The sequence below is a fragment of the Macaca thibetana genome, chromosome 2, assembly GCF_024542745.1.
Source record: "Macaca thibetana thibetana isolate TM-01 chromosome 2, ASM2454274v1, whole genome shotgun sequence".
In the NCBI taxonomy this organism is placed as follows: domain Eukaryota; kingdom Metazoa; phylum Chordata; class Mammalia; order Primates; family Cercopithecidae; genus Macaca; species Macaca thibetana.
This window is the reverse complement of record NC_065579.1, coordinates 13,481,183-13,769,540: the sequence shown is the minus strand read 5'-3', so window position 1 is coordinate 13,769,540 and position 288,358 is coordinate 13,481,183. Positions and strand designations below refer to the sequence as shown.

General features: G+C 37.5%; 1 long non-coding RNA gene across 1 annotated transcript; it reads left to right on the top strand.

Annotated features, from left to right (window-relative positions):
* Window positions 1–71,956: 71,956 nt before the first annotated feature.
* Window positions 71,957–285,706, top strand: LOC126946607 (uncharacterized). Its single transcript, XR_007722721.1, has 4 exons — window positions 71,957–72,139; window positions 260,273–260,391; window positions 283,575–283,757; window positions 285,637–285,706. It is a non-coding gene; the product is annotated as an uncharacterized LOC126946607 (long non-coding RNA).
* Window positions 285,707–288,358: the final 2,652 nt, after the last annotated feature.

The window sequence follows — 288,358 nt, the reverse complement described above, 5'->3', positions numbered from 1 at the left end:
TGCAACTATTGAGATGATCATATGGCTTTCAGTCTTAATTCTGTTGATGTGATGTATCATGTTTATTGATTTGCATATGTTGAACCATCCTTGCAATCTGGTATAAATCCCATCTGATCATGGCGTATTAACTTTTGGATGTCTTGTTGAATTCAGTTTGCTAGTATTTTGTTGAGAACTTTTGCATCCATATTTATCAGAGATATTGGTCTATAGTTTTCAATTTCTGTAAATAATTTGAAGAGAATTAGTACCAGTTTTTCTTTATAAGTTTGGTAGAATTGGGCAATAAAATAATCAGTCCTGGGCTTTTTGTTTGAAAGTATTTTCATTATTATTCAATCTTGTTACTCATTATTGGTCTGTCCAGATTTTCTGTTTCTTTCTGATTCAATTTTGGTAAGTTGTAAATGTCTACAAATTTATCAATTTCCTCTAGGCTTTTCAATTTGTTAGCATATAGTTGTCAATAATACTCTTTGATAATTTTTTGTATTTTTGTGGAATCAGTTATATCTACTTTTTCATTTTTGATTTTATTTTGGCGTTCTCTGCTTTTTTCCTGCATAGTCTACCTACTGGTTTATTGATTTTGTTTATCTTTTCAAAAAACCAACTTTTTGTTTCATTGATCCTTTGTGTGTTTTTAGTCTCTATGTTTCATTCTGCTCTGATCCTTATTATTTCTTTTCTTCTACTAATTTTTGTGGTTTGTTCTTGCCTTTCTAGTTCCTGAAGTTGCATCATTAAGTTGTTTATTTGAAATCTTTACTTTTTTGATATAGGCATTTATTTCTGCAAACTTTATTCTTAGGACTGTTTTAGCAGTATCCCATAGGTTTTAGTATGCCATTTTTCAATTTTCATTTGTTTTAAGATTTTTTTTTTGATTTTTTTCTTAATTTCTTCATTGACCTGCTTGTCCTTCAGGAGCATGTTATTTGTACAGTTTTGAAAATTAATCTTGTTATTGATTTATAGTTTTATTCCATTGTGATCTGAGAAAATACTTGATATAGTGTCAATTTTTAAAAAAATTGGTTGAGGCTTGTTTTGTTATCTAACATATGGTCTTTCCTGGAGAATGTTTCATGTGAGGTTGAACAGAACAAGCATTCTGCAGTTACTGGATAAAATGTTATGTATATGTTCATAGTTCCAGTCAGTCTAAAGTGCAATTTAAATCTAATGTTTCTTTATTGATTTTTGGTCTAGATGCTCTAATGTGAGGATGGGGTATTGATGTCCTCAACTGTTACTGTATTGCAGTCTATCTCTCCATTTAGATCTAGTAATATTTGCTGCATATATCTTGGTGCTCCTGTGTTGGGTGCTTATGTATTTAAAATTATTATATTCTCTTGCTGAATTTATTTCTTTATCATCACATAATGACCATCTTTGTCTCTTTTTACTATTTTTGATTTGGAATCTGTTTTATCTGATGTAAGTACAGCTACTCCCACTCACTTTTGATTTCTGTTTGTGTGGAGTGTCTTTTCCATCCCTTTACTTTCAGTCTATGGGCCTTCAGAGTTGAAGTGAGTTTCTTGTAGGAAGCATATAGTAGAGTCATATTTTTAAATCCATTCAACCAGTCTATCTCTTTTAAGTGAAACATTTAATTCATTTACATTTAAGGTTATTGTTGACATATGAGGGCTTATTCCTGTCATTTTGTTAATTATTTTCTGGTTGTTTTATATATTCTTTTCCCTTTCTTTCTCTGTTGTTGTTTATTTTTGCAGTTTGTTGATTTTATGTAGTGTTAACATTTAAGTTCTTTCTCTCTTCCTTATTTGTGTGTTAACTCTACCAGTGAGTCCTATGCTTTCGTGTGTTTTAATGATAGTAGATACCATCCTATCACTTCCAGGTGTAGGATTTTCCTAATAAATTTTTGGAGGGCTGATTTAGTGGTGATAAATATCCTCAGTTTTTATTTGTCTCAGAAGACTATTTCTCCTTCATTTATAAAAGATAACTTTGCTGGGCATAGTATTCTTGACTGACAGTTCTTTCTTTTTAACATTTTGAATGTATTATCCTGTAAGGTTTCTGCTGAGAAATCTGCTGTTAGTCTGATGGTGTTTTCCTTGTATGTGATGAGATGCTTTTCTCTTGCTGTTTTTCAGAATAATCTCTTTGTCTTTTACTTTTGACAACTTGATTCTAATATGCAGTGAAGAAGAACGTTCTGGGCTGTTTCTACTTAGGGACCACTGAACTGCCTGTATCTGGATGTCTGAATATCCTCCTAGACTTGGGAAGTTTTCAGTGATCAGTTCATTAAATAGATTTTCTATGCCTTTCATGTCTTCACCTATTGGAACATCCAAAATTTATATTTTCCATCACTTTATGGTATCTTATATGTCACATAGGATTTGTTAATTGTTTTTTTCTTTATTTTTGTGTGACTGGTTTATTTCAAAAGACCTGTCTTCAAGTTCTAAGAGTCCTTCTTCTGCTTGTTCTGGTCTATTGTTGAAGTCCCTGATAATATTTTTACTTCATTCATTGAATCCTTCAGTTCCAGGATTTCTGCTTGGTTCTTTTTTATATATCTCTCTCTGCTGAATTTCTCACTCATATCCTAAATTATTTTTCTGGTGTCTTTGTATTTTTTATCTGTGCTCTATTGCATCTCACTGAGCTTCTTTAATATCATTATTTTGAATCCTTTTTCTGGCATCTCATAAATTTCTGTTTCATTGGAATCTATTGCTGCAAAATTATGTATTCCTTTAGATGTGTCATATTTTCTTATTTTTTTGTGTATATGTCTGTGTGTATGTGTGTCTGTGTTCTTACATTGATGCCTGGACATCTAGTATAACAGTCGCCTCTCCCATTTTTTTGGATTAGTTTTTTTTGTGGAAGATTTTTTCATGAAGATGTATCTATAGTTTTGGTTTGGTGGAACACTTTAGCTTTGATTTGTGATGTGTGCCGTAGTTTATTCTCTGTGTGATTTGTTGGACTCTAAACAGTGTCAGTTGTGTCTGTGATTTCCTTTGTGTTGTAGGCTGTGGTTGTTCGTGGAAGCTGTGGTGAGGTTTTGCTGGCCAGTCCTCAGGCCCCAGTGGTGGAAGCATGGGTCAATCTCTCCTGTTTTTGAGACCTTGGGTGTCAGTGACTCCAAATGGGTTGATTCTTGGCTTGCTTAGGTCCTGGCAGGGGCATGGTTGGACTCAGCAGGTGGGCAGGTCTTTAGTTCCCTGGATGGTGTGCATAGCCACAGTAGAGGTGGTGGGACAACTCTTTGAAGCATCACATGTTGGTGTTAATGGTAGCTGCAATGCACTTGGCAGGCCAGTTTTCGGGCTCTATTATGGCATATTCTGGTAGGTGCTTGCTTTGGTGGTAGTGACAGGCTATGTGGGTTCATCCTCAGGCCCTCAGGAGGAGTGTATAGATGTTAGCAGTGGAGTACGGGGTGAGGCAATTCCCAGACTCCTGGATGTTGTGCTTAGTCACTCAGGAGGTAGTGTCCAGCTGGGTGGGCCTGTCCTCAGGCCCTCTGGATGGTGTGCTCAGGTGCTGGCTGTGGTGATCAGTGTAGAGTGATCCCTAGACCCCCTGGTGGAGTGCTTGGGTGCCTGCAACAGTTGCAGCAGTTGAGGTAGGGAAAGCCTGAAAAGACAGGGGCATGAGCAAGTGTGCTGCAGCTCTACTGCCAGTGGGGAGATGTGGAGATGTCTTGGCTGCAGTCATAGGCAGGTAGTTCTCAGGTTCTGGGGAGTGTAAACTTCAGCCCCTGGGGCCAGTGGCTATGGCAACAGCAGTGGCAGCCATGGAAAAAGCCAGTCTTCAGGGGGCATTCAAGTGAACAGTGGCCCTGCTTCTTTGGCCCATAGCCACCTCAGCAGTGGGTGCTGTGGGCACTTGCACAGCCTGTTTTTCAGGCTTGTGTGTGGCAGTCCTGCTGCTGAGGCTGAGGGTTGCTGTTTATGCAACCCCCAAGTGGTTCTCAGGCTCTAGGGAGTGTACACTTTGGTACCTTTTGTCCTGGGGGCAGCCTCTCCAAGGTGTAAGACTCAGTTTGTGCTAGAATTCTGGGGACCCTACTACTCCACAGGGTGCCACCAGCATTGTGCCAATGCAGCCCTCCAGGTGAATGTGAGAGGATGTTAGTGGGGCTCCAGGAATATAGCAATGCAAGGGCTTTTTGTGTCCCAGGGAAGGATGCAGTATGGTGGGTGTTGGACTCTCAAAATGGCACCGTGCTGCATCTGCTTAGCGTAGCAAGGGAATAATCTCATGCATAAAATATTATTGGAGTGCCACCTGGGAGGATCTTCAATATGGCTCACTAGAAGGCATCTGGCACTTACCACAGTGGGTGTTTGGGATCCAGCATAGGCTCCCTCTGTAGAGTAAAGCCATCAGATAGTCTCCAGGCTGCTTCCTATGTTCGTCTTAGGGCCCGTGAAGATCAAGGAGTTCTCCTGTGGCTAGGGTTACAAGAGTTCATGGTAAACATATGGATTGCTGAGGATCTGTCACTTTCTTTTTTCCCATACTGGGGAGGCTTTCCAGCTCCCAGCCAATCTTGGCCAACCTGGTGCCTCACTTCCCTCTGCTTCTGTGCCTCAGGTATTTCCTCACTTCTCTGTTGAATTCCAGTGTTCTCTCTTAGGTGCTGTATTAAAGTGACATTATCTAATCGCTATTTTATTTCTTTGTAGAGGAGGTAAGTGCCAGATGTCTTCTAGTCAGCCATATTGAAGCCCCTCTCAAGTGGCACTCCAGTAATATTTTATCTGTGATATCATTCCCTTGTATTTTCACCTCTTTAGGGCAGACTTATCCATTAGGCACAGTAAGTATAGGATCAAGTGTCCGTGAAAACATTAAAATTTTAAATGCTTTTAAAATCAGAAGGAAAAGATAAATATAATAATAAATACCTAGTAATAGATCCACCATGGATTATACATCTTTATATCAATGTTAGTGGTAAAATATAATTTTTAGTTGTATTTCAGCTAGTTTGTTTCAATGGAAGAAGGGGCCCATGAAAGTCAAAGTTTCAGGGCCCATGAAACTTACAAAGCAATCCTGAATCTCCATTGCTCTGTTTTAACTTTGTTTTCCCCTAAAGCAGAGCCTAGGACAAGGCTCTACAGGCAGCTTTTTTGGGAAGTTATCTAAGAAGCAGATGTGAGGGCATAGGGTGAGACAGAGAAAGAGGAAAATCCAATAAAAGCATGTGTTCTCAAGGTCACTGATGTGGGCAACATGATTCACTTTCACCAGGACCTCCATTTCTAGAGATGCATAGAATGCCTTCTAGTATTCCTGGACATCTGAAGGATAGGCGGCCGGGATATTTATCCACTGACTTCTGTTATCCGTTTGTTGAGTATTGCTCCTAGAGGCTGTAAACTCTTTTCCGCAGGGCTTGCATAAACGCTGGGTGCCCCAACACTGGAGCAGGTCCTGAAGAGGAAAATGTAAAGTGCTTGTTAAAGGTGAGATGCGGCCGGGCTTTGGGAGGCCGAGGCGGGCGGATCACGAGGTCAGGAGATCGAGACCATCCTGGCTAACACAGTGAAACCCCGTCTCTACTAAAAAAGGCAAAAAAATTAGCTGGGCGTGGTGGTGGGCGCCTGTAGTCCCAGCTACTTGGGAGGCTGAGGCAGGAGAATGGCGTGAACTCTGGAGGCAGAGCTTGCAGTGAGCCGAGATCGCGCCACTGCACTCCAGCCTGGGCAACAGAGCGAGGCTCCGTCTCAAAAAAAAAAAAAAAAAAAAAAAAAAAAAAATGTGAGGTGCTTGTTAGCATGAGAGTGAGGTTGCATGGCTGAACAGAGTTGAAGCTGAAATGAGAGAGGGGACAAAGTGATGTGACTCAAAGTGATGTAACTCAAAACACCAAGAATCTGATTCAGTTTCCCTGGAATTAATTTCACATTATCCCCATTCTCCCGTTCTCCCATACCATTTTATTTGTATATATGCAAGAGCTCATTTTGCATTCATCCATGTTTCATGTATCACATAGTTCTTTTTGTACTTGAAATATAAATTCCTTGTGGAATTCCTCATACTTAATACATATTATTGATTTAATTTCAGTAAGGGAGTCCTGGACTAGGATTTAGGAAGACTGAATTTGGTTCCCTCTCTAAAACCAACATGCTGTATGATCTAGGGCAACTCCCTCAGTCTACTTTAGGTTTCATAACTATATCCACAAAATTAGAATCTTGGTCAATATCTTCCCCAAGGACCCTTCTGGGAGGGGTATATGATTTGATTATTCCCATCCACCTTGCTTCTGCATTACAGAGCTCCAACTACATTGCAGGCCCAGTACTAGTTGCTAGGTTTATAGAGATAAATGCAACACAGCCTTACTGTGCAGGAATCTGCATCTCTTCAAACAAAAAGACATGTGAAGAATTATAGCAGTGTGACAAAAGTAAGCACAGAGGGATAGGGACACACAATGGTATCTGTAACCAAAATTGGGGTGTCAAGAGGAATTCTTGCAGAGAACACTGCTGAGTTGATTCTTAAAGGATGTTACTTAAAGGATAAGTAATGGCAAGAATATGAGGAGGACACCTCATATAGAGCTTGTTCAAGAAAGCGGACATCTTTCTCAAGCCTAAGGACAGCTGGTTGAAGAGAAAAAATACATGTTGTTAAGGCCTTCTGAATTTTGAGCCTGTGAGGTATTTCGGTGCTGCATTTTGTCTTCTTGAGGGCAATTGTTTGGTACACTCACATAAAAGTTCTAATGCATGTGCTAGGCTCAATATTGGGAAAGAACAAGTTATATGGACAAACTATGGCACCCAAAGTAGGAGACAAGTTTTTCTGTTTGCTGGGAAAGAAGATTTACCTTAACTATTTTATATTTATTATTAGGCAGCACTGTGGAAATGGATTTTTAAAAACCTACAGTCACAGACTGATGGAGAGAAGAGGATATATTTGCCACTAGACAGGTCTTCAGCCAATTTATATATGTTAAATCAGTCCAATGTTCCTCTCCTTGATGATAATGAGTACATTTCTTTGGCGAAATCAAAGTCCCTGTTATTTTCTCCCTATTTATGGTGTTCAGATATTTGTGTTACTCCAGGTAAAGTGCCCCGGAAATAGCTTGTAGAAGCAGCCCTTCACACTAAGTGCACCGTGGGAAGAATATGTTATAGGAATCCCAATCCTCTGGATATAAATGTTGACATTTTGCCCTTCCTGTTTGGCATGAGTAATAGATCACCTGTAATTTTACTTCACAGAATCATTCTCTGCTTTAGGCAGAAATGTTCTTTGCTGATAAACATCCCACGACACATAAATGTCATCCTGAAAAGGTTCTCTTTTTGAAGAAATGGCCAAAAGCCCTTCTTTTGCAATAATTTTCTTTACTAAAGAAGAGAAACAAATGACAAAACTCGATGAAGTGGTGGCTGGAACACAGTCTTCTCAATGTTTCTTGGAAGAATGAAGCGGGAGAATGCTGGAGGGAGAATTTGTTACTTGTGGGGATGCTCATTTCTTAGAGCAAGTTTGGTTCAGAATCTGAAATTTGGTACTGACTACAGGTATGGACATGGATTCATTGTTACTGATGCCAATTCTGGGCATGTAATAACTACGCAAAACTAAACCTGGCCACCACCATTTTTTAATTGTACTGTGGATCTTTTAGTCTTAGTTTAAGCTGCCCCGTTGGCTTTATGGGAAGGGAACAGAATAAAGGAAAGAACATGCTTAATTAGACTATACTAAGTGCATTGGCCATTTCATTTGTTCTTTTACTAATGACTGGACTAAGTATTTTACACATGCTGTCAATTAAATTAACACACATTCATGAAAAACATTGAGTCAAATACTGTGAACATTAAAAATCATATCATGCAGTCTTCACCACAATTTCAAGAAGTTAGGCATTTCACCATCCAAGGTTTGTAAATGAGCAAGTAAGAGTTTAAATCAAATGTCTAAGTTTACGTTATTTGTAAGTGACGAAGCTGAGATCTGAATTCAGGTTTATCTGACTCCAAAGCTCATGTATAGGGCCTCACAGATAGCACTATAATCATCCAGTAAATGCTTGTAAAGCTAAACTTTTGTGGAAGTAATAATGGTGGACTCATTGAAGATGGCGCAGGGTACAAAGGAGTCATCCTCCTCAAAATCCCAGTCTTTCCCCATCCATTGGTTTATTTATCAAACACTTCCTGAATTTATATTCTTGTCAATATACTGTGTTATGAGACACAGATATAAACTTATCTCTGGACATCCTTAATCCTAGATGACCTAGCTGGGAAAATAGAAAGGCAAATAATTATTATGCAGTAGTCTATATACCAATCAGGAATATTTATGGTGATTTATGACTGAATAGTAATTACCCTAAACTTAGTGTCTTAAAACAGTAGTTTTATTATCTCTTATGATTCTTGAGGTATTGGACTCCGCTTGGGTTCTCTTGTGTTTTTGTAGTCCAATGGTGGTTGAGACTAAGATCATCTGAGACTTTCTTTACTTACACATCTAGTTTCTGGGATGAATGGAACCATCGTTGGATAGTCTGATAGATATCTCTTTCTTCACATGGATTCTCCACATGGCTAGCTTAAAATTCCTTATAGTATGACAGTCTCATGTAGATAAATATTTCTGGTGACTGGCTTCCCTTGAATTAAACCTTCCAAGAGACAAGGTTGGAAGCTGCAAGGCTTTTTCTTAGTAAACCTGTGAAACCACACTGTTTCACTTCCACTGCATTCTGTTTGTTACCAGTGAGTCCCAATCCTGCTCAGATTCAAGGGGTGGGGCTATAAAAGAGCACAAATACTGACAGGCATAGTTCTTTGTTGTGGTGGTCGGGGATGGGGGGTGCATCTTTGGAGACCAGCTCCTATATTTACCAAGGGCTTTGAGATCTGTATAAAGCAACAGACCAACTCTACCCTAAGGCAGAAGAAGTCCAGCCTGAGAAGACTTTTGACAAAGGTGAAGTAGGACTTAAAAGTCAAGAGGCTAGAGTTTCTTCCCCCAAGTAATTGGATTGAACAATGGTGTGTGTTTAGTGGGATGGGGTATGTGGAGAGTGGCATAGACGGTACAGAGATTACGAATAGGTGTCTCCTTCCTGGCCGTGCAAGAAATGCAGACTTTATAAAGAAGGGAATAGGAGTCACTGAAAGGTTTAAAGCAACCAAAGAGTACCAAGATGAGTGTTGCGTATTAGAAAGATAACTTTCTGGTTGCAGTGTGGACGATAGATCTAAGAAGTCAACAATGGAGTCAGGGAAACATGCAGGTGAGAGAAAACGGTGGGCAAAGGACATGGACAGACACTTTTCAAAGGAAGACATAAATGCAGCCAACAAGCATATGGAAAAATGTTCAACATTGCTAATCATTAGAGAAATACAAATCAGAGCTACAATAAGAAACCATCTGACACCAGTCAGAATGACTGTTACTAAAAAGTTAAAAAATAACAGATGCTGGTGAGATTAAATTTGTTTAGCCATTGTGGAAAGTAGTTTATTGATTTCTCCAGGAATTTAAAATAAATTACCACTAAACTCAGCAATCTCATTATTGGGTAAATACCCAAAGGAATATAAATCATTCTACCCTAAAGACACAAGCATACATTTGTTCATTGCAGCACCATTTACAATAGCAAACACATGGGATCACTTCAATGTCCATCAGCAGTAGACTAGGTAAAGAAAATATGGTACATGTATACCATGGATTACTACACAGCCATAAAAAAGAACAAGATTATGTCCTTTGCAGCAACACGGATGGAGCTAGAGGCCATTATCCTAAGCAATCCTACCACACAGACATAAAACCAGATACCACATGTTGTTACCTGTAAGTCAGAGCTAAACATTGAGTACACATGGACACAAAGAAGGGAACAATAGACACTGGGGCTTACTTGAGGCTGGAGAATGGGAGAAGAGTGAGGACTGAAAAACTACCCATGTAGTATTAGGCTTATTACTTCGGTGATGAAATAATGAGTACACAAAACTCCAGTGACATGCGATTTACCTGTACAACAAAACTGTACAGGTACCCCGAACCTAAAAAAAAAGTTAAAAATAAATAGTGTCATTGTGTAACATTGAGTTGAATTGTAGAGTAACATTTAAGAGAGGTATGAAAGTGTAGCATGTGCTAAGATGCATAAACTTTGAACTCTGGAATATGACTACTTGTTTTTAATCCCTGACATGACCTGTGTAATCTTGGGCAACTTACTTAATCATCTGTACCTCAATTTCCCTATCTATAGAATGTGAGAATAATAGCGGCTATCTAAAAACAGTTTTTGTGAAGAGTAAATGAATTATTATTACTACAGTATAAAAACACCACAAGATCAATTCTGTCCATTATATTACTGATATATTCACAGCACCTAACTAGATTCTCAATAAATATTTTTGAATGAATACATGTAAAATGATTTGGAACAAAACCTGACACAATTTTACTCCTAGAAGTTTATCCTAAAAATATACTCACAGTAATTTAAGCCAATGTAAATAAAAGATTATTAATTACATAAATAGCAATAGCTTATTTAAAGCAATAGCTTACTTGAACAAGAAAAGTTTGAGAAAGTATATATGCTTATATACATACATTTATCAAATGGAGACTGTATAAGCAAATTATGGCTTAGTCATACAATAAAATACTATGCAGTGACTAAGAAAATAAGGGAATTGATATGTACAGTTAAAGAGTGATCTCCAACATATGTGAAAAAGTAAGGTGCAGCAAAAAGCAAAGTGTAGAAAAAAATCAAGGTGCAAGTGCATATAGTATGTTATCATTTGTAGAGGAATGTATATGCAGATATGTGAATATTTATGTATATACCTATATATGCACGTGCACACACACACACAATCTCTGGTAGGGTTCACAGAAATTTGGCAAAAATGTTTGCCTCTGGGGAAGGGATATGGCTCTCTGGGCTCAGAAGTGGGAAGAAGACTAATGCTAGACTCTTGATATTTGTTTTATTTGCAAGGCAAATGAACCTTGTTTAAAATGAATCAAACAGCTTATCATCTCTAAAGGAATAATTGATATCAAACAAGAGTTGACTACATAAGGTCATATGAGAGGGTGGGTGTATTTTCAAGTGTCTAAGAGAGCCACAGGGCATCTTGCTGAAAGTATGTGTGTGGACACAGGGCTGAGAAAAATGTGGCATTTTTCTGCACAAGAGGGCATCACGCCTTTAACTGGTAAATCCCCTGTGAATTGACCTCTAAAGATTGATTACAGTTCAGCATTCCACTCCTTTGGCTTGGAAAATTAGATTGAATACCATTATTAGTTTTGATTATCAGACCTGAATTTTCTGTATGCTCACGTAGCAGGCAGACAGCCTCTAGTATTTCACAAGTAATCTCATGGAAGTTTGCTTTCTTAAGGGGATGAAGAGTGCTAAGAGTAGGCCAGTAGTGCCTACTATGTGCCAGGAACCCTGCTGGGTAGTTGACTTAAACATCACATCAGTTAACCCTCTCACTCCCTCCTTGGGTGGTCATTATTATCTCCATTTAGACAAGAAAGAGTCTTAGGTGGTTAAACTAATTGTCCATGGACATACAAGAGTATGTGACAAGAGAGAAGTCATATGACAAATGCCATTGACTATGCCTGAGCTCATGAATCATTAATATTAATCATAGCAATTTTTTTTTGAGGAGGCAAATTTTAGACTTCATCTCAACTTGGGTAGGTCACTCATATTTTATAGGTAAGGATGGTGTGGCCCATAGAGGAGAAGAGAGGTATTCATGTTACAAAAGGGATGGTGCAAGTTAGGGCCACATTCTAAGTCTTTAGATGCTTAGCCCAGGATCTCTTTGGGTTTTATTTTTTCAGTTCTCCCTAAAGTTGGATCCCAACAAAACCTTACAAAGGCTGCGTTACTCCTGGATGTAGTCTTACAGACCCTGAAATGGCTTCTCTATTTATTCTGGGATCCCTTGTTTCTGAGTCCCCATGTTCATCATTGGTGACTTGGCCTGTACCTGTAGAAGTGACCTACCAATTTTTATAAATAGCGTTTCAAGCTGTCTTTAAAATAGAAGTATCTGGTGAGAAAAGATTGGTTTTTTTATTTGCTTTGGAATTTCTGAACTTCTTTGTTTTGCGTCAGGCATGACTGTAGGTACTCATCCTGGCTTACCTAATTGAGTAATTATCTGGAATTCATTTAAAAGGACTGTACAGAACCCAGGGGCAGTGTCACCTTGATGCATGGATTACCAGTAGAACATGAGAGCTACAAGTTAGAAAGTTTTATTGCTTCTGTGATACTCAGGGTTCTAAGATGAGCCCTAAGCTTCCTACCCTTTAGTGTATGCACCACGTATAATCTCTTCCCTTTGATTGTGGGCAGGACATAAGAATATTATGTATGTCACTCTCATAATTATGTTACACTATATGGAAATGGTAATTAGATTTTATAGATGTAATTAAGGCCCCTCATAAGTTTGACTTTGAGTTAATCAAAAGGAAGATTACTTAGGTGGGCCTGACCTAACCAGGAAAGCCCCTTAAAAGGAAGGCCTAGACCTTCCCAGAGGTTAAAAAAATTGCCCTGATGGCTTTGGATTGTACAGCCACAAGGAAATGAATTCTTCTAACAATCATGTAAGTTTGGGAGAAGGCCCTAAGCTCAGATAAGACCATAGAATAGATTGACACCTTGATTACAGCCTTGTGAGACTGAGCAGAGGACCCAGCTAAGCTGTTCTCGGAATTCTGCTCTACAAAAATTGTGGGATAATAAATGGGTTTTAAGCTTCTAAGTTAGTGGAAATGTGTTAGCCTAAAACACTAATATATTCCTTGTGTTTGTGGAAAGAATTTGCACTCCACTTTTTGTGGTTGATTAACAGTCCTACACGTGGTTTCTTCCATTTTTTGTTCCTACTTAAACTTGAATTTTTTTAGGTGAGAATCTTCAAGAACACGAACCTTTAGGTGCCTTTGTGTAGTATTTGTCAAATGACTTAATTTCCTTCTGCCTTCCTTCTTTCATCTGTGAAATGTGAATGAATGGCTCTGGTTGGTGTGTCAGCTGGCTCATTACGTGGCACTCAGTAGCAAGTTGGACTGGTCAGAGGCTTTTACAAACTAAACAATAATCTGTGGGGTTTATGGGATGTTTGGGCAGCTATTGTGGATTGGCAAGAGAACTAGATTTGGAATCCAAAGAGCTGCATTTGCATTCTTATTCTCCTATTTAAGAGCTGTATGACCTCAGGCAAACCGTTGAACTTTTCTGATTCTTAGTTTTTCCATCTATAGAGTGAGGGATAATAATAGGTTAGTGGTGAGGACATTGCATGACTCATGTTGTCACCTTCAGTTTGCTTTAAAATTGTCTAAGTCAGTTCCTCTCTTGTAAACTTTGAAGGGCCCTAACTCTCTTGATCCCCTGGATTCTTGTAACTCTGAGAGGAAGCTCTGCAAATGGGAAATCATTGAGAATGGTAAATATTCAGGTGACAAACACAACGAAAAATTTCCATTTCCTTTCAAGAGCAAAATGTCACCCTATTCTGCTTCAATGAAGAATAAAGAAATTTGAATAAAATGTCAGTTTTTTTTTTTCTGAACTAATTTGGGAATCATAATGACATGCACAGTCTCAGCTGAACACATGAATATTTATAATTAAAAATGAAATTGTCCTTTTTTTCAGAGTGTGACAGTGAACGAAAATCCCCAGGGGTGTCCTGGGCCAGAAGAGCTATTTGTTTTAAGAAAATTTCTAAGATAGAGAAGCAAAACAAAACAAAAACAAACCCGGAAAACACAATGGAAGCCATCTGAGGGCTGGTAAAACACAGTAGACTCACAGTTAGACTGATGGTGTCCCTTCCGTCCCCTCCACATGGCTTACTCTTGGAGAACACAGAAACTGTCAGTCACCCTGGGAGGGAAGGAGCTTTGAGGACAAGTCCTGAGTGTTTGCTTCGCTATTCTCCTTCGCTGCCTCTGGCCAGCATTTTAATGTGCACACAAACATTTCCTTTTCCAGACATACTGGAATTCTTCAAAGTTCAATATAGTGGGGCAGACACGTATTAAATACATAAAACGAGAAAACAGGATGCTTCTACAGGGATTGAACCTTTAGTTAGTAGTTACTATATCCGTGTTATAGATGAACAAACTGAGATAGACAGATGTGTTTGCCTGTTAGTGACATGTTTGGTTATTCCTTTCATTAGAATTTTTAATTTTTATTTTTAGTTGGAGGATCTCTTCAGGATGTTTCCTTACACTCAGCACAAATAGAGACCCACTTTGATGTTGAGGAAGAAATAAACAGGCTGTAGGTCTGGGGTCTGAACTAAGTGGCCTTGGGCAAAGCTCCAGTTTCTGGATCCTTACCCTTGTTTGGACAATTTTGTAGTTGAACTCAATGACAATTAAAAAGATTCTTCTAGCTCTGAAGTCTGTGGCTGTGATTCCTCCCGCCTTCCTGTCTCAGCTTTCCAAACATTGGAAAGATGCTGTTGTTTTTTGAAAGGAAAATAAAATTGCAGAACCCTAAAAATCACTAAGCCAAAGGGAAAAGTCAAGCTAGGAACTGCACCAGGTAAACCTGCCTCCCATTTTGTTCCCAAGTAAGATAGCTACAAGGATTGAAAAAAAGTTATATACCTCCTCACAATTTGCCCACAAGAAAATTCCTTGTGGGCCTTAAGATCTTTACCCTTTACCTACCAACAGATCAAATTCTGTTGAATGTCACCCTGGCAATTTAAAGTAACAGCCTATCTTCACAGGTGTGGGACAAAGGATGGAACTTAGTCTCCCTCTGTTCACTTGAGACAAATGCATATCTGATTGCTTCCTCTTCCTCACGGTTTATGTAAAAACACAGATTCACTGAGCTAGACTAAGACATAAGTGACTATTCCTCTACCAGCCTCTTATATGTGAATTGTGTATGTACATGTGAAAGGCTGACCAAAGACCCCAAATAATACAACTTTTTGTCTTTTACCTACTTATGACCTGGAAGCCTCCCCTCACCCCCACTGCAAGTTGTCCCATCCTTCCTGATCAAATCAATGTAAATCTTACATGTATTAATTGATGTATTATGTCTCCCTAAATTGTATGAAAGCAAGCTGTACCCTGACCACCTTGGGGTGTCGTCAGGACCTTCTGAGGCTGTGTCACTGGTGCATCCTTAACCTTGGCAAAATAAACTTTCTAAATTGATTGGGACTTGTCTCAGATACGTTTGGGTTCACAGTTCTTTTCTATGGGCCGGGCAGAGGAAATAATTTTGGGGAGGAAAGCCAAGGCTTATGTCAATTAGAACTTTTCACTCTAAATAATCTTCGCTCCTTTTCCCTTAAACCCAGGAAAGCAATTATTTTTGCTCAGCCTTAGTAAAGTTGAGGAAACACTAAAGTGATCTGTTCTGGATTATTGAGCTTAATTGAGCTTAATCGAGATTCCTCTTTCTTTGCTGAAAAGGTAGAGAAGTTTGATGCTTAACAACCCAGCAGTTTCTTCTAGAAGCCTTGGAAAACATGATTTTCTTTTCTTTCTTTTTCATGTACTTGTTTCTTTGGAGTTAATGGTTTCTTCCTGTAACAGTGCCATAATCAACCTTCCTGGACACCACCCACATCCATTATCTCAGTGACAGTGCCTTAATTGAAATGACATCTTAGAATTATTTCTTTAAAATTCATTGTTTAATTCAGTAAATTTAGTATTAATTAACGCCAACTGCCCTGGTGTTTTGGTCTCCCATTTGTCACTCTCTCAGCTCATGGTGCAGTGCAAGAAATAATAGGTCTATTTCATTTTACAGGACTTATTTTACTTTACAATTCAGATTCACTAGTGTAGCAAGAATGGAAATTCAAAATGTCTTGGTATTTTGTAATGATCATACTTGGAAAAAAGAAAGCAAGGGAAGAGAAGAGAAGAATGAGAAAAAGGAGGAGGAGGAAGTAGAGGAAGAGGAGGAAGGCTGGTGGTCAGATTCTACTCATCAGTGGAGGAGCTTTGGTGCTGACGAAAGCATCAGAAGTCAAGGTGGGGGTACACAAATGTCAGTCATGGCTCCTTGGGTAATGTCAGACGTGTATATGCTTCAAAAGCCTTGTTCCATTTGCATAATATTAAAAATGAGACTCTGTGTGTGTGTGTGCATGCAAATACAGTTAAATCGATTTTTCAGCCCTGTGGGAAAACATATTGTAGTTAAATAATGTCATAACAAAGAGTTATCATGTGTCTTGTTAATATAATACAAATTTTCTAAGAATTAAATTATGTTGGGAATGTAACTATTGAGTCTTAGTGGTTAAATGTGGTCTTAGGTTGGTTTCCTCAGAAGACTCTGAGATAAGGATTTGAGAACAAGTAGTTTATTTCAGGGGTAATCAAAGGAAGCATTCAAAGATAAGACATGAAAGAGAAAAACATCCCCCAAATATATACCTTTTAGTCAGTTACAACATGGGCAGTTGGGGCTCAACCCTACTGGGGAGCTCTGGGAGATGGTGCAAAACACACCTTCAAGCATGCCACCTGAAGGCTGAGGAAGCTTGGTATTTATCCTCCAGCTTCCACCTGTTATCACTGAGGACTGCTTCCAGGGGCACCAAACCTATGGAACTTATGGCCTGCCCAATTTGTGGGTAGCAAAATAAAGTCTTTGGGCTTGTTTTAAATTGCAACATGTATGTACTAGCAAGATGAGTGCAAACAAATAGAGGTGGAACACGTATGTGTAATAATTCATGGATAGTCAGGCTCAATTATCAGCTGAGGTTAGAATTGGAGGCTGCCACACTGTGGAATAGACTACTCTGGGGTCCAGGTTACCATGAGGGGTACACATACTCATCATAATTTAATATTTCTCAGCCAGGTACAATTTATCTGTGTGTAGTGGATATGGTAGATGTTCTGCCCAGATCCCCTTTACTCAGAGCCTTGACTTAGCCCTGCATTGTGAAAGAGGGTAGCTTGTTTTATCTGTAACAGCAGTCATCTGTTTTTCCATTAAGTGGTACTAATGATCTGTCTGTGCTTCTTGGCTTCATAGACCACAGTGTTTGGCCACTGCATGAACATGCCTCTTTCCTATGTTGTAATATTTTTATGCACCTTAAGACCACCAGAAACAGCAGAGTGAGTGAATGAGTGAGTGAAATTCCTGTGTATGTATTTAGGTTAGAGTGGGTAATATGAATGCACCCCAAGCCAGAGACAGAAAGGAAATGAACCCTTTTTGACATGAGGAAGATCTTATTATCCTCATTTTAATATTATCTCCATTTATAGAAGAAAACTGAAGCCCAGATAATCTCATTAACTTGCACAGTATCACAACATGTCTATTGGTAGATTTGGGATTTGAATCAGGCCTTCCTAGACACAAGGATCACTTTTTAACTATCACATCACATTGTCCCAAATGACAAGACATCATACATAATACATCATACATCATGCATCATAAAGGTGCAACCACAACACCTTTATTTCCAAGGGTTCTGTAACATTAGAATGTTGTCAATGGCTCTGGCCAATGAAACATTGGCAGTTGGCTCTAGTTCCTTTCATTTCTATTGATAATGTGATCTTCAGTTCACATGAGCACAGGAGATCTTCCTAAACTTAGTAATGCTTTCTGATTGTCAGGCGTGACTAACACATATTAGTGCAGTGGCTCTGGAACTCTTTCCTTATAGATACTGATCACCTTGATTCTCAGGCTGAGCACAATTAAACATTCTCTTATTTATAACTTAGAAAGGTCTCACAATACCTGGGAGCCAATGTAATGCAAGCCTTAATCATCAGTATAATATCAAGAAAGATTTCTTTGCCATAGGGCCTGTTGAAAATACAAGAAACATGGTCTCCACGTGAAGTTTCCATGTGTTTGAACCTGGAGGGCTCTAACAACATGGGGTCTTCAGATTGTTTCAGGAAGTGATTGTGTTTATTTGCTCTGTACTCTTTACTTGACTTTCATTTAAATTCCACAAACATTTTCTGAACACCTACCAAGGGCCAGGCACCACACTAGACCCTGGGGAAACTACAAAGATAAAGAAGACGTTGTCCTACCTTCACTCTTGTAGAAGAGCCCAGCATATAAACAAACAAGTATTGCACTTTGCAGAAAGAATTAGGGCTAATTAGTTATTCCTGTACCTAGTGTTGGGAGCCCAGGACAAGGTGTTAATTCTGACTGCATGGGATATGGAAGTGACATTGAAGGATGAGCATAGTGTTGATAAACAAGGAAAGGAGCTAGATTTATCCTTTTGGGCACCAATACAAAACAGGGAGCAGCATTCTTCAATTGTTTTCATACATAGTTTTGTCTGTAGGTTAGCTGTAGGTTAGTACGCATAGATAATTTGTGTGTGTGCATACATGTGTGTGTGACTGTGTGTGTGTGTGTGTGTGTGTGTGTGTAGGAAATAGTCACTGAGCTGCAAAGAGGAGAACTATTTCACATCTGGCAAGACTCCAGCCATAGGATGTTTATCACTAGTTTTCCATGACTTGAGCTTAAAGGCCAACCTCTTACCTGTGTGACATAGAGAAAGCCATGACAGCATGATTATACTAATATTTCTGGTCATCTGCATAACTTATCATCTGGCAATCACCTGGACTTAAAATCTCCCATTGTGATTTGGTTGTTAGTGTAGGTGAAATAGGTTGCTGGCATTTGATTGTTTTAGTTTACTAGACCCAGGCTGTGTTTATATTGAGGAGAGAAATAATTTTTTTCCATTAAAATGATTTGCAGAAACTGTCACTCTGCACTTCTGCAGGTTCATTTTAAAAGGATTTGGTAGAATTTGTTTGTTAGCAGGAAAGGAAAAGAGCAATATTGCCCCAGTTTTCACTGCAGAGAGTAATGGGAAGTGACAGCCTAGGGCAGGCTGAAGTGGTGACAGCAGAAATAGTTCAGTGGTAAATGAGGAGGAGAATGATATTTATTGAACACCTGCTATGTTCCAGGAGCAATTCTAAGCATGTTTTATGTATTGTTTCATTAACTCTGTAAAGATAAAATGGAATTATGCGTGCAAAAATGTTTTATAACATGCTCTACAAAAGTTAGGCATAATTAATATTTTCCTACACTGTAAAGTCTTCTAAGATTCACTTGAGACCAGTCTCTTCTGTTTTCAAATGTTAATCTATGTTGAAGCAGCAGCAGGTCAGTTTTCTATTATGAATAACTTCTAAGTAAGAAAAAGGTGATGAGAGAAGCAAGTGGATTGACTTTTGAGATAGGAAAATGAAAATGTGTGCTGAAAGGGTTTATTATCTAGATTTTTGTTTTCAATTCTTCCTTTGGCTTTGACCTTATGAACTACTGCTAGAGCAGCCAATGTGGTATCAGAATTGAGTAGCCCTGTTATTCTGCTCTCCACTCCCATCACGGCTGAAGATGTATAACGATATGGAGTTGGACTGGCCCTTCTAGTAAAGGTAAATGGCTTCCTAACCCACAAGTTGTGATCCAACATTGTAGACAATTTCATTAGACATTCCAGCCCTATTAGACCTCAGTAGACCTCAGTAGACCTCAGTATATGTCAGTGTCCAGATATAAAAAGTCTGCTGGTTGAGAAATGGCCAGTGAAAAACAAACCACTCATTCCAAAGTTTAAAGGGGCTGATACTCAAGTTTCTGCCCTGCGACCAGAAACAATTGACTTCTTGTTCTACCAGGAAGGAATGGCTGATATCGCACCATTTAAACCTCCTAGTGTTGGATGTATCTCAGAGCCAGTTTATCTTTTACTGCATCCCTCCCCAGAACAAAAGCTAAAATGGTTTAATAAACTGTGCAATATATATACATACATATATATGCTATATACGTATATATGCACGTGCACACACACACACACACAATGAAGGTGCAAAAGAGAAACTGGAAGGACCAGAGGCAAATCTCATTTCCTTTTATTTCTATTTTATGTCAGCTTCTTTCACTCTGTATCTTGACTAATCTTCAGTGGCTTTCACTATTTGAAGCCAAGTCTAAATTCCTTAGTAAGATGCCTGGTCAAATGCCTTTATCAAGTCTACAATTTTATCTCTCAATAATTTCCTCTGCTTACCTTACACTGTAGACCCATTATATTTCTCCAGATTCCTAGTAGGCCCCATGTCTTCTCTCCTTCATGCTTTTGTCTTAATGTTCTTAGTGTCTATGGTATCCTCTTCATACATCTAAATCTCACTCTTCCTTTTAGTTCCCTCTCAAGTACTATCCAGCCAGGAAGCCTTTTCAGCTCCCTCCTCTCTACTCCCCTGCTAATAATGACCCTTCTTTCTCTGAAATATGTCACGCTTAGAGCACTTCACCCAAAGCACTTCACCTTTGTTATTGCAGACTTCACATAGGTGGTATTTGATTCGTATCAATATATACATCATCATCTTCTTAAAGACAGCATTTTTACTACTTACTCATTTTCCAAGACAAATCTTCACATGGCTTTTCACAATCCTGCCTTATTTGATCTGAGTTAGATCTCATGACCATTTGGAAATGCATTTGATACTATATTTTAATCTCATGATTGAGGAGAGACATAAAGAATAGGTGCCTTTGAGACAGACCTGGTTGCCAGTCCCAGCCCTTAGTGATCTTGGACAAGTTATCTAACCCTTTAAAACCTCAGTTTATGCTCTTCAGATGAATACAGTGACTCTTTGCATGGTTAGTTACTGTAGTGGATTGAACAGTAACCCTGAAAAAATATGTGTCCACATTCCAATCCCCAGAATATGTGAATATCACCTTATTTGGGAAATAAGTCTTTGTAGAAGTAATTGATTTAAGGATCTTGAGATAGACAGATCATCCTGGACGATCCAGATATGTCTTAAATCTAATGATAAGTGTTCTTATAATGCATGTGCAAAGGAGAAGTCAGACTGAGGGAAGGCAATGGGAATACATAGACAGAGACTGGAGTGATGGGCCCAAGAAGCCAGCAACCACCAGAAACCAGAAGCACCACAGAATATATTCTCCCCTAGGGCCTCTATAGAGACTGCAGCCTTGCTGACACCTTGATTGTGGAACATCTGACCTTCAAAACTGTAAGAGATTAATTTTTGTTGTTTTAAACCACCAACTGTGTGGCAATTTTTTACAGCATCAAAATACAGTTATATTATGTTTCTATCTGTCTATCTCATGAACCTGTGAGCTCCTGAAGGACAGGGACTGCTCCTTCCTTCCCTCAAACTTCCATTCCCTGGGGCTAGCTCAGTGTTTGGAGCAATAATATATGTTTGATAAATAGTACAGAACATATTTTCTGCTTAGCCCTTTAAATGACCATGTGGAATTGAGATTTTATCACTGAAAAGGAAAGGAAACTTAAAAAAAGGATTAGAGAAGGATTTAGAGGAAGAAAATCTCTTCATTTTAAGACTTTATGCTCCAAAGTGGTTTTTTTAAATCCATTTATTATCAGTCCCAAAAAACCAGGACAGTCTGAATGTATAATTTAGATCAGAGACAATGGAATTTCTCTCATTTTCCTTCAGTCGTCAGTTAGCATTTATCAGGTGCGTACTCTGTGCAGAGGCCTATACAGCATTAGGCTCTCTTAGTATCCACATTTCAGTGTCTTGAATGATGATCAACTACTTATTCCTGTCACTCACATGGAAAATGTCCATCCCCCTCTAGGAATACTCCACCCCGTTCTAGTGGAATAGAACCTTGTCCATGGTGCTGAATGGATGTGATGTGTCTATCAGAACGATCACAGCAGAGGCAGCCTAGTTGCTTTATATAAAATATACAGGCATAGCAGCAGAAGGATGGGTCATTTTAGCAAGATGTTTGCTTACATAAAGAAATATTACATAAAGAAGAATTTATAGAACTCTACAAATATCTCATTCATGCATCTTTCATCTGAATGTTTATTAAGTCAATCTTCTGTATCAGACACTCTGCTAGGTGTTGGAGAAAAACAGACCCTATGATGAAAGTGTCCTCAGTTTAGTAAGGGAGACAAACACACATAATAGAAAAGGCTGATATTAAAGCAGACAGGTATAAATTGCCAAGGACAATGGGGAATAGCCAAAGAAGCACAAAACAACTGGGATGTGTTTTGTTTTCATTCTTTTGTTCATTTCTTCACTCATTCATTCCTTCATTCAACATCACCTGCTTTGTAAAGTAGCAAGGTTTTCAGTCCTTAGGGGTGACTTGAGTCCTGGCAGCCAGATGATCTCTCATGGAATGCTTTCTCTAGTAATTGTGGGTTTGACGTTGATAGTAGTTAATTCCCTTATAGTTTAAGATTCTAGATTTTCATCACTTGGAGTGAAAGAAATAGAAGAGAACAAATGAGGGGAAGGGAATTTATATCTATTATAAAATACTAGCTCTTCTATTAATAGCATTTCATTGAATTTTTCCAAAAAGTCTATGTAATCTGATAGTATTTTCTGATTTTATAAGTAAGGCAGATGATACAGTGTGACTACATTTCCCCACCAAATCTCATGTTGAATTGTAATCCCTGATGTTGGAGGTGGGGCCTGGTGGGAGATGTTTGGGTTGTGGGGGCAAATCCTTCATGGCTTGGTGTTATCCTCATGATAGTGAGTGAATTCTTGCAAGATCTGGTTGTTGTAAAGTGTGACAGCTCTTCCTCCCCAAATCTTTCTATTGATCCTGCTTTTGCCATGTGATATGCCTGCTCCCCTTCACCTTCCACCATAACTGTAAGCTTCAGAGGCCTCCCTGAAAGCTGAGCACATGCCAGCACCATGCCTTCTGTAAAGCTTGAAGACTTGAAGAACCATGAGCCAGTTAAACCTATTTTCTTTGTAAATCGCCCAGTCTTAGGTATTTCTTTATAGCAATGCAACGAACAGCTTAACACAAGAGAAGATACTAAGATTACATAACTTTCTGAAAGTCACATAATCAGCAGATGCAGAAGTTGAGATTCCAACAATGTCTTATTGAATACAAGGCCTGAAGATACCCTGAAATTTTCTCACACATTCGCACTGGGATTTCATTTTATGTATTATGTTACAAGGGATTCCAGGGTATAATTAGGTCATTCTCACACCTTAATTACTAAGCTCCTTTGGTTTGTAAGCTGTGATGTATTGACCATTATAGATGCTGCCATATAACGTGAATATCCAAATGCTGTCAATCACAGGTATGAAGAGGAGAACTGACTGTTGTTAGTTTTTTCTCTGAAAGAGGACCTGGTATTAATCTCTAGGTAGCACTGGCTCAGTGACAGCTGTCCTAAGTTGTAACTCTTTCTGGTTTTACTGAAATAACTCATCATGATGTTCTATTTGTCACTTGTCAAGGAAATCAATATAGTCTAGACTTGTTACCTTGCCAAGATCAGTATTGGACAATTTATGGTCAAAGGCAAGTTTAGCAATGGAGTAGGAGGGGCAAAGCAGATAACAGGACCTGGATCTCTCCTGTAAATATTGAGTGGCTTGTGTGCCCCTGGGAAAACTAAGACATAGAGGACATTTGCAAAGGGAGGGAGACTGGAAAGAGGAAGTGAAAGATCTTTTTAAAAATAAGGACAATTATATTTGCTTGGTAGAGCTGTTGTGAGGATTAGAAAAGATATTATACATTGTACAGTGTTGAGTATAGTGCCTGGCACAAAGCAGATAGTGAATGAGTCATATCCATTATTAGGCACTGGAGAGGAAGAAAGATAAAAAGACCATAAGTAAAAATAACATCCACAGCAATAGTACAGAATTCTTCAGTGCCAGGAGTGAAAAGAAGTAAGTTGCCAATGTGAAAAGTAGAGATAGTATCCTTTGTTTCCATTGGTTATTAAGGTGTTTCGTTCATGTAAACATTTGTCAAGCAGGAAACACTGTGCTAGGTACTGAGGAGATGGAGAGAGGTAAGAAATGATGTTTCCCTGCAAGACTTCAAAATCTAGTTGAGGAAACAGATGTAAACACATAATCGTATTGTAGTTTGCAGAATGAGCAAGATACAGTGAAGGTGATGTACACTCCATGAGCACAGGATCCATATGTGCATTTGCTTGCAATTTTTTCCTCTTGTACCCATCACAGTGCCAGGCACGTGGAAAACCCTCAATCAGTATCAGTTGAATGAATAAATATTGAATGAAAGAATGAGGGAATATGCTAGGGTGGCAAAGGAAGGCTATGCTGAGACAAAAAGATTTGAGCTAAGATACCTGCTGTCTGAATATTGAGTATGGGGTGGATGAGGATGGTTGTGTGCATGTGTTGTGGGAGGCGGGGGTATGGAGAAAGACATGCCAAATCCATGGGGGAAACTGTAGGAAAGACACAGTGGCATGAAACAACAGGGACCACATGAGAATAGAGAACATTTGGGAGCATAGGCAGCACTGGGAATGAAGCCGAAGTGGTATATAGTAGCAGATTAAAATATGAGCAAATTCTACTGTTTTGTTCATTCCTTCACTTAAATGGTATCCACTGAGTGCTTACCATGTATTGGAGACTATTAATTGGTTTTGACAATAACACGTTGACCAAACCAGGCAAAATTTCTTATCTCATGGAGCATGCATTCTCATGAGACAGACAGCAAAAAACATTTAAAACATTTAGTATGTTGGATTGTAATTAGTAACACAGAGAAAAGTAGGTCCTGAAAGAAGGGGTATGGAGGAGGGCTGAGAAAAAGATGTATGGAAGAAGTATAGCACATGAGACCTCGTGGTTTCAAACTCTATGATTTTTTCTTTCAGGATTTGAACTTGCAAAGCCAGCTTATTTTTCTTCTCATGCACTGTGACTTTACTTGAGCTTATGGCCTCCATCTGAAGTCTGGTGCCTAGGGTTCAAAATTACACTGGTGACTTTGCAAGGCTTTTTGAACCTTTTTAGCTATCCTATATGTAATACAAACAGTTCATTTTCTCTGTTTTTAAAAAATAATCATTGATTTATTACTAGTTGTGATTTATAAACACTGTCATCAATGTTATGGAACTAGATTTCAATACTTATAAACACTTCCACTAAATCTCTCACTTCAGCTTAATTAAGGACAGATTTTTCTTATCCCTTAAAATATGAACAATATTTATTCCATTTCTTGCTTCAGGCACAGAAAAGCCTTGGTTGTGTTCTCCATACAGATTTCTGGTGACTGGTTTGAGGGTGCAATAGCTCTATGCCCTTTGCTTGCTGTAATTACTCTGGCATTAAATGCATATCTTAGGGAAGGAGTGAAATATCTGAGTAGTTTTTTTAACAAATTAATTATCTTAAATATTTTTGGGTAAAAGCAGGTATAAATAAGTGAAAGAGTCTCCTAATTAGTAGTGGGATCTTCTCAGTTCTCCGTTGTACAGTGAGAAGTGTCAGGGTATTAAATGGAAATGCAAGTTGCCTTTTATTTAGGCAGAATGCAAATAGGGCTATTTGCTCATTTTCATCATTACTGGTAGTGGTACCCTGTGATAGAAAATCAACTCTGCATGTCCTCTGAAGGGCCTTTCAGACTGAACCAGTTTGCATTGTTCTCCAGGCCCCCAAATACTGCAGGGGTGAGCCCTTCTGTCCTCTCATTTCTTCATGAGATCTCAATAAGAATGGAACTGCAAATGCTGAAACTTTGGGGTTCTCAGCTTACTCCATATCTCCTACCTGCCCATCATCCCTGTCTTCACTGTTTTGCAACACTTCTGGCACTGCCTTTTTCCCTCAGCTTGCAAACTGCTCAAATTTCTTCCATATTAAAAAAACAAACCAACAACTTTCAACCATCATCTTCCACCAATTTCCTTTCTTTTCTCTTTCACAATAAAACATATTGAAAGAGTTGCCTGTATTAACCTCCTCTTCCTCACTTTTCTTTCTTACTTGTTCGCTTTCACGCTACAATTTGTGTTCAGCAACACCATTTCCACTATACACTCTGCAGAGATTGTTCCCAGTAGAGATGCCACTGACCTCGAGTTTTTTAAGGCAGTGGGCTGTTGTCATTTTATTTTTTGATAGCATTTGACACTGCTGACAAGTTGTTTTCTCCTTTGTTGTTTTCTACACCTCCACTCTCCTTTTCTCCTGCCACCTCCCCAGTGGCTCCTTCCCCTTATGGTTTCCTCTTCTTAGGTTCTTCATTGGTCCTGTTCTCACACTACCTGCATTTATGCACTCCCTTGACTTCAGTTACCATCTGTATGCCAATAATGACTAGATGCACATCTACAACCCAAATTTGTTTTCTCATTTTGGGTTTGCTTATGTAATTGCTTGCTGGTCATCTCCACGGTGGCCTTTGCTTCATTCTGAAATCATGGAACTATGTCTACACTGGAACTGTTGCTTCTTATCCACAGTCTGAACTCCCAACTGTTCAAAGAAGTATGTGGTCTGAGCTGTACAAATCTCCCACTCCAGTCTTCTGTCTCCTCCAGAAGTCTTTTTTGTTTTTTCATACATTGATCAAAGTGTTTTTTAGTTTGAATGGCTGATTTGCTTTGCAAAAGGGGCCAGGAGTCCCTGGAACTCCATTCCTTACGCTTACCTTCTGGTTCCCTGTGTCAGAGACTGCCTAGCTCTTCAATAAATCCATTTTTTTTCTTTTTGTGGACATAGTTAAAGATTCCCCAACCTGCTTTGCAGTGACTGAATGGAAGGTGATATAAATAATTTCCAGACCTGACTCCAAAAAACCTCCTTTGAGATGTTTCATTTTTTCTCTTTATTTCCCTATGGCTGAAGGGAGAGGATTCAGACGCCCTAGGGAAGGGTGGAAACAAAAATAACTACATAGTGCAAAGCCTGCCCTGTCTGTTCTGACTCTTATTGAACTTTTCATAGTAAGAAGTAATATCGTATTAAGCTACCAACATTTGGGAGTTTGCATGTTATAAAAGTGAGCCTATATTAGCTGATACCGTCATACGTCCCTTAAGGATGGGGATACATTTTGAGAAATGTGTCACTAGGTGATTTCATCACTATGCTAATATCATAGAGTGTACTCACACAAACCTGGATGGTATAATCTAACTGCATGCCTAGGCTGTATATTTTAGCCCATTGCTCCTAAGCCACAGACCTATAAATATGTTACTGTACTGAATACTGTAGAAAATTATAACACAATGGTAAATATTTGTGTATCTAAACATATCTAAACATAGAAAAGGCATAAGAAAAATATGTATTATAATCGTATGGAACAATTTTTGTATTATGTGGTCCATCCTTGTCCAAAATGTTGTTATGCAGTACATGACTGTATACCCATATTTCCTAACACTTAACTATTATGTAGAGCTTAACATGTCCCAATTACTTTATTAACTTACTTAATAATCTCAAAAACTACACAAGGCACATATGAATTGTTAACATTCTTTTAAAGATGAGGAAATTGAGGCCGGAGAAGTTAGGTAACTAGCTTATGATCATATGGCAGGTAAAAACCTTATGTAAATGCTCTTAACCACTATAGACAGATTCAAGAGATGTGTAGTAGGCAGAATAATGGACCTCTAAAGATGTCTATATCTCAATTATTAGAACCTGAGTATATGTTACTTTATAAGGCAACAGAGACTGTGCAGATGTGATTAAATTGTAGATGTGTAGTAGGCAGAATAATGGAGCCCCTTTGGGGTCCAGAATAACGGGTCCTCCCTTTGTCTATATCCCAATCCCTAGAACTTGTGTATGTGTTACTTTATAAGGCAACAGAGACTGTGCAGATGTGACTAAATTAAGCACCATGAGATGGAGAGATTGTCCTGGGTCATTTGAATGAACTCAATTTAATCATTAGCATCCTTCAAAGTGGAAAAGGGAGGTAGAAAAGGTAAAAGTGATGCAATGTGAAAACAACTCAATCCACCAGTGCTGGCTCTGAAAATACAAGAGGACCGAGGAATACGGGAACCCTGTAGAAGCTGGAAAAGACAAGAAAACTGCATCTACAGGAACACAATCCTATTCACAATTGCTACAAAAAGAATAAAATACCTAGGAATACAGTAAACCAGGGAGGTGAAAGAGCTCTACAATAAGAATTACAAAACACTGCTCAAAGACCTCAGAGATGACACAGACAAATGAAAGAACCTTCCATGTTCACAGATAGGAAGAATCAATATCATTAAAATGACCATACTGCCCAAAGCAACTTAAAGATTAAATGCTATTCCTATCAAACTACCAATGACATTCTTCACAGATTGAGAAAAAATCTATTTTAAAATGCATGTGTAGGGAACCAAAAAAGAGCCCAAATAGCCAAGTCATCCTAAGCATAGAACAAAGCTGGAGGAGTCACATTGCCCAACTTCAAACTATACTAAAAGTCTACAGTAACCAAAACAGCATGGTACTGGTACAAAAACAGACATAGACCAAGGGAACAGGATAGAGAGCCCAGAAATAAAGCCACACACCTACCACTATCTGATCTTTGACAAAGCTGACAGAAACAAGCAGTGGAAAAAGGATTCCCTATTCAATAAATGATGCTGGGAGAACTGACTAGTCATATGCAGAAGATTGAAACTGGAGCCCTTCCTTATACCATATTTAAATATCAACTAGAGATAGATAAAGGACTTAAATGTAAAACCCAAAATTATAAAAACACTGAAATATGACCTAGGAAGTACCATTTTGGACACAGGAACTGGCAAAGATTTCAGGACAAAATCGCCAAAAGCAATTGCAACAAAAGCGAAAATTGACAAATGCAAAATAACTAAACTAAACAGCTTCTGCACAGCAAAAGAAACAATCAACAAACAGACAACCTATAGAATTGGGGAAAATTTTTGCCAACTATACATTTTACAAAGGTCTAATATCCAGAATCTACAAGGAACTTAAATGCACAAGCAAAAACCAAACAACCCCACTAAAAGTGGGCAAAGGACATGAACAGACACTTCAAAAGAAGACATACATGCAGCCAACAAGCATATGAAAAAATGCTCAATATCACTGATCATTAGAGAAATGCAAATCACACCCACAATGAGATACCATCTCACACATCTCATACCAATCAGAATGGCTATTAGTAAAAAGCCAAAAAATAACAGACGCTGGTGAGATTATAAAGAAACGGGAACACTTATACACTGTTGGTGGGAGTGTTAATTAGTTCAACCATTGTGGAAAGCAGTGTAGTGATTCCTCAAGGAGCGAAAAGTGGAATTACCATTTGACCCAGCAATCCCACTACTGAGTATATGCCCAAAGGAATATGAATCATTCTACCATAAAGACACATGCACACATGTTCACTGCAGTACTCTTCATAATAGTGGAGACATGGAATCAATTTAAATGCCCATCAGCAGTAGACTAGGTAAAGAAAATGTGGTACATATACACCATGGAATACTATGCAGCCATAAAAAGAATGAGATCATGTCCTTTGTGGGAACATGGATGGAACTGGAGGCATTAATTTTAGCAAATGAATGTAGGAACAAAAAAATACTGCATGTTCTTACTTATAAGTGAAAACTAAATGGTGAGAGCACATGGACCCACAGAGGGAAACAACAGACACTGGGGTCTACTTGAGGGAGGAGGGTTGGAGGAGGGAGAGATTCAAGAAAGAAAAAAAAAAAAAAAACAACTGTCAGGTACTATGCTTAGTACTCAGGTGATAAAATAATCTGTACATCAAACCCCTGAGTCACAAGTTTACCTACATAACAAACCTACACATGTACCTCTGAACCTAAAATAAAAATTAAAATATTAAAAGGAAAGTGGATTCTAGAGCTTTCATAAGGGAACACAGCCCTGCTGACACATTGATCTTAGCCCCATGTAGGTCAGTGTCAGGTTTCTGAACTACAAAACTGTAAAATAATAAACTTGTGTTGCTATAAGCCATTAAATGTGTGGCAATTTGTTACAGCAGCAATAATGAACTAATAGGAAATATGATGGAGAAAAATGGTCTCTCACCATGGGTAGAATTCAAGTTTTCTTCAAGTTTATGAAAAGCGAGCTTGTCATTAGATAATCCTGCTTAATTGGTAGACTATCAATACCTACTGTGCTCAATTTATTTTATTTTTTGTTCTGTTGTTTTCAGTTTAATCAAAAGGAGTGTTTTTCCATTTAATTATTCATAAAATTTACATGTTAGGAATGAGTAAGTATAAATATCTAATTTGCTTAAGAACTTTCAAATAGTGATTTTATCCTAAATAAATACACTCACTAAATAATCTTTAATATTCTCTGTTGAACGACAACAAGCTTCTTAACCAATTGTTACCTTCCATTAAAAAGTATGACATTTTATGAAAACCAGATAAAGGATGGCACATGGAGAACACCATTTTTTTAATGCTGTGTTAAGAAATACACAGTGTTAAGAAGTGCATAGAGCTAAAAATTGAACTCAAATGGAAAATACCTCTCATAATTTAAATATACAGGGCAGGATGGCTCTTCTTACCCCATTACCACCAAATGAAGGATACCAATACAAAGGATAAAGGAGGGGGATACACAAAGAAACATTCCTTTTTACCACGAGTTTTTACGCATATTTCTAGAAATCTTTTCTAATATCTCAGTGATGCTTAATGACATTGTTTTCTTTGTGAATGTGCAAAATACAGCTTTGAAAAATGAGAAGCAAATATTGATCATAATGGGAGAGATAGTGATCTACAAAGATCATGTGGTTAGTTACACCTGGTGCTGGGATCTAAAGTCAGACCGCCTGGCTCTGGTGCCTAAACCCTGACCACTGTGTGGCACTGCCTCATGGCTGCACAGTCTAGTAGGTACGACAAGCACCTGTTTCCAGAGATCAGAGTGTGTTTCATGAATTCATTTCTCATTGGAGGTAGCTGAGGCCCATATTGGGCAAAATCACTTATCCAAGACCATGTTACTACAGCCCATGGGCATCGAAGCTGAGTCTTCCTATTGTACTGAACTCGGTTGACTGGAATTTGTTTAGGAAAGCATGAAGTCAAATGGAAGCTAGTCATGACTGGATTCATCTTTTAGTAAAGAGCCAAGAGGAGACCCCCAAATCCTGGAGGTTCTTGCTTAACACTGTCCCTAATAAGACATAACTTTATGAGTCTTCTCCTTAGAGGCAGTCCTAGGGTAAGAGTGGTTATTCCTGTGAGCCTTGTAGATACTTTGGAATCAGGAAAATTAGTAGTTGATTGCTAATTAATTCAGTATTTAATGAATTTAAGTACCTAGGCAATGAGGCCACACCAGCAAATAAGACACAGACCTGTTTTCAAAAAGTAAATACAACATTTTTGTCTGCCGTGGTTGTAAGCATGACTATGGTGACAAATATTCATAGGCTTAGCTTCTAGCTCTGTTGTATGTTAACTGTGTGAACTTGGGTTAAATTATGAAAACTCTAAGAACTCTCAAAACTCCTGATCTGTTTTAACATGAAAGTAAAGGTATCTAATTGAATTGTTGTGAAACTAAAATGTAATGTGACATCCAAAGAATGTAGCCCAAAGCTGGATTTCAATAAGTGGTAAATAGAAGTATTTAAACATGGGTATAGTATGTTCTGTAACAAAAGAATGTCTATGTGCTGGGGATACCCAGAGACAGTGAAAATTCTGTCTGGTCTGGGAATTATAATAAAATGACTCTTTAAAGTCAATGAGTCTTAATATTTTCTCACATCTACTTTTCTTTTTCTTTCTTTCTTTTTTTTTTTTCAGATGGAGTCTCACTCTGTCACCCAGGCTGGAGTGCAGTGGCACAATCTGGGCTCACTGTAACCTCTGCCTCCCAGGTTCAAGCAATTCTCCCACCTCAGACTCCTAAGTAGCTGGGATTACAGGTGTATACCACCACACCTGGATAATTTTTGTATTTTCAGTAGAGACGGGGTTGTACTATGCTGGCCAGGCTGGTTGTGAACTCCTGACCTCAGTTGATCCACCCGCCTTGGCCTCCCAAAGTGCGGGGATTACAGACATGAGCCACTGCGCCCAGCCTCACATCTACTTTTTAAGATCAACTGTCAAATCTTTGCCACGTGGAATTTCTGGTTGAGTTACATTTGGTAGTGGGTATGAGAGCTAGTATGTGAGTGAAGTCTTGAGTCTAGAGACTTCTTAAACATTCATAGGCCTCTATATTTCTGTCCCACTCTTGCCCTGAAATAGGAGGAAACATCTTTCCTTGACATTAGCCTCTGGCTTACACATTGATTCAAGTTTTTCCATGCTTTTTGGCATATCTCATTTAATTTTCACAATTCTGAAAGGTAGAAATTTTACATTTTTTACAGGTATAAAAGAGTGACTTTGTAATCAGAACTCAGGGTTGTGGACTGTCCGTGAAACGAGGAGGGTAAATGCAACTCTATTTCTTCAGTTGATTTTTTTTTTTTTTTTTTTTTTTTTTTTTTGGACAGAGTCTCGCTCTGTCACCCAGGCTGAAGTGCAGTGGCACGATCTCGGCTCACTGCAACCTCCACCTCCCAGGTTCAAGTGATTCTCCTGCCTCAGCCTCCTGAGTAGCTGGGATTACAGGTGCCCACCACCACACCTGGCTAATTTTTGTATTTTTAGTAGAGATGAGGTTTCACCATACTGGCCAGGCTGGTCTCGAACTCCTGACCTCGTGATCCACCTGCCTTGGCCTCCCAAAATGTTGGGATTACAGGCGTGAGCCACTGCGCCTGGCCTCAGTTGATTTTTAATGTCACTGGGGCAGCTTTAGGTTTGTGCCTGTGACGGGAAGTCAGGTCCCATGACCAGACTCCCTCTTTGTAAGAGTAGCAGGGATGGCCATGATGGAACCTGACTTCATGTTGTGTCACTGATAATCTTGGTTTGCTACTGCACAGTCTCCTCTTGACACAGAGAAGCCCAGAGTGCCGAGTTCTGCAGCTTATGTGAATAGTGGTGTGTTCTCGTGCTTGGTGGTGTGAGGATCTCTGGGAACTGTGCAAAGTCCTTCACAACTCAGGCATCCTTTCCTTGCTTTCTTTTCAGCTGAGCATGAATAGCCTGCACATAAAATACCCTTTTATGTTAAAACGTCATACCACAACCAACATATGCAACACTTTTTGTCTCCTGGAAAGAGGACATCAAAAAAAAAAAAAAAAAAAAAAAAAGTCTGTGATGAGCTGGTATAATCAGGGATTTGGAGATGAATGAAAGTGCTATATTATGCATGTTTTCTAATATATTATTTACATTTCACTGAGTGCTTAGTGTGCCCCAGGCTCTTGGATTGTAAAGAGATGAAGAAGATACACTACTTGCCCTCAAAATCTCAGTCTATTTCTCAATAAGCAAAAAACAATTTAGGTTGAACCATATAGAAATGCTGATATCTGATGACTTTAAAAAAAAAAAAAAAGAATTTGTGTTATTTTTATGTATGGAAACCTCAACAGTATACATTTAAACAAGTTTAGCAGAAGTTCTTTAGCTTTTGCTTTTTGCAGTTTGGCAATGTGGATCACAGATTTTGGACGGGGTAAATGCCTCCCCAGTGATGATAAATCTTATACCTGTATGACTTTTGATTTCCAAAACCAAATAGACATTGCTTGAGATTCAAGGTGCTACATGTAAGAACCAAGGTAGGGAAATAATTACAGATCTGTGGTTCACAGTAGTAACACTGAGTCCTTATTATATGCTGAGAGCTTTATATAAACCACTTAATTTGTATAACAACTAGCAGAGGTGAACACTAGAGTTGTTCCCATTTCGAAGTGAGTAAGCTGAGATTTAGGAAGAGCAAGTTTGTCTAATGGCAGGTGTCAGAGCCAGAGTTTCACACACGTCTGTCTTACTGCAAATCATTTGGTCTCTCTGAGCCTCAGTCTTATTACCTGTAAAACAAGAGGAAGGACACAATTCCTCCCTTCATTATTTTGCAGTCAAATTAAACTTTATTGAGAAATAGCATTAGTTTATATAGCACATCTAAATCCTCAAAAATCTATATGTAATTAAGGCATAAGAAAAGCACACTTTTTGAGGAAAATAAATATTTCACTTGTGGGCAAAAAACCCTGAATATAAACATACAAACTCTAATTTTATTTTTGGTTGGTTAGAAGAAGAATGATTCATGGTATTAAGTAGGGGTAAAAAATTCAGAGGCCTCATGCTGTAGAGCAAGTTTGCTAACAATAGCAAATGGACTGATCGATAGCAAATCAATTTTAGAGAGCTCGCTCATGGAGAATATTGATATCTAACTTGGTCAGTTCTCCTGTGAGATAAATAGGCACCTATCTCTGCGTGATGAAAACCACACACAGAGCTGGGGTAATGTTTCTAAACAATTAATTGGCTTATTATCGAGGCTTAATGGATTGGTTCAATACATTCACACAAAGCCATCAAGAGAAGTATGCCAGCAGTTTCCTTGTAGCTGCCATCAAAATATATGACAGGATATAGGGGTTTTAAATTATTATTACCTTTTACAGCATTCTGCGTGCATCATTTACATTATAAATTGGGCCTATTTGAAAGCCATTGACTAAGTCTTTAGCTTTGTTTCAAATAACAAATGCGGTACACATTGTGGCATCTTAGTTACTAGGGAACATGATATAGCTACTTAAATTATAAATGAAGCCATCAAAACTGTTTGATTCTTACGTTCATACAAAGTATTTATAATGCAAGGGTTTATGTCAGAGGTATGAGAAAGACCCTGTGATGCAGTTTAACCTAGCCACTGGAAAAACATAGGTATTTTCTTCATGGGAAAGAAATGTTGGAAGAGAAATATAATGTTTGCAAACACTTGCTGTCAGAGAATAATCTGCTCTAGATATAGATTTTTTTAAATTGCCAAACAAAATATTTCTTTGAGAAGCCACAAACAGATGTAGAGGGAAAACACGATTCAGTGAAAATTTATTGATTACTCAGTATGTGCAGGTATTTCATACACATTATCTCATTAATCCTTAAAGCAAATGTTTGAAGCGACATATGCCATATGAAGGGTGAGGCAAGTGTTTTAAATAGTTTGTGAGGCATACCCAGGGTCATATGACGATTAGATGGGAAAAGGATATGATCAAACTTGCCTTTTGATTTCAGTTTCTTTTTTCTTCTTTCATGATTATTGTGTATATTACTGTTAATTCAGCTCATTGAAAGGGGGATGCAAACCTATGGAAAGAAGCCATTAGGTTGCCCATGTGGGAATAAGAAAATAGGAAACTTATTTTGTGTTAAGGTTAGAGTTTGTGTCAAAACCATAGTACTTTCCTCCCAGTAGAGTCCCCAGATCTAGTACTCAAATATCTAAATGACCAGGCTAGCAGGAAGTTTTACCTATCCCCATTCAAAAGCCCTGTCTTATTTTACATATCTCTGTGAGATTACTAGTGCCTTGGAATGATGGTGGTACAGGGTGGTGCTGACTCTAACTGTGGGTATCGCATTTAGATACAAACTGCTTGGCAAGTGCTAGTACCCTAGACAAGTTGAGGGAAGCCCAAAGCAGCAGGCCTCTTGGATGCAGAATCATACCCTGCTCTGAGCACTGGACTTGGTCCAGAGAGAACCACACCCAGGTCTTACTTGAAATCCCAAAGGCATAGCCCTTTTAGTCACCTTTCCTGGGTTTCAGGATATGTTCTGGGTGGGATATCTCATTTTCAAGCATGAGGCTAACAAAGTTGCCATTTTCTGTTGTAGATTTCCACTTCTGTAGAGGAAGTCTTTGATGGACATTCATCTCACTTCTTTTATATTACACACTAATTTCAAAGTTTCACCTCTATTGAATCATATTCACATGCACATTCCCAAGAAATTCAGGTCAGAACAGGTTTCTCCTTAGCCTGACTGACTTGGTAAAGGGGAAAGCCCATGGATTCTTCTGCTGTCATGGTAATAAGTAATTATGCTGATGTAATTAATCAAGATTTTTTGGCCTATGGAAAAAGAGATACAAGTAAACATAAATGAAATAAAAACTCTATGATATAAAATTTGAAGCAGAACTATCTCATGATATGCTGATCGTTTTATCTTATCTCATTCTTAACCTGTCCACTAATCTGTCTAGGCTTTTATAATGGCCTAGAATCAATGACAACCAAGTAGTAATGAGCACCCCTAGGGTGCAGATTGTGGCATCTAAGCATAATGGAAGCAGCACTCTCCAGATATGATTGATTCCAGGTTTTGGAAAGAAAATATACAAGGTGAATCTTAGCATTTTATTATAATAGAAAACTAAAAACTAACAAAGACAAATGAGATCATTTAAAACAAAATAGGTGCCAACTTAAGGGAGCTCCTACTGGCCCAAGATGAAACAATTTGATCTTCAAAACGAATAATGATTGCAATGGAATGAAGCACATAAAATATATAAAAATCTTAGTTTCTAATAATACTAAAAAATCAAAGATTAATTTTTTAAAAATCTCATCGGTCATCATAAGAGTTTTCTAAAGCACAGACTGATTACTTTTGGATTTTATTATTAAGGCAAAATAAGCGTTCCTCCAGACTCTTCTATATGAACTGTATTTCAGATTCGTGACACAGTTTATGAGGAAGACTTCCATAGAGAAGTATTGCTACTAGGACTTGCAGAAAGAATGATAGGATTAGAGAAATTAGACTTTTGCAGTTCTTTTTTTTTTTTTTACCTTTATTGGTTTATATTTGATAAATAAAACTTGTGTATATTTGAAACAAACAGTGTAACAGTTTGATATATGTAAACGTTGTTAAATAATTGACACATTGACACAATCAAGCTATTAACACATGCATCACCTTGAATAATTACCACCTTTTTGCGGTGAGGATGATTTATTCTCATCAAATTTCAAGTGTAAAATACAATATTGTCAACATACATTAAGTCCCCAGAACTTATCTTAAAGGAAGTTTGTGCCTTTTGACCACCATCTTTCTATTATGCCCCTCCAACCCCCTAGCAACCACCATTCTGCTCTCTGTTTTCATGAGTTTGAGTATTTAGATTCCACATATAAGAAAGATCATACAGTATTTGTCTTTTTGTGTCTGCTTATTAAACTTAACATAATGTCCTTCAAATTTATTTAAGTTGTTGCAAATGGCAGGATTTCCTTATTTTATTACTCAATTTTGTATCTCTATAGAAAGTTGCAGAGATACAAAATGAAATATTCTATTCTTTCTCTCTCTGAGTGTGTGTGTATGTGTGTAAACTATCAAAACTGTTTGATTCTTATATTCATGAGAATCATAGATCACTCTCTCTCTCATATTTTCTTTATTCATTTATACACTGACAGACACTTAGATTATTTCCATACCTTGGCTACAGTAAATAATGCTGCAATGAACATGACAGTACAGATACCATTTCAAGATACTGATTTCATTTCCATTGGATATATATCTGGAAGTGTGATTGTTGGATTCTATAGTAGTTATATTTTAAATTTTTGGGTCTCTCCATATGTTTTCCATATGGCTCTGTCAATTTGCATTCTCACCGACAGTGTACAAGTATTCTCTTTTTTCCCACATCCTCACCAGCCCTTGTTATATTTCATGCTTTTTAAAAGTCATGCTCAATCAAACATGTTTGAGGTGATATTTCATTATGGTTTTGATTTGCATTTCCCCGATGATTAGTGATGTTGAGAACATTTTCATATCTCTTTTGGCCATTATATGTATTCTTTGGAAAAGTGTCTGTTTATATCCTTTGGTTAGTTCTTTAATGCTGTTTGATTTTTGCTATTGAGTTGTATAAGTTCTTTATACATTTTGGTTATTAACCTCTTATTGGATTCATGGCTTGCAAATACTTTCTTCCATTCCGTAGGTTGCCTTTTCATTTTGTTGACTGTTTCCTTTGATGTGTAGAAGCTTTTTAGTTTTATGTAGTCTTATTTATTTTTGCTTTTGTTGCCTGTGCTTTTGGTATACTATCTAAAAATTTATTGCCAAGGCCACCAACAACGTATTTTCCCATAAGTTTTCTTCGATGGATTTTATGACCCTAAGTTTTATATTTAATTGTTTAATTCATTTTAAGTTGATTTTGTGTATGGTGCAAGATAAGGGCCTAATTTCATTCTTTTGCATGTAGACATATGGATTGTCTATGTATTGACAATTTCTAACACTATGTATTGACAAGACTATCTTTTCCACTTTGTGTATTATTGACACTTTTGTTGAAAATTAGTCGACCATATCTGTGTAGGTTTATTTCTGGGTTCTCTATTCTGTTCCATAGGTCTATGAGGCTGTTATGTAAGCACCATGTTTTGATTAAATAGCCTTGAAAAAGAATATAAAATCAGAAAGTATGATGTCTTTAAACTTTAACTATTTAGTTTTATTTTTTGGTTCCATACAAATTTTATGATTCTTTTTTCTATTTCCATGAAAACATCATTATAATTTTGATAGAATTTGCATTGAATCTATAGATTACTTTGGGTATTATGGACAGTTTAACAATATTAACTTATGTAATCCATGTATATGGGATATCTTTATTTTTATTTGTGTCATCTTAAATTTATTTCATGGATGATTTGTAGTTTTCAGTGTATACATCTTTCATCTCCTTGGCTAAACTTATTTCTAAATATTTTATTCTTTTGGTGCTATTACATATGGGATTGTTTTCTTAATTTATCTTTCAGTTAGTTTGTTATTGTGCATAAGAACACAACTGATTTTGGCATGTTGCTTTTGTACCCTGAAACTTTATTTAATTTGTTTATTATTTCTAACAATTTTTTGGTGGAGTCCTTAGGGTTTTCTCTCTATAAAATTATAAGCAAACAGAGAATTTTACTTATTGCTTTCCAGTTTGGATGCCTTTTTTTCTTGCCAAATTGCTTTGATTAGAGCTTTCGGTATTCTGTTGAATAAAAGTAGCAAGAGTGAGCATCCTTGTCTTGTTCCCCATCTTAGATGAAAAGCTGTCACTTTTCATCTTTGAGTATGATGTTAGCTGTGAGCTCGTATGTATGGCCTTTATTATGTTGAGGTGCATTTATTGCATACCTAGTTCATTGACATGTTTTTTTTTTTTTTTATCTTGAAAGAATATTGAATTTTGTCAAATGCTTTTTCTGCATGTAGGGAGATGATTTCATGATTTTGTCCATTATTCTGCTAATGAGATATATGATATTTAATGATTCATGTATATTGAGCCACCCTTGCATTCTAGGGAGTACTTGATCATGGAGAATGATCCTTTTAATGTGCTGTTAAATTTGGTTTGCTAGTATTTTGTCAAGCATTTTTGCATCTATGTTTGTTAGGGATACTAGCTTGTAATTTTCTCTTCTTGTAGTATCTCTGTCTGGCTTTGATATGAGGATAGTCTAGGTCTTAGAATAAGCTCAGAGTCTTCCCTCCTCTACATATATTTTAAAATAGTTTGAGAAGGATTGGTATTAATTCTTTAAATGTTTAGAATTCACCTATGAAGGCATCTGGTCCTGGTCTTTTCCTTGTTGGGAAGTTTTTGAATACTGCTTCAATTTTTTCTTCTTAACTTTTATTTTAAGTTCAGGGGGTATATGTGCAGGAGGTTCAGGTTTCTTACAGAGGTAAATGTATGTTATCAGAGTTTGTTATACAGATTATTTTATTACCCAGGTATTAAGCTTAGTATCCATTAATTATATTTCCTAGTACTTTCCCTCCTTTCACCCTCCACCTTCCAGTAGGCCTTAGTGTGTGTTGTTCCCCTCTATGTGTCCCTGTGTTCTCATAATTTAGCTCCCACATACAAGTGAGAACATGCCATATTTGTTTTTTTGGTCCTGCACTAGTTTGCTAAGGTAATGGCCTGCAGCTCTGTCCATGTCCTTGCAAAGGACATAATCTCATTTTTTATGGCTGCATAGTATTCCATGGTATACACATACCACATTTTCTTTATCTAGTCTATCATTGATGGGCATTTAAGTTGATTCCATATCTTCACTATTGTGAATAATGCAGAAATTAACATATGCATGCATATATCTTTATAATGCAATGATTTACATTCCTTTGGGTATATACCCAGTAATGGAATTGCTAGGTCAAATGGTAGTTCTGTCTTTAGTTTACTGAGGAATTGCTCCACTACCTTTCACAGTAGTTGAACTAATTTACACTCCCAATAGTGTATAAGTGTTCATTTTCCTCTACAACCTCACCAGCATCTGTTATTTTTGACCTTTTACTAGTAGCCATTCTAACTGGTATAAGGTGATATCTTCTTGTGGTTTTTATTTGCATTTCTTTAATAATCTGTGATGTTGAGCTTTTTATCATATGATTGTTAGCCACATGTATGTCTTCTCTTGAGAAGTGTCTGTTCCTGTCCTTTGTCCACTTTTTAATGGGGTGTTTGTTTTTTTCTTGTAAACTTGTTTGACTTCCTTACAGATGCTGAATATTAGACCTCTGTCAAACGTATAGTTTGCAAAAATTTTCCCCCATTTTGTAGGTTGCCTGTTTACTCTGTTGATAACTTTTTTTGCTGTGCAGAAGTTCTTTAGTTTAATTAGATCCCATTTGCCCATTTTTGCTTTTGTTGATATTGTCATGAAATCCTTGCCAGTTCCTGTGTCCAAAATGCTATTTCCTAGGTTATTTTTCGGTGTGTTTATAGTTTTGAATTTTACATTCAAGTCTTTTATTCATCTTCAGTTTATTTTTGTGTATGGTATAAGGAAGGGGCCCAGTTTCAGTTTTCTGCCTATGGTTAGCCAGTTCTCCCAGCACCACTTATTGAATAGGGAATCCTTTCCCCATTGCTTGTTTTTGTCAGGTTTGTCAAAGATCAGATAGTTGTAGGGGTATGGTCTTGTTTCTGGGTTCTCTATTCTGTTCCATTGGTCTGCATGCCTGTTCTTGTACAAGTTCCATGCTGTATTGGATTGTAGCCCTGTAGTATAGTTTGAAGTTGGGTAGCATAATGCCTTCAGCTTTGTTCTTTTTGCATAGGGTTGCTTTGGCTATTTGTGCTCTTTTTTGGTTTCATATGAATTTTAACATACTTTTCTCAAGTTCTATGAAGAATGTCATTGGTAGTTTAATGGGAATAACATTGAATCTGTACATTGCTTTGTGTAGTATGGCCATGTTTGTGATATTAATTCTTTGTATCCGTGAGCATAGAATGTTTTTTTCATTTGTTTGTGTCATCTCTTATTTCATTGAGCAGTGGTTTGTAGCTCTCCTTGTAGAGAACTTCTACCTCCCCTGCTGGCTGTATCCCTAGGTATTTTATTCTTTTTGTGGCAATTGTGAATGGGAGTTCATTCATGATTTGGTGCTCAGTTTGACTGTTGATGTACAAGAGTGCTAGTCATTTTTGCACATTGATTTTTTTATCCTGATACTTCCCTGAAGTTGCTAAGAAGCTTTTGGGCTGAGAATAGGGTTTTCTAGATATAGGATCATGTTATCTGCAAACAGGGATAGTTTGATTTCCTTTTTCCTATTTGAAAGTCCTTTATTTATTGTCTTTGTTTCATTGTCCTGGCCAGAGTTTCCAATACTATGTTATATAGGAGTGTTAAGAGAGGGCATTCTTGTCTTCTCCTGTGATATGGTTTGGCTCTGTGTCCCCACCCAAATCTCATGTCGAGTTGTAATCCTCAGGTGTTGGAGGAGGGGCCTAATGGGAGGTGACTGAAGCATGGGGCCAGACTTTCCCCTTGCTTTTCTCATGAAAGAGTTCTCATAAGATCTTGTTTGAAACTGTGTAGCATTTCTCCCTTTTCTCTCTCTTACTTCTGCTGCCATATGAAGGTGCTTGCTTCCTCTTTCCCTTCTGCCATGATTGTAAGTTTCCCAACGCCTCTCCAGAAGCAGAATCCTGTATACCCCCAGATTCAAAAGCCAATTAAGCCTCTTTCCTTCGTAAATTACCGAGTCTCAGGTACTTCTTTGCAGCAGCATGAGGACAAACTAATACATACCAGTTTTCTAACGGGAATGCTTCCAGCTTTTGTGCATTCAGTATGATGTTGCTTGAATTTGTCACATGCTACTCTTATTATTTTGAGTTACGTTCCTTCAATACCTAGTTTATTGAGAGTTCTTAACATAAAGGGAATTTGAATTTTATCAAAAGTCTTTCTATGTCTACTGAGATAATTACATGGTTTTTATCTTTAGTCCTGTTTATGTGATGAATCATGTTTATTTATTTGCATATGTTGAACCAACCTTGCATCCTGGGGATGAAGCCTACTTGATCATGGTGGATAAGTTTTTTTATGTGCTACTGGATTTAGTTTGCCAGTAGTTTATTGAGGATTTTTGTATTGATGTTCATCAAAAATATTGGCCTGAAGAGTTTTTTTTTTTTTTTGTATCTCTGCCAGGTTTTGGTATCAGGATGATGTTGGCCTCATAGAATGTGTTAGGAAGGATTCTGTCTTTTTCAATTTTTTTGAATAGTTTCAGTAGAAATGGTAGCAGCTTTTCTTTATGCATCTGGTATAATTCATCTATGAATCTGTCTAATCCTGAGCTTTTTTTTCCATTTTGTAGGCTATTTATTACTGCCTCAGTTTCAGAGCTTGTTATTGGTTTAATCAGGGATTCAATTTCTTCCTGGTTCAGTCTTAAGAGTGGGTATGTGTCCAGGATTTTATCCATTTCTTCTAGATTTTCTAGTTTATGTGCATAGAGGTGTTTGTAGTATTCTTTGATGGTTGGTTGTATTTCTGTGGGGTCAGTGGTGACATCCCCATTATCATTTCTGATTATGTCTATTTGAATCTTCTATTTTTTCTTCTTTATTAGTCTAGCTGGCAGTCTGTTTTATTATTTTTTCCAAAAATCCACTTCCTGGATTAGTTTGTCTTTTCTATCATTTTTAGTGCTCTATGTCCAGTTTCTCTCTGATGTTGGTTATTTCTTGTCTTCTGCTAGCTTTGGGATTTGATTGTTCTTGGTCCATTGGTTCTTTTACATGTGGTGTTAGGTTGCTGACTTGAGATCATTCTAACTTTTTGATGTTGGCATTCAGTGCTATGAATTTTCCTCTTAACGTTGCCTTATCTGTGTTGCAGAGACTGTGGTATGTTGTATGTTTGTTCTCATTGGTTTCAAAGAACTTCTGGATTTTTGCCTTAATTTCATTATTTACCCAAAAGTCATTCAGGAGCAGTTTATTAGGTTTTCATGTAATTGTGTGGTTTTGAGTGAATTTATTAGACTTGAGGTCTAATTTTATTGTGCTGTGGTCAGAGACAGTTTGTTATATTTTCAGATCTTTTGCATTTGCTGAGGAGTGTTTTACTTCCAATTATATGATTGATTTTAGAATAGTTGCCATGTGGCCATGAGAAGAATGTATATTCTTTTGTTTTGGGGTGGAGAGTTCTGTAGATATCTATCAGGTCCATTTGATCCAGAGCTGATTTCAGGTGTTGAATATCTTTGATAATTTTCTGTCTTGATGATCTGTCTAATATTGTCAGTGGGTTGTTATAGTTTCCCACTATTATTCTGTGGGAGTCTAAGGTTTTTTGAATGAGTCCTCTAAGAACTCATTTTATGAAACTGGGTGCTCCTGTTTTGGGTGCATATATATTTAGGATAGTTAGCTCTTCTTGTTGAATTGAACCCTTTACCATTATATAATGCCCTTCTTTGTCTTTTTTGATCTTTGTTGGTTTAAAGTCTCTTTTGTCAGAAAGCAGAATTGCAACCCTTGCTTTTTTCTGTTTTCCATTTACTTGGTAAATTTTCCTCCATCCCTTTATTTTGAGCCTATGTGTGTCATTGCATGTGAGATGGGCCTCTTGAAGACAGCATACCAATGGATCTTGGTTCTTTATCCAGCTTGTCACTCTGTCTTTTAACTGAGGCATTTAGTCCATTTACATTTAAGCTTAGTATATTGTTATATGTGGATTTGATCTTGTCAACATGGTGCTAGCTGGTTATTTTGCAGAATTGTTTATGTGGTTGCTTCATAGTGTCACTGGTCTTTGTATTTCAATGTTTTTGTAGTGGCTGGTAATGATTTTTCCTTTCCAAATGAGTGCTTTCTTCAGACAGTGCTTTTCTTTTAAGGCAGGTCTGGTGGTAATGAATTCCCTCAGCATTTGCTTGTCTAAAACAAATCTTATTTCTCCTTTGTTTATGAGGCTTAGTTGGGCCCTATATGACATTTTGGGTTGGAATTTCTTTTAAGAATGTTGAATATTGGCCTCCAATCTCTTCTGGCTTGTAGAGTTCCTGCTGGGAGGTGTGCAGTTAGTCTGATGGGATTTCCTTTGTAGGTGTCCTGGCCTTTCTCTCTGAGTGCCCTTAGCATATTTTCTTTCATTTCAACCCTGGAGAATCTAATGATGTGTCTTGGTGATTATCTTTTCATGGAGTATCTTAATGGAGTTCTCTGCATTTCCTGAATTTGAATGGTGGCTTATCTAGCTAGGTTGGGTTAGTTCTCATGGATGATATCCTGAAATATATTTTCCAAATTGTTTCCATTCTTCCCATCTGTTTCAGGTGCACCAATCAGTCATATATTCAGTCTTTTTACATGATCTCATTTTTTTGGAAGCTTTGTTTATTCTTTTTCGTTCTTTTTCTCTATTCTTGTGTGCTTGTCTCATTTCAGAAAGATTGTCTTCAAGCTCTGAGATTCTTTCCTCCACTTGGTCTATTCTGCTATTAATGCATGCAATTGCATTGTGACATTCTTGTAGTGTGTTTTTCAGCTCTATCAGGTTGGTTATGTTCTTTTCTATACTGGCTATTTTGTCTGTCAGCACCTGCAAAGTTTTATCATGGTTTTTAGCTTCCTTAGCATTTTACAATATGCTCCTTTAGCTCCACAAAGGTTGTTTTTGTCCACAAATAATTCTTCTTCTGTTATTTTAGCCATCTCAGCCTCAACCTCAGCCTCTTGCCGGAGAGGTGGATACTGTCATTTGAAGGAAAGAGGACACTCTGGCTTTTTGAGTTTTCAGTGTTCTTGCACTGATACTTCCTCATTTTTGTGGCCTCATCTACCTTCAGTCTTTGAGGTTGTTGACTTTTGGATGGGGTTTTCTTTTTCTCTTCTTAACAGTCTGGCCACTTTTCTATAGCGCTGTGGTGGTTTGGTGGTAGTCTATACTCACGTTGGGTTTTCCAATACCTGGATGTATCACCAGTGAAGGCTGCAAAGAGTGAAGACGACAGCCTGCCCCTTCCTCTAGCAGTTCCATCTCAGGGGGATACAAAGCTATTGCTGGCCTGAATGCTCCTGTAGGAGGTGGCTAGAGACCCCAGTTGGGAGGTCTCACACAATCAGGAGAAATGAGACTGGGGACATGCTTAAAGAAGCTGTCTAGCCATGCTTTCATAGAGCTACTGTGCTGTGCTGGGGTACCTCTTCTGACCCTGGTCAGGTTGGGCTCTCTAAAGCCTGGAGGCTGGAACAGTAGCAAAAAAGGCAGTACATTCCTCCCTCTAGGAACTCTGTCTCAGGAAATTTTCAAATCTTTGTTGGCCAGAGAACATAGGCAGGAATGGCTGGAGGTGCTGGTCGGGAAGTCCTGCCAAGTGAGGAGAAACAGATCAGGGTCCTGCTCAAGGAAGCAGTCTGGCCATGCTTTTGTAGAGCAGCTGTGCTGTGCTGGCGTACTGCTTCTGCCCCAGTTGGCTTGGGCTTTCCAAAGGCCGCAGACCGGAGCATCTAAGTTGCCCAAACAGCAAAGATGGTGGCTTGCCCATCCCTCTGGAAACTCTGTCCCAGGGAGAAATTAAATCTCTGTTGGGCCGGAGAAAAAGGGCAGAAGTGGCTGGAGGCTCCAGTTGGGAGGTCCCACCCAGTGAGTAGGACTGAATTGGGGACCTGCTTAATGAAGCAGTCTGGCCACGTTTTGGTAGAGCAGCTGTGCTGTACTGGGGATCCCTTCCACCCCTGGTTAGTTTGGATTCTCCAAAGCCCATAGACTGGAACTGCTCAGTTACCTAAACAGCAACAATGGCAGCCCACCCTACTCCCCAGGCTCTCCATCCAGTTCCAGGTAGGGTCAACATTGTTGATGGGGCTGGATGGACTTCCAATTCAGTGGGTCTTATCCTATGAGGTGCCATGGAAGTGGTGCCCACAGACTTGCTGATCAACCCTCTGGATTCAACTCCCTTCCTAGGGGTATGTACAGAAATCCAACCTTCCACCTTGCCTGAGTTACAGTCACCTTTGCTGGAAAGTCCAGAACCAGAGTATATAAAGCTCCTGGGTCTTCATGTGATCCTAAACAGCTGCTCTGCTGAGACTCCACACAGTTCTGTGTCAGACCACAGGCCATGGTGGATTGGGTTCACTAGGGAATCTCCTGACCCAAAGGTTGCAAAGATCTGTGGGAGAAGTATGGTTTCCCAGGGTTGCAAATTTACTCACTGCCTCCCTGGGTGGGGGTAGGTCCCCTTGGCTCTATGCTACTCCCGGGGGAGCCATCGCCCTGCCCTGCTTTTCTTCCTTCTCTGTGGGTTGAGTTGTTTCCCTGATGAGTCCCAGTGTGAGTACCTGGATGTTTCAGTTGAAGGTGCTGTATTTACTTGCTCTTTTCATTCCTCTCCATGAGAGCAATGCACTTTGGCTGCTTCTAGTTGTCCATCTTGGCTCCCTCCCCAGACATTCTTCTGCTTCAATTTCTTTACTCATTATTAGTCTGTTCTGCTTTAATCTCTTTATTCATTATTGGTCTGTTCAGATTTTCTATTTCATTATTATTCAGTCTTGACAGGTTACATTTTTAAAGAAATGTATTCTTTTCTGCTAGGTTATCTATCTTGGTGTATAATTGTTCATAGTAGCCTGTTATAATCCTTTACAATTCTGTGACATCAGTCATAATGTCTCCTCTTTCATATCTGATTTCATTTATTTAAGTTTTCTGTCTTTACTTTCATCAGTCTAGTAAAAGTTTTGTCACTTTTCTTTATTTTTTTCAAAAGACAATGCATAGTTTTATTTATTGATGCATATTTAGGGAGTATATGTGATATGTTATTACATGCATAGATTGTGTAAGAATTAAGTTAGAGAATTTAGGGTATCCATCACCTCAAATATTTTTTATTTTTATGTGTTAGGAATATTTTAAGTCCTCTTTTCTGGCTACTTTGTAACATACAATGCATTGTTGTTAACTGTAATCACCTTAATATGCTTTTGAATATTTTAACTTATTTCTTCTATCTAATTGTAGATTTGTACCCTTAACCAACCTCTTTTTATCCCCCTTTCTAACCCCAAAACTCTTCCCAGTCTCTAGTACCTACCTTTCTACTCTCTACCTCCATGAGATCAAAATTTTTAGCTTTCACAAGTGGAAATGTGATATTTTTCTCTGTTTGTCTGCCTTATTTCACTTAATATAATAACCTCCAGTTCCATCCATGTGGCTTCAAATGACAGGATTATATCCTTTTTTGCAGCTGAATAGCATTTCATTGTGTATATTTACTACATTTAAAACATTTATTCATCCGTTGAGGGATACAGGTTGATTCCTTATTTTGGGTATTGTGAACAGTGTTGCAATAAATATGGAAGTGCAGATATCTCTTTGATATACTGATTTTCTCTCTTTAGGATAAATAATACTGGAATTGCTGGATTGTATAGTAGTTCTATTTTTAGTTTTTTGAGAAATCTCAATTTACATCCCCACTAACAATGTGTAACAGATCCCTTTCCTCCATTTGATAACTAAAATTTTCTTTTCGGAAATCCAAGTAAATCCAGAAACATTTTAATGTTGACATGACTAAAAACTAATAGGAAAAATTTGAAATTCCTTTTTATCAACATGTAGAGCTGAAATTTTAATACTTGGAGAATGTGATGTGAAAATGGGATCCTAAAGGGTTTCCTTGTGTTTTCATTGCTTCTCTTTTAGAGAAAATTGAAAGCATTCACCATCACTGAATAAAAATAATTATTAAATACTATTACTAATGAAAGCCTTGAGTTCACTAATATTGTAATCTTCTGTAGGGAGAGTTATTGAGGGTATTGAAGATTTTTTTTAATGTGTCTAATCTCTGATTCAAGTGACACACATGAACTGAAAATATAAGCTTTCAGGGCACATTTTGATTGAAATGAATAATACCACTTGCTGACAGAACCAGATGTATTGAAAAAAGAAAATAAGACTACCTGCCTTCTATAGCCATTAAAGCAAAAATCATTGTTCCGTTTAAATAAGTTTGTGTTTTATTTTGCACCACCACACATCTGCATATTTAAAATAGTACATCCTTTTGTCCACTTTTTAATGGGATTGTTTTCTTAATGTTGAGTTTTTTTTTTTGAGTTTGTAAAAATGTACGCTGAATACTAATCCCTTGTCAGCAGCATAGTTTGTGAATATTTTCCCCATTCAACAGGTTGTCTCTTCACTTTGTTGATTGTTTCCTTTACTTTGCAGAAACTTTTTAGTTTAATATAGCCCCATTTATCCATTTTTGCTTTTGTTATCTGTGCTTTTGAGATATTAGTCATAAAATCTTTGCCTAGACCAAAGTCTTGAAGTGTTTCCCTTAGATTTTCTTCTAGTAGTTTAATAGTTTTGGATCTTACATTTAAGTCTTTAATCTATTTTGAATTGATTTTTGTATATAGTGAGAGATGAGAGTATAGTTTTATTCTTCGATATATGCAGATTGAGTTTTCCCACCACCACTCGTTGAAAAGGGTGTTCCTTCTCCAATGTATGTTCTTGGTGCCTTTGTCAAAAATCAGTAGACTGTAAAGACACGGATTTATTTCTGGACTCTATTCTGTTCCACTGGTCTATGTATCTGTTTTTATAACAATATCATACAGTTTTGGTTACTATAGCTTTGTAATATATTTCAAAATCAGGTAGTGTGATGCCTCTAACTTTATTCTTCTTGTTCAAAATTGCATTGGCTATTTGGGCTCTTTTTCATTGTTCCACATGAATTTTAGATTTTTTTTCTGTTTATGTGAAAAATGGCAATGGTATTTTGATAAGAATTGCATTGGATCTGTGGATTGCTTTGGGTATTATGGTAATTTTAACAACATTAATCCTTCTGATTCATAAGCATGGGATGTCTTTCCATTTGCTTGGATCCTCTTCAGTTTTTTAAATCAGTATTTTATAGTTTTCCTCATTGAGATATTTAACTTCCTTTGTTAAATTTAGTCTCAGGTGTTTCATTTTTTAGTATCTATTGTAAATGAGATTGACTTCTTTAGTTTTAGCTAGTTCATTATTAGTATATGGAAACAGTATTGATTTTTGTATGTTGATTTTGTATCCTGCAACTTTACTGAATTGTTTGTTAGTTCTAAGAGGTTTTTTTTGGTAGAGTCTTTTGGTTTTTCTAAATATAATATGATATCATGTGCAAAGAGGAACAATTTGACTTCTTCGTTTCCAATTTAGATGCCTTTTATTTCTTTATTTTGCCCAAATGCTCTGGCTAAAATTTCTGGTACTATGGTGGATAGTAGTGGTGAAAGTGAGTGTCTTGTCTTGTTCCAGGTCTTAAAGGAACGTTTCTCAGCTTTTCATCATTCAGTATCATGTTGTCCATGAGTTTGTCACATATAGCCCCTAGTATATTGAGATATGTTCCTTTATTTTATTTTACTTTGAGTTCTGGAATGCATGTACTGAATTTGTTACATAGGTATACATGTGCCATGGTGGCTTGCTGCAGCCGTCAACCCATTATCTAGGTTTTAAGCCCCATATGCATTAGGTATTTGTCTAATGCTCTCCCTTCCCTTGTCCCCCACACCCTGACAAGCCCCGGTATGTGATGTTCCTCTTCCTGTGTTCCATGTGTTCTCATTGTTCAACTCCCATGTATGAGTGAGAACATGTGGTGTTTGGTTTTCTGTTCCTGTGTTAGTTTGCTGAGAATGATGATTTCCAGCTTCATCCATGTCCCTGCAAAAGACATGAACTCATTCTTTTTTATGGCTGTATAGTATTCTATAGTGTATGTGTGCCACATTCTCTTCATCCAGTCTATCTTTGATGGGCATTTGGGTTAATTCCAAGTCTTTGCTATTGTAAGTAGTGTTGCAATAAACATACATGTGCATGTGTCTTTACAGTAGAATGATTTATAATACTTTGGGTATATACCCAGTAATGGTATTACTGGGTCAAATGGTATTTCTAGTTCTAGATCCTAGAGGAATTGCCACACTGTCTTCCACAATGGTTGAACTAATTCACACTCCCACCAACAGTGTAAAAGTGTTCATATTTCTCTGCATCCTCACCAGCATCTGTTGTTTCCAGACATTTTAACAATCATCATTCTAACTGGCACGAGATGGTATCACATTGTGGTTTTTTTGATTTGCATTTCTCTGATGACCAGTGATGATGAGCTTTTTTTCGTATGTTCGATGGCTACATCAGTGTCTTCTTTTGAGAAGTGTCTGCATATCCTTTGCCCACTTTTTGATGGGGTTGTTTGTTTTTTTCTCGTAAATTTGTTCGAGTTCCTTGTAGATTCTGGATATGTTCATTTTATGTTTAGTTTGTTGAAAGTCTTTATTATGAAGTGATGTTCAATTTTTTCAAATGCTTATCCTGCATATATTGAGATTATCATAGGATTTTGTCCTTCATTCTATTGATGTGATATATCACATTTATTGATTTATGTATGTCAAACCATTCTTGTATCTTTGCTATAAATTCTGTTTTATCATGGTGTATTGTATTTTTGATGTGCTGTTGGATTTGACTTGCTAGTATTTTCTTGAAAATACGTATGTCCATGTTCATCAGACTTATTGGTCTGTAGTTTTCATTTTTTGTTGTGTCCTTGTCTGGTTTTTGCACAGGGTAATGCTGGCCTTATAGAATGATTTTGGGAGAATTTCATCTTCTTCAGTTTTTAAGAATAGTTTGAGGAAAATTTGTGTTAGTTCATTAATTTTTAAATATTTTTTGTTGGTACATAGTAGGTGTATATATTTATGGCATACATGAAATTTTCATACAGGCATACAATGTGAAATAAGCACATCATGGAGAATAGGGTATCAATCCCCTCAAGCATTTATCCTTTGGGATACAAACAATCCAATTATATTCTTTAGGTTACTTTAAAATGTACAATTATTATTAACTATATCACCTTGTGCTATCAAATAGTAGGTCTTATTCATTCTTTCTAATTTTTTTTGTGCCCATTAACCATTCCAACTTTTCCCCCTTTTCCCTCCCCCACTATTCTTCCTAGCCTGTGGTAGCCATCCTTCTACTCTCTATGTCCATGAGTTAAATTGTTTTGATTTTTAGATGCCACAAGTAACTGGGAACATGTGATCCTTCTGTGCCTGGCTTATTTCACTTAATATAATAGTTTGGTACAATTCAGCAGTGAAGCCATCCAGTTCTGAGCTTTTTATTTTTTTCTTAATTCAATAAATTCTTAATTTTCGGGGTTTCTGTTTGGTTCTTTTTATTATGTCTATATCTTTTGTAAATTTCTCATTCATATTCTGATTGTTTTTCTGATTTCTTTCTAATATATATCTATATTCTCTTCTACCTCACTGAGTTTACTTAATATTTTTATTTTGAATTCTTTTTACAGCACTTTATAAACTTATTTTTCATTAGAATCTGTTGCTGAAGAATTTTTGTGTTCCTTGGAACTGTCAAATTCTTGGTTTTTTTTTTTTCATGTTCCTTGTGTCCTTTTGTGGATATCTGTGCATCTGGTGTAATAGATGCTTCTTCCATTTTTGAGGGGATTTGCATTCTTGAGCAGAGTACTTTTTATTGAAGAATTATCTAAGGTGTGGGTCAGATAGGGTACATTGGCTCTGATTGTGGGTACATGCAGTAGTGTTGTCTTTGTACCATTTCTTTGGCTATAAACATTGTCAGTAGTGTCTGTAATTTTTTTTAATTTTTAATTTTTATTATATATTTTTTTCGGTGGAGTAGGTTGTGGTTGTTAGTGGAGGCTGTGGTGAATTTTGCTGGAAATGGAAATGCCAGGTGAGTCAATCCTCAGGTCCCAGTGGGGGCACCAGTGGGCCAAGTGTGACTGTTAGGCCCCAGGGTGGCGTAGCAGGTTCAGATGAGCTGATTTTTTGTCCTTCAAGAAGTTTGCTTGGGTGCCAGCAGTGGCAACAATGGACTGAATATTTGGGTGGGTCCTTGGGCCTCTGGATAGTAGGCATAGTGTGGGCAATGGTAGTAGCTGTGGCATTATAACCCTCTGGCTCCCAAGTTGCCCATGCTGACGTTAGCAGAGTCTGTGATGTGCTGAGCAGGCTATTCCTCGTGCCCACAATTGGTGCATGGGAGTGGATGCCAGCTGTAATGGTAGCTGCTGGCTGGGTGGGCCCATGCTCAGGCCCCCGGGAGGAGTGTTCAGGTGCCAATAGGGGTGGATGAGGCAAAGCAATCCCCAGGCCCCCAGAGAGCATGCTCAGATTAGTGAGAATGGCGGGGCTAAGCCAGGTCAGGTGGATCTGTCACCAGGCCCCTCAGTGGTACATATAGGTGCTAACTGTGGTGTGTAAAAGGTAGGGTGATCCCCAGGCACCTGGCAGTGTGCTTGGATGAGGGAGGCTGCAGCTGGACTGCTCACCTTCTGCTGGGGACGGTGGATTTGCTTTCATTGGCCACAGCTGTTGGCAGGTAGTGGTAAGCATGTGCTTCAGTCCCCACTTCCCAACTCTTAGTTTTATTGACCATTTTATTGCTTTTCTAGTCTTAATTTAATTATTTCTGCTGTGATGTTTATTATTTTCTTTCTTATGCTGATTTTTGTCTTAGTTTGCTCTTTTATACTGGGTTTTCAAGATGTTAGTTTAGGTCGTTTACTCTTTATTTTTTTCATGTAGGTGTTTATTGCTATAAGCTTCACTCATAACTATTTTCTGCTACACCTCATAAATCTTGGTATTTTTGTTTTTACTTTACCTTTGTCTCAAGGTTGTTTTTCATTTTCCTCTAATTTCTTTTTTGACCCAGTGTTTTTATAGAAGCATGCTTAATTTCCATACATTTGTAAATGTTTTAGTTTTTTTTTTCCATTATGTATTTCTAGTTTCATACCACTGTGGCCAGAAAAGAAATTTGATACTTGGTATAATTTCAATCTTAAACTTGTTAAGACTTCATTTGTGGCCTAACATATGATCTATTCCACAGAGTGTTCCATGTGCACTTGAAAGGAATGTGTATTCTACAGCTGTGTAATAGAATGTTTTGCATATGTCTGTTAGGTTCATTTTTTAAAAAATACAGTTTAAGTCAAATATAGCCTTATTGATTGTTTGTTTGGATTATCTATTGTAGAATGTGGGATAGTGAGGTCCACTACTATTATTATATTGCTGTCTCCTTTCAGTTGTTAATATTTATTTTATATTTTTAGGAACTTGACATTGAGTTAATATATATTTACAATTGTTATGTTCTCTTGATCAATTGATCCCTTTATCATTATATAATGATCTTTATCCCTTGCAACATTTTTTTACTCAGATTCTATTTTACTTGATATAAGTGTAGTCACCACTACTCTCTTTTGGTTTTTATTTGCATAGAATATTTTTTCCATCCCTGCCTTTTCACCGTTTGTGTGTCTTTGAAACTAAGATTAGTATCTCCTAGGCAGCACATAGTTTGAACTTGGTTTTATTATTCATTCAGCCATAATTAATATGACTAATCAGTCATAATTATTAAGACAAATTAATTATGTCTTATTAATTTAATCCACTTACATTTAAAGTACTTTTTCATAGGGAAGGCATTAGAAATGCCATTTTATTGTGTTCTGACAATTTTTAAAGTTTCTTTGCTCCTTTCTTACTTTCTTGCTGTCTTTCTTCATGAGTCACTGAACCGTTTTTAATAGTATTCTCTGAATGTTTGCTTTATTTTTGTGTGTGTACTATACGTTTTTGTTTTGTGGTTACTGTGATGCTTACATAAAACTACTTATAGAAATAACAGTCTAATTTTAAGCATACAACTTAATTTGTTTTTTGCATACAAAACTCTATATTTATACTCTGTCCATCATATTACGTGCTATTTATGTCATACTTTGCATCTTTTTTATTGAGTATCAAATTACTGTAGTTTAGTTGTTTTTAACACTTTTGTTTTTTAACTTTTATTTGTGTTAAAACTGATTATACTCTGCTATTAGAAAATTAGAATATCCTGAATTGACCCTATATTTATCTTTATTTGTAGGTTTTATACTTTCATGTTTCACACTGTTACTTAGTATACTTTAATTTAAACTTAAAAAGCTCCCTTTAGCATTTCCTGTAAGGTAGGTCCAGTGGTGATAAACTCCCTTAGCTTTTCTTTGGTTTAGGAATATCTTTATCTCTCCTTAATTTCTAAGTAATAGCTTTGCTGAATATCATATTATTGGTTGACAGGCTTTTTGCTTTTTCCCCCTCTGTCAGCACTTTGAATGTATTATTTGACTTCTTCCTAGCCTGAAAGGTTTCTGCTGAGAAATCTGCTGTATGACCTTCTGTGAGTTCTCCCTTGTATGTGAAGTGTTCTTTTTCTCTCACTGCTTTCAAATTTATCTCATTTTCTTTGACTTTTTACAATTTGAATATGATATGTATAGGGCCATCTTTGAGTTGAATTTGCTTGGAAACTTTTGAGATTCATAAATCTGGATACTTACATCCCTCTCATGACGTGGGGATTTTTCATTCATTATTTCTTTAAGAAATCTCCTGTTCTTTTCTCTCTCTCTTCTCTTTCTGAGAAATTCATATTGTGTATATTCATTCATTTAATGAAATGCCATAGATCTCATACTTTCTTCACTTTTTTCATGATTTTTTTTTTTGATCCTCTAACTGGCTAATTTCCAATGACTTTTATTTGATTTTGCTGATTCTTTTGCATGATCAAGTCTACTTTTGAAGCTCTCTATTAAGTTTTTAAAGTTCCATTATTGCATTCTTTAGCTCCAGGATTTTCATTTGATTCATTTTTATGGTTTCTATTTTTTATTAAACTTTTCATTTTGTTCATGTATTAGTTTTGTGAGTTGGTCTAGTTGTCTGTCTGTATTCTCTTTCATCTCATTGAGCTACCTTAAGATAATTATTTTAAATTTTTTGTCAGAAAATTATTTGATTTTTTTTTTCTCTGTCATTGGTTACTATAGCTTTATTGTTTTTCTATGGGTCATGCTTGCCTGATTCTTCATGATCAGTGTAGGCTTGTAATGGTATATGTGCCTTTGAAGTAGAAAACATCTCTTCCAGTTTTTACTTACTATTTTTAGTAGTTAAAGATCTTTTTCTTTGGATTTCCAGGCTGATGGGATAACTTCCTCAGTTGCAATCAGGAAGGATTAGAGTTAGGTTGCATGGCTACTGCTGGGTCCACAGTAGGGTCTGTGGTTGGTAGACCTGTTACCAGGGACCTGGACATCAATGATTCTGTCTCATCCCTAGGAAAACAGGACTGCCTTTAGGACCTTGCCCAGAATGACTGGTGCTAGGACAAGGATCTATTTCATAGTCTGCAGTGGGCCCGTTACTGCATGTGCAGATGGGTGTGTTTCCTGCCAAGTTCTGGAGAGGGCTCCTTCCAGTTCAAGAAGTGGTCCTTGAGAAGACAGGACATATCATGGTCTGGGGCTTAATGGGGCTGGAATCAAGTTACTGGGCTCTTTCAAGATCTTTAGTTGGACTGAGGTTAGTAGGCCTGGCTCTGGGGGCATATGTGGACAGTGTGCTGGATTACCTACAGATGAGTGCATCTCCTGCCATGTCCTTGGATGGGTAAGACAAGCTGAGAAGGGCCAAAACTGAGTTACAGAGTTATTTCAAGTTTCAGAGTTGAACTAAGATCAACAGCCCTGCCTTTAGACATGGACAGATGTGTCCCCTTCCAGGTCCCTGGGTGGGAAGGACTGCTTATGTACTGGGGCCAAAGCCAGGTCATGGTCTACTTTAGGGTCCAGAGCTGGGATTAAGTTTGGTGGGCCTCTTACAGGATGCATGGGAAGGTGTGTCTCTTAGATCACTTGGTTAATGCTGCTGGTGATGGAATGAAGGCCAAATTGGGCTACAGCCAAGCCCTCAGTGGGATGGGGCAACTTCTGAGTTTGTAGTCAGAACTATGGTCAGTGAACCTGGGCCTGGGTGCAGGCCTGCTTTCTCAAAAAAGTTTTCCTTGGTCTTAGAATTCACCAGGGATTTGTAAACTCCTATCTAGATTCCAAAGCTCCTGGAAAGGCACTTTTATGTGGGGATGGGTGCCAAATTATTGTTGCTGTGAGGGGATACAAGCAGGAGACCTCATATGCTGTTATCTTACTGCCATTACCCAGCTTTTTTCAATTCTTAATGAATTAATGAATTTAGGCAATTAGGTGAAAAGCCATTAGTAGAAAGATTGATGGGAATTTTATAAAGATTAATGGGGAAATCAGGCTAACAACACTTGCCTATTGATCAATATTAGCATCACTAAAATTGAAAAAGACATATCATTAAGTGGCTTATTATATGTATTTAATATTACCTTTGAAGTATTCTTGCCTAAAAATATTGAAGCTAAAAGCTAATCATTCTTTTAATTATCAGTATATAGCAAATATGAGGGAAAGATGAACAGTCTAAAAGACACCAGAAAAATACAGAATTCTTTGGGATAAATGACTATTTCTCTACAAATCGATATCATAAAAAGGGTAAATATTGGTGAAGACTAAAGAAAATTTTTAAAAACTTGCTAGATAATTTGTAAAAGTGATCATGGACTTTGGGAGGCCTAGGAAGGTGGATCACGAGGTCAGGAGATCAAGACCATCCTGGCTAACACAGTGAAACCCCATCTTTACTAAAAATACAAAAAGTTAGCTGGGTGTGGTGGTGGGCACCTGTAGTTCCAGCTACTTGGGAGGCTGAGGCAGGAAAATGGCATGAACCCGGGAGGCAGAGCTTGCAGTGAGCCAAGATTGTGCCACTGCACTCTAGCCTGGGCGACAGAGCGAGACCTCGTCTCAAAAAAAAAAAAAAAAAAAAAAAAAAAAAAAAAGAGATCATGGACAGGGGAAGTGATTTTTCTTCTTATCAAAGAATAGAGTTTATTGTTTTACTCTTTGTATTTGGTTTGGCCTTGTAACTTGCCTTGACAAATAGAATCCGACAGAATTGACAGTGTGCAAGTTCTGGAGCCTACACCTGAAGAAGGCTTATAGATTATAATCTTGCACTTTTAGAGTCTTTTTATTTGTTTATTTTATTTTTTTGTGATAGGATCTTGCTCTGTCACCCAGGCTGGAGTGCAGTGGTGCAATGTTGGCTTGCTGCAGCCTCAACCTCTTGAGCTCAGGTAATCCTCCCGCCTCAGAGTCCCGAGGAGCTAGGACAACAGGTGTACTCCACTATGCCCAGCCATTTTTTTTTTTTGGAAGATAGGGTCTCACTATATTGCCCAGGCTGGTCTCTAACTCCTGGGCTCACGCTATCCTTCTAACTCAGCCTTAGAAAATGCTGGGATTATAGGCCACCATGCCTGGCTCAACTTTTGGAGTCCTGAGACTGTTTTACTTCATAAGCCCAGGCTAACTTCCTTGAGGATAAGACTATGTGTAGAGAAAGACCCATCTGACAGCTGCATCATTCACCAGATAGGTGATGAGGCCATCTTGGACCATCTGTTTTTGCTAAAGCTATCAGCCGACTGCTACCACATAAAGGACCCCAGGCAACATTTGCAGAAGAACCACTCATCTGAGCCCAGGCAAAATTGTTGACCTATAACATGCAGAGCTAATAAATTATTCTTGTTTTTAAGCCACTAAATTTAGGAATGGTCATTATTCAGTAGGAGATTGCTAAAGCAGAGTCATAATAATCAAACACAGTAAAAAGGACAATCACCTGTAACCTGACAAACACAGACAAATCACTGTAAAAAGGATCTTTGAGATAAATAAGGAAATTTGAGCATGGATTGCGTGTTAGATAATGTCAAAAAATTATTTTAATTTTATCAGTTGTTTTATAATGTAAACAAAAATGATATAGAGATGCATACTGTAGATTTATCAGGGAAATGCCCTGATATATGGTATTTGCTTTGAAATAACCAAAGAAAGAAAGACATGGGAGACATAGATAAAACAAAATTGGTAAGATGTTGATAATTATTGAAGTTGAGTGACGTGTTCACGGTTTATATGACATTCTCTCAACATCTCATTTTGTTTTTAATGTCTTTTTTGTATTAAACATTTTTTAAAGAAAATATCAATTGTTCTTAGTAGCCTCTCAGCAAGCATTCGTTTTCCACCTGTGGATCCCTTCTCTGCCTTTTCCAACCTTTTCCAGGGTTGGCTTATTTGGAAAGATCTCTGGGCGAAGCTTCTTGTGGACTCCGTTAATTGTTGTATTAATGGGGTTTAAGAACCATTAAGACTGTCACACAGTAGGAGCTGCCAGTTTTACATTAATTTCAGCAGGGGTGCTGGGGACCTTCATTTGGGACTGTCCACAATCCTGGCAGCCCCATTATTCGTGTTCTTATTTTTCAGAAAGAGGTTTTGTTTGACATCATAGAGGAAGAAATTAATGTGACCCATCTGCAGTCTAATTCGTGTAGAGAATCTAGTTGTTAGCTAGGTAACAGTCTAGCTCTTTGAGGTGACTAAAGTCCTTACACTTGCTAATTTAGCTGAGGAAGAAATAGCTTCTGTGAATTCTCCTTTAGGAGTGTCATAGATGTGAGTCTGGATCATGTCATCTTAGCAAAAGCAGGTTTGAAAATTCTGTCAAGGGCTGATTTGTATGTGTGGCCAGTTTGGAATAAAGAGGTTCTCTGGTACGGAAGAGGTGTATCTGAACATCGCTATGTCTAGGGAAAGATGAAGTGAGAAATAATCCCATTATTGAGAATAAGTCACCAAGAGATCTGGGTTTTTGTAAAATATAAAAATAGAAAGGAGTGAAACAAAGCAACCTATAAATCTCTCTACTTCCCCATCCCCCAGCTTCCTACAGATTCCAAACAGACAGCTACAACATACTTTGGGCCTGCTGCAGGCCATGTTCTATGTTAAGTACTCCACATGCCTGATCTTATTTAGTTCTTAATAAAATCTGCACAGTTTGCATTATTTGTTTCATTTACAGATTAACAATCTTGGGGCAGAGAGACTACCTAACTGTCCCAACTCTTCCTTATTCCAGTACTACCTCATAAATACAGAATGGGCTCTGAGCTGAGTCATTTTGCAGAAATCAGAGATCACATTTATTTGATTAAAGCCATAAAATCAAGAGGAGCTATTTCATTGTTTGGGCCCTCCCAACAATCAAGGAAATCATTATCAGGCTTTATGGAAGATGTTTGATTTGATTACTTTGTATAAACCCATGCTGATTATAACTAGAATATTTTGCGGTTTCATATCCCATTTGAAAAAAATGCTGCTTTTTTCAACATATATGACTCACAGGTATGTATGTAAAACATAATGCAGGGACAAAAATACATTAAAGTTTGTTGCATTTCTTCTAAACCAGTCCTAATAATAATTAAATAACACTTTGTACAAAATGCTTTTACTTTTGGCTCACCTATGGGCCAGGATATTTTAGGAGAAAGATAAGCTTTTAAATCAGAGAAAGCTGAGATTCAGTTCTAGCAATGTTCCTTTTCAATGTGGTACTTTGATGAATTAATATCTCTGAGCCTTGGCTTTTTTATTTGTCTAATAAAAATAATGATGTTTGTAACCCACGAAGGAAGAAATGACATTTTGTAGTAAAGCTTCCCACACAGCATCTGACAAAGAATTTTCCTCTCCTTGAATGGAAATATTTGATTTTGTATGTATTGAACTTTATCTCTATTCCATGATCAATGTGTTCTTGGACCATTTTGTACAACTTAGTGAACATCGGTAATAACAATGTTATTGCCAATGCTGGTAAGATTAAGGGATGTTAATAAAATAGAATTTTGTGGAACATGTTGATTCTCACATTTGATATGAGAACAAAGGCGGAAAAATAACCCAGGGTAGGCTACTCATGATGCGCCACCATGTAGTCAACTTTCACACATTAGGAAAGGGGTGTCTATCTTTTCCCAATTTAGCACTCCTTCAAGAGTGGCATGCAGACAGTGGAGCAGGTGAGTCAATGTGAATGGGCAGCTGCTGGACTTATCACTTGCACTGACTTGAGCAGAGTCTGGTGGAGAAGCACAGGCACAAATTTATGATGATGTATGTCACATTCTTCTTATTGTTGATGTGATTTAAAAAATGACAACCTTTTTCCAAACTCCTCAGAGTTTTTCTGAAGAGGAAGCCAAATAGAAGACATATGGCCATGCCTTTTTCTCTTTCTTTTTTTACACTTTATTTGCATGTGGTAATTCTTATTATAATGCCTTTTAATTTTGACTAAGACCTTTAATCCTATTTCATCAGACCTCTACTGTGTTTTTGGCTTCCTTTAGTGTTGTGGTTTAAAATAATACAAACCTTCCCACATTTCTGCATGTTTTCTAGCCTTACTTGTCTTTTTTTCTTCTATAAGTTCTGACTATTTCATTTGATACTGACCAGCAGTTTCTCTTTAACTTGAGATTTTTCCATATTCTACAAAATAGATCTTCTGATTTCTGTTTAACATTTCCTACTCAAAATTATGTGGCTAGTGTACCTTGGAAAACCCAAATTCTCATTCTCTTAAGCTGCCATTATACATCATAAAATTCTGAAAAAAGATCTTTGTAAAAGTTAGGCAACACAATGCAAAGCATAACTTTATTGTTATGCAAGGATGTGTTTTCATACCCCACTCCAGAGGTTCCAGGAGATAGGCAGGTTTTGAGGTGCTTCTCATTTTCTTTCTCCTGGGAAAAGTCAGCTGAAAACTATGACTAACATAATTCTGATTTCTGAAATATGGCTTTCTTTTTGATCCTCTTGTTACCACTTGGGCTTCGAAAGGAAGTGGGGAAACGAGGGGTGAGGGAAACAGAAGAGAATAGACTCGAAATCAAGAGACCGACTTCCTTTTATTTGGTATTTATTTATTTATTTATTTTACTCTAAGTTCTGGGGTACATGTGTAGAACGTGCATGTCTGTTACATAGGTACACACGTGCCATGGTGGTTTGCTGCACCCACCAATCCATCATCTACATTAGGTATTTCTCCAAATGCTATCCCCAAGCCCCCCACCCCCTGACAGGCCCTCGTGTGTGATGTTCCCCTCCCTGTGTCCATGTGTTCTCATTGTTCAACTCACACTTATGAGTGAGAACATGCAGTGTTTGATTTTCTGTTTTTGCATTAGTTTGCTTGCTGAGAATGATGGTTTCCAGCATCATCCATATCCCTGCAAAGGACATGAACTCATCCTTTTTTATGGCTGCATCATATTCCATGGTGTATATGTGCCACATTTTCTTTATCCAGTCTATCATTGATGGGTATTTGGGGTGGTTTCAAGTCTTTGCTATTGTGAACACAATAAACATGTGTGCATGTGTCTTCATAGTAGAATGATTTCTAATCATTTGGGTATATACCCATTAATGGGATTGTTGGCTCAAATGGTATTTCTGGTTCTAGATCCTTGAGGAATTGCCACACTGTCTTCCACAACGGTTGAACTAATTTACACTCCCATCAGCAGTGTAATTCCTCCACATCCTCTCCAGCATCTGTTGTTTCCTGACTTTTTAATGATCGCCATTCTAACTGGCATAAGATGGTATCTCATAGTGGTTTTGATTTGCATTTCTCTAATGACCAGTGATGATGAGCTTTTTTTGTTATTATTATTATTATACTTTAAGTTCTAGGGTACATGTGCCCAATGTGCAGGTTTGATACATTGGTATACATGTGCCATGTTGGTTTGCTGCACTCATCAACTCATCATTTACATTAGGTATTTCTCCAAATCCTATCCCCAAGCACCCCACCCCTGACAGGCCCTCATGTGTGATGTTCCCTACCCTGTGTCCACGTGATCTCATTGTTCAATTCCCACCTATGACTGAGAACATGTGGTGTTTGGTTTTCTGTCCTTGTGATAGTTTGCTCAAAATGATGGTTTCCAGCTGCATTCAAGTCCCTTCAAGGGACGTGAACTCATCCTTTTTTATGGTTGCATAGTATTCCATGGTGTATATGTGCCACAGTTTCTTAATCCAGTGTATCATTTTGGGTTGATTCCAAGTCTTTGCTATTGTGAATAGTGCCCCAATAAACATACATGTGCTTGTGTCTTTATAGTAGCATGATTTATAATCCTTTGGGTATATAACCAGTAATGGGATTACTGGGTCAAATGGTAATTCTAGTTCTAGATCCTTGAGGAATTGCCACACTGTCTTCCACAATAGTTGAACTAATTTACACTCCCACCAATAATGCAAAAGCGTTCTTATTTCTTTACATCCTCTCCAGCACCTGTTGTTTCCTGACCTTTTAATGATTGCCATTCTAACTGGTGTGAGATGGTATCTCACTGTGGTTTTGATTTGCATTTTTCTGATGACCAGTGATGATGAGCATTTTTTCATGTGTCTGTTGGCTGCATATATGTCTTCTTTTGAGAAATGTCTGTTCATATCTTTTGCCCACTTTTTGATGGGGTTGTTTGTTTTTTTCTTGTAAATTTGTTTGAGTTCTTTGTAGATTCTGAATATTAGCCATTTGTCAGAGGGTAGAATGCAAAAATTTTCTCCCATTCTGTAGGTTGTCTGTTCACTCTGATGGTAGTTTCTTTTGCCATGCAGAAGCTCTTTAGTTTACTTAGATCCCATTTGTCTATTTTGGCTTTTGTTGCCGTTGGTTTTGGTGTTTTAGACATGGAGTTCTTGCCCATGCCTATGTCCTGAATGGTATTGCCTAGGTTCTCTTCTAGGGTTTTTATGGTTTTAGGTCTAACATTTAAGTCTTTAATCTATCTTGAATTAATTTTTGTATAAGGTGTAAGGAAGGGATCCAATTTCAGCTTTCTACATATGGCTAGCCAGTTTTCCCAGCACCATTTATTAAATAGGGAACCCTCTCCCCATTTTTTGTTTTTGTCAGGTTTGTCAAAGATCAGATGGTTGTAGATGTGTGGTGTTATTTCTGATGCCTGTGTTCTGTTCCATTGGTCTATATCTCTGTTTTGGTACCAGTACCATGCTGTTTTGGTTACTGTAGCCTTATAGTATAGTTTGAAGTCAGGTAGCATGATGCCCCCAGCTTTGTTCTTTTTGTGTAGGATTATCTTGGCAATGCGGGCTCTTTTTTAGGTACATGTGAAATTTAAAGTAGTTTTTTTTTTTCCAATTCTGTGAAGAAAGTCAATTGGTAGCTTGATGGGGATGGCATTGAATCTATAAACTACTTTGGGCAGTACGGCCATTTTCACAATATTGATTCTTCCTATCCGTGAGCATGGAATGTTCTTCCATTTGTTTGTGTCCTCTTTTATTTCATTGAGCAGTGGTTTGTAGTTCTCCTTGAAGAGGTCCTTCACAGGCCTTGTAAGTTGGATTCCTAGGTATTTTATTCTCTTTGAAGCAATTGTGAATGGGAGTTCACTCATGATTTGGCTCTCTGTTTGTCTGTTAATGGTGTTTAGGAATGCTTGTGATTTTTGCACATTGATTTTGTATCCTGAGACTTTGCTGAAGTTGCTTATCAGCTTAAGGAGATTTTGGGCTGAGACAATGGGGTTTTCTAAATATACAATCATGTCATGTGCAAACAGGGACAATTTGACTTCCTCTTCTCCTAATTGAATACCCTTTATTTCTTTCTCTTGCCTGATTGCCCTGGCCAGAACTTCCAACAGTATGTTGAATAAGAGTGGTGAGAGAGGGCTTCCTTGTCTTGTGCCAGTTTCCAAAGGGATGCTTCCAGTTTTTTGCTCATTCTGTATGATATTGCCTGTGGGTTTATCACAAATAGCTCTTATTATTTTGAGATACATCCCATCAATACCAGTTTATTGAGAATTTTTAGCAAGGAGGGCTGTTGGATTTTGTTGAAGGCCTTTTCTGTATCTATTGAGATAATCATGTGGTTTTTGTCATTGATTCTATTTATGTGATGGGTTACATTTATTGGTTTGCATATGTTGAACCAGCCCTAGCCGACTTGATCATGGTGGATAAGCTTTTTGATGTGCTGCTGGATTCGGTTTGCCAGTGCTTCACTGAGGATTTTCGGATTGATGATCATCAGGGGTTTTGGTCCAAAATTCTCTGATTTTGTTGTGTCTCTGCCAGGCTTTGGTATCAGGATGGTGCTGGCCTCATAAAATGAGTTAGGGAGGATTCCTTCTTTTTCTATTGTTTGGAAAATTTTCAGAAGGAATGGTACCAGCTCCTCTTTGTACATCTGGTAGAATTCGGCTGTGAATCCATCTGGTCCTGGATTTTTTTTGGTTGGTATGCTGTTAATTATTGCCTCCATTTCAGAGCCTGTTATTGGTCTATTCAGAGATTCAACTTCTTCCTGGTTTAGTCTTAGGAGGGTGTATGTGTCCAGGAATTTTTCCATTTCTTCTAGGTTTTCTAGTTTATTTGCTTAGAGGTGTTTATAGTATTCCCTGATGGTAGTTTGTATTTCTGTGTAATCGGTGGTGATATCCCCTTTATGAGTTTTTATTGTGTCTATTTGATTCTTCTCTCTTTTCTTCTTTATTAGTCTTGCTAGCGGTCTATCAATTTTGTTGATCTTTTCAAAAAACCAGCTTCTGGATTCATTGATTTTTTGAAGAGTGTTTTGTGTCTCTAGCTCTTTCAGGTCTGCTCTGATCTTAGTTATTTCTTGCCTTCTGCCAGTTTGAATGTGTTTTCTCTTGCTTCTCTAGTTCTTTTAATTATGATGTTAGTGTGTCGATTTTTGATCTTTCCTGCTTTCTCTTGTGGGCATTTAGTGCTATACATTTCCTTCCACACACTGCTTTAAATTTGTCCCAGAGATTCTGGTACATTGTGTCTTTGTTCTCATTGGTTTCAAAGAATATCTTTATTTCTGCCTTCATTTAGTTATTTACCCAGTAGTCATTCAGGAGCAAGTTGTTCAGTTTCCATGTAGTAGTGTGGTTTTGAGTGAGTTTCTTAACACTGAGTTCTAATTTGATTGCACTGTGGTCTGAGAGACAGTTTGTTGTGATTTCTATTCTTTTCCATTTGCTGAGGAGTGCTTTACTTCGAATTAAGTGGTCAATTTTAGAATAAGTGCAATGTGGTGCTGAGAAGAATGTATATTCTATTGATATGGGGTGGAGAGTTCTGTAGATGTCTATTAGGTCTGCTTGTTGCAGAGCTGAGTTCAAGTCCTGCATATCCTTGTTAACCTTCTGTCTCGTTGATCTGTCTAATATTGACAGTGGGGTGTTAAAGACTCCCATTATTATTGTGTGGGAGTCTAAATCTCTTTGTAGGTCTCTGAGGACTTGCTTCATGAATCTGGGTGCTCCTGTACTGGGTGCATATATATATATTTAGGATAGTCAGCTCTCTTGTTGAATTGATCCCGTTACCATTATGTAATGGCCTTTGTCTCTTTTAATGTTTGTTGATTTAAAGTCTGTTTTATCAGACTAGGATTGCAACCCCTGCTTTTTTTTTGCTTTCCATTTGCTTGGTAGAGCTTCTTCCATCCCTTTATTTTGAGCCTATGTGCGTCTTTGCACATGAGATGGGTCTCCTGAATACAGCCCACTGATGGGTCTTGATGCTTTATCCAATTTGCCAGTCTGTGTCCTTTAATTGGGGCATTTAGCCCGTTTACATTTAAGGTTAATATTGTTATGTGTGAATTTGATCCTATCACTGTGATGTTCACTGGTTATTTTGCCTGTTAATTGATGCAGTGTCTTCATAGTATTGACGGTCTTTACAATTTGGCATGTTTATGCAGTGGCTGGTACTGGTTTTTTTCTTTCCATGTTTAGTGCTTTCTTCAGGAGTTCTTGTAAGGCAGGTCTGGTGGTGATGAAATCTCTCAGCATTTGCTTGTCTGTAAAGGATTTTATTTCTTCTTCACTTATGAAGCTTAGTTTGGCTGGATATGAAATTCTGGGTTGAAAATTCTTTTCCTTAAGAATGTTGAATATTGGCCCTCAATCTCTTCTGGCTTGTAGGGTTTCTGCCAAGAGATCTGCTGTTAGTCTGATGGGCTTCCCTTTGTGAGTAACTCGACCTTTCTCCCTGGCTGCCCTTAGCAGTTTTTCCTTCATTTCAACCTTGGTGAATCTGAAAATTATGTGTCTTGGGCTTACTCTTCTTGAGGCATATCTTTGTGGTGTTCTCTGTATTTCCTGAATTTGAGTGGCCTGCCTTGCTATGTTGTGGAAGTTCTCCTGGTTATAAGCCTGAAGAGCATTTTCCAACTTGGTTCCATTCTCCCCATCACTTTCAGGTACACAAATCAAACGTAGATTTGGTCTTTTCACATAGTACCATAGATCTTGGAGGCTTTGTTCATTTCTTTCTACTCTTTTTTCTGTAACCTTGTCTTCTTGCTTTATTTCATTAATTTGATTTTCAATTACTGATACCCTTTCTTCTGCTTGAATGAATCAGCTATTGAAGTTTGTGCATGTGTCATGAAATTCTCGGGCCATGGTTTTCAGTGCCATCTGGTCATTTAAGGTCTTCTCTACACTGTTTATTCTAGTTAGCCATTTGTCTAATATTTTTTCAAGGATTTTAGCTTCCTTGAGATGGGTTTCAACATCCTCCTTTAGCTTGGAGGTTTGTTATTACTGACCTTACTAGTACTTCTGTCAACTAGTGAAAGTCATTCTTCATCTACCTTTGTTCCATTGTTGGCGAGGAGCTGTCATCCTCTGGAGGAGAAGAGGTTTGCTGATTTTTTGAATTTTCAGCTTTTCTGCTCTGGTTTCTCCCCATGTTTGTGGTTTTATCTATCTTTGGTCTTTGATGTTGGTGACCTACAAATAGGGTTTTGGTGTAGATGACCTTTTTGTTTATGTTGATGCTATTCCTTTCTGTTTGTTAGTTTTCCTTCTAACAGTCTGGTCCCTCAGCTGCAGGTCTGTTGGAGTTTGCTGGAGGTCCATTCCAGACCCTGTTTGCCTGGGTATCACCAGCCGAGGCTACAGAACAGCAAATATTGCAGAATAGCAACTATTGCTACCTGATCCTTCCTCTGGAAGCTTTGTCCCAGAGGGGCAGCTGTCTATATGAGGTGTCTGTTGGCCCCTACTTAGAGGTGTCTCCCAGTTAGGCTACATGGGGGTCAGGGACCAACTTGAGGAGGAAGTCTGTCCATTCTCAGAGCTCAGACACCGTGCTTGGAGAGCCACTGCTCACTTCAGAGCTGACACACAGGGACGTTTAAGTCTGCAAAAGTTGTCTGCTGCCTTTGGTTCAGTGATGCCCTGCCCACAGAGGTGGAGTCTAGAGTCAGTGGGCCTTGTTGAGTTGTGATGGGTTCCGCTCAGTTCGAGCTGCCTGGCTGCTTTGTTTACCTACTCAAGCCTCTACAATTGCGGACACCCCTCCTCCAGCCAGGGTGCAGCCTCACAGTTTGATCTCAGACTGCTGTGCTAGCAGTGGGCAAGGCTCCGTGGATGTCGGACCCACTGAGCCAGGCACAGGAGAGAACCTCTTTGTCTGCCAGTTGCTAAGACCTTGAGAAAAGCGCAGTATTTTGGTGGGAATGACCTGTTTTTCCAGATAGTCTTTCACAGCTTCCCTTGGCTAGGAAATGGAAATCCCCCAACCCTTTGCACTTCCTGGGTGAGGCGATGCCCTGCCCTGCTTTGGCTTGCCCTCCATGGGCTGCACCCACTGTCCAACCATCCCAGTGAGATGAACCATGTACTTCAGTTGGAAGTGCAAAAATCACCCATCTTCTCTGTTGATCACCCTGGGAGCTGCAGACCGGAGCTCTTCCTATTTGGCCATCTTGGAACACCCCCAATGAGCTATTTTTCATGTTTGTTGGCTGCCTAAATGTCTTCTTTTGAGAAGTGCCTGTTCATACCCTTTGCCCACTTTTTGATGGGGTTGAATGTTTTTTTCTTATAAATTTGTTTAAGTTCTTTGTAGATTCTGAATATTAGCCCTTTGTCAGATGGATAGATTGCAAAATTTTTCTCCCATTCTGTAGGTTGCCTATTCACTCTGATGATAGTTTCTTTTGCTGTGCAGTAGCTCTTTAGTTTAATCAGATCCCATTTGTCTATTTTGGCTTTTGTCATCATTGCTTTTGGTGTTTTAGTCATGTGGTCTTTGACCATGCCAGTGTCCTGAATGGTATTGCCTAGGTTTTCTTCTAGGGTTTTTATGGTTTTAGGTCTAACATTTAAGTCTTTAATCTATCTTGAGTTAATTTTTGTATATGGTGTAAGGAAGGGATCCAGTTTCAGCTTTCTACGTATGGCTAGCCAGTTTTCCCAGCACCATCTGTTAGTTAGGGAATCCTTTCCCCATTGCTTGTTTTTGTCAGGTTTGTCAAAGATCAGGTGGTTATAGATGTGTGGTGTTATTTCTGATGCCTCTGTTCTATTCCATTGGTCCATGTCTCTGTTTTGGTACCAGTACCATACTGTTTTGGTTACTGTAGACCTGTAGTATAGTTCGAAGTCAGGTAGCATGATGCCTCCAGCTTTTCTCTTTCTGCTTAGGGTTGTCTTGGCTATGTGGGCTCTTTTTTGGTTCCACATGAAATTTAAAGTAGTTTTTTCCAATTCTGTGAAGAAAGTCAATGGTAGCTTGATCAGGATAGCATTAAACCTATAAATTACTTTGGGCAGTAGGCCATTTTGACAATATTGATTCTTCCTTTCCATGAACATGGACCATTTTTCCATTTGTTTCTGTCCTCTCTTATTTCCTTGAGTAGTGGTTTGTAGTTCTCCTTGAAGAGGAAAAGACCTACTTTCTTACTCTGGTCACCTGGTGCTGTGTACAATTATCTGTATGGTATTGGACATGCCATTTTATCCTCGGTAAACCTGTTGCCTCATCTGCCAAATGGATTGGACCAGAACATTTTTAAGGTACCTTCAGCTTCTACACTCCATGACTGTAAGAAAGGGAAGTAGAATGGGGGATAGAGAAGAAAGGTGGGGTGGATGGGACTTCCCTGAAGAACAGAAAAAACAATTTCTTTGTCGCCCCTTTCTTCCACCCAGATAATTTCTTGTACTTTACTGGAGAATGTGTGACTTAGAATAACCTTTTGGAAAGCACTTTGACATTATCTTGTACAGCTGAAAATTCTCATGCTCTAAGACCCGGCCATTGTCCCTCCAGGTTTATACCATGAGAAATCATTTACATGCAGAAAAGAGACATGTACAGGAATGTTTATAGCAATACTAGTGTGGAAGGAAAAATTTGGAAACCTCTCAAATGTCCATCTGAAAGACTAGAGAAATAAATTATCCCAAAGGAAACAATGCCTTCCAATTGTTATTGTAGCAAAATTGAATTTGTTCATGTGGAAAACGTATTGAGTATGTTCTCTTTGCCTGTCACCCTGTCAGCTTTGGGTGTTCAACATATCTCTACGGCTAATGCACATTTCCTGCTCTTGTAGAATCCAATATCCTTTTGCTTTTTCTCACAGTATTGACACACTAGTTCAATTTTTCCATTAGTTGTGGAAATAAGGTACTAATATATCAATAGAATCTCTGATCTTGGTGACACTTCCACTGAAACTGTGAAATGCATTATTGTTTTTCTTTTAACAGACTAAAATCATCCCTTTTTTTCTTTCCACCTACTTTTTCTCTACACATTTACCTATTTTGGATGTGTCATATAAATGGAGGCATATAATATGTGGCATTTGGTAACTAGTTTTTTCACTTAGCATAATCTTTTCAAAGTTCATCTGTGTTATACTGTATATCAGTACTTTATTTTTGTGACTAAATATTATTTTATTGTTTGGATACACCACATTTTGTCAATCCATTCATCAGTTGATGGACATTTTCATTGTTTCCACTTTCGGGGTTATTATCAATAGTGCTGCTATGAACATTTGTGCACAGGTATTATGTGGACATACATTTCCAATTCTCTTGGGTAAATAGTTAGGAGTAGAAGAGATAGGTCATACGATAACTCTATGTTTAGCTTTTTGGGGAATTTTCAAATTGTTCTGTAAAGTGGCTGCACCGTTTTACAACCCTATTGGCAATATATTAGAACTTCAATTTCTTCACATCTTTTATAACACTTATTATTGTCTGGCTGTATTTTAATCAGTATTTTGGGTGTGAACTGGTATCTTATGGTTTTGACTTGCATTTCTCCAATGTCTAACATTGTTAAACATCTTTTTGTATGAATATTGAACTTTAAGCTTTTGAAAATGTTTAATTTTATTTATTTTTTTACTTGTATTGCAAATTGACAAATTATAGTTGTATATATTTATGGAGTAAAAAGTGATGTTATGATTCATGAACACATTGTGAAATAATTAAGTCAAGATAAGTAACATATCCATCACCTAATATAAATATTCTTTTGGTGAGAAGATTTAGAATTTACTCTCTTAGTAATTCTGAAATGTATAATACACTATTAACTATATTTACCATACTGTGTAATAAATATTTTAAAAACTTTATTTCTTCTATATAACTAAGGCTTTGTATTTTTTAAATATCATATCCCCATTCCCTCCACTGCCAGCCTCTAGTAATCACCATTCTATTCCCTGCTTCTATGAGTATGATTGTTTTAGATTCCACATGTAAGTGAGAGCATGAGGTATTTGTCTTTCTGTGCCTGGCTTATTTCACTTAGGATGATGTTCTCCGATTCTACCCATGTTGTTGCAAATGACAGAATTTCTTTATTTTTAAGGTTGAATAGTATTCTATTGTGTATATATAGCACATTTTTTGATCCACTTACTGATTGGTGGACACTTAGATTGATTCTATAACTTGGCTATTGTTAATAATGCTGCCAAAAATATAGGAGTGTAAATATGACTTCGATATACTGATTTCAAAACTTTTGAGTAAATACCCCAAAGTGGGATTGTGTATCATATGACAATTCTATTTTTGGTTTTTTGAGGAACCTCCATAGAGCTTTCCATAATGGCTGTACTATTTCACATTTCCACCAGTAGCACACAAGAGTTCCCTTTCCTCTACATATTGGCCACCACTTATCTTTAATCTTTTTGTTGATAGCCATTCTAACAGGTGTGAAGTGATATCACATTGTGGTTTTAATTTGCATTTCTTTAATGGTTAGTGATGCTGAGATTTTAAAAATATATATTTTTTGGCCATTTCTATTTATTCTCTTGATAAAATGTTTATTCAAGTTCCTTACTGTCTACTTTTTTTTTTTTTTTTTTTTTTTTAAAGAGATGGTGTCTTGCTCTGTTGCCCAAGGTACAGTGCAGTAGTGCCATTATAGCTCACTGTAGCCTCAAACTCCTAGGCTTAAGTGGTCCTCCTGAGGCAGGAGAATAGAGAGTTAGAGTAACCAAAGGTTAAGGATGATGGAAAAAGAACAGCAGGTGCAGCCATTTCACGTAAGTGAAAGAAAAGCATGTGCAGACAGTTCTAGGCAAGATTAGGGAGCATATAGGCCCCGTCCTTGCTCCTGTGATAACAAGACAGAAGTTTCCACTTTAGCCTCTGATTGACTGTAGGCCAAGCCTCCACTTCAGCCTCTGATTGTTTGCAGGTCAATCCTTCATAGAGTGAAACCAACTGGAGACCTTTTAAAGGCACCTGGGGGGTGTTGCCAAGTTCTTTTGGCTTTATAAAAACCCTCGGGAGCATTGCAATGGAGAGGCTTTTGGGCTGCTTGCTGGAGCCTGCTTCTCCTCTGTGAATTATACTTTAGCTTCTTCAATGAATCTGTGTCTTTGTTACTCCGTTCTTTTGTTGCATTGTTTGTCTTTCATTGCTTTGTTCTTTCGTTGCTTTGTTTGTGCATTTTCTTCAAATTTGTTCAACACGCCAAGAATCTGGACAACTCACAGTCAAGACCTTCTAGCTGACATATTTTGGTGGGCCAGCCAGGAGGTAAGCCCAAATTTTGGAATTTATTTTTCCTTCTCTTTCTTTGTCAAAGCCATCGTTTACAGACATGGGTTGGGCAGTTAAAATCCCGTAGGGCATCTGCTGCTTGAAGTCTCCCATGATAGGATAACTTGGTTATGGAAAAGGACATTTAGGTCCTGCTGAATGCAAGACAAATCCATGCAGGTTTCTGTTTGTATGGTGAAATGTCTTTCAGAAGGTTAGAACCCTCATTTTCTGATTTCTATGTTTGTTTTTTTAAAATTTTATTTAATTTTATTTTTTGAGACAGAGTCTACCTCTGTTACCTACACTGGAGTGCAGTGGCATGATCTCGGCTCACTGCACACTTCACCTCCTGGGTTCAAGCAGTTCTCCTACCTCAGCCTACTGAGTAGCTGGGATTACGGCATGCACTACTATGCCTGGCTAATTTTTGTATTTTTAGTAGAGACAGGGTTTCGCTATGTTGGCTGGGCTGGTCTCGAACTCCTGACCTCAGGTTTTCCACCCGACTTGGCCTCCCAAACCATTGGGATTACAGGCGTGAGCCACCGCGTCCGCCCTCTGTGTTCATTTTATTGATGATTTGTGGGGAAAGTAGTAGTGCAGAATTACTTTTTTCTTAGAGTAGGGAAAGGGACTCCTGTTTTATGTATGTTTTTTTGTTTTGTTTTGTTTTTGCATGAGAACCTATAATTTTCATTTGTAGAAACAAACCCCTGACTTTGTTAGTTTTAAGCTACATTGCAAGGTCCCTTGTTTCACAAAGGTTACAGGCTGAAGCAGCTTATTTCACTTGGTAGGATGCAAAATAGCTGAGTATTGCATTCTGAGACTAAGGGAGTCATAGTAGGTCCATCACTTATGGAGGGAAAACATTCCGAGTAGTGCAATGGCCCACCTAAGTCAGAGACATCTGACACTCTAAAATCAGAGATATCTGAACTGGATAAAGACTGAAGGGGCCCGGGGTCTTCCTCACTGCCTCTGTTCAGGAACATTCATTACTACTGAGGAGCCCCAGGTAACTCTGGATGTAATGGGTACATGAATTCAGTTTCTTTTTTATACCGGAGTAATTACTCTGTCCTTACTGTTTGTGTGGGAAAATGCTCTACTAGGACCACGATTGTTGTAGGAATGGAAGAAAAAAAAATAAAGTCAGTCATTTTGCCCCTTCTTTTAACCTGACAATTTGAAAAACAAATCTTCCAGCAGGAGTTTGTAATAGTACCAAGCTGCTGTTCCCCTTGTTGGGAAGGGATATTATGGTTAAAATAGGGACACTGATACAATTTAAGCACTGCCAGGGTCCAATTTTTTTTTTTTTCCTGCATATGGATATCCAGTTTTCCCAACACTCTTTACTGAAGAGACTATTTTTTTCCCGTTGTGTATTACTGGCAACTTTGTTGAAAATTGATTGACCATACATGTGTGGGTTCCTTGCCCAGCTATCTATTTTGTTTTATTGGCCGATATGTCTGTATTTACATCAGTACTGTGCTGTTTCAATTACTATTGCTTTATAGTATACTTTGAAATCAGGTAGTGTAATGTCTCCAGCTTTGTTCTATTTGCTCATGATTGCTTTAGCTATTCAGGGTTTCTTTAGTGGTTCTATATGAATTTTAGAAGTTTTTTCTATTTCAGTGAAAAATGACAATGGACTATTTATAAGGGCTGCATTGAATCTGTAGATTGCTTTGGATAGTATGGACGTGTTAATATTAGTTCTTTAAATTTCTGAACACAAGATGTATTTTCATTTATGTCTTCTGTTTCTTTCATTAACATTTGTAGTTTTCAGTGTACAGGAATTTAACCTCCTTAATTAAATGTATTTCTAAATATTTTTGTAGGTATTGTAAATAGGGATTGTTCTCATGACTCCTTTCTCAGAATGATCCATATATATAGAAACACTAGTAATTTTTTGTGTTGATTTTTATATCCTGCAACTTTATTATTTCTAACAATTTTTGATGGAATCTTTTGGGTTTTCTGTATATAAGGTCATGTCATTAGCAAACAGCAACAATTTTACTTCTCTCATTTCTATTTGGATGATGTCTTTTATTTTTTTCTCTTGCCTAATTGCTCTGGCAAGGACCTCCAATACTACGTTGAATTTGAAGTGGTAAGAATGGATATCTTTGTTTTGTTTTTGATCTTGGATAAAAGGGTTTCAGTTTTTCACTGATTAGTATAATATTAGCTGTAGGGTCTATAAGTAGCCTTTGTTGTATTGAGATACATTTGTTTCTGTATCTAATTTCTTGAGAGTTTTTATCATGAAAGGAAGTAGAATTTGGTCAAATGCTTCTTCTGCATTTAGTGAGATGATCATGTGGTTTTTGTCCTTCATTCCATTAAAATGATGTATCACATGTATAGCTTTGTGTGTGTTGAACCATCATTACATCCCCGGAATAAATTCCACTAAGTGAAGATGAATGATCCTTTTAATGCGTTGTTGAATTTACTTTGCTAGTATTTTGTTGAAGATTTTTGCATCTTTGTTCAGCAAGCATATTGGCCTGTTATTCTTTCCTCATTGACATTTTAAAAACTTCCTTGGAAAAATGTCTATTCTAGTCCTTGTCCATATTTAATTGGCTTGTTTGTCCTTTTGTTGTTGAGTCATATGAATTGTGTACATGACAAATTCTGTATGAAAGTATATGTCTGATAAATTCTTATCTGCTGTCTGATAATGTTCTTATCAGACGTATACTTTGCAAATATTTTCTATTCTGTGGGCTGTCTTTCTACTATCTAAAGTGCCTTGAAGCACAAAATTTTTTAACATTAAGTTCAGTCTATGTTTTCTTTTGTTGCTTGTTGTTTTGGTATTATATTTAAGAAATCCATTGCCTAATCTGAGACCATGGAGATTTAATGCTAGGTCTTCTAAGAGTTTTATAATCTTAGTTGTTACATTTAGTCTATAATCCATTTTGAGTTAATTTTTACATGTGGTGTGAGGTAGAAAAACAACTTCAATCTTTTCATATTTTATTGTTGCAGCACTATTTATTACAAAGACTATTCTTTCCTCATTGAATTGTATTGGCACTCTTACTGAAAATTGGCTGTAAACACAAGGGTTTATTTCTGGACTCATTCTATTTTGTTGAATTATATGTTTATCCACATACCAGTAATACACTGTCTTGGTTACTGCTATTTTATAATAAATTTTGAAGCCAGAAAATGTAAATTCCCAACTTTGTTCCCTGTCAAGATAGTTTTGTGGTTCTGAATTTCTTGCATTTCTATGTGGATTTTAGGATAAGCTTATCAATTTCTGCAAAAAAGGAAGTTGAAATTTTGATAGGGATTGCATTGAATCTGTAGATCAAATTCAGCAGTATTGTCATGACAAAATTACGTCTTCCAATCAATGAACATGGAATGTACTACCGTCAATTTAGGTCTCCTAGTTCTTTCAACATTGCTTTGTTTACACTGTGTAACTCTTGTTATTCTTTTGTTAATTTTTTTCCTAAGCATTTTTTTTATTATGTGATGATAAAATGGAATTGCTTTCCTAATTTCATTTTGACATTGTTCACTGCTATCTTTCAACTTTGCTCAACTTATTAATTGTAATATATATGTTATATACACAGACATATATATATTTCAACCTTGTTCAGCTCGTTTGTTCTAATGTACATATTTTCTATTTTGGGATTCCTTAGTATTTTCTATATATAAGATTATGTCGTTAGCTGGGCATACTGGGATGTGCCTGCAGTCCCAGCTACATGGGAGGCTAAGAAGGGAGGATCGCTTGAGCCCAGGAGGTTGAGGCTGCAGCTAGCCCTAATGGTGCCACTGTACTCCAGCCTGACTGATATGAAACCCCATCTCAAAAAAAAAGAAAAAAAAAATCATGTCGTCTGTGAATAGACATAGTTTTTCCTCTTCATTTCTAATCTGGATGCCTTTTATTTCTTCTTGCCTAATCGCCCTGGATAGAACCTTCAGTACAAAGTTGAATGGAAGTGACAATCAATAATGGATATCTGTGTCTTGTTTTTGATCTTAGAGGAAAAAATTCAGTATTTCACTGTTAAGTATGAAACTAGCGGTGAGTTTTCCATATATATCCTATATCAGGTTAAGGAAGTTCCCCTTTATTCCCAGTTTGCTGTGTATTTTTATTATGAGAGTGTTGGATCTTGTAAATGCTTTATCTGCATTGACTGAGCTGATTATATGGTTTTTGTCTTTTATTTTGTCAACATGATATTTTACACTGATTGATTTTCATAGGTTAAACCATCATTGCACTCTTGGGATAAAATGTACTTGGTCATGGTATATAATCTTTATATATATATACACACACACACATACAAACACATATATACACACATATATGTATATACATATATATACACACACATATATATGTTTCTGGATTCTATTAGCTGGTATGTCATTAAAAATTTTTGCATCTACATTCCTAAGGGATATTGGTCAATAGTTTTCTTGTAATGTCTTTTTCTGGTTTTGTATAAGGTCAATAATGGCCTTATAAATGAGTTTAGAAGTATTACCTTCTTTCCTTTTGGAATAGAGTTTTGGAAGAGTTCTTTAAGAATTGCTGTTCTGCTTGTGGGAACTAGGAGTGAAAAAAAATTGGTGTTAATTCTTTAAACATTTGGTAGAATTTATCAGTGAAACCTTATAGGCCTTTGTTTTTATTTATCATGGAAAATTTTTGATTAGTAATAAAATCTACTTTTCGTAGATGTATTTATATTTTAATGTTTGAGTCCGTGTTGCACTTTTTTCTGATAATTTATTGTATTTACATATTTCCTTAATATAATTTAATAAAAAACTTGCTTAGGTGTACCTAACCTTCTCTGTATACCTAACCTTATTTTTTCCCTTCCTTCCTTTTCTTTCTTTCTCTTTCTCTTCTTCTTCCCTCCCGCCCACAAATATTCATTGAGGGTTTACCATATGCCAGTATGTATTTTGAGTACTGAGAGTATGATGGTAAACAAAACTGCAAACAGTTTTTACCTTAAAAAATCTGCATTCTCTGTGGAGATATAGAGGATACACAAACAAATGAACACAAATGAACACACACACAAATGAATGCCAGGCAGTGACATGTGTAATGAAGAAAACTGTCAGGTGTCAGGGTAAAGACCCAAAGAGTTAAGGAGGTGATGGTAGGAAAGCACCTAACCATAAAAATTTAATTAATAGGTGATAGCACAAAAATGGGAAGAAAGAGAGATAAACTGTTAATACATGAGTACTGATATTTGCTTGCTTGTTGGTTTTAAAGCAGAAAATTTTTTACTTTTTGGACCAATTTATTAGATTATTTAAAAAGATTTTAAACAAAGTTACTTATACACATTCTTATTGAACATAAATTCAGCTGAATTTATTTAAAAATAAAGAAAAAATTGAAACTCTCCTTAACACTAATTTAGTGTCGCCACTGTATTCTGAGATAAGAGACATGAATCTGAGATTTTAGCAATTGTCTTCAGTTCTCATGAGCATCTTAAAGTTTGACCACTTCACAAAGATGACTGGTTTTAATGTTTAGAGTTGCTGGAAAGTAGTGTTTTCAAAACTAATTCTGAAAATTTGCACCATGTGTTCTTTAGAATCTAAACTTTTCCATGTTTCTTGAAGGCACAGATTGTATCATTAATGCCATTTATGGCTTCTCAAGTTACATTGGAGACTTGTGGACCCTCTGATAGCTTCCCAATTTTATTCCTGTTATTTATACAGCTTTAGCGCTCTAAGATTAAATCCAGGTTGATGTAATCCATTGCTCAATAGAGATATCTAGCTGGGAAAAAAGGAATCTCATTTGAACTCCATTAAGTAAACAAACATACAAAATAATGAATAAGAGAGTTGATTAAATGATGGATTATGCCAGTGGTACCTAGCGGGACAATACTGGAAACAAGAAAGGTTAGTGGTTGGTTGAATGACAGCCTGTGAACTGGTTCCATATATAATTAGCTTTATGCATATTTCTGCGTATATGGTTTTACTTCAGGATGAAGATACTTAGAGTTCCATTATTTCTCAGTAAAAAACAAGAGATTCCAAAGTAACTTTTTTGATTTTTTTTGTACAGTTTATACCATAACTAATTTTGATAAATTGTTTTAGAAAGTAGCAACTGAGTACTTCCTGCCATACTGAATACTTTTTAAAAGGTTTAATCAACAATATTGGCATATTGCCAAAGGCTGTTGAATATAGTAGCTCCCTGGTGAACAGGGCTGCAACTTGAAAATAAGGTCTCTATCAAAAGCTAAAGGGTATATTTTTCTAAATTCTGTATTTCAAATGCTACATAATTCTGTAGGCTTACTGTTAAAAAAAAAAAAGAAACTCAGAGGCCCTAAACCTCATTTGCCCTGATTATTACATGAAGAAAATTAATATTTGAAAATACCACAATCACAGTCACCTTTTGTTCAGACTTGGGGTTACTCTATGCTATGTCTACCCCACTCAACAATAGTCTTGGGCATTTTGCCTGAGCCTGGAATTGCGGGATTTTGACATTAGAATACATCTAGAAAGAATTGTCTCAAAGTAAATCTTTTGCAAGATGGTATCGAGCCCATGCTTGAATAGTTTGGGTAATGAGAAACTTATTAATTACCCAACTATTTATTTCAGTTTTGCGGGGCCCTGAACAATGAACCAAAACATAACCTCAGTGCAACCTACAACCATTGGCTTATTTTTGTTCTCTAGATAAATGTCTTCCAGGTATTTAAGACAGCAGTCATTTTCCTCTAGATTCTCATTTTCATCCTGCCACTCAAGAATTTATGAAGTTTCTAACTTTCAAAGCAAAATGTTTCCCCTTATAACTGAAACCCAAATTACATTTATTCTTGTGTAAAATGTGGGACAGCTGAGTCACACCATTATGGTGCTAAAATAATCTGAAAGAAGAAATGGGTCTTCAAATAATTTAGCCAAGTCATTCTCATCCCTTGTTAATAGGTCACAGTGCCTTGTTGATTTCATTTTCTGATGTGACAGGATATGATCTCATTTCAACTGCATGATGTGGGGAGAATTGACTGTGCTTCCAGATGTGCAGAACCATTGAGAGAGAATCCTGGCTTTTGGAACCTCATTTATCATAGGGAATAGAAAGTTTCACTTTCACTTTGGCCCTACTCTAGATGTGGAGTTGTTCCTCTAAGCCTACTCCAACTTCTCACAAAAATATGATGGATCTTAGACAGACAAGCCTATACCAATGATCTATGGAGGTTAGGGGGAATAGCTGGGCCCATAAACCCTATTCTTCATTAACGACCTAAAAAAATCATGTTTCAAGTCATTTAACCTTCTAGCATGTATGCATATTTTGTAGCCACACAATTACAAGAGCTAAAGCAACATAACTATGAGGCTATATCATGGCAAAGCAACTAAGAGCTCAGTGACTCCATTAAAATTTTAAAGGAGTTAATCCTCTGGGAAGTGTTCCTATTAATTAAGCAAAGGTAAAATAAAACAGACTTTACATTTATTCTCTGCAAGGAAGAAGGAGAGCCATAGCCTGAATGCAAAGGAGCTGTGTGATCATAGGTAAATACATCACCTCCTCAAGCAGTTGAAGGGTGAAAATTTTAGATCATTTATCTGCAAAACAAACTAGGTCAATATTTGTTCATTCTTTTCTGGAAAAGTGAGGGTTTCATTCAGAAGTTTTTCAGAAGTCCATAGGAATTTCAGAATGCAACTTAGGAGACAGAAGGCCAATCCTCAGTTGATACTGAGTTCAGTAATGATGCATCATAGAATGAATTAGAGAGGAAAAAATTGTCTGGCAGAGTAGATCAATGGCCATCACAAAAACAGAGACTTTCGATCTTCTGTTCCCAATCCCCACCACATGTATATCATCTAGATACTTTGCATGGAATTTGTGAATTTATGGAGTAACAGAGGGGGTATCCAATGGAGAAATCTGGCGTGCATGGGTTTCCCAAACGTACTTGAAAAGATAACTCCTTTGCCGAGGTGTACAATACACAGACACTCTCTCTCTCTCTCTCTCTCTCTCTATATATATATATATATATATATATAATTTTTTGAGACAGAGTCTTGCTCTGTCACCCAGGCTGAAGTGCAATGGCAGGATCTAGGCTCACTGCAACCTCTGCTTCCCGGGTTCAAGCGATTCTCCTGCCTCAGCCTCCCAAGTAGCTGGGACTACAGATGCGTGCCACCACACCCGGCTACTTTTCGTATTTTTAGTAGAGACGGCATTTTGCCATATTGGCCAGGCTGGCCTCTAACTTCTGACCTCTTCTGAAATATTTCAAGGAAGAAAGACTGCAAAGAAAATGATCTATATTTTCTGTTTACCATTGGTCTTTGGAGAGAGAAAATGTGTGTTATAGCGGTCTTAAGATGAACAATTAAAAAACAAATGAAATTTAAAAGTGAAGACAAATGTTAATGAGGGAAAAATGTTGATGGACTGTGTCTTAGTTCAGGTTCCTTAAAAATAGCGTGAGGTGGCTGGGCGCAGTGGCTCATGTCCTGTAATCCCAGCACTTTGGGAGGCAGAGGTGGGTGGATCACGAGGTCAGGAGATTGAGACCATCCTGGCTAACACAGTGAAACACTGTCTCTACTGAAAGAAAAAACAAAACAAAACAATTAGCCTGGCATGGTGGCAGGTGCCTTTAGTGGCAGCTACTTAGGCGGCTGAGGCAGGAGAATCACATGAACCTGGGTGACAGAGCCAGATTCCATCTCAAAAAGAAAAAAAAAATAGTGTGAGGCAAGGATTCTTATATAGTTGATTTATTGAAGTAGAAACTTGTAAGGAAATGAGGGAAGCAGATACTACAAGGAAGAAGCAGAGATGTGGGTATAGCTGAAATGAAGCCCCAGCCTAATTCATGGGGAGGTGTGAGGCGTAAATGCCACTGCAAAATTGGCCTGTTTTAAGACAAGGACACTGGCCTTTGGCTCCTCTTTAGTGGCCAGTCTCTGACTACAGGACATCCCACAGGGAAGGCATAACCTTCCAGATATTTCTGAATGAAGCAGCCTCTGTTAGCAGAGGATAATTTTCAGAAGGGACTAATTAACAGTTAACACTCACACCAGCTGGGCGATGGGTGTGCTGACCTGCTAAAGGAGGTCTGGGTGCATCATAAGAGCAGGAGAGTCAGGCAAGCAGACAAACTTATTAGAATATAGATAGAAAAGGAAACAGTCAAAACCAAAGAGAAGAAAAAATGAATAAAAAGAAACCATAGGGATCAAAACAAAAGAGGAAGATGTGTCTTAGAAAAGTCATGATTATAGAAAGAAGGGAGTAGCAAAGTAGACAAAAATGAGAGACAAAGAAGGATATAAAGGTTTTGAGAGCAGGATCAATACCTGTACTGTTAGAGAGAAAGCGAAATGGTCATTTGGAAGAAAGTAATACTGTTTTTTGTTTTGTTTTTTCTTTTTTTTTTTTTAGTTTTTGAGATAGAGTCTTACTCTATCACCCAGGCTGGAGTGCAGTGGTGTGATCCCAGCTCACTGCAACCTCTGCCTCCCAGGTTCAAACGATTCTCCTCAGCCTCCTAAGTAGCTGGGATTACAGGTGTGTGCCACCACACCTAGCTAATTTTTGTATTTTTTGTAAAGATGGGGTTTCACCATGTTGGCCAGGCTGATCTCAAACTCCTGGCCTCAAAGTGATCTGCCCACCTCGGCGTCCCAAAGTACTGAGATTACAGGCATAAGCCACCATGCCTGGTCAATAATACTGTATTGTATACTTGAAATTTGCTAAGACAGTAGATCTTAAATGCTCTTACCACACATTCACACACATACACACATGCAGAGGTAACTATGTGAGGTGATGAATCCAGCTAAAACATAAAAAAGAAATTTGTGTGCAATCCTAGAAGGAAGAGAATTCTAGATTGAACTAACATTTATTAAGAGACAACTATCTGCCAACTGCTTTCTACAGCCACTGTCCTATTTTACGGAAGAGAAAATTGAGGCTTGAAAGAAGTTATGTAAAGGACGCAAGAAAGTGGTAGAATAAGAAAGTGATACTATGCACTTGAACTCTCAGCCCTGGACTTTTTGCAGTTTGACCATGACATGATTTAATAAGAACATATGAGCAGTGAAAGGGTTACCTTGTGTGAGTTAAGGGCAGAGTAATGTGAAGGTTGAGAGTGACCTTGGTCTACAAGGAGAAGGGAATTAGGTAGAAATCAACATGAAGCAGAGAGGCTGTAGAGGAAGAGGTGTCCATGCCACTGACGTTTTTATGGGAGGGAGGGTGACACTCTACTTCATCTGCTTTGTAATCAAACCAAAGGAAATATATTAGGGAGGGTTGTCAGAAAAGATACCTACATCAGTCATCTGTTGGATGGCATTAGTTAGGAGTTAGGTTGGAGGCCCATGCTGCTAAATTAATGAATATATCATAGTGGTTCTTATCCAGGAAAGAAACCCAAACGCTGATTTCAGTGGAAGGATCTTGCAGTAGTAGAAGATGATATCAAGTGGTGGGCCACAAAGGAATGACTGGATGCTGACATCCCTTGGAAGCATTATGGAGTAGAAGATTGATCTGTAAAGTGGGACAATTAAAGCACCAAAAGGCCAACTACTAACCTGCAAAAAGAAAGTCGTAGAAGTTCCATTTAAAATCCCTTGCAATCTAGAGCATGTAAGAAAGCACACAACCCTTTCTAGGCCGGGCGCGATGACTCATGCCTGTAATCCCAGCACTTTAGGAGGCTGAGATGGGCAGATCATGAGGTCAGGAGATCATGACCATCCTGGCTAACACGGTGAAACCCCATCTCTACTGAAAATACAAAAAATTAACCAGGCGTGGTGGCAGGCATCTGCAGTCCCAGTTATTTGGGAGGCTGAGGCAGGAGAATGGCATGAGCCCAGGAGGTGGAGCTTGCAGTGAGCCGAGATTGTGCCACTGCACTCCAGCCAGGAGGACAGAGAGAGAGAGACCCCATCTCAAATAAAATAAAATAAACCTTTCTAATAAGCACTTAATATACAGATTGAGAGAGATACCTTCATTCAGGCTGCATATCAGATAGTGAGGGCTTCTTGAGAGAAAGTGGATGGCTTACATTCATTTTCTCTCATTATGCAATGCCAGTGGATTCTTAGCTACTGTTTAGTTTTAACCAAGCCATCACTCACAAAATAGATAAATGGCTCTACAAGATTTCTGAAAAGTGTGGATTTAAAAGGATTCTAATAATATAAACATAATAAAGAATTACATAATAAGATGACATTTTTATTTTTAAAATTTTATTTTGTTTTGAATTCAGGGGGTATATGTGCATGTTTGTTACTTGGGTATATTGTGTGCTGGTAGGGATTGGACTTCTAGTATACCCATTACTTAATGAGTGAACATTGTATCCAATAGGTAATTTTTCAACCCCCTCCTCTACTTTTGGAGTGCCCAGTATCTGTTATTTCTATCTTTATGTCCATGTATATCCATTATTTGGCTTCCACTTGTAAATGTGAGCAGGCAATATTTAATTTTCTGTTTTTGAATTAGTTCACTTAGGATAATGGCCTCTAGTTCTATCCTTGTTGATGCAAAGGACATGATTTCATTCTATTTTATGGTTGTATAGTATTCCATGATATGTATAGATGTATAGATATATGCATATATGCATACATATATGCATAAATACTTAGTGTGTGTATGTGTATACACACATGTATACACACATTTTCTTTAGTCAACTGTTGATGGACACTTAGGTTGGTTCTGTGACTTTGCTATTGTGAATAGTGCTGCAATGAAGATAGAAATGCAGGTGTCTTTTTTATATAATGATTTATTTTCCTTTGGGTAGATACCCAATGGTTAGATTGCTGAGTCAATTAGTTATATTTTTAGTTCTTTGAGGAATCTCCATACTGTTTTCCATAGAAGTTGAACTGATTTATATTCCCACCAGCAGTGTATAAGCATTTCCTTTTCTCCACATCCAAACCAATATTTGTTGGTTTTTGACTTTTTAATAATAGCCATTCTGTCTGGTATAAGATGATATCTCATTGTGGTTTTAATTTGCATTTCTCTGATGACTGCTGATGTTGAACATTTTTCATATGTTTATGGACTACTCGTATTTCTTCTTTTGAAGTGTCTGTTCATATCCTTTGCCCAACAATGTAGAAGCCAGTTTTTAATGAGGTGGGTTTTTTTCTTGTTTGAGTTCCTTGTAGATTTTGGACATATCCGTGTCAGAGGCAAATTTGCAAATACATTCTCTCATTCTGTAGAGTATACGTTTACTCTATTGACTATTTCTTTTGCTGTGCAGAAGTCCTATGTGTCTTTTAAAATTGGTTGTTGCATTCGCTTTTGTGATCTTCATTATAAATTACTTTACTAGGCCAATGTTGCAGAAGAATTTTTCCTAGGTTTTCTTCTAGAACTTTTATAGTTTCAGCTTTACATTTAAGTCTAATCTAATCTATCTTGAGTTAATTTTTTTATATGGTGAGAGATAGGAGTCTAGTTTCATTCTTCTGCAGATGGCTAGCCTGTTTCCCAGTATCGTTTATTGAACACAGTCTTTGTTCTCCATTGTTTATTTTTGTCAACTTTGCTGAAGATCAGTTGTTTGTAGGCATATGGCTTTATTTCTGGCTTCTCTATTCCATTCCATTGGTCTATGTATCTATTTTTGTATCACTACCATGCTGTTTTGGTTACTCTAGCTTGTAGTGTAGTTTGAAGCCAGGCAATGTGGTGCTTCTGGATTTGTTCTTTTTGCTTAGATTGCTTTGGATATTCTGGAGACGACATGAGTTTCATTCTTTCTTCTTCACCAGTATTATGACATTTTAAAAAAACTACTCATATTTTAAAAGTGACCTAAAATAATTAGAACTTTATATATTGGGTATACAGATTATTACAGGTGTGACTAATCAGAAAAGCTGAAAAATTATTGGTAGAGCACTATTCATTATTCACTGTTTGCCTCAAGGGCAGACAAGTCTGTGGTGCTGTTTATGACCCCGAGGTTCCCTTGGATCAGACCAAGTTTGACCTTATTCTGCTTCCTTGTCTTTTACTACTTAGCTCCCTAAGCAGAAAACATTAAATAGAAAGACACCTGCACTCGTTTGCACCAGGGTCTGAGTTTCAAGTAACCTAGGACAAGTTAGAAAGCTTCTGTGTACTTCAGTTTTCTCATCTCTAAAATAAGGACAATAATCTCAGGTGTTAAAAGAGGTAAAGTTTTAAAAGCACATAGGTTGGTTCCTGGCACAACTGGTGCATAAAAATAAATTAGCTCCCTTTGTTTTCCTTTCTAGCCAGTCCAGTATTGAATTTTATCATGTTTCTGTTTCTCTAATCCAGTATTAAATAGGCAATGTAAATTAAATCCCAGGAAGATATCTGTAATTTTCTTAATTTTTTTTTTCATTTCATTTGAAACTAGAATGGGGGCCAGCAGTCATCATGAAATGCATCCTTTATACTGGAGTCTGGCATAAAGAAATGGGTTAATAAGCTTGTATCATTGAAATCAATAATTGCTAGTAGCGTGTTACCATGCTTGCTGTACTTTTTACTAATACTAATACATGCATAACATTCGACCTGTGGAAACAGACTGAAAAATTTGGGTTTCATCTGGTTTCAGATTGTGTTCTCCAAAAACAGAGCCTTACACAACGATTTTGTGCTTGTGGTTCATTTAGGGTATTTTCACAAAACAAAAACCAACCAACAAGCCGAGAAGAAAAAATTTCCATGATCATAAGGAAGGGAGCTAAGCAGAATAAGGCAGGGGAAGGGACAAAGCAAGGTAAAGTCTAAACATGGTCTGTTCCAAGGGAGGCTCTGGGTCATAAAAGCACCACAAACTTGTCTGGCCTTGAGGGATGCAGACTGGCCTTGGACAACTAAATAGATCATTGGCCATTGGCTACTTATTTTGAGGGAGGGAGGTGAGTGAGGACTGTAACTTTCCTCACCAGGTGACTGTTATCAGTCTGGGTGAATTTTTCAGAGAAGGAGGCAGCTGTGAGCTGCTAGTAGCCAAAACTCACTGCAGCTGAGGAATTAGTGCCCGGGTCTTTTAAAGAGGGTGTGGGTGGGACACACAGTGTCTTCTACCTACCATCAGATGAACAAATTTAAGTTTTCAGGAGAACTTTCTTACTGTCATATGTGTGCATCAGCAACACGATGTATTGTGTTTAGGTGCAATAGTAAGGCTCCTCTTCATAGCCCACAGTATTGCTGTCCAACAGAAATATAAAATGGAAAATAAAAGTATTTTTAAATTTTCTAGTTGCCCCATTAAAAATTAAAACAGGTGTACTTAATACATTTCATTTAAATTCAATATATGCAAACATTATCATACTAATATGTAATTAACCTAAAACTTATTAATGACATTTTTATTCTTATTTTAGCAGTAAGTGTTCAAAATCTGGGGTGATTTTTAAAATGGAGTTGATGGCTATTATATTGAACAGCACTGGACCTCAGTCTATAGGAGTGGTTGACTTCAAAGCTGTTGCTTGGTTGTCAGATCTTAAGCAATAAATTCTGATTTTACTCTTCATTGACAGCATACACTTGAGGAAGTAGGGTAAAGTGATGGGCATAAATTTTAGGAGAAGTAGGGAAAAATGGGCTTTGGAGTTAAGTAGACCTGGTTCTAAATTCTCATTCTGCTACTTCTGATCTTGGCTAATGTATTTCCCCAAATTTATTAGGATCTGTTTCCTCAAATGAAAAATAGTATAATATTTAATGGCAGAGTTGAGCATTAAAGAAAATGTGCCCTAAGTTTCCAACACACACCTGGTCTGAAAGAGGTGCTCAGTAAGCCAGCAGTTAATGCCTTCTCCTATGGCTGATGGAGTGTGTGTCTCCATGTGGAGAAGAAATGTAGAGTAATCTTTCTTCATTTTCTCTCACTTCTGTGCTCTCCATCTCTTCATTACTTTTCTTATTTCTCATTGCATATTCTCATTTTCTGCCTTCCTATTCTATATCTTTTCATTCAAAAATGAATTTATTATTTTTATGTTTACTTAGAGATAGTGTCTTGCTATGTTGCCCATGCTGAATTTGAACACCTGTGCTTTAAGTGATTGATCTTCCCACATCAGCCTCCTGAATAGCTGGGACTCTAGACACTCACCACAACACTCAACTTTCATTCACATATTTAAATAAAACGTTGTTTTGAGGCTAAATTATTTCATTACAAAGATTTTCAAAGATTAAAACTTCCTTAGAGGTCTAGTTCAAGTCCTACCTTGTTTTAGAGATGAAGACACTTGTTTGAATGCTTCTTTCCTTCCTTCCTTTCCTCTATGTGCTGGCTCTCCTCTGTAAGATCATGGTCTTCACTATGAAAATCGTCTTGGGTTTTGGGGTTGGTTATTTTTGCAAGGCAGACCACTGGAACCATAGTTTAACAAAGAAAAGATCAGCTCCTCTTACACTTTATGCCAAAACAAGCCTTGTGAGCATTACAGAAAAACAATCAACAAACATTACTTCCATGATTAATCACTATAATGAATATTAATAATATAGCTGATATGATCTCAGGTTTCTTTACTAACATTGAAGGTTCTTAAATGTTTCCAATTTAGTTCACATGCTTCTTTTTAAGTTAGTTTATTTTTTGCTTGACTAATGCTCTAGGAAAGTGCAACAGCCAAATCTCTGAGTGGTTTTGCAATTGGTAGTGGTCTTATGTAAACAGAAGCCTTCATATACATTGTAAATTTGCCCATAGTTCACACTTAAGTGTTCTCTGCGAACTATGAGCACATTTACAACACTGGGCAACACTGTCCAGTAGAAATATAATGTTGATCACATATGTAATTTAAAATTTTCTAGTAGCCACATTGAAAAGTAAAAAAAAGGCAAAAATTAATGTAAAAATATATTTTATTTAACTTAATATGACCCAATAAATAACATATTTTCTCAGTACACCTATAGCCAACCCTCCTAGGTTTTCTCTTGAAGAAAATGAAAATTGCATTCTGAATGATTTACAGAAGTGAAGCCCCATTATAGTAAGCAAACCTTGATAGACAACTTCTCCAACTCTGAACATGAGATGGTCAAAGCAAGATTAGGCCTATGATAATTAGGGTGGTCAGGTTCAGATACGTCTAACATCTGGAGTTTGTGTAGGAGGGCAGAAAGTCATGCTTAGACAAGGAATGAGCTAATTAATGATCCTATTTAAAGGTCAGCCATTTACTTTTTCAATAGCCTAGTGACATTTATCCTAAGTCACTTAAGAAATGTTATAAAATGTCACAGATTCATGTAGCATTGCCATATGGAGGGCTTGGATCCTAAAATTGGTCTGCACAGGACTGTGACTCCATATTGATAATATAATCAGGAAACTGTTTTGAGTAGAACAGGAATTGCAAGTTAGCATCAGCATTTTGCCAGCTTAATTTTATTCAGTACTCTAATTCTCTGCAGAACTTGTAGATCCTCATACTGATTTGTCAGAATGGGGGAATTTTGTCCATTAAAATGTGATTTAGGATTGGGAGCACAGAGTGGCCTTCTAAGATCTCATGCCAGAGAGTGACACAGATACAAGGGAATGGATGAATTTAGGTTGTCAAATTGTTGATGCATTCACACTTTTAATATTTTACAGGACTATAAATTTAAAACGTTTTTCTGTGTGGTAGATTAGTTCGATTACTTACTAGACAAATTCCCTTAAGTAAAGGAGATTGTGAAAAATGCTACAGAAATTCTAGAAGAGTATCAAAGTTGAGGAAGAAGTAACAGTGACCTGGCCGGGCGCGGTGGCTCACGCCTGTAATCCCAGCACTTTGGGAGGCCGAGGTGGGCGGATCACGAGGTCAGGAGATCGAGACCATCCTGGCGAACACGGTGAAACCTCGTCTATACTGAAAATACAAAAAAAAAAAAAAAAAAAAAAAAATAGCCGGGCAAGGTGGCGGGTGCCTGTAGTCCCAGCTTCTAGGGAGGCTGAGGCAGGAGAATGGCGTGAACCCGGGAGGCGGCGGAGCTTGCAGTGAGCGGAGATCGCGCCACTACACTCCAGCCTGGGCGACAGAGCGAGACTCCGTCTCAAAAAAACAAAACAAAAAACAAAAAAAAAGAAGTAACAGTGACCAGAGTTGGAAAATACAACTATTAAGGTGGAACCAAAAAACTTACAAGAGTGACAAAATGTCAGACTAGCAAATGTGGTGGCCATTTTTTGTGGCCATCCATCATCCTATTTATCTTCTTTTGGTAGTATTACCCTGAATTCCATAGGAAAAATATTTCTTCCTCATTGCGTGGTATCTGTGGTAGGACTGTCAACCAAGTGTTCTTGCGCTGCACTCCCCTAGGAAAGGATTAGACTCATGTTCCAAGCTGTGTTGATTGGTCTTTCCATCCTGACTCTCTGAGTTCTGAATGGAAAGTTTCAATGGCAGAAAAATCACTTGAAACTGATTAATTCTGGGAGCATGCTCTGAAGAGACCACAATCATTTTCTTCTTCCTAGCATCCCTGTTCTGTTCAGTTTCAATCCCAGTTTCTAAGTTTTCCTTTGATTAAGTTACACAGTATCCTTCCAAGAAATTCCCTTTTGTATATGGCAACTAGAGCTGTATTAGCTTATCACAGGAGCAAGCAAACCATAGCCCAGGGGTCGAATATGGCCCACCACTTATTTTTTTGCAAATAAAGTTTTATTAGGACCCATAAATATACATTTAAATATTATCTATGCTTATATGCCGTAACAACTGAAGTGAGTAGTTGTGATAGAAATCTTATAACCCAAGAACCTAAAATATTTAACACCTGGTCTTTTAAGAAAAAAATTGCTTACCCCTAGCTTATCAAATGTCTTAGATTTGAGTTGTCTCAGAAGCAGACCTTGAAACAAACATTTGATTGCTAGTAGTTTATAAGTTGATCCCATGAGGAGTGAGGAAGTGAGATAAGGAAGAAAAGGAAGCAATGAACACTACATTCCCAAGCAGGTTCCTGCGGTGGGCGAATAGCTCAGTACCACAGAGGCCATTGGAAAACTGTAGAAATATTTCAGAGTTTTTCCACCTGTCGACTTAGTGAGCCAGGGTATTTACATACTTACTCCTGAGGCCAGCTTGTGAAATCATTGACTCTCCTGTGCCTGCCTGGAAATTGGCAGAATGGGCTCTACCAGACAGGACAAAAGCTCTGTGGCACACAGCACCTCTTGCCCCAATTATAGAAGCCTTAGAGTTATAATGCCCAGAAATGGTGAGTGCTGAGGGCTTTATAAGCAGGGCACAAATAGTGTCTGCCACTCCAAGAGTCTTAGCTGGTAGGCAAGTTAGAAAACAAGCTTTTGGTGAGATTAATGCCCCCTCTCTTTTCCAGAGAACATAATTGTGTTAGTTCCATTACGATGAATGCAACTAACTCCTTGGGGAGGATGGAGTTGGGGAATATGTATATTAGAAAGAACATTAGCATTAGAGCCTAGGAAGTTAGAGTTTGGTCCTGCTTTGGATTCTATTATTTATTGGCTATGGTGAACTTTAACCAGTTATCTTTTTTCTCTGGGTATCTCAACATTCAGCAAACTAGTCTGGGTTTATTTCCAGAACAGTTCAGCAGGATTCCAAGAGAATGAGCAGAAGAAGATAAACTCTTAAGGCCTGGGTTCAGCTCTGGCACCCCAAAACTTCCATTGTATTCTACTGGCTAAAGCAAAACACAAAAACCAGGTCATATTCAAAGGAAGGGGGAGATAAACCACATTGCACACCACTATTTTGCAGTTATACTTAATTGCAAAGGGGTATGGACACACACACAGATGGAGAATTAGAGCTATTTTGCAGTTTGCCATACAAGCCATGGCAGACTGCACATGGATAGTTGCACCACTGCAAGCCTTAGTGCGTGAGTACAATTTCTCTTCAAGTTCCTTTTCTGCTGAACTGTTTGTTTTTGTTTTTGAGACAGAGTCCACCTCCCGGGTTCAAGCAATTCTCCTGCCTCAGTCTCCCGAGTAGCTGGGACTACAGGTGCACACCACCACACCCAATTAATTTTTGTATTTTTAGTAGAGACGAGATTTCACCATGTTGACCAGGATGGTCTTGATCTCTTGACCTCGTGATCTGCCCACCTTGGCCTCCCCAAATGCTGGTATTACAGGTGTAAGGCACTGCACCTGGCCTGCTATGAACTCTTCTATTAAATACTTTGAAAGTTTAGGAACAGGCAGCAATCAGGTTCATGATGTTCTCAATAGGGCAGACTTCTCCAACTGTCCCCTGAACCTTGTAGTTATGTGATCAAAAAGCAAATATTTTATCTTTTGACCTTCTTACAGAAATATTATATATATAAAAAACTTTCTTCTTGGGGATACCTTCCCCCTTGTTGAGTTAACAGAATATGGAAAAAATCAGAACGAATAGTTTCTCCTTACCAGGGATATAGCATTTGAGTGCCAGAGGTAAGGACCAGAAACTAGAAGTTTTCAGTTGATTGGCACAGTTATACCTAAAATAAGAAGTACTGAATTCATTATTAATGCTTCCTGGCTGTCATTTTTGATTTGGGCATCCAGTCTCAAGAGGATGGTATGGTAAGGTAGCATGGTAAGGAAGCTGGCAAACACATGGGCTGTTGAGTCAGATGGGCTATATTCCATCTACCCCTTGCTAGCTATTTACTTTGAGGAGAGAGGAACATTGCATCTTGAACCCCAGGCTGGCTGACATTTTAGAGTGTATCAAGGGGAGATAGTAGAGCAGGAACAATTCAGGCATGTCTGTAGAGAAGGTTTATCCTAGGGAAGTTGAAGTTTAAATCCACAGGGTCGGGCCCAAATTTATCCTAGGGATCCACAGGCTTGGGCCCTAGTGATGATTTCGCTGTAAGAGATAGGGGATGCTCATTGTCCGTACTTAGACTTGTTTTCCTGCCCAGCACCTATGGACTCAGAGCTAAGTTTCATGGAGAGGAGGCTTCAAGTAAAATTCTGAGGGTTGTTATCCCCTATTGGCAAGACATTGGAGTTTCTGGTAGCAATGCTGGTACTTCTCTAATAGGAGAGGCACAAAAGCAAGAAGTATGGAGAAAACCAAGGAATTGGAGAGCAATGGATACCAGCTCTTTCCTAGAAAATGGCAGCAGCAGAGTAGGGTCTGGAGACCCTGTCCAGCTAAGCTGTCAGCAGACATCACTGAGAGTATCCAGAGAGATGGAGGAGGAATAAGGCAGCACACTCTCTGGGGGCTAATTTTCAGGAAATTTTTTGTTGGACGAGGGCATCCTTCATCAGCAGCTGGTGCAACTGGTGTTAAAGTCAGAGAAATATGGATTCTGAGTAACTATGTCATGCCAGAGGAAAAAGGCATCAAGCTCATGCCAACATGTACAGCACAATGGTCGGCAAGTCATTATATCTACCTGAAAAGAGCCCAGAGTCCAGTAGGAGAGACAAGATCGTGAGAGATCTATTCATTAAGGTTGGCAGCAAGGGCAGTGGGGTGGAAAGGAGGTCAAGGCAACTCCAGTTCCTGGCTGGAACTGGGATGGTCAGGTGAAGCTTCAAAGAGCAAAGCGGGCACAGTGCTTGAAGGGTGAATAGTAGTTTTTCAAGCAGAAGAGGATCTGCGTATGTGTGCATTTGCATGTGTGCACACATGTGCATGCTCTCTTTTACATCCCTGTGCCTCAGTCTCATCTCCAACTTGGAGTTATTTATGCTCTACGTGTTGGTTATGAGAATGGAGCACAATAATATATGTAAAAATTCCTTTGCAAGTGATCAAGTATTAAAAAGGTCATTTAATGATAAAAGTAATACAGTGAAAGCCTTGTTATTACTGTATCACGCAATCAAGTCTGTGGTAATTGATAATATTACTGAAGAGTTTAATATGTCACAAGCTTTATATGAATTAATTCAAATTAGCCTTCACAATATTCCTTTGATATGGGTACGAATATTATTTCCATTTTGTAGATGAGACAACAAAGGTACAGAGAGGCTTAATCAGATCACACTGCCAGTGAATAATGGATCCAGGATTCAAGTTGGCATTTTGACCCAAGTCTGCAGCCTTAAGCATGATGATACACTGTCCCTCTACGTATTATTTCTAATGCTGCCTGATGCACGTATTCTAGCTACCACATAATACACATTCATTGATTAATACTACCTGTCTGTAATTCTAATTACTGCAGATATTGCATTGAGCAAAACAAAATTTTTCCCCTCAAGGAGCTGACTGTATCTTCTATCCTAATGAAGGATACATATAATTAGCAGGTAAATAATATATGTCCCGTTGTGAAAAATTCTAAGAAGCAAAAGCAAAGCAGGCAAAGGGCAGAGATGGAGAGAGTGTGATGTTAGCTAGAGTAGATAGAGGGGCTGTCTCTCATGTGATGCTGAAGGATAAAGAAGGGTTGAAGGAATTTATCTGTCTAGAGAAATAACATTCCAGGCAGAGGAATAGATGTTAAGACCCTAAGATGGGATGGTGTTTTTAGTGTTTAAGGCATCATATAGTGGAAAACATGGATAAAAGGGAGGGAGACCAAGGCGGGTGGATCACCTGAGGTTGGGAGTTCAAGACCAGCCTGAACAACATGGAGAAACCCTGTTTCTACTAAAAATACAAAATTAGCCAGGCATGGTGGCACATGCCTATAATCCCAGCTACTGGGAAGGCTGAGACAGGAGAATCACTTGAACCTGGGAGGCAGAGGTTACCGTGAACTAAGATCACGCCATTGCACTCCAGCCTGGGCAACAAGAGCAAAACTCTATCTCAAAAAGGAAAAAAAAAATAAAAAGAGAAAGAGCAAGGACAAGAATGATAGGAGATAAGAGAGATATAGCAGAGGCAAGATTCTGCATGGCTATATAGTTAGATTTTTATTGTTTTTTATTTTTTTATTTTTTTCGGAGTGATATGGGAAGCAATGAAAGTTACAATAACCTGGCATGGGTCCCTTTTTTTTTTCTTTTTCTTTTTTTATTTTTTGAGATGGAGTCTCACTCTGTTGCCCGGGCTGGAGTGCAGTGGTGCGATCTCAGCTCACTGCAACCTCTGCCTTCCGGGTTCAAGCGATTTCCCTGCTTCAGCCTACCGAGTAGCTGGGACCACAGGCGCCAGCCACCATGCCAGGCTAAATTTTGTATTTTGGTACAGACAGGGTTTCACCATGTTGGCCAGGGATGGTCTCGATCTACTGACCTCACGATCTGCCCGCCTTGGCCTCCCAAAGGGTTTGCTTTTTAAAGGATTATTCAGGCTGGTATTTGAAGGAAAACTACAGGAATGCTGAGGTGGAGCAGGGAGATCAGTTAAGAGACAGTGACAAAAGCCCCGGAGGGAGATGATGGCTCAAACTCAGAGTCATATTGGTGGAAATGCAGAGAAAAAAGCAGTCTAGGCCTACTCTGAAAAAATAGATAGCAAGACCAGATGAGGGATAAGTGGGGAAAAAAAGGAATTAAGGGTACCTTCAAAGTTTCGCATGAGAGAAATTCCATGAACCATGGAATTGCAATTTATTGAGAGGTACAGCTGATGGACTAGGAGTTTGATTGTGAATATAGAGTTAGGGCTTATACGTATACAATTTGAAATGTTTCTTAGTTATGGAAGTGGAGGTGGTAAGTAGGCAGCTAGAAATAAGGATCTGTACTTCAGAGGATAAATTTTAAATGTGTGTGTCATTACTTGTAGAAGGCATTGAAGTAATGAAACTAAATGAAATTACTTAAAAATTCCCATGGTTGTGAAACCTGAGGCCTGAGCTCTGAGACATTTTGGTATTCATAAATATGGAACATAAGGGGAAGCCAGCTGATGAGATTCAGAAGGAGCAGCCAAGGAAGGAAAATGAGACCAAAGGTGACACCTTGGAGACAAAAGGAAGAGCATGTTTGAAGGAGAAGAGATGATTGAACAACTGTATTAAATATTGCAGACAAAATGGGTATGATGACATCTGAGAGTTGATATCTAAAACTGGCAACATGGAGGTCGTTGGAGGCTTGATAAAATAAATTTTGTGGAGAGCATGGGAAGAAAGGTTCAGGAAGCAGCAAACTTTTGAGGAGTTTGCTGTAAAAGAAAAGAGAAAATGGGTCAGTAACTGCGGAGGATTTTGAGGTCAAGGGAGAGGTTTCTTGTAAGATGAACAACTTTAATGAGAATATTTTAATGCTGATGAGAATAGTTCATGACAGAGGGAGAGAGAAAGAGATTTCCTATATTGCAGTAGAGAGGATGAATAATTGAAAAAAGGATTCCTTGAGGAGTGAGAGGGAATGAAATCTAGAATAGAACGGAAGAAATGGAGGATGTATCTTGGATAAAGCACAAATATATTTTCTATTGTAACAGGAGGAAGAAAGAGTATATACATACAGATGTGGGTAGACTGACAGACATGTAGTAGCAAGAGGAAGTTGTATTCTTTCTATTCTGCTTGCTTCTGTTACTCAATAAAATAATCAGCCAGGTCATTGGCTGAGATTAGGGACATGGAAGGAAGTTGGAAATTTAAGAAAAAACAAAGAGTGAATGGAATTTTGGGAGCATGAATGAGTAAATTGTATAAGAAAATGTGGTAGGATCAATGGGCAGCTCACGGTCCCTAGGTTTACATGAGACCAGTCAGCGGCCATTGTGGGATTTTCTCTAGCTATATTAAGCCACTGAGATGCAGGTCCGAAGTAGTCGAAGAATTAGACTCAGCTAAGAAGAGTTCTTTATTTCTAATCAGATGAGTATAATGGAAGGAGATAGCAAAAATGTAGTTGAAAATGTAATCAAAAGAACAATCATAATCACCTATTATATTTCAGAAAGAAAATGGATAATTTCAGCTTGATGACTGCGTGATTATTACTGTGAAGATACTATTTATTGTTAATATTTTCGTCTGTTGTCTAATGGTATTTTGTCTAGCATGTGTTAGGTGAGGGGAGGCGACAGGAAGCCCTCTTTCTCACTTTTTAAAAAAATAGACAATTCATAATAATTCAATCATTTTAATGATGAATGTGGTTTAAGTTCTGTGGATATTTGTTGAATACTTATATGTGCCAGATGCTGTCCTAGGCAGTGGGAGTACAGACAGATACAATGTCTAGTGAATGAAGTCAAATGAGTGTATAAACTATAGCATGGTAAACACAATGGAGGAGGTGTGTGCAGGGGCCTTCTGGTAGAAACTGATAGAAGGGATTTAGGTATTCCTGAGGATGGAGAAGGCTTTCTGAGGGCAATGATTAGTGAGATGAAAGTTATGAAGAGGAGACAACCAAGTGGGGAATATTGGGATGGGGGAGTTAGAAAGGGCATTTCTAATTCAGGGAATGTCGTAAACCAGGGCTGAAGGTTTGTAAGAATGGAGTCCATTCAGGGAATGCAAGGTACAGAGGTTTGATGGCTGAAATGTGGAATACTGTAAGTTAGTGATGACATGTTAGGCTGAAGAATAAATGGGCCCCAGATAATGAAGGGCCTCCATATGTTATAAAGAAAAGCTTGAATTACTGTAAGGACAATGGCCAGTCACTAAAGACACTTAAGCAGGGAAGCGACATGGTCAGCCTATTTTGCATTTTAGAAGTTTCACTTTGTGCTGTGTGAAAACTACATTGAAGAGAACAGGAAGACTTCAAGCAGAAGCCAAGTTCAGAAGTTCCTAAAACATTTTAGGTAGAACATGGGCTCACCCCATGGATCTTTGAAATGGTTAGAAGGGAAGAAGCCAGCTCTACAGATGTTCAGTAGAAAAAGTCAACAGGACTTACGCATATAGTGGCAGATCTGGAGGACTGGGCAGCCAACTCTGAGTTCCTAGCTCAGGCTGACTGGGCTAGAGGTCCGTTCATCCAGGCAGAGTGTAAGAATGGGCTCCACTTTGTTAATGCTTATTGTGACATAGGCTTCCATATATTTCCCAAATTTCTTTCCTTTCCTTCCTGGATGTAGTTAGACTCTATTTTTCATTCTCTCCTGAGTTGGGTGGGGCCATGTTACAGAATTTTGGTCAGTGGAAAACTGTTGGAAGTGATATATGTCACTTCCACATCTACCCAATTAGGTATGCTCTTCCATGCACTTTCTCTTTTCCATCAGTTCAGTGGAAGCAATGGATTCAGCAGAACACTTTGAGCCTAAAGGATGGTAGAGCCACTGGAAAGAAGAAATCTTCCATTGATAAAAATTACTGTATAGAGCAGAGACCCCAGGCCCTGTTACTATCCCTAATCTGGACTGTGACATGAGTGTGAGAAAAACCTTTATAGTATTAAGAAACTGAAATTTGGGCACTATTTGTTTTAGTAAGTAGCCTAATATGACTACCATGACCAATAAACTTGGATTCACACAGTTAGAAAGTATAGTTCTGAAGATCATAAGACTGAGAATCAATAGCTTTATTTCTTTTCTACCCCCTACCTGCAACTTACCTTTGAACCCCTGTTATATATCATTTAATTACCTTTCTTGGTGGACTATACAACTTTTTATTTAGTTATTCAAGTCAAGATCCTGGCTCTAGTTCTCTACTTTTCTCTTGCCATCCACAAGGAAGTCCATGACTAATCCTGCTAGTTCTGCCTCCATCATCTCTCGTGTATCTGCTTTATTTCTTCTTTATTTCCAAGCTACTTCAGTCATATTTTTTTTTTAAAGAAAGCTACATTTCAGTTAGTTGAGGCAAAAAAGAGAGAAAGGGACTGAAGCTGCCAAGAGAGAGCCTAGCTATGAAGAAGACAAGGGGCTATAACTGGAAGAGGACAGAAGGCTAGGGGTGTATATTGATATTTATAAGTTGGAAGATATATACACATTGATTGGTTTGGGTAATATCAAAGATGTAGGCTTAAAGAGAATAATTGCTAAAGTACAACTTCAAATTAGGTAAGAAATGGGAAGGTTAGAATAGGTCTTGAATTGGAGTCAAATAGCAGGAATGTGTTAGAGATGAGTTCAATTGCATGAAGTTTTAGGTATGGATAAGAAGGTGAATGATTGAAGACTGATGCTTCAGTATGTTCTTTGAAGAACAAATCTAAACCATCTGATGTGAGTGAAGATTTAGAGTGGAGAGTGGGTCAGGATAGTTATTTATGGTGACATGAGAGAAAGAGGTGGTGGGGGGAGAAAAAATGAGCTGAAAAAGGGAGGAAATAATAAACATCTTTGTTGCGGATACCAGTATTTTTATTTGCAATATTTTATCTGCCAGTTGCTCAGGAGGCTGGGTAAAAAGGTGGGCAAAGGAGAAAATTAGGTTTATCTAGAGGTGGAGATTATTATAAAGAGGATTCTGCAAGAATGAGACCAAAGGAAATCAGTGGGTACTGGTAAGAAATACACAAATTATCCACTGTTTTTCATTTAAGTAGGAAATCGAAGGATGTTGGGAAGAGTTGATTGGCATAAAAACATAAAGGGGAGAATGAGGTAAAAGAGCAAGTGTCATGATACTAAGGGAGACAGTGCTGGGAGTAAGGAAGGTTGCAGTCAACAAGCACATACACTGACATGGATTTGGTGTGAGCTGCTGGAGTGGAATGTGGCACTAGATGTCTAGAGTTTAAGCAGTTATGGAATTTACAGGACAGACTTGGCCTTGGTAGCTATTTATTATTCCAGAAATTAAATTTATAATTACAGCAGAGTTTCTCAACAGCAGTACTATCAATATTTTAGGTCAGATAAATATTTGGTGGGGGTGGGAGAGCTATGTATACAGGATATTTAGCAGCATCACTGGCCTCACTAGATGCCGGTAGCTCATCCTCTCTTGTTGAGACAATAAATGTCTTCAGGTAGTGCCAAATGATGTCTGGGGGCATTTGCCCCCCACTTGACAACTACTGTCATAGAGACCACTGACATAGAATGAGGATGAGAGGGTCTTCATTTCTTGGGGCATTCAATAGGATTCTTAGGCTCTAGAAGCAAACACATATCAACTATAACATAAAAAGTTACCCATTTGTTTGACAATACAAACTTCATTGGAGTAGGTATAATTTTAAAGTAAACTTTTATAGGAATTATTTCTGTGGAGATAACACTTATTAGGACGTATGTGTTCAGGTATATTTGTCAAAAATATTTCTCTCTTCACTCCAGTTACACACCTGTATTTTCTGACAATCTCAGCTACAGGAAGAGCAGAGTGGCTTCAATACTGGGATAATTACCAAGTTCAGCCTAGGACAGTGGTGGCTGAGGCCTGAAATAGTAATTGTAGTCTCATGAGGTTTGCCCACATGCCTGTTGCTGGATGTCCTGTGTCTTTTCTACCTTTGAAAAATCTTATTTTCTTGTCTTTGTGCTGACCAGTGGGAAGCAGATTACATTTGGACAAGGAGAGAAGCTAAAACTCTGTAGAGCTAATTAACTAACACTGACTTCGAAGCTCAGTCTGGAGAAGTAATCCTACCCACCTCACTTCACCTGAACTGCCTTCTAGTTGTCTTGCCTGTGCTTATGATTTCCTCATTTAATTGAAGCTTGAATCAATTTTTTTCAGTGCTCCGGTTAAGAAATATTACTAGGTGTAGCTGAAAGGGATCATCGGGTTAAACCATACAGAATAATTTCTGGGATAAAATTCTGGCAAAGCTGGGGGTAGCAACTTTCTCATATTTTCAAAATGGAAAACAGAAAGAACTATTGATTGTCAAACTTACGAGGTAAGCATATGAAAGATGCCTTTAATGGTGCCCTCACTAGGTGCTGTAGGAGGCAGCCTCAGTCTTGGCCCTCAGCAACATCTCCTGGTACCACCCTTTGATTTAGTCATGCCAAGGTCCTCATATATCTTAGAATACACTGTGCCTCTTTTCATGTACCTTTTATCATGCTGTCATCATCTCTTCCCTCAACACCCATTCCTCTTATTTGCCTGGTAAATTTCAGTCTCTATTCAAAAAACTTCCTGTGCTTCTGCTCATGGAAGCATCATGGTCTTCCTTTTGTATTTGCTTTCTTCTCTGGTTTCCCACGGCACCCAACTTGGTAACACATCAACTATCTTGAAATTATTATTTGTCTGTCCATTTCTGATGCTGGATTGTACACTCTGAAAATGGCCATCACATTTTGTTTCCCTTTGTATTTCTTTTTAACATTGTATCAGCTGGTTGTGTTAATAATGGACTATATTTTCCTCAATAGAGGACACTAACAGGCCCACCAGCAAAGAGCATAGAAGAGGTTGTACATGCATCTTGAATTTTCTTCCAGAGAAGAATAATGTGGCCATATACCTCTACTAGCTCAACCACTATGTGATGCAATTAAAATTTCCACACACACAACATCAAAACTAAACTAGTTCTACCATGCACCCCATTCAGCAGGTTTGAGTTTGCCCTTTTGTCTCTGTCATTAACTTCAGCTATGCAATTGTTGCTGGAGAACACAGAAGCAGGCAGGAAAAATGAGGCATGGGCATACACCTACTTGTGAGGAAAGTTTAAGGAGACATTTTAATCTTTCACCCTTTCCTTTTTTTAAAGGTGACGCTATGAGAATTTTTATAAGAAACTAGATAGGTGAAAATGGCCTGCCTCCCTTATGACCATACTTGCATGTGGATACATGTGCACCCAGCGTCATAAATACCCACCCAAAGTTCCCTTGATTCATTCTGGCAGCTGTTTTACTTTCCCAGGCTTAGGAGTAATCCAGCCAGCTATGACAGAAAACTGCTGCTGATAAATGCAGCCTTGGGCCAGTGACCTTTACCAGGAATCATCTATCACCATGACATGGGTCAGCACATGTGGAAAAGTCTGCATATGAATGTGTTGGGGAGAATGGAACAGAACGGGGAGAAGAGAGACACCAATCAGGAACACAGTGAGGGCAAGATGTTTCCTCCATGGATCTGGAGGGTTACTGATTTCCTGGACGAGGTGAATGGGGAGAAATTAAAGAGGTCAGAAGGACAACATACCATCCTCCCACTGCCTGCTCTATCACTGGCCAGTCTCAGTTCCTAGCACACTTTTTAGCTTTTTGCTACACATGTACTGTGTGAATCATGCGCTACTCAGGAAAAAGGAGGGTTTTTTTTTTTTTTTTTTTTTTTTTTTTTTTTTGTTAGAAGCTAAATTGAGAAAAAGCTTACCCCTTTGAATTAAGGAGTAGATTTAGGCTTTGCAGGATTCGATGCTTGCACAGTTTGTGTGTGTGTGTGTGTGTGTATGTGGCTATAACACAAAACATTTTAAATATTTTAAATACAAAATTAGGCATAAAATGAATATTTACTTCTAATGAGAAAATAAATTATATAACTTATAACTTTAGAATTGCAGAAAAGTACTACAAACACACAAAACCCATAAAAACATAAATTTTATTAAAAACTAAACAATTCTTAACTAATTTTGTTGAATAACTGCCATTGGATTTATGTATATATATTTCAGTGTTTATGTAAATAATTCAATGTTTATATAAATAATTCAATGAAATTATATAAAACTATTATATTCTGAAATTCTGTAATAAATACAAATAAACATATTAAAGTTGCTGCCATATTGTATTGAGATCCATAATTATGTAATCAAATAACACTCATACTATATTAACATGCTGATAAAGATGTGTAGAAAGTTTGTCATTGAAACCTTGTTTCTTCAGGTAGCTTTGCTATGTAAGAGACCATTTTGTGTGCCTTTTTATCCAGGGTTACTAGACTTTGTCTCTTGTATCAGGTATACTAAGTTCCAATTGTTACACTGGCATATATAAAATACCCAATGAGACTGAGTGATGTGCTCACTCTCTGTTGTACTGCTTCATGTTTAAGCAGTACAATACACCTGACAGACACAGGGATTTGGTTTGATACATTCTATTTAAATGAACATAATTAATAAAGAATGCATTTATGATTGTTTAGGATATATTTTCAAGTATATTTCTGACAAGACACATTTCTCATTTTGACTTGGAATTGATTAGAAGGAAATCCTCTGCTTACAAATGTACATGTCCATTGACTCGACAAGCTTTCTACAGTCTAGCTTCTGACTCCACATATTTCAAACCTATTTAGATTCTATTGCCTACATACTTCTGTGGCAATAGCTTTGAGATATGTACATGTTATTCTTCCACCTCAAGCCCTGTGTCATGATTCCCAATGAGCTAGCACAGCAGGTGGTAAGAGCGTTCCTAGAAGTTATTCCACCTTCTTAAGCAATACTTAACCACACATGAAAGGGACTATGAGCCACATAAATATTGTCCCACTGAACCCAAATTATAAATTATGATATAAATTTATGTATATATATTCAACCTCTTCCTTAGCTGATCTAAAAATACACATAGCCACTCTAATGTCACTTCACATGAATGCAGAGACAGCAGTTTTAACCTGCTGTGATTTAAATTTCTCACTTTTGCAATTTTTTTTCAAAGTTTTAGGATCTTGTGAACACATTGCTACAGCTCCTCCCAGGGCCTTGGAAGAAACCTTGGAAGTGAAGTTTTCTGAAATTTAAGTTTCATTATTATCATTGTAGACCCTTTTGGCCTGAGCTAGAATTCTATGGATTATCTGACTTGCTGGTTATAGCTTTGGGAAAGATTTCATTCATTCATTCATTTGTCCATCCATCCATCCATTTGTCCAGGCATAATTATTCTCATTTATTCATGTATTTGATTGTCTTGCATTTATAAACTATTATGAATATATGCTAGTGCCCATGTGTCATGGAACAGACAGGTAGGTGGACAAAAACCTACACAAAAGTTCAGAGAGTCGGCTGGGTGTGGTGACTCACGTCTGTAATCGCTGCATTTTGGGAGGCTGAGGCAGGTAGATCATGAGGTCAGGAGTTTAAGATCAGCCTGGCCAACATGGTGAAACCCCATTTCTACTAAAAATACAAAAAAATTAGCCAGGCTTGTTGGAGTACACGTGTAATCCCAGCTACTTGGGAGGCTGAGGCAGGAGAATCGCTTGAACCTGGGAGGCGGAGGTTGCAGTGAGCAGAGATTGTGCCACTGCACTCCAGCCAGGGCTACAGAGCAAGACTCTGTCTCAAAAAAAAAAAAAAAAAAAAAAAATGTATTCCTGCTATCTTAGCTGATTTGTTCTATGGGGTTCAGGCACCTTGCATTTAATCATCTTCCCTTCCAGTGAGTCCTGTTTGATCAGCCCATCTTCCTCCAACCACCAAGACAATCAGAAGTTCTCATACACTGGGGAGACAATGACATTTTGACAGAAGGAAAAATAGAACCTTGTGCTCATTTGAGGATCTCCAAGTAAGAACTTGAAATCATAAATGGTGCTTCCATCTACCACTCCAGGTCGCGGATATGTGAGACTTCCCATGAGAGACATATTCCCTTCTTGAAGGCTTATAATCTCACCACTGGAAGCTTTTCCTTTTCTCCTATAACCTTGGGAAAATTACTTATCTTGATAAACCTCAGGTTCTGTATCTATAAAACCTGGGTAGAATGAGGGAAAATGATAGAGCATTTGTGGTGTGTTTGGCAAGCCGGGAGGTGTGAGTAAAGATAATTTCCTTTTCATTAAAACTTTGGATTGCAGGACAAAAGCATTCGGAAAGAAGAGAACAAGACTTCTTCACAAGGCTGTATCTTCATGCGACCTCACGTTATTTCATCTATTTCTCATAACCCCTTGAATTTAATTGGGTTGGGACTTCTATGTACAGTTGAGGAAACAGGAGAGTGGATAAAAACCAACAAACGTTGAGCATCTACCTGTAGTCAAGGTCATGAAAGCTATATATTGAAATTTCCCATCTGGCTGGTTATCTAGCATGTGACAAATCTTTTAGTAAATCTGTTCATTTAAAATATCTTTCTGGAAATTAAAAATTTTCTGAAGAAAAGGAAAGCTCAGACAAGTTGGTAAAATCATTTAGTCCATGGCCTTGTTCCTTGTACCAACCCAGGTACACGGGATTGTCTGTTTATCAGACATATAGAGAGAGCATGCTGTTATTTCCCATCTTCTTCATTGAATACTGAATCACCTACAATGCTTCTATTAGGGCAGATTGTATAATATTTGGTCCATATTGTACCAAAGAGAGGGATATTAATTTTCATTTGGGTTGGATCTGAAAACTGCTATGCACACACTGAGTGACATCTCATTTTTCCTGATAATGATGTTGATATGTCTCTGGAATACCCATATGCTCAGCATTTGCTGTCTCAAATTTGTTCTTCATTAATTATGGTTATACATAAGCTGCCAAAAATTAACTTCTATAGAGGATTTAAATTTGAGCTCAGAAAGAAGGTGGAATTTATATGTAGATGAAGAAACAGATTAAAAGAGATGAAGTTTCCATAATCAAGAAGTAGCAGATCCAGAAATGAACCATGTTGTTCTGATCTTGAAGTTTGTTTGGAGTTTCTATGATACCACACTGCTTCCCATCTCAGAGGAACTGATGAGTACAGAAAGTTTTTGAGGTTTCTGAACGAAGAAAAATCGGATAGAATTTTGCAAGTTGCAATTTCATACGCAAAAGGTTAATTTCAGCTGTTGCAGAGTTTAATCTGGGAATATAGAAAGGATTTGCTTTTAAAAATTTGTAAATATCACCATATCTACATCTTAAGCCTGAAATTATGAGCTTTTACTTTAGCTTGCCTAACATTTTGGTAAATAGATAAAAGAAAGGATTTAAGTGAAGACCAAGGAACAAATATAATATATTACTTTTTAAGGACCCTATACTTTCAGGCATTGTTTTTATATACATTATTTCAATGTTTGGTAAATGCTTTTTTTGTAAAGGGCTACATAGTAAATACTTCAGTCTTTCTGAGCCACATATAGCCTATTTTCCCTCCTTGTCTTTCTTTTTCCCCTCCCTGTGCTCTTCCTCCTCCTCCTTTGTCTTATTCCTCTTCCATTTCCTCTTTCTCTCTCCTTCCTCTTCATTTTCTCTCCTTTTCCCTACTTGCTCCTCCTCCTCCGTATTCTTTGCAACCCTTTAAAAATATAAAAACCATTCTTAGCTCAATATCTTTACAAAAACTGGCCACAGAGTGGATTTGCTGTACCGGTTATAGTTAGCTGACCCTTGCCTTACTTCATTGTTTTCTCATAATCCCTTGACATTCTACGTGTGAGATTTCTAGTTACAGTTGAGGAAACAGGAGAATGGATAAAAGCCAATAAACATTCAGTATCTACTTATTCAGTAGAGATAAACTCTGTATATGGTCTTTCTTCTTTCTGCAGAATAACCTTGAAAAGTAGGTACTTTTTCCCCCTTTAGTAGTGAAGAAATGGAGAGTGAGAAAAATTAAGTTGTTAACATACTTCCCTGTAGTTTCAGCCATTTCATGAGTGTTCATTTCCCATGAGGTCTCTGAATCCAGCTCTAATTACTGGACTTCTCAGTGGAAGTACTGAGAGCTGAAAGAAGTGTAGGAGTGGTTGTAGAGTATAGAATAGATTAGAAAATGCAAGTGGTCATGGCAAGATCAGTAAAGAGGTTATCTTACCAATATTTATGGGAGACAGTCAGAGCTTGGACTAGGTTAGTGGTCATGAGATGAAAGGAAGTAAATGAATTTGAGAGATATTTACTTGGAAGCAAACTCACAGAATTTGATGGTGAATGAATTAGATGTGAGCACTGGAGGCAGAAAGGCATTAAGGATGATTTAGTTTTCTGACTTGGACATCTGAGAGGATGTTGATATTTAGGAGGAAAAAATAAATATAATACTTGGGGAGATATATGGGTATGTAAAAAACTATTAATGGAAACTGAATAATTAAGTTAGAGGTGAGGAAAGGAGATTTACATTTTTAAAACCACTTTCCCTTTTACAAGGTTATACCAGTGTTCTTTCACAGTGCTCTGATGTAAATAAAAATATGTTGAAATATATTAAGCACTTAAAATGAGTAAGTTTGCCGCATTTTCTGTTCCTTCCTCTTCTTTCTCTTTTCCTTATAGTAGTTAACAGCATGGCCTCTGTTGAAAAATTCTGAGTTTGGTTGGGTAACATTGGGTGATGTAGTTAATTTCCCTAAGTTTCAGTGTTTTATCTAAAAAATGAAACCCACTCATAGGGTTGTTATAGAGGTTAAGTAAGTTAATGCATGAAAACTGTTTATATTCATACTTGACAGATTTTAAGCAAATATCTCTACCTCCCTACTCCTCATCTTTCTTCTCTCCTTTTCTATCTTCCTCTTCCCCTTATCTTCTCCCTTTCCTCTTTTTCTCCTCTTCCTCCTCCTCCTCTTCATTACATAAACAGTTATTCAGGTACAGTTTCTGGCTCTATTTTTTCTCAAAACCAGAGAGCTTTGTATTCTCAGAAAATTAGTTTATACCTCAGTAATGGTTTTCCAAGGGATAAATTTTCTTCCTATTGTCTCAGACATAAGTGCATATAGTTCACATGTGCATAATGTAATATGGCTGAGTGTTTGTTCGAGGTAGAAGCCTCTTAAGGGCATATCTCTTAGGGCCTTGACATAGTGCTCTGGATAGAGTCATCTTGGATGTGCTTATCTCTCAAACATCCTTTTATTCATGAACCAGTCATTCTTATCTTCTGCTGGATTTGAATTAGTTTATTAGTTCAAAAGATCTATAGCACACCTACCATTATCCTTATTCAGTAAGTTTATACAAACATGCATAGTATTACTGTATTCTCAAATGATTTATTTTATTTTATTTTTTAGTAACAGTCTTGCTGTGTCACCCAGGTTGGAGTGCAGTGGTATGATCATGACTCACTACAGCCTTCAACTCCTTGGCTTAAGCTATCCTCCTCTCTCAGCCTCCCAAGTAGCTAGGACTACTGGCATGTGCCACCATGTCTGGATAATTGTAAAATTTTTTGTAGAGATGGGGTTTTGCTATGTTTCCCAGGTTGGTCTTGAACTCCTGGCCTTAAGAGATCCTCTCACTTTGGCCTCCCAAAGCTTTGGGATTACAGACAGAAGCCACTAAATGTGGCATATCCCCAAATGATTGAGAATAGAGTTCCTTAACATTTTTTTTTTTCTTCAACAACATTGGTGGTGGTGAGGTTAGTGGTATAGTGAACATACGTGAAATGACAGGCTCAGAAAACCTTGAGTGAGAGACTGATTCCTGATAAACAGCATTGTTTGTGAAAGTTTCACCATAAACTTCCCAGGGGAAGAACACAAGATGCTGGCCAACTATACTCCTCTCAGGACAAGCCATGTCTAATCTCCACCAGTAACACATGGAAACAGAAGGTCAGGCAGACGGGAATGTTCACACACAAATAAGAGCACTGGGGAAGTTGGCAAGCTCATCTTTTCTCTCCTGCAGCTCTTGCTTCTGTCTTTAACACATTGATTGGATCAAACTTGAGTCTCTTTGATCCTCCTGACACTATTGTTTATTTAGCTTATGATTCTTCTGCCTCTAAGGTAAATCTTTATACCGCATGAATCAATAGGCTACAGGGGCCTTAATTAAAGCTGAAGAATAAAATTGATACTGGAAACTAAATTCCTCCCATGTCTAGAAGAGCAGGAAATGTTATTACCTGTGAAGGCCTTTATATAGCTTTCCATTGTCATTCCTGAATTTCAGTGAAACATTGGGTTTCCCACGGTGGATGTCTTGGACACAGATTAGATGCATAGATGCCATGTGAAGAAAAATGGGGTCTTTGAATAAGTCTTCTGAATACTTAAGTGTCTCCTTAGAGGAATCAACATCCAGTATACTGATGGGTATTAATATAAAGTCTGAATGCTTACTTGAACTGCAAAAGAAACCACAAATCAGGTTTTTAGGTCCTGTTTCAGGTACAGAAAGAGACTTGCACGACATGTGGGAGCATAGTATGCAAAGGTTTTGATTTCACGAATTTATCTCTGGAGGTTTTTGCATGTGTCTTTTGAATGAGCCACTTATCCTCTGTGCTGGCGATAGGAGCTGTCTCCAATCATGGTACTGAAAGGAAAGATGACCTTAGGGATCAGAGTAAATACGATCAGAATCACAGGACAGAAAGAGCTGTTTCTACTGAATTCTATTTAAACACACAAGAACTGGGAGTAAAGCTCATATGTACGCTCACATATTCCACATCCAACTATTCTTTTCCTTCTATCTAGAAGACATCTCATTTTTAAGACCTGGCCTGGTTCACAAAGATAAGAGTGGAGGTAAAGGTGAGATTCTACAGGATCTCATCACTTGTATCTTGATAAAATTGTGGTAGGCACATGTCATTGCAGGCCCTGAGCTTGCTATTACCTGAGATGACTTAATGCAAATCTAGTGGAAGTTGTCTTTGTGAACCAGGTTAAACTTGGTATGCATGCCTGGGTCTGTTCAGCAGGATGAATGAATGCAGACCTATTCTCTGTCTTCATTCTTTCACTTATTGGTTCATTTTACATACATTTATTTAGTTTGTACCAGTATGAGAAATTCCCTACTCTGAAAATATTAAGGAGATGTAGAGAAGAATAAGGCAGGGCCTCTTTCTTCTAAATGGTTACAATGTAGTGGAGATAGTGACTCTAAATTACTTAATTATGATGCAAGGTGAAATGATACAAGTAGAGGCACACACATCATACTCTAGAAGTGTAGAGAAGTGTATTGGAGAAATAAATGACATCCTTTGAGCATTTATTCCATGAACGATGCTCAACATTTTATTTATATTATACCTTCACAGTTATGAATAATCCTGGCAGGGAGATAAAATAGTCCTTATTTTACTGTTGAGAAGATCAAAAGTTTAAGGAAGTAAGGAGGCTCAAGGTCACATAGTGAGCTTTAAAGCTGGGCTTGTAAGCTCATCTAGGGCACACCTATGACTTATTCCCATGGGTTCCCCACAGCAGCCATTCTCCAGTGAGGAGGTGAAAACATTTGGTCTGATAGTCAATTTCAGTGAGGAGTATGAAGAAAGGGTTTATTGATTTCAGTTTTAATAGGTCAGTTGCCTCAAGTGCTTTGATTAGAATCCCAAACCTTTAGAGACACTGAATGTTTTTGGGTTAACATACAGGTTTGTTTTCAACCTTGAGTGTTTTATTTTTGGATTCTCTTGACAATGAGAATTGTCTTTAATAGGTCCCTCAAACATTTGCCCCCTCAACATGATCCTGGAGGCACTGCAAAGGAGAAAGTAAGTGAGAAAGGAGGAGAAAGGCCAGGGAAAGATGATTGATTTTTCTGGCCTCAGAGTGCTTGTTCTCCCAAAGTAGCCTATCGTTTCTGCTTGTCAAAACGTCTGAAAAATCTGGGGTGACAGGCACCAGAACACTTATCTTTCGGGATGATAGGGTCTCAGTGTCTGATCCAGATAGCAGTCCTCATCCCAGTAAGATTCCAGGATCTGCAATAGCATTCTTCCTTTATTCTCTGGTGCAGACACTAAGTGTACTTCAGGGAGAATCTTTACCTTCCATTTTCACAGTACTTTGGAAGCACATTTCTTTGTGCTTTATTCATATTGTGCACTCCTCAAAATCTCTGTCTGATTAACATGCAGGTTTGTTTTCAACCTTGAGTTTTTATTGTTGAATTCTCTTGACAATGAGAGCCCTCTTTTTTTTTTTTTTTTAAATGGGAACTGTCAGTTTAAAATATTCAAGTGACAGTGAATGCTTCCCAGGATATGATTTTAAACCTATGAGAAGAAGTGGAGATTGAGAGCTAGGAAAGGAAGTGGTTGTGACCTCTTTTAAAATTTATATCCAGTGAGATCTAGAGTTTTGTCCAGGCTAAAGCTTCCTGATAAGAGCATTCAAGTCCTATTTTATATGTTCCTTACATTAAGAAGTATTTGTTCATCATCTATTACTAGTGCTTAACTCTTCCACACTCCCTGACCTCTAAACTTGTACATCTAAATATTTGCTCAGCATCTCTCCTTGGATCTATGCATACCCTGAGTTTAATGTAAACAGAACAGAACTCTAGGCCTCACTCTTCACAGTCCCTAATACGATTCTCCTCAGTTCCTTTCACCTCAGTAAAGGGAATCTTCAGTTACTTACTTGCTCAGAAAAAAAAAAAAAATCTAGGAGTCATCTTCTTCTTATTTTTCTCATATCCCATCTATCAGATAATGGTGTCAGCTTTACCTTTAAAATATATCGCCTGTTCTTCTCTTCCCACTAGGTCTAACATATTCCACCTTAATTCCAAACACCATCACCTCTTACCAGCATAATTATCATAACCTACTAAAAATGGACTTGTATCCTTGTTGGTCTAAAATTCATTGTCTGCTAAAAAGGTCTCTGATAGTCCCCATCATTATCAGTAAAAATAGACTAAAAATCTGTAACATAGCAAAGCCCTCCCTGATCTGGCTTTTGGCTTCATCTTGAACATCATGTCCTTTCAGTGCTCTCTTTTAGCCATGCTTTTTTTTCCCCTGAATTTCTATCATACTGAACTTCTTGACCCAGCGTCTTTGCATTTCTTGTTCTTTTTGCCTGGGAAACTCTTCCACCATATTTTCACATATCTGCCTCTATGTTGTCATTCAGTCTCTGTTCTAAAGTGCCTCCTCTGAAAGCTCTTCTGTAACAAACCAAACTAGAGCATCACCTTCCTGTCCTCATCACATTCCCATTTCTCTACAACCTGAAATTATCTAGTTTATGTATTTGTTTGCATGCTTATTTTCTATTTCCTCTGTAAAAATGTGAATTTCTTGAGGAAAAAGCCATGTCACACTTGTTTATTGCTGAATTTTTGTATCTAGAACAAGCTGGAATATAGTTGGTGATTAATAAATGTTCTGGTGAGGGGGTGGGGCATGGGTTGAAAAGCCAACTATTGGATATTATACTCACTACCTGGGTGATGGGATCATTTCTACCCTAAACCTCAGTATCACCCAATATGCCCATTTAAAAAACCTGCACATGTACTTCTTAGGACTAAAATAAAAGTTGAAATTATAAAAAATTCAAAAATTCTCTTGATAAACTCTATGGCCTCATATTCATCATTTTATTTAATTCTGACAGTAATTACTTTCATTTAGCATCTAAAATATGCCAAATACTGCACTAAGATCCTCATGTAATCATCCATTTAATCTTTGAAAGATACATAATATAGTTTTTATTATCTACTTCAATAGAGTATTGTTATAGCACTAGGAGAAATTAAGCATAACTTGTTTCAGGTATCTCAGCTCATAGAAAACTTGTGTTAAAAGCCCACATTGTCTGAATTTAAGGTAGTGATCGCTTCCTTAGCAACTCTCATTGATGTCCCAGTGGTCCGAAGAGACACTAACAAGGGAGAATTGGATCCTTCTGGCTGATTTTCAGTGGGTGTAAGAATGGGGAAGGAGAGTTCAGGTCAAGTCACATGTACTGCTGAGGTGAAATTTGATTCAATTTTGATTCAGATTCAGATTTTGATTTTTGATTTTGATTCAGAAGGGGCAATAGGATTTAGTCAGAAAATAATCATCAAAGAAATATGAAAATATGGCCTACAGGTCGAAAGAAAATTTAGTCTATAGCAACAGACACAGAAGTGAACTAAGTGTATGAATTAGCAAACAAGGGCTTTAAATAAAAATCATAGTTATATTAGCTAATCTCTAGGTAAAAAAGAAAAATGGGATAAGAGTTTGGGAATTAATACAAATTAAAGCAAGGAGAAGAAGTAAGAAAAAAACCCCCAGAGTTTTATGACCTTATAGAAAGAATTAAGTACCTTATTATGTGTGTGTATAAGAGGAGAATGGAGAATGGATGGGGCAGAAAAAATATTTGATGACAAATTAGCCAAACTTTTTGAATGTAAGGAACAGAAAACCAAATACCATGTAATCTCAGTTATAAGTGGGAGCTAAACATTAAGGACACATGGACATAAAGATAGGAAAAATAGACACCAAGGACCTCTGCAGTGGGGAAGGAGGGAGGGCACAACGGCTTAAAAACTCCTATGGGTACAATGTTTACTACCTGGGAGACAGAATCCACACCCCAAGCCTCAGCAGCACCTAATATACCCATGTGGACAAACTTGCACATGTAGTCACTAAATCTAAAATAACAGGTATGGAAAAAAAGCAAGCCATAAGTGTAGGATGCTCAGTAAACCCCAATTAGGATACTGTCAAAGACATTCACACTTAGGCACATATTATTCAAAATACTGAAAACCAAAAGTGAAGCCAAAATCTTAAAAGCAATCATAAAATTAAGAGTTTACCTAAAAGAGAGAATAATTAGTTATAGATGATGTGTTAGTTTCATTTTGCTGTGTAACATATTACCAAAAACTTAAAGGCTTAAAACAATGCTCATTTATTGACTCAGTTCTGTAGGTCAGACTACATGGCATAGCATAGCTGAGTGGTTCTTTTCTTAGGCTAAAATGAAGGTGATGGCTGGCTGCATCTTCATTTGGAGCTTGAGGGTTTTCTTCCAGATTCATCATCGTTATTGGCATAACTCGGTTTCTTGTGGCTATAGGACGGATGCCCTCTTTCATTGAAGGCTGTCACCTTGGAGCTGTTCTTAGCTTCTAGGGGCTGTCTGCATTCCTTATCATGAGTCCTCCTCCATCTTTAAGTCAGCAATGGTGTGTTGAATTCTAGGGCTTCACATTTCTCTAACTTCCCCTTATGCTGCTAGCTTGAGAAAACTCTTCTAAATGGGTTCAACTCTCCAGATAATCTCCATATTTTAAGATAAACTGACTTGGGACTTTTATATCTGCAAAATTTCCTCACAGCACTGGCCCTACCAAGATTAGTGTGTGATAGAAGAAATATGAAATAATGTTAGGTGGGGGAAGTCGTTAGATATCTACCTACCATAGAGTATTTTTTATCAGAAACAACGTTCAGTCAGAAGGTAATGGGATAACATAGAGCAGCTTTGTTCATAACAGCCACAAATTATAAAAAACTCACCAAGAGAATAAATAAATTATGATCTAGTCACTATAATCTGATTCAACAATAAAAATTACCTAAATACTGAAAAGATTTAGGGTATGACAGAATGGAATAAAGTATAAGATCATTAGGTGACAGGAGGTCAAGGAACTAAATTTATTTCCAGTGAATAAACGGCTCGCCAAGGATTATGACAGGAGCAGTGGTAGAGCTAAGCACTAAAATCATCAAAGAATGGAGTGTTTGGTACTGGAGTTTATAGGTGACTGCAACAAAGCAGGTAGTTGGCACTATAGTTCTGTGTCTGGAATTTATTCCTTCTTGTGGCTTCTTGGTCTGGCTGACTTCAAGAATGAAGCCGCGGACCCTTACGGTTAGTGTTACAGCTCTTAAAGATGGTGTGTCTGGAGTTTCTTCCTTCCAATGGGTTTGTGGTCTCGCTGACTTCAGGAATGAAGTCGTAGACCCTCGCGATGAGTGTTACAGCTTATAAAGGCAGTGCAGACCCAAAGAGTGAGTGGCAGAAAGATTTATTGTGAAGAGTGAAAGAACAAAGCTTCCACAGCATGGAAGGGGACCCCAGTGGGTTGCCACTGCTGGCTTGGGTAACCAGCTTTTATTCCCTTATTTGGCCCCGCCCACATCCTGCTGATTGGTCCATTTTACAGAGCACTGATTGGTCTATTTATAAAGTGCTGATTGGTGCATTTACAATCCTTTAGCTAGACAACGTGCTGATTGGTGCGTTTTTACAGAGTACTGATTTGTGCATTTACAACCCTCTAGCTAGACACAGAGCACTGATTGGTGTGTTTTTTACAGAGTGCTGATTGGTGCATTTACAATCCTTTAGCTAGACACAGAGTGCTGATTGGTACATTTTTACAGAGTGCTGATTGGTGCATTTACAGTCCTCTAGCTAGACAGAAAAGTTCTCCAAGTCCCCACCCGACCCAGGAAGTCCAGTTGGCTTCACCTCTCAGTTCGATGAGGTAAGAATCTTCTTTCATTGCAGAATATGGATTTAAATCTTGGGTCTCTGGACTTGGCCATTTCACAGATAACTCTGGTGGAAATGCCTTGTAATTTGACAGCCTATAACTATTCTTTACATTGCTTTGTCAACTCACCTATTTTCCAGGAGAAAAAAAAAATAATTGCAACAAAATTTCTCATTTTATAAAGGGGAGAGTGAGGAACAAGATCAGTAGGAAATGGTATGTAGCAAACATCATGTTGGCTAGAGTAACAAAGACTCATGGCCTGGGTATTGGAATGAGATTTTTGATCTTTGTTTTCTTGCTCTTAGGAGGGGAAGATCTTCCTCATTCATTTCCTTCTATGGCCACATCTACGAGGGGAAAATGTGAAGACTCCTCTTCTAGGAGTGGTACTGTTTAGAAGATTCAGGTCTCTAGAGATTACTTCTCATTTTGAGCGATCCAAACTAAACATTTTTGGAAGTTAAAAAAAAACCGTAAAAACTTGGTTGAATTTCTACTTAATTCCATTAGCTTAACTTCAAGAGTTAGAAACCAAAGCTGGAGATCCCATGGAACCATCATTTTTGAGTCTGGAATAGGGCCATACCCTGTCTATCCCCCCAGCCTTCAGCCCAAAGGGTTGCATCTTGGCAAACTTCTAAAACAAAAGAATGGATAAGGAAGGCACCGTTAACCTTCTACTGGCTCTCAGACTGCAGTAGTTGTCTATTCTCCACAGTGGGAACATATATTCCTTTCCTCAGTGTGTGTCTGTACACTATAATGTACAGCGGAGGGTTCTTGATGTTTGGCCTCTCTGAATATCAATGCTCTTCTTTTGTTTTTACCTCCTTATCTTTGTAGTCACTAATCCTAGGCTCAGGCAGAGAATTTGTCTTTTCCGATTTTGCTTAGCTCCAAGTCACTAGAATCATAACCACTTGAATTACAATCATTTAGCCTAAAGAGTCTCTGATAGAAAAGCAGTCTACCTCTCCCCCACCTTATTTTTCTAGATATGCCAGTTTCAACTCAAAATGTCATAATGTGGGAATTTTATCAAAGTCTTCAAGAGGTAAGTATCACACTTCAACATTCCCAACTTTTCTTACTAAGTTCCCTAAGGCCTTCTGAGATTTACCAGGACAACCTTTAACTGACTGTTCACTCAGTCATTTTAAAGGTTACCCTCTCCTCAGACTAGATCATGTGATCTCTCTGCTCTCATTCCCCCTGAGACTTGGGATTTACTTCTCATCCACTCTACCTCTTGCATGAGTGAGTAGAAGCGTGAGTCTTAACTTCAGTTTCAAGAACTGCTATCCCATAATAGGTTTCTCCATTACTGAAAGCCCATGAATATCTCTGGCTGTCACTAGTTTTGAGGGTCTCTTTTGTCTTTCTCCACTTACCTGTCTGGACACACCACTGGGCAAGGACAATCTCTGTCCCACCACAGTCACTGCTTCTTCCTGCTGCAGATAAGTCTGTTCCCACCAAGCCTCTTTTCCTAAGGTAACCCCTGGGTGCTAGCCCTGCCTAGCCTACCCCTCTCAATTTCCTCTCTCTGGCTTTCTCAGAGCATGACAGAGGTTCTCAACATTATCTATTCCTCCAAGCCCTCCCTTTGGTCCACCCTGATCCTGCTCACCACAGCCACACTCATTTTTCTAAAGCAAAGTTTACTTCATGAATAATAAAGCATCAACAGTAAATAAGTAAAAGAAATAAATATAAAACACACCTATAACAAACGTTAAAAACAAGTAGTACATAATATGTAATTTTAAAATAAATAAAGGGACAAAGAACGACATTTGTTTCTCAATATTTCATTTGCTCTGATTTCATCTTTCTCTGTTGACAAAGTGCCTGTGTAATACTTTAGGTACAGCCTTAGTCCACACAGTTCTATTTTTTCTTTGTGGGACAGTTTCTTTTTCCACTGTATAATCATAAAAGTTCTTGTGTTTTTGTGTTTTCTGATGCTACTGTGCCTCATGCCTTTATTCTTAGCCTTCCAGAATCTCCCTTACTCAGCCCTTCCCAAAAGTTTCTTATCCTTCAGGCCTTTCTTCACTAAAGCTTTTCCCATGTGTGCATATTTCTTTCTCCTTTAACCTCAGGTTACTTCCCTTTTGCTATCTGATTTTGTCAACAAAGAATATTATTTCAGAAATTGGATTAAATAGCTATGTTTTAAGAAAACCCTCACCAAAAATTGAATTGGAAAAATGAAATTTCAGAAATAAAGTTGGACTGGAACTTTGGCTGCATCATTGCTTAAAATATCTCAGAAGAGTCAGCTTACTTATAAATAGAAACAGGGCTTTTTCTTTGCCCTGGAACACTGAGAATACACACTGACAGTCCTTTAGATACTTCCCACTTATTTCTATTTTATATATCTCAGCAGAATTCCAAAAGTCACACAGGAGAAGCAGCATCCAAAGTGGAGTTTTATTTTAGCAAACTCTCATGAAGACCTTACTGGGTCCAAATCAACACAGTAGTAAAATACCAGCAGGAAGTGTCTTGGTAGTATATTTGGAAGTCTTATCCGAAGCTGGATAATGAGATCTTGAACTTATGCCTGCCCCCTTTGTTTCATTAGGAAAGCAAAACCTCAGCCCTGCTTGTAATTAGGTGTAATTATTTTCTTACACAAATAATCAGAGTGACTTAACCAGTGATACGTTTTTGGTTTGGATAATTCGAACTGCTGTTCCTCTTATGTAATGAGGTCTGGCAAGGGGTGGGATGAGAAAGTTGCTGTGTTTAGTTTCTTAAAGCTCCTAAGTTTCTATGAATTCCATTCTTTTCTGCCGATTTAGTCCCATAACTACACCTGCACTGCAATTACAATGTAAGAACTAGGTGGTTGTAAGGTAGTTTTTCTTCAGAGGAAAAGATTCTGTCTGGCTTTTGGCTTAGTGGTTCAGCAGAGACGGGTGAGCTTAGCAGAGCCTGGCCAATCATTCCTTAATGAGGTGAGCTCAACCTAGCATCCCAGAAAAAGAAGCTAGTAACAAGGAAGTGATAGGACATTCTGGAAATGGACTGCCTACAAAACTAAGATTGCCATATATTTATGTAGTAATTAATACATGAATACTACATGTTACAGAAACAGATGGCAGGACTGACCCAAGAAAGCCTGATTTCTGTTAAAGCTCTGACCGTCCTAGTAGTGCGATCATTTGTAAATTTCTTAACCTCTCTGAGCCTCATGTTTCTACTTTTTAATTGACTTAAATAGTTTGCTTACTGTGCAGTAAAATCTGCAAATATAAGTTATTATTAATCAATGAACTTCTCAACTCAGAGCCCAATCTTAGTGGACTTACACCTGGGCAGACATGGTAAAGGTGTGCTTTGTCTTGTAACCCAGATGATAGTATTGGACTTAGGGATATTTATCAGTTCTTGCCCCCTGAAACATAGCTTCAAAGCCTTATAGAATAATGGACATTTCAAAGCCTTATAGAATATATCCCATGACAGTTCTGTCATTAATCAACTGAGATACCCATAGGGCAATGCAAATGACAAAGGAAAAAACAAGCTCATATTTATTGATAACAGTTCTAGGCTCTGGAATAGGTGTTTTACATATTTCTGATAATCCTTATAGCTACCCAGAGAGATATGTTAAAAATCCCCTCTTAATCTCTTTGTGGATCAGAGAGATAAATCATCTTGCCCAAAGCCACACAGCTAAAATGTGGTGAAGACAGAAATTTACTTGTTTGTCTGATTTAATATTATTTTTTTCCTTTTCACTAAGTCCTACTGCCATTACCTTCAAGAAACTTAATATCTCACTAATAGTGAAGTAGGAATCAATTATAAAGATTTAGTTAATAATGCTAGGCAAGAATAATTACATCGTACAAAGTAAATTGTCAATAATATGCACTTTCAATATCGGAGATATTATAGCTACCCAGAGAGCTATGTTAAAAATAGAGATAAGAGAAGAAGAGACCAAAGGAAAGCTAATACCAATAATTTGGAGGGGAGATTGAAGTAAGTAGGTAATTTTGGCTCAAACTGATTATTCTAGAAACATGGAGGTAAAGGAAGCACTTTTTTTTTTTTGACATAAAGTTGTCAGACAATACTAGGTTGTTATTTAAAAGCAAAACTATTTAGTCCACAGTTTGAATGTTTCCATGGTGAAAATTTGATTTAACATAATAAATGACTCAGTAATTACTCAGAATAAATTGTGTGCCTTGAAACAAAATTTCCATTTAAGAACAGATGGTACGTTGATTCTTGACAAACAAGAATGGTAGCCCTCTATCTCTAACCAGAGATGTTTTCATACTGCTAGTATGCCCAGCATACTGCTAGTTCTTTATTCTTAAAATTAAGACATACAATAGGAAAAATGAATGGGCAGTGAACTAACATAGTAATTTACCAGTGACTTGTTGCTTGTATTGCCATCACCATAGGAGAAAGCACAAAAAAGACAATACCCACGCACAATCCAAACATCACAAGGCTGCTGGGTGATAAATTACCATAAGCATGACTATGTATAAATGCTCTTCTTGCTCCTTTATGGCGAAAAGAATTCAAATCAGCCAAGCACTGAGTTAAATATAGAATAATGGTTTCAAATAGAGTTTTAAATCTGCAAGCCAATGTCAAAAAATAACACGAGATAATGCATAATGTAAATACATTATGATAACCTATATTCCAAAATGAAATAATAAAACTCAGGAAGCTAAGAGAAGAGGTTAGGAAAGGATTTTTGTGTTAAATTCTTCCTTTTGCATGGGTGAACTTAACAGATACTAGTTTATTCTTTAAAGATATTAGAAAATTGTAGGTTCAATTACATTTTATAAACCTTAATGGTAGTAAGGGACTGAAACCAGCTTGCACTGACTTCTGAGGGCCAGTTGTGCACAACTTTTCTTAGCTGTCTATTCTGTGACATTATGGTGGTAGCTTGAAGTCATTGGCCATGGTGCTAATATCTATAAAATCAATTTGGCAAATGCTACAAATCAGACACTTTTTAAAAGTTCAGACAGCCTGTTAAACACACTAAATCTCCCTAAAGATTACTATTAATAGAAGTGTACCTTCACAGTCACTTCCCCAATGTGACCAAAGACACAATTAAAGAAAAAAGAACATATGGAAACAGAATAAAACAGGATGACATTAGTAAATAGTAGTAAAACAAAGCCTATCAATATAATGTGAATGGAAAAGAAGAGCAAGAGGCAAATGTTCTAGGCACAGGAGATCGCCTCTAAAAGATCTGGAGACAGAGACTGAGGTGTATTTGAGACACGGAAAGCAGCCTAATGTTGAAAGAGACAGTAGTTCAGAGAGACTGACTGGGTAAACAGCCAGATCAGGATGGTCTTTTATGTCACACTGTGGAATTCAGCTTTCTTCTTAAGGGGACATGGGAAATCTCTGAATGCTTTAGACAGGGTAGAGAAATAATCAGATTTCAGTTAAATGAAGATTAAACTAGAGAATGGAAACCAGTTGAGGCAGAGAGATTGTGAAAGAGTGGTGGCAAGAGCCCTCCCCTCCCCCCAGCCACTGGTACAAAGCTGGTGTATACTGCTAAAAGAGTCAGAGTCGTAAGGTGTACTCTACTATTAGAGTCGTAAAGTGTACTCTACTATTCAGTCGACCACTGAATAGGAGACTCAGATTTGGTGATGACATGCAGGGCATCATGGCTCAGGGGTAGTTGGGGATGATACTGAAGTTTATGGTTTAGCAATTGAATGATTGCGGTGTTCCTATAAAAGGAAGAAGTGAATTGCAGTGGGCTTTGGATATGTTGAATATGACCTATCTGTGACAACCCAGTATGTATGTCCAGAAAAGAGTAAGATATACGGGTGTCAAAGTCAAGTGGGAAAATTTGGATGGGATATAGATATTTGAGAGTCATTAGCACACAGATAGTATGTAGATTGCAAAAGGAGATAGAGGTATTTGGAAGTCTTCAGTAGAGAGAGACTATGTAAATAGTTATGGAATTGGATGAGATTTCCTAGAGACCCTTGAGTAAGAGCAAAACCAGATGTAGAACAGAATCCCAAAGAACACCAAAGTTTAAAAGTTGGTTAGAGGAAGGGACTTTTACAAAAGGTCTCTGTGTATTTAATACCTAGCATAGTGTTCTGCCCAAAGTAGGCACTCAATAAACTATCTAGTAAATGAGCAGATAAGAAAGTGAGAAAAAGAAAGACGAAGACAAAGAAAGATGGGATCAGAATATAAATCACAGGAGCAGAAGTAGATTATTATACTATGAAACTGACAAAGTTGAAGCTTCAGGGCTCCTCACTACATGGGCCTCATCCAAGTCCCCTCTCTATAACTGTATTTAAATTTATAATTGCGTACTTTTAAACTTTTTCAAAAAGAGAGTCCACCAAATTGTAAAAATCAGATGTGATCTTTGAGACCTACTGCTCAGAAAAAAAGATTTCTTTCAAAATGATACTACTCACTGACAACATACCTGTCACCCAAGAGCTCTGATGGAGATGTACAAAAAGATTAATGTAGTTTTCATGTCTGCTAACACAATTTCCATTCCGGAGCCCATGAATCAAGGAGTGATGTTGACTTTGAAATCTTATTTCGGAAATACATTTTGTAAGGCTGTAGCTGCCATAGATAGTGATTCCTTTGGCAGATCTGGGCAAAATAAACTGAAAACTTTCTGAAAAGGATTTATCATTCTGGATGTCACTAAGATAATTTATGGTCCATGAGACAAGGCAAAATTTACAAGAATTTGGAAGAAGTTGATTTCAGCCCTCACGGATAACATTGAAGGGTTCAAAACTTCAGTGGAGGAAGTAACTGCGTGGAGGATGTGGTGGAGTAGTGAGAGAACTAGAATTGAAAGAGGAGCATGAAGGTGTGACTGAATTGATGCAGTCTTGTGAAGAAAAACTAACGGATGAGCAGTTGCTTCTTATGGATGACCAAAGGCCATGGTTTCTTGAGATAGAATTTACTTCTGGGGAAGATGCTGGCAACATTGTTGAAATGACAGCAACAGATTTAGAATATTACAAAAACTTAGTTGACAAAGCAGTAGCAGGGTTTGAGAGAATTCACTCTAATTTTGAAAGAAGTTCTACTGTGGATAAAATGCTATCAAACAGCATTGCATACTACAGAAAAATGTTTGGTGAAACAAAAATTCGACTGATGCAACAAGTTTCATTGTTTTCTTATTTTAAGAAATTGTCATAGCCACCACAACCTTCAGTAACCACCACCCTGATCAGTCAGCAGCCATCAACATCAAGAAAAGACCCTCCATCACAAAAAGATTATGACTCACCAAAAGCTCAGGTGATTGCTAGTGTGTTTTTTCAGTAATAAGGTGTTTTAAATTGAGGTATGTATATAGTTTTAGACATAATGCCATTATACACTTCATAGACTACAATATAGTATAAGCATAACTATTATATGCACTGGGAAGCCAAAAAAATCATGTGACTCCTTCGTTGCGATATTTGCTTTATTGCAGAGGTCTGGAACCAAGTCCACAGTATCTCTGAGATATGCCTGTATTACTTTAAAATTAAAAAAATTTCTTCAAACAATGCTCACTTTTAAGATAATAAAGACAGATATTTTAATGTACTTAAATATAATAATATGACCAATAACAATAATGCTAGTAATAATACTATGTATTAAAAGCCATATGAGACAGCCATTGCTTACATTAATAAATAAGAATAAAGGAAAATAAATATACAAACATCTATATCAAGAAGTTAGTGAAAAGAAGAGTAAGTAACTTTGAGAAAAAGCGTGAGTAAGGGAATAATCAAATTAACACAGAAATGGGTTTCTTAGAAAATAGAACACAGCTGACTTAGTAACTAAACCTAAGAGCTTATTTGGAAAACCAAGTGAAACAACATAGGTAACCCCATGCTTAGCCAGTCAACTAAATAAAAAGTGGGGTGGGTAAAGAAAGAAGTGAGAATATACACAGAATTAGAAATAAGAAATAACCATTAATACAGAGGCAAGCATGGGAATTTTAAAAGAACATTTTACAAAACTCTCTTCAGATAAATTTGAAATGGGTAATTTTCTAGGAAAATACAAAGTACTAAAATTAAACCTGGGAGATGTAGAAGACTATGCATGTGCAAACATGCAAGATATCGAGAAACTTTTAAAGACTTCTCCCTCAAAGCAGTGCCAGGCACAGATGGTTTCTCGGGTGAATTCTTTCAACCTTCAAGGAACAGAAACTTCAATACTATTTAAATTGGTCCCAAGCAGAGAGATAAAAGGAAATCTTCCAAATTATTTTTCAAAAGCCAACACAACATTGATTCCAAAACCTTAGAATAAGAGTACAGAAAACAAAACTTGAAACAAATCTCAGTTATGAATATCAGAGTTGAATTTCCAGAGAACATGAAGGAGTCCTGAGTCACTTTAGTTCAGCTTCTTAAAAATGCCAAAGGAGTTGGACACATCAGTCGTCATTCATATGAAAGAATTTGTATATAATTTTCTTATATTAATGTATAGATATAAATAATTATTTTATGGCTAAATATGATTTAATTTTTCTTTTTAAAGATTTTCTATTGCAACAACAATAATAAAATCTTAAAGTTCATTTTGCACTCATTTGTTGCTGGGCCCCAATTTAAGGTCTTTTGCAAGGATTGTCTCATTTAACTACCTCTAAAACTCTGAAAGTTATCATTATTCCTCTTTAACTATGAGAAACCTGAGCCTCAGCAAAGTTATTTTATGGCTAGGGAGTGCTACAGTTTTTAGACCAAAGCAGTCTGACTCTGGAGGCAACTTCTCATTTTTCTAATGAATTTTAGTTTGTAAAATCACTATGATGTGGCATCCTGAGGAATGTCATGTGCTGTGAAGACCCCCAAGTGCTGGAGAAAACACATTTTCATAAGGTCTAGGTATGACATTTGTGCTCCCCTATAGGAAGCAATCTGCTCTAACTGAGTAGTGAAATATACAGATTGGTAAAGGGCAAAGCTATCAACCAAAGACAAGAGAGTAGAAACCAGAAGAGGGTGAGCTGAGATTGGCAAACAGCAAGGGAATGAGACAACGACATTTGCACCGTTAGTGGAAAGATAATTGTGTGTAGATCTTTTGGGCCATGGCACAACTGATGTAGTAGACAGACTTTTGGATGCCTGTGCATATAGGCATGTCTGCAAATAATGCCTGTGACTTTCAAAAGATTCTCAAAGAGACTTATACATCCACAAAAGGTTAAATATCCCTGCTACAGATGGGAGTAAGGTATTAGAGGGTTACAGTGGGTTTGGGAAGCAGAAGAAGTGGCCTGAACAGGTGCCCATGTCCAGGCTGTGCCCACCTAGGGGAAGGGTACATGAAGCTCTAAAATATTCTCCTCACCCATACACCTCAGGGGCCCCACCTCAGGTCTCTGTCATCCTGCTCTCTGCTATCTATTCCATGGATATGGCAATGAGGCAAGGGAGTATTTTTTTCTTGTAGTTTAGCCTTTATGCCTGTGCTAGTGTGTTCGTGTACATATGTGTATCGGGGGATTTGCCAAGAGCCTGGATTATGCAAGTGTTCTGCTGGCTCCCTGCCTGGTCCTGACACCAAAGCAGATTAAGAACAGGTAATACAAGCAGCAGACATGCAGGGACTTTCTTCAGGTGGGAAGAATCAGCTTTCCAAGACTGGGTAGAGACAGATGCAGAGATAGACCTGGGATAAAGGATGAGTGTGCACTTCTTTCACCCATTTAACATCACAGAGCTTCTCCTGTTGACCTGTGTCTTGCCAGGACTAATTATTCACTTATAAGGTGCTTCCATGTTCCAACTCACTGCATTTATATAGAGCGATCCTTATTTGGGGTTAAAAGAAAATGAAGGATATGGCTGGATGCTCACAAGAGTTATCATGTAGGGTGGGTCATCGGGCAGAAAATTATCTCTTACTGAGGAAAATTTTCTTTTCAAACTTTCTCAGTGTGAAACTTGATATGCATAGCCAGAGAAGGAGTGCTGTGTTGCGAATACAGCAAAAATTAACCATTAGAGGTGGGGTGTGCAGTGTATTTATTTTAACCGATACCATATCCTACTTGGAAATAATGGAGCTGAGAGCAGGAGAGAAGGTGGTTCAAAAAGCAAAAGGAGGAAAAGAATCCAAGCAAAAGTGAAATTGCCTACACTAAGAGAATAAATAAAAAACCGTAGGAATTACTTATTGGTGTAGTCTCAAAGGCCTCATAAAAAGTAACTCTTTGATTTACCTCCTTTTTTTCATGTAGTGCTGCCAGGCAAAATTAAAAATGGGCCCATGAAACTAGCGAGACTGAGACAGACATAAAGAATGCTTCAGAGGTTCCAGTTTTTAAGTGCTTTTCACTTAATTGTCTGTGGTTGCCAGCTATGGAGAGATGGAGAAAAGGAACATGCAGGGCTGGCTTGAAATACTTGCAGAATATATCGAGACTGAGCACTGTGCATGGTGCATGCTAATGGCTAGCCTCTGCATTGTAGCTCTACTCTGACGCTGTTATTCTCCTTCCAACTGTGCTTATGCCAAGACTCAGATATTGTAGATAGTTAGAGCAGGGAACATTTTGCAGAGGTCTATTAGTGTAATTTCCTCCAGCAATATCGCTGATTCCAAACTTTTTGATATTGCCTTGGTTGGACATACTTCTGAAAGTGAGAATGGGGAATAAAATTTCTCCTCTTGGCTTCAGTGCAGCTCTTTCATATGGTGTAGTTCTCTGCCTCTTTGGTGATATAACACACTGATTCATATGCAACAAATGTTCATTGCATATCTACTATAACAATTATCTAACCACCATAATGATATAAAATGATCACAAATCATAGTGCTGTGCAAGAATAAGTGATTATTGTGTCTGGGGATCAGCTGGAACACAATTAAGTGACTCTGCTGATCTTGGCTGGGCTCACTTATGAGTCTTTAGTTGGTTTGGCTGGCTGTTGACTGATCTAGAATGGCTTTGGTTGGGACATCTGGGATGAATTGGCTCTCCTCCATGTGTCTTTTATTCTCCACTGGGATAGCCTCACCGTGTTTTTTTCATTGTGATGGCAGAGGCTCAATAAAGCGGATAGAGACACATAAAGCCTCTAGATGCAGGCCCAGAATCGGGACACTGGAACTTCTGCCACACTCTCTTGGCCAAAGCAAGACACAGATTTGTTCAAATTCAAAGGATAGGAAAGTAGACCCTCTCAGTTTAGTGAGAAAAACTGCAATGTCATATGGAACAAAACAAGGACGCAGGAGATGGCTAAAAACCAAGTCATCATTGTAATGTACCACACATAATATATGCCATTCCTGTAAGGTATTTGTAGAAATCCCAAAATTCTTTTACCTCAAGCTTCTTTTCCTTTCTAGCAAGTGATACACATTGTCACCAGCCCATCCTTGTTGTTAGGAAGAAAGAACAATCCTATTTCACTCTATGTCATGCTCATGTTTTCTGGCTCTTTGTGGAAAGCAGTAGTGATGTAAATGAATATAGCAGGAGCTCTTTTATTAAACCTTGTAACCTGGGCTTTAGGCTGAATGACACTGAACCCCACAGAGTGGGGATGCTGTTGATGCCCTGGTCAGATCCCCTTTTTCTGAGCTAGTGAACCTATTCCCCAGCTTCCCTGAGTGTTGGCTGCTAATGGCTCATACTTGCCCCCTTTTTCAGAAAATTGCCTTCATTCATACAAAGACTGCCTTGCTCCAGGGGTTATGCACATACTCCCACTTCTTACCCTAGCGGCCTTTAGCCAATGATGAAATTAAATGGCTATACAAGAAGCTACCCTTTTGCCTCAAGGGGGAGCCACCTCAGTGGTGTAGTTTGCACCAGAGCACCCCATTGGATCAGCATGAAGCTAATATTTAGCTGAAACTACATCCTTGCTCAACTCCTTCTCCTGCCCAATCCTAGTTACTGCACTCCCCTTCTCCCAAGAACACTCCATCAATAAATCATGTGCAACTCAACAGCTGTTTCAGGCTCTGCTTCTAGAAACCAAAACTAAGATAACCATCTAGCATAACATATGTCAAAGGGAAGAAGGCATTCTCCTCTTCTTTCTCAAAGACCAGCTGGTAGCTCTGGCTCTAGGGTAGCTCTGGTGTAACAAAGGCAGTTTCTAGTTAAGGGGAAGCAGTGCCCAGCAGGCCATGGAGGTGATGTCTGGACTAAAATGTTTAGAATGGTCAATCTCCCCTATGAGTCACCCTGAAGACTTTCAGACAACTGGCTGTGACTTGGAGAAAAAGGAGAAGGAAATCCTGTGTAAGTAAGAGAGAAAAGAAATCAGTAACATTTGGATGGTTTATGTTGATGTGAATCACCTATACTAACAATCCAATTCAGTAAGATCCAGTACAGCTTGAATTACATTGGTATCTTTAGTAAGCCCAGTGATTTTGTTTCACAATTTCTGGACTAAGCATGTGTCTCTGTATGATGCCTAATGGTGAAGACGTATTGGAGTACACAATATATCAAAAGAGCTGCTGACTAAATCCAAGTCTTCACAGGGTCCTCAGAAAAGTCCCTGTGCAATTAACAGTATTAGGTCAGCTATTAAGGAGTACTTAAGCTTTGATATTTCCCATCAACCTTCTACCTAGCATTCTGCCTCAGTTTTTATCCTGTAATTCATTCTCCAAACTTTGGTAGATTGATCTTGTAAAAGTTCATTCTTATCTTGCTACTGATCTGATTAAATACGTTCTACAAGTTAAAATTCAAACTACTTTATCATGTCATAAAAGGCATTTACAGACATGGTCTCCATTGTATTTCTAGTCTGCTCCTTCTTCAGTTTTGCAGGGTCTAGACTGAGCTACTGGCTGTTTGCTGAGTAGTCCAGGAGTCTTGCCCTACTGGCTCTGCACACACGATTTTCATTGAGTTGGTGTGTCCTTCACATTCTGTGGCTAGTAAACTTCTAATTATCTTTCATGATTTATCTTTACCCTCTGCTTTTTGTGCAGTATCTCCTGGTCATATTAATGTCATTTTTACCACAGGATAAATTATATGCTCATTATATTCATTCTGAGCACCCAGGGCACACTGAACCTCCATCTATTATAGAAATTCATTGATGGATGAATGAATTAGAATGCATAATTCTTCTAAAATACCATCCTAAGCTCTGAAAGCACCATAAACAAACACAAAATACACAAAATGCTTCAAGAATAGTAAGCCAAACAGACTTCAGGCCACAATGACATTTTTATTCATAAAAGATAGATGTTGTTATTACTTCCGAGGATTCTTGCCCACCTAGTATGCCTCCTTGATGTTACTTGCAATTTAATGTCTGAATTGCAGAACTTAGAAAAGGTTCATTCCTTCTATATTCACTTTTTGAGACTTTTTATCATAAAAGATGTTAAATTTAATCAAATGCTTTTTCTACATCTATTGAAATATTCATGTGATTTTTATCATTCATTTTGTTAATGTGATATATTACATTAATTGATTTGCATGTGTTAAACCAATATTGCATGCTAGGAATAAATTTATATGGAATTTCAAAACACCCTGAATAGCCAAAGCAATTTCAGCAAAAAAGACAAAGTTGAAGGTATCACATGCTCTGATTCAAATTCTACTACAGAGTTATAGTGATCAAAACAGTATGGACTTGCATAAAAACAGATAGTTAGGCCAATAGAACAGAATAGAGGGCCTAGAAATAAACCTAAACATATATGATTAACTAATTTTCAATGAGGGCACCAAGAAGATACAATGGAGAACAAAAGATCTAAACAGGCACTTCTCCAAAGGCAGGGTGGGGGGAAAGGCCAACGGGTAGACAAAAAGGTGCTTAACATCAGTAATTATCAAGGAAATCCAAATCAAAACCACAGATCTATGACCTAGCACCTGTTAGGGGTGATTACTAGGGCAAGGGAGTGGGGAAAATTAAGAGATGTTGATTAAAGGTAAAAAGTTGTTATATAGGATGAATAAGCCTAGAGATCTAATGTACAGCACAAGGACTATAGTTAATAATACTGTATTGTCAACTCAAAATTTGCTATGAGAGTCAATTTTAGGTACTCTTACCAAAGGAAAAAAGAAAATGATAGCTACGTGATAGACATAGATGATAGATATGTTGTGAGATGATAGATATGTTAATCTGCTTTACTGTAGCAGTCACTTCACTAGGTACCTGTGTATCAAAACATTTTGCATGCCTTATGTTTATACAATTAAAAATGGATTGGAAACAAAAAACATGTACAATGGTTTGAAGGCAATTGATTGTAACTAACAAAGCAGGTGAGGTCCTCACTCATTCCAGCTTTTTCACTGTGGGCAGTTTTCAATTTTTTATGTGTTGATAAAGAGCACAGAAAGAAAAAGGCAGTGGTGCCGGGCCAGTGAAGCCTATGTTGAATCTCAGAGCTTTCAAGACTGGGGCGGGGGGGGTGGGGGGACTTGAAAGGTGAAATCCCAAGGAAAATATTTTTATCTTTTCTTCTCAAAATCCCTTGACTCCATTTACCTTAAACAGCATACATGAAAGTGCACATCTTGGATGTTCTTTCAAAAAATAACTTACTGAGGAGTGCACCTAGTTCACAGATTTCAGCTGCAGCATCTTCAGGGTCTTCCTCAGTTGTCTGAGCCAAGGCTCTGCTTTTTGCAGCCAGACCTCAGACACAGACTTAGCATGGTGGGGGTAGTTAGGGACCTGGCCATTTTTGTATAGTATGAAACTACTGTGTAGGCAGTCATTTCACCACATCTCTCTGATGGGCTAACTGGGACTTTCTAAGCTGCACTGCAGTCTGAGGCTCTTACTATGTAATTCTCCTTTCTTCCCCTTCTCTTTTCATAGGTCTCAGGCCTCCATCATGGCCTGAGGGTTCTCTCTGTCTAGTTCTGCTTCCTTTCCCATTTATATGTCACAAGAGATACTCAAAATAAATCCATTTCACTTCTAACTTTATCTTAGTATCTCTTTCTGGAGACCCAATTGACATGACCCAGCAATTATTGCCTCTATTCTTTGTTCCCTTTTATAGGAAAATGTCTTGAAATAGTTATTAAAGTCACCATCTGTAAGTCCCCTCCCCCAACTGGCTTTTAATTCACTTCATTCAATCATGCTTTAACAACCCCACTACCGCTTGCTACACATACACAAATGCATATACTACTTGGAAACTGCTCTTTTTGATGTCATTACGGAGTACTTCTCCATTGCTAAATCTGAGGATCAGTTCTCAGCCATCAGCTGATTTGCCAGTTAATCACTCCCTCCACCTTGATTTGATGTGCATTTTTCACTGGACTTCCAGGACTCCATTTCTCTCTCTCTCTCTTTCTCTCTCTCTCTCTCTCTCCCCCCCCATCTCTCTCTCTCTCTGTGCCTCTCTTACTCTCCCTTCCACTCTCACCCTTTTTATTCGCATAGCTCAGTGGCAACTCCTTCTAGGTCTTCATTATGATTCTTTTTCTTAAGGTTAGAGTGCCCAGAGCTCAATCCTTGGACCTCTTTTCTTGCTTTATTGATATTTTCTAGGTGATTTGAGTCTAGTGAAATACTGGTGACTCCTAACCTACCAGCCAACTCAGCCCTTTCTTTGCTCAAACTCCACACTCATATGCCTACCCGCTGTCCACTTGGAGGTTTGAAAGATCCCTCAAACGTGAAATGTCCCATCTTCCTCCTACTCCTGAGCTTTCCCCCTCTTAGGCGATGACAATTATATCTTTCAACCTGCTCAGGCCCCATACCCTTCAAAGCCGCTTTTTCTTTTCCTTTTTCTTTTTTTTTTTTTTTTGAGACGGAGTCTCGCTCTGTCACCCAGGCTGGAGTGCAGTGGCCGGATCTCGGCTCACTGCAAGCTCCGCCTCCCGGGTTCACGCCATTCTCCTGCCTCAGCCTCCCGAGTAGCTGGGACTACAGGCGCCCGCCACCTCGCCCGGCTAGTTTTTCGTATTTTTTTGGTAGAGACGGGGTTTCACCGTGTTAGCCAGGATGGTCTCAATCTCCTGACCTCCTGATCCGCCCGTCTCGGCCTCCCAAAATGCTGGGATTACAGGCTTGACAAGCCACTTTTTCTCACAATCTGCGTCCAATCCAGTTAGCACTACCTTCAAAATATCCAGACTATATCTAGAATTAGTCCATTCTTTACTTCCTCTACTAGTACTCTTCTGGTATGAGACACTGTCATTTCTCCCCTGGATAATCACAGTAACCTTTCCTAGCCTCACTTCTTGTCCCCGTCTGTAGTCTATTCTCAATAGAAGAGCCAGTGATAGCTTCCAAAAATGCAAATTGAATCCTGTTACTTATCTATTCAAAATGTTCCACTGGCTTCTAGTTTTACTTAAAGTCAAAACCTGAGTCCCTACCAAGGCCTGTAGGTTCCCCAATACCCACCTCTTCCAACTCCTGATGTTCTCTCCTGTAATACTCTCCTTCAGCCCATTGCCTTCATGGCCATTTTCCCAATGCACCAGGAATCCTCCTGCCATAGGGCCTTCTCTTTAGCTGTTCCCTCTGACTTGACTGCTTTTCCATGAGAAAAATCCTTAATAGACTATTTATTAACACTATAAGAGCACCACTCCCGAATGCTCCCCCTTAATCTACTCAACTTATAACACTTATCAATACTTAGCCTTCCCTAAGATTATCTTACTCATTATGTTTACTCTTTATTATCTATTGGTAGTTTATTGATGGATGAATGAATCAGACTGAATGATTATTCTAGAAATTCTTCTTCAATGCTGAAAGCAAGTACTTCAGATGAAATAATGCACACAATGATTCAAGTACAGGGAGAAGCGGCATGTAAGCAGGGACATTTGGCTCTTTTTTCTCTTACATATTTAGTGTCTGGTATATAGTAGATGCTTAGTAAATATTTAGTTTAATGAATGAAAAGTTGTTAATCTAAGGGCTCTGATCAAGATGACTAAATAGCAGATGAATATGGCCAAAAGCGTCTGACCAAAGACTCTTCCACTAATGCATAGGTCATGGGCTTGTTCATTCTATTTAGCCTTGTCACCTCCTGCTAAACGTCCTCAGCAGGCGACATCTGTTGTCTCTCTAGCTTTTTCTAATATGCTTTCTAAATATATTATCAGTCTGGCATTAAACATACCTGAAGCTTCTAAATAAAGTAATATGTATTTTTGTTGTGTCTATGGGTTATTCAAGAAATAATAACCTTTCCTCATTACTGCTAGATACATAAAATTTCCCAGGAGTAAAGATATCATAAATGACAATGTAGTAGGTGCTTTTGTTTCATGTTTAAAATTGCACAACTTTCAAAGTTCAAGGGACTTTATTTAGCACAATTTTGAAATGATAATGATAATATCACATTTTTTTAGGGACAAAGTGAGGATTAGATGAGTCTACATGTGGAAGCCTTGGTCTGTTTCTTGGAGCATAGGCAGGACTTTCATACATGTTAATGTCATTTCCTTCCCATAAGAATAAAGAAAAATCTGTACTACTTCCTACCCCAACCCCCTTATCCCATGCTCTTCTTTTCAGGAAGGCTTTCTTGGGATGATAATTTATTTCATCGCACATGTCCTTCCCTTTGGCAGAACGAGTGCTTTTTTATTTGTCACTAGTAATTAAATTTCTTCCGTATTTTATCTTTGGAGTGTGCTACGAGCCACCTATGTTTTTCTTTGTTGTTTCCTTACTTTGAACTTGGTATTATAGCGGAACCCAGTTCATTTTTTTGTTTATTCATTAATTTAGTCAGCCCTAATATACATATTTATTGTGAACCTATTCTGTGTCCAGCTCTGCACTAAACTTTGGAGATAAAAATGCAAAGATACAGTTCATGTCTTCCAGAGTTTTCCAGTCTAGAGGAGGAAAAAAGGCAGACACTGTAGATATATGAGACATTAAAAACATCACAGACGAATTACAAAATGCAATAAAAGTCTTAGAGAATTCAAAAACAAAGATTGAAATTGCCTAATTCTGTCTGGGGCTGTCATGAACACTCAGAAAAAGCCTGATCTGAACAATTGGGAGAGTAAGTGATTTGCCACAGGGCTCAAGAATGGGAGTGTTGGAGAGGGGAGAGGAAAATGAAGGCAAAGGTATATTAGTATGAACAACCTGGTCAACTAGGAAATGTCCAAATAAATCAATGTGGCTAAAATTAGGGAATATGCAGTGTGGCCTGGACAGGTCATGAAAGCGCTGGAATGCCATCTACCATTTTTGTTTTTCTTCTTTGGGCATTAGAAGCCATGGACAGAAGAGTCTCTAAACTATTGCTTTGGCTATTTGTGCCAGAAACTAATTATTGATTATACCTATGTCACAATTTATATTTATCTTTCAAAAATACTATAAATATATAAGATAATACTATAAATATATACTGTACTATATAGTAAGGACAAAGACAAAGGCTCATAAATATAGGGAAAAGAAGAGCGGTAATAAGAATCTAAGAAAACAACTGTGAATCCGAGGCTTCATTTTGAGTTTTTCCCCAAAACAAAAAGGGGAAAACTAAAAGCCTGATAGGTTACTTTTTTCTAAGAAAGAGCAACTGTCTCTACTTTGGGTTGCATGCTCTCTCAAGTTTGAGTTTAGAAAGACCACTCTTTTGTGAATCTTTGCATAAAGGGTCATTGAATAATCATCAGAGGTATTGTCTTTGAATGTTTTACAGATATGCAGAGGTTTGTACTTTGAACTTCTCATTTTACATTCAGCCTTTCAGGGAAAGGCGAATATGAAGCTGACATTGTATAACGGCAAAACTTAGGGGGCCAGAGCTGTAAGACATGTTCAGAAGACAGGGATATGTGTCTTTTTTTTCCCTTGTATTGCTCATGGTGCCTAGCACAAAGTTGGAGATGTGATAGACTCTTTAATACAGGTATTCTTATATGGTTTACCATGGCAAAATCAACTTTGAATTTGGTTTGGTTTTCAGAGTACTTTTCATGATAAAAAGTTTCATTTGTTCTACTCTCAGAGCATGTCAGAATTATAAACTAAAGGAGAAAATAATGATGAGCAAATAATTGCCAAGGCTCCTATGGAGACTTCTCAGTAGAGCTTGATTTGGTAACTCGGCGAGTTGTCATTGGCAAATTTCATATTCATATGTCAGACCTAGAATAATGCTAGATGCGTATGCCTCTTGCATGGGAACAGCCAAGAAGTCAGAAGACGACCACAGACAGAACATTTGTTGGAGACAAGAGCTTTCATATCTTCAGAACTTGGCAATAAGTATTTTTAAATAATGGGGAGCATGAATTATTTGATTTCTGTGAATTTAAATTGCAAAAAGGAAATATGTGGGAGAAAATAGGTGCCTCCATCTTTAACTGGCATTGACAAAACAGCATTCACAAAGTGTCAACAATTTCCTTTGACATTTATCATTGCCCTAATGCTGTTAATCAGTGTGAGATTATTATTTTTCCTTTCACAAATGAAGAAACTGAGCTTCTCTATCTTCATCTCTATCTTCATCTTTACTTCCACCCACACTGCAATCTTCAACTCCATCTACCAATACCAGTTTTAAGCTGTGCCCCACCATCCTCAGTCATAGCAGTGCTCGATGTGATAAACTATAGAAAAATTTCAAACCAGACTGCCTAGCATTCACTGTTGTAAAGGACATGTAGAATCAGCCAACTGATAGATACAAAGTAACATTGAAGCTGGTTGAGCAATAATCACAAAGTTGGCGCTGCAACAGCTTCCTCAGTTGTACCTCTGTGTCCACCCCCCAGCTTTTTCCTGTTGCCTCCAGTTCCTCTCACTTGTACTTATTTATTAATTATTTGTTAACATAATTTTCTATGGTTTTATTTCACCTAAGACCCAAACCTCTTCTCCTGGCTTGCATTTCCACTACTCCCTGCCCAAGCCTGAGGTTGCACAAGAAACATGGCTCTAATTAATGTCCCCTGTTCCAGGAATTTGACTCATTGGGCCTGCAAAAGATTTTTGTGATAAATGAAATGTTTTTCTAAACCAAGGACTTGGGGATAACTTGAGGGTCAAGGACATCTTATCATATTTAAGGTGTGACTCTTATCTTTCTCTGTTGTGTTGTAAGGTGTCAGCATTTACTATTAATAAGAAAGTTTCTAAAAGTTATGTAGAAAATTTTAAAAAAGAATGATAAATTTTGCTGTAATGGAATCTGCTCAAGATAGAGCATTGAGATTAACTGGCAGACAAAGAGATAAAAAGATCTGCTAAGAAAGTCATTTAGTAGATAATAAATCTAACCCAAATGAGGCCTCTGGGTCCCACCCCAATGGGTACAATATCCTAATTTCAGAAATGCAAATGTTACAGGATTAAAACAAAATGGAATAGCGAAAGAAGATTAAGCATAACGTGATGCCCTATTAATCCCAACCTTCCTCTGAGAGTCATGTTTCAGAGAACATAGCAAAGAACTCCCTAATGACAGTATTTATGTCTGGGAGGCTATTCAATAGACACAAATAAGTCTTGCTTAATATGTAGATGTTGTGGAAGGGAGACTTCTATCTCCATTCTCTATGGCTTTCTGGAGGAATCATTCACCTATGCCATAGCCAGAATATATCAATGTTGTTTGTAATCACAGCTCCCACCACACTACTGACACTGCAGCACCTGTACATTGAACTTAGAAACACAAGACAAATTATGCAATTTGTGAAGTACCCAGAAAACGGCTACCATGGAAAGTTAACATTTAATAACAGCCTCATTACAAGTTTAGCTTATTCTAAGCTACACTGGATCTTGACTTTCTTACTGATTTATTATATCCTCTATTCTGTAGATTATTTAAATGCGTTAGAAAACAGTGGGCTTTTTCAATAACAAAAAGCATCAAATAAAAAAGTGAAAAGAATGGCACTTTACAGAATTCAATTATTTTTACAAATGCTTCACATCAATAAAGAATCATCAATACTAGTCAAATCTGCACTGAAATTTTCAACAACTGAAAATAAAAATTCCAGCTGTCCAATTTCAAGTCAACACAGCTTGTCTAAATTCAACCCTTTGACATTAAAAACAATTTGAAATTTATTGAACTCCTTTAAGCTGCAGTTTAGACTTGTCAGATACCCATAGAGCACAATTGAGGTGAGAAAATCCAACTTCTGTCATATATAAGGATTACAATCAACCAAATTTTCCTTTTTAGGCCTTCCAATTAGGTTCCTATTCAATGCACCGTTTGGTTCCTGACGTTGCTGAGATTCGCAGGGCACCATTTTTATGCACAGTGGGATCAATTTGTTTTTTCTAGCCCAACCTAGAATAGACTTATTTCTAGAGCTTAAGGTCTTTTGGGAGTCAGAAAATAAGATTGTTTTAATTACTATTTGCCTCCTTGAGTATAAAAATATTCTGGACAGGTTAAAATCTTTCAGGCAATATATTATCAAAAGAAATGCTGACTTTCATATTATAAAACATCAAAAAATAGGCAATATATTATCAAAATAAATTTGAATTTTCATTTATGGATCTAAAATTCAAGGCTTGCTACATGCCATGGTATCATGACTTCTAATTATTTTGATATTGTAGGTTCATGGATTTTTCTTGACCTCTGAGTCATTCTCTAGAGCAGGAATCTTTGGAAACAAAAATTTTATATTTTGTTCAGCTTAATAAACATATTCTTAATATGTATTCTGGACTAGACCTGGAGTGAGGCTCTGACAGTACAGAAATGGAGCAATCCCTGCCATCATGAAGTTCACAGTTTGGCAAAGGAGAAAAACTAAAAACCTCTATGAATATGAAGCTCCTAGGAGAGAGGGAAGAAAAGATGCTAGATAGTGGACCTGCTCCCTCCTGGCATGATACTGGTGGCTGCCCCAACTCCTTTATTTTTTAGGGCATGAAAACACCAATCATGTCTGTGTTGGTGGTGGTGGGCGGGGGATGTTTGAGGGTGGGGCAGTCAACTTCTATAGATAAGTAAATATCTCCAGATCTGATCCTGCTTAGTCAAGGCTTCTTTTCCCTCCATCTGCCTTTGCCAAGACCCTGAAATGCAAAGCAATGGCATGTATAGTTAGTCCTCTCTATTTGTGAATTTCACATGTACAGATTCAACCAACTATGGATTGAAAATATTTGGAAAATAATTAGATCTTTAGTGAACATGTGCAGACTTTTTTCTGTCATTCTCTAAACAATATAGTTTAACTGCAATTTACATAACATTTACATTTTATTAAGTATTGTGAGTAATCTAGAGATGATTTGAAGTATATGGGAGGATGTGTGTAGGCTATATGCAATTACTATGTCATTTTATATCTGAGACTTGAGCATCTGTGACTTTTGGCATATGGGGGAGGTCCTCAAACTAACTCCCTTAGAGGGACAATTCTCCTGTTAGATCTTTTCGATAACCTGCAGCTGCCATAAAGATTTCTTGTGTGTATATCATGTGCTACAGAGTGTGTACTGTGTGCAGGGCCTGGGCACTGCATTACATGTGGAGGTAGAGAAGCAAAAAAGTCTCAATCACTTCTTTTAATATCAAAACTCATAGAGCCAACTATTTGGTGGTGAAGACAGGAAAAAAACAAAGGAAGAAAATATAGTTTTTGTTGGTTCTATGAAGGAAAATAACAAGGTATAGCAATAGAAAATGGTCTATCTAAGGCAGAAACATTAAAAGTGGGATCTGACACATGAAGAGCAAGCCACGCAAAGCTGTGGAGGAGAGAATGTTTCAGACAGTGAGGATGAAGCTAGAGGGGATGAAGGAGAGTGAAAATGGAAGAGAGTAGTAAGAAATGAGGTTTGGTGTTTGGTTAGGATATGGGCAAGGCTTTGTTGGTCATGACTAAGAGTGAGGATCTTATTCAGCTCCCATAAGAAGACACTAAAAGTTTTGAAACTTCTCATATGTCACCACATATGATTTGCATGTTTAAAAACACACTTCCAGTTGCTCCATGGAGAATGGGTTTGTGTCCGTTGGATGAAAAGAATACCAGCATTTGCACTAGTTTAGGCTGCTGCAGTCATTTGGACAAATGTTGCTGGTGGCTTGGCCTAGGGCAGAGGTCACGGAAATGCTAATCCTAGGAAACTAGAATATGGGAACTTATCCTCTGTGGTCTGTTTTTCATGTCAAAATAGAATCCAGCTTTTCCAACAAAACTGTGCTTCATGAACCTGTTTATTACTTCTGCCAAAATAGGAATATGTAGTTGGCACTGCATTACATGTGGAGGTAGAGAAGCAAAAGAGTCTCAATCAGTTCTTTTAATATTAAAACTCATACTCAAATGGGGGAAGATACAGACTTACAATTTATAGTGGACTAACAAGTGCAGCTATATAAGCTTATGCAAAATAAATCAATTGCATGTAGAAGAGGATGATCTCCCATCGAGAAATGTTACTCTACATAGTGTGTGTGTGTGTGTGTGTGTGTATGGCAGGCTTTTCCACTGAGGAGGGCACCTGGGAGTCTTAAAACATCTAACATTCCAAGGAAGTTGGAAGCTGTTGGTATGTAAATGGCCTCAACCATCACCTCCTTCACTTCTTGCTCTTAGAATACAATTTGACATAACTGCTGACTAAAAGATTATAAGGCTGTACTTTATCATATAGTTACAGGAAAGAAGCAACACACTAAAATGTTTCATGGTGGAAACTCAATGAGAATGATCAGAATTTAGGATACTCTTTGCCAAATTATGTCAATAGAAAGTTTATTTTACAAGCAAGTGAAAGACAAGGAATCCAGTGATTTATCTCAAGAAGTTGCTAGTTTATCAGAGAAAGAGAAATCCCAAGAGAATATGTAACTATTAGTAAAATGGAGCTTGTGTCTGACTTAGATGCAATGTCTTCTTGTGGAGTGAGGAGAAAGAGCTGATTTGAGCCACCATTCTACACCTCCAAGATACCATGGACAGTCTCAACCCATGGGGCATCCTAATGCCTGGTAAGGGACCTTAGAGAATCATACAATTTGGGAACCTGTCACTTACCCCATATAATCCAGAGGACTAGAACCTAAAATATTTGTTAAGTGCTGGTGGCCAAAATCAGTTCTCTCATGAACCCCCTACCATGCTCTGGGTCTTTGTCCATTTCAGACTCATATGTAATTGTGACCTAATTTTTTCTCTCTTGCTACTGAATTTACTGGAGAAAGAATTATTATTGATGCTCAATTAACAAGACACAATTAGCACGGGCTTTAGAACTGGCAAGATTTTGATTTGCATCCTAGCTTTACTACTTAGTAGCTGTGTAAGTTTGACCAAATGATTCAATAATTGTCAGACTCAGCTTTTTTTTTTTTTTTTTTTTTTTAAATAAAAAAATTTTTTTTTTCTGAGACAGGGTCCTGCTCTGTTGCCCAGGCTGGAGTGCATGGTGTGATCACGGTTAACTGCAACCTCAACCTCCCAGGTTCAAGCAGTCCTCTCATTTCATCCTCCTGAGTAGCTGGCAGTACAGGCACACCACACCACGCCTGGCTAATGACATGATCTTATATATAGAAAATACTAAAGAATCCCAAAATAGAAAATATATATATTAGAATTAATAATTAATACATGAGCTGAGCAAGGATGAAAGATACATATTACAATTTTTGAATGTTTTTGTAGTGACAGGGTCTCACTATGTTGCCTAGGCTGGTCTTGAGCTCCTGGGCTCAAGTGATTTGTCTGCCTCAGGCTCCCAGCAGCCCTAGTTTTTCATATCAACAAAATGAGGATAAGGATTATGGTTTTGGGAATATTGTGAGGTTTACACTAGATGATGAATGTGAAGTGCCTAGTTAGTCTGATGCTTGGTACATGGTAACACCCAACACATATTAAAATAATGCAATCAGATTTGACTTTTTCCTAGGCACAAGCTATGGCATTCTGTAGTCTATTGCACTCCATCTCTCTGGACTTCTGGTACTCCTTGGACTTCTCTCTTACACCTTGGCCCTTTTGAAATCTATTCTAATTATCCCACAACCCAAAATGATGATTTTGAATCGTTTCAGACATAGAAAAAAGTTGCAAAATAAAATAACCATCTGTATACCATCTAGATTCAATAATTAACTAATATTTTGCCATATTTGCTTTAATTTTCTGTATATTTATGCTTTTTTGTCTAAGCATTTGACAGATACAGACACCATGAGCATTCTCCCTAAATATTTCATTCAGCTTGCATTTTCTAAGAATAAAAATATTCTCCTTCACCACTACAATAACATTATGACTCTTAGGAATATTAACACTAATTTCACATAATCACTTAACATCCAACTCAGAATCAACGTTCCTCAGCTGTCCCCAAATGTCTCTTATAGCTGCTTCTTTAATCTTTAAAGCAGCATCTAATTAAGGTGCATACTTTGCATTTGGTTATGTCTCTTTAATCTGGAACAGTTTTCCCACTTTTTTTCCATGATAATAATACTTTTTAGAGTGCAGACTAGTTTTCTTGTAGAATGCCCTAACTTCTGAATTTGTCTAATTAAAACCCATTCCTCTGACTCAAAGCCACATTTCTTACTCAGTGCCCCAGTGGTTTTTTGAGTTGCCACCTTGTTGCTATAATGCATGCTAATACCTTGAAACCTTCTTCTAGCCTGCAAGAAAATCATCAGTGGGTCTTCAGTCTTAGTATTTTCACATTAATTTGATTGAGGGAAGTTCCAAGGTGGAAAGTCAGGCTTGGAGAGGATGCTAAGGAGAGCTCTGTGCTCTTTCCACCAAGAGGACTGAAACCTGGGAGAGAGCCCCCCTTGCCTAGCATAAGGGAAATGCTGCCCTGGAGAAGGCCTAGATGGCCAAAGTGACTTCTGGAAGGCCCTTATAGGTTAAAGAGTCTGCTGAGAGGTGGCTCCTCAGCAAATGGCTCCTGGAGCACTCACCCAACAGCAGAGGATCTCTCCTTGCGGTGCCTTGACTGAGGGCTGCAGAATTTTCATAGGTCAAGAGAGGCTAGTTTGCCAAGGATTCTAATTGAATCCCTTGCGGGACTTTCATGGTTTCCAGACCACAATAAAGCCATGATCCTTGCAGAAGAAGCTAAGGAAATTTGTCTGGCTAGACACATTAAGTTTTGTTTCTGCCTCTTCCCTGTGGACCAGCAATGTGTAATGGAACTTTCTGCAGTGATTGCAATCTTCCTTTCCTTTTGCTGTGCTGTCCAATATGGATCTAGTAGCCACGTGGGACTATGAACACTTAAAATGGGCTAGTGTGACTGGGGATTAATTAATTTTACATTAAATGTAAAATATTTACATTTAATTTAATTTTAAATAATTTTCATTTAAATATAAATAGCTATGTGTGGCTAGTGGCTACTGTATTGAACAGCATTGCTGTAGATGGTGCTGCCACTGAAACCTAATTTCTAGATTTGGAGACAAGGGGCTACTTTGACTAGTTCCATTTTCTTTCTCCTCCCCCTCCTCATTGGTACTATAGGGAAACATGCATTATTTTCAACCTCCCAGGTTCTATTTTCTCCTTTCCTAGAGCAGCCACAGGATGTCTAGGAGTCAGCAGAGGGGCCAGACATGCTGTAGTTTGTGCTGTAAAAGGAAGCCTGCCGCCGTGAGTGAGTGGTGCAGTGGGAGCTCTTGCTTTGTGGTCTCAGACTTTCACCTTTCCATCTGATGACTTGCTCTGAATCTTCACTTCCTGGGCAGGTGAGCTGAGTCCTAGAAAGTACAGCTCACAGGAACTCTGATTCAGAGTTGACAGAGATTGAATTTTCAGGATTAAATTTCTCTGAGAGAAGGTTAGCAACACTCTGGCTTTGTCTTAATAAGCTGTAGTTTGTGATGCGATTGCTGGATAAGACATGAACCATATCAGAACAGAATGGCAATGAAAATGACCACAAAATGAGACGGACAGTAACAACTACGTTTTATTATGTGTGAAGTGCTTGGCACTTGCGTATTTTACATATATCTAATCTTTATAATAACTAATATGTATTATGACTTGTTATAGATGAGGAAACATGATGTTCAGAAAGGTATATGACTTGGTCAAGAACCCACAACCAGGCAATGAGAGGGATATGAGGCAAAATCCAATCTACCTGATTCCACAGGCAGATTCCACAAGCACTTTCTAGGGCTTCTGATTGTGACAGTGATTTTCTACCTTGAATCTGGTCTACCTCCATCTCTGTCTCCGTCTCTCTCACACACACATGCTCGCTCACTTTCTCTCTCTCTCTCTCTCACAAACACACACAACACACACACATACATTTGTGAATTTCTCAAGCATCAAATATTTACTCCTTCAATTTCTAAACTCTTAAATAGAAAATAATTTATCCTGACAGAGTTGTCAAATACATGTATTGACTTACCTTGTCCTACTAAAAAATTAATCCTTTCTTGGTGCACATAAATTGTTTTAGAACTGCAGTGTGATATATGCAAGTTTTAGTGAGACAAGTAGAACAGTTTGCCATACATGAACCAACTGCAGATCACTACGGTTTTTTTTTATAGTGTGCTAAACCATACATAACATTAAGTTTACCATTTTAACAATTTTTAAGTGTACAGTTTAGTGGCATTAAGTACATACACTTTGTTGTATAACCATCTCTATTACCTATCTTCAGAACCTTATCCAGCATTCCAACTGAAATTCTGCACTTATTAAATAATAACTTCCTACTGTCCTTTCCCGCAGCTCCTGGTAAGTATGATTCTACTTTCTGTCTTTGTGAATCTGACTTCTACATATGTGGGCTTGGAGCTTCCTAGTCTGCCATTTTGCTGATACTACTTCTCAAGTCACCAAGTTTTTAAGGCCAATGTACTTCTTGTCCACAAGTGGTAGAGGTGAAAGATGAATTTAGGGTGTGTGTGTGTGTGTGTGTGTACTGCACGGGGCAGGTGTAGGATCTATAAGGCAGACAGAATAAAACTGAAATTCCTTCATGGATTTAGTTCCTGTTTTTCAAAGAACAAAGTAAGAGAATAGTTGCCAACTACATATTCAAAATTACACTTTTTTTTTCCCTCCCTCCTTCCCCTCCTCCTTCCCCCCTCCCTCCTTCCCCAAAAGGTAAGTTATCGTAGTCTCAAAGAGTAGAAACCCAGATAATTCAGGAGGCAGATTATTTTTTTATAATGGAGAAAATCAAGACTTGATAATCATACGCATGAAATTTCCGATTTACTTCAATGCCAATGGGGAACTGAATTTTGAGGACACCTGGGCATATTCAAATATCAACCGGTAGAACCAGCTGGGTTCTACTTTAACTCAGACTCACTAATTCATTTGAATATTCTCTGACTTCTGTGTCCTCCCCTTCTCCCAAGAAATATAGAAGATTAAAAACAGTCTCATCCCTAAGATAAGAAGCTGAATTCATAAATTTTTGATTTGGTATATTATTTAATACTTTAGGATCTGATGCACTTTCAGTGAAAACAAGACTTTTGTAATTTAGAGATATATGAAATTCTCATCACACAAGAAATGTTGATGCCTTTGAGTTATGCAGGGAGGAATAAATATCTAACTTATTTTAACCTAATAATTGTCATTCCTTTTCATCTTCCAAAATGCTAGTCATTTCTTATTGTTCTTTTTTTTCCCCTACCCCTATTGGCTCTTTTAAAAAGTGATCCTTTTGAGTTCAGCAGGGATAAAAGAGGCTTAAAGATAAGAAATAACTGAAGTCCCTGAACTTCATGGGGATTACAAGTAGAATTAACATGGCTATATAAAATGAAGCCACAGCTCAGGGGTTGGGAATGACAAGGTTATTTATTCTCCTAAATCCTGGGCACTGGTTAAGTTGTTATTAATCACAGTGAATTCATGACTGAGCCCAGGAAACTTCATTTGTAGCTGGCAAACTATTGGGTTTTTGAGTCCCTATCAAAATATTCTTTCTAAAAGCAATGTCTAAATATGGAAAAAAATCTAGCTTTTCAAAACTGTCTAAAATGAAGTTACAAAGGTATCGATCTTCCCCCACCTCCATCACCACACCCTAGAGATAAGTACCTTTTAAACATTTTCTTTTTTCATTCTTTTTGCACTTCCCATTAGAATTTTAAATGTTTTTATTTCTGCTTCTATTTCTTAAGCTATCAACTTTAGACAGCAACAATCTACCTTATGCAATAAAAGATGAACAGAGCCAGGCACAGTGGTGCGTGCCTGCGGTCTCAGTTACTCAGGAGGCTGTGGCAAGAAATTGCTTGAGCCCAAGAGTTCAAATCTAGCCTCGGCAACATAGCAGTAAACTATTTCTAAAATAAAAAAAAAAAAAGAGATTTTAGAATTTTTTTATTATTTTACTGTATATAACATCTTTATACTTCCATGTTGTCAATTATATTACTTTAGTTCTAGTAATTCCCTTTTTAACTGTAAAAGATGTATATTCATATTTGTATTTCTTGATTTACCAATGTTAGAGACTGTTAGAAGGTAGAATAAATACATTTTTAATTGTTTCTATTTCTTCACCTATTAATTTTTGTTGTTATTTTGCTTTTTGTTTTTTATTCTTTTTTCAAATCAGAATTTCCACAAATATTTGTTTTTATTTATTAACAACATATATGTTGTCAAGGCTTATAACATTTATATTGTTCTCATTATACTTGTAATTTTTTTTGTGTTTGGTCTGTAGGCTGATTTTCAAATTGAAATTCTCCAAAATAGTATTTACAGTAGAATCATGATTATGTGACTGTTACTCATTTTGAACCAAGTAAGCAACTAACTGTTCCCACAAAGGAGGATTTTTAATTCTGTGTCATTAAATCCTGCTACCTTCACTCCCAAAATAAATACTCTAGTGTGGAGACCCAGGAGATTCTGTTTTGGAGCTTTTTTTTTTGGAGTTTTCTAGGTAGAATCCAATGCTGATGCTGCTGTTCTTGTAGTTCACATTATACATTCCCCCCCCACCCCGAGTACTCTCTTTGATGGGTTATTTTAAAAATATGATTATCTGATTTTAATGCTTTATGAGAGCTTGCGTGCCTGAAAAGTATTTTGTCCAATATTTGTTTAACGGTTTGGCTGGGTATATATTTCAAGATTGAAAAAACAAATTTGAAAAAAATTGCTACATTATCTTTCAGTGTCCATTGTTTATGATAAGAAATTTGATGTTAATTTGTGTTTCTCCAACTGTTGAAGCTTTTATAATTTTCTCTTTATTTTAGGACTTTTGAAATTGCTGGAACATTAAATGTTCGCATTAAATGTGAACATTTTTCCTCATTGATTTTGCTAGTCAATCTGAAAATACCTTATTTTTTAAATACAAGAAAACTTTCTTCGAGCTTAGTCTTGGTATTTAATGCTATCTATTCTCAGTCCAAGTACTGATTTTTTTTTTTTTTTTTGCAATAGAATGTTCATTTTTTTGAAAGTATTTTTTTCTGTTTGCTTCATTTCTCCAGAGGCCCATTTTTGGTTTTGGAAGAAAAAATTTTTTGTTCTTTCTGAAAATTACTTACTAGAATAATTTATATTCTAACAATATTATGTTCATAATATTTTATTCTGAATATGCTTATTATTTTATTCTGAATATGCTTATTAGAATAATTTAAATGTTCTTTTCCTTGATCAACTCTAATTTATCTGGGATCAGATAATTCTTTTTTTCCATTTTAGGCTTCTTTTTTCATGCTGTAAATTTTCTTCAAATGTCTCAGATCCTTTGGTTCAGTTTAATGACTAACTGTAACAGACAATTTTTGTGTCCTATGCCGTGTTCTGTGGTCTCCTTTTGGTTTTAGCTGCCACTCTGGTGGACATGACCCTTGCACTGCCAATGACCTACCTCAATTGCTTGCTAATTCTCTCCACAGTTTTGCCTTCTGGGTTTGGAAACATGCTAAGTCTTACCCAGCTCATGTCCAGAGAGCATGGACATATTCGTTGGATGACGCCTCCAGTAGCAACCCTACCCATGGTGGGACTGGCGGGGGGTCAATGGATAAATGCCTCAGCTTTCTGTTTTTCAGGAAAACAATTCCGGGGTGTGTTCTATGAGATTCCTAATGGTTCCCAGCAGGATGGAGTCCTAGTGGCCTACAATGGCAATCCTCAAATAACACATTATTGAATTTTCTTGTTCCTCTCTTTTCCCACTGTTACTGTTTTTCATACCTGCTTCCTGGGATCACCTCCCATATAAACCATGTTTTGTCTTAAGTTTGATTATGTGGGCATCTTCGTCAGGGTAATTAGGATATGTAGGAGGCCTGGAACAAGGAGTTTCTCTGGAACTCTGTAAATTTCCCTCTCCAACAACCCTTTTCCTTGGATAGAAGAACTGACTGAGTTCTGTGTGTACTATGGGGTGTTTTAACAAACAACTTCCCTGTAGAATGCCTAGATGTTTTAAGGTGTGTTTTTCTCTCTTCTATTTGCCGTGTCAATATCTTTTATCTATTTTCTGTCTGCTAGAATTTCTTCTCATTTTCTAGTCCATGAATGGCACCTTTTTTTATTCACTAATATCTAGATAGAGAAAAGGCAGTGTGGGGTACCACGATAACCCAAATAAAGAGCTCTTTACTCTGCAGGTGGGGCCCTGTGGTGTTTTCACTCCAAGAAGGAGTTCCTCATTTCTTTCTTTCTCCTGGATGCCTGAGATCTAAGTCCAGAGCTGTCTTTCTTTTTCTCTGCATCTCTCACAGTTTCCATCCAGGAGCCATGCAGATTGCCTGCTTTCTTTAGAGAAAAGTTCATCCTGGCATTATAAACTTCTGTTCTTTGCACGTGCTCTTCAAACAAGGAATGGAGCAGGATGAGAAGACTACTGCCCTTCTGTCTGAACAGCTAATTTATGACCATGATGATTAACTCAGATATATTTCCACTTTGGCATAAGTTGACTGTGCTTGAAATTTCCCTGAGGATCCATTCTGAAAGATGTCTTTTATTTGCGTTGTTTTAAGGTGTGGTTTTCTCTCTTCCATTTGCCCTATCAATATCTTTTATCTATTTTCTATCTACTAGAATTTCCTCTCATTTTCTAGTCCATGAATGGCACCTTTTTTAAATCATTTAGATAGACCATGTATTAGGTAAACATACATATGTTGAGCCTATCATCTTGAACAATTTCTCTTATTTTAGATGATGAAATTATAACTGACTTAAATGACTTGTTTGGTCACATAGACATGGAACCTCAGAATCCAGTAAAACTTCTTCAGATTCGAAATCTTGTGTCTTTCTCTTTCATAATTTTGCTTAGAGCTCTGAGTATAGATGAGGCAAACTTCACATGGAAAAGAAGCCATATTTTATAGATTCCAAAAACTATATGGAATCAAAGAGAACTAACTCATAGAAGCAAAATTTTGGAGATAAAACAAGGTATCTAAGAGCAGTAGTGACCTCAGAGTAATGGGTGGATGACCTCCTACTGTTGCTCCTTCTTTTAAATAAAATCTTACTTGCAGGAGACATACTGAATGCATTTGGCTTTGGTGGCAGCTGGAATTCAAAAATCCTGGGTTGTGTTAGTTGACTAAGACAACATTGTAGTACTAGTAGAGAATTCTGAAATTAGAAGAGCTTCAATCTCTTCTAATCTAGTTGACTCTGGAGATTCAGGCAAATCATTCTGTTTCTGAGCTGTATTTAATTTCCTTATCTGTAATGTAAGGAGAAAATCAATAACTTTAATATTATCTGATTCAAAATGTAAGCAAACAGAGGAAGGTGATTGGCAACTTAGTTAATTGGCAGGGTTATTGGTAAAGAGTGAACACTGGGCATGATCCTTATAGGTTATGACATTTGGATAACCATCTTGCATCTTGGTCCAGTAGGCCAGCTACAGTAATTGCTGTGGGTTATGCTGAGTCTAGGACTAGATTCCAATTAAGCTATGATTTTCACCAGTGCTAACTTGGGAAGGGCAGATCCATACAGAGCAGTCCTCAGCTAGCTAGTTTGAATTATTACTGGATGGATGCCTCCCACTGAAGAGCACCTGGCATTTTTACCAAGAAGAGATCTAGCCATTCCAGCAACCTCTGATTCACTCCCCCTTTTTTCATCATCTATATTTCTCCATGGCTATTCCTTCCAAAGAGAAGCTATCACTATAGCACACCTAACTAGAACAACTTTACCTCAAGGACACAGCTTTTATTATCTGCTGCGGAGCCTGATCTAATGCTGTCAGGATAGAGCCTGGTGTTCTGGGGAAAACTTCAAGTTATTAAAGCCAGTCCTGATGGCTGGCTTAGATATGGCCTCTGTCTTGATTTCCCTGCATAGAACTTCTATCTTTTATTAATTTGGTGACTCCCCAGAATTTCTATTCTGAGGAGCCTAGTACCAGTTGTATATTTTAAAGGGAGAGCTGTGGGTCTTTATTTAAACCTGTATATGCATACATTACCTTGTCTTATTAAACTACATTGTCTTGCTCTTGTCGGTTTTATCCTTAGGGGTTTGGACATGCCCCGTCTCTGTACTTGATTCTGCTGAGAATACAGAGGTTGACAGAAACATGATGGCACAATACTCTGTGTGCACCGACCTAGGGCCTGGCATGCTTCATGTAGATACCTCCTATCCCCTTTGCACCTGCATTTGTCTCAACCACAGGCCACAGGAGCTAACATTCCCAGCCTTTGACCCACTAATTTTTGGCTTTTGCCAATCCCCGTTGACTCCCATGTAGGGCCTGTGTTCACCAGAAGGATCCTCATGTCTGCAGACTACATTAAGAGGGAGGATATGCCTCTGTGAATCCAATTGATGGGTATCTCCTGTTTGCCAGGGAAAGGCAGGGCCATGGCTCTCTCAAAGCCATGCTCATAAAAAGCCTCCTCTGCATCTACTTCCAGTCCCATTTGATTCTCAAGCAAGGAGTTCCATCCAAGAAGGAAGCTGTCAGCTGTCACTCTCTTTTATGAATCCTTAAGAGAAGGACAGTGGGAGACTTGAAAGGTTGGCAATCACAGTGACAATAGGCTATTACAAGCAAATTAAGAGCCTTCTTCTTTTGCTCCTTACCCGCAACTGCTGTTCAAATAATCAAAAAAGGGTCCTCACTGAAACTGATTTAATTCTCAAGAGGAATGAAAGACATTTAAAGGGCAAGTCAACTTCATATATGACATTAAAAGGTTTTAAAATACTGTTTTGCTTCTAAAGGGTGTTTGTAAATGTCAGAGGTAACATATTGATTACAGTCCTGGCAGTTCTTGCTCAGGGCTTCTTAGCTATCTTTGGCTTAACTAATGCTATTGACTTATGCTCATGGTATGAAATATCTCAGCCATCTTACTTTGTTTGCTTAAACTTTTCCAACCCACTAGACTTTATCTACATGTGAATAAAAGATAACATCAAATTAGTGGTATTTATAATTCTCATGCTTTTTAACGTCTCGTGAATTATATAAAGTTATGAAAATGACTATAGGAATTGGCCTACAAATTCTTGAGATGTTTTATAAGTTCCTACAAAATTTTGAAAGTTGGTTGCTTTGAGGATATAATTCTGAATATTGAAACAAATTAAAAAGCCAACTTGGAAGGGGACACATGATCCCCTTTAAGTCAAGATCGGGGTATAACCTCTCCCATATATTCTGGGTCCAGTCCTCTGTATTGAAAAGAACTCTGATACTCTATTTGCTGATACTATTAATGGGAGCCAAAAACATTGTGGATAAAGGTGATATTGTCATGGTGAATCTCTCTGAACTCCTGTTCCCAATTTGTAAAGAGAGAGCACGATTGTTCTGACTACAGGATTATATTAAGTCTCTAAGGAAATGAGGATAGTGCACATATGTACTCTGATTTACAGTTTACAAAGGCCGTTCAATAATTGGTGAAGCTGAAACCAATGACTTTCCTTCTGATTTTCAGCACCATTCAGAATCTAGACATAGAATATGTTTATGGCATTTAACCTAGTCAGACAGTAGATATGGCTCTAAGTCATGGCCTACACCTGTGAGCCTACTTGTATCAGCATTTGCCAAATGTACTTGTAGCTGTGGTCCTGACCTCACAGAACTTGGCCAAACAGCAAAGACTGCCTAATTCAAGAACTACTGGTAAGTAATAGATCTATTTTGTTTACTGTTCTAAGAATTTTATACAGTGTTAGGTGGGATGGGATAGACACTTCTTATTTTTATTATGAAAGTGATAACATTTCCATGATAAACTATAACAATAATGAAATGTGTAATGTAAAAAATAAAATCCTATCCCTGATCACCCTCTCATTCTCTATTGGTAATCACTGTTAACAGTTTTTTTTTATATATATATATTCCTCCAGAACCTGTATATTTTACTAGGAATAAACACCCATTCATACCCTTCTGCTTCTTTCTCCTCCCTTCATCCCTTCCTCCCTTCCTTGCTCTCTTCTTTCCTCTCTTTTTTTCCATCTATATCATATAGGACATTTTCTTCTATCTGTACATGTATTGGCCATTCTTGCATTGCTATAAAGAAATACCTGAGACTGGATAATTTATAATGAAAGAAGTTTACTTGACTACGGTTCTTCAGGCTATACAGGAAGTATAATGCCAGCATCTGTTTCTGGTGAGGCCTCAGGAAGCTTTTACTCAATGGTGGAAGGTGAAGGAGGAATAGGCCTCTCACAGGGCAAGAGGAGCAAGAGGGAGGAGGTTGGGGGAGGTGCCACACACTTCTAAACATCCACATTTTTTGAGAACTCACTATCTCAAAAACAGCACCAAGCCATGAGGAATCCTTTCCCATGGCCCAAACACCTCCCATCAGGCCCCACCTCTAAGATTGGGGATTATATTTCAACATGAGATTTGAGCAGGGGCAAATATCCAAACTATGTCAGTACATATAGATGTACTTCCTATTTTAATGACATTACATGGATGTGACATAATTCTTCAATCATATCTCTGCCAAGGTGCATTTAGGTTTTTTTAAAGTTGTTTTTTGTTTGTTACTGAAAACAGTTCTGTAAATACCCTTAAACACAAAATTTATGTGATTTTGCAATTTGGGTAAAAGCCATACTTCCTTTTGCCCTAATTTTTTATTAAGACATTTCTAAACCTACAGTAAAGTTGAAAAAAAAAAATCAGGAATGCTCAGATTTCTGTTTTTCTAGAGTCACTAATGGTGACTCATCCTTGACCACTTTTATTTGTGCTTTATCCTTCTCTTTCTCTGCATATATATTGACAATTTTATATATTGCAGAATCATTTGAATGCAAATTGAAGATACCATGACATATCTTTCCTAAATAATTCAGCATGTATCACCTAGGAACTAGGCCACTTTCCTACATAACTATAATACCATTGGCACATGCAGGAAATATAAAATTCACCCAATAATGTTATCTAGTATATCCAAATTTTCTCATATTTTTTCAAAAATAGTTTTATAGATGTTATAACTGTTGTGAATATCAGATCCAGGCAAATACCATTCACTGCATTTGGTTGTTAAGTCTTTAATTCTAGTCTCCTTCAATCTAGTGCAATCTTGGCATTTCATGTTGTTGCTGTTGTGACATTGACTTATTTGAAATATTTGGGTCAACTATTTTACAGAGTGCCCCACATCTGGACTTGTCTTTTTGTCCCCTCATGATTAGATTCAGGTTAAAGATTTTTTGCAAAAAATATATTGCATAATGTTGTGTACTTCCCATTGCATCCCATCAGAAAGCAATGAGATTTCCGTTTGTTGGATTATGGGTGATGCTCAGATAATCACTTAGTTAAGGTTGTCTCTCTCCAGATCTCTCCATAGGAATTTCTAATTATGCATTATATTAACATGTTTATTATTAATAAGTAATGCATGATTACTTTGAAATTGTATGACTATTCTATTCCCTAACAACATTTACCCAGTTGTTTGCTCTTCTATTAATGATCACATTCTAATAGTAAAATGGTGATTTTGTAATTCTACCATTTCTTCATTGGGTACTACTCATAGATTCCCCTCCCCTATCCCAGTGTACGATAATCTATCACTATGCTCAAACTGTACTAAATTTGCTGGTGGAGGCACTGTCTTTTGTCTGTCTCCTATGCTCTGATACATTTTTCTTGCTTTCTAGAGAAGATATTCCAGGATTACTTCATGCTGTCCAGGTCCTAGACATAGAATCATTTGTTTCTTCAAAAGTCTGGATCCCTTTAAGATACGAATTGTATTTGGAAACCAAAGTATGGATGCTAGGTGTGCTCATGGCCATTGGAGTGTGTTTCTAGACCCAGGAATAAGCAAACAATGGCCTGTAAACTATATCCTGTGTGTGGCCTGTTTGTGTACAGCCTAAGAACTAACAATTATTTTAAAAATTGTAAATGGGAAAAAGTCAACAACAACAAACAAATCAACAAATAACCCCACAAAGAAACAGTTTCTTAAAGACCAGAATGACCAAGAAGTCTATGCAACAGAGACCATATACTGCCCAGAAAGTCTAAAGTATTTACTGTGTGTCCCTTTATAGAAAAACTTTATCAATCTTGGTTCTGTTTTCAGTATACAGAGCTAGGAAAATTATTTCATAAATAATATTGAGTTTATAAAGAACTTAAAAGAGAACTACCATTTGGTCCAGCAATACCATTACAGTGTATACATCCAAAAGAAAATAAATCATTTTACCAAAAAGACACCTGTGCTTGTATGTTCATCATAGCACTATTCACAATAGCAAAGACATAGAATCAATGTAGGTGTCCATCAACAGTGGATTGGATAAAGAAAATGTGGTATATATACATAATGGAATACTACACAGCCATAAGAAAGAACAAAATTATGTCCTTTGAAGCAATATGGATGCAGCTGGAGGCCATTATTCTAAACAAATTAAGGCAGGAACAGAAAACCAAATACTGCATGTTCTCAGTTATAAGTGGAAGTTAAACACTGGGTCCACATGGACATAAAAAATGGGAACAGTAAACGCTGGTGACTCCAAAAACAGGGAGGAAGGGAGGAGAGCAAGGGTTGAAAAACTATCTGTTTGGTACTATGCTCACTATCTGGGTGATGGACAGGATCATTTGTATCCCAAACCTCAGCATTCATGAAATATACTCAGGTAACAAACTCGTACACCTACCCCCTAAATCTAAAATAAAAGTTGAAATTATATTTTTAAAAACCCTATTACGTGTAAGTTTGCATACATTGCCCCCACTTTAAAAAATATTGAGTTTATAATACCTCAACTTCAATTCTAACATCACAACTTTTTCCTATCCTTCTTGCATTGTGTGTTAGTAATTTCCTTCTCCCAATTATCAGAATTTCAACAACAGCAATATATTTTCTCTTTCCTATAATGTGTTCCACTTTCAGAAATACAACATCAATACCAATTATTAGCAGAATTTCAACAACAGCAATATATTTTCTCTTTCCTGTAATGCGTTCCAAACAGTTTCAGAAATACAACATCAATACTATCACTAACAACAAATCTAATTCAAGTTCAAGATTTATTTACTTATTTGTTGTTGTTCTTATATGCCACTAAGACTGTACACTCAGGTTACTGTGTTTAAAAGTAAGTCAATTAATTATTCTTCACTGTGCTTATTTCTATCAATGTAGTATGCATTAGGTTAATTAGTTTCTTTTTGTATTCAATTTTTGGGTATTTCTTTTCTTTCTTTTTTTTCTTTTCTGAGATGGAGTCTCTCTCTCTTGCCCAGGCTGGAGTGCAGTGGCGCAATCTCGGCTCACTGCAAGCTCCACCTCCCGGGTTCGTGGCATTCTCCTGCCTCAGCCTCCCGAGTAGCTGGGTCTACAGGTGCCCACCACCACGCCCGGCTAATTTTTTGTATTTTTAGTAGAGACGGGGTTTCACCGTGTTAGCCAGGATGGTCTCGATCTCCTGACCCTGTGATCTGCCCGCCTCGGCCTCCCAAAGTACTGGGATTACAGGTGTGAGCGACCGCGCCCAGTCAGGTATTCCTTTTTCATACTTTTAAATTAATTTATATTTGAATGTTATAAAACATCTACATGATTCAAACATTGAAATAATGTATCAAGCTAAACTTAGACTAATCTTACCCATCCCTAGAACTATTCTTTCTACCCTATTATCCACCCCTACATATAACTGTTTTAATTAGATTTAGCCTTTTGTGTTTACTTTTGTAAAAATGATACATGAGAATATATATATATACACACACATATACATATATACAAACACATTGACAATATATTTCTATATTTTAAATTAATGTGCAAATTAATATATAATATATAAATAATCAGCTATGTATTTTGAATATATGTTTATTTTTCTTATGTCATCTTTCTTACACAAGATGTAACATATTATATGTACTCCTTTATACCTTAACCTTTTCACTTAAAAATATGGATAGAAATTTATAAAAAAATCTTTTTCATTTTTCATGGCTGCAAAGTACTCCACTGTTTGGATGTATCATGATTTATCCCACCTTTCTACTAAAGACAGGGTTGGATTTTTGTTTGATTCTAATATTTCACTGTTACTGTGAATAATCTTGCATATATCATTTTTTATGGTGGAGGTGAGACTTAAAGGTAAAATTTTAAGGATTGAGAAAACTGTCTCAAAGGGTAAATGCATGTGTAATTTTAGCAGATATTCCCAATTGTTCCTCCATGGGGGTTGTTCCATTTTTTTACTATCACCAGCCATGTATGAATATGCCTGTTTATCCACAGCCCCACCACCCGAGTGAATTGTGCTTGTTAATCACCTGACTTTTTGCCAATTTAATAGGTGAGAAGTGATTTCCTAACTTAGTTTTGGTTTGTATTCCTTTTTATTATAAGTTGAACATCTTTTTGTATGTTAAAGGACAGTTTGTATTAATACTTCTGTTTTATATCATGACTACTTCTGTTTTTACTTACCTTCCCACCAGATTTTAGGTAAATGACCTTATTCTTAATTAATTACATCTGTATGAGAAGCCATAATTTGAATCTGGCTTCATGCACTAAAATAAATGTATGTTGTAATTACTCTTGGTCACTGTGGCTCAGATGAAAAAGTTTCTCTACAACAAACAAATGCTTACTTCAGCGATAGTTTTGGCCCTGAGCTGATGTGCTAGGATTCATATAAATCAAGAATAATGCAGTTGACAGTGATTGCAGACTGGGTGAATCGTTGTCAAGATTTTATGAAAATCCAAAATGAGAAAATGAGAATGATCTCATGACACAAGGAAAGTGGGAGAGTAGATATTAGCTGCAGGATCAAAAACTCAACTCAGATCCTTGTAGAACAGGTTCAAAACTGCCAGGTCCCATGAGGTTTGGCAGCTGCCCATTCCTGTGAGAAATGCCTAACAACCAGAGACAAATGGCTGTTACTGATTCTAGAGAGGCCTTCATTTTACTTCACAGTGCCTGGAAAAAATACATTTATCAGACAAAGGACTCAAATCCAAGCAATAATAATGCCTATAAATCATAACAAAAAAGAACAATACATTAGAAAAGTGGGAAAAAGTCTGAAACAGAAACTTCACAAATAAAAGAATATCGGTGTTTAATACATAAACATAAGCATGTTCAATCTCTTTAGTAATGCCAAACAAAAATTGTGTCTAATGGAGTCAAACAGGCAAGGAAGACTTTATTCAAGACCATTGCAACGGGGGAGAGAGATGAAATTCAACTCCTCTGAAACTAAAGGCAGGACAGTTTTCAAGCACTGGGGTGAGCTAGTGGAAAAGTGCTGGAAGACTTTAGTGGGGAGCGTGGTCCATGTGATTAGGCCGTCTGTGTTTGCTAATTGGCACTTAGGGGAGTTAGGATCCTACCCTCCCACAGAAGCTGTAGAAGCTAAAGGCTCCATCTTTCTTGATGATTGCATTTCAAACGGATGGCTCCCAGGTCCTTGAGAAAATCACTTCCGGGTTTTAAAACTGGCCAAAGACAGGAAGAAGATGTACATCTTAAAGAAGGAGAAATGTTCTGGGGCCTAAAGAAAAAGTGGTTCTGGGGCCTAAAACCAGGAAGAAACTGGTCTAAAGTTTAATCAAGTTGAGGGGAATGTTAGTTCATCTTGATCATTTTCAAATTATTCAGTAATCTTTAGCTTCTTATGGTTATTTTACTCTAATGCTACTGATGAAGTTCTGAAGTTGGTGGTAGAAATCTAAATGAAATAATACATGTCAAAGTGCCCAACACAGTGTATTGTCTACATAGCATGTGTGTTAAATAAGTGAACAAATGATTGGGTAAGAATTGGGTTCCTGGTGAATTTGTACACACAACTTAATAGCAGGATGTGAGCTTGGATGAGTAAAGTATCAAATGAGTGCGTTGGTTAATCTGCCAAGTGTTACCAAATGTGAAATTATATCCTCCATATAAAGTGTAATTGAAGTGTAAAACTGAAGGAAGGTAATGATTTAGTTGTAACTGCCACTTCAGGTCTCAAGAATGCAGCTTCACTCACATTATAAATACTAATTGGAGTAATGGAAAGCACACACACACGACATATTTAAGAACTGACATCGTATCTATTGAAGGATAACAAAAGATACTCCCTCCCTCTTTCAACAATTACTCTACCACTGCCAAGGTGTAGTTAGGGTCATGGCCAAGATTGTTAAAATATAATATTACTTTCAAACTGTCATTAGTCTGGAAAAGAGGTGGTTTTATCCCCCTATTAAGAAAATCATTGCTCAAAATATTATTTTTCTTACTACAGATCATGTAACAAGGTTAAACATGTATATTTGAACTTATAACTGTCCGACTCCAGGCTAATATTCTTTCTTTGTAGATAGAAAAAAATCTTCAGTTCTGTTTTGCTGGGGGCATTTGCTAGGAAAATTAGGAAGTACTCTATGTCCCCTGTAATGTTATAGCTTAAAATAAAGTGGGAAAATTCAATAACCGGCCAACTCCAGCAAGTTATTTGCCTCTAATTTTAGATTGCTTACAATAAAACAACAACAGTAACAAAAGTGACTGCTGTCATCACCTTCACTGTTGGAGTGATAGTTCTACATTTGTAAAACAAGGAAATGGGATGATTATTCAAGGACTGTGCTTTTTTTATGCACAAATGGCCTGCCTGCCTGTCTGTGATAAAAATGAGCTGACAGCCTTTGGCTGTTTTCATATAACATTTGGGTCCAGAATGTCCCTAGTTACCAACAGGCCTCCCTACTTTTAGTTCACATGCATTTTTTTTTTCTCCAGTGTAGGAGTAGGAATTCCTTAAGACTCAGCAACTTCCACCAATCATTGGCAGCTCTCATACTTCTCTAGCTTCATTTTTGTGCTATCACATATATACAGAAAAGAGCACAATTCATAAGGGTAAATTTTCACAAATTGTAAACACATTTTGTGATTTTTTAAAAAGCCAGATCAAGAATAGAATATTAGAAGAACGTAACGGCCTCTCTTAGGCCCATTTTGGTCATGACCCTTCATCCTTATTAAAGTGTGTTTATTATACCATATATTAGTTTTGACTATTAACTTCAATAAATGGAATCATAGCATGTACTCTCTTGTGTCTTGCTTTATTTCATTCAATATTATGTTTAGGTAATTCACTTATTTATATTAGTGTATTATGTTTTCTTATAGAAATCCACCACAATTAATCTACTATTCAACTATTGATAAATATATAAGTTGTTTCAAGTTTTTGGCTATTATAAACAAAACCTGTTATAAACACATATATATAAAACCATATATATATATATATAACCATATATATAAAACCATATATATATAACCATATATATATAAAACCATATATATAACCATATATATAACTGTGTATAACTATATATATATATAACCATATATATGGCCAGGTGCAGTGGCTAATGCCTGTAATCCCAGCACTTTGGGAGGCTGAGGCAGGAGGATCAGAAGATTGAGACTATTCTAGCCAACATGGTGAAACCCTGTGTCTACTAAAATTACAAAAATTAACCGGGCCTGGTGGTGCATGCTTGTAACTGCAGCTACTCGGGAGGCTGAGGCAAGAGTATCGCCTTAAACCTGGGAGGCAGAGGTTGCAGTGAGCCGAGATTGTGCCATTGCACTCCAGCCTGGGGGACAAGAGCGAAACTCTGTCTCCAAAAAACTAAAAACAAACAAAAATGCTTACATACGTAAGTTACTGGAAAGGGGGTCCCACTGCAGACCTCAAGAGAGGGTTCTTGCACCTCATGCAAGAAAGAATCCAAGGTGAGCCCCTACAGTAAAGGGAAAGCAAGTGTATTAGGAAAGAAAAGGAACAAAAGAATGGCTATTCCATAGGCAGAGCAGGGCTTGGGATGCGCAACTAAGCATACTTCATAGTTATTTCATTATATGCTAAATGAGGGGTGGATTATTCATGAATTTTCTGGGAAAGGGGCAGGGATTTCCCAGCAACAAGTGCTCTTCCCCACTTTAGATGATATAAGGTAACTCCTAGACATTGCCATGACATTTGTAAACTGTCATGGTGCTGGTGGGAGTGTCTTTTAACATGCTAATGAATTATAATTAGTGTACAATGAGTAGTGAAGACAACCAGTGGTCACTTTTGTTGCCATCGTGGTTTTGGTGGGCTTTGGCCAGCTTTTTGCTGTGTCTTATTTTATCAGCAAGATCTTTGTGACCTGTATCTTGTGCTGACCTCCTATCTAATCCCGTGACTAAGAACATTTACCCTCCTGGGAATGCAGGCAAGTAGGTCTCAGCCTTATTTTACCCAGCCCCTATTCAAGATGGAATTGCTTTTGTTCAAAAGCCTCTGGCATATACGTGCATTTATTTAGTATATACTTAAAATATATTTTAAAATACACAGCTGAGTCATAGTATATAGGGATGTTCAGTTTTACTAGATACTGCCAAAACTTTCCCAAAATACTTCTGTTGTTTCATACTTCAGTCAACAGTTTTGAAGCCTTCCAGTTGCTTCATATTCTCTCTGACACTTGATGTTTCCAGCCCTTTATTAAAATAAATTTTAATATTTCTAATGAAGTAGTAATAAAATATCACTGTAGTTTTAATTTTTCATTTCCTTAATGACTGACCAAGATGGCTTTTTCACTCTCCTGAGCTGAATTAAACTTTTGACAGATTTCTTCCTGGTTTTAGGCGCCAGAACTACTTTTTCTTGGAACATTTTTCTCCCTCTTTAAGATGTACATCTTCTTCCTGTCTCTTACCAGTTTTGAAACCCAGAAATGTCTTTCTCAAGGACCTGGGAGCCATCTCTTTAAAATGTAATCATTAAGAACGATGAGGCCTCTATCTCCCAATCTCTGTGGGAAGGTAGAAGCTTAACTAAGTGCTAATTAGCAAACACAGATGACCTAATTACCTGAACCACTCTCCTCACTAATGTCCTCGAGCACTTTTCCCTTAGCTCACCTCAGTGCTTGAAAAGTGTGCAGCCTTTAGTTTCAGAGGAGTTGAATTCCATCTCTCTCCCCTATTGCAGTAGTCTTGAATAGAGTCTTCCTTTCCTGTGTGACTCCATTTGGTTCAATTTTTATTTGACATTACTCGAGATTGAATGTGTTTATGCTTACTTATTGAACAATTGGATACTCTTAGTTGTGAAGTTCCTGTTTAAGGCTTCTTCCCACTTTTCTATTGTATTTTTAATTTAAAAAAAATTATTTGTGGGTGTTATGACTACCTGAATTTGAACCTTTTTTGATATGAGTATTTCCCTCACTAAATTGCAAAGTCACATTTTTACATAAATCGTGACCATATGTATACATGATCTGGTTCTGAACTCTTCTGTATAGCTTGCTTTCTTGCCATATGCCAAAGCCATTCTATTCTTAATTATTGGAACTTTATAAGATATGATATCTGTTAGTGTAATTGTTCTAAATTTGTTCCTTCACCCCAAATGGTCTTGGCTGTTCTTGGTCTTTTGCATTTCCATGTAAATTTTAGAATCAGCATGTAAATTTATGCAAACACACATTAGCTGAAGTTTTAGTTGCGATTACATTGAATCTATAGGTCAATTTGGGAGATACATTTTTAATATTTCACCTTCCATTTCATAAATATGGCATGACTTCCCATTATTTTTAAGGTTTTGAGTTTGTCATAAAAGTTTTTAATTGTCTACAGAGAGATGTTACATGCCACTTTACAGATTGAGTCTTAGATATTTGGTGTTTTTGATAGTATAGAAAATAGTATTTTATAATTTTCATTTTCTAGTTGTCTGTTGCTAGTATGTATAAATATACACCTATGTTGACTTTGCAAACATTGACCTATGTACATGCATGTATGTATTTTTAAATTTATTTAAACATTTTCCTCTCTATATAACCATGCTGTATTAAAATAATGATGATTTCATTTCTTTCTTTTGCAATCTCTCTCTCTTGCACACACACATACTTTTTGCTTTATAGTATTGACCTGAACCTCTAGAACAATACCGAATAGCATTCCTTCTTGATCAGAAGGAATCTTTAAATATTTAACCATTAAACACGTTTTAGTTTTTAAATTTTATTTATTTGCTTTTGTATGTATTCTTTGTTATATTAAGGAATTTTCTTCTCTTGAATTGCTAATCTGTTAAGATGTTCTAATAAGGACTACTTGAAAATCCATTTTTATTTTCTTTTTTGTTTTTTTTCCTTGATAAGGGCTTGTCTCTTCTCAGTTTGCTTTTACTTTTGTGGTATAATATATTAAAGGCTCTGACTCAATTCTTTCATGTTACTTCATATTTTGAGTCCATTGAAAGCTGTACATGGTATCTTAGCCACTTAGCTGCAACTCTCTTCTGGGCTGTTTAGATTCTTGTCTTACCAGGTAGAAATCACAAAAGGGGAATTTCTAGAGGAAACACTGAAAAGAGTTTTAGGTTCATAGCAATGTAGTTCCCACCTCTGGGATCTTGACTCCTCCATATTTAACTGCCTTTGTTACTTTTCAATCCCTTTAGTAGACTTTTTAAAATTCAGCTTTTCAATAGTCTGAAGGTTTAGCGCTAGAAGCAAATTCCACCATTTTATTTAACTGAGAATTATGTATGCTTCTACTGTAAATTCACCACTGTGTTAGATACAGTGACTATTCAAAGACTAAGGAATTTTCCCCTTCTCAAGAGAGTTGTTATGCAGTAGGGGTATAAGAAATACAATAAAATGCATTATGTGCAAAATAGCATTGCAATCAGAGATTACAGGATTGAGTCCCCCTCCTGGAACACTTGTTAGGACACATGATTTTTACAATTATACTTCTTTGCATGCTGAAAAACAATGGTTGCCTAGCTCAATTGATGTCATAGGTTAGCAACACGAATACCCTGAATTTGAATCCCAAATCTCACAAAATATTCTGTGTTCACGAACAAGCCAGCCAAGTAGAATTATATTCGATGAAGGGTTGTAAGAAACTTAACAGATTATACTGTTCGGTTCTCTCACTGAAGTTTCACACAGGCTAAAGTCACATAGCCAGTAGGATAGAAGCAGGAACCAGAATCTGAGGCTTAGCCTTCTTATGCTGTGTTTTCAAAATATTTTAGGTATGTAGTAACAATGTGTAAACATCAAAGGGAAAATCACATTTATATGTGGACTGAAGTTTCATGTCTTGGGAAATATTGATTGATTTCCCAATATTGAAGTGCAAATTCAATATTATATATATTATATAAATTCAATGGTGCACTTGAAAGCTGATGATAGACTGCAAAAAGCAAAAACAAACACAAAAACACACACACACACACACACATCAAAAACTCAAAGTAAAATGATTCCTCTAGTTTAATTAGAAACAAACCAAGATAAAACTACTTTTTCAGATTCCAATATGGTAAGCACTTTGTTCCTAGTCTTCCTATCACCACACTTGTCTCTCCAATTCATTCTTTTTTCCAGTTACTATGGTTTACATTCATAAATTTTGCATCGGAGTCATTAACATGCAGGCACACACACATACACTTGTAATATGTATAGAATCAAAATTTCACAAAGTGATATTTAGTCCTCCAATATATGATCCAATTGATATAGGTGATCTATTTTATTTATTCTATTTCATTTAACAGTTATGCTGGCCTAGACCTACTCCATTGATCTGAAGGAAGTTCAGACCTGCTGTCTGGAAAACACTGCTCTATATACTAGCCAGTTGTCTTTTCCAAATGTCAAAGGGTTGATTATATCAGCTCTGAATTAAAACCTTCCATTTTTAATCTCATTCTTCCCAATCACTGCACATATTATACAGTCAGAATCATTCTATATACAAGGCTTTCTATGGTATGGCTCAATCCCCCCTGCAGTCCTTCAGTGTACCATTTCTTCCAGCCTGCCTGGTCTGTTTGATATAGTTTTCTACAAAGCCCCTTCTCTCATCAATCTCAATATGCCTTTCAGTATTTGAGTTATGCCACCTTCTTTGGGAAACCTCCCATACTATCCAATCTGATTTTAATTTTCCTCCTTGTAAACTTACCATACTATAGTGGAACATTTAATGATGTTTATGCATTAAACACATAGTTTATATCAGAGGCTGTTTATTGTGTATTGCTTTGGTATAGATACTGATATAATCCCTGTTGATTTGACGAGGGAACTAAGGCTTAGAAAAGTGATACAATTGACTCAAGTAATGCTGCTGGTGAACTGAAGATTGGTGGCTTGAGCTCAAGCACTCTGATCTCAGAGCTCTTGCTTTTAAACATCAAGGTATTTGAGGAGGCAAAGGGGTAAAACCTACATTGTGTCTTATCTGGTAGTATCAATCCAAGCCCACAATTTAAATTTCTCTCTGTAGGTTTCTTAGCCTCTGATTAGATGTGTTAGGAATTTTGTTTGTTTGTATTTTCTGAGTTCCATGGTTTCTCTCTACACTTCTCTAGTATGTTGTTTGCATATATGTGAGATGCATAGCCTGAGGGATCTGCGTAGTATTATCTGAAGAGGTATTATGTTACTCATTGGACTTGTGGCTTTTAAAGTATGGTTGGTCCCATTCCTGAGTATTCCTACTGGTGTTTGCTGTGAAAGTCTTTGCTGGAACTGGAGGTTTGCCTTCTTAGCTCAATCAGGGATCAGCAATTTTCTCTTATAAACTAATCCCCACAGCACTCTTGGATGTTGCAAAGGTCTCTGATCTTGGCTGTGTCTGTGTCTGACAGCTTGCTCTGGGCTCATCTCTAATGTCAGGTTATTTTACAAAAAAAAAAAAAGCCACTGACTTTCAGCCATGTTACTGTTTGCTTTATCAAAGGTCACACAGGAACTTCTCTAGGTATCCAAGCTACATGAAAGCCAAGAGAGGCTTGAAGACCTAACACGGCTTCTTTCTATGTGACTATGTTATCAATGTCTATTTTCTTTTTTAATCTTCTAGTGAACACTATTTGAATTCTATTTTAGAACTCTTTTCTTACCCAAGGGTTGAGAAGATATTTTCTTGTTTCATTGTAGGAGTTTATAGTTTTAGCATTTATACTGGGTCCATGATTCATTCCCTTCCTCTGTGTTTCCATAATTCTTTAATCTAGGAAGGCCAGGGTTAGGACTTCCTACTTCTTCTTCTTCAAGATATCCTTTGTCTTTACTTCAGGCACTGCTTAAATTCTTTATGATTTTATCCACCAAGATGCTCTCTGCATATGTTTACAAGACAGATAAAGGAACTTAGAAAAATTCCTTCTCCTTTGTCATAAAACCTGGCTGTTACATCTATTATCTTCCTATACATTTTTTTGCTTGTTTTAGATAACAAAAGCTATTTTAAAACTATCTTTTTAGATATGCCTCTTGTTCAGGCTGTCCCTTGCTCAGGGAGAAGGCAATGTAGACACAATTTAAAAGTCATGGGCATTTTTTTCTCCTAATTTTATTTATATATTTATACAATACGACCCCTATTACACAGAAGTTCCCCAGCATTTGTATAATGAAATAATTCTTCATAAATGAAGATATCCGAAGGAGTGTATGAGAATCTGGCTGCACATGCTAAAGGACAGTAGAATATAAAAATAGCATGACGAATAGAAACTCCGTGGTGGAAGTAGAGCTACAGCTGGAAGAATTACAGCTGGATTGGAAAGAAGGAGAACAGAAAATCAGCACTGATGGATAGTAATAGAAAAATAATTTAAGACTAGAATGGGGAGGGTAGTGTGATTGTGAGATAGAAAAAAAAAATTGGAACAAGGTAGAAGAAGCCAGGAACCTTACTTCTTCTCTAAAACCAATCTAACTGAAGTTTTCACATTTTTCTGTATATATATATATATTTCTTTATATATATTTCTATATATCACTTTTCTGATACATAAAAATAGATACTATATTTTGATTTTACCTCCAGAAAGCATTGTCGTGCTATAACACGATATAATGCTATTTATATAGTAAGAAGCTAAAATGATGGTCATGGATAATACATTTTATTATTTTCATAAAAAAAATTCAGCTTCCTTTACAAAAAATTCAGCTTCATTCATTCCAGAGATACTTGTGCATTTATTTCTCATCTTATAAGTGCTAGACCCGTGAAATACAAAGATGATTTAAAAACATTGTTTCTTAACTGAAGAAAAATTGAGGAACCCTGCAACACAACTGGGCAAAAGTCAATGACTGTACTAAGAGGTGTGATAAACACATTTATAGGCCATTCGAGCAGATTTCTGGAGTACGGTGTGATTAAATGGAGTAGTAACTAATACATGTGTATTTGTCAAGTTTCTCCCCAAGTGCATTCGGGATGCACAGCTCTCCTGTTCCTATAATCACTCAATAATTTGAATCCAGAGGTAGCTATTTGGGTGGGTTTCATCACTGGTCAAAGGGAGATGCTCTGCAGTAGAGGAGCTGGGGAAGAAGGTAATGAGAGAAAAACTTGTTTTGTTGGGGAAACAAGATACTTCATTTGGAAATGAATATTGAATAACTAAATTTTCTCACCAAAATAAGTAAAGATAGAAGCTAGGAAGTATTCATGTGATAACTCTTTGGGGCAGAAAATGTTATGTGATACACATAAAATACTATGTGTATATATAGTATTTTATATAAATCTTTTAAATATAGTCGATATATAACAAGTGTCCTAAGCCTTTGGAAGATTTGAGTCAGCAAGGGAGTCCTAAAACAATAAAAGATGTTTTTCTCTGTGTATAGATTAAAATCAGTTTGAAAATGAAATTTAGTTCTGCTTCTCTGGAATCATGACAGCAGAGTTTCTCTGTGGTTCAGAAATATTTGAAAAGAACAATAAGAAAGAATTTAATTCCCAAGTGCTTGCTTAGCAAGCATGATGCCAGTTAAGCACTGTTCTTGCGTCATTGTGCAGATCCCCAGTGGACCAGAAGAAACTTCTTAATTAGATTTAAATGGTCCTTGTTTGCCAAGGTGCACTGTTCAGGGATATCTGGTGACTGGCTGGCTAAGCATTTGTTCTAGTTTTTGCCTCTTTTCTGTAGTATTCTGCTGAGATGTGACACTCTCTTGTTACTTTGCAGTTTCCTCTGACAACAGGTTAAGTTAGTCTGCCCCTGTCATATGTGGAACCTGATGGATGTCAAGAGATGAGACCAAATTAATTCAACAGGTGGCGGAGAACCCTGGGGGAGGAGAAACCTGCTCTGCGTGAATATGCTAATACATATTTCAGTGCACGATTATTCTGCAGTTCAGGAATAATTGAATTTGCATATCCCCAATGTTTAAGAATTGATTTCCTAAATGAGGAAATCTGGGGCATAATGACCATGTGCCTATGCATCACTGCACATTATTTCAGGATCCATAGGAATCTGCAGAGAGTAAATTACTTAGTCCCCTTGGATAGATGGAATTTTCATGTTGTTTTAGGAAAGTTGTGGGCATTTTTTTCTCCTAATCAAATGGAATCATTCTCTGTTCTAAACATAGGATCAGAAGTGCCTTGGAGGCAGCTGGGAGGGTAAATAATTAGCTAACCTACTGCCTAGAGAAATAGTTTAGAGGTTTTTAGAAACTCTGCACAAATGGACTGGCATATTATGCAAAATTCATTTTGGTTAGACTTTAATTTATCTAATTTATATAATTATTGAGAAAAGCAAACTGTGGACAGTTAGGAACAAGGAATCAAGAGCTTGTGCAAAGGAGATTGGACATGACAGTTCTACTAAAGCAATAATGACAATTAAGTATGGCTGGATTTATTGCTGCCTTTTAACATAGCATATGTAAAGTTTGTTCTATATCCACCCCACTGTGTCCTCAACTGTATCTTTATTATTCATAAACTTCATCTTTATCAGGATCAAGGTCCTGTGAATGAAGGTAAATAATCATGTGATATGATCATACTTCTATAGCATTTCCACATATGAAAAAATTTGATTCTGAATCTATTTCTTTAAACTCTCTGGCCATAGGCAGAAGATAACAAAACCAGGACTCTAAAACAAGAAGATTTTATGCTTTAGAGAACATGAAGGGAACAAAAATTTTAGAAGGCTATTTCTAACCAGCCTAGTGCTCCCTCAAGTGTGGTTCAGTTGACTCAAGCAGCAATGTAAGAAAACACAATATGGTTTATTATGGGCTGCCGTAGGACATTTAGGTTCACTCAGTGCCTCTGATGACTTTCAGACTTGTTAGGGAAGTTGACTCATAGGCCTCTGTGTTGTAGGAGGCATGAAGAATAGATTTTGAATGGGATTGGAGATGGTAAAATTTGAAAGAGATGTAACATTTGATTAAGTCATAAGCTAACAGGCTCTTGAGACTAACTCATTGGGAAGTAGCTCAGGTTGGGTGGAGAGCTAATGGAGTTTAGTCATTAATATTTCAATTGAGCTTTAGTCACATCAGCACTCACATCAACCTTCTTTCTTGTGAACCACAGAAACCATTTATTAGGAGGGCCCTTGCCAAGAGAGCTATATCATCTGTTTGAGAGACTGACATTTAGTAGGTCTTTGTGGCATATTCTTTTTTAAGAAGTTCAAACTACAAGTTGAAAACTGATCATGTTGTCAGGCATAGGACCTACTGAAGAAGCTAGGAGTATTAGAAAAGGTGGGAATGGGCAGGGAGCCTCAGTAAACATGCAGAGTCCCAGAAGTCAAATTAGAAGAGTGAAATCTGGGGAGTAGGAAGAAGGCTGAAGTGCAGACAAATTATCTTTGAGGGAAACTGAGATATTCAGTCCAGATTTTTTGACTACCACACAGCTAGAAACATTAAACAGATGCACTTCTGACAAAGTTCCTAAAATCAGGCTCAAATAAGGTGCTCTCTTGTTTGTCCTTCTCAGTTCTTGACAAGCTTAATGTTAAGATCAGATGAGGAGGATGACACAAGTAAGGTGTTCCTAAAAACCTTCGTTGACCCTATCTCACTTTCTAAGCTATTTCCATCATTTTCTCTGCTTTCCTTCATAGACAAATGTCTAGAAATAAGGAGTTTCTGCCTCCAATTCTCTGATTACTCAATATGCTCATAAGCCTACCCCTTTCAGTTACCAGCTCATTCCAATTTGATGTCTTGTCACCACTCACCTGAAGCTGGTTTTGAGTTGTTTTCAAACCCAAAGCACACTTCTTGATCCATATCCTATTTGACATTTAGGTTGTAGTTAATGTAATTACCACAACTTTGTTGAAACACTTTCCTTTCTTGGGCTACACATCATACTTTCTCTCATGTGAGCTCCATTACTCCTTCGCCAATCTCCCAGTTTCAGGGCTCTCTGAGCAATCTCTCTTCAGATGATTTATTCATTCACTAGATGTGAAAACCATCTGATTGTTATGAATTCCCAAATATAGATCTCAAGGTAGAGCTGTTTGTCTCAGTTTCAGACTCATAGTCAGTTTTTAATTTTATTCACATTTGAATAGCTTACAGATATTTCAAACTTAACAAATCCAAATTTCAGGTGACGACCCCACTGTTATGACCTCATTTAAACTTAATTACCTCCCAATGACCCCACATCCAAATAACATAACATTAGGGGTTAGGGCTTCAACATATAAATTTGGGGAATGGGGGCAAAAACTTTTAGCCCGTAACAGTTGAATAGCTCAGACACAAGTACAGTATTAAATAACCCAAGAACAGGACTGTTAGTTGGAAATTAGATTCCAGACTCTTCATTAAGTTAAGGAATATTTCTTATTAGAAGTAGAGTTGGAGAAAGTTGGAAAAATTTGAAAAAAGAGACAAGTGTCTAATATTACTTTCAGACTCAGTGCAGTTGGATTGAGAAGCCACTAAAACCAGGGTAGTGCCTTTTGTGAAACATTATTTCTTTTAGAGAAATTATTCATTGTGATTTCTCAATGTCTTCTCTTCAACTTTAATTCTATTATTCATCTTTATAACTTATGTGCATAGCATAGAATATGGACATCACTCTTCCCATTTTATAGTGGAAGAAATGGATATCTAGAAAAAGGTATAACTTATCTGAGCTTTACTTTACATCAGAGACTATGTTGGGAGGATAATTGACATCCTCTTTGAAGCATGATACAGATTTTACCACTGTATGTTTCTCTCCCAAAGTCCTTGACCATAGTCACGTTTATGATCCTGTTAGTCATTCCCTCTTCAAGGCTGCTTATATTTCCAGTGTCATGACCTGGACCTGGTTTCTTCCTCACTAGGACAGGGAAAACAACTCCAGGTATCATTATAGATGTGTAATCTCGGTTAAGATATTTGACTGCTCTTAGACTTAACTTCTTTATCTGCAAATTTAATACATTCAAAATGTTATTTCTGGTGCCTGATTTTCTATGATCCTGAAAAGTGACTTGGAAAAGGAAAAGTGTGGTAAATATGGTATTGATTACATCATTAATAACATTAATGACTGCCATCAATGCCAATATTTGTGGTAATAATCATCTATATCAATAAAAATTCAATGAGTATCTACTCTATGCAGAAAACTGGGAGGGAGACAAGAGTCAGTAAAATCTAGTGTCTCTCTAAATTAGGAAAATGCAATTACTCTAACAGAGTAGCTGGCATTACAATTCTTTGAAGAAGAAATAGAACTCATTGCTAGAGATGTAGGTTTTTCTGATTAGGGATTCAGTTTGAACAGAGACATTGGCTAAGAAAGTTTCTAATATACTCAGGGCCCATAGATGAAAGAAGATGGACAGGTAGATGATTTGAGGTGGTTTCACAGTGATATGGAAGCTGGGTCTGCTTCATGGAGAGTCTTATAATAAAGAGAGCTGTGGATCTGTGCCTCTCAATCTGGACCACCAGCAATACGCCAGATAATTTGCAAAACCATGGTACATACCTGGCATATTCTCTTGAAGAAGCAATTTTATGTCATGATAAGTAATTTAAAATATTAGTTTCAAATGAAAAATATTTTGTAGAAAAATAGAATTTAAAAATGTTTTATGACAATATGTGTGAAATGTCAAAGTACTGTTGCAACTGTTGTAAGCTAATTCAAGCTTTAGCCTGAGAAATGCTAACCATAATTCCTTTCCTACCACTGGGGATATTTTTGATTAAAATTATAGGAAGCCTGCCAGGAAAACAAATGATAATGATGAATTTATAACCTGGGTTTGAAGAAAAATGAGGGCTAACATAAAGGATGGTGTGGAGGTGCAGGGGAGTTGCTGGAGACAGAAGGATGATATGTTTATACTGCACAAATCCAGGCAGACGCAGTGAGGGTTTTGATTAGGTTATTGCAATTAAGGTGGAGAAGAGAAGCTGGCAGTGTGAGACAAGGCAGAGGCGGGATCCATGGGCTGGACTGTGCAGTTGGATTTGGGGAATGAGAGTTGGTAAGATACAGGCACTGATAATGTTTCAGTTGTAGACAGCCTTTATGGTTGGAAGATCGAGTCATCTATATTGAAATAGGTTAAAGAAAAGAAAGTAGAATACTAAAATACTCTAATAATCAAAACTGTTAGAGAAGAGTTACTAAAAGATAGAGATTCAGACTGCATCTGAAGTAATACATTTGACACTATCAGTATAACAATAAGCTTGGCTCTGTTTCAACTTTTGAGCTTCTCTCTGCCTCAGTATGATCAGAAGTCCCTGGCCATATATATATATTTTTAATTCACCCTATCCTTCCAAATCAGATTTTAGCTTGACCACAAGAGAGACTAATTGTACTCACTTCATTCTGCCATGAAACCAGCATCAGGACTATGTGCTGGCAGGGAACATGTTGGCAGCTTCTTGCTCATATATATCTGTGGAATAAATAAAGACCACTCTAACATCTTCCATAAAACAATTTGTCAAGTTTCTACTGTGTATAGTAAACTATGCTAAATGGTTGGTATCTGTTAGCTCTGTTAATCCAAGTAGTGATTATCTTATCATTTTACAAAGCCAGAGATAGTAATTTACCTGATATTAAACAGTAAGTTCATTCCCCTTCATGGGACCATCATATGGGGTCAATACATATATCCTGAATAAATAAACGAAGAAAGATTACATGAATGCATATGGGCATATATATGAATGAAATAATGGTAAAATTCAAGTCTGTATAACATGAACATACTTTTCCCATGCTAATACAACTCTCCAACAATTAGTAAATGAAGGGTTTAATAAGCAAATAATATTAAAATGAACACAACATGTTTTATAGTTGCAGAAACCTTGGTCGTGAAGCTGAGTAGTTAAGTCTGGAATCACTAGTGTCATTAATTAGTTATGTGATCTTGTGCAATTTACTTTAATTCTGGGATCCTCAGTTTGACCATACATAAAGTGGGCTAATGATGCTTACTGTCTTTACTAAAATGGTGAGGATCTGTTCAGACTAAGGTTTTACCATTAAAATGAGAACTTTTCAGGACTTGAGCCTCTTAATTTGGTGGCCAAGAGTGGTCCTAGAGTAGCCAATGGTCCTGTGAACAGTCTTTCTAGACCTACATTTAGCAAAAGGAGGAAGTTCTCAGCACTAAATATTTGTAACTATCATGTGATAATTACTTCTTGCTATACTTCAATGAGTAGCCAAGTTGAAACATTCTTATTTAACACATGGAGAAAGAGAAAGTTTAAATGACTTGCCTAAATCTACATAATGCCCCGTATTTACAATAAACATACACCTGAATGTACAGTATTGTTCCAGGTTCTAGAAATTTTTGTCCTCAAATTTTGGCAGAGTGCCTCCCTGATTATAACCAGAAAAATCATAATGCTTATAATTTATGCAAGTGAAAATAAGTCATAGAAAGTATAAGAACTCACCCAAGATTAAGAAACTAATCAGTGGTAGGCACTGCATTCTAACCTAGACAGTCGGGCTCCAGGGCCAATGCTCTCAACTACACTTTACTGCTTATGCTAATATTTTACTTGATATTTTACAGAATTTAACATACTGTCTCATAAATTAACTCACAGATAACTCACTTATGTTCATAGTGATCATGCGAACTAAATATTATCCTCACTTAAATTTCATGAGGACATGAAAGCTCTGGGAGATTAAGCAATGTGTCTTAGGTCAAACTTGTGGTGACACGTGAGTCTTCTTCCTCTAAATTCCAGACTCTATCCACTAATTCATTAAGATGAGACACTCTATATGTTATTAGTCATTTATTGACAGTTATGTTGTATAAATTAGATTTCTCTCTGAACTCTAGGGTAGTAGGTTGCAAAAGGCCACAGTCCTCTACCCCTGCTTGCAGCCATGTCCTTTGCTAATGACTTTGCAGCTTCTCCCATCAGAGATGAAATCTGTTTCTCCACCTCTTGAATCTTGACTGAACATAAGACTTGCTTTGATAGATACAACACGGCAAAATGATGTGACAGTTGCAAACCCAGGCCTCAAGAGGCCTTGCATGCTTGAGATCCCTCTTCTTGGAGCTCTTCCCAGTTGCCATGTAAATGAGTATGGGATAGTCTGCTGCAGGACTTTCCATGACATCCTGCTGAGGGCATCCTAGAGCAGCTACTAACCAGTCAACCAACCATATAGCTGGTTGCATATGCGTGACTGAATCCAGTCAAGACAAGAAGAACCACGCAGATGAACTGAGCCCAAATTGAAGACCTGCAGAAATAGGAGCTAAATAAAGGGTTATATATTTAAGCCACTAAGTTTTGGGGTGGTTAATTATGCACCTTGGTTTTCTTGATACCTCTGTGTCTGATTCTTCTATCTTTTACTATGATCACTGAAGGATTTCTATTCTTTCAGAGATATCCTTTAAAATTTGATCCCACTTCAAATGTGTGTGGAAAGCATCTCACTGAAAACAATTTCGAAGCAGGGGAATGTCCAAATTTTGTCTTTTTAAGAAATTTAAAATTATTCTAAGCTAAAGGCTACATAAAGTCACTTCTCCTATTTTGATGTGCCAGCAAAGTCCAGTTATAGTGGCAAAAAGATTCCTTGATGGCAGAGAGGCCATGGAGTAAACAGTGCCTTAGGTGTCACAGAATAATGTGTTTGGTAGTGACATGTGCTCACTGTATGTTTGTGCTGGTTGCTGCCAAAGATTAGATAGATAGATAGATAGATAGATAGATAGATAGATAGATAGATAGACAGACAGACAGACAGACAGACAGACAGACAGACAGACAGACAGATAGATGACAGATAGATGGATGAAACAGTGCATTTTAATTGTGCTAGAATCATGTAGTTATACAATTATTGGCATTCTGAGTGTACCGAAATAACTTAGATTTTTATCCAACAGCAAATTACAGTGGAAGGTGATGTGATAGAAGCCTTAGCAGTGCATTTTTTTCTTTTTTTTTTTTTTTTTTTTTTTTTTTTGAGACCCAGTCTTGCCCTGTCACCCAGGCTGGAGTGCAATGGCGCGATCTCCTCTCACTGCAAACTCCGCCTCCCGGGTTCACGCCATTCTCCTGCCTCAGCCTCCCAAGTAGCTGGGACTACAGGCACCCACCACCACGCCCAGTTAATTTTTTGTATTTTTAGTAGAGAGAGGCTTTCACCGTGTTAGCCAGGATGGTCTTGATCTCTTGACCTTGTGGTCCGCGTGCCTGGGCCTCCCAAAGTGCTGGGATTACAGGCATGAGCCACTGCTCCCGGCCAGCAGTGCATTTCTATTTTTTATTTTATTCTCTAGAAGTGGGTAGTAAAATCAATGAAAGCAAGTGACTATATCCTTTACTTAATAATGCTTCTAGCATTAAGTCATGCCTGGCTTTGTAAAGAACATTTGCTAATGAAGGCAAATTTCCTATGAGGTCACTTGAAAAAATAGGGCTATCTGACTTGGTTTCATTTATTATTTATTGACTTAGTTGTTCCCTTATTCATGCCTTTATTAAATACATATTTACAGAGTATCTCTCATATTCTACTAAACGCTGGGAAATCAAAGAGAAAATATACTGCCTAATATCAAGTCATTTATAGAATGGTATAAGATATATCATATATGGTACATAAAATAAGAAGGAACGAATTATAATATTATGTGAGCAAGAGATTGGTTTGTGCAAAACAGATCTGCAAAAATAATATATTGTAATATTTTAAATTTCCATTTCTTCTTGGACTTCCTGACTCAGACTTATTTATTCTGGCATTATAAAAAAATCACCATATGTTTATCTTTAGTTCCAAATATCATTTCCTCTGTAGCAGTACCCTGAATTTACAAGGTGTTTTTTCCCAGCTGGTGTTACAAGTGACTTTTCAATAGGCCACTTTACCATTCTATGAGGCAAGCTACTTCTATAAGATGACGTACATGGAAAAAAAAAAAAAAAAAAAACCCCATTGGCATTAGTTTTTAAAATATCTATTTTATTATAAGTTTTTTGATAGAAAGCATCATTGTGCATGCTACCATATTAATGTTATAAGGATTTGAATGACATTAACAGAAATATGTTTAGCAAGTAAAGAGGATTTGAGTCCAATACAAGTGTCATTTAGAATGAGGATAAATTACTGGCTCTTCCATGATTGAAAGGATCCAGTGTAATCACTTTGCCACCAGGAGATGAACTGATGGTTTTTAGAATCTGTTACCACATTCGGGGCTCCTGGTAGGTCACTACCCTTAGTGAGTTACCACTAAGCAAGGGTAGGATTCAGATGAGAACTAGCAAAACAAAAGCAAAAATGAAACCAACCTTTTTTTTTTTTTTTCTTCAGGCAGTATAGTGGAACTAAAGAACAACCTTCTAAAAAAGCCTGTTTACAAGCACCATCTCAGTTACTATGGCCACATTTTAAGAATCTCACTGGGGGTCTGGGGAGAGGAGGACAGTTGACAGACTCAGAGAAGACCATCTTGTTATTTAACAGCCTCTTCTGCAATGGGATCCAACCTCTTCTGCAATGAGATCCTGAGGTCCATTTAAAGTGGTACCTTCACATATATTTTCCCCAAATCTCCTTGTCAGCAGTCTTCCAAACTTGCTCCTTCCAAGAACATGACCGTGTAATCTTGTCTACGTGGATCATTACTTTCAGCATATCTTGTTTTGCAATCTAAGTAGGAAATGAGTTGTAACACTTAAACTTATACCTACACCAGGGATACCTCCCTATTCTAAACTCTTTCACATCCAATCCATCTCTGAGTGTGGTTGCAATGGTCCAGCTCTACACTTTTACCTGGTGTTAGCCTATCATGCAGAATTTTTTATAAACTGATTTTTTTCTCTTTTAAACCAAGTAGTTATAAAAAGATTTCTCAGTCTCAGCACTGTTGATATTTTAAGTTTAAGAATTCTTTGTTTTGGGGGAGCTGTTTATGTACATTATAGAATGTTTGGTAGCATCTCAGACCTTTACCCACTAGATGCTCATAGCATCCCCTCTCCCAATTTGTTACAACCAAAAAATGTCTCCAGATACTGTCAAATGTTTTATGGATGGGTAAGAATCACTCCTAGTTGCAAAGTACTGAGTTATAGGTAGGGTGACAATGCCTAATGATTTGGCTAGGACAGTCCTAATTTAGGCCTGTTTTCCTGGCCTACTTTTTAGCTCAAAAATGTCCCTGTCTATGATAAATTATAGTTACTCTAGTCAGAAGGGACTCTCCATGAGATCAAAAGTGTGGGTTGATAGAGGGGAGATCGTGTGCCAAGAGAAGACATGCTGTGTGTGTGAGCCATCTGCTCATGTAACTTTCTTATGCTTTAGGAACTGCCTGGACCCAGTCTCATATACACCTCTTCCTTTTGATAAAGATGTGCTGCTGTGTGCATCTGACTTCACTGTTTGGAGTTTCTAGATAATACACAATTCATGATGTCTAGCTCAGTTTGAATGGGCACATAGATTAGCATCAACTAAGAAAATGAAGCAAGAGTATTCTTCAAAATAATAGCTACTTTGTAAGGAGTCCACAGGCTTTTTTTTTTTTTTCCTTGCACAGGATTTTAATCCATAATTCCTAAGAATTGTGATTTTTTTTCCTCTCAGGATTGTCACAGGCTCCAGGCAGCATCCCACTGCCACAGATTTCAAGCATCATAGAGTCAGCTGGGTTGTGAGAACCAAGTGGCAGAACTTCTGACACTGCAACCTGGACCAGCTAAATAACTTCCTTTACTCCTGAACTCACTCAAAGATCAAAACATTTTTGATAATCCATTAAATAGATTGGAAAAGCGTACTTAAATATGGTATAGGTTGCCTGTAAAATCCCAAAAGTCCACTTGGTATCTTCCTCAGTAATATGAAATGAAAGATTTAGGAATCTGTCTTTCACTTAAAGTATATGCCAAAATGCTCAAGATTACTGGTTACATTAAAATTGATGTCTGTATTTGCAAGGGATTCACCTCCTAACCACTATCATGCAAGTGTTTCCAAGGCATTCTTTGTGTTTGCTATTTTCAGCTCTATAGATCCACTAATATGATGACTCAGTATGTTAAGTTCTGAGATAGTGAGAAGATTAAGGTTCTTGCAAACCAAATTGTGATACAGAACACTGAAATATGCTAAGTATGAAGGGTAAAGCTGTATAGTGATTTCTGCTAGGTGAAAACAATGGGTTCTGGTAGCTCTTCTTTTCAAGATAAGAAAAAACGGTTGTTAGATTAAGAAATAGCAGCATACTGACTGTTGCAGATTAATGTTGATTTCTTCCAGCAAGCAGACCACATCTAGCAAAACAGCTTCAAATGGATTCATTACTTAAACAAGTGACCGTTCATTGTTATTCTCAAGGATCTTCATCTTCTATATTAGCCGAATTGGTGAGTTAAATAGAAATGTGAGAAGAATCAACACGTTGCATCTCTTGAGTCCTGAATGGTTCTGAGATATCCCCAGGGATGCCATTGTATTTTTGGTTCAGAATTTTGGTATATAAAGAGAGTTCTAGATCCTTTTATTCACCTTTCTACCAAAATAAACCTTGCTCCATGGGTCAGATTACAATTTTGATTATGCCAGTTGCTGAGGGTATACAGTCTAAAATATACTTGGGAATAAAGAAATATATGTGATATAGGTTCAAGAGCCAACTTGGACTGTGAGATAGACTGGAGTCACAATCTGTTGAATATTTGACCTCTATAAAGACTATTATTTTCTACACATCACAATGACATTCTGCGTCCCTAGGGATTAGCTTTCATTTAAATTCAACTTTAACTTCCAAATATCCAAATACATCTCTTTACCCAATTCCCACTTAGCTTGGTAAATGGCCACAAAGTCATCTGGGGAATGCTGGAAGGAAGATTTATGATAAGTACCCGTGATGTTATTGCAGAGTCCTCTCTCCAGGGTATCCAGCTTCCTCTTAGTTAAAAAGGGTCTGAATCTGGGAAGTAACTCAAGTGTAAAATGGTCCTTTCATGAAGGCTTAGATATTGCCTGTGCTAAGCACAAAATTTTGAGGGCTATAAATGTCAAGCAGAATTTTAGTAGACTGCTCATCCATTCCAGTCATGTAGAACCCCATTTTTAATTAGCCATAACCATATATTCCTGTGAGATGTATGTATAAAACATTTAGTATCCAAATAGTAAAATAAAACTTATGAAATAATTAGTTGTTCTCTGCATCAGCTTCCATTCTCTCTCTCTCTCTCTCTTTTTAAATTTTAGGTTCGGAAGTAAATGTGCAGGTTTGTTATATAGGTAAATTGTGTGTCCGGGGGTTGGTGTACAGATTATTTTTTCACTTAGGTAGTAAGCATAGTACCCAATAGGTAGTTTTTTTTTTTTTTTAATCCTCTCCATCCTTCTGCTCTCCACCCTCAAGTAGGCTTTGGTGTCTATTGTTCTATTCTTTGTGACCATGTGTATGCAATGTTTACATCCCACTAATAAGTGAGAACATGTGGTATTTGGTTTTCTGTTCCTGCATTAATTTGCTAGGGTAATGGCCTCCAGCTCCATCCATGTTGCTGCAAAGAACATGATCTTGTTCTTTTTTATGACTGCATAGTATTCCATAGTGTACATATAACACATTTTCTTTAAGTCTACCACTGATGGGCAATTAGGTTGATTCCATGTCTCTGCTATTGTGAACAGTACTGCAATGAATGCATGCAAGCACATGTCTTTTGGGTAGAACAGTTTATATTCCTTTGGATTATGCTTAATAATGAGATTGCTGGATCAAGTGGTAATTGTTTTAAGTTCTTTTAGGTATCCCCAAACTGCTTTCCATATGGTTGAACTAATTTACATTCACACTAGCAGTGTATAAACATTCCCTTTTCTCTACAACCTCACCTGTATCTGTTATTTTTTGACTTTTTAATAACAGCCATTCTGACTGGTGTGAGATGGTGTCTCATTGTGGTTTTATTTGTATTTCTCTAATGATTAGTGATGTTGAACATTTTTTAATATGCTTGTTGGCTGTGCTTGCATCTTCTTTTGAAAAGTGTCTGTTCATGTCCTTTGTCTACTTTCTAATGGGGTTGTCTCTTTTTTACTTATTAATTTGTTTAAGTTCCTTATAGATTCTGGATATTACACTTTTGTCAGGTGCACAGTTTTCAAATATTTTCTCTCATTCTGTAGGTTGTCTGTCTACTCTGTTGATAGTTTCTTTTTCTGTGCAGAAGCTCTTTATTAATAGTTTAGGTAGCACTTGTCAATTTTTGTTTTTGTTGCAGTCGCTTCTGGCATCTTTGTCATGAAATCTTTTCCAGGGCCTATGTCCAGAATGGTATTTTCTAGATTATCTTCCAAGGTTTTTATACTTTTAGGTTTTACGTTTAATTATGTAATCCTTCTAGAGTTGGTTTTTGTAAATAGTATAAGAAAGAGGTCCAGTTTCAATTTTCTGCATATGGCTAGCCAGCTAGAGAACAGGGAGTCCTTTCCCTATTGCTTGTTTTTGTTAACTTTGTGGAAGATCAGATGGTTGTAGGTGTGTCACATTATTTTTGTTCCATTAGTCTATGTGTTTGTTTTTGTACAAGTACTATGCTGTTTTGGTTATTGTAGCCATGTAGTATAGTTTGAAGTCAGGTAGTGTGATGCCTTCAGCTTTGTTATTTTTCTTATAATTGCCTTGGCTATTCGAGCTCTTTTTTCCTTCCATATGAATTAAAACTTTTTGTTTCTAATTTCGTGAAGAATGTTACTGGTAATTTGATAGGAATAGCATTAAATGTATAAATTCCTTGGGGCAGTATAGCCATTTTACCAATATTGATTCTCCCTAAATATGGGCATGAGGTGTTTGTGCCATCTCTGATTTCTTTCAGCAGTGTTTTGTAATTCTCATTTTAGAGATCTTTCACCTCTCTGGCTGTATTCTCAGGTAATTTATTCTTCTTGTGGCTATTATGAATGGGATTGTATTTTGATCTGGCTTTCAGCTCAGATGTTATTGATGTAGATAAATGCTATTGATTTTGGCACATTGATTTTCTATCCTTAAACTTTGCTGAAGTTGTTTATCAGAACAAGCAGCCTTTGGGTAGATACTATGGTGATTTCTAGGCACAGAATCATATCATCTGCAAACAGAGGTAGTTTGACTCCTTCTCTTCCTATTTATATGCCTTTTATTTTTCTTGCCTGATTGATCTGGCTAAGACCTCTAGTGCTATTTTGAATAGGAGTGGTGAGAGTGGGAATTCTTGCCTCTTATTTGTTTTTAGGAGGATTGCTTCCAGCTTTTGCCCATTCAATATGATGTTTGCTGTGTGTTTGTCATAAATCGCTCTTATTATTTTGAAGTATGTTCCTTCAATGCCTAGTTCATCGAGGATTTTTAACAGGAAGAGATACTGAATTTTATCTGCATCTATTGAGATAATCATGTGGCTTTTGTTTTTAGTTCTGTTTATGTGATGAATCATGTTTATTGATTTGCATATGTTGAACCAACCTGGCATCCTGGAGATAATGCCTGCTTGATTGTAGTTGATTAGCTTTTTGATATGATGCTGGATTTTGTTTGCTAGTACTTTATTAGGGATTTTTGCACATGTGTTGATCAAGTATATTTGCCTCAAGTTTTTGTTGTTGTTGTTGTTGTGTCTCTGCCAGGTTTAGGTATCAGGATGATGCTGGCCCCATAGAATGAGGTAGGGAGAATTCCCTCCTTCTCAGTTTTTAAAAATAATTTCAGTAGGAATGGTACCAGCTATTCTTTAAACATCTGGTAAAAATCAGCTGTGAATTCCCCTCGTCCTGAGCTTTTTCTGGTTGGAAGGCTTTTTATTACTGATTCAATTTTGGAACTTGTTAATGTTCTGTTCAGGGATTGAATTTCTCCCTATTTCAATCTTGGGAGGTTGTATATTTCCAGAAATTTATCCTTCTAGGTTTTCTAGCTTGTATGCAAAGAGTTGTTCATAGTTGTCTCAGGGTTTTTTGTATTTCTGTGGGGTCAGTGGTAATATCCTTTGTCATTGCTAATTGTGTTTATTTGGATCTTCTCTCTTTTTTTCTTTATTAGGTTAGCTAGTGTTCTATCTATCTTCTTTATTCTTTCAAGGAACCATTTCCTTGATTCATTGATCTTTTGTATTTGTTTTTTCAGATTATAATTTCCTTTAGTTCAGCTCTGATTTTGGTTATTTATTGTCTTCTGGTAACTTTGGGATTTGTTTGCTATTGTTTCACTAGTTCCTCTAGGTGCACTGTTAGGTTGTTAATTTGAGATCTTTCTAACTTTGTCGTGGGTGTTTAGCACTATAAACTTCCTCTCTTAACATTGCTTTAGCTGTGTCCTAGAGATTCTGGTATATTGTATCTTTGGTCTCATTAGTTTCAAAGAATTTCTTGATTCCTGCCTTAATTTTATTGTTTATCCAAAAGTCACTCAGTAGCAAGTTGTTTAATTTTCATGTGATTGTATGATTTTAAATGATTTTCTTAGTATTGATTTCAATTTTTATTGCACTGTGATCCATGAGTGTCATTGTTATAATTTTGGCTTTTTTTGAGCTTGTTGAGGATTGCTTTATGGCCAGTTGTGTGGTTGATTTTAGAGTACATACCATGTGGTGATGAGAAGAATGTATATTCTGTGGTTTTTGGGTGGAGAATTCTGTAGATATCTGTTAGGTCTATTTGGTCAATTGAGTTCAAGGCCCAAATATCTTGGTTTGTTTTGTGATAGATAGATAAGATGATCTAACTTATACTTTCAGTGGGGCATTTAAGTCTCCCACTGTTATTGTGTGGTTATCTAAGTCTCTTCATAGGTGTCTAAGAACTTGCTTTATGAATATGGGTGGTCCTATATTGGATGTATATATATTTAGGATAGCTATGTCTTTTTATGGAACTGAATACTTTACCATTATATTCCCTTCTTTGTCTTTTTTAATCATTTCTTATTTTATGTCTGTTTTGTCTGAAATTAGAACATGAACCCCTGTTTATTTCTGTTTTCCATTTGCTTGGTACATTTTTCTCCATCTCTTTAGTTTGAGCCTATGGGTATCACTGCATTTGAGATGGGTCTCTTCAAGACAGCATAATCTTGGGTCTTGCTTTTTTATTCAACTTGCCACTGTGCTTTCTAGTTGGCCCATTTTCATTCAGGGTTAGTATTGATATGTGCAGACTCGATCCTGCCATCATGTTGTTAGCTGGTTACAATGCAGACTTGATTGTGTGATTACTTTAGAGTGTCAATATTCCATATTCTTACGTGGTTTTTTTTTTGTGGTGGCTGGTAACAACCTTTCCTTTCCATATTTAACACTCACTTAAGGATATCTTATAAAGCAGGCAGGATGGTAACAAATTCCCCTAGCATTTGCTTGTCTGAAAATAATTTTATTTCCCCTTCACTTATGAAGTTTATTTTGTTTGTATATAAAATTTTTAGTTTGAATTTCTTTTCTTTAATAATGCTGAACACAGGCTTCCAATCTCTTCTGGCTTGTAGGATTTGTGCTGAAACATCTACTGTTAGCCTGATGGGGTTCCTTTTATAGGTGACCTTCTCCTTCTTTCTACCTGCCTTTAACATTTTTTTCCATTTCAACCTTGGACAATCTGATGCCTATGTATCTCGGGGATGGTCATTTTATATAATATCTCGCAAGGGTTCTCGACATCTTGAATTTGAATGTTGGCCTCTCTAGCGAGACTGGGGAAAGGTTCCTGAACTACATTTTCAAATATGTTTTCCAAGTTGCTTGCTTTCTCTTCCTCTCTTTCACAGATACCAATAAGACATAGATTTGGTCTCTTTACATAACCTTATATTTTTCAGAGGCTTTGCTCATTCTTTTAAATTGTTTTTTCTTATTTTTTTTCTGACTGAGTTATTTCAGAGAACTGGTCCTCAAGCTCTGCGATTCTTTCCTCAGCTTGGTCAATTCTGCTGTTTATACTTGCAATTATATTATGAAATTCTTGAGGTAAGTTTTTAGCTCTATCAGTTTGGATCCTTCTTAAAATGACAATTTTTGTTTTCATCTTCTGTATCATTATATTATATTTCTTAGATTCCTTGGATTGGTTTTTACTTTCTCCTGAATCTTGATCATCTTTATTCCTTTCCATATTTTGAATTCTATTTCTGCCATTTCATCCATTTCATCCTGGTTAAAAACCATTGCTGGGAAACTGGTGCAGTCATTTGGAGGTGAGATGACACTATGGCTTTTTGCATTTGTAGAGTTCTTGAACTGGTTCTTTCTCATCTGTATGGGATAATGTTCCTGCAGTCTTTGATGTTGCTATCCTTTGGATAGATTTTTTTTTCTCTTCTTTGATGCTCTTGGGGATTTGATTGTGGTGTAAGGTGGGTTTGGTCAAGTGGCTTTGTTTCTGGATGATTTTAGGCAGACAAGGCTCAGCTCAGAAATCCTGGGCTATGTGTTATAGCTCTGGGGTGCTGGTACCGGGCCCCAGGCTTTGTTCTGTGACCCCTTTAGGTTAGGAACATGCTGTACTAAAGGGGCTGTGTTGTTCCCAGTCCACTGGCCATAACACTTTGATAGGTGGTGGCAGTGAGATCCATGCTCACTCATGCATGCCAGCAGTTGTGGAAATGTGGGCAGGTGCATAAGCATTGGCTGGGGTGAGGTACTGGCTGGAGTGGGACTGCAGTGTTCCTACGTGTGCTTGTGCCAGTCATGCTCTTTAACCTTTCTCCTTTCAGGATCAGTGAGAAGGCTGGTAAAGCAGTCTTAAGAAGAAAGCTCTAGTGGCAAAGCACTATTACCATTTCCCTATTGGAACACCCTCTTTAGTAAGCCATGCTGGGGCACATACCCTTGGAGATATGTACCAGTGACAAAACCACCACAGGAATTATGGACATTGACTACATGTGCTACTGAGTTCTGCTAATCATGGATAATTGCTACCTTGTCATTTATTTGACTTTCAGTCATATAGCAGTCTAGGTGACTAATCTGTAACTCAACCTGTGCTTTTACATCCTACTCTAGAAATGCAGGGTCACAGGTTACAGCACTCAACATACCAGGTTTAGAGCATGAATCCACACGTCATGTGCTAGGGGGTGGTGAAGGAGATGTCTGCATTTCCTGAAACTTGCATCATTGGATGGAAGGACCCTGCGTGAAACCTATCTTGAAGTATTGGCTAGGTAGCAATAATTATGTGTGTTCACAGTAAGAAAGTAACTATATTTCCTTCGTCTTTTTCAGACTAGTGTAGTCAAATTCAGTTTCCCTTCTGGCCAGGTGGAAATGTGAAGAAAAATTAATAAGGGTTTATGGCTATTTGTCCCTCTCCTTTGCACTGTAGCATAAGTGTGAGCCCTGGGAGTGTATGAGGTCTTCAGCTCTGAAATCCAGGTCATGGTGCAGTCTTAGATCTAGAAGGGTGGGTTTCACCTAGTATTTGGCAAGAGCTACATATTTCCTGCCTGGAAGAAATGGATAGTACTGACTTCAAACTTAAGCCTTGAGAGGAAATGCTTTTGCTTTTACTTATCTACGTCCCCCAAAGAAAGGTGACTGGCCAGGGCAAGTCTGAGATCAATGGTCATGAACCACCTACATGGGATTTGAACATATTATTGGCCATAAACCACCTTAGTCTTACCACATAATATAGACATGCTTTTGCAGTAAATCCAGGAAGGTAAGCTGCATATGTATTGACTGTCTCCTGGCTCCTATTATACTCACCACTGAGGCATATAAAGAAACAGAAACAGCCTTAGAGTGTCTAAGGGCTGTTTGGCTTTAAACATTTTTTATTTTCCAATTGAATTAGAGTAAAAACAGTAGTTAAAATATACCCTTGGCTGTTGTCATGAAAATTCACAATAACAGATTAGCCCAAAATAGCCAATTTTCTGTAGTTTCCAAGGATACGACCATAGTTAGAAGTGTCATCTGCCATTAAAAAAAAAAAAAAAATTCAAGGGACATTAAAATAAGACAATGGAAGAAGAAGCGCCAGAGGGAAAGTTTTTTTTTTTTTTTTCCTAAATAAAATTAGAAGAAAAGGATAAAGAATAAAGAGCTCTAAAGCAGATTATTTTGATTTTCTTCAGGCTAGTTTAAGGAAAATGACTGAAATGACTCTTAAATTGACTCTGGTCCCTCAGAAGTTTCTTAATTGATAACAAAACAGGATGGGTCATGTTTCTGCTTTACAAAGTCAGGATGGCCAAGTCCTCTAATTTATCAGACCTTAAAACCCTTATCCTTCCCCTGTCTGATTTTAGCCTTCATTTATTAAGTGCTCTACTGACAGTCTCTAATTTAATCCCTGTAACAACCTTATGAGGACATAATGTTAGACACTTTTTATTTTGGTCCACTAAACATCCATTCAACTATTTTTTGGCAATATCACCTTGATGTTCTTTTACAAAATTACCTTTTTCCCATTTGATAGTGTCCAGTTAGACAGTAAGTTAAGATACCCTAGACATGGTAGAAATGTGAAACAATCAGGCCACTTAGAGTTAATCCTGAGTAGATAAATCTTGACCTGAGCTTTAAGATTACTGAATATTGTTCAACTTATTTGCTTTGTGGAAATCCTAGATGAGGCTACAGTGTTCCTACTAACTGGCCCACAATGTTGTTGTCTTGATTCCCATATTCCTTTGTTAATTCTGTAAATTACTAACATGCTTCCACCAACTGTCAATTTTTGTTTGCATTAGCAAAAACTAAAAATAATACCAAGTGTTATTATTCTCATTTTTAATTTGATAAAACTGAGGCTCAATTAAATTAAATCATTGTCCAAGGCTAGTCAGTTGATGATGTAACCTGAATGCCAATTCATACCTGCTTCCCACTCCTCTGCCTCCACTATTTCCTTTTATGTGAACAAACAAGTGACCTCACTGACTACTCCCTTTGTGACAGTGGAATCAAAACATGACTCTTTCAGAGAAAAATGTCATCATTCACACTAATCTTCTTTTTTTTTCTTTTTTCTGTGGTGAGTCTTTTCACATGTTTGGTGATTTTTCTGTTTGGTCTTTCCACCTGAGTAGGGGTAGAATGACAACTGTCATGAACTAGGATCAGAAACAGTTTATTTCAGAATATACCAGTGTCTTTTCTCTCCTCGCCTTTTCTCTCATCTCATCTCAATCTCATTTCTGTTTTTCTTCTTTTTTTTCTCCAGTGTTCTTAACTAGGATGTGAGCATAAGAATCAACAACAACAACAACAACAACAAAATTGGAGGGTGGGGTATGCTTAAAAGGAAGAATACTGGAAAGAACATGGGCTTTAAAGTCAGGTAGAGCTAAGTCTAAGTTCTAGCAGCAGAAATTTTTAGCTTGTTATTGAGGAGATTTCCTTTTCATTTATGAGAACTTCAGATTTAGTGTAATTTTTGTGTTGATGCCTTAAAGACCCAGGAAGATAGCTGCATTTACAGAGAGGCAGTTCAACTGTCTAATGGCTACCTCTGGTCTGCTTTGACATCCTAGAACTCCCTGCAGTATTACTGCCATTGCACATGCCCACTGTTACTTAGAAGAAAACAAATTCCAAAGTATAACCACTTCTTTGCACATGTAGACCTGCCTTAGGCAGGCTGTGAATAATCTTCAGTTTTATTGTGCCAGCTGAACCTGGTATCTAGATTAGAGGCTCCAAATGACTCTAGGATTTACCCCAACTACCTGCCCTGTAGTTTCAGCAGGCTAGTTTCTATGATTTGCTTCAGGGGAGAAAGAAGGATGGGAGACCGAAGAGCAGGAAGGGGATCAGGATAATCTTGCTGCTGTGATCCTTCTGCTGCTCTTCAGTTCAAAGTACTCAGCATGCCAAGGTGCCACACTTTGGGGTATTGTGTTCTGAACTCAATAGGAGGAGGAAAACTAGGAAATTAAAAATTAAACTACCACCATACTAAGCTATTTAATTCCTGTTCTTCAAATAGCACTTTGAATTTTTATTGCAGATATTTCATTGGTCAATATTAAAATTATTTTATGTAGGTGGGTAACATTTAAGGGAAGTTGCTCTCAGAGACAAACCCTAAAATCTTGATGACTTAGTATTATAGGTGTTTATTTCTTACTCATGTTAAATTCAATTGGCAAGGGGAAGCGCCAGAGGAGGTGAGCTTCACTTCTCATGGTCAGTCAGGGGGCTAGGTTGTGATACTGGTTCCGCCATCTTTAACATGCAGATTCCAAGATCACCCTGGGCCTTAGCATTCAGTAGGCAGATGGAATAAAAGAAAGAAACTACGTGTCATGCAGGAGATTTTTATGAGCTAGATCTGAAAGTGGCACACCTGGCTTTCACCCACTCCCACTCACCACATTTAGTCCTATGGCCATTACTGAAAATGAAAATGAGAAGTTAAACTGAAATGAGAAGGTAACTGAAAACGAGAGGTTAAAATTGAATCCTCTTGTATGCCTAGGAGGAAAAGGAAACAGATTTGGTGAAGAGATAACCCATCTTGTCCACAACATATCTATATTTTATGTCAGTTCACTAGCTCTGTCAGAGTTAGAGTTTTACTCATGTTTATCTGCCGCTTGGTTTAATATAGAACCTGGAGATAATAGCAATTCAATGAGTGTGCAATTTAATGGGCTTTTTGTTTTGAAACTTAATTTGGATTATTTAAATATTCTCTAGTTTTAATCATGGGAAAAGCATTTCTAGCAGGGACTTGCAATGGACAAGGTTATACTAACACAAAGAAGAGATGGCAGATTGACAAAGTGGACTAGGTATGGAACAGAGTTTTCCTGAGGCTCTATAAACTGTGACAAAGCCCTGCTTTATTTTAACTCATCATGTAAAAGGACACATGTTTAGCTAGGTTAGATCAGACAGAATATGGTCTGTCATCTGCCATGATCCCATGCAGTGTGATGGGGAATAATCGAAGATGACACTAGTATTGCCACTATATTCACGCTTAGAATAAATACTTTGAACAGATAAGGCATTGTGTGTGTGAGGAGGGTGTGGGGGGGCTGTTCAACATTAAAAAAATTGCTATTAGCATCTCTAAGTATTACATTTTTGTGATATTATCATTTAAAGTGATGTGGCATATAACACAATATGTCATTATTTTTAATGATGTACATAATCTCATCATTTAGAATAGGCCCAATTTTGGGCAACTTCATCATGATAATCTCTTACTGAGATATAAATTACCAAGTGACATGGAATTCTTGAATTTTCAAAAACTAAGAAAACATGTAGTTTAACTCTCTTAATTAGGACATCAGGAAACATGTTCATAAGTTTGAAGATCTGTAAAAGAATACATAGCACAGTGGGGACTGGGAGCAAGTTTTCTTCTTATAGCAGCCAATATTCCTGAAGGACCACATGATGTGAGAGTCTCATAAGGTTACAACCAACATGGTTCTCTTGGTGGCCTGTCCTGTGTTCTCAGTTACTCCTGATGGGGAAATCTTTAGGATTTAATCAGAAGAAGCTAGACAAAAGGGCTCCGGAATCAATGAGTCCAGATCAAGCTTCCTTGTTCCCCAAATTACTTCCTTGTTGAAAATCTATTTTCTGATTTTTTCAAAGTCAAAAAATAAGAAAAGAGAGATGAAGAGGGAGAGAAAATGAGGAGAAATTAGAAAGATTTAGACTCAACAACTATGTCTTTAGCAACTTACGTATCACTGAAACTTGTGTTAAATACTTGTGAGAAGAAAAGATCTAAAAATAGAGACACTACTTTATATTTCAACCTAATTATGGATGACCCCACACTCCAAAATAAACAAATGTACACAAAGTGTTACATTTATTAATTTGAGCATGTTAAAGACTAGCCTATTTCTAGAGAGATAAAACTATTATTTTTACTTCTTTAAATTAGCTTTGGTTATTTAGAGAAAATCCTACATCAAAAACTGGAGTTGGTACAAATCAAAATCCCAATGAGATACCATCTCACACCCATTAAGATGGCTACTATAAAAAAATCAGTAAGTAAGTTGTTAGCAAAAATGTGGAGAAATTGGAATTGGAACGGCTGTGCACTGTTGGTGGGAATGTAAAACAGGGCAGCCACTATGAAAAACAAGTATAACAGTTTCTCAAAATATTAAAAATAGAGTTACCATATGGTTTTGATTTGTGTCCCTGTCTAAACCTCATGTCAAATTGTGATCCCCGATGTTGGTGGAGGGGCCTGATAGGAGGTGATTGGATCATGGGGGTGGATTTCCCCTTTGGGTGCTGTTCTCGTAATAGAGTTCTCACGAGATCTGGTTGTTTAAAAAGTATGTGGCATCTTCCCACTCTTTCTTTTTCTCCTGCCCTGGCCATGTAAGACATGCCTGATTCCCCTCTGTTCTCCGCCATGATTCAAAGTATTCTGAGGCCTCCCTAGAAGCTGCTATGCAGCCTGCAGAACTGTGAGCCAATTAAACCGTTTTTCTTTATAAATTATCCAGTCTCATGTAGTTATTTATAGCATTGCGAGAACAGACTAATGCACTATCCATTTTTGGATATAATGCCCAAAAGAACTAAAAGCAAGGGTCTCAAAGAGATATCTGTACAGCCAAGTTCATAGCAGCATTGTTCACAATAGACAAAAGGAGAAAGCAACTTAAGTGCCCATTGACAAATAAATGTACAAAAAAGGTGGTATATATATTTAAACAAACAAACACCCTCCTGTGCACAACGGAAAATTATCTAGCCTTAAAAGGGAAGGAAATTCTGACACATGTTCCTACATCTGTAAGCCTTGAGGACATTATGCTAAGTGAAATAAGCCAGCCACAAAAAGACAAATTCTGTTATATTCCACTTCTATGAGTTATTTAAAGTAGTCAAATTCAGAGGGACAAGAAGTAGAATGGTAGTTGCCAGTGGATGGGGAAAGGGCATAATGGGGAATTGTTATTTAATGGGTATAAAATTTCAGTTTTGCAAGATGAAAATAGTTCTGGAGTTGCACAATAACTTGAATGTACTTAACACTACTGAGCTGTATACTAAAAATTGTTGAGATGGTAATTTTGATATTATGTATATTTTACCACAATTTTTTAAAGGTTGAAGTTGAAGGTCAGTATGAAGTCTCATAGGTGACTCCCATCCCCTTTTGAAATAGTTCTGAGACTTAGCTCAGAATGACTTTGTGCCTAAAACACATGAAGGTTTTTAGCATGAGCTAAAACTAAACATCAAGGAAGTAGGCAACTTGTGTGAGCTGCTGGTATTACTACCGCTGTCTGACATAATGGATTTTAGTGTATATATGCATGCATACACTAGTTAGTTTGTATTGAGCACCAGTCTTTTTTTTTTTTTTTTATACTTTAAGTTCTAGGGTACATGTGCATAACGTGCAGGTTTGTTACATATGTATACTTGTGCCATGTTGCTGTGCTGCACCCATCAACTCGTCAGCACCCATCAACTCGTCATTTATATCAGGTATAACTCCCAATGCAATCCCTCCCCCCTCCCCTCTCCCCATGATAGGCCCCGGTGTGTGATGTTCCCCTTCCCGAGTCCAGGTGATCTCATTGTTCAGTTCCCACCTATGAGTGTGAACATGCGGTGTTTGGTTTTCTGTTCTTGTGATAATTTGCTAAGAATGATGGTTTCCAGCTGCATCCATGTCCCTACAAAGCACACAAACTCATCCTTTTTTATGGCTGCATAGTATTCCATGGTGTATATGTGCCACATTTTCTTAATCCAGTCTGTCACTGCTGGACATTTGGGTTGATTCCAAGTCTTTGCTATTGTGAATACTGCCACAATAAACATACGTGTGCATGTGTCTTTATAGCAGCATGATTTATAATCCTTTGGGTATATACCCAGTAATGGGATGGCTGGGTCATATGGTACATCTAGTTCTAGATCCTTGAGGAATTGCCATACTGTTTTCCATAATGGTTGAACTAGTTTACAATCCCACCAACAGTGTAAAAGTGTTCCTATTTCTCCACATCCTCTCCAGCACCTGTTGTTTCCTGACTTTTTAATGATCGCCATTCTAACTGGTGTGAGATGGTATCTCATTGTGGTTTTGATCTGCATTTCTCTGATGGCCAGTGATGATGAGCATTTTTTCATGTGTCTGTTGGCTGTATGAATGTCTTCTTTTGAGAAATGTCTGTTCATATCCTTTGCCCACTTTTTGATGGGGTTGTTTGTTTTTTTTTTGTAAATTTGAGTTCTTTGTAGGTTCTGGATATTAGCTCTTTGTCAGATGAGTAGATTGCAAAAATTTTCTCCCATTCTGTAGGTTGCCTGTTCACTCTGATGGTAGTTTCTTTTGCTGTGCAGAAGCTCTTTAGTTTAATGAGATCCCATTTGTCAATTTTGGCTTTTGCTGCTGTTGCTTTTGGTGTTTTAGACATGAAGTCTTTGCCCATGCCTATGTCCTGAATGGTACTACCTAGGTTTTCCTCTAGGATTTTTATGGTATTAGGTCTAACATTTAAGTCTCTAATCCATCTTGAATTAATTTTCGTATAAGGAGTAAGGAAAGGATCCAGTTTCAGCTTTCTACTTATGGCTAGCCAATTTTCCCAGCACCATTTATTAAATAGGGAATCCTTTCCCCATTTCTTGTTTCTCTCAGGTTTGTCAAAGATCACGTGGCTGTAGATGTCTGGTATTATTTCTGAGGACTCTGTTCTGTTCCATTGGTCTATATCTCTGTTTTGGTACCAGTACCATGCTGTTTTGGTTACTGTAGCCTTGTAGTATAGTTTGAAGTCAGGTAGCGTGATGCCTCCAGCTTTGTTCTTTTGACTTAGGATTGTCTTGGAGATGCGGGCTCTTTTTTGGTTCCATATGAACTTTAAAGCAGTTTTTTCCAATTCTGTGAAGAAACTCATTGGTAGCTTGATGGGGATGGCATTGAATCTATAAATTACCTTGGGCAGTATGGCCATTTTCACGATATTGATTCTTCCTATCCATGAGCATGGTATGTTCTTCCATTTGTTTGTGTCCTCTTTTATTTCACTGAGCAGTGGTTTGTAGTTCTCCTTGAAGAGGTCCTTTACATCCCTTGTAAGTTGGATTCCTAGGTATTTTATTCTCTTTGAAGCAATTGTGAGTGGAAGTTCATTCATGATTTGGCTCTCTGTTTGTCTGTTACTGGTGTGTAAGAATGCTTGTGATTTTTGCACATTAATTTTTTATCCTGAGACTTTGCTGAAGTTGCTTATCAGCTTAAGGAGATTTTGGGCTGAGACAATGGGGTTTTCTAAATATACAATCATGTCATCTGCAAACAGGGACAATTTGACTTCTTCTTTCCCTAACTGAATACCCTTGATTTCTTTCTCTTGCCTGATTGCCCTAGCCAGAACTTCCAACACTATGTTGAATAGGAGTGGTGAGAGAGGGCATCCCTGTCTTGTGCCAGTTTTCAAAGGGAATTTTTCCGGTTTTTGCCCATTCAGTATGATATTGGCTGTGGGTTTGTCATAAATAGCTCTTATTATTTTGAGGTACGTTCCATCAATACCGAATTTATTGAGCGTTTTTAGCATGAAGGGCTGTTGAATTTTGTCAAAAGCCTTTTCTGCATCTATTGAGATAATCATGTGGTTCTTGTCTTTGGTTCTGTTTATATGCTGGATTCTGTTTATTGATTTGCGAATGTTGACCCAGCCTTGCATCCCAGGGATGAAGCCCACTTGATCATGGTGGATAAGCTTTTTGATGAGCACCAGTCTTTACATGCATTCTCCCAGACCTCACATTAACCCAGTGATTTGGGCACTGTTTTTATGCCAAGAAAACTTTGGAACCCGTGTCTGTCTGATTCCTAAACTCAAGCTTTTAATTATTCACTGTCTTCAGTTCTTCCATGTCAGAATTCCCAATAGATAGAAGGAGTCACAAACCACAGATAAGCCCCAAATCCTCATCTGGTCAATGTTAGTTATCATGATCCAGCATTCACGACACTTTCCTCACTTTTTCGTTCCCCATGGCTGGTTTTGCAAAACTGCACTTTTCTCCTGAAGTTTTGCTTCCCATTGTTCATACTTCCTTTCAATCTTGCCAGGATAGCCACTTCAAGGACCATATAAGAGGCATCACCCCAGAGGATGTTCATGTCCCTGCATCTCTCCTTCACCATTCATCTACATCAGTGCACATCTCTCACTCTTTTACTTCTCTCTTGAACAAAGCTTGGACAACACCTGTGATCTGAGTTACATTTTGCTTGACTCCTGATGATTTTTGTTCTGTTGATTAAAATAATTATAGTGCTTTTAAAACTGATTTATTGAGGAGTAATTGATATGCAATAAATTGGTTATGTTTGAGTTGAATAATTTAATTAGATTTAACATATGTATACACCCATGACATCATTACCACATTCAGGACAGTGAGTATATTCATAGCTCCCAAAAGTTTCCTTATGTTTTTAAATAATGTCTCCCTAAAGCTCCTCCTTAACTTCCCATCTCTGAGCAATCACTGATGTATTTTCTGTCATTATTGATTAGTTTGCTTTTTCTAAAATTTTATATAAATAGTACAGTATGAACTATCTCAGTCAATGATAAAGGGAGATATTTAATGATAAAAGGATTAATTAATGAAGAAGCACAACGGTCTTAAATGTGCATGAACCTAACAACAGAGCTTAAATAATGTAAAATAGAAACTGATTGACCTGAAAAAAGAAATAGACAAATCCTCAGTTATAGCTGAAGATTTCAACATGCTTCTCTCAATAACTGACCAAACCAGACAGAAAATCAGTAAGGATGTATGAGAACTAAAAAGCAAACTTGACCAAATTGACATTTATAGAATATTCTCCCCAAGAAGAGCAAAATATATGTTTTTCAAAAGCGAATATAGAACATTTAAGATAGGGTATATCTTCAGTCATTAAACAAACTTTAACACATTTAAAATAATTGTTGCTTATAGTATTTCCTTGTAAATGACATCTGTATGCCTGTGTTACTCAACAACCTAGCTCAAGTCCTTTAAACACACAACTTACTGAAAGTCATACATGACAAAATAGATAACCTGAGTAGCGCTATACATTTTAATGTAAATGAGCTCATAGTTCAGAATCTCCTAACAAAGAATACTGCAGATCCAGGTGGTTTCATTGGCAATTTCTACCAAATATTTAAGAAAGAAACTATATCAGTTTTACGAAATTTCTCCCAGGAAATTGAAGAAAACACTTAACTCACTTTAAGAGACTAGAATTACCTTGATAGCAAACCAGATAAATAAATATACAGAAAAAAACTATAGACTAATATTTATTGTAAACACAGATACAAAAGACCTCAGCAACATATCAAATTGAATCAAGCAATTTATGAAGGGAAAATATAGGACAATCAGGTAAGGTTTTTTGTGAAAATGAAAGCTTTGTTTAATATTTGACAACTAATATAATAAACTATATAAATTGTCTAAAAAATAACTACACAATCATATTAATAGATTTAGAAAAGGCTTTCAACAAAAGTTACACTCTTAATATGATAAAACCTCTCAACAAACTAAGAAGAGAAGGGGACATTCTTATCTATTAAAGGGCATCTACAAAAAAGCTAACATCGTATTTCATTACACTTAGCATCATACTTAATGTCTTCTGTCACCACTCCTATTCAACATGCTACTGAAAGTTCTAGCCACTGCAATAAGTCAAGAAAAAGAATTAACAATAATATATTTGTAAGTTAGTAAATAAAACTGTCTTTATTTTCAGCCATGCTTTTCTTCGTAACAAAGGTCAAAGAATCTACAGAAAAGTTTGTAGAGCTAATGATCGAGTTTAGCAAGGGCACAGGGTACATAAGCGGTACACAAAATTCAATCATATGTCTATATATTAGCAATGAACATGTGGAAACAAGTTTTTTAAAAAGTACTATTTATAATACTATAATTTTTATACTATAATTTATAATACTATAATTTTAAACTTCACAAAATATGTATGGGATCTATATGCTGAATAGTACAAAATGCGGAGGGAAAAGATCAAATAAGATGGTAAATCAATAGAAAGATATATGATATACCATGTGTTTATGAATTGTAAAATTTAATATATTCAAGATGTTAGTCCTCCTGAAATTGATTTATAGATTTAACACAATCCTTTTAAAAATTTCTGCAGGATTTCTTTTGCAGGTATTGACAAAATGACTCTAACATGTATATGGCATGTAAAAAAGTAAGAATAGCCAAAATGATTTTGTAAGAGAAGAACAAAGTTTGAGGACTCACCTTTTCGATATCAATACTGAATGCTACTTTAATTAAATCAGTATCTTATTGGTAAAATGTTAGACACATAGCTCAAGAGACCAGAATATCAAATTTAGATATTGACTGACAAGTATATGGTTCATTGATTTTTGACTAAGATGTAAAAGCAAATCAATGAAGAAAAGATAAAATTGTAACAAATAGTGCTGGAACAAGTAGATGTCCTTATACAAATTAATGATTCTTAATCTATCCCTAATATCTTATGCAAAAATTAACTCAAAATAGATCCTAGACTGAATGCAAATTCTAAAAGTATAAAACTTTTAGAAAAAACTCTTTTTTTATTTTTTATGTATTTATTTTTTTGAGACGGAGTTTCACTCTTGTTGCCCAGGCTGGAGTGCAATGGTGCAATCTCAGCTCATGGCAAACTCTACCTCCTGGGTTCAAGCGATTCTCCTGCCTCAGCCTACTGAGTAGCTGGGATGACAGGCATGTGCCACCATGCCCAGCTAATTTTTGTATTTTCAATATAGACGGGGTTTCTCTATGTTGGTCAGGCTGGTCCTGAACTCCTGACCTCAGGTGATCTGCCCACCTCAGCCTCCCAAAGTGCTGGGATTACAGGTGTGAGCCACCATGCCGGTTCTCCTTATGATCTTTGGTTAGGCAAAAAAAATTTAGATCTGATGCAAAAAACCCTTCAATCTATAGAAAAGTAATAAATGGGGCCTTATCAAAATTAAAAATAGTTCTGTGAAAGAAATTGATAAAGGGATGAAATACAAGTTATAGGTATGAAGAGAATACTCACAAGTCAGTTTTCTCTAAAAGGACATATTATGTAACCAACTCCCAAAACTCCATAATAAGAAAGTATAGAATCTAATGAAAATAACAGGAAATCATTTTTACAGACACTTCAACAAAGAGAATAGGAAGATGGCAAATAAACACATGAAAAGATATTCTTTATTGTTAGTCATTAGAAATTGCAAATTGAAACTGTAATGTGATACTGACTCATTAATGCAAAAAAGAAGCAACCAAGTAACACATAAAAACTGAAAAAATAGAGAGTTGTTGAAGATTCAGAACAACTGGAACTTTTCTACATTTCAGATGAGAATGCAAAATGAGAGAGTGACAAAAAATATTTTACAGTTTTTTAAAAGTAAAACATATTTACCATATAATCCACTAATCCCACTTTTAGGTTTTTACCATAAAAAAAATAAATATTTGTGTTTGTGCAGAAAGGTGTACATGAGTTCATATTATATAAACGAATGTTTATAACAGTATGCTTCGTAATTCCAAAGCTGAAGATAACCCATATTTCATTCAGTGGGTGAATTCTAAACACTTTGTGATACATCCATACAATGAAAAGTATTCATCTCTATGTCAGGGTAATGTATATCACAACATAAATTAACCTCAAATGTATTGTGCTAACTGAAAGTAGCTGTACTCAAAAGGTTACATGTGGTAGAATTCTACTTATATGATATCTGGAAGAGACAAAACTATCAGAGAAAACAGTCAGTAATTGCCAGAGATTGGGGTGGAGAGAGGGGGTGTGATTTCAATTGAGTGTCATGAGGGATTTTTTTTTGCTTTGAGAAAACTATTCTGTATCCTGATTGCTATGGTGGTTACATGACTCTACACATTTACTAAATCTCATAATACTGTACAACCACCACAACAAAATAAACTTTCCAGTTTGTAATTTTAAATATTAAATTTTTTTAAAAGAGATCTTGTCAAAAGATCTCTTGAAAAATAATATTGTCTTTAAAAAAAAAAAAAAAAAAAAGCAAGCCCCCAGTTTGTGAGATGTTAGAACATTTACAAGGTAAGCTGTATATTATTTTCAGAGTTATGAATGGTTACATTCTAGTTTCCTTCATATGTAGATAGAACCCATCAAGGTGATTATTAGAAAAAAATAGATGCATTTTTTAACAGAGAAGTGATACGGACAGGAGGCAGTGAAATACTAGATAGAAAAGGGCGGGGGTCCCTAGCAAGGGCTCCTCCCTCAAACCTGGACCCGCAGTCCTAAATGAGAATATGCATTTCTGTTTTCTTTCCTGAATGTTGCCTTTTCCAAAACCACCCTGGCCTGCCAGTCCCCTGACCTTGTACCGATAAAAACCCCAAGCTTGACTGGCAGAGGAGCAGAGTGGAGCAGCAAAAAAGGAGAGAAGAGAAGCAGCAGCCAGACATTGGAGGAAAGCAGCTTGACTTTAGCGGAATGGCCACAGTCCAGGGGATGATTGTCTTCCCACTCCATCCCCCTTCCAGATCCCCTTCCTGCTGAGACCCACTTCCACCACTCAGTAAAATCCTTCATATTCACCACCCTCCAATTTGTTTTCACTACCTCATTCCTCCTGGACACTGGACAAGGACCTGGGTGTGGATGCCAAAGGCTGTCACAATGACTCTCCACCAAGTTGTTTAACACTTAAGCCATCCACAGATGGCAATGCTAAAGGAGTACACTGTAACACATGCCCTCTGGGGCTCCAAGGTTTGCAGGCAACCCCTAGACGTTACCACAGGTCAGTATAGGGTTTGTGCCTGTTGGCACCCAAAGGCACTCACTCTGGCTCCTGCACCCACTTACCTATGTGCTCTCCCTCCTGCAAGGCTTTGAGCACTGCAAGCTGAGTAAGAAAGCCACTCCTCATGAGTCCTGTGAAGGGGTCAAGGGAACTAGTCTGTCTCAGAAGAACCCCCAGAATGACCATAAACTTCACTTTTAGGCTGTAAGCACAGTTTATCAGGAAGATGATAATCCATACTGACAGATCAATTAAATGATAGAGTCATGCCCTAGGCCCCCAAGAATGCCATAATCGGAGAACATTCAAAGAATATTGGTAGTAGCTGGACATTTAGGAGCTGCTGGCAGGAGAGTGTTGGGGCTATCAATTCAAGTTTTTCAGACCTGCTGGGGGCTATTAGCAATACCACTGGAGATTGCTGTATTTTTTTTTCTGAAGCTATTAGCATATTTAATCCCAAAGCTAATATATATATTATTGTGTTGCTGGATTTCAAGGCTGAGAAATTAGAGGCATTGATAATGATTAAAAGTTGTTTACCAGCTCAGGTCCCTGTGCCACGGAATAATTCTTGGCCTCCCTAATAGTAACTAGGAAGTCCAAGACTATGATTCAGATTAATTGGAATAATATGGAATGAAAAACCTGAGGGAAGCCTGGTTGCTTGAGGTGTCAAAGTAAGCTGCTATTGCCATCTTACTCTCCCACCCTCCTCTGACTCCTCTCCCTTAGAAGGGCATTCACTACAAACAGAAGTGATAAACCCTCCCTTAGACTGGCCAGTACAGGGATTATTTCCATGAATCACTACCTGTGATTCCCTGTTTATTTTTGGTGAGCAGTCCTAACAGAAGTGAAGGCTTGATAAGCTCAAACTTGTGCTGTAATTGTATCTTTGGAATGATGGCTCTGCTTCAGCCTAAAAGTATGGCAGAGACTTTGCTGCCACTAAAATTGGACCAGACCTGAAATATACTCTTTACTAATAGGGTATTCAATACAGCTGTCCTTCTCTTTCATTGGCTTCTGGTTTCCATCCATTTTGCAATGGAAATGGGGCAGAACCCCACTATGTACCTTCTGCCTTCTTCTGATGCCTAGATATCACCAGTCCTAAGCAATATGATCTCAGAATCATTTTTTGCTTGTATACAGCAAGACTTTTTCTACCCTGTTTAGATACAAGTTGTGTTTTTTCAGGAATAATGGTTTATCTGGTTGCCAGTGCAGTTAGCTTACATGAAACTGAGCAGAGGGTTTGGTTGTAGGCAGCAGGCTGTTTGGGGCAACTTGAAGAATCCATATAAATATCCTTTTGAGGATGAACAGAGAGATGAAATCTGAGTTACAGTACTAAGCTTAACATAGCTCCATATGCCATTTCATTGACCTAAGGCTTGCATTGAGAGCATTATCAGGGACTTCTGAGGCCCTTAGCAGAGGGAATTTCAACGTTTCTTATGGAAATACATCTGGGAAAGCACCAGATCCCCTAAGCAGACTGGTGCATCTGTTCTCCAGCTATGTAATGTTGGCTGCTGATAACTTACACAGCTGCCCTCCTATGGGAGAACTGCCCTTGGCTGATGCGAAACTGGTTTCCTACCAGAGGTTTTGTGCTGCTGTCCAACTTAGGGGCAGCTGGGGTTATGACTAAGTGATATCAGGGAGCATAATTCAAGCCCACTTGTCTCAAGTGGGTATGTCTCTGTATTGAGATTTATGTTGCAGAGCCCCTGTGGATGAGACTTTACCTGAGACCACAAGTGTGACAGTTAATTTTATGTGTCACCTTGACTGGGTTCTAGGATGCTCAGATATTTGGCGAAGCATTATTTCTGTATGTGTCTGTGAGAGTGTTTCCAGAACAGATTAATATTTGAGTTTGTAAACTGAGTAAAACACATGGCCCTCCCCAATGTGGATAGACATTATTCAATGCACTGAGATCCTGAATAGAAGAAAAAGGCAGAGAAAAGGTGAACCCACTCTCTCCATGACTATTGAGCTAAGATACTGATCTCTTCTTACCCTTGGCACTCCTGGTTCTCAGGCCTTCAGACTCAGACTGGAATCTATAACGTTGGCTTTCAGCTCTCAGGTCTTCCAAATACAACACTGGCTTTCCAGGATCTCCAGTTTGCAGACAGTAGATTATGGGACTCCTCAGCCTCCATGGTCACATGAGCCAATAGCATCTAAAAAAAGTCTTTATATAGATAAATCCTGTGCACCCAAATTGTTATCTCAAGCTCTGCTTTCTGAGGAGCTTTCCCTAACCACCAATTCCTTGGAGTTACTGACAACATCTATCTTACCTGGCTTTGTTGCTCACCTCTTATCTTCTGGCACAGTTTTGAACATTTCTCAGTCTCTGTCTCAGTCTCTCTCTCTCTTTCTCTCTCTCTCTCTCTGTCTCTTTCATTTGCAGAGCATCTCCTCAATTTTATTAAACACATCAACATTTATTCACTATTAAAGGGAAAAACAAACACTCAGGATGTATAAAAATAATAAAAGTGGTTAGATTGTAGATGTTAAAATTTCTTTGTGTTTTAGGTGTATATGTCCCTGTTTTCTTTGTAATGAAGAGATATTATCTTTTTAAAATTATGTATTTTTTTATACTGTCAACTTATTTTAGATTCAAGGGATACATTTGCAGGTTTGTTAAACTGATATACCGTGTGATGCTTATATTTTGGATATAAATGATCTTGTCACCCAAGTAGTGACCATAGTACCCAACAGTTAGTTTTCCAGTCCTTCCCCTCCTCTTTCCGTCCCCTGACTAGTAGTCCCCAGTGTCCATTGTTCCCATCTTTGTGTTCATGAATACCAAATATTTAGCTCCCACTTATAAGTGAGAACGTGAGGTATTTAGTTTTCTGTTCCTACATTAATTCACTTAGGGTAATGGCCTCCAGCTACAAACATGTTGTTGCAAAGAACTCAATTCATTCTTTTATTTATGGCTGTGTATTTATTATTCCATGGTATATAGGTACCACATTTTCTTTATCCAATCCACTGTTGATAGACATCTAGGTTAATTCCATTTATTGGCTATTGCAAATAGTACTATGATGAACATACACATTAATATATATTATTGGTAGAATGATTTATTTTCTTTTGCATATATACCTAGCAGTGGGATTGGAGGGTTGAGTGGTATTCCATTTTAAGTTATTTGAGAAACCTCCAAACTGCTTTCCATAGTGGCTGAACTAGTTTACATTCCCACCAACAGTGTACAAGTGTTCCCTCTTCTCTGCAGCCTCATCAGGATCTGTGGTTTTTGACTTTTGAGTAATAGTCATTCTGATTGGTGTGAGATGGTATTTCATTGTGATTTTGATTTACATTTCTCTAATGATTAATGATGTTGAGTATATTTTAATATGTTTATTGGCAGTTTGTATGTCTTCTTTTGAGAAGTGTGTCTATTCGTGTCTTTTGTCCGCTTTTTAATGGGGTTGTTTTTTGATTGTTGATTCGTTTGAATTCCTTATCGACTCTAGCTTTAGACCTTTATCAGATGTGTAGTTTGAGAATATTTTCTCCCATTTTGTTGGTTGGTTGTTTACTCTGTTGTTTGCTTCTTTTGCTCTGCAGAAGCTCTTTAATTAGGTCTCATTGTCAATTTTTGTTTTTATTGCAATTGCTTTTGAGGAGTTAGTCATAAATTCTTTTCCTAGGCCAATGCCCATAATGGTGTTTCCTAGGTTTTCTTCTAGGATTCTTATAGTTTGAGATCTTAACATTTAAATATTGAATTCAACTTGGTTAATTTTTGTATATGGTAAAATGAAGGTATCCAGTTTCATTCTTCTGCATCTATTTAGTCAGCTATCACAAGACCATTTATTGAATAGTATCTCCTTTTCTTTTGCTTATTTTTGTCAACCTCATTGAAGATCAGCTGGCTGTAGGTGTGCAACTTTATTTTTGGGTTATATATTCTGTTCTATTGGTCTATGTGTCTGATTCTTTGCTAATGCTATATTATTTTGGTTACTGTAGCCTTGTAACATAGTTTGAAGTCAGGTAGTGTGATGCCTCTAGCTTTGTGTTTTTTGCTTAGGATTTCTTTCACTATTCAGGCTTTTTTGATTCCATATGAATTTTAGGATAGTTTTTTCTAATTCTGTGAAAAATGACACTGGTAGTCTGATAAGAATAGTGTTGAATCTATAGATTGCTTTGGCCAATATGGTCATTATAACAATATTGATTCTTCTAATCCATGAGTGTGGCATGTTTTTCCATTTGTTTGTATCATCTATGATTTCTTTCAGCAATATTTTATAGTTCTTATAGATATCTTTTATCTCCTTGGTCAGATGTATTTTTTTTTGTGGCTATTGTAAATGAGATTATGTTCTCTCTCTCTCTCTCTTTTTTTTTTTTTTTTTTTTTTTTGACTGAGGGGTGGGGTGAGGACAGAATATTGCTCTGTCACCCAGGCTGGAATGCAGTGGTGCGATCTCTCAGCTCACTGCAACCTCCACCACCCAGGTTCAAATGATTCACCTGTCTCAACCTCCTGAAAAGGTGGACTACAGGTGCATGCCACCACGCCCAGATAATTGTTATATTTTTAGTAGAGACAGAGTTTCACCATGTTGGCCAGGCTGGTCTTGAACTCCTGATCTTAAGTGATCCTCCCACTTTGGCCTCCCAAAGTGCTGGGATTGCAGGTGTGAGCCACTGCACCTGGCCGGAGATTGCATTCTTGATTTAGCTTTCAGCTTGAATGTTATTGGTTAATAGGAATACAACTGATTTTTGTACGTTGATTGTGTGTCCTGAAACATTACTGAAGTCATTTAGCTGTTCCAGGAGTCTTTTTAGCAGAGTCTTTAGGGTTTTCTAGGCATACAATCATATCATCAGTGAAGAGAACATCTTATTTTCTAATTTGGATGCTTTTTATTTTTTTCTCCTGATTGTTTTAGCTAGGATTTCCAGTACTGTGTTGAATTGGAGTGATAAGAGTAGATACCCTTGCCTTGTTCAACATCTCTTTAGTCCTGGAGGTGTACTTGGAGTTGTGGTGTGTATGGCTGGGTCTTCAATTTGAGTCAGATCTAGTCCCTTTAGGAGGCATCAGACTAGCTCAAACTCACCCACAATATGATATACAGAGATCACATGGAACTGTTTAGGGAAAAGATGAAGGAGGCATTCTTCATTATGAGGGGCAAGAAAAGATAGGAAATGATATACATCTTTGTTCATAAACTAGAGAACAATCAGTGCAACTAGGAGCCATTCTGGAATGTGTCAATTCTGAGAGAACAAGAGCCCAAAATGTTTCTAGAGAAATGTTCTTTATAGGAGAGAAAGATGCATAATCTCTTACTGGTAGAATTATATGTGATATGCATTTTACATAAGGCATAGCAATGCAATAATAGGTTGTTATTTATTGTGGATCCTTCAAATCTCCACAAATCACTATAGCTCTTTCAAGCTAGACAGATATTCCCTATTATATCTTTATTGATTGCTCTCCTTCCTCTTTCGTTGCTTCAGAAAAAGATGCTGTGTTTTATCCTTTGTATTTTGGTTATTGCATTTTAATCCATTCCTAAAATATTATTTGAGTCCTACAATTCCTACCCCTGCATTTGTCCTGATTTTCCTGAATGTGTTGTATTGGCAAGTATTCAAAAGCTTTGGTGCTAATTATAGCTCGATAGTTCTTTGGAGAACTTAATTAATAAACCATACATGTGTGTAAGAGACATCAGTTAGACCAGAATTCATATACCTATTTTTATGCTACCCTTCATACTAGAAAGCAGGTGATAGAAAACGCAGGGTAAAAATGCATCAAGAAAATATGCCATTCCTGGAAGACAGTAAATGTTTGGGGTTGGGAGAAGGAAGCAGAAGTTCAGAGCCTGACAGGCCAGCAAGCAGCAAGTGTGAAGACCTAAACCATTCATTCACCAAGTAAGCAATACCCAAAAATTAAAAATAAATACATTCTGATCTGGCAGGGTGGCTCATACCTGTAATCCCACAGCACCTTGGGAGGCTGAGGTGGGTGGATCATTTGAGGTCAGGAGTTTGAGACCAGCCTGACCAACATGGTGAAACCCCGTCTCTACTAAAAAAAAAATACTAAATTAGCTGGGTATGATGGCACAAGCCTGTAATCCCAGCTACTTGGGAGGCTGAGGCAGGAGAATTGTTTGAACCAGGGAGGCGGAAGTTGCATTGAACTGAGATTGCGCCACAGCACTCCAGCCTGAGCAACAAGAGCGAAAACTCTGTCTAAAAAAAATTTAAATAAATACATTCTTTCAGGTTTTGTTTTTCTAATTGCTAACTTGGTATCTATACTACTTTTGCATTCACCCTTCAAAGGCATGAAGATTGTGGGCTTTTAGGTATGTTTTTGTGGTTGTCAACTCTTCACAGTGATTTTGAAAGAAATATTTTCTTTACGCTCCCAAGAAGATTTAGTCTAATCACATCAACTTTTTGAAGATCAATAGATATTGAGGTGATAGTCCAGAAAAACAAACTACAGAATTATTAATCATATGCCCTCATTACAGAAGCACAGAGGTGCTTAATTAAATAATATTTCTGTGTGGGTGAAGGTGGGTCAGGACCACAGATTTCTTAGACACACTAGCCTTGATAGATTAGTGAGTAAAGAAAGGAGAGCATATATAGGGAACAGTATCACACACCTCTGGGACCCTCCCTGACTCATATCCTCTCAAAATCACCTCTGATTTCAACTGTTCTCTAGTGGCTAGTTCCTTGTGGGCTTCATGGACTGCATTTGGACGTTTCACCTTCAGCACGTGCCACATGTGTTCCCCTTTAGGTCCCAGGTTTCTCTAACACGTTGGATACTCTCAGGAGCTCATTAATTTAAGTACATGTACATTAGTTTAAGTCTGGAAGTGCAGGGAGTGACCAGGACAGACCTCAACAAATATGTAATGGGATAGGAGCTGATGATTTGAAACTTCTGGTCAGCTCTCTGGTGGAAAATTCTGTGAGGCAAACTGTATGTTCCTCAAAGGCTGCAGTAGAGGATCTTGCCCACTACTCTCAGTAAGTGATCAAGAGTGTAACTTTCTATTGAAGCTTTCTTTCTCCCTTAGTCTCTCAGCTCCTTTACTCCTGTATCCAAGAATCCTTTACTCCTGCATCAGGTATATCCAAGAAATACCTGCCCACAGATCCTTGTCACTGACTGCTTTTCAGGGGAACCCAAATTAAGATAGTGTCAGGAGTGGTTTTAGAAATCAAATGCTCGCAATGAAATTGAGCCCAGCTGCCCACAGCAGTGGACTAAGGAACATGACTTTTATTGTGTTTTCTTCCTTCCTTCATTCTTTTCTGTTCTCACTCCTCCTTGGATAACCTCCTGAGTCAACGTTGGACACGAATTCTTACTCAGGGTCTGCTATTGGTGGAAACCCAAACTTAGGGACTGAGCAGGAGTGATAAGAAATGGAGCTAGCAGTTTCACATAAGTCAAAGGATAGACAAATTTCAAAAATAGTAATTAGTAACATCAAAAGCTATAGAGAGGTTAAATGAGATGAGAACTAGCCCAGGTGTGGTGGCTCATGCCTGAAATCCCAGCACTTTGAAGCAGAGAGGAGGGAGGATTGCTTTAGCGCAGGGGTTTGAGACCAGCTTGGGTAACTTGGTGAAACCCCAGCTCCACAAAATCTACAAAAATTAGCCAGGCAGGCTGGCATGCATCTGCAGTCCCAGCTACTGTGGTGGCTGAGGTGGGAGAATCACTTGAGCCTGGGAAGTCAAGGCTGCAGTGAGCCATGATTGCACCATTGCGCTCCAGCCTGGGTGACAGAGTGAGACAAGACCCTGTCTCAAACAAAACAAAAATGAGAATGGAAAAGAATCACATTTGACAATTGGAAAGTTTGCAAGCAATCTTGGAATAGAGCTGTCAATACAATAAAGAAAGTAGATTTTTTTTTCTACTGTTGAATTTTTTCAAAGTCTTCATTTCTCTGGTTTTGAGCTACAAACTTTCTCATCTTCCTGAACCTCCAGGCTATAAACTTTAACACTTCCAGTCTACACAAAGGAATAATCTATGTTGAAACATATGAGTTAACCCTATCCCTTTTGTCTCCACAAATTTATTTTGCTTTTTTTTTTTGACAGCCAAAACACCCACTTCCTTTGGAGTTGAGCCAGCCCACTTCTCTCACCTTAGCCTATGCTTTCTACCTCCTCTTTTCACTTACCTGTCACCCTCTAATTGTTTGATTCCTCTAATTTTACATGACTATGACTTGCTTCCTTCATCATCAAAATTGGTTTTCTTGCTTTTTTTTGAATATATAAATCATCCTTTTTAAAAAAATAATTACCATTAAGCCTCTCTAAATTCTGGAGTTTGCTATGCATGTTAGAAGAATATTGAAACAAAATACAGGCTGGGGGTGGTGGCTCAGGCTGGTAATCCCAGTACTTTGGGAGGCCAAGGTGGACGGATCACTTGAGGTCAGGAGTTTGAGACCAGCATGGCCAATATGGTAAAACGCTGTCTCTACTAAAATTACAAGAATTAGCCAGGTGTGGTGGTGTGTGCCTGTAATTCCAGCTACTCAGGAGGCTGAGGCAGGAGAATCACTTGAACCCAGGAGGTAGAGGTTGCAGTGAGCCAAGATCATGCCACTGCACTCTAGCCTGGGTGACAAAGTGAAACTGTGTTCCAAACAACAACAACAAAAATCCAACAAAATGCATTGGTAAAGGTTTTGACTCATTTGTGGAATCGAGTAAAGAGGATAAGGAAACTTGTTATTTACTAGAAGGATCCAGAAATGGCAGACTCAATGAATAAAAATTATTTTGCCTACGTTAAAATGCAGTTTCCTTAGAATTTTATTTTAGTCTTTAATTTGAAATAGTCTTTTCCTTCACAGTGTCTCAGACATTATTGTCAATGTCTGAATCATCTATAAATTCCTAGCATACACTCTCCTTTCTGAGCACAGTCAATTCCATTGGCAATATGGATAATTATTCTGATTATTATAAGTAAATCTGTTGGGTAAGGAATTATGCAGCATTGGAAATTTTCTAGACACTCTAAGAATGTAAAGTGTAAGAAGTTCATGTGAATGTGGTCTCAGAAGTCAAGACAGTGTTTAACCTTGGGGAAGTGGATGCTTGTGACTGAAAGAGGGTTCAAGGGGACTTCTGATGTCTTGTAAATGTTCTTTCTTGATCTGGGAACTGACTACAAGGGTATATTCAGTTTGTGAAAGTTCAGTCAGTTTTACACTTATGGTTTATATACATTTATGTATGTATTTTATACTTAAATACAAACTTAAAAACCATAAAGATTTGATACCATAAATGTATTAGATGTGAACATAGAATTATTTTAAAACTTGACATTGAAGAAGTTCTTAACTTCTACTCATAAATCAAAAGTCAATAGAAAAATAACTGACTAAATTGAGTGAAAAAAAGAAAACATACCATACAAGGTCAAAAGTTAAATGCCAAATTAGAAAAGACAGTTGCAACTTACATTACAACAAAGGGCCAAATCTCCTAGTATAGAGAGATTTCCAAGAAATCAGTAAGCAAAAGAACTACCTAGTAAAAATGCATCTAAGAGATTAAGTCTGTTTTCCACTGTTTAAATCTGGGCTACTTCTGGGACTTGCTTTGGTCAATAAGATGTAGATGGTAGGCTATGCCAGTTCCAAGTCTAGGCCAAGAGGACTTGCATGCTTCCCTTTTTTTTTTTTTTTTTTTTTTTTTGAGATGGAATCTTGCACTGTCACCCAGGCTGAAGTGCATTCTCATGGTCTCGGCTCACTGCAACCTCCGCCTCCTGGGATCAAGCAATTCTCCTGCCTCAGCCTCCTGAGTAGCTGGGACTACAGGCATGTGCCACTATGCCCAGCTAATTTTTGTATTTTTAGTAGAGATGAGGTTTCACCATGTTGGCCAGATGGTCTCGATCTCTTGACTTCGTGATCCGCCCACCTTGGCCTCCCAAAGCGCTGGCGTGAGCCACCACACCCAGCTGAGGACTTGCATGTTCACCTCCTTGGAACTCAGCTGAGCCACCATGCTAATAAGCTCAGGCTAGCCTATAAAAGGATGAAAGACCATATGAACTAGAGATGAACCCTCCCTACCCAAGCTGAGCTTGGCTTCTGCTCAACCCAGGATGTGACTGCAGACTTATGAATGGGCCCAGATTAGGTGATCTGAGCCAGGCCAAGTTCTGTAGAATTACCTAGTCACTCAACAGATAGAAGAGCACCAATAAAATGTTGTATGAAGCCATGCATTTTGGGTGCTCATTATGCAGCAAGACATAACCAATACATGAGACAAGAACTACTTTTATCTGTTGATAAGTCTCTCCCTTTCATCCCAAACACCATACACACACACACACACAACTCTGTATGTGTGCGCGGGGGTGGGGGTGGCGGGGAGGCAGAAGAATGTTTCTAACTGAGCTGCACTTAGAAACTCTACACTGCAGTTCTTAATCAAATGAATGGCAGTTCCAGCACCTTTATGAGCTTGCCAGTAACCATTAGTGCAGCTCTAGGAAGGTGATTTTTTTTTCATACATTTTATGGCTCACATTCTGACACTGCAGCCATTATTGCCATCAGAATGCCACAGTGCATGGATTCTCATCTTCAGCATACATTTCCCTTCTGAGAAAAAGGAGATTGACTTACACAATGACTCTGCTGATCTGAAGGAGAAAAAGAAGTCTGTAATTGAGACTATGCAGACAGTGCCATCCAGACTCACATTTGTATTCTCAGTCCTAATTAGCTCTTTTGGAGCAGATTGTTTGCAATGAGCTCCAAAAAATTGAGTATGATTTACTCAAGGCAAACAGGGTTCAGTTGTTAACCTTTCAGTATTTAATGAGGTAATATCTTAAGGACGAACAACAGTAAACAAAGAAGCTCGTCAGTAAGAATCAAGACTGCCAGAATTCAATTTTACACCAAAAAATGAGTCTCTGGAGAAAAATAACTTATCTGGCATGAAGTGAGTGCAGGAAGTGCTATAAAAAAATACCATCCTAACTTGAAGCTGATAATTCAATTTCAGGGTGTCCAATATTGAAAAGCAAATATAAGGAAAACAATATTTTTATTCTGCTGCAGAAGGCAATGAAAAAACGATAAATACTAAAATGTGACAAAAAAAGTTTCTGACTTCATAGAAATATGAGAGTATTATTCCAAAATTGTGAATTTTAAATGCCGTATAGTCTTAGGTATGAATTATTTCATTAATAAAACAAGTGATCAGAGTGAGGTGTGGGAGCCTACTCAGACATTTTTTAATATGGTGGGGGGATTCTTGTGCTCCACCCTAGATGAGAATGAATCTACAGCCATTCACACAACTCCTTGTACTTTTCCAGCTTAGCTTTCCACATTAAATACTCACTCTTTGCTGAGTACGCTTTGTATTGCTGCAGTTCCTTATCCTTTACCATGCTATTCTGTTTACCTGGACTACCCTTCCTGTCTTTCATGGTCTGCCAAGTTTTAGCTAATCTTTTAACTCCTAATCAAATTATCTCTTTACCAAAGAAAAATGAATCCCTTCTTCATATGTGTTTCTTGGACACATTTTACATGGAGGTTTCTGGATAGACTCTGAGCCACCAATAGGCAAAAACTGAACTATTATTTCTGTATTTTTAGCTCTAAGATCATAGCTGCTGGACTGAAAGGATTTGGAGTACTGGCACTTTCCATAAATCTCAATGTTTTTTACATAGGTGCATAGAGAAAACTTTGCACAAAGAACATGTAGATACTAAGTAAGAATAAAAAGATGCATTTTAATCATACTTCTTAGGACATCTCAGATACAGGATAGAAATTCAATTTCTGATTCTTGCTTAATTTGTAGAATGGGTTGGTGGAGTGATTGCAAAGATGGCAATAATTATTCCTTTCCTATATCAACACCTCCTTTGTAATTGTGATTTTCTAGCTTCTCTCAACAAAAGGTGACATCTATGTCCCTACTCTATGAACCTGGGATGACCTTGGAACTTGCTTCACCAATGAAATGCATAAGTCATGCTGTGCGAGTCCCAAGCCTACCCTTCAGAAGGCCTTGGATTCCTCTGCTTCCTCTCTTAGGAATTTGCCCAGCTGTCAGGTGAAATATCTTAAGCTAGCCTACTAGAAGATGTGAGACCATATAGACTAGAAACAAGTCATCTCAGCTGGGACCATCTGAGTCTAGTCAGCCTAAGCTAACCTAACAGCTGGGCAGAGATGCATGCGTGAATGCAGAGAAGACCAGAGAAACAACTCAATTGACTCCTGCCCAAATTTCTAATCCACTGAGTTGTGAACTAATGAATGGTTGTTTAAAGTATCTGTGTTTTGACAACCCCATAAAAAGTGGGCAAAGTATATGAACAGACACTTCTTTTGAGAAAGTTCTCAAAAGAAGACATTTATGCAGCCAACAAACAAATGAAAAAAAGCTAAACATCATTGACCATTGGAGAAATGCAAATCAAAACCACAATGAGATAACATCTCACGGCATCTGATAATGGTAATTGTTAAAAAGTCAAGAAACAATAGATACTGGTGAGGCTGTGGAGAAATAGGAATGATTTCATATGGTTGGTGGGAATGCAAATTAGAGCAACCAACATGGAAGACAGTGTGGCAATTCCTCAGAGATCTAGAACCAAAAATACCATTTGACCCAACAATCCCATTACTGAGTATATACCCGAAGGAATATAAATCATTCTATAGAGACACATGCACACGTATGTTTATTGCAGCACTATTTACGATAGCAAAGACATGGAACCAACCCAAATGCCCATCAATGATAGACTGGATAAAGAAAATATGGCACATATACATCATGGAATACTATGCCACCATAAAAAAGAATAAGATCATGTCCTTTTCAGGGACATGGATGAAGCTGGAAGCCATCATCCTCAGCAAACTTTTGCCCATTTTTAATAGGGGTGTGTGTGTGTGTGTGTGTGTGCGCGTGTGTGTGTGTGCATGTGCTATTGAGATGTCTGAGCTCCTTTTATAATCAGGGTGCTAATTCCTTGTCAGGAGGGTAATTTACAAATATTTTCTCCCATTCTGTGGGTTTTCTCTCCACTTTGTTGATTGTTTCCTTTGCTATATGGAAGCTTTTTGGCCTCATATAATCCCATTTGCATATTTTTGGTTTAGTTACCTGTGCTTTGAGATCTTATACAGAAAATCTTTGCCCAGACCAATGGCCTGTAATGTTTCCAAATGTTTTCTTCTAGCAGTTTGATAATTTTAGGTCTTAGATTTAAATGTCTAGACCATTTTCATGTGATTTTTTGTGTGTCTAGTAAAAGATTGTGTTTCAGCTTAATTCTCTGCATGTGGATATTCAGTTTTCCTAGTACAATTTATTAAAGAAACTGTTTTTCCCCATTGTATGTTCTTGATGGGTTTGGCAAAGATGAGTTGGCATAAATTTATATCTGGGTTCTCTATTATGTTTCATTGGTCTATGTATCTGTTTTTATGACAGTATGATGCTGATTCAGTTACTATAGCTTTGTAATAAATTCTAAAATCAGGTAGTGTGATGCCTCTAGCTTTGTTCTTTTAGCTCAGCATAGCTTTGGCTATTCTGGCCATTTCTGAACATAGGGTTATGTTAGTCTGTTTTCATGCTGCTGATAGACACCTGAAACTGGGAACAAAAAGAGGTTTAAATGGACTTACAGTTCCACATTGCTAAGGAAGCTTCAGAATCCAGATGGGAGGCAAAAGACATTTCTCATGTCAGCAGCAAGAGAAAAATGAGGAAGAAGCAAAGGTGGAAACCCCTGTTAAAACCATCAGATCTCGTGAAACTTACTCACTATCACGAGAATAGCATGGGAAAGACCAGCCCCCATGATTCAATTACATTCTCCTGGGTCCCTCCCACAACACATGGGAATTCTGGGAGATACAATTCAAATTGAGATTTGTGTGGGATCACAGCCAAAGTATATCAAGGGTGTTAAAGTCCCCTATCATTATTATATTGCAGCCTATCTCTCCTTTTAGATTTATTAATGCATGCTTTATATACTTAGGAGCGCCTATGTTGGGTGCATAGATGTTTATAATTGTTATGTTCTCTTACTGAACTGACCCTTTTATCATTATATAGTGACCTTCTTTGTTTTTATAGACTTTTATTTGTAATCATCACTTATATCTAAGTATAGCTACTCCTGCTCTTTAATGGTTCCCGGTTGCCTGGAATGTATTTTTTTGCACCCCTTCATTTTCATTTTATGTGTACCTTTATTGGTGAAGTGGATTTTGTGTAGGCAGCATATAGTTGGGTTTTCTTTCCTTATTCATTCAGCTTCTCTGTAGCTTTTTATTGGAGAATTTAGTCCATTAACATTCAGTGTTATTATTAAGAGTTACTACGGCCATTTCTGGATTGTTTTCTGGTTGTTTTGTAACGCTTTCTTACTTTCTTTTTTCTTCCTGTCTTTTGTGATTAGTGGTTTTCTCTGGTAGTATGTTTTAATTCATTGCTATTTATTTTTTTGTGAATATATTATAGGTTTTGCATTGTGGTTACCATGTGACTTATAAAAAACATCTTATAAACATAACAAGTTATCTTAAAGAGATGAGTACTTATCTTAGACCACACAGAAAGTAATAGAAAAAAGAAACATATTCTACACTTTAACATCATACCCCTACATTTTGACTCTTAGTTGTTTCAACTTATTTTTTATTATGCATCTCTTAATAGGTTTCTATAGCTATAGCAAAATGATATATTTGCATTTTGGGCTTCATACTAGAATTATAAGTGGAATACACACTACAATTCAAATATCAGACTATTTTAGCTTGTCCATGTGTTTAATTTTACCAGTGAGTTTTATACCTTTAATTTTTTTAAGTTCATTAATTTTTTTCTTTAAGATAGAAGAATTTCATTTAGCATTTAGCACTTCTTGTAAGACAAGTCTGGTGATGCTGAATTCCCTCAGCTTTTATTTGTTTGGGAAAGACTTTATATCACTTTAATATTAGCAGGATAACTGTGCTGGATACAGTATTCTTGAATGGCAGTTATTTTCTTTTAGCACTTTGTAAATGTCAAGAATATCGTTCTGTTCCCTCTTGGCCTATATGTTTTTTGTTGAAAATTCTGTTGCCAGATGAGTTGGAGCTCCTTTATATGTTTTTGCTTCTTTTCTCTTGCTGCTTTTAGTATTTTCTCTTTGCCCTTGACTTTTAAGAATTTGGTTAATTTATGGTTTGGGGCAGTTTCATTTGGGTCTAATCTGTTGGTATTCTCTGCCCTTCCTGTACCTGGATTTTTAAATCTTTATTGAATTTTGAGAATTGTACTCTTATTACTTACTTGAATAAGCTTTTCACCTCGTGCTCTTGCTCAACTCTTTCTTGAACACCACTAATTCTTATATTTGGTATTTTGATCTAATTTTCTATATCTTGTAGGTGATCTTTGTTGCTTTTCAATTTTTCTTTTTCTCCTCTGTATATTTTTAAATGGCCTGTCTTCAAGATCACTGATTCTTTCCTCTGCTTGATCCACTTTGCTGTTGAGATCCTTTAGTGAATTTTTCAGTCTAGCAAATGTATTTTCTAAGTTCCAAAATTTCTGTTTGACTTTTTAAAATACTTCAATCTCTTTGTTAAATTTCTGTGATTAATTTCAGAATTATTTTACTGTGTTATCTTGGAGATCACTGAGTTTTCTTAAAACGGCAGTTTTGAATTCTTGGTCAGAGAGACCATATATCACTGTCTCTTTAGGGTCAGTCACTGATTCTTTGCTTTGTTCATTGGGGAGATTATGATTCCCTGTTTGCTGTTGTTTCTTGTGGACATATACCTATGTCTTTTCATTGAAGGATTAATTATTTATTCCAGTCTTCTGTCTGGCTGATTTTGTTTTTTATGAAGTACATTTGCTTAGAGCTTGTTTTCCACTAGATCATTGCCTCCTTTTTGGCTCTAGGTGGCATCTTAAGCCCAGGTTCACTTCAGCTCTAGTAAAGGATAGGAGCATTGGCCTTCCTCACTGTGGAAGCTCTGAAAGGGGATACCCAGCAATGTGGGAAAACTGGAAAGGGGTTTGTGTCCAGAAGACTTGTGGAATAAATCTCCTATAGCGTGGTGATGCTGAACAGCCACTCTGATTGGGCATGTCCTTTGACTGAGTTATAGAGTTGAAGTTCTAGGACTGGGGATGGTAGTCCCACCTTCCCTTTTTGTCTCCCCTGTCCTCGGTGATGCTTAAAGGATTCACAACGCTTCCTGTGGGTTAAGGCATGAGCAGATTTCCTGCCAGCGAACTCAGGATTGTGGGACAACACCATCTTGAGGTGGCTGTCCACCTGAATTCATTTTGTCCACTTCAAAAATTTTGAGTTGGAGGAAAATTTTCCTGTTGCTTGGTGCTGGGCAGAATAGGGGGAGGGGCATCACAGATATGCAGGTTAGATTCTTTTACTGTCTACTTGGAGTTTTTTCACTTCTCTGTGGCCCTGGGAACTGTCTCATCTTCATATTTGAATTGTCCAATATTGCTAGTGATGACTTTGGTGCTGTATATTAGTTTTTGGTTTTCTGTGGTGGATAGTGAAACTAACTTGCTTTTATTTTGCCATTATGAAACCAGAAGCCAGTCTTTTCACTTTCTTGAAAATGTCCCTTTATGAAAAAAAGTTAGTAATTTTGATGCAGCCTTCAATTTATCTGTATTTTGTTTTGATGCTTGGGCTTTTGGTGTCGTATTTTAAGAATCTTAAACCAATTTAAGATTATGATGATTTAACCCTATGTTTTCTTCTAAGGGCTTATAGTTTTAACAGTCAAATTTAGGTTGTTGAATCATTTTGAGTTAATTGTTATATATGGTGTTAGATAGAAATTCAACTGTATTCTTTAATTCTGCTGTCCCAGCACAATTTGTTGAAGAGATTCTCCTTTTACCATTGAACAGTCTTGGCACTCTTGCTGAGAATCAAGTGGCTATAGATGTATGAGTTTATTTATGGACTCTTGATTTTTTCCTTTGGCCTGTATATTTCTCCTTATGCCAGTACAATGCTGTTTTGATTGATTTGAAATTGAGGAGTATGAATCTTCCAACTTTGTTCTTTTTTAAAAGATTGTTTTGGTTATTCAGGTCTCCTTTCAATTTCAAATAAATTTGAGAACTTCATTAAATCTGTAGATCATTTTGCGCAGTTTTGGCGTATTAGCAGTATTAGATTATTGAATTTGTGAACACAAAATGTCTCTTCATTTGCTCAGATCTTTAATTTCTTTCAGCAATGTTTTGCAGTTTTTAGTGTACAGATCTTTCACCTCCTTGGTTGCATTTATTCCTAGGAGTTTTTTTCTTTTGGATGCTATTGTACATGGAAATGTCCTTTCATATGTTAAGGCTAACCCCTTATATTCTTAATTTTCTGAATGTTTTGATCATGAAAGGGTGTTGAATTTTGCCAAATGCCTTTCTCTGCATCAATTGAAATGATCATGATTTTTCTTCTGCTTTGTTCTATTTTTGTGGTGCGTTGGGTTGATTATCTCATATTGAACAAACTTTGCATTCCTGGGAAAAATTCTACTTGTTCATATTCTTTCAATATGCTGTTTAATTTTGTTTTCTGGTATGTTATTGAGAAATTTTGCATGTATATTCATAAACAATGTTTATCTGTAATTTTCCTTTCTTGTGATGTCTTCATCTGGCTTTGATATTCGAGTAATGCTGACCTCATATAATGAGGTAAGCATTTTCTCTTTTTTCATTTTTTTAAAGAGTTTGAAAAGAATTGGTCTTAATTCTTTTTAAAATGTTTGTAGAATTTACTAGTGAAGACTTTGGATCCTTGACTCTTTTTGTTCAGAGTTTTATTTTATTATTATTGATTAAATTTACTTATTTGTTACAGGCCTGCCAATATTTTCAATTTCTTTTTTAGTCATTCAAATTTGTACATTTCTAGGAACATTCTCATTTCATCTAGTTTATGTAATTTGTTGGTATGTAATTGCTCGTTATTTTTTCCTCATAATTTTTTAAAATTTCTGTAAAGTCAGTAGAAATGTCCCCACTTACATTCTTATTTTATTTATTTGCATAAACTATCTCTCTTTTTCTTTTCAGTCCAGCTAGGGGTTTGTCAAATTGCTGATTTTTTTCAAAGAACCAACGTTTGCTATTATCGATTTTCTCTGTTGTTTTTCTATTACCTATTTCATTTATTTCCACTGTTACCTTATTATTATTTTTTTCCTTGCTAGCTTTGGCTTGCAGGAAAAATTTTTCAAAATTGTCAAGTTGTAAAGTCAAACTAATGAGATGATTTTTAATGTGAGCACTTATAGCTATAAATTTTTCTTTAAGGATTGCTTTCTATACATGTTACAAGTTTTGTTATGCTGTCCTTCATTTTTATTTACCTCAATTATTTCCTAATTTATCTTGAATTTCTTTAACTCATTGGGTATTTAAGGCTATGTTGTCTAATTTCCAGATATTTGTGGATTTTCCAGTTTTCCTTCTGTTAACAATTTTAACTTAAGTTCATTGTATTTGAAAAAGATGCTCTATATAATTTTAATGTTTTAAAATTTATTGAGACTTGTTTTGTGGATTAACATATAGACTATCCTGGAGAATGTTCCATATGCACTTGAGAATGTGTATTCTTCTATTGGTAAGAAGAATGTTTTAGAAATGTCTTTTAGGTATGGTGATATATATTAATAGTATAGTATACTATTTTTGATCTGTATTGACCCATCTAGATCATCTGTCTATTATTTAAGGTGGGTATATAAAATCTCTACATATTATTTTAGAAAAGTCTATCTCTTCCTCTAGTTTTGTCAACATTTGCTTCATATGTATTAGGGCTTTGTTATTTGATGTATATATATTTACAATTGTCATATCTTCTTGAAAAATTGACCCTTTTACCAACATGTAGTGTAGTTCTCTCTTGTAGAAGTTTTGCTTATGTCTGTTTTTCTGAATTGAGTATAGCTACTCTAGCTCTCTTTTGATTATAATTTGCATAAACATATTTTCTATCCTTTCACTTTCAACCTATTTGTGTCTTTGGAGCTAAAGTGAATGTCTTATAGACCTCATATAGTTGGATCCTTTTTAAAAGTCCATTCTACAAATCTCTGCCTTTTGATTAGAGTGCTTAATCCACTTCCATTTAAATTAATTACTGGTAAGGAAAAACTGCCATTTTGCAATGTATTTTCTCTGTGGTTTTTACCTTTGTTTTCCTTCATACCCTCTGTTGTTATTTTCTTTGTGTTTAGTTGATGGTAGTATTTTGAATCATTCTCTGTTCTTTTTGTGTCTGTTCTAAAATATACATTTACTATTGTAACCATTGGGGCTATCTTTAACATCCTATGTTTATAGGATGTAGTTTGAATTAATACCAACATAATTTCAATAACAGACAAAAACTCTGTTCTAATACATATTTGTTCACCCCCTAGTGTTGTAGTTGTCAAAAATTACATCTTATAGGTTGTATGCATAATAATATATATATATTATTATTTTTATGCATTTGACTTTTAAATTATTTAGGAAATAAAAAAGTTGAATTGCAAACCAAAAATATAAGAATACTAGCTTTCATATTTGCCCATTTAGTTGCTTTAATTGGAATTCTTTCTTTATTCATAAAGAATCAAATTACATTCTTAGAGTTCTTTCATTTGAACCTAAAGGTCTCATTTGCCATTTCTTCCTCAGCTCTTGTTTATCTGGGAATGTCTTCATTTCTCTCCATATGAAGCACAGTTTTGCTACATATAAAATTATTGGTTGACAGTTTTTTCTTTCTTTCTTTTAGCACCTTAAATACGCCATTCCACTGTCTCTCCCACCATGGTTTCTGTTGAGAGATGGGCTTTTAATTTTATGAAGTCTGTCTCATGTTACTTCTCTGTTGCTGCTTTCAAGAATTTCTTGTAGGTTTTGCTTTTGATTAGAGTATGTCTCAGGGTGGATCTTTTTAAGTTTATCAGAGTGGAGGGACTAAGTTTCTTGAATTTATAGATTTAAACCTTTTATCAGATTTGGGGAGTTTATGGCCATTCCTTCAAATATTGTTCATGCACATTTCTCTCTCTTTCCTTCTGGGTTTCCCATTATGCACATGTTAGTGTACTTGATAGTGTTCTATGGGTTCTGTAGGTTTTTTACTTTATTTATTCTTTTTTGCTCTTCAAATCGGATCATGTCAACTTTGCTATCTTCAAATTCATGATTCTTTCTTTCGACTCTTCAAATCTACCTGCTTAACCTCTCTTATTTTAGTTACGGTACTCTTGGAACTCTTCAGTTCCAGCATATCTATATCTATATCGGTTTTCTTATTTCCTTTGGCTTTTGTCCATATCTATCTCCAATTTAGCTCTGAATATATTGATAATTGACAAAGTCTTCATCTACTAATTCCAACGTCTAGGTTTCCTCAAGGGCAGTCTCTCTCATTTATTTTGTTCCCTTGAATGGGTCCTGTTTCTTTGTATACTTGTGATTTTTTGTTGTTGTTGTTTACAACTGGGCATTTGAGTATCATATTGTGGTAATATTGTATTATAAATATCATATTGTGTAAATCAGCTCCCTCTCCTCTAGAGTTTGCTTTGTTTGGATTGTTGATAGTTGTGGTCATCCATTTGTTTATCGACTTTCCCCAACTTTTTTTTTTGTTGTTGTTTTTTGGCTATTTGGGGTCTCTTATGCCTCTTTTATTTTAGCTTGTGTTTGGAAAGTGCTTTGACAGATATATATATAAATTTTTAAACATGATGAGCCAAGCAAGCAAAAACATCTCTCCCAGTCTTTGCATGTCTGCTCTGTATTGGAACACTCCTTCAACACTTAGTCGGTACTGCACTGAGCCTAAATATATGATAGATATGAAAGCTTAGCCTCTTTTCAGGTCTTTTTTTTAAAAATTATGAGGTCTTGCCCTGGACATGTCTGTGGCTTTCTAAATTCTCTAGTATACCTGGGTGCTTTCGAATGCCCTAACTTTCCAAATAAACTCTTCCTAGCTTTTCTTCCCATGCTTTTGATAGTCTATTGAATGTCTCGTTATCTTTTGTCCCAGGCCACTACTGGTTTTTCATTAGCCTTACAATGTTTTCAAGTATTGTTTACCAACTTTCCTTCCTGAATAAGTTTCATGTTAGGCAAAACAGAGATGACACCTTTGGTCAATCCTTCAGGTATCCTCCAGGCAAGTTAGGACAGACATATTGAATAATCTGTGAATAAGGTATTTTCTGCTTTCCCTGGAAACATAGACTAGGTTCCACGTTAGGAATTGGGCCTACAATCTTCAAGACTGCTGCTGAACTTGGGAGAGAATGAAGTAAGTTAAATGCCACAAAGCTTTTCTACCATTTAACAGTTGCCTTTACTTGATTTAGTACTTACTGAGTTGCTACAAATCTTTGTTTTCTGTAGTTCTAGCAAAGTTAGTTCTGACAGTTTCTGCTTGGTTCTCAATGTTTCTGTGGAAAGAAGGAAGCTTAAAGTTGCTTACTCTGATATTTTGTTTATTTACCATGGGAGCAGTAGTTTTCCCACGTATTTTTGAAATTACTGCCAATCTACAGAGGCAAAAAATAGTATCTCATTGTTTCTATTGTTATTTCTCTGATAATTTGTTAGGTTGTGTCTCTCTTCATAAGTTTCTTAGGCACTTTGCTGGGAATTTAGGTTTTTTGTTTCTTACTGGTTTGTAGATTTTCTTTAGATAGTCTTCAAATGAATTCTTTTGTTATATATGTTGTAATTATTTTCTTCTCCCTTCCATTTTATTTTAATATTGTTTATGATGCCTACACTAAAAAATGTTTATAATTTTTATATAGTTAAGCTCAATAATATTTTCCTTTATGGCTTTTGAGTTTTATGCCTTGCTTAATAAGGCCTTTCCTAAAAATATTTTCTAGAGTAAATCTAATTCATGTATTAGCTTATTAAATATTATTTAAATAAAAAAATTATTAAAATACTTGAATAAACATTTATTTATATTTTTGATTCCCTTATGTTGTACTCTAAATTTTTGGCAACTCTCTTTTTATTTTGATTTTTTTCCAACTGCTTTTGGCTTTGTTTCAGCATTCTTTCTGAGATTTCACTTTTCTTGCATGCTGTAGCCTGTTTCTACTAATTATAGAATGACATGGAACAAGCTTATCTGGGTCATCCTCCAGTGGCTTGTGTTTAGAGGGAGCATGATCTTGTTCCTTCTGGATGTCACTACTCACCTTGATACTTCTTGGCCTCTTTCATACAAGTTGTCACATCTCTGCCCTAAAATTTGTGTCACCAAAGTATGAAAGAAAAACTGGTGTAAACTTAGTTCCACCAAAATTCATCATGATAATTCTTAATATATATTCATTTAAATTAATTACATTTAAATTAATTTAATTACATTAAAATATATTTATTGAGAATTATGATGAATTTTGGTGGAAGTAAATTTATATATTTATATACAAATATATTTGACATAGTTATATTTTTATATACATATATTTCTCAATATATATGCTTATTGCATCTTTTACCTTTGATTTGGAGAATTTCTAATAGCGTTCCTGCCCTTGGAAGCTGTCTTTCTCTTTACATCTTTTAATCTGTGGTCCTTTTTGTCAAGCTGATTGTTTCTGCATTTTACTCTCATAGATTCTTCAACCAATTTGATTCACTGAAGAGAATCTTTTTTGTTTGTTGCTAGTATTATAATTTTGTTTGGTCTATTACATTTTTTATGTCTTCTCTAGGGAAGCAAAAGATATAAGCATTTGTTCTCAGACTAATATCTTGATCTAATTTTCTACGTATCTTTTTATTCTTACTACACATTTTTATAATAGGATTTGAGGCTCTTTGAAAGAACACATTTAGTAAAATATAATAAAAATACTTGAGGGAATGAGAAGATATGAATAAGTAAAAATGGAAAGAAAACAGCAAGAAATTAGTTTGGTACTTGTAGGAATTCAGACCTTCGGCAGGCTTGGAGCTTATTCCTGATGAGAGATAGTAAAGCTAAGTGTATACTGGGAAACTCACCTTTGACTTGTCCAGAAATAAATTTCCTAGGATTGGTTTTGCACAGTCCCTAGAACTAGTGGATAGAAAGGTGTTTAGCCAGAGTTTCCAAATTGTAAATCTTCCACTAGAATGGAAAAGTTGTAGTTCTGATTATGGTCAGAATTTTATTCCACCAAGACAGAATCATTGGCAGCCAGGCATCTCAGAACTGATTATACACTAGCTTACCCATTCTGTGAGAGAAGGTTGTATGCCAAACTTTTCTTCAAATATTCTGGACCACAATATAATAATGCCAGTACTAAGGAAGTGATAAGGAAACAACAACTGAATTTTCTTGACAGAAATGAACAGTTGATTATGTAATCTTTTGTGAGCATTATGGTAAGATTCTCCAGCTGCCTATCTTTGCCCTAGGACTTTTTGACTTGGCCTTTTTGTGAAAGCAACAGAACATAGTCGGACAGAAGCTCCAGAGAGCTGGATGATATAGAGAGAATAAAAAAAGATAGTCTATGATGAACCTCTGATTCATAGCATCCTTTTGTTAATAGTAAGGCATGATAAAATACAAGCATCACCCAAGGAATTAAAGGATTTTTTTGATCAGGAATTATAGATTCTAATTATAGATCTTTAGTTACTTCCTGAATAACCCCTGGAAATTCAATTATTCTTTTATTTATTCTTCTGTGAAAGGGAGGGAGTGAAAGGAAATTCTAATGTTTTTTTTAAATAGTATTAAAAAGAGTTAAGAGAAAAATTGGAGGCAAATGAAACTTTTGAAGTGGGAAGTAATTCAGTATAATTCTTGACGCATTCATGTTCATTTAATAGTAGCTCACTCTGTTCAAGTCTTAGACTACTTTCAAGTATGGCTCAGTGTTTTCAGGACTCAGTAGCTTTATGATTTATTATTTTTTCCAGGTCTAATCCACATCATATCCCAGAATTACTTCTGAGCAAATGTCTTTTCTGTTCTGTGCTTCAATAAATCCCACCACAGAATTGAGTTCACAGGAGAAACTGCTTGAAAGAAGAAATGAGTTTAAAACTTGAATTAAGTTTCCTCAGATAAGAACAAATTTTTTTTCCTCCCTGAAGAACCTTATGAGCATGTACTTACTCTTAAGGAAAGTAGCCTGGACTTGATAATTGACCAAGCTGTAACTTGAGGAACCATCTAACCCCCAGAGGAAAATCAATTGAAGGAAGGTTGTGATGTGCTTATTTCTCTTGTGGGGTGTGGAGGGCACTTCCTGAATCATGGTGGGAGATCAATGTTTTGTTCATTCTTTTCAGTGCAGATCCTTAAGAGTAGAATCAACACTTTTTATCCTTCCTGGGCCAAATTGATTACTCCTTCTTCTACTTCCAACCAAAATTTTGTATACTTCTTATTTTAGCCTTCCTGAGATTTACAGATACAGTAGAGTGTGGGCTTCAGAGACAGAGAGATGTGGTTTCAAGTACTGTCTCTGCCACTCATTAACCATATAACTTAAAACAAGTTGTTCATCAGTAAAGTAGGGATAATAACAACTATTTCTTTGGCTTGGTGTGAGAGTTAAATATGCTACAGAATGTAAATTCCACAGAGAAGTGTCTGGAGTGTCTGGCACCTTATAGACACGCAGTCAATCGCAGGATGGCACATGTGTGGTAAGATATGAGAGAGAGAAGTTAGATCACAACCTCCATCTATGTAACATAGAAGGCATGAACAAAAATAGATGTCCTATTGCTGTACTGGCCACCATCAAACACATAGAATGGTAGTGTTTCACGCAGCAGTCTTTAAAATGTGTAAGCCAGAGAAAGAGGAGTACAAGAATATCCAAGGCTTTGCATAGTTTGTCAATGCTCCTAATAATATTTCCACCCCATAAAGAATGCAAAAAGGAAAGTAGATGGGTGGACAAATTCTGATAAATCATGTCCATGTACTAAAGTAAGAAGTAGATTCGGTCCGGAAGATGTCAAAGAGGTTGATTATCATCAGTATTATCATTTTGAATGTCTTAGCTAGTATAGTTATATGAGAAAAAAAAGAACTATAAAAGTGAGAATGAAACACATAAAATTATTTTTATTTGCAGAGGATATGATTGTGTACTATTACAACTCAGGAGAATTGTCTGAAAACTATTAGAAATAAAGAGAGTTCAGAAAATTCCCTGTTTGCAAAATTTATATTAGAATCATTGGTTTTTCTATATGTCAACTATAAACAGAAAATTTAATAAAGAAAATATCCCATTTATAATACCAGGAAAGAAAAGATTTAAAAAGCTCGTAAGAAGAAATATTCAGGGTTTATGTGAAGGAAACTTTAAAACTCTTCTGAGAGATATAAAAGAAGACTTGGAAAATAGACATAACTTATTCTTAGAAAGCCTCAATATCAAAAAGATTGTATCTCACAAAATTAATTTATGAAGCCTATGCCACCTAAAATAGAATACCAATGAGATGTTTTAGGGAAAACTTTACAAAATATTTTCTGAGAAATATATTTATAAAGTTGCTACAGTTCTGAAAAAAAAAATAGGGTCAGTGGAATGAAGTTTAGATTCTAGAAAATATTCATCCAGAAATATATGGACATGTTATCTATGCTAAAGATGGAATTGCATTCAGTAGGAAAGACAGGTTAAATGAAAAACAGTGCTGTGAAAATTGAATTCACATTTGTGGAAAAAAATAAACTTGGATGGCTATAGTTACTTCAGTTTCAAAATGAATTTGAGATCTACTAATCACATAAATGCAAAAAATAAAACTTTAGCAATATTACAACAAAGCAATGACAAATGTCATTTAATTTATATGAAATATTAATGAAGTAGTTACTTAAAAATGAAAAACTAGAGTATGGCCACAGCATGATAGTATGAAAAATAAAAATAAAACTTCACAAAATGCTTGCAATATATACACTGGTTTTGAAAAATTATTAATAAATATTGCACCCATAAAATGGGCAATTATTTTACAGAAAATGAGACAAAATAAAAATAAACATAAAAATTCTAGTTTTCACTTACATTCAAGTGAATATAAATAAAATGAGAGTATTTATGTCTATTTAATTGGCAAAAGAGAATATAATAAATAATAGCAGTTTTAAGAAGGTCTTGGAATATGGATATTCTCCTTTGATTGAAGTCCAAACTGATGCCACTTTTGAAAGTAATTTGTCAACATCCAACACAAGTTTAAATGTGCACACCATTTCACCCAACAATTTCATTATCAGGGGTTGACCTAGGGTCACTTTTGTAAAACTACACAATAATATGGAAGATAATTTCTAATAGTTAAAAAACTATATAAATATAAGTTATGATACATTAAATAAAATATAACACTATATTCAAGCAACAAAATTCTACACAGTTTAAAAAGTATGCTACATCAGTATTTATTATTATCAATAGATCCTCAAAATATAAAACTGTAAAAGCAAGGCATAGTTACACTGGGTGATCTGGTGATCTCTTTTGCATAGGTAAACTCTGTGTATGTGTGTGTGTGTGTGCGCACACGTGCATATTATGTTACTTGCATATTTTAACTAAGAGTTAAGAAAATTTTGGTACTTTTCTGTTATGTTTCTAATGTTATTGGGGATTGGATAATGAGAAACTATTTTTTTTTAAATACAAACTTTTTTTTAGAGCAATTTTGGGTCAATAGTGAAATTAAGTGGGTAGTACAGAAATGTCCCACATACCCACTGCCCCAAAACATGACGAGCCTCCTCGCCATCATCCTCCTGTACCAGAACGTTACATCTGTCACAATCAATAAATCTACATTGACAGATCATTATCACCCAAAGTTCATAGTTTACTTTAGGATGTACTCTTTGTGTGTATGTTCTGTGGGTTTGAACAAAGTATAATGACATGTGTCCAACATTGTGGTATTATACAGAGTAGTTTCACTGCTCTGAAAAATCCTTTGTGCTTTGGCTATTCATCTCTGCCTTCCCCTTATTCCCTGGCAATCAATTTTTTTTCATTGTTTTGCCTTTTCTAGAATGTCATATAGTTGGAATAACAATATATACAAAGCCTTGAAGACTGCCTTCTTTCACTTAGTAATATGCATTTAAGGTTCCTCTATGTCTTTTTTGTCAACATCTCTTTTTTTTTTTTGCACTGAGTAATATTTCATTGTATGAAGTTCCCACAGTTTATTTATATATCCATCTATTAAAGGACAACTTGGTTGCTTCCAAATTTTGGCAATTATGAGTAAATTTGCTATAAATACCTGAGTGCAGGTTTTTGTCTGAATATAAATTTCCAACTTGTTTGGGTAAATACTAAGAAATGCAAATTGCTCAACCATATACTAAGTATATTTTTAGTTGTATAAGAAATTGCCAAACTGTATCCAATGTTAGCTATACCATTTTATATTCTTACCAGGATTGAAGAAGAGTTTTTGTTGCTCTATCTCCTTGCTAGCATTTGGTATTGTTTGTGTTTTCAATTTTAGCCATTCTAATAGGTCTATAGTAGTAACCTGTTTACGTTTACAATTTCCCAATGATGTAAAATGTTGAGCACCTTTTCCTATGTTTATTTGTCATCAACACATTTTTTTGGTGAGGTGTCTTCAGATCTTTATCCCAATTTAAAATCAGATTGTTAATTTTGTTATTGTTGAGTCTAAGAATAATTGTTTATTTCAGATATAATTTAGATAAATTCTTGTTAACTTTAGATAGTTATTTATCGTATATGTTTTTTAAAAATATTTTTTTCCCAGGATGTGGCTTGTTTTCTCATTCTCTTGGCAGTGTCTTTGACAGAGCAAAAGTTTTTAATTTTAATGAAGTTAAATTTATCAACTTTTTCTTTGATGGAACATGTATCTTTGATGTTGTTTCTGAGAAGTCATTACTAAAGTCATCTAGAATTTCTAGAATTTTTATAGTTTTGGATTTTACATTTGGGTCTATGATTTATTTTTAGTTAATTTTTGTGAAGGGTGTAATGTCTGTATCTAGATTCATTCATTTTGCATGTGGATGTCCAGTTGTTCCAGTTCTATTTGTTAGAAAGACTGTATTTTTTTTCTATTGAACTACCTTTACTTTTTTGTCAAAGATCAGTTGACTTTGTGTCTATTTTTGAGCCCTCTATTTTGTTTCATTGATCTATCTTTCTATTTTTTTCTCTAATACCACCGTGTCTTAATTACTATAGTTTTACACTATGTTTTGAAATTAGGTAATATCAGTCCTTTGATCTTTTTCTTCAATATTATGTTGGCTATTATATTGATTTGCTGGGGTTGCCATAACAAAGTACCATAGACTAGGTGGCTTAAACAAAAGAAAATTATTCTCTTACAGTTCTTGGAGGCTGGAATTCCAAAATCAAGGTGCTGGCAGGGTTGGTTTCCTCTGAGGCCTCTCTTAGGCTTGTAGATGACCACCTTCTTACTGCTTCTTCACTTGGACTTTTGTCTGCACAGACATCCCTGGTATCTCTAGTATCTTCATCTCCTCTACTTTTAATTACACTAGTCAGACTGGATTTGGACCTACTCTAAGATCTCATTTTAACTTGTCTACCTCTTTAAGGACTCTATCTACAGGTACAGTCACATTCTGAGCTATTGGAGATTATGACTCCAATATATGAATTTGGGGGGAGGACACTTCAGTTCACAACAGCTATTCTAGATCTTTCGCCTCTCCATCTAAACGTTAGAATTACAGTTGACCCTTAAACAACATGAGTTTGAACTGTGTGAGTCCACTTCTATGCAGATTTTCTTTTGCCTCTGCTACCCATGAGACAGCAAGACCATCTCCTCCTCCTCCTCTTCCTCATCCTATTCAATATGAAGATGATGAGGATGAAGACCTTTATGATGAGTCACTTCCACTTAATAAATAGAAAATATATTTTCTCTTCCTTATGAGTTTCTTAATAACATTTTCTTTTCTTTAGCTTACTTTATTGTAAAAATGCAGCATATAGTAACATACAAAATATGTGTTAATTCACTATTTATGTTATTGGTAAGGTTCCTCTGGTCAATAGTAGGCTACGAGTAGTTAAATTTTGGGACAATCAGGCAGGACATGGTGGCTCACACCTATAATCCCAGCACTTTGGGATAGTGAGGCAGGTGGATAAGTTGAGACCAGGAGTTCGAGACCAGCCTGGCCAACATGGTGAAACCCAGTCTACTGAAAATACAAAAATTAGCTAGGCATGGTGGCATGTGCCTGTAGTTCCAGCATCTCAGGAAGTTGAGGCATGAAAGTTGCTTGAACTGAGGGGGACAGAGGTTGCAGTGAGCCAAGATAGTACCACTGCATTCTAGCCTGGGGACAGAGCGAGATTCTGTCTAAAGAAAGAAAGAAATGAATGAATGAATGTTGGGAGGATCAAAAATTATACATGGATTTTCAGGTATGTGGGTGGGTAGTGCCCTGACCGCTGCGTTGCTCAAGGGTCAACAATAGTTTGTCAATATCTACAAAATAACATACTGGGTTTTAAAAATTAATGTTATGTAGAATGTATAGATCTGGTGGGAAAGGACTGACATTTTGACAATACTGAATCTTCCTATCTGTAAGCATAGAGTATTTCTCCATTATTTAGTTTTTCTTTGATTTCTATCAGAGTTTTGGAATTGCCCCCATATAGATCTTGCACTTATTTTGTTACATTTACATCTATATATTCTGTTTTGGGGTGTGTGATGTAAACGGTATTATGTTTTTAATTTCATATTCCAATTATTCATTGCTGTTCTCTAGGAAAACAACTGACATTTGTATATTAACTTTCTGTTATGGGATGAATTGTGCTCTTCACCCCCAAAATTCGTATTTTAAAACCTTCCTAGCACCTTAGAATGTGATTATATTTGGAGATAGGGCTCTTAAAGGAACAGTTAAGTTAAAATGAGGCCATTAGGGTGGGCTATAATGCAATCTGACCAGTGTCCTTATAAGAGATTTCTTTTTTAACAGTCTCACTCTGTCATCCAGGATGGAGTGGTGTGGTGCGATCTCCACTCACTGCATCATCCGCCTCCCAGGTTCAAGTGATTGTCATGCCTCTGCCTCCAGAGTAGCTGGGATTATAGGTATGCACCACTATGCCCAGCTAATTTTTGTATTTTTAGTAGAGACAGGGTTTCGCCATATTGGCCAGGCTGGTTTCAAACTCCTGGCCTCAAGCAATCCATCCGCATCAGCCTCCCAAAGTGCTGTGATTACAGGTGTGAGCCACTGTGCCTGGCCTAAGGAGATTTGGAAACATTGAGAGACACCAGGAATGTGTGTGCACAGAGGAAAGACCATGTGAGAACATGGTGAGAAGGCATCTCTATGCAAGCCAAGGAGAGAGGCAACCCTAATGACACTTCGATTTTAGACTTCTAGTCCCCAGGACTGTGAGAAAATAAATTCCTATTGAAACAGAGAAAGCTCCCTTGTCTCCCTGGCAGGCTGTGCAGTGGGGATGTGGCTCGCTTCTTCAGTGCCTGGCTACTCATATCACCAGGGGGGCAGGCAGATAGGCAGGTTGTGGGGCTCCGACTCGACGGCAGCATCTAGGAATATATGTTTACAGCTCCTGAAGCCCCAGTGGGCATGTGTTACAGTGTGCTCTTTCAGTTTTTCCATCCGTAGGCAGCTTGTGTTAGTCAGCTCAATTAGACCCTTTGCCTTATCGCAATGACAGAAGGCTTTCTGTATTCTGGGGTTTCTTGCCTTGGTGTACTGGAAGAACTGGATCAAACGTGGGCTTGGAGAATGAGTGCAAGGTTTTACTGATTAGAAGTAGCTCTCAGCAGATGGAGGAGCCAGAAGGGAGATGGAGTAGGAAGGTAGTTTTCCTTTCTGAAGTCGGACCACTTAGTGGCCTGGACTCTCCTTCGACTGCCCCAGCCAAACTCCACATCAATCCGCTGGTCGAGGGCCTGCCGGCCTGCCGGTGTCTATTGGTCTGCTCCTGCACCGGTGAGTTCCTCTCCATGTCCAGCTACTTGTGTGCCTACCTGCTACCAGGGTGGTCTTGGGAAAGACAACATATGGGCAGGAAAACAGAAATGCCTGTCCTCACCTAGGTCCGTGGGCGCAGGTTGAGTGGGTGGAGCCGTAGTCAGAGACTACACCTTTCCCAGCACTTCCCTGTTTAAGAAGCACGATCCGTGGTATTTTATTATGGAAGTACTAGCAAACTAACAGACCTTACATGCTGCAACTTTGCTCTAATTTCTTAGTTCTAGGAAGTTGTTCTGTTTTGGTTTGGTTTTTTACTTTGGGTGTTTTCTGCTTTATAACAAAGGAAAAAGCTAATGTATATTTCTGAAATATATAAATAATATACATCATTCTTCTTCCATGAATTGCAGTGATATACATACCCTCCATATAAGAATGTACCTATTTAGGGCAGCAGCATATGGTTAGGTCATAGCACAGTTCATAGAATGACATTGTGTACTCAATATTTGTTTAGTGAATAAGTTAGAGTTTAAATATACTGTTTGCTCCTATAATTTTCTAATAAGTTTTTAGGAAAAAATGATTCCTCAAAATCAGAAAGAATTGTTGAGATATGAAATAAATGAAGAGAGGAGAAAAGCTAATTGTGTAGAGGGACCTGTCTTCTGCTAACTGATCCTGGAGAGAAAATCTTCCCAGGAGCTCCATTCACAGATGAAAGAACAAGATTGTCTAGGATATAAAAAAATTGAGGCTCTACTTGATAATCTTCTAAAAATTTACTCTCCTATGCTGTTTCTCCAGTTTTTAAATGTGTTCTTGGCCAAGAGGGCACTAGCTGAAGAGTGTGCAATTCCTGCAAGATTTCCTCTATGGTCAAAGACAAAAATGAAATATATCTGGCATTTACAGAAAGAAGGTTATATTAGAGGTCTAGCTTACTATATGAATTTTTCCTATTTAAGTGAATTGTTTCCATTAGAGCTAGGCTGTATTTATCCTTATTATCAAAAGTTAATAGTTAACTGGAAAGTAGCCCAAGGTTTGACACATAGTAAGTGCTCAAAATGTATGCATACGCATGTATGTAGATGAATGACCAGTGCAGGAACAATGCATGTTAGATTTGGGCTTTTAATTTTAACTCCTTGAAAGAGATCTGTCCAGCTTTGTTGCCTCTAGGACTGAACAAAGAAGCCTGTTTTTATGGGCTGATAAAGTAGACATCCCATAGTTTGTCACAGATGACTAAAATAAATGTCTGCCTTAATAAAAAGAGAAATTATTTATATGGCTAAAAATAATCTATAAGCTACAAAATTATTTCCTGGTGAAGAAAGACCTTATAAATTATTGTTAAATTGAAGTGTCTTTACTGTATTACCCCTTCCCTGCTTTTGAGAGAGCAAGAGAGTAAAAAGAATATAGCATATTAAACAGTAGTCTTTAACTATGGTGCTAATGGTGCTTTCTAAAATATAATTCCCTGGATTTTGGAGGTAATGCAAATTAAAAATTAAGTTTGGTTGAAACTTTTCTGGCTAACGCAATTTTTAATCGTAGAAAGTCAATACATACCTGCAGAGTTTTGAAAGTGAAATCATTTGGTCACCTGGCCTCACACATCTACTTCTATGTCTTTTGTCTAAGAATCCAGGCATGACCTAACCCTTGAAGAGTTTAAAGCCTTTTCTCTGCAATCCACCCTCTTGTCTATCAGTGGGAGTAAGCATGTACTTAAAAATCTTTTATTAATTAAGCTGAGTGCTCATGAGGTGCAAGCATCTGTGCTAGATATTTCTAGGAGATGCAGAGTAGATCAAGATAGCATGAGGCCTCACCACCTAAGAAACTTGCAAGCTAGTTGGAAAGTCAGTTCATCTAACTTCTTTCTAATAGCTGGTACCAGAAGGAAAAGCTTATTACTTAGGGGATTGTAATATTCTTTAGTGGGATGTAGTAAGATAATGTTAAATTTCTATTGGTACTTATTTTTATCTACTGTCTAAAATTTCTATTATCTTTTTAAATAATGTATGTTATGTTAATATATTAGCAAATGTTGGTATAATCAACATGAATTGGGGGTATGGGCTTATTTCATGGAAAGTTTATTTTGTAGAGAGAGGTAAATGTTAAAATCATTTTGGAGAGTACTGAATATACCTGGTACTTGGTCTCACACACTTAGAAATAAAATGATCAGTATTTAGCAGAGGACCTGGGACAGTGCAGCACTCCACCAGATATATAGATGGGGAACAGCATTAGTAGAAAGAGGTTGTGTTGAGGCTCATTTCCAGAGTTACGAGATAAAACTACCAAAAAAATCTGCTAATAGAGTACTTGCAATCAAAATTTTATCTGGTAATGATGCAGGGCAGGCAAGCCCCCATACTGGGGCTTAGCATGGGAGGGTTCTTTGCTTTATCCAGGAAAGAATTCAAGGGCAAGCTGGTAGTGTTAGACAGGAATTTTGATTGAAGCAGCAATGTGCAACAGCAGCAGAGGGAGTGCTCCTTGTGGAGCACAGCTAATTCATAGGTAGTGTGCCCAGAGTAGCAGCTCAGGAGCAGTCTTGTAGTCATATTTATACCCACTTTTAACTACATGCAAAGGAGCAGATTATGTAGAAATTTCTAGAAAAAGGGTGGTATCTTCTTGGTCATTGTGTCACTGCCATGGAAAGGGGTAGTCACTTCTGGGTGTTGTCATGGCAATGGTAAACTGAAATGACACTGGTGAGCATGTCTTAGGGAGAGGTACTTTCGCCTCTTCCCTGTTTCAGATAGTCTTCAGTCTGGTCTTGAGTTTGAGTCCCCACCTCCAGAGTCAAGTCCTGCCTCCTACCTTAGTAACAGCAGAATTATATGCAAAGCAAAACACAGACATTATTTCTCTTGCTATTTAAGTTGGTAACTGGAAATTCCCTGCTCCTCTCATTCACTCGTCTTTTTTACAAAATTGTAGGAAGCTACTAGTGTGTATATAATGTTTTGCTTAGGGTTTTTGTGACTTTTATGCCAATTATCTGATTCTGAATGCAAAAGTTAACAATACATATTTTTCTTCAATAGAGATTGGGAATTACAGATACCAACATGAATACTTTATTGCTCATCTGTGACATTTCTTCAAAGAAATGTCATTACAAGCACCTTTTTGTGCTGGTAGATACCATACAACATTTAGAAAATTGTTATCAGCAATTCAACAGGAATAAAGTGGAAAAAACCACCTTGATCTAATTTTACATAATTTAAAAAATATCTATTCTCTCCTCTATGTAACTGAATCCCTGTGCCTCTTGCTTGTTCTTTCTGGAAATTCACATCCTCTTCATGAAACACAAAAGTTTGGTTGGGCTTAACTCTAAGTTTTCTTTTGCTCTAATGTGCTATGTTTCATGACAACACTTACAGATATTTGTTCCATATATATAAGGAATATTATTCTTGGCTGTATTTCAGTTGTTATCTACGACCTTTTTAAGTCAAAAATAATATTTTGCTAAGTGTTTAGGTGCTTCAAATATTTGTAGAGTAATACTCTCATTCTACTCCAGACATCATATGGCTAATGTAACCATTTTTATTTCTTTTTAATATTTCTTGATAAGTCTATTATTCCTCAGTAAGTCTTTTTTATTTTCTGGAACCCTGATTAATGCATCAAAATCTTTCTGTAAGTCAGGTAGAAGAAGAATTCATGTTGATTGTGATTATGTGGCTTTATTAGAAATATGCATATTTGATGATATCCTTATATCTGAAAAATCATATACTGTCTGATCAGCTGCTGAGAGAACATGGTCCATCATTTTTCTCTCAATGATTAATCATAATGTTGAGAAACACTAGCTTATCTGAATCAATTGTAAAGTGTGTCATAATTGACTGATGACAAAATACTTTGCGAAAAATATTAAAGCAGATTGTAGGTTTTCCTTATAATAGAATCACTTTTACTCACACACCTCCATATGCTTTCTTGAGTGGGAGAGAAAGGATTAGAATTATGGCTGTTGCTAAGATTTAAAGATACATTGCAGAAACACCTATTAGAAGACACTGGTTAGATTTTAAGCATCCTTTCTGAGTGTGTTTCCTGTATATATAGGTGGAGGGTGTGGGGAATTAAGAATTAATGTCCCATATAATATATTATCAAGCTCAAGTTTGTGTCATCAGTATTGCCATAATTGCTATGATGGCCTATTAATTTATTTCCCTGCTCCTATTCTCCTCCTTACATGTTGCTTTCTACCTAGCAACCAAGGTGATCTTTTACAAATATGTCAATTAAGCCACCTTCCTCTTTAAAATTGCCCAGAAGCTCATCATTGTGCTTAAAATAAAATCTATACTTTTTATGGCCTATGGCTCCTTAGGATTTGACCTCTTCTTTCGTCTTGGACTTAGACTTTACTAGTCTTCCCTTTGCTCACCATCTATAGTTCAACCTCAAGCACATCTCAGCAGATGCTGTCAGTGTCACATCCATACTCCCTGACACTTACATTTGTATACATCCCAGCTGGACTTCGAATTATCAGCATATGGATTTATTTGCCTAAAATCTTTCTTTGGGTACTGGAGGCTGCTAAGCCTGCAAATGGGGCAGTCGGGAAGTTGTAGGGAATTAATACCCCTACAACTTCCCTTAGAATATAACCCCTTAGAATAAAATACCCCTTATAATACCCTTAAATACCCCTTAAAATACCCCTTATAATCCCTTAGAATAAAATACCCCTTAGAAATAACCCTCAATCAAGAACTGACCAAAGTGAGTATATAAATACACCTAACTTCTTTATCCTTCAGGTGGGGTAGATGTGTATTTTACACTGCCTCCCAGAGGTGCACAGCAGGATTAAGTTGCCATTGACCACTGTAGTAACTTGCTGAGTTATAGCACCTTTACTGACATGTTTTCCTTCACTGCATTACCTCTCCATTCTCTATTTGTGTTTCCTGAGATTGTCTACAAGGTAGAGTACTTGTACTCAGTCCTTTTCTTAGGGTCTGCTTCTAGAAGGACCCAGACTAAGATAACTGAGTTAGTTTCCACAAAACTTTCTTTCTTCCCAAAGATATTGGACTTCTTCTGGTCGTTTTAATTTCATCATAAATATCATACCTTTAAAGAATGGTCTTGTCTCCTGTCTAAAGTGGCAACTTAATTATGCTTTAATATCAGTATATTTTAATCTCTACATATCATTTACTATTATGCTTTTTTCTTGCTTATGTATCTGTTTATTTTCTTACTTTCCAGTAGACAAGAGCTCTGGGGAAGGAAAGGCCTTTTTTTTTTTTTTTTTTTTTTTTTTTTTTTTTTTAATTATTATTTACTATGGAAGTACCACAGTAAATAATAAAGTCCATGGAACACTGGGGACTTAATATATGTATTGAGAATTAAGTATCAACTGTGAGTTACTCATATTTAGTCAACTTCTTTTTTTGTTTTGGTTTTTGTCAAACGGTTTTGAAAAAGAAATTGCACAAAGCGTTGGTTATTTAGAGGCATGTTTTCAAATGAATATTTTTGGTTTGCTTTTTAACTTTCAATTATGTATCTTTGAATGACTTTCCTAAAAGTGGGACACATTTGTTTGAACATACTGATATTTAGCTACCTAGAATAAAAATAATATATAAAAATTACATTTTAAAAATTACCAAATTATTTTTCTTACATATTCTTATAAAATCATGATAAAAATAATATGAAGCTTATTTCCACTTTTTAGATCAGAAAATGGAGGCTTTGCTAACAATAACAATTATCAGTAAAATCCAAAACTGCTGTTTTAAAAAGATCAATACATTTGGAAAACTGCTAGTCAGACTAATCAAGGGAAAGAGAAAGAACATGCAAATTCTTATAAAAAATGAAGAGGGCTCATCACTATTGATCCCATGGATACTAAAAGGGTAATAAAGGAATATTATGAATATTATGAACACTCTGACAACAAACTTGACAATTTAGATACAATGTACCAATTCCTGCAAGACACAAACTACTAAAACTCATATAAGGAAAAACAGGCAATCTTGATAGGCCTATATATTTATAAAAGAAATTAAATCAATAATTAGTAATCTTTTAAAAGAAGAACCAGGTCAAGATGGTTTTATTGGAGATTTCTATTAAATATTTTAAAAAGCAATGATACAAATTGTCTACAATCTCTTCTAGAAAAAGAAAGCAAAGAAGAAGAAACAGAACAACAACAAAAAACTGACAGACAGTCCTAATGTATCTATAATTACATCAAATGTGAATGGCCTAAATATGTTAATTAAAAGATAGGGATTGGCAGAAAAGTTACATGATCCTATCAGTTTATGTAGGAAAAGCATTTTATAAAATTCAGTACCAATTCATGATTAAAAACTCTTTGAAAACTATGACTAGAATGGAATTTTCTCAAACTTGTAAAAAGAACATTTACAAATACCTACAGCTAACACATTATACTTAAGGATCAAAGTAAATGTTTACTCACTGACACTAAGAACAAGGCAAGGAGGTGTACTGTCACCACTGCTCTATAATATAGTACTGAGTTCTAACTAATGCAATAAGACAAAGAAATAAAGAGATGCAAATTGGAATGAAAGAAAGGAAATTATTTCTTTGTGAAATTGGTATGATAGTCGACTTAGAAAATCCTAAGGAATCTTAAAAAATAAAAACTTCTACAAATAATAAATGATTATAGCAGAGTTGCAGGATATAAAATCAACTTACAAAATCAATTGCACTGTTAAGTATTAGTAATGAGCACCTGGAAGGAAAAATTAAAATTATATGATTTATAATATCTCAAGAAATGCACACTTAGATGTAAATTTAACAAAATAAGCACTTCATTATACCTGGGGTATTAGTTCCAGAATTCCTGAGTGGATACCCAAATCCATGAATGCTCACGTCCCTTATATAAAAGTATGTAATACTTGCATATAATCTATATACATGCTCTTTTATGCTTTTAACTATCTCTACATTATTTGTAATACCTCGTATAATTTAATGCTATGTAAATACTTGCTATAGTGTATTTTCATATTTGTATTCTATTTCATTTTTGCATTATTTTTTCAATTATTTTTGATCCACAGTTGGTTGAATCCGTGGAGTGGATGTAAAACCTGCAGATATAATGGACTGTACAGCACTTGCATAGTGAAAACTACAAAATACTAATGAAAGAAATAAAAGATGATTATCTAAATAAATGGATAACTCTACCATGTTCGTGATTGAAAACTCAATATTTTAAAAATGTCAGTTCTCCCTAAATTGATATAGAGGTGTAATGCAGGCAAAATCTCAGGAAGCCATTTTGTAGATATAGACAGATTATTGTAAAACTTATCTGAAAAGGGCAATGAAACTAGAAAAGCTAAAACAATTCTGAAAAAGACCAATGAAAATCATTCTATTCAATTTTAAGACATTATTAAATAAGTCTGGTAATCAAAATCTTATGGTGTTGCTTGAACAATAGGGAAGTAGATCAATGAAGCAGAAAAGAGAAGCCAGAAATAGCTCCAAATATATACAGTTAACTGATTTTCGACAAAGTTGCAAAGGTCATTCAATGAAGGAAGGATACTCTTTTCAACAAATGGTGCTGGAGTAATTGGATATTTAATGGCAACAACAACAACAACAAACAAACCTTGATCTAAACTTCACGTTATACAGACATTAACTAAAAATTGATCATAGACTCAAAATATAAAAGTATAACATTTTAAAAGATAATGTAGGAGGAAATCTTAAACACCTAGGCATGAGGAAGAGTTCTTATACGTAAAATCCAAGCACAGTCTATACAAGGAAAAGCTGATAAGATGGACTACATTATAATTAAAATCTTTCACTCTGAAAAAGATTTTATGAGAGGATGAAAAGACAAACTATTTAAGATTAGGATAAAAATTTGCAATTCAGATATCTGATAAAGGACTCGTATCTAGAATACATAAAGAAGTCTAATAACTCAACATTAAAAAAACAAAACAACCCATCTAGAAAACGGGCCAAATGCATGAGGAAACAATAAACTTCTAGGGATATATGGATGGCAAATTAGCACATGAAGAAATGTTCAGCATCACTAGCCATTAGGAAAATGCAAACTAAAACTATAATGAGATATTGCTATATACTTATTAAAACTAAAAGAGTAGTAACAATAGTAAATGTAAGAAAGTTGCTGAGGAAATGGATTATTCATACATTTCTGGTGGTCTTTTAAAATGAAACAGCTACTCTGAAAAATAGTTTGGAAGTTTTTTATAAAACTAAACAGCAGAAAAATAAAACACATACAAACATAAGGAAACTTTTGGAAATGACGGATATGTTTATTTCTTGGGTTGTGGTGATGGTATCGTGCATATTTGCATATGTCCAAACTTATAAAATTATATACATTAAACCTGTGTAGCTTTTTGGCATACAATTATACTTCAGTAAAGAAGATTAAAATGACAATAACCACAATAACAAAGCTAAACATGCAAACACCATGTGACCAGCACAACTGCACTTGTGGGCATTTATGCCAAAGAAATACACACTTACGCTTACATATTTATATATGTTTGTTCACATCAGCTGTATTAATAGCCCCAAACTGAAAACAATACAAACATCCCTCAATAGGTGAGTGTTTAAACAAACACTCATCTGTTCCATCTGTAACATGGAATACTGCTTAGCAATATGAAGGAATAAACTCTTGGTACACACAAAACAAATAGATCTCAAAAGGTCTCATACTGTATTGTTTGTATTATATAACATTCTTGAAATGACAAAATTTCAGAGATGGAAAAGAGATTAGGGATTATCAGCAGTTAAGGATGGTGGGGAGGTGGGCGTGGGTGTGATTATAAAGGGGAACATATGGGAGGTGTTGTTGGTGATGGGACAGTTCTGAATCTGGATTGTGGTGGTGATTACATGAATATACACATATAAAATGACATAGTACTATACACACATGCCAATGTAAAATTCCTAGTTTTTAATATTAGTATAATTATATAAGATGGAACTATTTGTAAAATGAAGGGAAGGTACATAGAGCCTCTTAACCATCTTTGCAACTGCCTGTGGATCATAACTTCAAAATAATTTTGAAGTGTTTCAGTTTGTTTACTGTAGTAATTGTTTCATAAGAGTCTTCTTCAAATAGTTAATATCAGTGTTTCAAGTAAGTTTATACTGGATATTCTAAAGATGAGTAACTAGAAAGAAACATTATTTTTAACTTTAACATTTATATGCTAACATTCAACATTTCATAGGTAAATATTTGTTTGCTGTGTTGGTGTGAACAAAATTCCTAGCCTTTTCTTTCTAAGCTTATAGTTATATCGTGTCATAAAGGTTTTTTTTTTGTTGTTTTCTGTTTTTAAATAGAGTCTTGCTCTGTCACCGAGACTGGAGTGCAGTGGCTCAACTATAGCTCACTGCAGTCTCAACATTCTGGGCTCAAGCGACCCTCCCACCTCAGCCTTCCAAGTAGCTAGGACTACAAGCATTCACCACCATGCCTGGCTAACTTTTTTATTTTTTGTAGAGACCAGGACTCACTTTGTTGCCTAGGCTGATCTCAAACTCTTGGGTTCAAGTGATTCCCGCAGTTGGTCTCCCAGAGCTTTGGGATTACAGGCATGAGTCACCACATGTGTTCTTTTATCTATTAATAGTAATGTGAGTGCCTGCAGTTTCATACACAGACATTCACATTTGCACACCTACTACAAGATGGCAATTAGATATGATATAGTACATCTATGGTTTCATTTAATTATACAAATGGAAATAAGTTTAGATACATAAAATATTCCTTCAAGAAATCTGTAAATTTTCTACAATAACCCTCACATTAAGAAGAATTAGGCCGGGCACGGTGGCTCAAGCCTGTAATCCCAGCACTTTGGGAGGCCGAGACGGGCGGATCACTAGGTCAGGAGATCGAGACCATCCTGGCTAACACGGTGAAACCCCGTCTCTACTAAAAAATACAAAAAACTAGCCGGGCGAGGTGGCGGGCGCCTGTAGTCCTAGCTACTCAGGAGGCTGAGACAGGAGAATGGCCCGAACCTGGGAGGCGGAGCTTGCAGTGAGCTGAGATCCGGCCACTGCACTCCAGCCTGGGCGACAGAGCGAGACTCCGTCTCAAAAAAAAAAAAAAAAAAAAAAAAAAAAGAATTAGTTATTTTTTATATATTCATTTTATATTTTTTATTCATATATATAAAACACAAAATGTATAATTCTAAACATTTTTAAGTTTACAGTTTGGAATTAATGCTTTTAAATTATTTTTATTTTATTGTGTTTAACATTAACCTGAAGAAGTGCCAGAAAGTATATCAGATTCAGCAATCTGAAATGGATTTCATAATATCTCTCTAGAATTAAAGAATTTTTAAAGGGGGCCCACAGGTAAAAAAGATAAAAAGAACAAGGGGAAAGATTTTTCTAGAAATAGAGCCAATTTGTTACCATACTAGAGGAATTTGCATAAATTCAAAATACAAATAGATTAGATAAGAAACAAGAGGACTCAGGAAATAAAACAGAACAATGACAATTAGAAGAAAGCTTTGACCTGCTGCTTGCTCACCCTAGCAAATTTTACGTCCTTAATCACTGTACAATTTGCAAAACAAAAACAACACTTTATTCATAAATATAATCAGTCAATCTAAAGTGTTTAAGGAGTACTATTTCACATATATAAATGTTTGCTATTTTTTAAACTATAATGACTTTTTCCCCTCATTCTTCCTTTGTTGTTGTTAAACATCACTCTTCAGATAGATTTCACTTTTGAGGGCTGGAAAAAAAACACAGGGTGGTAAGGCAATTCAATCAATCTACCAGTTTCCTTTGAAATTTGGTTCCCACATAGTTGTTTATCTCAGGGATTAACACGTTAACTTTGAATATGTGACACTAGCTTTCATCTAGATGGTGATCAAACTACAGTAATGTTCGAAGACAAAAGAAGTTGTACTCCAGGAACAGACTTCAAAGTGTCTTCCTCTGCTGGCATCCTTTGCTTATTCTAGTGCTCATTTCCTTTCTCTAACTACAGATCAACGGAGCAAAACATAATTTGGTAAGGCAGCCTGAAGGCTAATGTAAAGACAAGGAAAATAAAAACTTATAATCTGCTAAGCTTTATTTATTCAGTTTGGGAATTATGCATACTAATTACTTCCTTCCTTCTTCTATCCTTAAGATGCCTTCTGACCATTAAGAGATCTGAAGTGTAACTCAAAATGGATTTCTTTGCTTCCTATTAGTAGCTGCAAAATTATGGAATTGCTGGCTAACAAAAAATCCAAAACGTAGTGGCTTAACGTGACAAATATTTATTTAGTTTGTGATTCTGTAGGTTGGTGATTAGGAGTGGGCTCACCTGGGCAGTTCTTACAGTCTTGACTGGGCACATCTAATTTCTGCTGGACTTGTTAATAGAAATATGCTCAACAAGTCCACTGCTTTTCAATGACATCAGTTAAGATGGTTGGGATGATTGGCCTGTCTTCGTAGGTTCTTTTATCTTTCATTAGACCAGTACAGGCTTGTTCACAAGGTGGTCACAGAGTTCCAATTGCCGAAAAGAGGGCAAACCATAATGTACAAGAGACTTTCAAGTGTACCCTTCATTGGCCAAAGCAAGTTCCATGTCATACTCAGAATAAATGGAAGAGGTGAGGCACTTCTAAAGGCATGGATATGGAAGGCAGGAACAAATTAGAGTCTTTATGTTAATTGATCAATGATAGAAGCTTTGGTACATGAACTGAGAGAAGATGGAAAACATAATAACTTGGTATTGTCTGAATATTTCAGTTGAAACTGAAGATGTACCCCCTTCAAAAAAGAAGAGTTCAGCTTAAAACCACAGAAATGTTATCGATAAATTAGAAGTTAATAGCTCTGATTTCACACATAAGAATTCGATAAGCCAGATTCTTTCAGATTAGAATCTCAAGTAGGAAATCTTAAATTCTAACCTGGATTTTAGTAACCAAAGGAATGTGATTAGAGGACATCGATATTAGATGCTTTCTTAAAACTTATGAAACAGCAACTTATATTTCAAGGTTTATTTTCATTTACTAGATTGCTTCAAGTAACATTATTAAATCTTATTTTAACAGCAACTCTGGGTCATTACACATTATTACTTGTTTTCCCAAGAGAAAATTGAGCATCAGGAAAATTGATTTATCCCCAAGTCATATAACTAAAGACCTCAGCCCCTGTTGTTTTGACTCTTAATTCAGTGCTCCTTTAATTAAAATATGGTTGTCTCATAGTATTCATTCAATCAGAATATCAGTTTCCCTTTTAATAAATATGTATTGAAACCAACTTTGAGGCTGATCCATGACTTCCGCACAGCTACACAGAGTAAGGCTCAATATCCCCTTTCTTTAGGTTTTCTTAACAATTTCTTCACATAGCTATTATAGCAGATGCTTACCACTTCATTTTATTAATTTTATATATGTTTCCCTCCTTCAGTAAGGAAAGGAGCTTTGCATTGCTTATCATTGTGACAATGCCTAGCATAGTGCTTGAGCCATACCAGGTTCAAGATGAATATTTGCTGAACTTCATTTTCCGTAACTACACAGTTACCATTAAACTCAGATTGACTTATAAAGTTACCATTAATCATCAAAGACCAATGCAATTCAGAGTATAATCCTGATCAAGGCAAGGAAGTTGGATAATTTAGAATTACTTGCAGCAGCAAATATTATGGAATGCTCGCTAGTCCCCAAAATATTTGCTACTTTTAAGATTAACCTTCAATTAACTAAAACCACAAATAATCCATCTCTGGTCATTACAGTTCAGTAAGTAGGTTTTCTTATTTGGAAAGTTTAGCACATGAAAATAGATCATTTGATTGAGGAACGAAGTGAGCTTGTTAAATTGACTTTACAAGGATGAAGTTGGCCTTCTGAGTATTTCTGGCAAGAGGTCCCTAACCTTTAGAGTAAAAAACTGAAGTATGGTAAAATCCCAAATCTATGTTAATGAATCAGCACAATCAGTTTTGAGTATCTCCAACTTTAACCTCACACAAGGTTAAAAAACATTGAGAAGAAAAAGAAGTGATGATAAGGAAGGAAAGGTGATAGGAAGCAGCCAGAATCATAAAGTTATAAAAAATAAGAGAACTTGGACGGCAGCTAGTTCATCCCTACAATGTTAGGGATGTCCAGTCCTCTTTCATCTCCTTTCACCTGCAAATCCCCAACTTAGGGTCCATCAGGATGTACTGTCTATCTTCAGAGTTTAAAACTCAAGTCTCCATAACAGCTAGGAGAACTAACAAAAGGCAGTTCTGAAATTTGGAATGAATGAGGCCCCCTCTAAGAATGTGGCCCAGATGACCAGGCACAGAGATTGTGGAATAATAACAGATTGGCAACTGGCCAAAGCAGTCTGCATCTGGATTGGTGCTGGCTGGATCTTCTATTCCAGGAGCTGGAATAGGGCACAGTGCCCATTTTGGCAATTTCTGGCCTAGCTCAATCTGATGTAGAGACAGAATGGTGATGAGTTCAGGCATTATTCCTCTGCAGATGCAAAATCCAGCCTAGTTTCCTTTTTCCTAACTTCTCCCTTTCGGGTTCCGCTACCTCTACTCTTGCATACCTGATGGCAAAACATCATCTTCTTTCTTAGGACAAATGAAAAGACAAAATTATCTTATATTTATTTAAATTTTTTATTGGTTTACAATAGTTGTACATATTTTGGGGGTACAAATAATATTTAACACCTGTATACAATGTGTAATGATAAAATCAGGGTAATTAGGATTTTCATCACTTAAAACATTGATCTTTTCTTTGTGATGGAAACATTACAAATCTCTTCTAACTATTTTGAAGTATATAATAAATTGGTGTTAATTATGGTTTTCCTACTGCACTATTGAATTCAACCCTAGTTTCCCTTCTTTCAAGTTCCCCCTTTAGAGTTCCACTCTCTCTACTTTTAATAATTGATGCTAAACTATCATCTTCTTTTTCAAAAAAGAAAAAAAAAAACAAAATTACCTTTTGAAGAACTCAATATTCATGACCCCAAAAGTTTGGAGGAGGGAGATTGGTTGGTAGCTCACTTGGCATTTTCTCAGTTTCTCAGCTTAACACAGAAGTTAATTAGTTCCTATTCTCTCTCCCATGGAACTTAATTGCCTTGAAGAGGTTCTTATCAAAGAAATACCAGAGAATTTTCTAAAAATATATTTTATTTTACACTATAGCACAAAGAGAAAAATGCATAAAACATACGTATATCTATTAATGAATTATTCTATTTTAAACATTCATGTATCATGACAGAGTTCAATATAACGTAATATTTTCTGTACCCCAGAAGGCCTCTCAGTACTCTTCATAATCACAATTTTACTGTTTAAATTGCCTCTTTCAAAACTAACAAATGCCCTCAAAGGGAAGTCAGGCCCCCATCTAAAGTGAGCAATTCCTCGCTACCATGTGAAAGTGCTTAGATGTCTTCAAGGAGATGTTATTGGTCCGCTTTTTAAATTGTCTGCAATGAGAAAATCAGTTCAAATAATCTAGTGCTTCTGTTATCAAAACTCACACAAGTCTCTTCTTAGTATTTGATCTTTTTGTGTCTTACAGTTATTCTTTCTCCCAAAGATAATCAGAATGTCTCTTTGACACGTGTTTTGCTAATGCAGTAACAATAACACATGTTTTAGTCTATGACAGGGCTTTCTATCATCTGAATAAGAGAAAATTAATGTCCAGAGAGATGTGGTAGTGTTTTTACAGAAAACAGTTTTTACAGAACTCATGTTTCCTGATGCGTGTGGACCTCATATAACTCTGTAAAAATCAATCAGAATTTGAAAAGTAAGATTAAAGTTGCTGAAATAATTTAAATGGTGTTCTTTGACTTGCCCCAAATACGGCTTTGTGGAAAAGTCCAAAATTTCCCGTGTGTTACTTAATTTCAGTTGTTAGAAAATACGGCCTTGGAACCAGCAAGGTGAAAATGAGCCTCTTAGCCCTAGCAGTTCCCCGAAGCATATCCAAAATGTCTGTATGCTATTTCCGATTTGTGATAGAAATCGAGAGCAGTATTAGGATAGGATGAAAGATAAAAGGCCTTGGGTTATCTGGGGTTCTCCTGGATAAGGTTCTAAAGAGTGACGCTCTGATTATTTCGTGGGAGAAAAAAGAAAACAGTGCTTCTTCTTAGCGCTTCCACTAGTCCTAAACTTAAGGAGTTTACGAAACTAGAGATTTTTTTCTGAGTAGGCTGCTGAACTCTGTAAAGGCACCGAGCTTCACTAAGCTTAATACTGAACTCCAGGTGTAATACTGGATGCCCGTCCATCTTCTTCCTGAACTTTGAAAGGAGAGAAGAGGAAATTAGTTCCAGTTCTATTAAGAAATTTTCCGTTGCAATTTTGAGGTGAAGCAATATGTGCATGAAAAGTTGTAAAAAGTACCTTTACAATTTAAGTTTACACAGTGTTTTCTTTCTGCTTGCCCATTTTTGGATCTTCTTCTTTTTTCTTCCTTCTTTCCTCCTTCCTCTCCCCTCTTCCTCCCCCAAAGGGAAATGCTTCGGGGAACTGATAGGACTAAGAGAGTCATTTACACCTTGCTGGTTCCGAGGCCATATTTTCTAACAACTGAAATTGAGTAACCCCTGGGATAATTGGTTAATACTTTCTCAGTTTTTAATTACTTTTGTCTTATTTGTAGAGGTTTCCCTTTCATTTTTAACTTATTTATGTGTAGCTGTCATTACTCTGTATTGTTTTATGTTGTAGAGGTGAAATAGTCTTAACTATTGAAAGGGAATTTCAACAACCTGAATGTCCACGCATTCACTCGCTGATTAAATAAATTAGGATAGGTCATAAAGCAGTAACCATAAGAATTTATATACACAAATGTGATCTATTTATATATAAATCATATTCACATTAGAAATGTTCCATAGGTAAGCATATATGCATATATGTTTAGATATATGTAGATATAAATATATACATATAGCTTTTAAAGATATATCTATGTTTAAATTGTTTAAATTTTGTTCAATATATGAGAATATGCATTAAAATGTAAAAAATAATTGTCTTTGGTAACTGAAATTCTATCTAGGCTTATGTTTTCTCAGCTATATATTCTCCTTATTATGTTATTAAATGCATCAGGCTTTTATAAATAACTTTTAGAAAGTAATACATGCCTATTATAAGTACTAAAATGTTAATAACAGTCTTTTTCTCCATTCTAAACACTCTATTCCCAATCCACAGAAATTACAAAAGTCAACAAGTTATTGTGTATGGCTCTGAGCACTGTCTAAATAACACATGAGAATGTACATCAATGTTTGTATTTACACAATATATTTGATATATATACATATGTTATAAATACATATATTTGCATATAAATATGTATATGATATATACGAAAATAGGTATATGCAAGAATATATGTTTTTTATATATATATTTTATATGCATACTCACAAATATGTTTACACATACACTAAAAGCATAGATTTGATAGCTCCATTAGAGATCCTGGCTCTTTCTCATCCTATCTGATAGAAAAGTTACTTTTCTATGCCTCATTTTCCTCATTGGTAAAGTGGCACTAATAATTACCTCAGGGGTGTGTTATGATTATATAAGAAATTCACATAATAATGTACTTTGGACCCTGCTTATCACATAATAAACATTTGATAAATACAAGTTCTTGATCTCATTAGAAACAAGTCATGAGAATCTTTTACCATTTTCATCACCAACAATGTCTACAATTCAACTTTTACCCTTTGCCAACCTAACAGATGAAAATGGTATCTGTTGTTTTAATTAATTTTGCATAGGGTTGCACATTTTATGGGTATTTGTTGAATGATTTAATTTTACATAGATTACCTTTTACGATTTTTTAAACTTTACGATTTTTTAAACTTTCATTTTAGGTTCAGGGCTACATGGGTAGGTTTGTTATATAGGTAAACTTGTATCACAGAGGTGTGGGGTATAAATTATTTCATCACCCAGCATAGGACTCGATAGTGATTTTTTCTGATTCTGTCTCTTCTCCCACCCTTCTCCCTCAATTAGGCCCCAGTGTCTATTGTTCCTCCCTTTCTGTCCATGTGTTCTCATTATTTAGTTCCCACTTATAAGTGAGAACATGTGGTATTTGGTTTTCTCTTCCCGTGTTAGTTTGCTTAGGATAATGGTCTTCAGCTCCATCCTTGTTCCTGCAAAGAACGAGATCTTGTTTTTTGCTTATGGCTGCATAGTATCTCATGGTGGTGTGCATGTACCACATTTTCCTTATCTAGTTTATTGCTGATGGGTATTTAGGTTGCTTCCATGTCTTTGATATAGTGAATAGTGTTGCAATGAACACACGAGCGCATGTGTCTACGGTAGACGAATTTATATTTCTTTGGGTATATACGGAGTAACAGGATTTCTGGGTTGAATGGTAGTTCTGTTCTTTTACCATTTTTATTGCATTTTCTTTTTTATTCATAAGTTATTAGAATAGTCAATTAGACTTCTATGCTGCAAATAATATCTGGTTTTTAATTTATTCTATTATTAGTAATGTAAATTTAATTACATGCGCTATTCTTTGATGGGTTCTGAGTTTTCACTTACAGTTTAAAACACCATCCTCATTTTGCCATAAACATGTTTACCTGTGTGTCATCTTTAGTTTTGATATTTTATGTATACAGTTTTGGTCAGTGTGAATTTTATTTGCATGTAATAAATTTTGAAAAGCAATATGAGGATGTAATTTGACAATATCTAATGCATTTAAATTTTTGCATACCCTATGGCACATAGGAATGCACCATATGACACAGCAATTCCATTTCTAGGAACATCACTTATTAAGCTCCGTTTATGTACTATGAGACAAGTTTGATGATTTTTTTAAAGCATTATTTAAAAATAGAAGAAATCTAAATGTCCATATGCACAAAAGTAGTTTAATATGGTGTAGCCATAAAATTAAATATTATAAACCTGTGAAAATGAATGAATCCAAGTATTTACTCACAGATACTACTAATTTGCAACAAATCTTTAAATGTACGTTAAGTTCTCCATATGTATTTGAGTCTATTTCTGAATTTTCTACTGTATTGATCTCTTTGTTCTATTTTAGCATCAAATTCTATTACTCTTGTAGCTTCTCACTCCCATTTAATATTTATAATTTTTTTCCATAATTTCTTGGATGTTTTGAAGTGATGATTTTACCAGATAAATATTAACACTTTGTCATTTCAAAACCTTTCTGCTACATCTGAATATACAGATTAATTTTGAGTGAGAAGAGAGAAAAGAGACACGGAGAGAAAGGAAGAAAGAGTGAGGAAGGACAGGATGCCAATTGCAATACCATAGTTAAAAACATATATTGTGACGTATAGGCTGGCTAGAAAATAAGATTACTTAGGCCCAGTTCCACTTAGTCTCCACTACAGAAAAGATGACACAACTATAATGTCATGCGCATCCGTGTGAAGAGACCACCAAACAGGCTTTGTGTGAGCAATAAAGCTTTCTAATCACCTGGGTGCAGGGGGGCTGAGTCCAAAAAGAGTCAGGGAAGGGAGATAGGGTGGGTCCGTTTTATAGGATTTGGGTAGGTAAAGGAAAATTACAGTCAAAGGGGGGTTGTTCTGTGGCGGGCAGAAGTGGAGGTCACAGGGTGCTCAGTGGGGGAGCTTTTTGAGCCAGGATGAGCCAGGAAAAGGACTTTCACAAGGTAAAGTCATCGCTTAAAGGCAAGGACTGGCCATTTTCACTTCTTTTGTGGTGGAATGTCATCAGTTAAGGCGGGGGCAGGGCATTTTCACTTCTTTTGTGATTCTTCAGTTACTTCAGGCCATCTGGGCGTATACCCGCAAGTCACAGGGGATGCAATGGCTTGGCTTGGGATCAGAGGCCTGACTTTCCTGCCTTCTTATATTAATAAGAAAAATAAAAGTGTTTAAGTGTTAGGGGGTGGTGTGGAGAGAGAGAGAATGGGCAACATTTCTCAGTACTGCTTCAAGCGGAATTAAGGGCAGCGTGGGAACCTAGAGTGGGAGAGATTAAGCTGAAGGGGTGATAGTGTGGGGTTGTTAGAAGAAGCATTTGTCATATTGGTGATGGCCTGGATGCGGTTTTGTATGAATTGAAAAACTAAACGGAAGACACAAGGTCTGAATAAGAGAAGGAGAGAAAACAGGTATTAAAGGACTAAGAATTGGGAGGACCTAGGGCATCTAATTATAGAGTGCTTAAGGAGGCTCAGCATAGCCTTGCTGGCAAAGATTATTTATTTACTTTAAGAGGGAATTTAGAGTGGCGGTTTGGGATAGCACTAGGAGATATCAGCTGTGATGGCTTGGAGAAACAGTGTAAACTAGCAGTGTAAACATGAGCAGGGCATTTATGAGTAGTTGAGAACGGTGAATAGGAGTATGACTAGACAGAAGATAGTAGGGATGACAAGTTTTTTGGGGTGCAGTCCAAGTTGGTCTGGTGTCTGGAATGAGACTGCGACCTAATGAAAAGGAGTGTCCACACAGGAGCTCGAATGGGCTGGAACCTGTAGCATTTCGAGGACAGGCCTGAATTCTGAGAAGGGAAAGTGGTAAAAGTATTGTCCAGTCCTTTTTAAGTTGGTGACTGAGTTTGGTGAGTGTTTGGGTGAAGCCTAGCCAGCCATCCACTATCTCAGTAGTTGGGGTAGACGGTAAACCGTCTAACCCTCGCCAGACCCTAATGCTAAGTTACTGCCTGGACTATGCATGTTTTGCCTACTCTTTCCTCATCATGTCCTCTTGTCCCACCCCCCTCTTCGGATGAAACATCTTAACCTAACTCAAAACATCTATTCCCCTTCCCTTATCTCCAGGTGGCCAGGTTCTACTCAAGGATCAACACCCTCCTCAAATTTTCCCGCTTCCTCACCATTCTTCATCTTAACTTAACTGACTTTTCCCTCATAAACCCCATAGACACCCTCCTTCCCGACCCATCCCCCAACCAGTAGGTTTCCCAACTTTTTACTCTCATAGAAGACCTAGCTTGGCAGGGTGCCCTTTGTGATTTCGGCAATGTTGAACTTACCCTCTACACCTTTGTCATCATTATTATGGTTCACTCTAATTCCCCTAGTTACTCCTACTAATCCTAACTTTGTATGGAGATTCTAAACCTGGTCTACAGACAACCAGATACACTCAGTCATGCAGGGCACTGCAGATTGTCCCCCCCCCCCCCAACCCAGTGTTGTCACTCTGCCCTCTCCCTAAATAAAATGTGGACTCATTAGGCCAGGATGAAGGACAGATACAGGGAAGGAGAGGCTATAACCAGAAGGCAGTAGAAAGCCCAGACCTCCCCAAGGGCCTCTGCGGCACTCAGTCCCTGTTGAGTCAGAGATAGGGAGAAGCCAGGAGGTAGGGGAGTTGGTGAGGGGAGCAGCCTTAATGAGCGGGAGGTGGAGAGACAGAGACAGAGATGGAGATGGAGACAAAGAGAGAGACAGATGGAGAGAGACAGAGATAGAGACAGAGATGAGGAGAGACAGAGATAGATGGAGAGAGACAGAGAGAGAGACAGAGGTGGAGAGAGACAAAGACAGAGATGGGGAGAGACAGAGACAGAGATGAGGAGAGACAGATGAAGAGAGACAGAGAGAGATAGATGAAGAGATACAGAGATGAACAGAGACAGAGATGAAGAGAGACAGAGTGAGACAGAGATTCCTTTTTGCTACTCTACGCCAAACTCTTCATGGTGTAATTGCACATAAGCTCCCAGCAGGACCCAGACGGCCCCTGTTGGAGGCTACTTTTGGTGTAACCAAACTCTATCTAAAACTCTTAACCATACCTCCATCACCCAGTCCCTTTGCGTTCCGGTATCTTTAGTGCCTAGCTTAACCCTATATAGCGAAGGAGAATTGTCTGAACTAGCTTCCCAGCTCAGCTCCAGCAATAACATCCAAAAGCGGGCTGTTTTTCTTCCCTTAATTATCAGGGTTTCCCTAGCTTCAACAATTTAATGCCCCCTTAACCCCCGGACCACCGGTATGGCTACCGCCTGTAGTACAGCAGATGCTTCCATTCCTAATTCCCATACTAATCCTCTGCCTTATGTTATGTCTTGCTCCCATTCTAATAAAATTTTTTCCGAGCCAAGGTCCAAGAGATCACCCGAGTCACCTTCAACCAAATGCTCCTGCATCCCTACACCCGACTGCCAACCTCAGACCCTAACTACACCCCTTAACAGCAGGAAGCAGCCAGACAGACCACGACGCCCTAAATTCTTATAATCAATAAGTGGTTGGACTGTTTGGGTGAAGGAAAAGGGACAAGATGGAGGAAGGTAAACAAGATGGAGCAGTCCCTGTTGTTTCCGGGTTCTTCTTCACAGATTTTCCCGTGCCCGGGAAAAGAACCAAATCAACTGAGCATGCGCAGAATGACGTCAAGCCGAGGACACCGAAATTCAAGAAGCCACTCCTACACACACACCCCGAACTCCTCCCCTTCCAGCTCCCAGGCATAAAAGTCCACCGCCGGCCGGAGCCGGTGTGACTTCTTCGGCCCCCCACGTTCGTGGACCAGAGAACATCACCTGAGAGCGCCGGCGCGACTTCCCTGGCCCCCCACACCTGAGGACCAGAGAACCTCGTCTGAGAGTGTATGCATATTTGCAATAAAAGACTGCCACTTTCTTATGTACTTTGGCCTCATGTTTAATTACTTAGCTCTCCTAAATTAAGTTACATTAAATTAAATCAAAACAGTTGGTGCCAAATTAAATCAAAACAGTGAGGTGTGTTTTTAAAAGACCATTAGTCCATTCTACCTTTCCTGAACATTGAGGATGGTAAAGGATATAAAGGTTTCACTGAATACCAAGAGCCTGAGAAACTGCTTGGGTGATTTGACTAATAAAGGCTGGTCCCATATCAGACTGTATAGAGGTGGGAAGGCCAAACTGAGGAATTATGTCTGACAGAAGGGAAGTGAAAGGAATGAGGCACATCCCCCATATATCTCCCAACTTCCTGAGCCCAGCACAAACACATTCCTCCATATTTCTTTCAAACTTCAGAAAAACATCACCTGGGAGATCTCCGATAAGGAATGCTAAATGTATAATGTTAACCAATTGTAATGCTGTAACCGAGAGAATTACCTTGTTCCCTGTAACTTACATATCCTGTTTACATCGGGCTATAAAAAGCAAGCACTCGCATTGTTTGAGGCCCTCTTGTATGCTGTGGAAGGGAGGGACCAAGTTCGAACTTGTAGTAAAGATCCTTGCCGCTTGGCTTTGACTCTGGACTCTGGTGGTCTTCTTTGGGGAACAAACGGTCTGGGTATAACAGAAGAAATGACAGCGGTGGCCTTCTCAGACCCTGTGGGAAAGGCCTCTACCTATCCAGTGAAAGTGTCTACCTAGATCAAGAGGTATTTTAGTTTCCTGACTGGAGGCATGTGAGTAAAGTCAATTTGCCGTCCTGGGCGGGGGGGAAAACCTGGAGCTTGATGTGTAGGGAAGGGAGGGGGCCTGAGAAATTCCTGAGGAATAGTAGAATAGCAGATGGAACACTGAGAAGTGATCTTGAGGATGGATTTCCATGATGGAAAGGTTCTAAGAGGCAGGCTAGCAGCTTGTAACCTACGTGGAAGAGGTTATGAAATGACGACAGAATAAAATGGGCCTGTGAGGCTGGAAGGAGATATTTTCCTTGGTCTAAGAACCATTTGCCTTGTGTGGGAAGAGATTGACAGGTGGAAGTTTCAGCAGGGGAGTAGGTGGGAGTGGCCGATGTGAAGAAGGAAAACTGCCCTGTGGGAAAGAAGTTGGAAGCTAGCTGCTTTTTTAGCTAACTTACCAGCATAAGCATTGTCCTGAGCAATCGGATCTGATGCTTTTTGATGGTTGCTTTTCAGTTACTTTATCAGCATAAGCATTGTCTTGAGCGATGGTTGGGGGAAGAAAATAGATTTTGCAAGTTATGAGAACTGTAGAGAGTTGAGCATAGTTTGTGATTTTTATAACAGTATTAAAGCAGTGGTAGCTGCTGTACGACAGACATGAGGACTAGGCTAAAACAGTAAGGTCAAGTTGTTTGGACAGAAAGGCTATAGGACGTGGTCCTGGCTCTTGTGTAAGAAATCTGACCACACTAACCATGCCTAGGAAGGAAAGGAGTTGTTGTTTTGTAGAAGGGATTGGGGTTTGGGAGATTAGCCGGACATGATCAGCAGGGAGAGTAAGTGTGTATTTATGAGAATTATGCCGAGATAGCTAACAGATGAGGAAGAAATTTGGGCTTGACTGAAGTAATGGGGCTGTCCTTGAGGCCTTGCGGCAGTAGATCCTAGGTAATTTGCTGAGCCTGATGGGTGTCAGGGTCAGTCCAAGTGAAAGCAAAGAGAGGCTGGGATGAAGGGTGTAAAGGAATAGTTAAAAAAGTATGTTTGAGATCCAGAGCAGAATAATGGGTTGTGGAGGGAGGTATTGAGGATACGAGAGTATATGGGTTTGGCACCACAGGTGGATAAGGAAGACAATTTGTTTGATAAGGTGCAAATCTTGAACTAACCTGTAAGCCTTGTCCGGTTTTAGGATAGGTAAAATGGGGGAATTGTAAGGGGAGTTTACAGGCTTTAAAAGGTCATGCTGTAGCGGGCGAGTGATAACAGGCTTTAATCCTTTTGAAGCATGCTGTGGGATGGGATATTGGCATTGAGTGGGGTAAGGGTGATGAGATGGTGAGGAGTGCACGATCAGTCGCCAAGGAGGGAGTAGAGGTATCCTATACCTGTGGGTTAAGGTGGGGGGATACGAGGGGAGGATGTGAAGGAGGCTTTGAACTGGGAGAAAAGGCAGCAATGAGGTGTGGCTGTAGCCTAGGAATAGTCAGGGAAGCAGATAATTTAGTTAAAATTTCTTGACCTAATAAGGGAACTGGACAGGTGGAGATAAGTAAAAAGGAGTGCATAAAAGAATGTTGTCCAAGTTGGCACTAGACTTGGGGAATTTTAAGAGGTTTAGAAGCCTGGTCGTCAATACCCACAACAGTTATGGAGGCAAGGGAAACAGTCCCTTGAAAAGAAGGTAATGTGGAGTGGGTAGCCTCCATATTGATTAAGAAGGGGATAGACTTACCCTCCACTGTAAGAGTTACCCAAAGCATCTGTGATGTTCCAGGAGGCTTCCAAGCCAATGGGGCAGCGTCAGTCTTCAGCCGCTAAGCCAAGAAGATCTGGGAAGGAGTCAGACAGAGCCCTGGACCAGAGCTCTAGGGGCTCTGGGAGTGGCTGTCGGTTGAGTTGGACGGTCCAATCTCCAGTGGGGTCCCGCACAGATGGGACATGGCTTAGGAGGAATACCAGGCTGCAGGCATTCCTTGGTCCAGTGGCCAGATTTCCGGCACTTGTAGTAAGCTCCTGGGGGAGGAGGTTCTGGAGAAACCCCTGGCAGCTGCGGTTCAGGCGTTTGGAGTTGTGTGCTGGAGATGTGGCTGGGGTTTGTCTCACAGTGGAGGCAAGGAATTGCAACTCAGAAATAAGTTGCTACTTGGCTGCCTCTACTCTATTATTGTACACCTTGAAGGCGAGGTTCATTAAGTCCTGTTGTGGGGTTTAAGGGCCGGAATTTAATTTTTGGAGTTTTATTTAATGTCGGGAGCAGATTGGGTAATAAAATACAATGCATATTGAGAATAAGATGGCCTTCTGACCTTTCAGGGTCTAGGCTGAAAAGCATCTCAGGGTTGCTGCTAAACGGATCATGAACTGGGCTAGGTTTTTCATATTTGATGAAAAAGAGCCTAAATGCTAACTGATTTGGGAGAGGTCGGATAAAGAAAAAGGAACATTAACCTTGACTAAGCCTTTAGCTCTAGCCACTTTTTTAAGAGGAAATTGCTGGACAGGTCGGGGAGGGCTAGTCGTGGAACAAAACTGTGAGCCAGACCGGGTGTGAGGGGAGGTGATAAAAGGATTATAGGATGGGGGAGCAGAAACTGAGGAAAAATTGGGACCTAGCTCGGCCTGGCGAGGAGGACAGAGGTCGGATGTGTCTGTAGAAAAGGAAGACTGGAAAGATTCAGTGATGCTTGGGGTTGGGACTGAGGGGACAGGCGGGAGGGAAAGAAGGAAGACTTGGGATGAGTTGCATTGGGAACAGAGACTAGGGAGGGACCGATGTGTAAAAGAATGCCTGGACGTCAGGCACCTCAGACCATTTGCCTATTTTATCACAAGAATTATTTAGATCTTGTAGGATGGAAAAATCGAAAGTGCCGTTTTCTGGCTATTTAGAACTACGGTCGAGTTTGTATTGGGGTTAAGCGGCATTGTAGAAGAAAATAAGGCATTTAGGTTTTAGGTCTGGTGTGAGTTGAAGAGGTTTTGAGTTCTTGAGAACACAGGCTAAGGGAGAAGGAGGAGGAATGGAGGGTGAAAGGTTGCCCATAGTGAAGGAGGCAAGCCCAGAGAAAAGAGAGAGTAGAGACACGGAGAGAAGGAGTTCTGGGGTTCTTGCCCTCCAGAAAAGTGGGAAATGGGTTGGAGTGTGGAAGTAAGGGATTGGGGTGCAAAAATAACAGGTCAGCGTTCTTGCCCCTTCCCCAGAAAAGCAGAGAAGGTGTAGAGACAGGGAGAGAAGGGGGTCGGGGTGCTTGCCCCTCCCCCAGAAAAGCGGGACTTGCCGCTAAGGGTGAAGGACCAAGGCAGGCATCCCTGCAGCATGGTCAGACACCTCTGAAACATGGGTGAGTAACCAGAGAGGCGTTCCTGCAATGATTAAACACCAAGGGAAGGCTGCCTTCCCTAGTCTGTGACCGGTGCCGGCGTTTTGCGTCCACGGATAAAACGTGTCTCCTTTATCTCTACCAGAAAATGAAAGGAATTGAGATTAAGAGAAGGGAGAGATTGAAGGGTGGCACCAAGATTGAAAGAGGTTGAGGGATAGTGAGAGAGGTTGGAGAAGAGAGTAAAAAGGGGCCACTTACCTGATTTAAAATTGGTGAGATATTCCTTGGGCTGGTTGGTCTGAGGACCAGAGGTCATAGGTGGATCTTTCTCACGGAACAAAGCAGGAGGGCAGGTGATTGATTTCCCAAGGGAGGTCCCCCGATCTGAGTCACACCACCAAAATGTCATGCGCATCTGTGTGAAGAGACCACCAAACAGGCTTTGTGTGAGCAATAAAGCTTTTTAATCACCTGGGTGCAGGCGGGCTGAGTCCAAAAAGAGAGTCAGCAAAGGGAGATAAGGGTGGGGCTGTTTTGTAGGATTTGGGTAGGTAAAGGAAAATTACAGTCAAAGGAGGGTTGTTCTCTGGCGGGCAGGAGTGGGGGGTCACAAGGTGCTAAGTGGGGGAGCTTTTAGAGGCAGGATGAGCCAGGAAAAGGAGTTTCACAAGGTAATGTCATCACTTAAGGCAAGGGCAGGGCATTTTCACTTCTTTTGTGGTGGAATGTCATCGGTTAAGGCGAGGCAGGGCATTTTCACTTCTTTTGTGATTCTTCAGTTACGTGTAAGTCACAGGGGATGCGATGGCTTGGCTTGGGCTCAGAGGCCTGACATATAATGTAATGCAGGATGTGATAAATGCCATAAAAGTTATATACACGACGTTTTGAGAATACAATTTAGCAAGAATTGAAATTTTGCTTATGGGATGATAAGAGCAGGGCAGAGGTCATGGATAGAAGTTAAAGCGTTCTTTAAAATGCAGATGGACTTGGGACCTCTCTTAATTTGAAGTTAGCTACAAATATGTTCACTTAATCATTCCTTTGACAAATATTTAATGAGCATGTGCTATGCCTGATAGTAGAATAATGTAAACTCCATGGAAAGGGGGTATTTTTGTCGTTATATTCTCCCCAAGTACATAGAAAACTAAGAGAAAAACCGATAAATACCTAACAAGATGATATATTCGATGATGTGAAGAGCTAATAAGAAAAAATAGATAAAGAGGAGGGGGGATGTTGGTGCTTGTAGTGGATGGTGTGGGTCTATCACTCAACTGATCATGTTCAGTGGACACAGCACACTCCTCACACATGTTGATTCCCATGCCAATGCAGATGCCTCATCTTGCCCACAGCACCAACCTGAAATACAGAGATGTTTAATTTGTTGTAGAGAATACCACAAGGTGCTGTATAGGTTATAGGAACTATTTTGAAAGGTAGTCAGTGTTCTTTGAATGATAGTAACCTACTAAAATGGGGAACCCCTAAGCTCACTTGTACAACTGTTTTAGCTCACAGCTATAGACTATTAAAGACAGAAGGAACGTTGCCCATGACCTGATTCAAACTTCTCATCTTAGAATGACTTGTGGGATTAAGTGGCTTGCTCAAGGGTATGGAGACAGTCGGTGGCAGACCTGATGTTCAAGTCCAGATTGCCTGCCTCCAAGGCCCCTGTTGCTTCCATTAAACCAACTTTTCACTTTGTCTTAGGCAGAGAGGCCTCAGAGAGAGGAAGCATGACATGAAAAAAATAGAACCAGAACAAGAATCATGCAAGAACATTTAATAAGGGGCCAACTTGTGTCAGGCACAATTTGAGAATTCCAACTTTTATTGTCTTATATTTAAGGAATATTTTATGATTCTATCCTTCCGATTTTTTTGAAGAATGAAAATATTACATATTTTAATTGAAGACCCCTAACTACCACTCAGAAAAAACTATCATCTTGAAACCTGATACTTCTTTAGGCCTTGCATGATTTTATATTATTACACTTAATAAGTATACATTAAAACAACAAATAGCATATTTTCCATTTTTCTAATACTATATTAATTTTACTGTAATGTGGATTTTTAATTTTACTCTAATGTAGATTTCTGCAGTTTATTTTCACTTTCATTTTCAGAATTATTCAAATCCATACATGAGTTCTAGATATTCTATTATTATTTTTTCCCTTTAAATATTTTTTATAGCTGTTTTAACTTCACAGTCAAATTGAACAGAAACTAGGTTCTCATAAGCCTTTTCATCAGAATCCTGCACCAGAGTGGTACATTTTTTACAATTGATGAACCAGTGTTAATACATTATTATTAACTAAAGTCTAGTGGATTCATTAGACTTTAGTTTCATTCTTTGTGAAGAATTATATTAGATGCATTCTTTGTGATCTGCAGTTCTATGGTTTTGACAAGTGCATAATGTTATGCATCCACCATTACAGTATCATAAAGAATAGTTTCAGTGACATAAACATCCCTTATACTGAACCTGTGTATCTCTTCCTCTTCTGCTTCAAATCCCCGGCAACCATTGGTCCTTTTCCTGCCTCTATTGTTTTGTCTTTTCCAGAATGTCATATAGTGGAAATACCATAGGATGTAGGTTTTTACAACTGGCTTCTTTCACTTAGTAACATGCATTTAAGGTTTATCCATGTCTTTTCACAGCTTGATAGCTCATTTCTTTTTGGTGCTGCATAATATTTCATTTTCTGAATGCACACAGTATATCCATTCACCTCCTGAAGGACATCTTGGTTGTTTACAAATTTTGGCAATTACAAATAAAGCTGTTGTAAATATTTGTGTACAGGTGTTTGTATCAATACAAGTTCAAATCTTTTGGGTAAATACCAGTGAGCATGATTTCTGAATTTTACGGTAAGAGTATATTTAGTTTTGTAAGAAACTGCCAAACTGTCTTCAAAATTGATTTACCATATTCATGTTCACCATGGCTTAGAAATCCATTATGTAAATATTTCAAAATTTATTTATCTGTTCTTTCACTGATGGACAGTTTGGTGGTCTCAAGTCCAATTTGTAAATGATGAGTTTTTCTAAGTTGTGGCTATAGATGTGGAATTTGTGGGTTATTGCACATTTCCAACTTTATTACATGTTCTGAGAGTGATCTCCAAAGATATTGTGTCAATTTACACTTCTTCTGCCAATATATCAGAGTTCTATATTTTATAAATTATGATCCTGCACTTGGTATTTTCAGGCCTGATGTTTTAATTCAATCAAAGACTTGTGAACTTGGAATTCAGTGTTCTTTCACCTTCTATGCATCTGATTATGGAGGGTTGAGTGTATTCGTATGTGTATTTGTCATTTTGTCTATATTAAAACTGAGATTGCTTATATTTTTCTAATTGATCGGTAGGAATTTATATATTCTGGATAATAACAGTAATAGCTAACCCTTATTGAGCTTTGTTCCTGGTACTTTCTGAGCATTTTAGATATATGAGTGCAGTAAATTGTCTCAACCTTTTAAGGTAGGTAATAATTCCATTTTACAGATAAGAAAACTGAAGTACTAAAAAATTGAGCTACTTGCTCAAGCTCAGTTTTAAGTAATAAATGCACAATTTCTAACCAGCTCAGCTGGCTCCAAAAGGGTTTATACTAGAATAAACATTTGTCTTTTATTCGTGAATAGCCACAATCAGTGACTTTCCATTTCAGTTGCTTTATGGTGTTTCATATCATTCAAAAAAATAATTTAATTGAGATTAATTGTACTATTTTATTTCTTTATGATTACTTTCTGTGTTTTGTTAAAATATTCCTATAGGATGTCAAGCTCATATTGTCCTATATTCCCTTCTGAAAGTTTTAAACTTCTAAATTATGAGAAATTTAATTTCTCTGTAATTTAATTCCTTGTACTGCATGGAGTATTTTACTTTTTTTTTACTGTGGATGTAGAATTATGTAAGCACAATATACTGAAGAGTATATACTTTATCCATAATTTGTAAAGTCAGTTCTCATCTGTCTAGTTAATCACAGGACTTAGTTTGGATTTTCTGTTCTATTCCACCAATCTATTTATTTTTGTGCTTTCATTATTCTGGATTTTTATTACACTTTGCAAAACTTTGCAAAAACGTTTTATAGCTGGGATAACAAGTTGCCCCCTGCCTTATCCTTCTTCAAATACATCTTAGTTATTATTCTCTTAACACATAATAATTGAATAATACGTATTTATGGGGTACAATATGTCGTTTTGATCCATGCATACACCGTGTAATCATCAAGTCATGGTAATGAGCATACTCATCACCTTATTTTATTTTTTTGCTGTAAGGACATTCAAAATCCTCTCCTCTAGCTATTTGAAACATACAATGCATTATTGTTGGCTGTAGTCATCCTCCTATCTAGTTATCTAATATTGTACCTGTTGAGCAACCTCTAATAATGCTCCCCTCCTCTCTACCCTTCTCAGGCTGTGGTAATCACAGTTTTACTCTCAACCTTTATAAGAGCAACTGATTGGTTGATTGATTGAGACAGAGCCTCCCCTCTGTCGCCCAGGCTGGAGTGCAATAGCACGATCTTGGCTCACTGCAACCTCTACCTCCTGAGTTCAAGCAATTCTCTTGCCTCGGCCTCCCGTGAAACTGGGACTACAGGCACCCGTCATGATGCCTGGCTAATTTTGTATTTTTAATAGAGATGGAGTTTCGCCATGTTAGCCTTGAACTCCTGACCTCAGGTGATCCACCCACCTCGGCCTCCTAAACTGCTGGGATTACAGGCATGAGCCACCACGCCCGGCCAAGATCAACCTTTTTTAGATTGCACACATGAGTGAGATCATGTGATATCTTAGTTATTCTTGATGCTTTTCTTGCCTATGAATTTTAGGTGGAGTTTGTTAAGTTTCATGAAAACCCCTGTGTAATTTTGAATGGAATAATATTGAGATAATATTTAACATTTAGAAATTTTATGTTTTATCACATTGTACTGCCATCCACAAAATATATTTATTCTTTTATTCAAGTTTGCTCTAATGACATTTTGTAACTATCTCTAAATGATTTTTCATACATAGAAATATATTCAAACATATCTGATTTTATTCATCTATTTTCAGAAAGTTATGCTCTTTATTTCTATTCACTTTCTTTCCCTCTGTGCAGCAGTGGTCCCCAACCTTTTTGGCACCAGGGACTGGTTTCTTAGACATCAATTTTTTTTATGGATGGGGGATGGGGCATTGTGGGAGGTGGGGATAGTTTCAGGATGAAACTGTTCTACCTCAGATCATCAGGCATTAGGTTCTCATAAGGAGCACACCACCTAGATCCTTCGCATGCACGGTTCACAACAGAGTTTGCACTCCTATGATAACCTAATGCCCTGCTGAGCTGAGAGGCGGAGCCAGGTGGTCACGCTCTCTCATCAGCTGCTCACCTCCTGCTGTGCTGCCTGGTACCTAACAGGCCATGGACAGGTACCAGTCCATGCTCCCAGGATTGGGGATGCCTGATTTATATGATGTATCTTCTTCATTACTGTATTTTAAACTCTTCTCTTAGATTTCTTACAGATGTTTCTCCAGGAAGTAGCATATCCCTTGACTTAGTACTACTCTGGCCCATTGGTTTATTGTTTCTATCATTTATTAGGTTTTACTTGTTTTATAATATGAAAACCCCTAATTTTTATTTGGTGATTTTAATTCATTTATATGAATTACAACCACAGATATATTTGGACTTATACCATCATAACAGATGTTTTTGTTTCTTTAATTCTCCACCTTGAGTTGATTTTTGTAAAATTTTTCTCTAATGATGTGGAGTGTGTGTGTGTGTGTGTTTAATTGTTAGCCTTAAATTTAAAAAAGCATCAAATGTGTAAGTATACTTTCTCCTAACAAGAATAGAGCATTAGTTCTATCCTAAAACATTAAAGGAAAGGTGGGGCTAATATATGAGAACCCTAACCTCATATTTTTAAAGCTGTAGCATTTTAATTTACATTTACTTTATGCTTAAGGTCCGAGTGCTCTTTAGTCGGCACATGATGAACACTGCCAGGACTAGTTCCTTCCTTTCAAGGCAGCGGGTTCCCTTCTGTCCCAGGGTGTGTCTAGAAATGTCATCCAGGAGCTAGGGATTGGGATGGGGGATCTCATGACTCTCAAGAAGAGTCAAGAGGTTATGACTTTCCTTATGCTTCAGATAAGATAAATGTAAATTAAAATGCTACAGTATGATTAGTTTCCTGATGGTCAATAATATTGAGCACATTTTCATTTGTCTATTGGCCATCTATGTATCTGCTTTGGAGAAATGTTTATTCAAATCCTTTGACATTTTTAAATTGTCTTTTTGAGTTGTAATATTCTTATATAGTAGATACAAGACTCATCACATATATAATTTACAACTATTTTCATCATTCTATGATTTATCTTTTTATTTTTGATGTATCATTTGAAACAAATATTTTTAATTTTGATGAAGTCTAGTTTACCTATTTTTTTAAATTGTTGCTTGACTTTATTCTGTTTTATAAAAGTGTATGCCTAACTAAGAGTCACAAAGGTTTTCTCCTGTATTTTCTTCTGAGAGCTTTAGAGTTTTGGCTTTACATTTAGATCAATGATCATGAGTTAATATTTTTTGTTTGATGTGGAGCAGGAGTTCAGTTCATTGTTTTGAATGTGAATATAGTTTCCCAGCACTATTTGTTGAAAGATTCATGACGATCTTCCTGAAAATCAATTTAATGTAAAAATAAGGTTTATCTCTGGGCTCTGACTTCTATATCATTAATCTATATGTCTATTCTTATGCCAGCACTACGCTTTCTTAATTACTACGGGGTTGTAGTATGTTTTAACATCAGAAAGTATGAGTCTTCCAACTTTGTTCTTTTTTCAACATTATTTTGGCTATTTTGGATCTCTTAAATTTCAAAATGAATTTAGAATTAGCTTGTCTTTCCTGCAAAGAAGGCTGCTGGGATTGTAATAGATTTGCATTGAATGTGTATGTTAATTTGGGGTATTTTGCCATCTGATGCATGATTATGGAATATCTTTCTATTTATTTAGTTCACTTTAAATTATTTCAACAGATGGGAGAGGCTGAGCAAGATGGCCAAATAGAAGCCTCCATTGATCATACCCCCTGCAGGAACACCAGATTTAACAACCATCTACATAAAAAAGCACTTTCATAAGAACCAAAACTCAGGTGAGCAATCACAGTACCTGGTATTAACTTCTTCATATCACTGAAAGAAGCACTGAAGAGGATAGAAAAAACAATTTTGAATCACTAATGCTACCCCTCTTCCATCCCCACCACTATGACTATGTGGCATGGAGAATCTGTGTATTTGAGGAAGGGAAATCTCAGTGCCTGTGAGAGTGCATTCAACTCCTTACTGCCCTGTCACAGTGGAAAGCAAACCCAGCCTGAACTCAGTTGATGTCCACCCATGGAGAGAGGATTTAGACCAGCCCTAGCCAGAGTGGAACTGCCAATCCCAGCAGTCAGAACTTGAGCTCCAGCAAGCCTCACCACCATGGGCTAAAGTGCTCTGGGGTTCTAAACAAACTTGGAAGGCAGTGTAGGTCCCATGGACTACAATTAGCACTGTGCTGGGTATGAAGACAGTGGATGTTGGGCGCACACATCCTAATGAGACACTAGCTGGGGCAGTTAAGAGAGTGCTTGCACCACCCCTCCTCCAATACCAGGCAGCAGAGCTCGCAGCAAAAAAACTGACTTCTTCCTTCTTGAGGAGAGAAGAGGGAAGAGTAAAGAGGACTTTGTGTTGTATCTTGAATACTAGCTCAGTCACAGTACAATAGAGCACTGGGAAGAGCCTTAAAGTTCCCCATTCCAGCTCCTAGCTCCTGGATGACATTTCTAGACACACCCTGGGCTGGAAGGGAACCCACTGCCTTTAAGGGAAGTAGCCAGTCATGGCAGGATTCATCATTTGCTGACTAAAGAGCACTTTAACCCTGAATAACCAGCACTTATACCCAGGTAATACATACCCTAGGCTATGGGTAAGACTTAGATATGCTGGCTTCAGGTCTGACTCAGCACATTCCTAGCTGAGTTGTCTATAGGGAAAGACTCCTTTTAATTGAGGAAGGCAGAGTATAAAGTAAAGGAGGCTTTGTCTTGTACCTTAGGTACCACTCAGCCACAGTGGGGTAGAGCATCAAGCTCTTGGTGTCCCCATTTCCAGGCCTTGATTCTTGGATGGCCTTTCTGGACCTGCCCTGGGCCACAGGGGAGCACACTTCCCTGAAGGGTAAGTGTCAGGCCTAGCAATATATACCACAAGCTGACTGAAGAGATTTGGGGCCTTAAATGAACATCAGTGGTAGCCTGATAGTACTCCCTGTGGGCCTGTGGTAGTGGTAGCCACAGGGAGAGACTCCTTGGCTTGTGGAAAGGGCAGGGCAGAGTGGCCTTAGCCATGGCAATATAAAGCACCAGGTAGATTTCTAAGGTTTTTGACTGCAGTTTCTGGCTCCCAGATAGCATCTCTGGTTGCAGGAGGGCCTGGGAGGACTCACTGTCCTGAAGGAAAGAACATAAGTCTTGGTGGCTTTGCCACCGGCTGACTGTAGAGCCCTAGGCACTTAGCAAACATAGGTGGTAGGTAGGTAGTGGTTACAGCAGGCCTTGAGCAAGAACTAGTACTGTGCTGGCTTCAGGTCTGGACTCTGCAGTCCCACTGATGGTGGCCACAGTGGGGGCTTGTGTCACCCGAATCAGGACAGAGAGACAGGCATCATCTATGTGGAAAAGTAAGGAAAGAGAGTAAGAGTCTCTGCCTGGTAATGCAGATAATTCTTTTAGATCTTATGTACAACCACCAAGGTGGTATCTCTACAAGTCTGCAAGAACCACAGTGTTACTGGGCTTGGTGTGGCCCCTAATGCAGTTTGGCTTAGCTCATAATACCTAAATCACTTCAAGTGCATGGAAAGCCTTTTGAAGAAAGATGGCTGCAAACAAGCCCAGACTGTGAAGATTATGATAAATACCCAAATGTTCAATGCTTGGACACTGACAAACATCAATAACCATCAACATCATCCAGAAAACACCTCACCAAATAAACTAAGTAAGGCACCAGGAAAAAATCCTGGAGAAACAAAGATATGTGACCTTTCAGACAGAGAATTCAAAATAACTGTTTTGAAGAAACTCAGAGAAATTCAAGATAACACAGAGAAGAAATGAAGAATTCTATCAGATAAATTTAAAAAGAGTCAAGCAGAAATTCTGTAATGGAAAATGTATTTGACATACTGAGTAATGCATTAGAGTCTCTTAATAGCAGAACGGATAAAGCAGAATTAGTGAGCTTGAATACAGGCTATTTGAAAATACACAGAGGAGACAAAATGAAAAAATAATAAAAAACAATGAAGCATGACTACAGGATCTAGAAAATAGCCTCAAAAGAGCAAATCTAAGAGTTATTGGTCTTAAAGAGGAGGTAGAGGAAGAGATAAAAGTAGAAAGTTCATTTGGAGGGGTAAAAATAGAGAGCTTTCCAAACCTAGAGAAAGTACAAGAAGGTTATAGAACACCAAGCTGATTTAACCCAAAGAAGACGACCCTGAGGCATTTAATAATCACACTTCCAGCTGGGTACGGTGGCTTGCGCCTGTAATCCCAACACTTTGGGATGCTGAGGTGAGGTCAGGAGTTCAAGACCAGCCTGGCCAAGATGGTGAAACACCATCTCTACCAAAAATACAAAAATTAGCTGGGCATGGTGGTGGGTGCCTCTAATCCCAGCTACTTGGAAGGCTGAGGCGGAGAATTGTTTGAACCCAGGAGGCAGAGGTTGTAGTGAGCCAAGACCATGTCACTGCACTGCAGCCTGGGCAACAGAGTGAGACTCCACCTCGAAAAAAAGATTTTTTTTTCAAAGGTCAAGAATAAGGAAAGAATCGTAGAAGCAGCAAGAGAAAACAACAAGCAATGGGGCTCCAATACATCTGGCAGTAAAGTGCTGAAGAAAAAAAAAAAAAACTTCTACCCTTGAATAGTTTATCTGGTGAAAATATTCTTCAAACATGAAGGAGAAGTAAAGACTTTCATAGAAAGGTCTAGTGCTGATGAAATTCCTCAGCTTTTGTCTGACAATAAATGCTCAAGGGAGTACTTCAGTATGAAAGAAAAAGTTTTTAATGAACAACAAAAAAAATCATTTGAATGTACAAAACAGAAAATCACAGACTATTATAACACTGTAACTGTGGTGTTATGAAAAGATAAAAAAAAATAACTACAATAACTTTTCAAGACATAGACAGTAAAATAAGATAGAGAAAGTAAAATTATAAACCAGGGAGATGATGTTAAAGAGTGAGTTTCTATTAGTTTTATTTTTGTTTCTTTTAGTTTCTTTTTGCTTTTAGTTTTTATTATTGCTTGTTTGCTAGTTTGTTTACACAATCAGTGTTAAGGAGTCATCGGTTTAAAATAAGTTATGAGATACTATTTGGAAAGCTTCATGGTAAGCACAAATCTAAAAACAGAGTACATCACCAGAGAAAATTACCTTCTTTATATGGAAGACAGGAAGAAAGGAAAGAAGATCACAAAAACAACCAAAAAACAAATAACAAAATGACAGGAACCAGTCTTTAATTCATCAATAACATTTAATATAAATAGACTAAACTCTCTAATCAAAAGATATAGAGTGGGTGAATGGATGAGAAAATAGGACCCAATGATCTGTTGCCTAGAAGAAACATACTTCACCTATAAAAATACACATAACCTGAAAATAAAGGGATGGAAAATGATATTCCATATAAATGGAAACCAAAAGAGAATAGGAGTTGCTGTACTTATATCAGACAAAAGAGATTTCAAGACCACAACTATAAGAAGCACCCAGTGGCTCATGGCTGTAATCCCAGCACTTTGGGAGGCCAAGGTGGGCAGATCACCTGAGGTCAGGATTTCAAGACCAGCCTGGCCAACATGGCAAAACCCCATCTCTACTAAAAAATTAGCCAGGCATGGTGGTGGGTGCCTGTAATCCTAGCTACTCAGAAGGTTGAGGCAGGAGAATTGCTAGAACCTGTGAGGAAGAGGTTGCAGTGAGCCGAGATCATGCCATTGCACTCTGGCCTGGGCAAAAAGAGCAAAACTCCATCTCAAAAAAAAAATAAATAAATAAAATAATAAAATAAAAAGAGACAAAGAAGGTCATTGTAGAATGATAAAGGATATAACAATTTTAAGTATATATGCATTCTTCAATTCTGGATCATCCAGATATATAAAGCAAATACTACTAGAGTTAAAGAGAGAGACTGTAATACAAAAAGGCTGGAGACTTCAACATAACACTTTCAGCACTGGACAGATCTTTCAGACAGAAAATTAACACAGAAACATTAGACTTAATCTGCCATGTAGAACAAATGGACCTAATAGATATTTACAAAACATTTCATCCAATGGCTTCAGAATAAACAGTTTTTTCCTCAGCACATGAATAATTCTCAAGGATAGACAAAACAAGTTTCAAAACATTCAAAGTAATTGAAATAATGTCAAGTATCTTCTCTGATCACAATGGAATAAAACTAGAAGTCTATAGCAAGATGAATTTTGGAAACTAAAGAAACCCATGGAAATTAAACAATATGCTCCTAAATGACAAGTGGGTGAATGAAGAAAATAAGAAAGAAAGTGAAAAATATCTTGAAACACATCAGGGATACAGAGAAAGCAGTACTGAGAGGGCAGTTTATAGCAATAAGTACCTACATAAAACAAATTTCAAATAAATACCCCAATGATGCATTTTAAAGAACTAGAAAAGCAAGAGCAAACCAAATCCAAAATTAGTAGAAAGTAAAAATGATTGAAATGAAGAAAACAACTTGGTTTTATGAAAAGATACCAAAAAATATAAACCTTTAGCCTAACTAACCAAGAAAAATAGAAGACCCACATACATAAAATTAGAGATAAAATCAGACATTGCAACCAATACTGCAGAAAAACAAAAGATCATTACCGGCTACTACAAGCAACTATATGCCAATAAATTGGAAAATCTAGAAGAAATGGATAAATTTCTAGACACATACAACCTACCAAGATTAAATCATGAAGAAATTTAAAACCTAAACAGACTAATAACAATTAATGAGTTTGAAATCATAATGAAAAGTCTCACAGGAAAGAAAAGCCTGGGATCTTCTGGCTTTACTGCTGAATTTTACCAAACATTTAAAGGCAGACTAATACCAATCCTACTAAAAATATTCTGAAAGAGAGAGAATGGAATACATCCAAACTCATTGTATAAGGCCAATATTATCCTGATAACAAAACCAGAGGACAAATCCTAAAACAGAAAACTACAGACCAATATCCCTGATAAATATTGATTCAAAAATCCTCAATAAAACACTAGCAAACTGAATTCAACAATACATTACAAATATTATTTGTCATGACCAAGTGGGATTCATCTCACAGATGCAAACATGGTTCAACATATGCAAATCAATCAGTGTGATACATTATATACATAGAATGAAGGATAAAAAAACCATATGATTTCAGTTAATACTGAAAAAGCACTCAATAAAATTTAATATCCCTTCATAAAAAGAACCTTCCAGAAACTGGGGATAGGAGTAACATAGCTCAACATAATAAAATCCATGTATGACAGACCCACAACTAGTGTTATACTGAATGGGGAAAAACTGAGTCTTTTCTCTAAGATCTGGAACATGATAAAGATACCCAATGTCACCCCTGTTACTCAACATAGTACTGGAAGTCCTAACTAGAGCAGTCAGACAAGAGAAGGATATAAAGGGCATCCAAAATGGACAGGAAAAAGTCAAATTATCCTTATTTGCAGATGATATAATCTTGTATTTATATAAACCTAAACCTCCACAGGAAAACTATTAAAAACTGATAAGCAAATTTAGCAAAGTTGCAGCATACAAAAGCAACATGCAAAAATCAGTAGTATTTCTATATGCCAACAGTGAACAATGTGAAAAAGAAATTTAAAAAGTTAACCCATTTACAATAGCCATGCATAAAATTAAATATCTATGAATTAACCAAGTAAGTAAAAGATCTAATGTAAACTAAAACACTGCTGAAAGAAATTGAGGAAGACACCAAAAAATAGAAAAATATTCCATGTCTATGACTTCGAAGAATTAATATTGTTAAACTATCCATACTACCCAAAGCAATCTACAGATTCAGTGCAATCCCTATCAACATTTCAATGACATTCTTCATAGAAATAGAAAAAACAATTCTAAAATTTATATGGAACCACAAAAGACCCAGAATAGCCAAAGTAATCTTAAGTGAAAAGAACAAAACTGGAGGAATCACATTACCTGACTTCAAATTATACTACAGAACTATAGTAACCAAAACAGCATGGTATTTGCATAAAAAAAAAATAGACCAATAGAATTGAATAGAAAACCCAGAAACAAATCCACACACCTGCAGTAAACTCATTTTTGACAAAAGTGCCAAGAAAAATAGAAGACCCAAATAAGGAAAAGACTGTCTTTTCAATAAATGGTTCTGGAAAAACTGGGTATGTATATGCAGAAGAATAAAACTAGAATAAAAATAGAAAGACTGCTAGCTCTTGTCATATAGAAAAATCAGATCAAAATTGATTAAAGACTTAAATCCAAGACTTCAAACTATGATACTACTTCAAGAAAGCTTTTGGTAAAATCTCTAGGACATTGAGTTGGGCACAGGTTTCTTGAGAAATACCTTACCAGCACAAACAACCATAACAAAAATGGATAAATGGGATCACATCAAGTTGAAAGGCTTCTGCACAGCATAGAATACAACCAACGAAGTGAAGAGACAACCCACAGGATGGGAACAAATATTTGCAAACTACCCATCTGACAAGGGATTAATAACCAGACTATATAAGTAGCTCAAACAACTCTATAGAAAATAGTCTAGTAATCCAATCAAAAATGGGCAAAAGATTTCAGCAGACATTTCTCAAAAGAAGATATGCAAATGGCAAAGAGGCATATGAAAAATTATTCAATATCATTGATTATCAGATAATAAACTACAATAAGATGGCTGGGCACAGTGACTCACGCCTGTAATCCCAGCACTTTGGGAGGACAAGGTGGGTGGATCACGAGGTCAGGAGATTGAGACCTTCCTGGCTAACATGGTGAAACCCCATCTCTACTAAAAATACGAAGAATTAGCCAGGCATGGTGGTGGACACCTGTAGTCCCAGCTATTTGGGAGGCTGAGGCAGGAGAATGGCGTGAACCCAGGAGGCAGAGCTTGCAATGAGCTGAGATTGCACCACTCCACTGCACTCCAGCCTGGGTGACAGAGCAAGACTCTGTCTCAAAAAAAAAAAAAAAAACAACCAACCACAATACGATATCATCTTATCCCAGTTAAAATGGTTTACATCCAAAAGACAGACAATAACAAATGCTGCCAAGGATGTGGATGTGGAGAAAAGGGAACCCTTGTACACTGTTGGTGGGAATGTAAATTAATACAATCACTGTGGAGAACAGTTTGGAGGTTCCTCAACAAACTTAAAGTAGAGCTACTCTGTAATGCAGCAATTCCACTGACTGAGTATAGATCCAAAGAAAGGAAATCCATAGATGGAAGTGATATCTATGCTCCTATATTTGTCACAGCACTGTTTACAATAGCTAAGATTTAGTAGCAACCTAAGTGTCCATCAACAGATGAATGGTTAAAGAAAATATGGTACATATACACAATGGAGTACTATTCAACTATAAAAAGGAATGAGATCCTGTCATTTGCAACAACATAGATGGAACTGGAGATCATTATGTTAAGTGAAATAAGCCAACAACAGAAAGACAGACACTGTATGTTCTCACTTATTTGTGGGATCTAAAAATCAGAACATTTAAACTCACGAGTATAGAGTAAAAGGATGGTTACCAGAGTTTGGGAAGAGTAGTGGAGAGCAGAGAGGGGGATGGCTAATAGGTACCAAGAAAATAAGAAGAATGAGTAAGACCCACTATTTTATGGCACAGTAAGATAACAATAGTGAATAGTAACTTAATTGTACATTTTAAAATAACTTAAAAAGTGTAACTGGGCTGTTTATAACTCAAAGGATAAAGGCTTGAGGGGATGGATACCTCATTCCCCATGATGTGCTTATTTCACATCACATGCCTGTATCAAAACATCTCATGTATTCCATAAATATATACACCTACTGTATAGCCACAAAAATTTAAAAAAGAAAAATAAAAATGTGCATTTATACTGTCTTTAAAACTTACATTATTTTCCCCAAATCCCTACCCTTACTAGATGTTTTCTTGTGACTCAGTGGTCAATAACTGATTACATGGCCACCTTTGTCTATAAGGGAATTTAGACAAGCTGAGGGCAGGCTTAACAATATTGGCTTAGACAAGTCATGATTCGTCATCACTGGGTGCTGGGCACTTTGGTGCCAGCCATACTCTCATTCTCTCAAGTTGTAGTTCTATTAACTGGGAAGAAAAAGGGGATTGTATGTAAGGTAGGTGGAAAACAGTGCCAGACGTATTGCTCCTTAACCCTCTCCTCCCACCCCCAGCACATAAACAGCACATACTGTGTCCTATATAGTCTTGATTTCACCTAGAGAAAATCCATTTTCTAATTGTTTACTGTTCTACTCAGTAAGTGAAACTTACTTCTCTGTAACAAAAAAGCTGTTGCTCAGTTCTTAACCATAGTCAATTACTTCAGTTCCATGAATTCATAGCATACCACTGGTTTTCTCCTTCAAACCACAACTCCTGTTTGGAACTGGTATTGAAGTTATTGAGTAAAATTATAAAGAGCATGTAGAACACTTATGAACTGAGTCTACCTTTGCTAAGAGAAGAGGAGATTGCTGGTCCTGGTTGGGATGTTTTACATTAAAGGCAGGCAGAAGGGCAAAGGACTGGGGCTCTTTGAAACACAGTTGCCTTTTCTTTCTTGTGAAAGAACCAAATGTGTGACATTTCCATTCAAATGGAAAAGTGAGAACACAAGGAATGAGACTTCATTAGGCTATGAGAAGTTTTATACCTAAAATGTTGACAACAGCACACTGTGTCTCTACATACTGCCATCCCAACCCCTTTATTTTAATACCATCAGTGTTTGAACCCCAGGAGTTTGATCCTGCGGGATATTTGATTCTACACTTGCAAATACCAGCAAGGTTTATAGTTAATCAATTTCAATAATGACCCCCAATTGTTTACTTCTCATATCCGTGTCCTATGCTGTGTGATTTGCTGCTCTTACCATTAAGAGGTGAAATCTCTTTCCTCACTATTTGAACTTGACTGTGCCTGGTGAGTGACATGGAACAAAAGAATGCAGCAGAAGTGATGGTGTGCCAATTCCAGGTCTAAGCTTTAGTCTCTTGAGATTCTTGCAAACAACGATGTGGGCAAATCCAGGATGGCCTGCTGGAGGGAGACAACTGAAACATTACCCTCTTCACCCTGACCAATTGCCAGTCAATCATTAGACATGGGAGTGAGGACATCCTAGGCCAGCCACTGACCTGATGACTGCAGATCCATGAGTGAGCTCTGCTCAGATCAGCTAAATGTGGGTCGCACCAAAAGAATGACTCAGCTGACCAACAGATTCATGAGTTAAATATGTCCCTTTTGTTTTAAATCACAAATGTTATAGGGTTTAAACTATCTTGTTGTGAAGAATAGTTGAACTACTTGCTCTGAGTAGAAGTCAATGTAAGTCACATTTTCAATAAAAATACAGGTTTGTTGTTATATAACTTAAGGTAAATGTGCTGGCCTAAATTATCTTTCCACTCTACTCAAGAGAAATTACTGTATTTCAAGGTCATTCTGATCAAATCCTCAAAGCCAAAAATGTCTCAAAAGTACTTTCAAATATTAATATATTTTTATTTGATTTTATTAGTCATATCAAAAATCACTAAATACTTATGAATATTATAATTCTTGACCTATTTTCCTTTTAATTTAAAACTTCTTAGTTTTAAATATATTACATGTTCATTAAGAAAGAAAAATGCAAAACAAAGTGGGAAGAAGAAATTTTTGAAAGAAAGCCTGTAATCCCATCGAGTCACAAAGAATTGTTTGACATTTTAAGCTGACTTAGAGTTTCCCTAAATGGTTTTCCAAATACAGACAGGGTCCAACTGGCCTCCTGCAGATAGAAATATACTCTATATGCAAATGAGAAAACTTCTGAATTTAGTCTAAAATATAGATATCTATCATGTGCGTGCACACACACACTCACAAGTTCACACAATTACCTCCTCACAGAGGTTCCTCATAGACCTTTTTTTTTTTTCTTTTGGGGGAGGAGGGGTGTTTGTAGCAATAAATCAGAATAGAAAGCAGCAGCAGTAAAACGTTTTAGCACCTCCTGCCTGTGATTTCAGTGCCAAATATAATTTTCTAAGTTTTTAATCAAAATTTTGAGGTTTTCGTCACAAGCTGACCCACAAGTCCTAGAATAAAATAATGTCAATAACAATGTTATTTTTTGAGTGCTTAGTATACACTAGGTCACCTGATGTAGTCTCTACATTTGGAATTCTGTTTTTCTCTAAATAACACTCTGAGATAGGTAATGTTATTACCGTTATCTTATAAAGAAAATGAAGCTTCAGAAGGCCGAGACACCTTTGAATGTTTCATCTTAGTAAATATTGGGGCAGGGACTTTACCCATTGCAACTAATTACCAGTCTCCTTCTGTTAGCCATTCTGCTACAGGCTTTCTGGGGCTCCCAAGATTCCAGAGGGGTGTCATTGTTGAACTTTGTGTGGTTCTATTTAACAAAGAATATAGGATTGATGCAGAATATATCTTATCAATCTTAGTAAGAAAATTCTTCTATTCATGTGCCTCATACATTAAACCTGTGTGATCATAACTATAGATATAAAGTTTTATATTCATATAAAACATCATGTTTTTATGCTTCCTTTGGATAACAGTAGGCAGATCTTATTTCTACAGCCTAAGATCCAAAATGCATAGCAGAAATAATACTGGACATGAAGTTGCATGGACCTGGGTTTAATTTTTAATTCCTACCAGTTCAATGAGATTATGGGCATGTGTGTTTGTTTACTTTCATAGATATTAGTCCAACAATAGATGCAACTCTTAGAACCCTGAAGGCGGATTCTCAGATACAGTTTTGTCTCAACCAGAAATCACAAACCAGTTGACTTAAATTTGCAAAATTGCTTGGTTTCAGCGTTTAACTTTGACCCATTTGATGTTAAATAACAAAAAAGAAAATAAAAAGGAAGGTATATAAAAGGAAGGAAGGCAGGAAAGGAGAAAGGAGGGAGAGATCTTGAACATATGTGGAAGCTCTAGAGATTTCACTTAAACATCTGTGTGTCCAGGTTCTCTTGAAAAGCAGAATATCAAACAACACAAGCACACATTCCATTTGAAAAAAACAAAAAACAAAAAACAAAAAAAACAAGCGAGAGCAGTGGCCAGTTCCCTAGTTTGGGCATATGATCATTATTGTGTCACATTCTTCACTGGTTCCTTTGATCTCCCAGGCCCTAAGGCTAAGTAGTAAATGTCAGGCATTGCCAAATGTGTGCTAATGTGTGTATATGTATGTGTCTAATGCCTTTTCTGGTGTTCCAGGCCTCAGGGTTTGAGACATAAATCCTAGCTAAATCCAAAATGAGTAAGAAAAGGGTTATATTACTGTCTTATTGTAAGTACAGTACTCTCCTTTCCTTAGAATTATTATTTACCATTACTTAGAGAGGTAATTGATCTTTTTTTTGCTGCTCCCCCTCAACCCGCTCAAATAAAAATTTATTTTAAGGACTGGCCCTTAGTTTTTTTTTTTTTTTTTTTTGAGACGGAGTCTCGCTCTGTTGCCCAGGCTGGAGTGCAGTGGTGCAATCTCGGCTCACTGCAAGCTCCGCCTCCCGGGTTCACGCCATTCTCCTGCCTCAGCCTCCCGAGTAGCTGGGACTACAGGCGCCCGCCACCGCGCCCGGCTAATTTTTTGTATTTTTAGTAGAGATGGGGTTTCACCATGGTCTCGATCTCCTGACCTTGTGATCTGCCCGCCTCTGCCTCCCAAAGTGCTGGGATTACAGGCATGAGCCATCGCGCCCGGCCTCGCCCTTAGTTTTACAAAAGAAGTACTCTATTGAAGAAGGAATTAGTGAAATCAACTATAACCTAATAGTAGTAGTTAAAGAAATTTTAAAATCCTCTTAAAGTTGCTACAAAGTGTGACCCCACCCCCCCCCCGGCCCCCGACCTTACTCTCAAGTTAAAAGAGAGTATTAACAGCCTGTCTTCTCTCTGCGGACAGTGGACTTTATCTATACTCCCCAACTCCACATTCCTCAACATTGATTTCAGACCCAGTGAGTTCCTGCATGGCTGCAGGGGCACAAGACTGATAAGTGTAGGTTGCAAGACATGTTTCTCTCAAGATGTAAGAAATGTCGTAATGCTGCCTTTGTTTCTTGCTTCTGTAACTTGCGTACCACCTCACGTACCATCTCACGGGATTGGAGATGGCCAATTTTCTGTCTCCTTTGCCTGTGGGCTAGAGCCCCAGGACACAGGAGACCTGGGGTCCTTGGTGCCACCAGGAGAGCTTCAGCCTGGAAGGAGAACGTCCCTCCCTCATTCCCGAGCCCTCCCCCGACAGCACAAATGGAACCAGTAGAAAGGGTTGGAGGACAGTCACCGGGGCATTGTGCAGACATCTGAACGCAGTAAGGTTTGGACCCTAAGGCAAGACCTATCCCGTAAGGATGGAAGGGGAGCCTGGTCACCTCCCAGGGCATGAGGACTAGTCTGACCTGAGGGGGTTGGGACAATGGGAGAGGCACACTGATTTGAATGAAACTCACCCTAACTGACACCAGACGTGGGTGGGGCTCGCGAGTTGGTCAGAAAGTAAAACCATTTCAGGGATGGGAGAGATGTGTGAAAGTGAGTGAAAGAGATTGTCCTGGGAGAGACCAATGTGGGGTGGGATGTGGGGAGGCACAGATCTCTTAGTGTGTACTGTGTGCCCCAAGGCAAGTGTGGGAAAAATCAGACCTATGACACTGCATATGGTCCACGGGACCAGCTCCACAGCTGCAGTTAGCTGTGACAGGAATTAAGGCATGCTCCTAACTAAGCAGTGTCTGAACCTCCTGTAATAGGACCCAGTCTGGTCTGTCCAGGAGTGAAAGTGCATCTCAAAGGGTGGAATGGGAGGAAAAGCATCAAAGCCTACTTCACTGGAGTGGATGTTGGAAAATTTCAAGAAAGGTTTTAATGGAGATTATGGAGTTAACCCCTCAGAGATTGAGAACTCTCTGTGAAATGGCCGTGTGTTTAGGGTAATAACCAGAGTCAAACAACAGCCTGGGTACCTGGACCTGTTCCCATACATTGACTCCTGGCTGAGTGTCATTCAAACTTGCCCCAGGTGGTTACAATCCTGTTTTGAGACCTACTATAAGACCCTGGTAGCTCGTGCCAGATCTGAGGCAGCAAAAGAACTTAAAGGGATGGTGGAAAGAAAGGAAAAGCTGCAAGGAAAACAGAAAAAACCTATTCTGCAGGCTTCGCCCGAGGAGAGGGAGTTTCCACCTCTGTATGTCCCAATCTGTCCATCTCTAGCAAGGCCAAGGCAAGATGCTACACAAGCGGCCCCTGAGGAATCAAGCTCAGAGGAGAGTGAGCCTCAGGCATCACCCCACAGGGAAGAGTCAGAGCCCCCTACCTATAAAGACTGAAGAAGCACTTCAAGGTGATGAGGCAGGCCATCTCAGATCCAGCCACATCTGAGCCTTGCAGATGTTTCTCCAGGAGACACAAAGACAAATTTATCATGATAAATAGGGTCAAGTACAAGGAGGGCAATGCCTTTTTGTTTACAAGCCTTTCCACACCACTAACCTCCTAAACTGGAAACAGCATACACCCTCCTATGCAGAGAAGCCCCAGGCCCTCATAGACTTATGTGGTCCATCTTTGTGACTCTTAACCCTACCTGACCTGATTGTCAGCAACTACTTTTAACATTGTTCTGTACAGAAGAAAGCAGGAGAGTTACTCAGGCAGCCTTACAGTGGTTAGAAAGCAATGCGCCTGAAGGCACAAATTATGTCAAGTGGTATGCACAGGAGAAATTCCCAGAAGCAGATTCAAATTGGGATCCAAACCAGGCAGAATTGCAAAACCTGCAGAGGTATTGGGAGGCACTCCTTAGTGGAATAAAGGCTGGAGGGAAAAAGGCAATGAATATAGGAAAGGTTTCAGAGGTATGCCATTCACTGATGAGAGTCCCAGTGAATTTTATGAAAGACTCTGTGAAGCATTCCAGTTTTGTACACCATCTGATCTGGAGGCTGTAGGGAATCAATGCATGGTTAATGTGGCATTTGTGGGCCAGGCATTAGGTGACATTAGACGGAAGCTTCAGAAGTTGGAAGGTTTTGAGGGTATGAATATTACCCAGCTCATTCAAGTGCTACTAAGGTGTTTGTTAATCGAGAGGAGGCAACCAAGAAAGAGGTAAAGTGCAAAGCCAAGGAAAAGGCTGATTTATTGGCTGCTGCTCTGGTTGAAACAGAGACTGGTTTTGTGAGAGGATGTGGACATGGTCTTGGACGTGGTCGCAGGAGAGGACAAGCTAGGCCAGGGTTTGAAGGCTGGCCTAGGCTTGAGAGGGATCAGTGTGTGAGATGCAAACAGAAAGGGCACTGGAAGGATGAATATCCAGAAAGAGAAAAGGAAGAAAGCAGCAGCCAGGGACCTGATGCCCAGCCAAGGCCTGCAGCCTCTAGCCATTGTTCTAAAGCTGGATACTGATCTGGTCGGCTTAGCAGGAGTTGAGGAATATAAGGACTGAGACAGACCGGGCTCCATTTCTCTAGACCTCCAGGAGCCCCTGGTCTCTATGAACGTGGGAGGCCAACAGATGGACTTTATGGTAGATACAGGTGCTGAACCCTTGGTGGTAACACGGCCTGTTGGGCCACTATTTAAAAACTCTGCTACTATCATTGGGGCAACCAGAGTATCAGAGAAAAGGCCTTTCTGTCAATCCAGAAAGTGTGTCATTGAAGGACAAGAAGTTCAACATGAATTTTTATATTTGCAAAATTGTCCAGTGTCCTTGTTAGGAAGAGACTTGCTCCAGAAATTATAAGGACAAATCTTTACACCAGAAGGGGACATGACTCTAAACCTAGGTCAAAGAAAAGCCATGATAATGACCCTTACTGTCCCAACAACTGAGGACTGGAGACTCTATGAGAGACGCAACATTTGTAAAGATGCATTTTACCAGTGGGAAAATGAGGCAATGTATGAGGAATTATTTCTCAAGCTGCCAGGGGTCTGGGCGGAAGACAATCCCCTGGGGCTAGCCATAAATCAGGCACCTGTAGTGGTGGAGCTGCTGCGGGGCACTTACCCAGTGCGAATCCGTCAGTATCACATGCCAGTAGAAGCCACCCTTGGGATTATAAAGCATATAGACTGGCTCCTTAAATTTGGAATAATAGAAAGATGTGCCTCTTCTTGGAACACTCCATTGCTACTGGTGTTAAAGCCCTCTGGAGATTACCAGCCGGTACAGGATTTGCAGGCAGTAAATAAGGTTGCAGCTATATTATATGCCATTGTGCCCAACCCATATACAATGCTTGGGCAAATTCCTGCTGATGCTGCTGGGTTTACATGCTTAGACATAAAGGATGCATTTTTCTGCATCCCACTAGCTCCTGAAAGCCAGGGCATCTTTGCCTTTGAGTGGGGCTCATCACAGTATACTTGGACCAGTCTCCTCCAAGGATTTAAAAACTCCCCAACCATTTTTTGAGGAACCACTAGCCTCAGATCTGAAGGCTTTTGTGCCACCAAGTGACCACTGTGTCCTGTTGTAATACATGGATGATTGATTGTTGGCTGCACCCACAAAAGAAGAGTGATTTCAAGGCACAGAAAACCTCCTTCATGCTCAGTGGGAGGCTGGCTATAAGGTGTCTAAGGAAAAGGCACAAAGAGCAAGGTATCTTGGCTTTAACATCTTTCAAGGGCAGTGTGAGCTTGAACGTGAGCAAAAAGAGACTCTGTGTGGCAGTCTTTGACCTGACACTACACGACAAGTGTGGGAGTGTTTAGGGGCAGTTGGTTTCTGTTGCATTTGGATTCCAAATTACTCACTCTTGGCAAAACCATTGTATGAGGCTACCAAAGTGGGGGAAAAGGAACCCCTCCAGGGGAGGAAAGAGCAGGACATGGCCTTCAAAGAAATCAGGAAGGCTTTGATCCAGACCCCGGCATTAGGACTGCCAGACATGACGAAGCCTTTTTACCTGTAAGTCCATGGAAGAAAAGGAATAGCTACAGGAGTCTTGGTACAAACACTAGGGTCATGGTATCAGCCTGTGGCATATTTGTCCAAGCGACTAGACTTAGTGGCTACGGGATGGCCACCCTGTTTCAAGGCATTGGCAGCCACTGCCCTGTTAGTGGAAGATGCTAAAAAGCTCACATTTAAACAAAGGTTAATAATTCGGGTGCCCCACGCAGTTGTCACCCTGATGGAGCAGAGGGGGCATGGCTGGCTTTCCAACATTAGGATGTTAAGATATCAAGGGCTTTTGTGTGAAAACCTGTATATAACCTTGGAGACTCTGAATACTCTAAATCCAGGCACACTGCTGCCAATAGAATGGGCGGAGCATGGAAGCCCCCATTGTGTGGCCCAGGGTATGACTATTGTGTGGAAACAGTGGATGAAGCCGAAAAGACTTGAAGAACCAGCCCTTAAAGGACCCAGATGTTGAATACTTTACTGATGGAAGCAGCTTCATATCTGAAGGAAGACCGGCTGGATATGCAGTGGTAACAGTGAATTCAGTAGCCGGGAACTTTGGCCCAAAGAGCTGAGCTAATAGCCCTCAATAGAGCATTGCTCTTGGCCAAAGGAAAGTCAGTACACATCTATACTGACTCAAGGTATGCTTTTGCCACTCTGCATGCCCATGGAGCTATCTATAAGGAAAGAGGATTATTAACAACTGAAGGAAAGGAAGTCAAAAATAAATAGAAAATAGAGCAGCTCTTAGAAGCTATATGGGCTCCAAAAGAAGTATTTTTTTGATGCCATTGCAAAGGGCATCAAACAGGAGGAGGTAATGACGCTAGAGGAAAGAGAAAGGTGGACAGAGAAGCCAAAAGAGCTGCAATGACTGATGTAACTAAGAAGGAAGAGGAAACCCTTACCATGCCCTTACTGGAGTTTCCCCTTACAGAACCCCCTAACTACTCCTCTAATGAAAAGGCTTGGTTTGAGCAGGAGAGTGGAAGTTACCAGAAAGGAGGTTTAGTGGAAGTTCTCAGATGGGAGGCTTGCCATCCAAGAAGCAATAGCTCCCCAGTTCATAAAGCTATGTCATCAAGAAATGCATGTGGGAAAAACTGCATGAGAAACTTGTGTAAGACGGCATTTCTATGTGTTGTGCCTAACTGCCATCCCTCGAACCGTTTGTGATCAATGTTTAACTTGTGCCCAGAACAATCCACAGCAGGGGCCAACATGGCCCCCAGGGATTCAAGAAACTGGAGCTACACCCTGTGAAAACCTGCTTGTGGACTTTACCTAGCTGCCTCGAGCCGGAGGCTACCGGTACATGCTCGGTACAGAGAAAGGTCGGGAAGTAATCGGAATCTTATTAATGGACATTATTCCTAGATTTGGACTGCCTCTAACTTTAGGAGCAGACAATGGCCCAGCATTTGTGGCAAAAATAATACAACAGCTAACGCAGATGTAAACAATCAAATGGAAACCGCAAACAGCTTTTCGCCCGCAGAGTTCTGGAAAAGTTGAAAGAATGAACCGGACACTCAAACCGCTGTTAAAGAAGTTTTGCCAAGAAACTCATCTAAGGTGGGATCAGGTGCTGACCATGGTCCTTCTCCGAGTTAGGTGCACCCCTACTAAATTAACTGGGCATTCACCCTATGAGATAATGTTCAGCCGACCACCCCCGATCATAACTCAGATGAAAGGGGACTTAAAAGAAATTGGAGAATTAACCTTAATAAGGCAAATACAAGCCTTAGGTGAGGCTATGCAGGAAATACAAGGGTGGGTAAGAGAAAGAATACCTGTTAGCCTCACAGATGCTTCCAACCTGGAGCATCTCACTTCCAACCTGGAGACTCTATCTGGGTCAAATGATGGAACCCAACCACTTTAGGGCCTTTATGGGATGGTCCCCATATTGTGATCTTGTCTACCCCCACTGCTGTTAAAGTTTCAGATATCACACCTTAGGTTCATCATAGCTGGCTGAAACCAGCAGCAGCCACCACCCAGGACCAGCAGACCAGTCAACAAAACGCAGACCACCTGACACGGCTGATCCTGCAGTGAAACCAAGCCAGTGCTGACAAGGACAACTGCCCTGCTCTGACCACTCTAGAGGCTGGTCAGTCCATGCATGACTGAAGCTTGAGGAAACATCGAGCCCTGCTCTGGTCACACAACTGGAAGCTGACTTGTCTATGCACAGCCTAAGCCTGAGGAAGTCAATGATAGATAAGTAAATGTGGATTAAATTTACAAACATAGTTATATTCTTACTTGTACTGATTATTTTGCTGTCATGTTATCTTTGCAAATGCTGCCAAGCTTGTTATCCAGAAGGGTTCCCATGCATAGTATAAGTTTAATCATATTAGTAATACTGAAGCCACTGACACTTTCACCTATGGTCATAAAAGGGGACCAGGATGCCTGTCATCACTGTATGATGGAAGCCTGGTCTGGAAAAGGTGTGACTAAAACTCTGTTATACCAGACCTACTATGAGTGTACAGGGACTCATACAGGAACTTGTGTCTATAACCAGACTAGTTACTTGGTCTGTGATCCTGGAAACGGGAAGCCCCAAGTGTGTTATAACCCAGAGTTCTTGCCCTATGACTTCTGGTTTGAAGTCCAAATTGGTGAACCCCTAATGTCATCACATACAAACCCCACAGAAACCGGGGGGTTTGTTCATTGTAAACAAAATGAACATATTCCCTTACTCACATAAAGGACCTGTCTCCATATATTTTGATGCCTGCCAAGCTGTACATCTCAGTAAACTAAATAATATTGGGACCATCTGTAAAAATCTAGGACAAGAAACAGTCAGCATCAGAGCCGCCAAGGACAGGCATACCACCACCCAAACAATGGCTCTGCAGAAGTACCAACCGGTATCCCAAGATGAGTATGTACCCACTCAAGAAGAAATAGCTATCTGTGGTGCTCTTTACTAATTTGCATTTGTGTTGAGCACCAAAAGGGGGAAGTGAAGAAAGTATTAATGAAATCAACTATAACCTAATAGTAGTAGTAATAGAAATTTTAAAATCCTCTTAAAGTTGCTGCAAAGTGTGACCACCCCCCCGCCCCCAACTGCCTTACTCTCAAGTTAAAAGAGAGTATTAACAGCCTGTCTTCTCTCTGTGGACAGTGGACCTTATCTATACTCCCCAACTCCACAATCCTCAATGTTTATTACAGGCCCAGCGAGTTCCTGCACAGCTGCAAGTCACAAGACAGATTTTTAGGTTGCAAGACATGTTTCTCTCAAGATGTAAGAAATGTTGTAATGCTGCGTTTGTTTCTTGCTTCTGTATCTTGCTTCTTGCCTCACATGGTTCCCGCCTTAAGATATTTAAAAGTAGGAAAAGCACTTTGTTTGGGGCTCAGACTTTCTGGATGTATGTCCGGCTGTCAGTGATCAGCTTAATTTAATGAACTCTCCTGAACGTTTTTTGGTCTCTCCGGTCTTTGATTGTCCCACAACACTGTATTCTAATAAAAATCCTCATTTAAATTATAATTTTATAGTTGGGTGTGGTGGCATGTGCCTGCAGTCTCAGCTATTTGGGAGGCTGAGGCAAGAGGATCCCTTGAGCTCAGGATTTCAAGGCCAGTCTGGACAATATACTGAGAGCCAATCTAAAAAAATTGTTATACTTTTCTCTGATTTGATTCAATCTATATTACAAACCCACACTTTTTAGGGCACAAGGAATACTATATTTTAGTTGAACCCATTGAGCTGAGTTAGATGCAATAGGTCAAATATGTTAATGTTCATGCCTTCAAAATTAAAATTCTTTCTACTTCCCTCCTCCAAAATGTGGTATTGGGGTCTATAGATGAGGTGGGTGAAATTAAAGTATCTTCACTTTTTATTCTAGGTGTTCTGATCTCATCAGTGGTGTTTCTGATCTTTCTAGTCTTGCAGGTATTGGTCCCCATTATATGCTCACACAGCTTAAGTTTCCAGACAGTGGTATGCTACGGCCAACTTGTACTAGCTTATGAAAGTCAATTGTGTACATCTTGTCCCAACTCTATCTTTGTTATTTTGGCTTGTCACTTGGTGGCTTTAAAGGGCCATGCTTGGAGTATTTATAATCTGGAAATTGGCAAATGCTACAAATATGAGCTGTTTCTCTTGAAGAGTTGATTGTTAAATATTTACAAACATACCACTCCCTCCAGATAAAGTGGAATTCACGTTGTGTATTGTCCTCTTCCATTTCGACTGTGGGCTTGGTTAGATAACTTGCTTTGACCAGTTTGACGTTAGCAAGTATGTCAGCAGATTTTTGTTAAGCCTTTCACAATGGTGATAGTCCTCTTCTACCATGCTATGAGGAAGCCAAAATCACATGAAGAAGCCATATGGAAGAGAACTGAGAAACATAGTTGAGAGCTAGAATGAGGCCTCAGACATAAGACCTAAATTTAGCAATCCCAGCTAGCAGCTGTCTGTGTACCACCTCAGCAGAGGTCCCAAGCACTGTGGAATAGAGAGGAGATGCCCCATTTTACCCTTCCTGAATTCCTAACACACAACATTGTGAGAAAATAAGCTGGTAAGTTTTGGTGTGGTTTCTTACACAGCAATAAAACCCTTGAATGAACATGTTTTTCCAGTTTTTCAGCTTTCTCAAAGTCTCATGGCTCTCCATAGCTGACTCAATTTTACCTCATATTTTGCTCATATTACATATGTGTCTGAGAATCCTCCATCATTTCCATTTGGTAAATGTCTTAGGCAGTTGTGCCATTTCTCTTCCTCTGGATTACCAGCACTCAATTCTTTGGTCAGCCCATGCTCAACAGAACCAAAACACCTCAGAGAAACTAGCCTCTGGTCTTCTAAGAGCAGGCCACTCTTAATTGCAGGTATCTTTGATTGCTATACCCAGGTTGATGTGAGGACAGACTATAAGGCAATATCTTTCTAGCATATTGAAAGCATCCTCAGAGTGATTTGGATATAAAATTTCCTGCCTAAGATAACTCCCTTAACTTTAAGATATCATTTAATTTCTGGGCTAAGGTTTAAAAATAACCATTTAATGACAACATGTTTGAGAAAAGTCTAAGAAACCTATTCCTTTTCAAAAGAAAATGATTTTATCACAGTATAGTCACATACTTTTAAAAAGCTAACTGAGGCTGATAATCTAAATTACTATGCCAGTTATACTGAGAAGTGTAGTCTACAGTAACTTGCATTTGACATGGAGTTGGTCTTCTGCTGACTTGATGAATAACTTAGCAGCCAAACAGGTGGCTCTATTACCTTACTTTGATGCTAAGAATGCAATTTTAATCAGTTTTTAATTAGTTCCATGGATAAAATCAGTTTGGACATGAGTTTGACAGTGCTATTTTAAATCTAACATTATGAATTAGAAATATTGGACATGATTTCTATAATGTGAGATTTTAATGTAATCTTACTTTTCCCATTCTTTGGGTTCATGATTTTAAAGTATACTAAAAAAACTTGGAGAATCTTAGAAATATTAAACACTGTTTTTTGTTGTTGTTGTTGTTCGTACTATTTTAGCCTTGTTGATGGGAGGCTAATGATACCTCACTGTAGTTTTAATTTGCTTTATCTTGATGAGTAATAAAGTTCAGCACATTTTCACACGCTTACTGACCATTTGGATATCCTCCTTTGTAAAGTTTCTATTCAAACCTTTTGTTTATATTTTTTTATATTTAATTACCTATTTGGACTGACTTATAACATTTTTTATATATTTTAGGTAAGAGCCCTTTGTCAGATAGATATACTGCAATTATGTTATCTATGTGGCTTACCTTTTTCCTCTCTTAATGGTATCTATTGAAAATTGAACTATATTAATTTTAACAAAATCCAGTGTATCAGTTTTTATGATTTGCACATCTTTTTTCTGTTTCAAACATCTTTGCTTATTCCAAAGACATAACGATATTCTCCTATGCTTTCTCCTAAAATTATTTATCTTTCACATTAAATTTGCAACCCATCTGTAATAGCTTTTTTTTTGTTTTTGTTTTTGTTTTGTTTTTTTTTTAATGGTTTGAGGTGGGGAACCAAGATTTATTTTTTTATTCAACAAGGATATTCAGTTCATCCAGTACCGTATTGGAAAGGCCACACTTATGCCACTGCTCTGCAGTATTCCCTTTGTCATAAGTCAATTGACAGAGGGCCATGTAAGTGTGTTTCTCTACACTCTATTCTGTTTCAGAGTCCTTTTGTATCTCCTTATGCCAATATCACTGTCATAATTGCTATAACTATATAATGAGCCTTGATATCTTGTAGTGTGCTTATTTTTGACATATATATATATATTTTCTTTTTATTTTATTTTTAAATTGACATGTAACTATACATATTGAAGGAGTACAGTGTAATATTTTGATACATGTATTCATTGCCTAATATCAAGTCAGCTAAGGAGAGGAGGGGGAAGAGGAAGAGGGGGAAGAGGAAGAGGGAGGGGGAAGAGGGAGGGGGAAGGGAGGGGGAAGGGAAGAGGGAGGGGGAGGAGGGAAGAGGGAGGAGGAAGAGGGAGAGGGAAGAGGAGGGGGAAGAGGATAGTCAATGGGTATAAAGTTACAATTAGGAGAAATAAGTTCTAGTGTTCTTTTAGAACTGCTCTTGCTGGTCTATGGATTGCATTTTGGGTTGTGAAAGTCTTCTTTTTTTGAATTTACGGATTATATTTATTTATTTATATTATTTATTATTTTTATTTCCATAGGTTTTTGGGGAAAGGATGGTATTTGGTTACATGAGTAAGTTCGTTAGTGGTGATTTGTGAGATTTTAGTGCACCCATCACCCAAGGAGTATACACTGAACCCAATTTGACTGAAAGGCTTCTTAAAATGGCATAAGGACCCATTAGGTAGGTCCTAATTCAGTGTGACTTGTATCTTTATGAGGAGATTAAGATACAGATACAGCGAGGGAAGACCATGTAAAGACACAGAGAGAAGATAAACATCTACAAGCCTCAGATGCTTCAGAAGAAATCAGCCCTGCAGACACCCTTGATCTCCAGAACTGTAATACATTTCTGTTGTTAAAGCTGACCAGTCTGTGGTACTTGTTACAGCTCTAACAAGGTAATACATTACAACTATTGTTACTTTCTTATTCAATAATTTCAAAAATGCATTTTTCAATAGGTACTTGCGTCTCACTGTGTCACATTGGGAATATATATACATATTCCCTATGTATGTGTATATATACATAATGATTTTTAGTTTTTTAATATGTTGGCTTTATATTTTGGTCACTGTAGCTTTGGATTACTATTATTATTATTATTTTTTGAGACGGAGTCTCGCTCTGTCGCCCAGGCTGGAGTGCAGTGGCCGGATCTCAGCTCACTGCAAGCTCCACCTCCTGGGTTTACGTCATTCTCCTGCCTCAGCCTCCCGAGTAGTTGGGATTACAGGCGCCCGCCACCTCGCCTGGCTAGTTTTTTGTATTTTTTAGTAGAGACGGGATTTCACCGTGTTAGCCAGGCTGGTCTCGATCTCCTGACCTCGTGATCCGCCCGTCTCGGCCTCCCAAAGTGCTGGGATTACAGGCTTGAGCCACCGTGCCCGGCCCTGGATTATTTTATCATTTTATTTTATTAATTCACCTTTATTCAGAGTGTCAATCTTAAGTTTTCAATGAGATTTTAATATACCTATTGATAAAAGAAGAAATGGGTATAATTAGGGTGAACGAAAACCAGTCGTTTGGACAAAAGATGTAGAGTAGACAAAAGACATGAGTATCCAAGGTCATGAATACTGTAATAGCAGAGAACAGAAGCAGTCTCTCAGGTGACACTGAGCAGGAACCAAACAACAAACTCAAACTTTGATGTTCATATGTGTCACTTGGGGATTTTGTTTACATGTAGATTCCGAATCAGTAGCTCTGGAGTGGTGCCTGTGAATCCGGGTGACATGGCTGCTGGTGATCTATGGATTGCATTTTGAGTTCCAAAGGGCAAGATTCTCTGTTTCTTCACACTTTTATCTACTTCCTAGCATTCTCTGCTGCAGACCTGTTTCTGCCACCTGGCTCACACTCACAAATTCACTTATTTACATCTCACTGATGTACTTGCAGCTACTCTACGTTTTGACCTCATCTTATTTGCTTAAGTTATATTTGAAAGACTTTTATCTTTCCTGACCCAAGTGAAACTATTTTGTCAACCTGAGTGGGTTTAATAGCATTTCCTGGTGCTTTCTCCAGCACCATTCTATGTTGCCAGTCCTCTTCAATGAAACCAGAAATCATTTTCTGTTTATTTCCAATATAATTGGGCTGCACTTAATGAAAACTTGACATATAATTCTACAATTTTAAAAAAGGTTACTTTAAAAGAGGTGGATATATGTATATTATGATGAATTTAGAGGAAAATGTCAAAGTATTGAAAAATGAATAATGTTTGCTATTCTAGTAGAAATACTAGAATATCTAATTCTATTAAAGAATTACCTTAACAGTGAGAGTCCTATCTTTCATGTTGTAATTATTATATAAGAAGATATTCCTAACATTTCAGTTATTAAAATTTGCTTACAAATTTATTGAGTTAATATGCCATTAAGCAAACAAATACAGGTTCTTATTGATATGCATCAACTCTTGACATTTGTGTTATCTCAATAATGAATAAAAGCGGAAATAACTGACATTTTAACTCACTAGTTATAGTAAACTGATATTTTAACTCATATATGTATATTTATATATATTTAAATCATATCTATCTATATATATAACTCATATGATTTTAATTATAATAACTATATTTTGAAGTATTAACCCCAATATCATCATCTTGGGGGAGGCTTTGAGAGGTAATTAGGTTTAGATAAAATCATGATGGTGGGGCCCCCTTGATGGGATTAGTTTTCTTATAAGAAGAAAAATTCTCTCTTTCTCTCTCTCTCCCTTCTTCCCTCTCTCTGCCATGTGACAATACAGTGAGAAGGCAGCAGTTTTCAAGCGAAGAAGAGGACCCTTATCAAGAACCAAATCTGGTGCCACCTCGATGTTGAAATTCCAGTGTCCCAATCTGTGAGAAATAAATGCCTTTTGTTTAAGTTGCAGACTCTATGGTATTTTGTTGTAGCAGTTTTAGCTAACACAGAAATTGGTACCATGATTGGGGTGCTTATTTAACAAATACCTAAAAATGTGGAAGCAGCTTTGGAACTAGGTAATGGGTAGAGCTTGGAATAGTTTTGAGGTGCATTATAGAAACGTACACAATAAGGACAATTATGATGAGAGCTCAGAAAAGAGAGGAGTTGTAGAGAAAATTTACATCTTATATATAAGTAGTCACAGGAAGAATGATGATAGAAATGTAGACAATAAAGCCCATTCTAGTGATATCTTATACAGGTGTGAGGAACATGCTATTAGACAATGAAGAAAAGGCAACCCTTTTCATAAAATGGCAAGGAACTTGGCTGAATGGTATTCATGTTCTAAAGTTTTGAGAGAGATAGAACTTGCAAGCAATGCAATTGGATATTTAGCTGAGGACATTTCTAACCAAAGTATTGAAGGAGTGACTTGATTCCTCATGATTGTTTATAATCAAATGTGAGAAGTGAAAAATAAATTGAACAAGGAATTGTCAAAAAATATTTGTAAAATTCTGAGCGTGTCCACATCATAAAAGTTGAGAAAGCATGTTTGGAAGATAACTTCAAGTGTGTGACTGACCAACTCTTTGATAAGAAAATTTGTGTGGGTATGAACTATAAACCTAATCAGCCATCTCAACAGAAACCAGAAAGGGACACTTCGCAAGAATTGGACCATGCCTGCACAGTGATAATGAACCCGCAGCCTCCATAACTGTGAGAAATAACTTTCTGTTATTTAAGCCACCCAGTGTATGGAATTATGTTATGGTAGCCTGAGCTGACTAAAATAATCTGTATGCCTTTTTTGTTATTGTTAGCTAATTCTGGCTTTTCTAATGGGAAAGAAAAAATGCTGCCATGGCATTTCTTAGGACTATGCATAAATTTCTAATCAGGTTCTTTGCTTGAATTAAAGAATTTCCAAACAAATTACAAGACTTTCAATTCTATCAGTGAGGACATTTTGGCTTTTTCATCCTTCATAATATTTACTATACAAAGTTTTGCATTTATGTGGTTACTCTAGGGACCATGAGATAGTTAAGGCCTTGAGAATCTCATAAATTTACAGTAATGGTAGGGGATTTTCAGTAATTCTTCTTTCCCTATTTTCAAAAAGAATTCTGTTCCCTCGATATGGGGATTAAGGTTGCTTTTTCCAGCCTTCTTCTGAAATATACACATTGAACTCAGCATAATATTTGCTTCTAATTGGCATCATTTAATGTTGTGTGCCACAGGCCCCTCCTATTCTTACTGTATATTAATTTTAGTTATACAGAAGGGGGCTCTGTGAATCTTGACTTCCTACCAGTACAATCAAATGTGAGCCATGGTAATGGAAAGCAAATGTTACCTTCAGAATTCTGGTAAGGAAGGTATTACAACTTATTTAAAAAGTAAGTTATGTTTTAGTTTAAGGATGACAAACGTCTTTAGTGGTTACAGGGTCTGAAATGAGCACCCAGTTAGTATTCTGCTCTTTGCTTGTCCATGCACAATGCAATTTCAAAATTTCATTTTTTAACAGCTCCATTGTTATTGATTAAATCATGCCTCTACCCTTCATATGTTGAAGCCCTAACCCTCAATGTGACTGTATTTGAATTTAGAGCCTTTAATGAGACAATTAAGTTTACATTAGGCCATAAGGTAGGGTCTAGTCTGATAGTACTGGTGTCCTTCAAGAAGAGAAATAGATACCAGTGATCTCTTTCCTTTTGTGCATGCACAGAGGAAAAGCCAAATGAGAAAACAGAGAAGGTGGCTGTCTATAGGCAAGAAAGAGAGGCTTCACCAAAACCCAACTGGACAGCATTCTCATTCTGATCTTGGACATCTAGCATCTAAAACTGTGAGAAATACATTTCTGTTGTGTAAACCTCCCGGTCTGTTTTGTTATGACAGCCCTAACAGATGAATATGCCTATTTTCCACATTTTATTAATTTTAGAACGACTCTTCTTTCTTTTGAAAGCAACTGTTGTGGAAAGTTGAGTGTAGAAGCAAGTGGAGATGGAAAGAAAATGACTGAGAAAATAAGCTTGTTCTTCAACTCCGGCTTGTATTTACTACACAATAAGCTAGAGTATTTACTATACAACAAGATACCTACAGACTCTGCTGTGGTTGCACAAAAGTCAGATTGTAAGGTTTTCTCTTGGGCTGAAATATTTCTTATCCTTCTGCCCTACCATGTATAGGGAGCTAACTATAATTTATAGTCAGAATGTATGCAGTATAGTCAGCTTATATACATTATACATATATGAATGTTCATATTGTTTATTAACATATTTAACTATTTTCACATTGGAATAATTTTTGACATATTTGCTAATGTATCTCTCCACTCCAAGACACACACAGACACTACAGACACAGACCACAAACACATTCACATATACTTAAAACCCTTTTAGGACCAGAATTTTGTTCGTTCTTTCCTTCCTTTCTTTCCCTCCCTTCCCTCCGTCCTTCCTTCCTTCCTTCCACCTTGCCTTTCCCTTCCTTCCTTTCTTTCCTTTCTTAAGACAGAGTTTCACTCT